The 288358-nt window shown below is 40.8% G+C and overlaps 10 protein-coding genes across 23 annotated transcripts in view; 6 read left to right on the top strand and 4 right to left on the bottom strand.

Moving 5' to 3' along the window:
- Positions 1-1629: 1629 nt before the first annotated feature.
- Positions 1630-53814, bottom strand: LOC134537075 (zinc transporter ZIP13 homolog). Its single transcript, XM_063377310.1, has 5 exons — positions 53248-53814; positions 13460-13567; positions 9394-9656; positions 6172-6448; positions 1630-1944 (listed from the first exon to the last, which is right to left on the bottom strand). The coding sequence occupies exons 1-5, from the start codon at positions 53489-53491 to the stop codon at positions 1769-1771; spliced, it is 1068 nt and encodes a 355-aa protein (XP_063233380.1). The 5' UTR covers positions 53492-53814; the 3' UTR covers positions 1630-1768.
- Positions 53815-57905: 4091 nt separating this feature from the next.
- On the top strand, positions 57906-95385 carry LOC134537074 (F-box/LRR-repeat protein 2). Of its 4 annotated transcripts, none has more exons than XM_063377306.1 (11): positions 57906-58018; positions 58291-58419; positions 83521-83720; positions 85209-85365; positions 86596-86713; positions 89510-89670; positions 90676-90781; positions 91891-92057; positions 93497-93699; positions 94223-94426; positions 94990-95385. In XM_063377306.1, exons 2-11 carry the CDS (start codon positions 58300-58302, stop codon positions 95123-95125), a joined length of 1572 nt encoding a protein of 523 aa, XP_063233376.1. In that variant the 5' UTR covers positions 57906-58018; positions 58291-58299; the 3' UTR covers positions 95126-95385. The 4 variants fall into 4 exon arrangements, with proteins under 4 accessions (XP_063233376.1, XP_063233377.1, XP_063233379.1 ...); XM_063377308.1 differs by lacking the exons at positions 57906-58018; positions 58291-58419 and adding exons at positions 76006-76197; positions 83032-83103; XM_063377307.1 differs by lacking the exons at positions 57906-58018; positions 58291-58419 and adding an exon at positions 62061-62285.
- A 102-nt stretch (positions 95386-95487) lies between these two features.
- On the bottom strand, positions 95488-107453 carry LOC134537072 (uncharacterized). The gene is made up of 8 exons (XM_063377305.1): positions 107288-107453; positions 105078-105422; positions 103540-103685; positions 102062-102265; positions 101364-101551; positions 99855-100081; positions 98313-98672; positions 95488-96330 (listed from the first exon to the last, which is right to left on the bottom strand). Exons 1-8 carry the CDS (start codon positions 107304-107306, stop codon positions 96221-96223), a joined length of 1599 nt encoding a protein of 532 aa, XP_063233375.1. The 5' UTR covers positions 107307-107453; the 3' UTR covers positions 95488-96220.
- Positions 107454-107493: 40 nt separating this feature from the next.
- On the top strand, positions 107494-117198 carry LOC134537078 (charged multivesicular body protein 2a). The gene is made up of 5 exons (XM_063377313.1): positions 107494-107600; positions 111562-111751; positions 112786-112965; positions 114515-114645; positions 116558-117198. The coding sequence occupies exons 2-5, from the start codon at positions 111578-111580 to the stop codon at positions 116796-116798; spliced, it is 726 nt and encodes a 241-aa protein (XP_063233383.1). The 5' UTR covers positions 107494-107600; positions 111562-111577; the 3' UTR covers positions 116799-117198.
- Positions 117199-117955: 757 nt separating this feature from the next.
- On the bottom strand, positions 117956-138474 carry LOC134537077 (ETS-related transcription factor Elf-5-like). 2 transcript variants are annotated; one of them, XM_063377311.1, is made up of 8 exons: positions 138388-138474; positions 127460-127509; positions 126363-126468; positions 125610-125867; positions 124099-124200; positions 123482-123586; positions 121799-121994; positions 117956-121148 (listed from the first exon to the last, which is right to left on the bottom strand). In XM_063377311.1, exons 1-8 carry the CDS (start codon positions 138416-138418, stop codon positions 121022-121024), a joined length of 975 nt encoding a protein of 324 aa, XP_063233381.1. In that variant the 5' UTR covers positions 138419-138474; the 3' UTR covers positions 117956-121021. The 2 variants fall into 2 exon arrangements, with proteins under 2 accessions (XP_063233381.1, XP_063233382.1); XM_063377312.1 differs by lacking the exon at positions 138388-138474 and adding an exon at positions 129269-129382.
- A 5043-nt stretch (positions 138475-143517) lies between these two features.
- On the top strand, positions 143518-157461 carry LOC134537079 (dnaJ homolog subfamily B member 13-like). 2 transcript variants are annotated; one of them, XM_063377315.1, is made up of 4 exons: positions 143608-144038; positions 147092-147374; positions 156073-156285; positions 157168-157461. In XM_063377315.1, the coding sequence occupies exons 1-4, from the start codon at positions 143687-143689 to the stop codon at positions 157328-157330; spliced, it is 1011 nt and encodes a 336-aa protein (XP_063233385.1). In that variant the 5' UTR covers positions 143608-143686; the 3' UTR covers positions 157331-157461. The 2 variants fall into 2 exon arrangements, with proteins under 2 accessions (XP_063233386.1, XP_063233385.1); XM_063377316.1 differs by lacking the exon at positions 147092-147374 and having other exon boundaries at positions 143518-144038.
- Positions 157462-158960: 1499 nt separating this feature from the next.
- Positions 158961-163884, bottom strand: LOC134537081 (uncharacterized). 2 transcript variants are annotated; one of them, XM_063377319.1, is made up of 4 exons: positions 163557-163884; positions 162181-162408; positions 159893-160018; positions 158961-159146 (listed from the first exon to the last, which is right to left on the bottom strand). In XM_063377319.1, the coding sequence occupies exons 1-3, from the start codon at positions 163710-163712 to the stop codon at positions 159893-159895; spliced, it is 510 nt and encodes a 169-aa protein (XP_063233389.1). In that variant the 5' UTR covers positions 163713-163884; the 3' UTR covers positions 158961-159146. The 2 variants fall into 2 exon arrangements, with proteins under 2 accessions (XP_063233389.1, XP_063233388.1); XM_063377318.1 differs by having other exon boundaries at positions 162109-162408.
- A 315-nt stretch (positions 163885-164199) lies between these two features.
- On the top strand, positions 164200-172436 carry LOC134537080 (mitochondrial inner membrane protease subunit 1). Its single transcript, XM_063377317.1, has 3 exons — positions 164200-164487; positions 169306-169503; positions 171481-172436. Exons 1-3 carry the CDS (start codon positions 164374-164376, stop codon positions 171628-171630), a joined length of 462 nt encoding a protein of 153 aa, XP_063233387.1. The 5' UTR covers positions 164200-164373; the 3' UTR covers positions 171631-172436.
- A 3380-nt stretch (positions 172437-175816) lies between these two features.
- On the top strand, positions 175817-222359 carry LOC134537082 (proton-coupled zinc antiporter SLC30A1). Of its 3 annotated transcripts, none has more exons than XM_063377322.1 (9): positions 175817-176065; positions 206619-206808; positions 208152-208276; positions 208905-209002; positions 212212-212459; positions 214245-214504; positions 216393-216504; positions 216907-217014; positions 220071-222359. In XM_063377322.1, exons 2-9 carry the CDS (start codon positions 206632-206634, stop codon positions 220245-220247), a joined length of 1305 nt encoding a protein of 434 aa, XP_063233392.1. In that variant the 5' UTR covers positions 175817-176065; positions 206619-206631; the 3' UTR covers positions 220248-222359. The 3 variants fall into 3 exon arrangements, with proteins under 3 accessions (XP_063233392.1, XP_063233390.1, XP_063233391.1); XM_063377320.1 differs by lacking the exon at positions 175817-176065 and adding an exon at positions 200923-201156; XM_063377321.1 differs by lacking the exon at positions 175817-176065 and adding an exon at positions 201592-201862.
- Positions 222360-249114: 26755 nt separating this feature from the next.
- Positions 249115-288358, top strand: part of LOC134537083 (1-acylglycerol-3-phosphate O-acyltransferase Pnpla3-like) — a 39893-nt gene continuing 649 nt past the window's right edge. Inside the window, exons 1-13 of one of the 6 annotated variants that reach the window (XM_063377327.1) lie at positions 249118-249549; positions 269423-269535; positions 270207-270326; positions 271048-271236; positions 273445-273528; positions 275114-275272; positions 275953-276128; positions 278517-278573; positions 280460-280617; positions 282016-282106; positions 283288-283474; positions 284015-284171; positions 285387-288358. The exon at positions 285387-288358 is cut by the window's right edge and continues 649 nt beyond it. In XM_063377327.1, the coding sequence (XP_063233397.1) occupies positions 249378-249549; positions 269423-269535; positions 270207-270326; positions 271048-271236; positions 273445-273528; positions 275114-275272; positions 275953-276128; positions 278517-278573; positions 280460-280617; positions 282016-282106; positions 283288-283474; positions 284015-284171; positions 285387-285628 (1905 nt within the window). In that variant the 5' untranslated portion in view covers positions 249118-249377 and the 3' untranslated portion in view covers positions 285629-288358. Of the gene's footprint in view, positions 249550-269422; positions 269536-270206; positions 270327-271047; positions 271237-273444; positions 273529-275113; positions 275273-275952; positions 276129-277372; positions 277502-278516; positions 278574-280459; positions 280618-282015; positions 282107-283284; positions 283475-284014; positions 284172-285386 lie in introns of all 6 variants that reach the window. The other 5 variants (XM_063377324.1, XM_063377325.1, XM_063377326.1 and 2 more) reach the window with 5 other exon arrangements.

Raw genomic sequence — 288358 nt, forward strand, 5'->3', positions numbered from 1 at the left:
TGCCGTTTCACTATTAATAACAATGTAGATGATTGTCCTGAATTTGCTAGCAATGGTGGCTGATTTTACATAATTTGGTACTGTATTTATGATTTTCATTTTTGTTTAGATGTATTTGCAGTAATTTTGCGCACCGTCGTCATAAGTTTATTTACGTTAACCTGTAATACAAAAACAAACAAAAAAATAGGTACAACTCCTATACAAGGCCATACTCAAAGTTTCGTAGAATTCGCTGCAGTAACAACAGTTTCTTAAAATCAAACTCTAATATCCTTTTCCACATGAATATGATTTATACCATGTGTTAGTGAAAAGAAATAAACGTACGATATACACGTCTATTTTACCGTCCGCCTTGCTCAAAATAATTATGGCGCATGTAACATGAAGTGAAGACAAACGAATGATGACTGACAAAAGAAAAACGTACGAAACACCATAGTTACCGCCAAACACAATATTTACCATAAAAAACTACCATAATAAGAACTACATTAATTTGATGTAGAAACACCATAGTTACTGCAGAAGCACAATAACTACCACACATGCACCCACCCAGCACAAGTACAATATTATCGTACATACACCCTGAATATTCTTGTACAGGCCATATATTGTACAGGTCAATAAAGAATTTAAACCTTTAAAATAGCAATAAAATGATAGTGTCAGTTGAAAAAATGTTTCCATTTTAATGTTCCAAACTAACATCATAAATTTAAAGTCTCTGAAAGAGTTTATTGTATTTTTTTTTATTAATTGGTACTAATTGCTTACACATTTGTTGTAATTAAAATCCAAATAGCACACTTACATCAAAATATACAGTTATAAAATTATTTTGTCAATATAAATACTGAAGGTAGGAACCCCAGGCTATTAGGCAGTTAGCACTATGATTGTGAGTAAAAAAAACATTGTGAGATATTATGTACAGTGTGTACTATTTTCTGTTAGTTGCACTTAAAAGGAAAATGCAAAAAAAATATATACATATATATCGCTGTCTATTCGACTCGACTCAAAAATACTCAAGTTTTTGGATCACTCGACTCAAAATTAAAATATGGTACTCAAGCACCCCTCACAATTTCACAATGTCTAAGTTTATTTGTCTGCTTCCATGCTCAATGTTATAAGTAATGAATATCTAATAGTGCCTTTGTGGTCCATTCCTAGTCAACTGCTCTCTCACTGTAAGTTGTTCTGAAGTGACGGACTGCATTGTGATTAGCATCAGAGCAACGCTTGTAACTAATAAAACAAGTATGAACTTGTCTATAATGCCAATTACGCGTAGAAGAGAAACTATTAAAACAAATCATACAATCACTGTGTTTCACGAAGCTTAAACCAAACTGAGTCTGTAAGCATAGCTGCGTTTCTTGATATGATGAGTAAACCTTTAAAATTATAAAATTGTAACTTTTAAACTCTTTTCAAATGTTTGAAACCTATTTCCTTCAAAAACCTGCTGCTATCAGCGTAAGTACTGTGGACAGAGTGATCCACTCTATCTATCGTCTTGTTGATTCGATTTATACTTGGCTTCAATTTTTTTTAATACGGAAAAAAAAAAACCTTTTCGTTCTATTTAATAAGCATAATAAAATGAACAGGAAATAAAAATAAAAAAAAGTTTTATTTTCAGTCAAAAACTTTTAAAAAATTGTAATAATACAATGTGTGTGTTATCTTGCGTTAAAAACTTTGGCACTTTCAAGAATACTATGCAAGGGTGGTATTCACGTCGGGACCGGGGCTACTCGGTGAGCACGGACAGGCCGGCCATCACGCCCACGCCCAGCAGCAGCGACGCCAGCTGCACCAGCGAGTCCCGGGGACTCTCCTCCTCCAGCAGGTCGGGGAGCACAGTCACCAGCGCGATGTGCAGGAAGCCGCCCGCCGTGAACGGCATGATCCAGGACGTGCGGGCCTCTGCCCCACAACGACAACAACAACGCCCGTCAGCCCCCGCGCTACCACCAGGCCCGTGGGTCCGGATCCCTCCCGCACACCGTTTCAAACAGAAATCAAACAAAACTCAATCGAAGCTAGAATAAAAAAAAATTATACCAACAATGATCCTTGTAACCCTTAGTGGGCTATACGGATACAACAACCAGTGGTGTAGCCAGGATTTGTGTATGGGGGGTGTTAAGAAGCATGCCCCCCCCCCCCCCCCCTCCATAACAAAGCCGGGGGGGGGGGGGGGGGTCCGGGGGTCCTCCCTCGGGAAAATTTGGATTTTAAGGTGTAAAATAGTGCTATTTTAACAGTTTTCGGTACTTAAATTTAAATATTGTAATGGTAAAAATTTTATTAATTTTTAATATGAAATTTGTTTGAGTGATGAATAAGAAATTAAATTAAAGATTTATTGCTAAGGAGGGGGGGGGGGGGGGGTTTGAACCCCTAACACCCCCCCCTCTCCCTGGCTACGCCCCTGACAACAACGTATTTAGCTCGACATGTCTCGTGCATAGAAGCTGCAGGAATCTGTTTTTTTCCAAGTAGGTCTACATTTAACACGCACAAACTCGACACTTGTGTTTCATGGATTTACTAACAACAATATCATGTATTTTGTTCGAACAATACCATCGAAACACGTGACTTAAGAACAAATAATTATTAAAAACAACAAATAAAAAACCAAAATATATATAATGTTAAGTTTTCTTTTATCAAGCCAAGATCATTACTTAAGTTTCTGTGTGTAAACGTTACGAGTTATAAAAGCCTAATAATATGTGCCGAGATTTTAGTGTGATAGTCAATTCTATTCTACAAATAAATTATAAAGAAAACTTTAACGATGTAAAATGATATAAATGTTACACTCGCCTGCAGGCAAATAATGTGATTGCAATCTAATGGATTGAGTGACACATCCCATCAACGGCGGGGCTGTTACAGACCACGAATGCCTGCGAGGTGATAATGGAGCACGGACGGAATAAATGGATGGGGGAAACAGAAGTACTTTGAGAAAACCCACCAAGCTCGTTCCCGCTGGGAATGTAACCCTGATGGCCAGTGACCCGACCTCTCATCACTGTGGCCTAGCGTGGTCCATGACGACATGAAAAAAAATACCTACACATTGCAGCCCTTGTTCCACTATGCAAAGTGAATCACCAAACCAAAATTTGGATCGGTTGGATAAAGTTTGGGGCTCCGTATGTATCGAAAGTTGAGAACTGAAAAAGTTGACAGAGTGGCGATACTTGTCACTGGAGATGGGGGGGGGGGGGGGGGGGGTCGAGAAATCACTAGTAGTTCCAAAAGATTCTACGCGGGACTGGCCAGGAACAAGCTACTGTTTGCCCAAACGCTCTGGATGATTTGAACCTGGATTTAAAAGTAAGCGTGCTCTGGTACTTGACACAACAGCTGCCAATCAGGCTTCAAGAGTGGAACCTGTGCTGTTCTTGGAACTCCATGTAGGAGCCACGCACTTAAAATTGTTCTCTCGTCTGCTTTCAGCACAGCTTTTCGTGTAAGGTTGAAAAGTTGTATAACATTTTGTAAATTTTTGTATATTTATTTTTGCTCAGCCTCAAAAATTATTTCTAATTTTTTTTTTTTTTTTACATTCATGGTGACAAATGAGGTACCTAGTATTTCATAAATACATTTATTAATGACCTACGTGGTGTTTAGTCATGCACGTGACGCATGCTTATTTTAAATACTAAAATATAAGTTTAGTTTTAAACTATTTTTTTTTAATAAAATTGTACCTTCAATATACTTTAAGTTCACTGCTATTGTATTGCAAGAATGTTGCTTGTCAGAAATATTAATTAGAATTAAAAGCTTGTGAGATTTAATTCTTAAGTTTGTGTCAACCTGCTATCACCATTACGTTCAATAAATTTCAAGTTGTCGATAATTGTTTAAAATTCTCAGGGCTCAGGACACAGCCAACTGTCTGGTCAGCTGAGTGTGCTGGAGGGGCTGAGGCGGTGACTATGCTGGGTTGGTGGCCCCAGCCGCTGGTCATTGCCGAAGCTCTGATACCTTCCCGATCAAAAAATGAGGGAGTGATCCCTAACAGTTATGTTTTCCTTAAAGCTCTGGAGTGTACATATAAAACTAACTGGAAAAGTTCTCCCACCCTACCCCGATGAGAAGCCTAAGATGTACATCAAGTTCTGTCCCTGCACGAACACGCCCGAATATTCACCTTCGGCCAAACTCGGGATTTGTTATATTTTTGCGCAGGAAAAATGAATTCAAATACTAAAAGGGGTCGGTTAGGTTAGCTACATTAAAACCTTTTAAAACACTATGGATGGTTAGTTAGGTTAGTATAGCTACATTAAAATGAACAGAGAAATATAAATATACTAGCTGCCTGACCCGGCTTCGCACGGTTGTATTAATTGGGTGAGGGGGGGGGGGGGAAATGAGACCAAATCTCTTATTTACAGTTATAATAAATGAAATAAAATTGAAATTAATTAATTATGACAAAAGCTTAATACAAAGCTTTGTAATGTACCGAAGAAAAAACGAATAGCGCCGATGGTTTCCCGACTCGAGCACGCAACGTTGTCATGGAGACGAAGTACCCTAACTGTTTCCCGGGCTTAAACACCAATCAACATTGATAATCAGTTTATTATTTTAATTATAAATTATTGAGGCCATTAATCGAAATAAAAAACTATCCTTTCTCTCAAGTTGGAAAAAAATTACACATAAAATGCCAATTGTCATCGAAATTGGTTGACTTGGTGAGGGGTTCACTGGAAACAAACATCAGGACACTGGATTTATATATATTAAGAAGAAGAATATATAAATAAACCCGAGGTTGGCCGAAGGTGAATATTCGGGCGTGTTCGGGCAGGGACAGAGCTTGATGTATGGGAAGCCTACAACTGACGTAGTTTCGGTTCCCTACCACGTTCGTGAAACTTCAGATTTCTCTCAAAAATTGAAATCAAGCTTGTTTTCATTTGAAACTTCTGATTTAGCGGCTGAAGTGGCGTTGATACCAAAACGCAAAACTTCGGGAATCTTCGGAAATTCTTGCAGGGAACCGAAACTACGTGAGTTGTAGCTTTGAATATATATATACATATACTGTATAGAAGTCGCGAGTGGATAGGATTTACTCTACGTTTTTCATAAGCGTATGATGAGCAGCTTGGGAACTTCACCGCTGCAGTGCGCTGCCGTAACGCCCTGAATCGTCTTAGGTTGTTATTCACACGTTAGAGCGCAGCACTGTCGCCCGCTGTAATTCCCCCCGCACCCCCCCCCCCCCCCCCAAATCATTCACTGCAGCTCAAAGTCATTCAGCGGGAGGGTGGGGAAGGGGTGTTTGAAGAGTTCGACACTTGTCCGCTAGGGACCACCGCAAGTCGATGCCCTAGAGGTGGTGGCGATTGGCGGCGGTGAATCAACCAACTACCTCAAAACCGTATTAGAAATTTTAACCTGGGCTGGCGACTTCTATACAGTATATATATTCAAAGGTTGGGGATCGTCCATTAAACACGTGAGGCTCGAAAGGGGGGGAGAGGGTCGGGAAAAATCACGAAATATAACAAGGGGGGAGGAGGGTGTAGGGAGATATCACGTGTATTTTTTTTTTCCCCGCCCGATTTCTACTAAACCGAAAAGCGACGCGTGACCTTGACTCGCCGTAGCCAGGCAGCAACATCCCCACCCGCCGCAACATGAACAACTTCCCGGCTCGGCTTGCCAGTCGCCAGCAAGACTTGTGATTTTTTGGCGCCGTATACATGCGTAAAACACATATAAGCCTTTTCTTTATTATTATTTTTATGTTAGTGAGAATAAACCATGCAACCTAAAATGTGTGTCTGGACATTTTTTTTTTTATCACAGTGCTTATTTTTCCAGAATTAAACTAGATTATACCTATATTTGAAAGATAATATTCCGAAATTTTAAAAAAATATATTTTGCACCAAAAAAATACACGAGATTTACTGCCGGGAAGGGGGGGGGGAAGGGGGTTGTTTTTGTCTGAAACCTCACCACAAATCACTAGGGTGGAGGGGGGGGGGTTAAAAATTTGCTAAAAAAAACCCCCATCACGTGATTGATGGACGAAGGCTCGCTCCCCCCCCCCCCTGGCGGAGAGGGGAGGGGAGGAGGGGTGGGGAACAGGAGGTGACGCACCTGCCGTGCCCGCTGCGCCGCTGACGACGACGGCGAAGAGCGCGCCCAGCATGCCGCCAGAGGCCGTGCACACCTGCGCGCGCGCCGCCTCCCAGCGGCTGAAGCCGGACCGCAGCAGGATGGCGAAGTCGCCCACCTCGTGCGGGATCTCGTGCAGCAGGATGGCCAGCGTGGTGAGCACCCCGTGGGGCGCGGACACCAGGAAGCTGCCGCCCACCGCCAGCCCGTGCGTGAAGTTGTCGAACGAGTTGGCCATCAGGTTCAGGTAGCCGCTCACCTGCCGGCCAATCCCAACACGTCTCTGGAGATGCACATCATCGGGCAGAGGTGTCCATCCCTTCTCCCTACTGTCCTAGGGGTCGTTACCACAACGCCGAAATACCACAATGCCGAAATGCCAAATTGACCACAACGCCGACAGCTAGAAAACTGCTGTCTACCACAACGTCGAAATAACAACTGAATGAATTTGTGTGTGTTTTTTAAATGTACCTTAACGCTGAAATACCACAATCAAACCTAACCTAACCTAGCGTAATATAACCTAACCTAACCTAGCGTAATATAACCTAACCTAACCTAGCGTAATATAACCTAACCTAACCTAGCGTAATATAACCTAACCTAACCTAGCGTAATATAACCTAACCTAACCTAACCTAGCGTAATATAACCTAACCTAACCTAACCTAGCGTAATATAACCTAACCTAACCTAGCGTAATATAACCTAGTCTACCCTAGTCTACCCTAACCTAGTCTACCCTAACCTAGTCTACCCTAACCTAGTCTACCCTAACCTAGTCTACCCTAACCTAGTCTACCCTAACCTAGTCTACCCTAACCTAGTCTACCCTAACCTAGTCTACCCTAACCTAGTCTACCCTAACCTAGTCTACCCTAACCTAGTCTACCCTAACCTAGTCTACCCTAACCTAGTCTACCCTAACCTAGTCTACCCTAACCTAGTCTACCCTAACCTAGTCTACCCTAACCTAGTCTACCCTAACCTAGTCCACCCTAACCTAGTCCACCCTAACCTAGTCCACCCTAACCTAGTCCACCCTTACCTAGTCCACCCTTACCTAGTCCACCCTTACCTAGTCCAACCTTACCTAGTCCAACCTTACCTAGTCCAACCTTACCTAGTCCAACCTTACCTAGTCCAACCTTACCTAGTCCAACCTTACCTAGTCCAACCAAACCTAGTCCAACCTTACCTAGTCCAACCAAACCTAGTCCAACCTTACCTAGTCCAACCTTACCTAGTCCAACCTTACCTAGTCCAACCTTACCTAGTCCAACCTTACCTAGTCCAACCTTACCTAGTCCAACCTTACCTAGTCCAACCTTACCTAGTCCAACCTTACCTAGTCCAACCTTACCTAGTCCAACCTTACCTAGTCCAACCTTACCTAGTCTAACCTAACCTTTGTGGCAGTCCTGCAATGACATTTTTCGGCGTTAGTGTATTTCGTCGTTGTGGTAATTCGGCATTGTGGTACACAGCAGTTTTCTAGCTGTCGGCGTTGTGGTCAATTTGGCATTTCGGGATAGTGGTATTTCGGCGTTGTGGTGCGTCCCCTTGTACTAGATGAGTAGAGTAGGGGGAAATCACACATCTGAGTGACGTACGCAGGGGGCGATATACCCTCCTTCCCTTAAATCCTTAAATAACATTCTTTTTGGAAAAAAAAATGGGGTGTGGCTGTGTTATGGACACTTCCGGGTGTTGTACGTGAATACGTGTGTACGCAACAGGTAATATTTTCTAATAAAAAAATATTAAATACGCTAATTTTTAATTTTTATTTTATTTTAACACAATGCATATTCTCTGTAACTATTCTAACACTAATGTTTTGTATGCGCGCAATCGATAGACTCTGACGTTGTAGCTCATCCGAGTCAAAAAGTTTACACTAAAATGGAAATCTCGAGAAACGCAACCAAAACGACCTCAAAATGGCGGCGCTTCCCCCCTCCACCGCGCACGATGGCGTCACAGTCCTAACTTGGCTTAACGAATTATTTGATCCTTTTAGCTATCCAGTGGATGGAGATGATAGATGTGTAGCTGGAAACACCAAACTGTGTCCCCCCGATTTTGTTATCATTCGTTTTTTTTTTTAATTGCCTCCCACTATGGAAGCAATTTTAAAGACGTATTCACGTTAAAAAAAAAAATCATAATCTTACATGCCCGGCAACAAAAGCGAACAGCAGGCAGACAGTGGCGTAGCAGGCGGGTGGCAGGGATGGCCCCGCGCGACGTTTTCGCGTTACTGAACCCCCCCCCCCCACCCCCTTTTTTTTTAAACCAAGAGGGGGCGCCATTTTCAATTCTGGCCAGGGGCCGCCAGTCACCTCAGCTACGCCACTGCAGGCAGAAGTCCCGTGCTGACCCAGCTGCGTGGTCGGGGACGTGGTGGGAGTATCGAGGAGGTGAATCCGTCCGGCCTCAGAAACTCGCACCCTCCTGCGCAGCCGCCTCTGACGTCACGCGAGTGGCGGTCCCCACGCGGCCGTAGAAACTCTTCCAACTAAACCCATCGTCAATCGAAAATCATTGAGTCAAATAAATTTAAACTTTTTTTTTTTGACGTGACGTCTAATAAATCGATGAACGCCGGCTGCACGCACGAAAAAGTGTCCCGTAACGCACATTGTCTCCTTACGCTCATTGTCTCGTTACGCTCATTGTCCCGTTACGCTCATTGTAAGCTTGCGCCGCATCTATATCTCTTCCACTGGATTGGAACCACCATCGATTTGACTTTTTCGAGGCACATTAAACTTGAAACACTCCCATTCGTTTTTCATACTTTTTCCTATCATCGTCCTATCCTTAACAGAATAACACGTCTTGGAAGAAGTTAAATAGCAAACATGTATAAAAGTTATAGTTAAAGTAATAAACATATTTGAATTAATTAGTGCATAATAAAAGTAAATTTATCAATTAAATTGTAGATTTCATTTAACTCCTTCTTTGTATCCATACAAAATAGTGATAATTCATTGAAAATGATTCAATTTTATTCATAAAAGTATGCGATTATTTCATCAATGTTTTGTTATGACGTTGCCACGTTAAACTATCGTCCGTGAACCAACTTTACAGACGACCAATTGTTTTTTTTTTTTTAATTTATTTTCGAACCGTTCTGCCTGCGATGCTGTTAACACTCCCACCGCGGTCGGGGGCGGGTGTTGCACTCACGTGGATGGGGGCGGTCCCAAGGTCAGCGCGCTCCCCGTCGGCGCAGCGCCCATTGGCCGCGGCGCTGTCGCCCGCCGCCGCCACGTGGTTGTTGTTGTTGTTGTTGTGGTTGTTGTGGTTCGGCGCGCGAGGCTTGGAGCCGGCGGCGACGGGCGGCTGGAACTCCGGGGCAGGCGGCGACCCGAACACCTTCTCCAGGAACACGAATATCAGCAGGCCCGTCAGCACCCACAGGCCCTTGGACATGCCCGGGGCCAGCGCGTCTGCAAGCAACCACGGCCCACTCCCCGTCTCAGCACCTGCCGCTCCTCAGCCACGGGGGAGGAACTCTTATCACCGAGACCCAGACCCGGTCTTTGACGCGACGACGTCCAATAAATCGATGAACGCCGGCTGCACGGCACGTAAAAGTGTCCCGTTACGCTCATTGGCGTAACTGTGTTCGTAATGTTGGGGGGGGGGGGACAAATAATGATTTTGATGTCATGTAAACCCATTCCCCTCTTACTAAGACACGGGGGGGGGGGGGGGGGGTCCAGGGGTCCTCCACAGGAAAATTTTGATTTTGAAAGTGCAAAATAGCGCTTTCTAAGCAGTTTTTGTATCCAACCATTGGATACATCGATGTTAAAATTATTATTGTTTCCTTACGATAAAATTTGATGAGTGAAGAAATTACAAATAAAGTTGGGCAGAATAATATTATAAAATAAAAATATCACGGTCTAGAAAGTTGGGGGGGGGGGGGACAGTCCCCTCCACCCAAAAAGTTCAGGGAGACACGTCCCCCCTGTCCCACCCCCCGGTTCCTACGCCCCTGCGTTTCGCTCATTTTATATTGCTCTTTGCTAACCTGAACCTCCTGGCATTGCGACCGAGTCCGTGGCGTGATTCTGTTTTCATGCATTCCAATGTAACATTTTCATTGCTCTTTCTTTGCTTAACCCGTTCCTCCTAGCATTGCTGCAGAGTCCGTGTCGCAAATATATAATATTATTTTTGACTGCATCTTGGTGTTGGGTAAGCCATTTTCCTTCACATCATCCTTGAAACACTCCCATTCGTTTCTTACTTTTTCCTTATCATCGTCCAAAAATAACACGGATTGGAAGAAGTTAAAGAGCAAACACGTATAAAAGTTATAGTTAAAATAATCTCTTCGTTAAAGTAATAAACATATTTGAATTAATGAGTGCAAATATAAGTGAATTTATCAATTAAATTGTAGATTTCATTTCACTCCTCATACAAAATAGTGATAATTCAATAAAAATTATTCAATTTTATTCATAAAAGTATGCAATCATTTCATCAATGTTTTGTTATGACGTTGTCACGTTAAACTATCGTCCGTAAACCGACTTTACAGACAACCAAATTTTTTTTATTGAAAAAGAGGTAACAACTACTTAACCTAAAACTAGTCCCACTCATGCCATCGGAATTTTCGTAACACTCGAAAATTGTGGTCTTCCTCAGCAAAGAAGTTTCACTTCGATTCCCCCCCCCCCCCCAAGATGATAATGCAGTAGTAACTAAGTTACGGAGCTCGGATACGCAAGGGAACTCCTCTAACCACTCGCAGCTGAGCCTGGCTGTAATGAGGTTCCCTCTGTCACTTAAGCGAGCGCAGATGTGCCTTCGTCTGGCCCATTCAGAGGAGCCGTATTGGACATCTGGTGCTCCTAGAGACCAGCAATTTGTCGGGGGGGGGGGGGGGGGGGGTGCGAGTCTGGAGATGTGACCAATGGGAAGTGAGTAGGCGTTCCCCTTTAGCCAGTCCGGTTCCCCGACTCGTTCGCTCCGTCAGTGTTCCATTCTCGTGTCGTCACCCCAACAGTCTCTTTAACGGCACGGACGTCGAAGAAACATTAACTTCATTGACCGATTACTAGAGACCGGGGAAAAATTCGCGAATTCATCTCGCGATAGGCTAAAATACAAATAGTTATACCTCAGTGCCGCCTCTGTTATTGGCTCGCAACTCACCTGGGTGACTCTGGGCCAATGAGAAACACCCGACCGAAGCTTTATCGAATCACGGGCTGCTACGTTGGAACGTCTCACAAGACAGCAGCCAATGAGTGGGTGAAATTTGACCGAGTGTGCGTGGAACTACGGAGTTCATCCTGCAGGTCATTGAACCCGCGAATTTTTCCGGTCCCTACCGATTACTTAATAATCCGTCCATCCCCGATACGTGCTAGGTGAGACGGCCAGGGTCAAAGAATGTTTTTAGAAAATGCACCTATGTTTTAAGATTTTTTTTTGTTGTTGCATACATTGTAGATTTAGAAAAACAAGACTGTGCCTGAGGACGGGAACATATGTAATTTCCCGAAACGTCGCAGCTGTTGTCTCAGGAATCCTTTTGTGTTCGCCTGTGGTGTCCATTTTATATCTTGAGTATCATTGTTGGGTTATCTGTCTGTCGATTTGTTGTCCAAGGGTTTTTTTTCTGTCTGAATAAATTTTTTCAATTAATTTTACTTAATGTTGTTTTGTAATAAACCGTCATGTAATAAATAAAGGAGTAGGAGGTGCAAAAACTCATTGTATTACTCACCACAAAATTAGTCGCTACCCTAAATAGAGTGAATTTTCTCTGGTTTGTTTGCCTGAAACCAGCTTATACATTACTTCTCATAATAAATTAATGTAATTATGTCAGCCATATATTATATGAAAACTACCATCTAGCGGACGGGCCCATAACTACTTTAAAAAAAAATTGGTTGTCTGTAAAGTCGGTTTACGGACGATAGTCTAACGTGACAACGTCATAACAAAACATTGATGAAATGATTTCATACTTTTATGAATAAAATTGAATCATTTTTATTGAATTATCGCTATTTTTTATGGATACAGTGAAATGAAATCTACAATTTAATTGTTGAATTTACTTTTATTTGCACTCATTAATTCAAATATGTTTATTACTTTAACGAAGAGATTATTTTAACTATAACTTTTATACATGTTTGCTATTTAACTTCTTCCAATCTGTGTTATTCTGTTAAGGATAGGACGATGATAGGAAAGTAGGAAACGAATGGGAGTGTTTCAAGTTTAATGTGCCTTGAAAAAGTCAAATCGATGGTTGTTTCAATCGAGTGGAAGAGAGATAGATGCTGCGGAAGCGTACAATGAGCGTAACGGGACACAGCGAAACGGGACAGTGTGCGTAATGGGACACTTTTTCGTGCGTGCAGCCGGTGTTCGATTTATTAGACGTCACGTCAATATATATATATATATATATATATATATATATATATATATATATATATATTGATAAGCAAGAAGTTTCACTTTTGAGCACGTGGACAATTTTTTTTTAATCGAAAAAAAAGCTACTGGCTTTTACGATTCTCCACCCTATAAGCTAAAATTACAGGTTGTCTACAAACACCTGGCAAACTTAATTCCAGGGCTTCTCCGGAAACCTTTAACAATTTTTTCTTACGCAATTTTTTTTTTTAAACATAACAAGGTCATTGTTTGTACATAAAACCTTTTCAGATATAATAATTTGAGCGAACAGTCTCCAACTATTTGTATTTAATTTGAGACTGTGAACTAAAGTGACGCGTCAACATAAAAAAAAAAAAAAATAGTAAAAGGCAAGGCTGCTGGGAACTTTACTTTTGCGGGTCCCAGCACTATTGGCACTAGGGACTGTGCCGGATTATAGAAGTGCTGGATTATAGAATGTGCAAGGATTACGGAATTGTGCCGGATTATAGAATGTGCAGGGATTACGGAATTGTGCCGGATTATGGAATGTGCAGGGATTATGGAATTGTGCCGGATTGTGGAACGTGCCGGATTGTGGAACGTGCCGGATTGTGGAACGTGCCGGATCGTGGAAGGTGCCGGATCGTGGAAGGTGCCGGATCGTGGGAGGTGCCGGATCGTGGGAGGTGCCGGATCGTGGGAGGTGCCGGATCGTGGAAGGTGCCGGATCGTGGAAGGTGCCGGATCGTGGAAGGTGCCGGACTGTGGAACGTGCCGGACTGTGGAACGTGCCGGACTGTGGACCGCGCGGGGACGGCATGCTCACCGTCTGGCTCGCGGCCGTGCCAGACTTCGGGCAGCAGGTGCAGGAACACGTCCCCCAGCAGGCAGCCCACGGCGAAGCTCAGCAGCACCTTCAGCGTGTGCGCGCCCGCTGCAACACGAGACCAGAGACTAGAGACCAGGCACCAGGGACCAGAGACTACAGACTACAGACTAGACACTCGAGCCTCCGAGCGCCTGTTGCTGCTGGCTCCAAGCACACACACACACACAACAGCACGTCCTCGAGATCACAACCAACACCACATACACTCCCTCACAGCGACGACCTAGTCCATCCGTCAAGCAACTACCAAAATCACACAGGTTTTAAAACCACTCAGGTTTAAAAAAATTCAAAAAAATAATTTTCGCAACTTTATACTTGTGTTAAAATTCTTCACAACAGGTTTTTACCTGCATGAGTGTGATGTACAAAGACGCAAGGCATTATTTCACACGTTTCGTATTGATATTTCATCCGCCTCGGTAATAAATAACAACCCCCCAGTTATGTAACTGGACGTCGTCTAAATCAGTAATGATTACGAAAAATCCATAATACCAGGCAGCACTAGATGCATACCATAATTGTCGTACCGGTGCCGATAAATTTTCTCATCCTGGCTCACAAAATTACACACAACCTTTGCATCAGCTGTGAAATAAAAATTCAATTTTTTTTAAAAGTTGGTTCACGATTGCACAAACCTTTACCAATGCAGATAGATATAAACCTGCATGTCCCTAAAAAAATATGATTATGTAATTAAAAATTATTGATAAAAATTTTTTAGGTAAATTCTATACTGATTTCTAAATTCCTTTGCAAGTGTTAAATTACAAAATCACTTTTATCTAAGAGCTTTATTAATTTTCACTTCATAAGTTCATATTTAGCTCCAATTATGTATAACTTATTGTATGTTTTGATAATACTAGAACGAACACTACTTAAAGTATAAAAAATGTACTGTTTTTAAAACGGAACAATATTATTAAATGATGAGAAATTATTGTGAATTTTGCCTCCATGTCTGCTCCTTCCAATTCAACAACAACAAACCTTTTTTTATAGGTCGCATTGCGAGCAGCATTTCTTTCAGGTTATTCAACTTTCCAACGAGAAACTCATATGGATTGTACAATATGTATTATGATTTTTACCCCAGATTTATTTCAACATTTGTTTTCATTCATGCATTAAATTTTTATTTTATTTTTATTTTAATGAAGAACGAGTAACCTAGTGAGAGTTATTTATATAAATATATAGTAGGAAATAATTGGGGAGAGGTAAAATAGAGAAATATGGAGAAACGGGAAAAAAGAAATAATTAAATAAATATAGAGAATGAGACAGTAAACGAGGCAGACACACACAACACACACAAAACCCTCTTGGAGATATGACTAAAAGGAAAACAATAATTATTTTTTGGTTTGTTCATAAATATTTTCTCATTTTATGTTTTTCATACAACCATTCACTACCTTACTGTACAAAAACACTAATAATCCAGATATGCTAAGACTAAAACAAATCCTATTGCACCATTAGAGATAGCGTTAGGGTTTCATGCCAGACAAATTAGTTTTTAATGTTCAGTCAGTTTGGAAAAAAAATGGCCGCTATCAGGGAAAAATAATGATATTTTCATAATTTGAAGTTGTGGAAATGTTTGCACATTTCATAATATGACTGTATGTATGTATACACAAAGACGAAACCAGCAACTTAGAAAGTCGTAACTTAGAAAGTCGTAACTTAGAAAGTCGTAACTTAGAAAGTCGTAACTTAGAAAGTCGTAACTTAGAGAGTCGTAACTTAGAGAGTCGTAACTTAGAGAGTCGTAACTTAGAGAGTCGTAACTTAGAGAGTCGTAACTTAGAGAGTCGTAACTTAGAGAGTCGTAACTTAGAGAGTCGTAACTTAGAGAGTCGTAACTTAGAAAGTCGTAACTTAGAGAGTCGTAACTTAGAGAGTCGTAACTTAGAGAGTCGTAACTTAGAGTCGTAACTTAGAGAGTCGTAACTTAGAAAGTCGTAACTTAGAGAGTCGTAACTTAGAAAGTCGTAACTTAGAAAGTCGTAACTTAGAAAGTCGTAACTTAGAGAGTCGTAACTTAGAGAGTCGTAACTTAGAGAGTCGTAACTTAGAGAGTCGTAACTTAGAGAGTCGTAACTTAGAGAGTCGTAACTTAGAGAGTCGTAACTTAGAGAGTCGTAACTTAGAAAGTCGTAACTTAGAGAGTCGTAACTTAGAGAGTCGTAACTTAGAGAGTCGTAACTTAGAGAGTCGTAACTTAGAGAGTCGTAACTTAGAGAGTCGTAACTTAGAGAGTCGTAACTTAGAGTCGTAACTTAGAGAGTCGTAACTTAGAGAGTCGTAACTTAGAAAGTCGTAACTTAGAGAGTCGTAACTTAGAGAGTCGTAACTTAGAGAGTCGTAACTTAGAGAGTCGTAACTTAGAGAGTCGTAACTTAGAAAGTCGTAACTTAGAAAGTCGTAACTTAGAAAGTAGTAACTTAGAAAGTAGTAACTTAGAAAGTAGTAACTTAGACAATTCAATCTAGCGTGTTCCTAAGTCATGACAGCAGCCATGGCGTCGAGCTGAGCAGCGCGATCTTCGGACCGCAGCGCTGTCGCCGTCAAACATCCGCCCGCCTCGTGGACTTCGTCTCCAGCAACACTACTGCACACTCACTGGCCCCGAGTCGCACGCCCGCCATGATCAGCCTTCTTGCATCTTACCCAGGCTTTTGCCGTGGAACACTTGGTTCTCGGTGATATTGCACTTGGTGGCAGTGATTTGGTGATTGCGACGGAAATGTGTAGCAGTAAGTTGCTGTCGACGGTGCTGCTATGCGAACCAAAGTTCACATAAACGTTATCGTAATCACTATTCAGGGGCGTAGCCAGGGCGGGGGGGTTAGGGGTTCCAACCCCCCCCCCCTTAGCAACAAATATTTAATTAATTTCTTATTCATCACTCAAACAAATTTCATATTAAAAATAATAAAAATTTTACCATTACAATATTTAAATTTAAGTACCGAAAACTGCTAAAATAGCACTATTTTACACCTTAAAATCCAGATTTTCCCGGGGGAGGACCCCCGGACCCCCTGCTTTAATACGGGGGGGGGGGGACATGCTTCTTAACACCCCCCATACACAAATCCTGGCTACGCCACTGTCACTATTTAATGGATTTTTAGCACGATATGTAGTATTTTAATACAATTCCTTGTCGAAAATCAAGTCCCAAAAGCCGGGTTTAGAAATTTTTTCAAGTCCTTTTAGCTTTTTTTCCGGGGCCATTTCATAATAGTTTTAAAAATTTTGTGTGCTAATAGAATAGTTCGATAGTCGACGTAGCGAACGTGCTCTCTTTTAGATTTAGATTTCGGCAGCGAATTCTAGCGGCGGGTGCGGAAACTACGCGTGATTCGCATCCAGAAATGTACTTGAAAACTAATTTTACATATATTTATCACGCTCGACATTGTCTGTGAAGAATTATGCCTTAAATTTCGTGTCCGAGGCCCAAGTTTCGTATCATCAGTTTATTTGCAACATGAGAACATGAATTTGCTCTTTAGCGAGGTTAGATGTTACACATCACTGGCTCGCTTTTTTTTCCTATGTGAAAGTAAACGTAGGTTGGGTCAAGTATGTTAAATAAAACAAAAAGAACCTCGCGAAAATTCGTCCTTTATTTTTTTTTCCGGAAGGGTACTTTAAGTGACACATAAACTAAAGATACTCTAAAAATAGTGATGTACGAATTCTCGCAAAATTTTGACCGCGAAATTCGAAGTTGCGCAAGCGGCTACGGAAGTACTCGGAACGGAACGGGGGTCAATGAATCTCAGGCTTACGCCACGTAGTGACGAACCCAACAGGGAGTATATCTGAGTTTCCTGTTCATAGCACTGAGTTTCCTGTCCATAGCACTGAGTTTCCTGTCCATAGCACTGAGTTTCCTGTCCATAGCACTGAGTTTCCTGTCCATAGCACAGAGTTTCCTGTCCATAGCACTGAGTTTCCTGTCCATAGCACTGAGTTTCCTGTCCATAGCACAGAGTTTCCTGTCCATAGCACTGAGTTTCCTGTCCATAGCACTGAGTTTCCTGTTCATAGCACTGAGTTTCCTGTCCATAGCACTGTGTTTCCTGTTCATAGCACTGAGTTTCCTGTCCATAGCACTGAGTTTCCTGTCCATAGCACTGAGTTTCCTGTCCATAGCACCGAGTTTACTGTCATAGCACCGAGTTTCCTGTTCATAGCACCGAGTTTCCTGTCCATAGCACCGAGTTTCCTGTCCATAGCACCGAGTTTCCTGTCCATAGCACCGAGTTTCCTGTCCATAGCACCGAGTTTCCTGTCCATAGCACCGAGTTTCCTGTCCATAGCACCGAGTTTCCTGTCCATAGCACCGAGTTTCCTGTTCATAGCACCGAGTTTCCTGTTCATAGCACTGAGTTTCCTGTTCATAGCACCGAGTTTCCTGTTCATAGCACCGAGTTTCCTGTCCATAGCACCGAGTTTCCTGTTCATAGTACTGAGTTTCTTGTCCATAGTACTGAGTTTCCTGTCCATAGCACTGAGTTTCCAGTCCATAGCACCGAGTTTCCTGTCCATAGCACCGAGTTTACTGTTCATAGCACCGAGTTTCCTGTCCATAGCACCGAGTTTCCAGTCCATAGTACTGAGTTTCCTGTCCATAGCACTGAGTTTCCTGTCCATAGCACTGAGTTTCCTGTCCATAGCACTGAGTTTCTTGACCATAGCACCGAGTTTCCTGTCCATAGCACCGAGTTTACTGTCATAGCACGGAGTTTCCTGTCCATAGCACTGAGTTTCCTGTCCATAGCACTGAGTTTCCTGTTCATAGCACTGAGTTACCTGTTCATAGTACTGAGTTTCCTGTCCATAGTACTGAGTTTTCTGTTCATAGTACTGAGTTTCCTGTCCATAGTACTGAGTTTCCTGTTCATAGTACTGAGTTTCCTGTCCATAGCACTGAGTTTCCTGTTCATAGTACTGAGTTTCCTGTTCATAGCACTGAGTTTCCTGTCCATAGCACTGAGTTTCCTGTCCATAGCACTGAGTTTCCTGTTCATAGTACTGAGTTTCCTGTCCATAGCACTGAGTTTCCTGTCCATAGCACCGAGTTTCCTGTCCATAGCACCGAGTTTATTGTCATAGCACCGAGTTTCCTGTCCATAGCACTGAGTTTCCTGTCCATAGCACCGAGTTTCCTGTCCATAGCACTGAGTTTCCTGTCCATAGCACCGAGTTTCCTGTCCATAGCACCGAGTTTACTGTCATAGCACTGAGTTTCCTGTCCATAGCACCGAGTTTCCTGTCCATAGCACTGAGTTTCCTGTCCATAGCACTGAGTTTCCTGTTCATAGCACTGAGTTTCCTGTCCATAGCACTGAGTTTCCTGTCCATAGTACTGAGTTTCCTGTTCATAGTACTGAGTTTCCTGTTCATAGCACTGAGTTTCCTGTCCATAGCACTGAGTTTCCTGTTCATAGTACTGAGTTTCCTGTCCATAGCACCGAGTTTACTGTCATAGCACCGAGTTTACTGTCATAGCACCGAGTTTCCTGTCCATAGCACCGAGTTTCCTGTCCATAGCACTGAGTTTCCTGTCCATAGCACTGAGTTTCCTGTCCATAGCACTGAGTTTCCTGTCCATAGGACCGAGTTTACTGTCATAGCACTGAGTTTCCTGTCCATAGCACCGAGTTTCCTGTCCATAGCACTGAGTTTCCTGTCCATAGCACCGAGTTTCCTGTCCATAGCACTGAGTTTCCTGTCCATAGGACCGAGTTTACTGTCATAGCACTGAGTTTCCTGTCCATGGCGCTAACATCGATTTGCAGACTCGACGCGGCGCTGACAGCAGTCCGCAAAGAGAAAACGGATGAGGTACGGAGGGGGGGGGGGGGGGAAATCGATAATGGCGAGGCGAACAATTTCCGTGAGGGAAAGTTTGGCGGTGCCAGGGAGAATGGCAGCACGCAAAACAATGACGACCGAAACAAACCAGAGATTAGGTTAAGGATACAGCAGTCAGGCATTAAGACTCCCCCCCCCCCTTGCCACCTCCCAGCGTGCAACAAGGTTTACAAGGTCTGAGACTTGGCAAAAATAGGGATAAACAGTTCAAAATTAGAATTGTAGCAAAAATATGGGGGGAAATCCAAGCTGGTGGGGACCTAAAACCTCCCTTGATGACTGGCGCGACCACAAACACATAATCCATCCGTCCGACAAAAGAAAGTATGAGTTTTCCAAAATTTTAACTGACGGAAGGGCGGAATTCTTCGGGCCATCTAATTGGCTGTAGTCTGGTGATCGACTAACGGAAGCGACGTACGGACAAGACGGACGGAGGAAACGGACAGAGGAAACGGACGGAAGAAACGGACAGAGCAAACTGACGGATAAGACTGACGGAGGATACGGACGGAGGCCGCGAACCAGAACAGACGCCGCTCAGTCCCTCTATAACTGCGCGCGCCGTTAGCAAGAAACAGTTCCCGGGTCTGAAGGCCCGTGTCACACTGTCAGGTACTCGTATCCAACTACACTCGACAACAGAGTCGGAGGCGAAGAATTGGACGGGAAATGGCTTCCAATTTCCTCCATCAAATGAATTTGGGCTGTTGACCTGAGACGTGTGTTAAAAGTATCAAAGTTATTTGCACTCTGATACAGCTCGGAGTGCACAGGGCAACTACTGTCCAGTGCAGGACGATAATACATGTCACGGCGTAAAAATACTACATAAATTACCTCATTTCACACAAGCAAACCATTCAACTTAGCCGAACATATTTTTTTTTTCACTGACAAAACAATACAATGATTAGATTACTTTTTTTTACGTCCATTACATCACTGATTCGAAAAAACTTAGCTGAAGCTTTATCTTCTCTATCTTATTAAAACAATCATAATTACTGTACGGTCAGACTATTTAAAAAAAAAATGCGACAGCGAAACGTTTTAAGTGGGACGATAAAAGATATTACAGATAAAATTGATGTTTTGATGCCGTCATAAGACAAGACCAATCTGCCTGGTAACCGCAGTTATTATAGAGTTTACAGCTTTATTGTTTTAACGCCTCCCACGTCAACTCACACCACTAATGGCCAATGTTAATTAATACACCCCCACGGACAAGTTTACTAGAGTTCAGTCTAGAACAGTGGTTCCCAACCTTTTTTTGATCAGGGACCACTTTAATTTCATTATTATTAGCAGGGACCACGAGGTTAAAAAATAATCTGTATCAAACTAAAAATAAACTTTAAGCCTAATCGTTCAATGTTAATCGAAACGTTTAACATAAGCCATCTAAAAAACCAAAATAAACATTAATCAACCGTGTTATGATTAAAAACATATATTTTTGGTACACAATTCAGTTTGCATCAATGAGATTTTTGAGCTTGCATCTTCTGTACAAGATCTTGAATTCTAGGGGTAATATTTTTGCTCAAAGCTACACGCATATCATCATTTACTTTTAGTCGATTCCTGGATTTGTTTTAAATGATCAGTAATGCAGATAATCCTTATTCGCATAAATAAGCTGTTGAGAAAAGCATAAAATAGCGCAAAGCGATTTCTCAAATTTTAGTATATGAAATTGCTTTCTTACACCAAAACGTCTCCAAAGAATCAGATTCAAAAGCGTTCTTACAGTTCCTGTCATTTTGTAATTCAATAAGTTCTTCTTGGATTTCTTCTGCAACTTCTCTAGCGTTAGTGCCAAAAGGGTTTCGTTTTAGTGTTTAGTCCACATTAGCTTCTGTATTGTTATATTCTGAGAAGTAACGGTTGAATTCATCAACAAACATTTGCAAATGACATTTGCTGTTTTTTTGTATGCTTTCCCTAAACATGACATAATTTTTGTCGTCAAGGAGTGCCTTCACTGTTGCAAACGCACTATAATTGCCCTCGCTTACTTGACTTATCTATAACTTAAGTTTTCAAATAAAAGCACGAAGTTTATCTTCAAAATTAAAAATATTTACAACGCCTTCTAATTGTCTGTTTCCTTAACCTTGCATTTGCAAGTTCACCTTATTTAAGTGTGTAAAAATATCCACATGATATGTTAAATGCATCTGGGATGTCAAATCAGAAAACCGTACTAGTAAGTCTTCCATTTTTTCTCACCTAGAAACAATTCAATCTCTCCTCTCAGCTCGTATAATATTTCCAGCATATGCCTTTCGACAACCAATGAACCTCTGAATGAAAGAGTAGGTTCTCATTGTTGGAGTCCATTTCAGTGCACGGTTTTTTAAAAAGGCGTGAATTTAAGGCACGGCTTTTAATGACATTTACTACTTTTATGGCCAATTTCATTGTATCATTAAGGCATTCTGGAAGAGTCTTGGAAGCTAACGCCTGGCGATGAAGGATACAATGCGATGTTAATGTTGACGGATTCCTCTGTTTGATTAACGTTGCTAGACCGGAATGTGACCCCAACATTGCAGGAGCACCATCCGTACAGAAACCGACTAGCTTTTCCCACATAATGCCATATTTCTGGAAATATCCAGTTTTTGTATTCATGATATGACGTCGATACCTCTTGATGTCATTTCCAGTTCCTGAGAAAACAACAGTTCTTCTTTGATTATGTTGTCGTCGTATAAAAAGCGGACAAAAACAAGTAACTGAGCACAATTAGAAATGTCAGTGGATTCATCGCAATGCAAAGCGAAGAATGGCTACATTTTAATTATTGAAACAAGTTGCTCCTCGATATCATTTGACATGAGTTCAATTCTAGCTTTCACCGTGTTGTTCGACAAAAGTATATCTTTTTCTTTCTTTTTTTCTTTTAACCCTAAAACTTCTTTGACGTCTTTGTTCACACAAGGTTTCACAAGAGTTTCTCCTATTGTGTGTGGCATTTTGATTGTGCTATTAATTTCGATATCTCAAACGATGCTACTAATGTTTTTTTCAGATGATGCATATCTTGTACCACTAGGCCCGAGTTTCATTTTTTTTTTTTTTAAATTCTCCAATTTTTCTTGAAAGAACTCTGGTGGTTGGTCAGAAAAATTTGGATGAATCGTTTCTAGGTGACGTTTTAATTTCGCTGGCTTCAAGGCTTCGTTCGCGAGAACAGATGCGCATATAACACACTGTGGTTTTATTTCTCCATTACGAAAACGAAGAAATGCGCACAAACGCAGTACCAATCTGTTTCACATGCTGTTCGAAAACAGCATGAGAACCCTGCTCTCTATCAGGGAAGGAAGACAGAAGCGTGACAGCTCTTCTCTCTATTTTAAGAAAAAGCAACTCAATAGTAGGGCGAGTCAAACTGACAACAGTAGAGTGCGCTGCAAGTGTCGTAAATGCGTCTTTGAAAGAAAAAAATATTCAGGCCGATTTTTCGATCCTCCAATTTTTCGTACGACACAGAAAAGGCGATTTATCCGACTTTGGCATTAAAAGAGTTAACGGTGTTTTTATTTCGTTATGAAAAACCTAAAACAGCATAATAACAATTCAACAATTTTATGATAGCATATTTTTAAGAATTTTTGTGGCTGGCTCCTTTTTTTATTTTGGGAGGCCAGTGTTCTTTTACTATATTAATTTTAATTTTCATATGGCTTTATTTTATATATAATTAGGTTTTCAACTAACTGAACCTAACTGTTGTGAACATTTGTAATACACAAACACAAGAATCATACGTAAACTAACGTCCACATTCTGTTTTGTATTGCATGTTTTTATTAAAATGTTTAACAGAGAAAAATGCGTAGCCTACTTACCCTGTTCATATTTTATCAAAATATCCATAAGAATATTGAGGAATTACAGATGTTGACCCACTAAACAGCTAAACAGAATTACTAACACAACACTGCTGAGCAAAACAAAAGAAAACGTACTATTGACTGACCGGCTTGCGCCATAATGTTTAGTCAGTTGCTTGCCCTTCCCCCGGTCGCCTGCGCGCCGCGCTCGCTTTTGTTCACCGACGCGCGTTCATTTAAAGTTTGAAATCTTTCACGGACCATATTTTAGCTCTCGCGGACCACTGATGGTCCGCGGACCACTGGTTGGGAACCACTGGTCTAGAAGGTCGTACATACTATCTGTAATTAATTCATAGCACAAAAAACAAATCAACCTCAAAGTAAGGTGTAATTTCAAAGTGACATGATTAAAACCACTAATATAAAAACGAAATATTTTTATCATCTTCACACCAGGATAAATAACAAAAAAAAATTCCACCACATGTCTTAATCTTAGTTTCCCTTTCGAAAAATAGTGGCGTTGAGTATATGTATGTGTATATATATATATATATATATATATATATATATATATATATATATATACTAACCATACACAGCCATAACTTCATAAACAATTATAAGAGATAACACATGTCTCGAATTATTTATTTACTTAGTGCCAGCAAACATACGACACCTCTTACAGCTTTTATAAAAAATATATATATACATGTACAACTCAATAATGAAAAATAATACCAAACACAACAAATGACTATCTACATAGCATGGTTATAATAATGTTTAACGCCAATTCCTTGCGGATGTGTTGGTACTATGTTTGTTTCTCATTCACCACGTGATGGGGCATCATGGTGATTCTTCCTAGCGAGTTCACTTTTCACGCCACTGAACAAAATGACAGCATATTAACCTCCAGCCCCTCCAGTGTCACGCACGGACGCCCAGTAGCAGCGTGTGTGCCGGGGAGATAGCGCACGGCGCATAGCGCACAGCGCCTGGCGGCCTCTAGATAGCGCTCCAAGACTGCCGCGTCACTGGTCGCTGGGCAGCCCAGGATCCACTGACCCCCGATCAGGCGCAGTGGAGGGGGGGGGGGGTCGGTAGCCTACAACTCACGTAGTTTCGGTTCCCTACCACGTTCGTGCAACTTCGGATTTCTCTCAAAAAATTGAAATTAAAAAAATCGAAGGGTTATGTTAGGTCAGTCACGACATGCTTGTTTTCATTGAGAACATCTGATTTGGCGGCTGAAGTGGCGTTAGTACCAAAACGCAAAACTTCGGAAATCTTCGGAAATTGTTGCAGGGAACCGAAACTACGTGAGTTGTAGGCTTCGCCCCTCGCAACTGCTGCCTAGCGGTCGGGATGTGAACAACACACGACACACTGCAAGCATGGGCCCCCACATTCGATTACGCACTTCGTACCCAGTATCAGAGACGCCCACGTGCTACATTATAACTGCATGGTCATTTCTCACCTACAATCTTTTTACGACGGTAGTTAACCTAAATACAGGCTATACTTATGGTTACTATTTTATAATAATGTTCGCAGGCTTTCACGGCCGTCGTCCGAATAAGCTCGGCTTCCGGGTTGTTAGCCGCGTCCTTGGCGAATAGTTCACCAACGTTTCGGTCGACATTTCACTCGCCATCATCAGGGGGCAGTTACCTACTACTGCATTAGGTATCATCAGGGAGCAGTTACCTACTGCACTAGTTTGTAAAAAAAAAAAAAATATATATGACAAACATTTTAAAATAAACCGAACTGGTCCCGGGCCATGCCTGGGAAACTTGTGGAGCGAGGGGGGAGAGGGGGGGAGAGAGAGAGGTCAAAGGTCGCGGCTCGCTGGTCCACTGACCCGGACCTCGGCGAAGAGGGGCATCCGAGAGCCCGCGCCGCCATGGAGGGGAGGCGGGAAGCCTGAGATGTCCATCAAGTTCTGTCCCTGCCCGAACACGCCCGAATATTCACCTTCGGCCAACCCTGGGGTTTATTTATATACGTATTTATATTTATCTTGTTTATTTTTAATGTAGCTATACTAACCCAACTAACCGTCCATAGTGTTTTAAAGTGTTTTTAATGTAGCTAACCTAACCGACCACTTTCAATATTTTAATTCATTTTCCCTGCGCAAAAATAAAACAAATCCCGAGGTTGACCGAAGGTGAATATTCGGGCGTGTTCGGGCAGGGACAGAACTTGATGTACATCTTAGACTTCTCAAGGGAGACAGGATCTGCTCCTATCTCCCCGGGTCCAGCTACACGCGCCCTCAGCCTCCTGGTGGAGGGGGAGGGGGGGGCGCTGTCCCTAACAAGGAAAACGCCGTTTAGAGCCCATCAAGTACAACATAAAGAAATGGTTCTGTTTTCACACACAAACCATCTACAGTTGGTACTGCCGATCCTCGTGAACTACTGCACACTTGGACTTTACCGACGGTAAATCACCGTTCACTAGCACACTGTCCCCGAAGGGAATCATTCTTTTCACAGGCGAGAGAGCCAAACGATCGATCGTGCATCTTCGGGGATTTTTTTTTTCTTCATTGTACATAAATATGGCGGTGCTGATAAAAGGATACTAATGGTCGATTAGGTTAGGTTAGCTACATTATTAATATACTTTAAAACATTGTGGACGGTTGATTTGGTTAGGACAGCTACATTAAAGATACGGGAAAAAACCATGAACTTCGGGGAACTTCGGGTTTTGGCTCTCTCGTCTGTGAAAAGAAGACTTCCCGACTTCGAAGGTCGCAGGAAACTCCAGCTATAACGAAATGTATACGCAGGGGGAGGGGGGGGGGGCATGCACTTTGCCGTGTGTTAGAAGCTTTTGTAGCGTTGTCCGGGTTTTTATTTCAGGTGCACGTCTACTGTCCGCGCACCAATCACAGCCATCTAGTGCGGAAGCAAACGCGTCCTGAATGGCCCAGCCGACTAGGACACTGGCTTCTCTTGCAGACGGCCGCCAATCACAAGCAGGGGCGTAGGAACCGGGGGGGACAGGGGGGACGTGTCCCCCTGAACTTTTTGGATGGAGGGGACTGTCCCCCCAACTTTCTATACCGTGATATTTTTATTTTATAATATTATTCTGCCCAACTTTATTTGTAATATATTCACTCTCAAATTTTATCTTAAGGAAACAATAATAATTTTAACATCGATGTATCCAATGGTTAGATACAAAAACTGCTTAAAAAGCGCTATTTTGCACTTTCAAAATCAAAATTTTCCTGTGGAGGACCCCCCCCCCCCCCCCCCCCCCCCCGTCTTAGTAAGAGGGGAATGGGTTTACATGACGTCAAAATCATTATTTGTCCCCCCCCAACTTTATGAACACAGCTACGCCAATGAATTCACAAGGATACACTCGCCAGTGCGGGCACGCATTGTCGCAGTCCAATGGGCGATCAGATAATTAGGCGAAACACGCGTGTCGCCGTGTACACGACAGCCGCAGGCCGGACTCGAAAGTCGGGTCGCTGCGACGTTGCCAGATCACCGCCGGTGCGCACTAGTACACGCGATAACAGATCGTTGATCCGCACAGACAGACGCGAAGGGAACATACGTCAACACGCGCTTAGTCGCGCCAGACACATACACAGGATTTCTGTGAAATTTGAGCGGTGACCGTAACATTATATGGCGGAGAACTTAAGATAAAGGTGAAATGCAAGTCCCTAATGTGCTTTCAAGAATCTGTACCGATTGTTTTACGCCTAAAAATTACTCGTGAAAACACGCGTTTTACCAATTTTAACTCTTCTAAAAACACAGTTTTAAAAACTTAATCCGAAATCAAAAGTACTTTTCGGCCCTCGGCGAACTCTTAAATGATTTTCGTAGGCAGACCCCCACTCGGATATGTTGAGTGGTTTTGAAATCGCGTTGTTTTCCCTGAAGCTCTGCGCACCGTGTGTGTGTGCCCGGGTGGGCGGGGGTACAGCTGCACGTCGCGGCTCGCGGTGAATGAAACCTGTTACGGAGCTGAGAGAACCGCCGGTGGATGCGTCCGTTGCAAGCGAGCGACCGTTACCCAGACTCCCCTCCGGGGCGGATACAGGTCGCCCCATTCACAGCTGGACCAGCTCAACCACAACAGAACACTCTACCCCCCCCCCCCCTCCCCTTCCCAGAAGCCATGGCCGCCGTCCACGGCATGTGACCCTGGGACTCCCGAGGTGACACTGTGCCAGCGGTCGGCGTCTGTAAGAGACTTCCAGACATGCTTCCAAGAGGCCATACTTGTGACAATCGAACGACAGAACATTCTTATGGCCCAAAAGCTTTTAAATATATATATGTATGTATATGTATATGGATTTTTTCTGTTCCTATAACATGTAACGTAAAGTGTATGGGTTTGGGTTCTTTTTTTTCTTTTTTTAACATAGTATTTTTGACATAATATGGGGACATCAACGCAGTCAAAACTGCATGAAAATTCAAAGTTTACACATTTTTAAGCAAAATTATAATTAGAAAAAAATAAACAATACCGAAAATTTTTAAAACGGAAGAGTTGTCATGTATTTATGTATTATGCATTTAGTGTCTTCAAAAATGCGGATTTTGCTGAAACTTGAGTTTCGTCAGCGTGTGAATCCTTATCACTGCACAAATAAAAATGAAAAGGGTAATGCTAACAAATAAATCACAAATAACCGCGTAGTAAACTATTTTTTTTTTCCTCGCGTGTAAAGAGAGTACGAGGATTTAATTGAATTTACGATTTAAATACCGGCAGGATGTTGTAAAGTTATAATGAAAAGACTTGAACAGTTGAATGTACTGTGTGGGGCAGGCTGCTGTCGTGCCATCGCGCCTGGCTGCGGTCTCGGGACTGCGGCGGACCGGGGAGGAGGAAGTGATGTCAGGAACAGACGGCCGCAGCTGCTGCGCCGCCGGCAAGGTCGGCCTCCAAGTGTCCGCCCCAAGGTCACGGCCGAACCACCGCGCGACTCGCCTCGCGGTCACAGCTCACGAACACACGGCATAGAAACACCAGATACAATTTTCTGAATAACGACGGTTCTAAGTTGCGTGTTTCCACATTACGAGGGTTCTAAGTTGCGTGTTTCCACATTACGAGGGTTCTAAGTTGCGTGTTTCCACATTACGAGGGTTCTAAGTTGCGTGTTTCCACATTACGAGGGTTCTAAGTTGCGTGTTTCCACATTACGAGGGTTCTAAGTTGCGTGTTTCCACATTACGAGGGTTCTAAGTTGCGTGTTTCCACATTACGAGGGTTCTAAGTTGTGTGTTTCCACATTACGAGGGTTCTAAGTTGCGTGTTTCCACATTACGAGGGTTCTAAGTTGCGTGTTTCCACATTACGAGGGTTCTAAGTTGCGTGTTTCCACATTACGAGGGTTCTAAGTTGCGTGTTTCCACATTACGAGGGTTCTAAGTTGCGTGTTTCCACATTACGAGGGTTCTAAGTTGCGTGTTTCCACATTACGAGGGTTCTAAGTTGTGTGTTTCCACATTACGAGGGTTCTAAGTTGCGTGTTTCCACATTACGAGGGTTCTAAGTTGCGTGTTTCCACATTACGAGGGTTCTAAGTTGCGTGTTTCCACATTACGAGGGTTCTAAGTTGCGTGTTTCCACATTACGAGGGTTCTAAGTTGCGTGTTTCCACATTACGAGGGTTCTAAGTTGCGTGTTTCCACATTACGAGGGTTCTAAGTTGTGTGTTTCCACATTACGAGGGTTCTAAGTTGCGTTTTTCTACATTACGACGGATTCTAAGTTGCGTGTTTCTACATTACGACGGTTCTAAGTTGCGTGTTTCCACATTACGAGGGTTCTAAGTTGCGTTTTTCTACATTACGACGGATTCTAAGTTGCGTGTTTCTACATTACGACGGGTCCTAAGTTGTGTGATTATAAATTACAACGATTCTAAGATGTGTTTTTTTCTAAGGTATTATCGTCCCAACCTACGTGGATTTTACCGAGACTTCTGAGTGACTGTTGTAAGTCGTATGTTGACAAGTTATGTGTGGAGTTTCCGAACTACCCCCCGGGTGAGGCCTCCCAGGACCCGCCAGCGAGTCACCCGGCAAGGTTGCGCGCTTCGCCACGGCGGTCCACGGACAGAACTCCCCCGCACACGCCCCTCCTCGAGGGTACGCCACTGCCGCGCCCCGAATGAGAACAGAAAAAAAGACTAAATCGAATTTTGAAAATGGTATTGGGTGAAAAAGTTTTAAATAAATCGGTAACTTACACGGCAACTGTGTAATTTTTTACGCAAATGTTAAATTGTTTATAGTATAAACCTACATTTAATGTAAAATTACACGATGCAATAGTAATTTTGCCCAAAAAATAAATTTGTGTGAAAATTCACAATCTCTACGGGTTTTTAATTTCCCCGAATAATAGGACGGAAATGTGAAACTGCCCCAACACGGAACGTGTGCTTGCAGTGTCTGCAGACAGTGAGGCGAGTGTCGCAGTCCCCCCTGACCGCGAGTAGCACGTAGGGAGGGGGGGGGGGAGGTCTGCATGTCCCCCCCCCCCCTGCTCCTTACAGAGACTCGGCAGTGAGTAGCCGCCACTTGCACATGCGTCCTTCGTCGCGACCCCACGCCGCGCCGTGCGACCCTGCAGATGTGCGGCCGGGCCTGTCACCAGGGGCGCTGGCATAGCTTACACACACTCCACTTGGAATCACGCGGCTGAGAAACGCAACTTGGAAACACGCAACTTGGAACCACGCAACTTGGAACCACGCAACTTGGAAACACGCAACTTGGAAACACGCAACTTGGAAACACGCAACTTGGAAACACGCAACTTGGAAACACGCAACTTGGAAACACGCAACTTGGAAACACGCAACTTGGAAACACGCAACTTGGAAACACGCAACTTGGAAACACGCAACTTGGAAACACGCAACTTGGAAACACGCAACTTGGAAACACGCAACTTGGAAACACGCAACTTGGAAACACGCAACTTGGAAACACGCAACTTGGAAACACGCAACTTGGAAACACGCAACTTGGAAACACGCAACTTAGAAACACGCAACTTAGAACCACGCAACTTAGAAACACGCAACTTAGAAATACACTACTTAGATGGTTTTTTGTTGCGTAATTATAAGTTACGCGTTTCTAAGTCATGACAGTTATAAGTTGTATGTTACTAATTTCTGAAAATTTTAAGTTATGATTTTCTAAGTTGTGTGGTTCGAAGTTGTTTTTTTCCTTAGCAGATCTAGGTTGTCTGCGTCTAAGTTATGATCGTTCTTAGACAGTTCTAAGTTGTGGATTTTTGTTCGAGAAACCAATGTTATGACGGTTAATTGTTTTTTTTTTCTTATGTGTAGATTCTTTTGACCAGCAGGCGTCGGCCAACTTTCTGCTAATTGCATTTCCACCTTCTATTCAACTACTGCGGACTTCCAAACACTTTTAAATCATTGTCTCCATTTGAAAAAAAAAAAAGATCAATTTATAAAGAAATTTGGAGTGTGTAGAAGTCAGGACGACTACCGCTACTTTTTTTTTTTATCTCCTTGAATTCCAGTTCTAAAGTAGGATGCTGGTTCGAGGTTGTCGAAGTCCACTGATTGTATACTCGACGTGTTGTCGCTGAACTGGGCCGATGTGGACGGCTGCAGCTCGAGGCTCATCACTATGGTTCCTCGCATTCTCCTGGGCTTCTGCCTGTCTCAGTCGGTGCAGCAGACATCTGCGTGGTCGGTTAGACGTGGCTGTCACTCGCTGCTTCTTCGAGTTCTTCTCTTCTGGTTTGGACATTATTCCTTGCTGCTCGAATAAATAAATATTAAAGTATTTTTTTTTGTTTACAGAACGTAGTTAACACTCTAACGTAAAGAATAAAGGTTGTTGGTAGCAAATGGACCCAGTACTGTCGTTGCTGGCTCGCCGGCGACTGAACGCCAGCCGCGCGGTGACGTCATAGCGAGGCCTTGTCGAAGGGGGGGGGGGGGGGGGAGCGTCGCCGAGCGGGCTTCACGATGGAGTGGTTATTATTAGCCTCGAGTGCACAGTTCGGCCGCGGTGGGCGTTTCAATAGTATCCTAGTTTCGTGTCACACTAATTTCACCCACCCACCCACCCCCTTTTTTATTCCATTATTTCGAAAAATACGACGTTCATCGAATTCACGTCAAAAGAACGCTAGGTGTTTGTCGTCTTTGTCTCGAGCAGGCGGTTGGAATATGAAACGACATAAGCTGATGCGAGTTGTAAGAAAGGATATGTTTGATTTTTAATGCTGGCCAACTGTCGACAGGAATGAGTTACAAGTAGAGTTAAATTATGTTCAGGTAATGTACTTCATTGAGTCCATTAGTAGCAATACCAAAAAGAACGCCATCTTGGATTTAAATATAGGTATATTTTTTTTAGTTAAATATTTAAAAGGAACCTTTATAAAGTTGCCTTATGATTATAGTACAATTGTAGAAATTCATAAGTAAATTATTTAATACTGAAGCTCAATAATTTCGCAGTGAGAAATTGCTGTTGCAGGCAATCACTGTCACTTCAGTCACACCGAAGTAGAAGTAAACGCCAAGATGGCGGCTCTACACTTCTACCACACGGCGCTGGCGCCGAACAGACGCCAGCACGGGACATAGAAGCCTGCCGTTCACAGACCCCCGACCAGTCCCCGAACACATCCAAGGTCGCCGCCGAAATAATAATAATAAAAAATTAACACCATTTTGCAAGATTCAAACAATTTTAAATGTCGCTAACCTTAAATAACCACACTTTCACTTTTAGTTCGATAGTATTTTCGAGGGACATGTATCATTGTTGAAACGCCAGTCATATGCGTTAACATTAAATGTTACAACATATTTTTCATGACGTGTTACTATGTCAAAAATACAATAAGTACAATAAAAAGCCAATGTGGCATGTGATGAAGAAACAAAAAAAAATATTATTTAAAAAAAAATGTTACATATAAACAGAAATAAAATTAAAACTTTAAAACTAATAAAGTGCCATGAAACAATAAACGCAGGCGCAGGCGATCCGCCATTTTGTCATCACCGACCTAGAAACAGGGAAGTGGCCCGATTCATGTTGGTAGACTGTTAGCTAAAAGATGGTACCTACTTCAAATGCAAAACTGGCACACTCATACAACTGCAGGAATACTCTAGACCTAGACTGAATTCCATGGATATAGCATGATGTTATGAATTTGAACTACTGATCAGAACTAACATTACAAATATTATTTTAAAAATTAAATGAATACTTATACATTGTTTAAATTATTAAAAGCATATATTTAGCATGTGTACAATATACAAGTATCGATATATTTTTTTAAGCACGTGGCTAGTGTTTAGCTCGCGTATTCACTGAATAAATGAAAATTAATTAGAAGACTTGAGGGCTTTCAAATAACTAATTTTGAAGCAGTGATGCTGCAAGTGTTGGTTATAATTACAGAGATTTATTCTTGACTATATACAAAGATACTAATGCATGGTTATAGACAAAGATACTAATGCATGGTCGATGTCGGAAAGTTGGTATTTCTGCGAACCAAAGCAGAGTCAGGTTGGTACATGGTACGGGACCCTAAAAGATGGTACTTATAGCAAAATTACGTCTAACCACAACCCTCCCCCCCCCCCCCCCCTGAAAAAATAAATAAGTAGAATCCTGAAGAAGGAAGGCGGATTATTCGGCGCTTGACTCGGGATCAGTGAATACGCAGTAGGTTCGTCACAAAGGAAATGTCGCGAGTGTAAATACGGCGCGCACGTGTTACACGACGCAACAGACGTGCCAACAGCTGGGAAAGGGGGAAGGGAGGGGGTATTACGTCACACGGTAGTTCACAAAGCGACTCAAGGCCTCATTGGAGTTATTCCACAACAGACCATGTTACCTGTAGTCGAGGGAAATTTTCACTACGCCATGCACGTCACAATCATTAACATAAAATTAAAAGCGATTCCCATTTTAAAATGGTCCTTATCTCTCTTCCTTAAAATGGTACTTTAGTTCATAATGTTTAAATAATTATTTTTTTTGCTAATGATTCTAGTTTAATAAATTATATAACTCGATTTAATACGCTACATTTTTTTATGGTTTTAAAACCTTAAAATAATTAAAAATTTCCATCCTAGTTATGAAACCGAGAACCTAAAACCAGGTATAGTTTTTTCGTCAACCGGTTCTATGTGAACTCCGTCGTAAAACTTTTCAGTTTCCATTTCGTCAATCTGCAAAACTGTAGTTTTTCCAAAACTAAGGAAACGTGAATCTTTCGGAGTTTGGGAAATACTTTTTTTTTTTTTTTTTTTTTAAGTATTATAGACAAGATCTTAATACTAAATAGCTGCACGAAAAAGGACACGTACACACAGTTCAAAACTACGCGAGTGCATACTATCAGTTCATGCTACTGTTGAAATATGAATCATTTCCCTTAAAAGTTAATTAAATCGTTAAAAAAAAGAATGTCATTAAGGCCCCCGCCCACCCGGACACACACGCGGTGCGCAGAGCTTCAGGAAGAACAACGCGATTACAAAACTACTCGAGATATCCGAGTGGAGTCTGCTTACGAATAGCATTTTAAGAGTTCGCTGAGGGCCGAAAAGTACTTTTGATTTCGGATTAAGTTTTTAAAAATGGCTAAAAGGCGTGTTTTGAGTGTAATTTTTAGACGTAAAACAACCGGTACAGATTCTTGAAAGCACTTTTGCATTACACCTGTATTTTAATTTCCCCGCCATATATGTTACGGTCACCGCTCAGATTTCTCAACTGTCATATAGACGACGCGAAGACTGCGCTCCAGTTTAGAGCCTTGAGTTTCCAGTCTTTCAGAGTTTATGTTCGTTGGTTAAAAGTGCATTTTGCCCAAAGTGGACATACGAGTCATTTGCCTCCGAGGTGCAGAATTATATAACCAACCGACGCAGCAGTTTAAGCAAAACTTTCTAATACGACAGTCTGTAGCGTCCGCGAAATCTGTCGCGCCGATACAGACATGCGGAACGTGATTGGTTGGATGATGATGGATGATGATGGATGATGATGGATGATGATGGATGATGATGGATGATGATGGATGATGATGGATGATGATGGATGATGATGGATGATGATGATGATGGATGATGATGATGATGGATGATGATGATGGATGATGATGATGATGGATGATGATGGAGATGATGATGGATGATGATGGAGATGATGATGGATGATGATGGAGATGATGATGGATGATGATGATGGATGATGGATGATGATGATGGATGATGATGATGATGATGGATGATGATGGATGATGGATGATGGATGATGATGGATGATGATGATGATGGATGATGATGATGGATGATGATGGATGATGATGGATGATGATGGATGATGATGGATGATGATGGATGATGATGGATGATGATGATGGATGATGATGATGGATGATGATGGATGATGATGGATGATGATGGATGATGATGGATGATGATGGATGATGATGGATGATGATGGATGATGATGATGGATGATGATGGATGATGATGGATGATGATGGATGATGATGATGATGGATGATGATGGATGATGATGGATGATGATGATGATGGATGATGATGATGGATGATGATGATGGATGATGATGATGATGGATGATGATGATGGATGATGATGATGATGGATGGATGATGATGGATGATGATGATGGATGATGATGGATGATGGATGATGATGATGGATGATGATGGATGATGATGATGATGGATGATGATGGATGATGATGATGATGATGGATGATGATGATGATGGATGATGATGATGATGGATGATGATGATGATGGATGATGATGATGATGATGGATGATGATGATGGATGATGATGATGGATGATGATGATGGATGATGATGGAGATGATGATGGATGCTGATGGAGATGATGATGGATGATGATGATGATGGATGATGATGGAGATGATGATGGATGATGATGATGATGGATGATGATGATGATGGATGATGATGATGGATGATGATGATGATGATGGATGGATGATGATGGATGGATGATGATGATGATGGATGATGATGGATGATGATGGATGATGATGGATGATGATGGATGATGATGATGATGGATGATGATGGATGATGATGATGATGGATGATGATGATGATGGATGATGATGATGATGATGGATGGATGATGATGGATGGATGATGATGATGATGGATGATGATGGATGATGATGGATGATGATGGATGATGATGGATGATGATGGATGATGATGGATGATGATGGATGATGATGATGGATGATGATGGATGATGATGATGGATGATGATGATGATGATGGATGGATGATGATGGATGGATGATGATGGATGATGATGATGGATGATGATGGATGATGATGGATGATGATGATGGATGATGATGATGATGGATGATGATGATGGATGATGATGGATGGATGATGATGGATGATGATGATGGATGATGATGGAGATGATGATGGATGATGATGATGATGGATGATGATAATCGCGCCACGTAACTGTGATAAGTGCCGACGTATCCAGGCCCGCTCTCTTTTCACAACAGCAATAAACGTACCAGGCACAGTTGGTATTGCACCCGTGCACATTATATGGAAGAACTTCAAAAACAATTTTTTTTTCACACCCCGTATTCTTACCAGTGTTTAACTGTACGTTTTATTTCACGCAATGTATTTAAAGAGATAATATAGTTTTCGCAGTTTAATGGCCACACAAAATGTATATATAAAATAATTCCCTAGTACATTTTAAAATTACAAATATTACTATCAAGTATAGAAACCAAAAATATTTTCTTTTTTGGTTGTATTGATTGAAACCAAAAGGTCTAACAAAGAAGTTACGATAGTAATATATACACATAAAATTAGGTAACTAGGGCATGTTTACCGTACCGTTTTCAGTAACTTAGCAGAGATGATGTGTAGTTATTAATTTGATGTTCGCCTTGAATATCACACTTTGTGTAGTCCCGCTAGATCCCAGCATTCCAACCCATTCTCGGAGGTTGCATGTCCGCTTTACCGCGAGGTGCTCTACTTGCAACTGTACTTTTTTTCTGAAATTTTTTGCAAAATTTAAGGGCGAGCAAGCTCGGGGGGTGGGGGGGGGGGGACGACTCCCTTTTCATCACTGTACACATTCGTTTCATATTGCAAACAATTCCAAATTTCACCAATTGCATGTCCCCCGGGACCGGCCGACCAGACAGCGGGGCGGACCAATCAGGGGGCGGGAGACAGGGGAGCCAACACGACAGAGAAAACACGCGCCGACACCCGTCTGTCGCGTGTGTCGCCGCTACAGGAGCGGACATGGCGACCGGCTGGTACACGTGACCTGTGACGTCACGCGCTGATTGTACGGACCAACACAACAATTTAGCGGCAAGAGATGCGACTTCAACAGCTTATTTTTTAGGGAATTTGGACCACCCGTAAATCTGTGTTATTTTTCCAACACGTTTTTCCCCGAGAGATAAGAAAGTTATTTTACTTGTTGTCGTAATGTTGGTACCACATGTGTGGAACAGCTACTGTGTCCGTGATGGGCATACCGCATGCCGTCTGTCGGAATGACGTGAAAACAACGCCATTTTCACACAAGAATCTCGGAGCTGTCCGGTGGGCGTGTTTTTGAGCCGTTGCTTTAGGCTGTCACGTTGTTAAAAAACGTATGCAACAATTTCAATGTTGTGGAACAAAACCGAAGCTGTGATTGATTTTCAGAGTGAAATTAAAATCTGTGCCACGATTAAAAAGGTTATTTCTCTACTCGAACGCCCGCACATCCACAACATAACACTCTACAACGGGTTGCCTACGCTGACTCTTTCTGGGGCTACATGGGCTTAACTACGCGTTTCCGGCAACATGTTTATTGGCAAAAATGGTTGCAATAAATAAGAGCTTTCTACCCTCAAGCGTTTAACATGAATTTTAATACATCATGAATTTTGATACAGCCTGTATATTATATTAAAAGTCCAAAACGGGAGTCCAAAACGGGATCTTCATAAAACAGATGTAATGATAAGAGTTGACATTTTTTCTCCAATTTAACCTCCAAACACAGGTAAAGCTGGTACATTTGTTAACACACGACCGCCATGTTGGTACGTGCAGTACACTGAAATGCCCCCTCCCCTTTTGGCTTCACCCCCTAATCGGGACTTGGATCTTGTGCTCCGTGTATTTCCCTAGTGTCTGGTCACTTCCGCAAGAATACCAACAACATGGCGCAACAATTAGCTGAAGGAGAAGAACGGCTTCAGCCAGTGACACCCCTGGAGTTCAGGACATGCCGCTTGCTTGTCTGATGTGGCCGGTCTCAATTGTTGCTGCTAGACATCCGGCCAGCGACAGGCCACTCTAATCAGCCCGAAATGGACCCGAGTAGAGTTCGAAATCGACAAAATAGATGACGCTACTTAACTATCTCGTTCTTTTGTAAATTCAAGGAGCGCGTTAATATTCACAAAAATAATAATTAAAATGTTTGTGCTCGGAATTAACATACAGTAGTAAAAAAAACATTAATATTTATTTAATATTACTGATCTGTTAAATGTAGGTTTTTTTTAACGGTAATGTCTTACCACCTTATCGAACAAATAAACAAGTCCCTATTAATACTATTATTAATACTCGACTATGCAAGAGTGCGAGACTGACATACCTAGAGCCAAATTTTAAGCCTAAAAAGGAAAATATAAAATTGACAATATTTTTTTCAGTGAACTCCGTCGCCACGCACTTTCGATCACGTTCCTTCATTCGTACGTTCACAGATGGCAGTGCGGTCGGGAGTGTGTCGGATGACGTGTCCAGCGACTCGGGAGGGGGGGGGGGGGAACCCAGGGACGTATCTAAACCAGTATCCAACAAGGGCAAGAACTCATCGTGGCGACCCCCCTTTTATCAAACCAACAAAACCAAAAACTTTCCCGATACCACCTCATATCGCCATCACATATTGATTACATTTTTCCAAATATTTTTGATTCAACTTAGATGGTAAAGAAACATACTTATTTGCATGCATTTAACTTTTAATACATTATATGTGGAATTGTACGCAAAAGAAAAAAAAACAGTTTTTAATAATATTTGACGATATACGTGTGCGTATCTTTCAATACAAATAATAATTCCAACCCATCTGTCCTCCAACATTTTTTTCGTGTGTTCTCGCACCACGATATTTAAAGTTAATTAAGTAAATAGTAAAAAAATAGTAAAAAACTCTGCCAGTTTATCGGCCCCCTCATCATTGGCGTAGCTGTGTTCATAAAGTTGGGGGGACAAATAATGATTTTGATGTCATGTAAACCCATTCCCCTCTTACTAAGACGGGGGGTCCGGGGGTCCTCCACAGGAAAATTTTGATTTTAAAAGTGCAAAATAGCGCTTTCTAAGCAGTTTTTGTATCCAACCATTGGATACATCGATGTTAAAATTATTATTGTTTCCTTAAGATAAAATTTGATGAGTGAAGAAATTACAAATAAAGTTGGGCAGAATAATATTATAAAATAAAAATATCACGGTATAGAAAGTTGGGGGGGGGGGGGACAGTACCGTATTTTTTTCCTAACCTAAGTTAAAACTAAGTGTGTAAGGGAGGGGTCTAGGTAGGGAAGACTAAGTGCGTCTCAGGGCAAGCCCTATACGCTCTAAACATGCGGGTTTTTAACCATGCTGAGAAGGTCACGTGCATCATGTGCTAGGAGGGGATTGGCCGGCCATGGCAGACGTTTTCGCCATGACTAACTCCCCTCCCCTCCGCCCAAAAAGTTCAGGGGGACACGTCCCCCCTGTCCCTACGCCCCTGCCCCTCACATGTGCCCGCACGGGGGACAAGCCCCGTCTGCCCCCCTCTAGGCAGGTCCCTGGGGGGAACCACCGCTGGCCAGCGCGAGGCGGGGCAGGTCCCCTGGTGACGCCTGGGACATCCCGCCGGGGCGGATCACGAGGCGCGACAGGAAGTGCTCGTGACGTCATCCGGCCGGGCCCTCCCCCCCTCTGCCGAGTGCACACCGCCTCAGACCCCTCCGTTAATAAAAAATTGGTTGTCTGTGAAGTCGGTTTACGGACGATAGTTTAACGTGACAACGTCATAACAAAACATTGATGAAATGATTGCATACTTTTATGAATAAAATTGAATCATTTTTATTTTAACAATAAAAGAACAAATACTTGAAATTGTACTAGTAATCAGATTTTTAAAATGCAAGAATAATTCATCCTTTATTGCCGAAATTGTTTTTGTTGTAATAAGCAATGAAAACCACATTAACTTTTCACTTCACTTTATAAACAGTCGAGTGGAAGAGAGATAGATGCAACGCAAGCGTACAATGAGCGTAACGGGACACAGCTCAACGGAACAATGTGCGTAACGGGACACTTTTTCGTGCGTGCAGCCGGCGTTCATCGATTTATTAGACGTTGTCACGTCAGAAATAAATGGCTTGGTGTGCTTGGTTACGCTTGTTACAAGTTATACTTGAAGTATTGTACCTGCATCACACACACACCTTTTTCCCATTTAAGACTCCGCCGCACCTGTTACGTTAGAGTTCAGATTGTTAGGTATTTGCAGATGTTAATGTATGTATATGAAGGAGAATATAGAAGCAACATCGTAAGTGTTACTCAGCTGAGACACAACTGAAAACCGCAGACAAAATTGAAGCGACAACGTATAATAAATCTATGAACGCCGGCTGCACGCACGAAAAAGTGTCCCGTTACGCACATTGTTCCGTTGCGCTGTGTCCCGTTACGCTCATTGTACGCTTGCGCCGCATCTATCTGTCTTCCACTCGACTGTTTATAAAGTGAAGTGAAAAGTTAATGTGGTTTTCATTGCTTATTACAACAATTTCGGCAATAAAGTTTAATTATTCTTGCAATTTGAAAATCAGATTACTAGTACAATTTCAAGTATTTTGCTTTTATTATTAAAATAAAAATGATTCAATTTTATTCATAAAAGTAAATGTTTTGTTATGACGTTAAACTATCGTCCGTAAACCGACTTTACAGACAAACAATTTTTTTTTTTTTAATAATTCCACCTTGACCAGTATGGCAACTGGTTGGTCGCGGCCGCCCAGTGTGTGTGTGAGGGGGCACACGCGTGAAGGGGCAGAGCGCTTGGGACGGTGGACCACGCGGCGCCCCGAGGACAGCGCCTCCAACAAACACACGTTGCGCAACGAGGGGCATTGTCAGGTGGTTATCTGGCGAGGCAGCCGTCTGCCCACACGCTGCTGATAACAGAGTGCGACCCCCAGACCGGCCGAGAGGTTCCTCCCACAAAGAGAGACAGGCCTCGCGAACCAGACACGAGTAGAGAACACGAAATATTTATTCTGCCACGCCATAACCTAATTTTTTTGTTAACAGGTTTTAAAATTGATGACTGCTACCCTGCTTGGTACTTAGCGTGAACTCTTGTACGTAGTTGTTGATTTGAATATATATACTGTATAGAAGTCGCCAGCCCAGGTTAAAATTTCTAATACGGTTTTGAGGTAGTTGGTTAATTCACCGCCGCAATCGCCACCATCTCTAGGGCATCGACTTGTGGTGGTCCCTAGCGGACAAGTGTCGAACTCTTCAAACACCCCTCCCCCCTCCCGTTGAACGACCTTGAGCTGGAGTGAATGATAGATGGGGGGTGCGGGGAATGACAGCGGGCGACAGAGCTGCGCTCTAACGTGTAAATAACAACTAAGACGATACAGGGCGTTACGGCAGCGCACTGCAGCGGTGAAGTTCCCAAGCTGCTCATCATAAGCTTCTGAAAAACGTAGAGTAAATCCTATTCACTCGCGACTTCTATACAGTATATATATTCAAAGGTTGTTGTGAGTTGATTTTATGGCACTTGTACCGGGCCAAGTGATAAGACACAGTTTTAAATCACCCGCGCCCCAGCCTTTTTACAGTTGGCACCATGTTGAAACACTGCAAGGGTTGGCGTCCGTAAACCGCGAGAGTGGCATCCCTGCAGCGAGAAACAAAAAAAAACAGTCTTTTTTTTTTCCATCGGCATGATGGCGGCAGGTCGCGATGGTGCGGGCTGATGCTATCGTGTAATTCAAGTTGCATCGTCGGTTGAAACCATCTCGATACAGTCCACATATGTTTGTCATCATTAACATACCCTGAAGATGGCGACTTCAATGTCGACCGAAGAAACCGTCGGTAAACTCTTCGCCTTCGAAGCGGCTACCACATTCAAAGCTACCACCCATAAGCCAAGCAATTCTGACAATAGCAGCATTTTGTTTTATAGCCAACCCCCTTCCACGGAAAAGGCAGTGTCCCAAACAGCCGAAGTGATTGTGGGGCCTATAAAATGAGAGTGATTTTACCCTGGAGGAATTTATGCGTGCCAGGTGAACCTATACGCTTTCGTTAATAAAATGTAAATGCCAGTGCTGCTTCCCTTTCCAGGGAGTTGTGGTTTGAAGCAATGGTTGGCAACACATGCGCAGAAATCGTCTGCAGATGTAACAATAAAGCAACATAGGCGGGAAGGAGAGCAAATGGCCTTGCTATATCTTAATATATATATAAATCCAGTTGCCTGATGTTTGTTTCCAGTGAACTCTTCACCAAGTCAACCGATTTCCATGAAAAATGGCATTTATGTGTAATTTTTTCCAACTTGAGAGATAGGATAGTTTTTATTTCGATTAATGGTCTTCATAAACTGATTATCAATGTTGATTGGTGTTTAAGCCCGGGAAACAATGGGTACTTCGTCTCCATGACAACGTTGCGTGCTCGAGAGTCGGGAAACCATCGGTGCTATTCGTGTTTTCTTCGGTACATTACAAAGCATTGTATTAAGTTTTTGTCGAAATTAATTATTTTTCATTTTATTTCATTTATTATAACTGTAAATAAGAGATTTGGTCTCTTCCCCCCCCCCCCCCCCCCCCCCCTCATTAATACAACCGTGCGAAGCCGGGTCGGGCAGCTAGTACAGTCTGAATTAGACTGCAAGTTCATCACTACAAAATAAGTTGAAAACATCTGCACGACTTGTGGTCTAAAGTGCTTTAACTTCGGAACGGCTGTCCGAACTGGTACACAAGTGAACGAATCTTCGTGCTTATCGCATACTTCGAACTTCGCCCTCGTGAAGAAAACATCTTGTAAGTTACATCAAATACTTCAAAAACTATTTTTCACTTTATATTTGAACTGTATTAAATTTTAAAAAAAACGGACGTACAATCGGATTGTAACTATCAAACGAATCCCTACTAATATTATAAATGTGAATGTAAGTTTGTTTGTTACGCTTTCATGCGAAAACTGCTTAACCGATCATCGTGAAACTTTGTACACCTTTTCTTGGAGGTTATTACAAGTAACATAGGATACTTTTTATTGAAAAAAAAAAATTATTTTTTACAAAAAATCTCAAAATCCAGCTACTTTAACGCCATCTAGCATTCCAGTTATGAAGTTACACCCCTGAGTACTGTAATACCGTTGCACTGTATTATCGCCGGTCAAAATTCAAAATATTTATTTTTGTTACAGAGAAATATATTTCGATTCATTTCTATTGTAATGATCTCTGATATTTAATGGCTTCAATGCGAGCGAAGCCGCGGGTAAAAGCTAGTATAAAAATAAGGATAGAATTGTCGTGAATTCATGGTGACACTAGTGAAGTGTTAAAAATCACTAACTCGGGGTTGACTTCAGAATAATGCGAACAGCCTGTTCGGCCGCACTGTGGTCGAGAACGCCTCAAGGGCAAGTGAAGTATGCAGGCACTGCGTACACGGCCTCGAAGCAGACACGAAAACCCATAGCATACGCGACGGCGAGAAGCCTAAGATGCACATCAAGTTCTGTCCCTGTCCGAACACGCCCGAGTATTCACCTTCGGCCAACCTCGGGATTTGTTTTATTTTCGCGCAGGAAAAATGAATTCAAATATTAAAAGTGGTCGGTTAGGTTAGCTACATTAAAACACTTTAAAACACTATGGACGGTTAGTTAGGTTAGTATAGCTACATTAAAATAAACAGAGAAGTGTAAATGTATATAAATAAACCCGAGGTTGGCCGAAGGTGAACATTCGGGCGTGTTCGGGCAGGGACAGAGCTTGATGTACATCTTATGCTGGATTCACAATTGAAAAAATAACAGTAACAGTATGTCGTGTGCATATGATATGAACGCCATGTTTCCTAACCTAACGATTCACAATAGCAGAAAGTTGGTCGTGTGCATGGGAGCGAGGTCGTGCGCGCAGGAGTGAAATGAATATATTTTATTTCGGTCGCGTACGCATGGCACAACAGCCAATGGGAGAAGAGCAGGGTGCTTTTTTGGCGGGACTAGAAATATGTTTATATTTACTAACCATATTGTGGTAAGAAAATTTCGAGATGATAATAATAGTATTATCGTTATTTTGAAAGTTAATATGTTTATTTACTAACACTGCTAACAGATGTCGCATAGTTAGCGAAATTTCATTGGTTGAAATTAACAGTAAGAATTCAATTGTGAACCGATTTCGCAGTTCGCACAAGTAGTGTGCACAGGTCGTGTGCATGGCTTGCTATGCACTCGCTTAATTTTTTTAATTGTGAACCCAGCCTTAGGCTTCCCACGCGACGGCGGGCAGAGCTCTGGCTCTACTGCCCCGGCGACGCCAGACGGCGGGAAGAGAGGCCCTGACTCTCAAGGTCGGCCTAGGTCCCTCCCGAACCCACGTGACTCCCAGAGCACACACACGCCTGCCAACCCACCAGCCTCCAGCGACCAGGGAGGCTGCACTCCTCTGATACCGCGCTCCCGACAGCACAGAGCAAGGAATACAAAGAGTCGCAACTCAGTGCTGTAACTACCGTTCTCATTCTCTTTGGAAATCAGCGAACCCAGCACAAAGAAAGGAAGATAAGTCTCAACTCAGTGCTACAACTACCGTTCTTATTTTCTTTGGAAATCAGCGAACTGTCCGGTATTTGTAGGCAAACGAACAACCAAAAAGTAGTTAACCTTTCGAAAGAAAATGTTGGCTACCTTGGTTGTTTTTTTTTTTTTTTTCCGTTAGTTGCTGAGAATTTTCACCATAAATATTTCAGATAATCTATATTTTTCCGATACTGGAACAACCAAAAAACACCATGTTATGTCAAAGTGCTTTATCTTTCGTTTCAAAACTTAAAAAACTGCTGAGCCGCTAGGTAATCTGTAACACTCAATCCTGTGTTTTAGCATGGAGTTGTCCGGTATTCGTCTCCAGTGTGTGTGTTGTTGGCGTAAGTAGTGGGATTCCTGTTATGAAGTTGAAGTCGCTCTCGCTGGCAATATCGGCTAGCTGACATGTTTTGGATCAATAAAAAAAGGTCAATGCTAGAAGCCTGCTTTAAATAGCTTGGAAGAATCGTGAAAAAGTCACCGTGACGTGAGTATTGCTAAACAAGGTTGGTGGTACTGCTCTGGCACGAGACGGCACGTCGTGATGAAACACCATGCCGCGAGGTTATGGTTTTTCATGAATGCTATTTATTCAATAAGTATTGAGGCCTGAAGGCCAATTTTATATATATAAGGGCGCCCATATGAAAGTTTGTAAAGGGGGGGGGGGGGCAGAATTTGTATGGGGAGGGGGGGAAACCATCACAAATGACAAAAAAAGGCCTTAAAACACTCAATATTTGCCCAAAATGCTCAAGAACACCTTTTTTTCCCCACCCACCCTGCCCATTGTGTGTGTATATATATATATACACACAAACACACACATACACACAATAGGAATAATAGCACAGACACAAACCTTGCGAAGCAAACAAACAGCAATTCCAGACGAAATTGTCTCTCCTTGCAGAGGTGATATAATCGATAAGCACAAAAGGACAAAATTATACATTATAAAACCCACCAAATAATCGATTTTATATACAACTAGATTATAAGTACAATTGAGACTATAAAATAACATAAACACAAGAAGTGCACGCTAAGGAAAAGAGTACCCACAGCCACAAGAGGCTGCGCAGGAGTTGATGTCGATGCACATGTTCACGGTTACTCGGGTGAAAATTATTTCAACCACGCCCTTTGAGTGTGCAAGCGTTCACTCTACCGCAGCGCTAAGCCATTTGGAGAATACGTATTGTGATTATTGTAATGCCAGTTTTCTTAGATATTTTAAAACTTGTAGTGATTACTTTTGACTACGACTATTTAGGTTTACCAATTATATTCCAGGATAGTTTCATTGTCATAAAGTTTCGTTTGGTATGTCCCCTAACGTTTGCATGCCTGTTTATGTCGCTACACGTGGGTCCGCCATCTTTAGTGTCGCATCTCCGTTCACCGACTTCCGTTCCATTTCCCAAGAAATTATTTTATTTTATTTATTTATTTTCTTAGCACCCAATAGACTCAGTTGATGAGCAGTGGCTCTCTGAATATAGGGCTTGTCAACATGGTTACAATTTGTATGCAATAGGTACATGTACATGATTACATACACTATTTCTAATATATGTACAATATATACATTAGCTAGCGTAAAAGTTATATTAGATATTTATAATAATGGATATTATGTTAAACAATTGAAATAAGTATTAATAAGCAGAGTTTGTTGTACATTCAATTAGATCAATCTGTCTTACCAAAAGCCGTATATCGAGAGCTAAGGTTTTTACAGGCGTGGGAGCATACCAGGCCGGAACTAGAGGGATGGAGGACTTGACGACCAGCAAGTCATCAAGAAGAGGGGGGGGGGGGGGGGGGTGGGGTCTAACACGGCAACCCGCGGACGAACAGTAGCAGCCAGGATCTGCTCACAGAGGTCGCACACCACGTGCCTAGATCACGCCGCAAACGACTGATCCCAGCCGATAGTGTTATCTACCCGCTGTGTGTTCTGAGACGGTTGTGAACTATCTGCCTGCAACTGCCCCCAAGACAGATTGCGGCCAGACTGCACTCACTGCGCGCGCCACTCGAGAAACAAGTCCACGACGATTCACCTAGCCCGGATCAGTCCCCGAACATATCCGAAGTCCGTCGCTCGCTCGTGTAACTTCGCTGTCGGGATGTAAAATAACTCCTAAATTACTATAAAATACGCATTGCATTATAATTGTAGGTACTAAAAAAGTAAATAATGATTTTCTTAATTTTTATGTTATATTGCTACAAAGACTCCGTTTTCTTCGTTATTCAAACTTTATCTATATGAGAATAATAATATATTTTATACTCACTTTTTACTGCACAGTATTCGTAAACTTACGATTTAAAAGCGCAATAAGCTATACTAATAGGAACAGATATGGTGTTATCGTTAACACGTCACGTGACCTTGAAGATGACGACTTACTTGAACTTACTCCCTATCCAAACCTTCCCATTGAAGTTTTCACTTCAAACAGGAATTATTTTTGACCTGGGAGTAAGATCTCAGTTTGCTTCGGGCGGTGCCAGGAGGCACAGTGTTGCCAGGAGAGACAGTGTTGCCAGAGCGCTGGAATTCGGCGACAGGCCCCATCACAGCCGAACAGTTGCGAAACCCGCGGACTCCGCTGCTGCAACGCGGTGCTAGAAAGCGTGAAGAAATAGCCGGGCCTGGAGACGTTAAAAGACGTTATAGACGGTATACAGGGAAAAGAAACGAACCTGAACAAGAGATAAATAACCGATATTTGACATCACGGGGCGTGTTTCACGAGTCGCGGCCATTTAGTTTGCAGATTTTTTTTTGTCCTCCGGATTTACACAGTACTTTCGTTCAGTGGATATGTTCTCTTCTTGTGTTTGTTACGGTAGTTCCAATAATACTTTTAAGAAGATAAACCTATGCAATGAAAACTGTCTTATTAAACTTTGACAGTAAATTAAGCCCTGATATAACTGCGTCACCCACATGAAACTTAAAAAAAGTAATAATCATCTAAGAAGGCTTTCCGCAGACTGGAAAAAAAATATCTGAAAAATGTTTACGTAGGTGCAACATCACCAACATGGGTATATTATGGCCTAACTTCAGGCGTTTTACGTCTGTGCTGTCATTGTTGTGATGTCCAGAATAACTGTTTGCTATAATCCTTGTGTTCCGTCTGCTTGTCTGTGTGTCCGTCTGTGCTGTAATATTTTTTTCTAATTCCCTCCGCAGAATTTTTTGTGCTGTATGCGTTTCCATTTCATTGTTTTTTTAATCGGCTGAGTATGGGTTTGTTTTCTGCGAATCTGCATATTAATTTTTTTTTACAGTTAATGAAGGTTTTTTGACATGACAATGTCTAATAAATCGATGAACGCCGGCTGCACGCACGAAAAAGTGTCCCGTTACGCTCATTGTACGCTTGCGCCGCATCTATCTCTCTTCCACTCGATTGGAACAACCATCGATTTGACTTTTTCGAGGCACATTAAACTTGAAACACTCCCATTCGTTTCCTACTTTTCCTATCATCGTCCTATCCTTAACAGATTAACACAGATTGGAAGAAGTTAAATAGCAAACATGTATAAAAGTTATAGTTAAAATAATCTCTTCGTTAAAGTAATAAACATATTTGAATTAATCAGTGCAAATAAAAGCACATTTATCAATTAAATTGTAGATTTCATTTCACTCCTTTGTATCCATACAAAATAGTGATAATTCAATAAAAATGATTCAATTTTATTCATAAAAGTATGCAATCATTTGATCAATGTTTTGTTATGACGCTGTCACGTTAAACTATCGTCCGTAAACCGACTTTACAGACAACCAAATTTTTTTTTAATGACATAGGGTGTGACCAGCGATGACGTATGTCCAAACCACCGCTCGTGGCTCGTCACTTCCTGGGAAACAGGAAACTAGTTCGGAGTGCAACATCACATCCGTGACGCGCGCTCTCGACGGCGCACAGGCAGAGATCACACTGTAAGGGTGGTATTTATATTCACGTCTTGAGCAATTCCTTCGTCAAGAAATTCTTATATGCATTCTTATTTAACATTTGTGTGCCATAGAGGTTGCTTGAGATGATCTCAAGTGATCGCAAACAAGACAATCTTGATGAAGACCATCTTATGATAGTCACATATTTCTTATTTATGAGAGGGCATTCTCCTGTCTCATAGTCGTTGCTTGAGAACACCATCGTAGAAGCATGTTTCATAGTCGCTGAGACCGTGCTTAAGAACACGAATAAGATCGTCTTTGCCAAGACCACTGCAGGCATGTCTCAAGCAATTGCTTGTTCTGATCGCAATGTAGAAAATGGCGGATTCTCGTGAACCTCGTATTTTTAAACTTAAATAAATCCTGTATGAAGTGCTGAAGCAATTTTATATGTATTTTAAATGAGTTTAGTGTTTGTTTGTGACCAGTGGTTACATTTTCAAGTGCTAAACAGACACGTTTATTTACGTATCGATCACAGAACGAGTACAATGGATGTGGAAAACGATGCGTTTAATGATGGTTGATGGTACATATCACAATCAGAAAATTTAATTCTACATTCGTGACACCCTAAATACATTAAAAATCATTTAAGAAAAAGTGGCATTACAATTTTGATATAGCTCGTTAGAGGTTTCGTAGTGTAATGGTTAGGGAGATGGGTTTCAAGTCCGTAGATTGAGAACACAATGCGAATGTGGTTCAAATCCTGGTACCGACAATATTTTTTTTATATAGTTACAGTAAATGAAAAATGCAAATATAGCTTTAAGAGAAATTTTATTAGATTAATTTTTTTAAATCTAATTGTTATAATATATTTAAATAGCTCAATTTAATGATTTGGTTATTTCATACACAGTAGGCTTTGAGACATACTGTAGTCTATATATTTTACTTATAATACGATTAAATTACAGAATCACAAGTAACTTGAACAAGAAAAATTAACCTATTATATGAGGAAATTAATGTCTTATATTATTGATGAACAAACACTTTATAAAGGGGTTTACAAAATTTTAAGTTCCTTACTATGTACCCTTATCAGATTCGTTCAAACTTATTGTTATAATTCTAAACATACATTTTTCTTACTTAAATTAAAAATTTTATTTTACTGTGTAGTTAAATCTGATATTTTTATTAAACTAACATTTACTGTACCTTATCCTGAAGCTGAAGCAGAGTGACATTTTCTCAACAAAAAAGTTTTTCACTACCTGAATATTTTTTTATAATTCTGTAAAGACAGGTAGCTTTTAAACAAGTAGTATTTCAGTATTAACAGTTCTGAAGATGCTAACTAAATTTTATTATTTTTTAAAAGGGTATTATTAAATCGTTAGATACATAATTTCTTAATGTTAAACTTGCACAGGAAAGACAAAAGTCTATAAAGTTCTTAATTTCATTCATCTCAAGTGACACAAGCTGAGATGTACTAGAAGGTATGCATATTTGTGGTCGCAAAACATCAATTTTCCATGTGTGATTCAAGAGTATTAAAACAATAAACGAATTCCTCACATCAACTTCGAATGTAGTGATATATACTCACTAAATCTTGTTACTATAAATAGCCTCAAATACTGGGGTTTCAGTGCTTGGTGTGAATAGTACCAGAATATTTAACGAAAACAGTTCAATCGGCAAAGTTCGTGTATGCTCGTGTCTTTTCGGCTGTCTCAAGTAAGTGCGTCAAGCCATAAGTAAGGCAAACAAGCTCTTGCTTGAGCATGCAGTCTTCATGAAGCTCGTCTTGTTCGCGGACTATGAAACATGGAGATTGAAATCGCTGCCTTGAGATACAAGACCGTCTTCGTCAAGACGGTCTCAAGACATTGCTCAAGATGCGACTATAAATACCAGCCTAAGAGATGTTAACACAGCGTGCATGAGCAGCAGGAATGGCATGACCCTCACAAGGGTGGGGCTGGGTGGACCCCTGGGTCCAGCCCTGTTTATTTTCATCTCAGTGTGTGAAATAAGTATACATACTCGCTGTGGTTATTTTGTAAAGTAAAATAATTTTAACAAATAAAGCTTAATTTGGTCCAATAAAATAGCATCCATAATTTTACCCTGTATTTTTCAGGTTAAATAACATTCTAAAAAAAAGTGCAGGTAAGAAATAACCATGCAATTATACCTAATGTAGCACGTGACTGTAAAATTGTGTGTGTGTGTGTGGGGGAGGGGGGGGGGGGGGGGCGCGTCTCCGATCCTGAGAAATGGTCGACAGAAACTAAAGGCCCGTGTGCTAATTATTCGGTCATTACTTAACGTAATTTTTTTCCCCTTCCAAATTCCAGTTATGGCAAACGTTGACGTGGCAGTAACTGTAAATGTGAACTGCGTGTATTCATAACTCAAGTTTTCATCTCCACCAATGTTTGTTAGTGTGAGCTCCACCCACTTTTTTTTTTCACGGCGGTCCTGGTTGGCAGTATCACTGCAGTTTTACTCATTCCAAAAAAAATGAATTTAACACTGAACGCAAAACGACTTCACAGAGGAAAACTACATGTAACAGCCAGCCACTATTAATTTCAGGTATCCCATTCTTTATGCTCTAACAAAGCCGAATTTTTGGGGAAAGTAAAATAAAAAAATAAATAAAAAGGAAAACTTTTGCAAGAAAAAGAGCCTAAAGAACTCCTGAAGATGTCGTATTTCCCCCTCCACGGGACAGGACCCCCAAGGTCACAGTGTCCCTGCATTAGGGGGGGGGGGGGAAGGGGGCCGTGCCCGGGGAGTCCAAGGGGGCGTGCCGCCAGATGGCCACTATCGCACCGGGAAAGCCAGATGTGCAGTTCCGTGTCCCAGCTGTGTTCCAAAACGGCACGATAGACAGTCACTATGGTCAGCTAGTTATTTTGTAAATCTATAGAAAGCGTTAACACTTGTGATCAGATATCAATTTGAAATGTTTATTACGGAACTAATTTGTATTATTAAATCACACACAAGTTTTAATAAAAACTTTAAAATATTCTTTAATACCATGGTTTGTTGGATTGGGGCTTTTTTCACGGTAAAGCGTGACACAAGTAGCACGTTAGTCCATATTTTAGAACTGTTTTTCCACAATGGAGAAACACATCCAGCGTACTGCAAGTGTACCGAGCAACCTTAGGCAATAAATGAGGCGTTTAACATTATACTGTGTAATAACGATGATTATTTACTGCCTCGTTCGAGTTTTAAAAGGCTTCGACAATCGATTTTTTTTTCTCGATACATTCTATTGTCACGCACATTCGATCACGTAACTTGAGTTCCAGATCCAGTCGGGGAAGACATTGTGCGACCGGGACTCGAACTGAGATACTCCCCCCCCCCCCCCCCCCCCCACACACACACACCGAAATAAAAACCTGATGACTCATCACTGCGTCCGAAGTCTTCGTAAGTGGTAAACGGGGCGGACGATGCCGCTATTCGAATTTTTTTTACGGGTTCTCGAGGGGTGCACTTTTTTTTAAAAATAGTTTTGTAAATTCATTGCGATATATGTCTACAAACTGGCCGTTTTAATGGTTGGTTAGGTTAGGTAGTACATTAAAAATAACGTCAAGTTGTGAGAACTGTTGGACGGGTTAGAGACAACAAAAATAAAGTAAAATAGTGTGGACAGTTTAACCTAACCAATAGTTCACAAAAATTTGCAGCATTTTAAATGTAGCTAGCATATTTAAGTTCACCAATTGTTAAAAAGGTAAACTACTTGCAATATCGAAGAGCCCTTTTACAGAATTATTAGAAAAAAAAGTCAAGAACTGACTCTACACCACTAATCCGTCTCTGGTCACCTAAATATTTTAGTCAAGTTTTTGTTTCATTTTATTGTGCATTATTATACAACAAACTCGCATAATTCAGTCCTTGTCGGCCGTCATAACAAAGGCACTAAAATATTAATTATTGATTTTTGGCGAAGTTAAGCCGTTAAACCATCTCTTACACTTAACCAAGATTTTAAAAAAAAATTGTCGTCGCAAATTCTATAACAAAATCGGGGCATGTGACGTATTTTTGAAAACTTCACGGGGAGAGCAACAAAAAAAAAATGTGTTCCTAAAATTGAATGTACTGTTAGTTACCAGCGAAATTTTTCAAAAAGGAAGAACGCATCAGTTAAGGTAACATTTGCAAAATACTAGTGAAGACAGTATATTACTGTTGAGAAGTCACGTCGTCTACAGCTACCTACTACTGTAAGCCCCTGTGCTAGTGCGTTAATATCGATAATAATCAATAGTTATGTATTTTTTAATATACATGTTCAAAAAATGTTTTCCCCAGAATTCCCCCACAAGAAAAAAATTCCTGTATCCGCCTCTGTTTTCCAATGTCTTCGTACGACTAGACATACATAGAAAGAGCGAAAGACTACACAAACACATATACATATAGGTAGCTCTACATTATTATAATTGAGTTTAAAATATATATATATATACAAAGAGCAAGCACATGCCATGCCACGTGTTGACACCAGTTATTGTGATCTCTATGAACAAAACAAATGTGTTTTAAATTGACAATCGTAAAAAATTATCAATATGTATAATTTAGTTTGTTTTCAAGTAAAAACTAGCACATATGTCGTTTGTCTTAATTTTTAAAACTCGTATGGCACATGAACTCAAACGATGAAAAAAACACTTTTAGCATTTAATATGTTTAAGCATTAACAGGTTAACGTACTACTAGCAATTCTAAACTACATCCACAAACGCACGTGTGCTATTTTGTGCCTGGCAGCAGTAAAGTCTTGACATTATAAAATCTGACCTTAATTGGCAGGACAACTACCGTCATCAACCAAATTAAATTCATGCTAAAATATTAGGTATCAAAACAAATTCATAAAAAACTCACCCCCGGTTTTCAGATTGGCGCCTTCTTCAATCGGGATGACAAGCAATGGAAAAACACCACTCAAGCCAATAAGGGATGAGCCTATCATAGAAAATATTATTGGTTGATATTCCACGCTTGGCAACAGTGACGCGAGTATTGTAAACACAACCTCTGGAATGAAATGGGACAACATCGTTGCACGCCATACGTCTTCATTAGTTCCATTGACATGGCAGCTATCCGATTCTTGAAGAGAGCACATTTTCCGTTTTGCAAATTTATTTATTACACTCGCGACAATATTTTCGTGAACACTTTGTCAAAGTACGCAAAATATTCCGACGGTTAAGAGGACGTTTCGAGCTTGGAGCACAACGCACTTCGAAGTTGCACGTAATTTACAGAACAAAATGTACAAATTATCTTTTATAACTATCAACTGATATTAACTTGAACGTTATCACACAAAAAAATTTTGTTAAGTGGCCAAGGCAAAAAAAAACTGGATAAAAATGGGTGTATCAAACCACTTACACACACTGATGCACAGTAGCTTGATGCTCGACTGTCGTTTCTTGTTTATGTCCCGCTTTATAACGCACGGCATTTCGTCGAGGTTCTCGCTGCTGCCGCTAGATAGCACACGCATACAGACAGCTGCCTTCTTTTCGCCGTGTTTTCCCAAAACTATCACAGTTAAAGAAATTAAATTATGAAAAGAAACAAAAATAAATAAATTCATACTATAAAAGCAGTAATAAAATTTGAATTTAGGTTATTATTTATGAAATTAAAAAATATATATTTAAAATAACAACTTTATTAAAACTTACCAATTCGCCAATAGAAAGCGTTAACGAATACAAATATTAATAATTTTAAGAAAGAGTTATATTTTTAACTACGTAACAAATAGAATAAACCAAACTACTTGAGGTGTCATTTTAAACCTTTTATGGTTTTTTAAAATTCTATATAAAATAAAGTTGTACACAACACCTGAAACCTGTTTCAAATTTGGTCGTACTTTCAAATTTGTATATTGGGCTGCCTAGTCAAAATCATTCATTTATTCTTATTTTCAACTAAAATAATATTTGGTTGTCTACTGCATGTCTGACGGTGGTTAATAGAGTCAAAGACTGACGGGGCGCAGTCAAAGACTCACGTTTAGTTGTCCATGCACCAACTCACAGAACATTGAGACTTTTGATGTAATCGGGGCTTGCAGTCGCCCAATGGTAGTTGAGACAGTGGTACGTCGGGCAAACAGGAACTTGTACTAATGAGTAATAAGTCCAATTTCGGTTGAAAGGATGTTTAATAGACAATTGCACTCGTACGTAAACTTGCACTGACGTGACCTGTCTCCTACGTAGGCCAGGGCTGCTTGGTATAATATGTCGTTTGGGTGACTAACGTCAGGCCTCGATTATGTGCCGAGGACGATGACCTGCGATAGGCACAGTTAACCCATGGGTGCCAAAACCAGCGTGAAACAGAGGGTATGGCCCCCCTGTAGTAATGAGATGTTTTACTTTGTCTTGCTCACAAAGAATTCATCCTATGGCTGCATCCGAATACTGGCCTAATGGATCCCTTAGCTAAGGGATCCACTAAAAGTGCATAGTAGTGGATGTGGACATCTTTGTGTTGAATTCGAATTATCACAAGGGGTGCCGATGCATCCCTTCACACATCCACTAATTCGAGATTTCTAGGGATGCGACACTCGCATCCACTAACGCGTCCCTATATCTATTACCTTCAGAATCGTTTTTTATTTTGTTTGTTTATAATATTACTTCAGATTTTCAGCATAATATTTGTTGAGTGGCGTAGCCAGGATGTGTGTATGAGGGGGTGTTAAGTAGCATGCCCCCCCCCCCCCCCCCGTATTAAAGTGGTGGATGGGGTGGTCCTCCCCCGGGAAAATTTGGATTTTAAGGTGTAAAATAGTGCTATTTTAGCAGTTTTCGGTACTTAAATTTAAATATTGTAATGGTAAAATTTTTATTAATTTTAATATGAAATTTGTTTGAGTGATGAATAAGAAATTAATTAAAGATTTGGGGATAAGGGGGGGGGGGGTTGAACCCCTAACCCCCCCCCCCTGGTCAAGCCCCTGGATTTGTTTAAAACATTATAAGCGAAAGTGATAACTTAAACACAGACAAATGAATAAGTTAATAAATATAATCAAAATACGAATTTAAACTTAAAGAATAATTCAAAACTCATAAGTATTTTTAAAGTTTACAATTTATAAAATGTATTTTATTTGGATCGCTAACATGTAAAACATATACGTTACATTATTTTTTAATTGGTAGAGGTATTTATTATTTACGTTTTGCTGAATATTCGTAGATATCCATACACAAAATGGCTGCGTGAACATTAGTACGACTGACAGTCAACTGGTGGTGCTAGCAGTAAAAGTATTCGGATACTATCCATCCATTAGAAATGCGTCCTCTACATTGTGGCTGCATTTGCTAAGGGATGTAGGTATGTGTGTGCTAAGGACGCATCCCTATGTATGTATTCGGATACAGCCTATATATACTAGCCAAGTCCCTTTGTGCACTATTAATATTGTTAGGGTACAGACGTAGCATATTCAACACCTAAACCCTTATTTATGTGTCTTGGGATACCGGCCTAAAATATATTTGTCAAGCTTTTGAATTGAATCATGTTTTTAGGAAACACAGTAAGCTACGCAGATATTTTATGAGTGATCATGGCTGGTTGTGAACCATGCTTGATACCGACTCGGTGCTTGTTAGTTTAATCATGCAGGGAGGTGTTTTATAACCCAAATCACACTTCCCATATAGCCATAACGAATCAATGATCACAGCTACTTAAGTACCTACCATATTTCCTTTTCATTTAAGCTCAACAATATATCAGTTAAATATTGCATTTTACTAAAGTTTTTTGTTACTTATCATATGAAAAACTTAAACAGTGTGTTTTTTTAATTAGGTACTTGATAATATTATACAAATTTAAAACTCAGATACTGCCAGTCTGTATCTAGTTGGCTGTAAAATAATATATAAAATCACTCTACTATGTACAGTATTTCATCTTCTGTTTAAAGTTTCAAAGCAACATCTTTAAAACACAACACCGGCGGGGGCTGGTCGTGATGTTACATGGTACATTCCAAATGCAGTGGATTGTACTGGGACCCAGTTTTTGCTTACTACCAATATCAGTACCATGTCAAATTTTAAAAAAATGCAATGTACAAAGAATAAATTTCATGCACTCGGCTGAACATGTTAATAAAGCAGTAAGCTCAGGGAGCTCAAACGACTTTCGTGCTGGTCTAAAATACCATGGACATTTGTATTTCTCTCAGGGACATCAACAAAACCCTCTCGCCGGTTCATGGTTCTCAAACAACCATCTCTCTCAGGGGTAGTGACTTTAACACAGCACTCTAGCTGGTTCAGAGACATTAGCACGGAACTCTCACTAGTCCATGGAACTAAGACTGCCACCTCACTGGTCCAGAGACCTTAGATGCCCATCATGCTGGTTCAGGGATAGCATTACGACCCTTTCGCTGGTCCAGAGCCTACAGCCATCCTCCCTGGTCGTGGTCCAGGAAAATCAGAAGACTATCGCAGGGAGAAATACCTAAGATGTCTGTATTGCTCTCACAGGGACCTCAGCACAGGTCTTTCGCTGACCCAGGGACCTCAGACACCCAAAATTCTGGTCCAGGGATCTCAGACAACCATCACGCAGGATCGCAGCATGTCACTCTCACTGATCCAGGTTCCTCAGATCAGCAATCTCGCTGGTTAAAGGACCTCAGACGACCATATTGTTGGTCAATAAAACTATCACAGCACATTTGATGATCCATGGACCTCAAAACAGAAATCTCGCTGGTTAAAGGACCTCAGATAGCCATGATGGTCTAGTTACCTTAGGCAGCTATCTTGCTCTCACAGTGAAACAGCACAATTCTCTCGCTGGTCAAAGGATCTCAGACGACCGTCCTGCTAGTCGAGGGAACTCAGTAAAGCCCTCTCGCTGGCTCAAGAACCAAAGGCAATCGATTTACTGGTCCAGGGACATAAGCCTAGACCTATTGCTGGTCCAGGGAGTGTGCCTTCTAGCTGATTCCAGGGACTTCAGACGGCCCTCTCGCTGGTCCACAGACCTCTGACTACCATATTGCTGACCCTGGAATTCCAGCATGACCCTTGGCTAGTCCAGGGCCCTCAGCATGTGCCTATTGCTGGTTTAGGAGTTCAGACAGACTTTAGCATTGGAGAAATACCTCATATGTCTGACTTTCTCTCCCAGGGACCTTATCACTGTCCTCTTGCTGGTCCAGAGGACCTCATACACATATATTTGATGCAGGAACCTGAGCAAAGTCTCCAACTTGGGCACGTGTAACCAAATTCGGATACTATGTCTGGTGCTGAAGATCCCTGGGAGCTCAGCGAAGGCGCTGAAGGTCACTGTGTGCTAGAAGGGCGCGGTGAATTTCCACCGGTGTGGCCAGACACCACCCGTCTCCAGGCGCCGGGTCTATTTGCGGCCCTGGAGCCGAGAGAGGAATGGGAGGAGGCAGCAGGGCTCCAAGAGCAACAAGGAGTGTGAGCTGTGGGGAGGGGGGAAGAGCTATTTCGGCGGCCACGCCCGTCGAGCCAAGCCGCTGGAAGGTAGGCCCACAACAGTCAGGCGCCCGCCGCCAGCCAATTTGCGTGACCGCCAAGAAAACCGGAGGGGGTTTCCAGTGTCGCGGAACAAGGCGCGTTGTCTTTTTTTATCGTCCTTCCTCTTTGTGTCGTGTTCGTTTTTTTATTTCTTGTTATTTTCGAGAGAGAGAGAGGGAGAGAGAGAGAGAGAGAGAGAGAGAGAGAGAGAAGAGAAAAGATCAGAGGAGGCGCGATAGGAGGTGACGATCACTCCTGCTCTTTGCGCCGTCCTCTCCCTCATCCCACGGCGTCGGAGGACCGTGAGGACATGTGCTCCTGGTCGCGTAGACCCATGCTCGACCAATAGAGCCGCCCCTGCCCCCAGCTCGCGGCCATGGACCGGCGCATGTCCAACTGGAACCAGCTGAACCTGGAGGCGGCCCTCATACAGCACTCCTCGGGACCCCAGCTGTCCGACCAGACCCACGGCCGCCGGAGCAAGAAGGTCGTCGTGGTGCGTACCTCGTGTTCCTTGTGACTGTCTGTCGACCAGCCCCTGGTTTGTCTCGTACAGAATGAACGAAGGGGTTTGAGGTCCCCCGTCTACATGAACACCCAAGGTCTACATGAACACCCATACAAGGTGCGCAGGGCTTCGGAAAACCCACGTGATTTTAAAACTGCTCAAGATATCCAAGTTTTGTCTGATAAAAAAAAAATACGATGAGGACGAATGAGTAATTCCGATTCCGTATTTCGTTTATATATTGTAAATTTAGAGGCACACATATGACTAAAATGCGACATGCTAAATCTGGTATAGATTCTTGAAATCATTCAAGGAACGTGCGTTACACCTTTATCTTCATTTATCCGCCATCTTTGGCTATGGTTTACTGCTGAAATCTCATAGTTGTCATATGTACGACGAGAAGACTGCGCGCCAGTCCACAACTTCGCTCTTAGAGGTGACACCGCGCTATAAGCGCCAGCGTGCGTCGCACTTATCATCCCGCCTCGCCGACATAGATACACCCCTAAACGGGCGGGTTCCCGCCGGGAACCGAACCCGATTCTCCTTGAAGGGAGTCACGTGACCGCGCACCTTGCGTGGCCTTCTGAGTAGATTGCTTCTTGTCTCTGCGCACCGATCAAACGCTGGCATGCGACTGCCTACACAGCTGTCGAGTGCGGCTGATGTGCTTAGTGCTGCGGGCGTGTTTACACGTTCCACTCTTAATTATAAACTTTGCTATATTAAAGTTAAAATTATTAGTCGAAAAAAGGTTATTCGTTGCTGAACACGCTTAAATGTAATAGTAGAAATGAAACACCAAATGCTTACTACATTTAAACGTAGACATGCAAAGACATAAAGACACTTTATAACCTGAAGAAAGTTCCAACTGACAGTTGACACTTTTATTGACGAATAAGCCGTTCAATGTTGGACCTATGTTTCTGCTGCAAATCTTGCAGTGTTCTCGCTGGAAACCTAAGACCCCAACAATTACTTAAATCAGTTACATTACAGTAACTGAGAACTTCGCTACTATCCTTTGTTAATTGGTGCATCAGTGGACTTCAGCTGCTTAAACTAGCAAAAAATTCGCAGCAAAAACCCTGATGTCAAATTAATTAGCTTCGGCTTCTGGAATAAATAATTCAAAAATACAGATTTCAAAGGATTACTTGTAATAGTCTAATATCGCATATCCAGAGTGCGTTGGAGTAAGCACGCATAGGACGCGCCATGGTCAGCTAAATTGTAAGAAATTACTGCAAATTAACGGTCTTTTTAACGAAGAATTAAACTCAAACAAACCAAATGTTCTCCGTACTTTAAAATAACAGAATCTCCGTAGAAACTACGACGTGTTTCAACTTCAGAGTTGTATGTTTCATTCTAAACAAAGGCAAAACACTTGTAGATGTACCAAGAATATTCTTTTTGGTTCCTGTTCAAAGTGAACTCAAAATCCAGAAATTTAGGAAAGATCCCTTGATTTTTTTTTAACCATTGTTATTCGTACTTTTAAGGTGAAAATTGTTTACAGTGTACAGGATGTACTCACCTGCCCGCTGTATTGCTCACACTTAATATCAACCCTCCAATTAGGCCAAGTGCTTGGTTGTGAGTTAAGTCTTTAGAGACGGGCAAATTACGTCACCCGACAGGGAACTACACTATGAGGTATGCGAGCATCCAATTATTTTCCTGATTGGTTTCGGGAAAACAGCGAACACGAAATCAAGACGTATTGACCTTAATATGTTTTTGTTATTCACAGATTGACATAGAATCTCTCATTTGACAATTCACTGACTATATATGTGGTATATGTGTGAATATTTATAAATCAAATACAAATCCACACACACACACACCCGAACAGGACTCGAACCCAGAACCATCACGTTGAGAGCCGGCTAGCGTCCAACTGCTGCACGGAGGTCAGACGAATGGCCGTTTTAAATTTTCTAAAAACATCAATCAACGCAATGCTGTATAGTCAGTCTCATCCTTAATAGTTCAGTGTGCGTTTTAACGGACATTGACTTTCTCTTTCCAATGCACGATACCTGATGTTAGCGTTGTCCTTGTTTCAGTTTGCTCTGTTGCCAGATATACCTACTCAAAGGGGAAAAAAGTTTTAGACACAACTTTGAACTGTAATGATAAAATTTAATGTGTACTTATTTTTTTTTTTAAAAAAAAGAAAAATTATAATGTGAATTTTGGAAATACAGTTTTTTGATTATTGATGGTATAAAAATAAGTATTTTAATGTTAACAAGCCGGGTAATATCGATTTGGCAACAGCGGGTGTCATTTGTTCTGTACTGCATTCCGAGTGAGACAGACTATACGTATAGCTCGCCAGGAACTCCACGGACAGTATATTTCGAACGGGGACAGCACTAGTAACAATGCGGCTCGTGACTTCAAAGCATTCGCGTGTCCTGGAACGTGGATGAAAAGCCACGGGTACAAAATCACTCCTAGTGAAGCCTTCTGGGATCGAACCCATGACCTTCCGTGAGCACGAATCAGTGTTCCAGTACTTAAAATACTGCCCGTATTGTTAAAATTCACTAAACAGATAATACTATGCAGTTTTCGCACACGTTAGCCGTTATACTTCTATGGCATTACTAAAATATATACCTGAAACATTTTAAAACACATATCATAACACTAAGTCTATGTTTGTAAATTAGTTTTTGCCTAACGACTGGAATCATTCTGTAAATACGTCCTACAAACAAACCTTAACCTTATTGAGCTGATTTAACACTGTTATATATTATAATGTTAAGTAAAAAAAAATGGAATTGAACCATGTCCCTAGAGGTCATCGAGCGCTCTGGCGCTGTGACACTAAGATTATTTAGAATTTACGAAGGAGAATTTTTATTACACTGATTGTAATGCCAGTTTGATTCGTATTTTAAACGAGAAATTACTTTTTACTGACTATTATAGTTTACCAAATATATCCCAGGTCATTTTCACCATCATCAAGTTACATTTGGCAAAACAATACGGTTGGTATGTCCTCTAATAAATATTAAAGTCACTATATACGGGATTACGTTGTTACACGTGGGTCCGCCATCTTGTTTACACATTAACGTTCATTGAATCCCGTTACATTTTCACGAAATATTTACACATCAATAATGAAATAAATCAAAAATGGAAGTCCTTGGCATGGCCCCCACATTCGATTACGGGCCCTGGACCCAGGATCGTTCGGGGGAAGGGGGGGGGGGGGTAATTTTACAGTCACGTGCTACATTATAATTGCATGTTTATTTCTTACCTACACTCTTTTTAGAATGTTATTTAACCTGAAAATAAAGGGTATAATCATGGTTACTATTTTATAAGTCCAAACTAAGCTTAATTGATAAAATATTCAATATGTTTTTTTCTAGTTTGTAAACAATAATAATGGTTAAACATTTAAAAAATAAACAGGGGTCCACACCCAGCCCGACCTTGTGGGGACCATGGCCCTTTGTGTCAAGTACGTGACGGAGCAACCGGCTTGAATTAGACGCGCGGAATGTCCGGGGATACTCGTTCCCACGCCTTGTCGCTTGTCCACGAACTGCCTGCACCCGCCCGCATTTTTTTAAAATTAGAACGTCTCGAGCTGGTTGCGCGCGCGGCCGCTAGATGGCTGCAGTCGCGGCCCGGGCGAGCCTTAGGCGGGGGAGGGGGACACGGCGAGACTGCGCCCCCGCCTCGCGACGTAGCTCCGAGTTGTCCCCGTGCTCACGATGGACTCGTGGGGGGCCATCTCCGTGGACATAGCCGCCTCCGCGGCGGTCAGGGAGGACGGCGGCAGCGCGCGGCGGGCAGCGAAAACGGTACTTTTTGAGGTTATGTTTGACGACGACAGAAAAAAAAAGCTTGCCCCTTTTTCCCCCCCACGTTTCACGCACGTCTAACCCATATTCCAACACCGTTTATTTTTTTAAACTACACCCAAGCCCCGCAACAAAGAATGGCTTTCTGGTAGTATTGGCTCCGCTTTATTTGACTTTGCAACAATTTAAAAAAAAAAAAATGGAATTACTCACTCCTGTGCCCTTCTTCCAGTTCCCTTCTTAAAAAAACCTCCCCTTTCCCCCCTCGCCATTCCGTCAAACACGTCACGTGATCGAGTGTGACGTCACCTACCACCCTTTTCAGCATGGAGTTGCATAATCCCGCTAGAAATCTATGAGTCAATGAGCGCTTGCGAAATCTTCTATGGAAAGAAGCTGTTTAAGTTGTCACCGTTGCGTTTTAAGAACCTTCCAAATCCTTCAACTCCCTTGGTATGTTTTGGACGCTGGTTTATCTAATTTTTTCCGGCAACTTAAAATAAGGCTCTATAGTTAGCATTTCACATCTGAGTTATTTGAAAACTGGAAGCGAACTTGGAACGCGTTTGGGAACGCCAGTTCGCAGTGACGCGATGAGAGCTCTCTCCTGCCATTATGGCCGGGTCGAAAACCACGTCATTCAGACTGTAGAGTAGCCTCCAACCCAAAGGAAGAGGGCGAATAACGAATAAAGTAGAGCCAGAAGACTGTAAAACTTTTTTTTGGTGAGGTTTTCGTCTCCATGCTTGTAACAGTTGCGCACCTCCATTGAATACTTAATTGTTTAGTTTTATAGTTCATTGGATTACTGAAGAGAAAAATTCAACAATAGCGCGTGTAAAGGCCACACACCGATTTTCGTTTTTGTTCTAGTGTGTATTTAAGATGTAGCGCTACCTTGAACGTGCGACCTTGTTACGTTTTCCGTTCGAGTTGATGGGTTTTTAATTCGAGTGTAACATCTTAGCTCTGTGTATGGCATTAGGTAGGTATAATTGCGTGAATGGAACGGAAGTCGCGCTGAAAGGTAATGTGTAACCACATCTGCCATCTGTGGTGGATGGCGCGAACCAAAGTTCACTAAGCCAAAGAGAAACGTTATAGTATTAACTGTTTAATGAGTTTTATCAAGATGGGCAGTAATTCGATAAAATTTCTTGGCGAAATTCAGTTTCAAAGCTGGAGTTTTTATAAAAAATTTTCCAAGTCATTTCTCTCTTTTATCGGAGCAGTTTAACCTTTCGCTCGGCAAATCGAATGATTCGATAGTCGACGTAGCTACTCCGTTGGCGAATTCTAGCGGCGGGTACGGAAACTACGTGTGATTCGCGTCAAAGAAATGAAGTTGAAAACACAGTTTTCGTACATTTATCACGCTTGAAATTAATTTTAAAGAATTCTTCGATAATTTCCGTGTCCAAGATCCCTATCATAGGTGTTTTAGCAACATGAGAACACATGAATTTGTTCGTTACCGAGGTTTATGTTTACACAAGTGTGTACTGGGAGACACGCTCACATTTTTTTTTTTTTCCCCGTAGGCCGGGTTTATAGAATACGCAAGAACGCAGAAACGCAAGAACGCAGGACGCGACAACCGCAAGAAATTCACAGTCGTTTATAAAAAACGCAAGGACGCCGGCCATCGCCAACGTCAAAAATAAAATTTCAGGAATAAGTCATGATTATTTTTAAAATCTTTGTTGTACTTATCGTACAGGCAGGGAAAATTTTGGATAAGCTGAATAAGAAATTAATCAGCTTCCTCCATTGCGCTGTATTCACTAGAAGAATGCCAGACCAAAACATAAATAAAGAAACACAAGCGTAACGATTACAATCGCAGAGCCTTCTATATGCATTACATGACAGTTTCAGTTTCCACATACTAAAGCAACCAGTATAGAAGGCCGAAACGCAAGGAGAAAACGCAAGAAGTAGAAAGTTCAACAACTTCTGCGTTGCGTTCTTGCGTTCTTGCGTGTCTTGCGTTTTTTATAAACGTGCTGGTAGAAGAGTTAAGGTTGGACTTTTACCGTAGTTGCGTTTCTGCGTTCTTGCGTTTTCTATAAACCCGGCCTTAGTCTTGAAGACGACGGACTCACATGAAGCTCAAGTACCTAGAACCTAGAACCTAGACAGCGCTGAGCATCCCTGGCAGGATATCTGCCAAGAAGCCGTTATAAATACCTCGTGGTGGAAGCACTGCCGGCGAAAATCTACCAGCTGTTCGCGTTAAACGCTGCATTGAAGTTCACCGGCATCTCAACTGTCGTTTCATTTTTGAATCATACATCCAGATTTATGTCGTGTCAGGAAGTAAATAATATTTTTCTGGGATTTTAACACTTCACGAACAGCATACAGTTATTTAGATCCTTTACATAATTGTAACCAGATTCGAAGTGCTTCAGTATTAATTCCAGTACCGACAGTTCAATTAGAGCTTATGGGTTTTAAAATTTATATAAATAGGAAAATTCAGTTTCTAGTAATTAGTGTTAAGAAGTTTCTAGAATAACGTGTGAACTGTGCAACGGCTCCTAATAGCCATAGACGCGAAAGTGCAACAAACATGGCGCCACATGCAGTTACACTCTCTTGCGTAACAATTGAGCGTTTAACGGTTTTTTAGTTCCGCTACGTTTCATTAATCTTTATGACATCATCGTCTCGACCTGGCTGTACAGAAGTTTTACTTCAAATAAACGAGTATGCACGAACGCGGGGTTTGTGACTTTTGCCCTGAGCGTCCCCGAGCCTTGGTTATTTTTAAGCGCTCAGCCGCTGGAAGTTCAGCCACTACTCACTAGATGGCTCCCCCGAGCGTAAACGTGTACGTACCAAACCAAACAATCGCTTCAGAAGATTTCAACGTAAAAAAAATTAAAAAATAAATGTTATGATTTCAGTATTTTTATAACAAATAAACTGAGCGATGTGACGCCACAGTAAATAATTGCATTCGTACTTAGAATTACTTTCGTTTGGTTCCCGGTCATGTCATATTTACTTGGTGTTGCTAGCAACTCCTCGAGCCATGGTTATTTTTAAACGCTCAGCCGCTGGAAGTACAGACGCTAGTAATTAGATGTCTCTCGCGAGCGTAAACGTGTACGTCCCAACCACCTTCTTAGACCGTGGTCCCAACAAACAAACACTTCAGAAGACAACCAACTTTTTTTTTTTTTTTTTTTATGATTTGAGTATTTTTATATTGTATAAACTGAGCGTCAATGAGACGTGAAGCACAACTTAACTTAAAATTATATTTATTTACTAGTTGATGTACCCATGCTTCGCTACAGACAGAACATTCTAGCACTGTTCATTAAACACGCCTCTCCTCGCCACGAACAAAAAGAAAACTAGATCGAATTCGGAAGTGAGCTTATGAAAAGAACTAAAATAATCGTGAAAAATAAAAAACCAGACGCCATCTTGTATTCAAAAAATTTGGGTGAGGCTTTGTCGTTGACGCACGGCAGTAAGTATAATATGTTGGCCGGTCCTAGCCTGGAGTCGAGGTGTGGAAACGGCTCCGGGGTCCGCCATCTTGAATGACCTTGACCTTCTAACTTCGCCAAAATTTCAAGGCATTTTTAAAAAAATCCCCCCCCCCCCCCCCCACAAAAATGTCAGAAATCGAAAAAATATTTTTTTTTTCCCCTTTTTTAAGAGAAAATTTCCCGTTTTAGTCCTCAAAAATGTCAACAGCTTGAAAATTCCCCAAATTGGCTTAAATTCCCCATGGGCAAGCCGCTGTAAGCCACCGAGGTCATGACCTAGACCGTTAGGATGTCACGCACACCAATTTTTTAATTATGACGTAATCATTGCAATTTTCGTAATGGCCAACATCTTGAAAATCCGTATTTTTTAAGCTAGAAAATCGGGAAAAAAATTTTAAGTTGGAAGCACAAAGTCGTATGCGCTATCCACAAGGCTATGCAGCTGATTTACATCCAGGCATTTTAGTAAGTTCATATAAGCTAGTCGTGAACCACACCTCTACAAATGACAATGCATTATGTCGAATATTTAAGGGAGAAGGTGTAAAAGGTCACGAACACATGTAAAATTATTATGTACGCAGGTGACAATTATGTTAAAGTTGAACTCTATCTTATTGTCTATAAAATATAACTTTTTTTTTCCTTTTTGGAAGATTATTGTAAACAATCACTTTTAAATTAAGAAAATCGAAATTGTTCTTGATTTCAATTTTATCGGGCGAGGACTTCAGAAGATTTCATACTGATTTTCTCAGCTATCTATATCTCTATTTCTATAAATATCAGCTTGATATCATTTATCCTTACATCATTTTTTGGTCACAACAGATGTCAGTGAAATGTCAAAAATACGTAAAAATTCATTACCAAGATGATGTCAGACCTAGCTCATGTGTTCACTGGGGAAATGCACAGTATACACAAATTAAACTTTTCACGTGGTCAATTCAACTTCTCTTACTGCTACTACAGCATGTCGGTGACACTAAACGCAGCTAAAATGTTTTCACTTCAAAAATAACAAAAAAATAACAAAGGAGAAGAACACAAAATGACAGAAGTTGTTTGGTAATTTTTTTTATTGTTTATTACATCACTGGCATCACAACGATTAATTTATTATTTAAATACTTAATTCAGTCGTTTAAGCGGAAACCAATATACATTTAAATAGTCTTAAAATATGTGTTTTCAATACAAATGTTTTAACAAGATGAGCAGTATTTTAATAAAATTCTTTGTCGAAATTCAGGCCCATACCCGGAGTTTTGTATTTTAATTGGAGCCGTTACATTATACATTATTCGCGACCAGACATTTAGTTGAAAACACAATTTTCGTATATTTAGCAAGCTCGGCATTTTTCCGTGTCCCATTTTCATAATATAAGTACATTTGCTACATGAGAATGAAACTACAGTAAACTCGTGTAATAACATCATGTCAGTGTTAAGAAGACTGCAAGTATCCGCTCTACCACTCTGGTTCTGGGGTAGAGCGCCTGCCTTGTGACTTGTAGGACCCGGGTTCGCGCCCCGGCTCCTCCAAGGCGGATTGCCCAGATGAAATGGTGGCATTTTCTCTGGTAGGAATACAATCCCTTGTAACAAGTCAGGCTACCAAAAGAAACGGTGGGTGGAACAGAAAAAAACCTACCAGGTGGCTTCCAAATGGGGAGCCCGTTTCTTTTCTTGGGCTCCCCATGCGGTGGCCATTCCGGGGGTTTCTCCGGGGGAACGGAGTTTTGCAAAAATATTTTTATTATTATCTTTTAGTTTTGTCGCGGTTCAGTTTTTAGTGACTGCTATAAATAAGCTCAAACAAACATTTAAAATTTTTTTGCTTTCGTACATAAAATATTTGAATTCAGTGTGTATCAGGCTGTGAGTAGTTGTATACTGATGTTGGGTGTTCAACCATTTATCACTATATATTTTCTTGAAGTATTATTAACAGTTAAAATTTAGTCACAAACTATTGACCAATATCTTTGTTATGAAGTATTCGAAAAATTTTCGAGAAAAAAATATTTATAGTCACATGAGTTTTATTCCTAAAAAAATATTATTTCTGAAAAACCCCATCATTTTCAATCAGGACGATCATCTGTAACACACACGCACATATATGATTTGTGTAAGTACCAAATATAGTTAAAATATTCTGTTTATTTCAACACGAGCAAAGCTTTTGATACTTTCCAACACAATCTTACGATTAAAAAATTATTAATTTTAGGCTTCGTCAAGCAATATGTGATATATATATATGTTTTAATTATCTTAAATCAAATTTGCAAATGCACTTTCATGGTATTCGGTGTTCCGCAAAATAGTAGTTTATCTTCATTACTCTTTCATATTTAATAAATAATATTCCAACTGTAATCAAGAAAAGATGCTGATGAAAAAATATATTATTGGGAATATGTTTGTGAAACTATTCAGCAAGATATTTCAGCTGTCCAGATCTGGTTTTCAAGTTAACCAACGTCTCCGAATTACGATAGCATTTATTTTATGACCTTTAGTAAAAAGAATAATTCAATTAATTAGAATTGTCGCATTACATTACATAACATTAAAAGTAGTGTCCACTCTTGAAGATATAATTAGGTCTTATTAAATTTATAACTTTCTCCGCATAAATAATTGATTGTATACTTTGTTCTTCAAATTGATTAGCTGTAAAGTAGAATATTGTGTCACAATTTTGAATTAAATAACTAATTTTGATTGTACTAGAATTGCAAGACTGCAGAAAAAAATTCTTAAATTCCTTTTAAATATGCTACATTCCTATAGGTATAAATTTAATTTGCATTTTCTATTTATTAGCCGTTCAATCAGTGATGCACGTTTTATTACCATTTTTGATGCTTCGAACATAATATCTCGGTTTGGATTAAGAATTTCATTAGTGACACTTTTAAAACCATTAGTAACTATAAAATTTGTAAAAAATAATCTAGAAACATTCATTGGTAAGAAACTTCAGCAAAAATCTACTAGCTGCAGTACCCGGCTTTGCCCGGGCTGAACACCGGGTGATATATTGTCCGCGAGTTACAGCAAAATGGATAGCGATATGTACAGTGTGTTGGACATTAAGAAATGACATATAATTACTGTTTGTGTATCTGTGACCTATGATTTTCTGTTTACCCATGGCGATCGGTTGAAAGGTTTATGCGCTACAGTTACAAAAAAATGGATAGCATAAAAACCTTCTTCATGATAAAAACACTTTGATGTGCCAAATTTCATGGCGATCGGTCAAACGGTGTAAGAGTTTATCGACGTCATACATGTCAACATCCAATTATATATATTCTTATATTTCGAAATTTTAGGGCTTTCACTTTTCCAGAAAGTGGATTTTCAGGACCTCGAATGGTTTGGAACACTCCAAATCGAAATAGAATAGGTTTTCGCAATTTTGGGAAATTTTTTTATTATTGGGTCATTGACTCCTTGTGGGGGGAGGGTAGTTTGAGGACCCCGAATGGCTCGGAAACACTCCAAATCGAAAGAGATATAAAGGAATATAAGAATGTAGGCATTTACTGTACTCCTATCTACCATAATAACAATATTGACAAATAGAAAAACTTATACCTACCTATGAATAATTTTCTAAATAAATTAATAAGTAACTCTATGTTTAAGAATTTACGTACATACATAATATTAAACTTCAAACTATACAAATAGAAAAAATTAGTAGGCCCTACCAACCTATGAATAATTTTCGAAGAAATTTATAATTTTAAGAATTTATATACCTACATAATATTAAAATTCAAACTATCCACACAATAAAAACCTAAGAATGTTAGTGTAACTAATTTTTTTTATTTGTCATAATACCTAAAATACGTATGTTTCCAAAATGAAACAAAGTATAAATAATGACCAATTTGACAAAAAAAATTGTACAACTCGAATGAAATTTAAAACATACACGTGAAATTTAAAAGAATTATGAGTGCCCTAGGTAGGGAGAAAAAATATATATAGAAGAAAATAAATTTAAAAAATGGGTGCGTGTACTTAGGTACGCTGATGAGAAGTTATACTTCTTTGGCATCATTAAAAAATAGTTTTTAATTGTATGCAAAAATATTGCGTGGAGTCCCTCCGCGCGGAAGAAGTGAAACTTCGTAATGTGGAAATGAAAATAGGAAGGGGTAGAAATTGATTTTTAGTTAAATCATATTGTATCAAATCAAACTAAAAAAATAAAGGAAATAAATTTGTAACGATCCATAGATTGAAAATTGACGCGGCGAGACCTCGTGGACATAGAGAAATGACACACACTCACTATTTATGTGTTTATGAAACATGATTTTTTTCTGCAATTTAAATTGTAATACACAAAAACGGTATTGAAAATTGAAACAAATATGGCGACACTACAAACTGTCAAGATCTTTATTTTTTTCTTACTCTCTACTTAGTTCCTTACAATAGCAAAACGTAACGTAATGGCTTGAAAGCTATTGCTCGGCAGGCATAGAGGAATGACACTAACAGTTTGTATATCTATGACACACATTACATAAAATTAAGATATATATTTTTAACCCGTTTAAAGATTAATTTTTTTTAGACAAAAGATAGCCTATGTCCATCCCCAGGATATAATCTATCTCCTTGCCAAATTTCATTACGATCCGTTCAGCCGGGAAAAGGTAACAGACATACAGACAGACAGAGTTACTTTCGCATTTATAAAATTAGTATTGATAATCTTGAAGCTGTGGCGCGAAGTACGAAATTTAGAATTTAACACTTTGTTGGATCCGTATGGGAAAATAATCTCACCTCAAATTTTGAAGCAACACATTGCAATTCACAAATTTCAAAATATATGCTTTTTCAATTCCAATTCGACAATTACTTCGACACAACACAAAGTTCCATTTTAAGTTGCTTGTGTTATGTTGAACATTTGAGTCCGTGCTTTCAACAATGATTGATTTCGCATTTTGCTGGTTAATAAATAACAAGGGAAGAATTGATCCAAAAAATATGATAACAATAATGGCCTACTGAATGACGCTCACGCTGGGGGTATGTACGTGTCTCGTTTCAACTATTGTGCTGAATTTTTTTGGGTTCAATATTTTTGTGATGTCATCATTTGTGGGGGTTTTTTCGTTCTGTTAGTCCATTTTTCTTTGTTTTTTGATATTATGTGGTGTTTATATCCTGTTGACAACAGCAATTTTTTGCTTAATTTGTGTTTTTATCTTGCAGTTTTTTTGTAGTTTTCTTCTACAGACATATATGTGCTTAGCAATGGCGTATGTCCAAAAGCTTACATCAAGTTACGTGTAAACAGGTTAGCTAAGTCGGTGCTACACGATCTAGCCGGTTGACAGATGACTTCCTCGCCGTGTCCGAAGACTGGGTCATGTGGTTGGAGGGAGGTGGGGGTTTGGGAAGGGAAGATGTCGCAACTCAGGGAGATGCGATGACGCAGTCTGCGGCAGGAGACACCAGATGGCAGTCCTCGGGCGGGCTATTTGCAGAGCCGAGAGCCTAGCCGTCAACACGGTCCCGGTCCCGCGACCGGTTGGCTTTTGTTTCCCAACTACACTGCGAAACAAAAACATGCGCGGATATCTGGAACACGCCGTTCCCTAGACTTCGCAGGACACCAGGACTCATTTATTTATCCAGTTTTTGATCTGTAGATCCCATATGTAGGTAAGGACTCCGGGATATAGAACAAGTCAATTAATACAAATATATACATATATACAAACATACTGTACAACCCCAAAAACTAAATATTACAGAGTACTTTTACATTTCAATAGTAAGTAAGAAGGAAGAAAAAAAAACATGGGTACATAAGAAATGGTATAAACTCAAGTCTAAGGCTCAGAGCAAAGAGTCAGTTTACAAAACTCAATATTTTTCTCCTCGTTTTGTGATGGATTTAAATAGGATTTACCAGAGTTTAGTTTTCTTATCTGTTATTAGGTCAAATAATTATATCAGAGAGTAGGAAGGATGTTCTAACAGAACTTGTTTGATTGTTCTTTTGAATATAATTAAATCGGTTATATATGTGACATTTTGTGGCAATAAGTTGTAAATTTGTATGCCTATGTAATTTGTTCCCTTTTTTTACTGACTGGTATTATGAACTGTTATCCTCAATTTATTTACTTTAATGAAGTCCCTCTCCCATGATACACACAACACGGAAACAGTAATTGAAATTTGTATCGACCAGCACTTCAGTTTGTTTTCGTTTTGCCATTGTTGTCCGTATTTTAGCAGGATACCAGATTGCCCGGGCCCTGCGCGTAGTCATGAGTCTGTCCACGACTTCACTGGAGTCTAAGAATGGGTTTTATGATTAACCATAGCTAAAATATGTTACGGAACCCTACCGTGTGTAAAAATTGTCGCATTTCGAACGCTAACATCGGTTCCGACCTCAGATTTGGGAGTTGAGAGATGCGAGAAGTAAACGTTTGCAAAAGTATAGGGAATCATGCGTTGCTGCCTGCGCCATCTATAACCGGCTGTTAAAATCAATTAAAACTTTTTTTTTTCCTTTTTAAACCCCGTCCCATCGAGCTGTATTCGTTGCATGCGTTACACGTTGATTCTGACGTTAATTCACCGGCTGCCAGGCCCACTTGAACAGCTGTGTGCTCTATGGTTACTCACTGCTCTATGGTTACTCGCTACTCTATGGTTTCTCGCTCTGCGGGGTGACGCCTCTCTCCCGTCAGGCTAAGGCAGTAGTCAGTTGCCTGATACGGCTCACGGGAAATTTAAAAATCAAACATACGTGGTAGAAATGTGGAAGGGTTATTTTTTTGCTCTTGTCGAGTAGAAAGTCAACTCGTCCAATATAACTGCGGCTCTCCTGACACCAACTAATCAAGGCTGCCTGTTGCAGATAATACAAGATTGCAAAATTAGATAATAATATAATTTTGTACAGCTCCAACGGTCGCATTATTGTTCTTCGGACGCACAGTGTGAAACAAGAATGGCGTATGTCTGACATGATGACAAAACAATCTTTACCTATGCAAGAATCCCTTAACACCCCCCCCCCCCCCCCCCCCCCACCTTTTATCTGCACGGAGTAACGCCAGTTTTGCCACTGCTTGCTGGCGTGAATGCAGCAGTTAGATGCTTTCTGATTGGCCAGTGCCGCGTGGAATACGACGCGTCTGGTGTGGAGAATGAAAAGATGCCTTGTGTTGGCCGACGCTCGGATAATTATTTTTAATCGTGGCGTCTGTATGTCCTGGGATTAAAAAAAAATGGTGTTTTAAAAATACGCTTGTGAGTGTAGGAATAGATACACGTGTGTGTGTGTGTGTTTTTACAAAAGAATCGTGTTATTCCCGTTCCAAACGCAGGTAAATAAATATATTTCCATAATGCTGTCTGACTAACCGCTATGCGTGCAGCCTATGCAGGTGTGCCGCCAAATTTTGGTAATTAAAACAATTTATATTATAAATATTGTATCATTTACACACACGAGCTATATTTTCAAAGAAATATATCTCTCAAAAGCTTTTTGTGTGTAGGTAGTTTACTATGCTAGTTTGTGTCTTCGTGCGAAACGTTTTATGGTAACTAATACATCAATACAGAAAGGAAAGAAAAAAATAATCGGAAAACATGGTTTTCACACATTACACAGTCTCTAAATTTACTCCGAAGGGATAGTTAAGTAATCCCAACTAGTTTGTGAAGAAAAAAAAAAATCTTACATCACAATACCTGTGATTTTACGCCATTCATTGTTTACCCGCGATAAATAAAAAAAAATGTTTTTTTTTTCATATACCTACTAGAGACGTTCCTGAATTTATTAACACTCAAAGGAAGGTTTCTTAATTCCTACTGATTTGTGAAAAATTTACATACTACATTAACGTTACAATACTGACATTCATTGTTTACCTGTGTTGTTTTTTTTATTTATATAATTTTAGCCAATGTAGGTGTTTTGATAATCAATTTCGTTTAAATAACGACTGTATTGCAATAGTAAGGAATTTTTAATGTTTATATTTCATGTTTGTTGTTTTATTAGCATAAGTAATTATATTACGAAATGTTTGTTTTGTTACATTGCATTTAGAGTACGTACTATTTTGAGTCACGTTGTAACGAACGAATTTAATGGGAGCCAAATACTAATATTGCAGTGTACATTTAAATGGACATTTACTCTCTCTTTCTAACGCACAGTATCTGCTATTAGCTTTGTCCTTGTCTCGGAGTGTTCTGTTGCCAGATGCTCGTCATAGAGCGTACTAGTTTCAGACACAACCTAGTTGTGTAATGAAACTTTGTTTAATGGAAAATGTTATTGGGTAAGGTTAAATTTGAATTGCGAATGGTTGAAACTCATTTTCACATTCATCAAAAGCATTATCTGATAATTTCCTCTTCTTTTTTTTTTTTAGTTCTAAGAAGATATAATTGAAAGAAGCTATCTTGGTTTCAACCGTTTTTGTTAATATTATCTTTGAAAGATTTGTGCAATGGTAGTAGATGACTTGATGTAAGCTTTTGGACATACGCCATTGCTAAGCACAAGTATGTCTGTTGAAAACAGCAATTTTTTGCTTAATTTGTGTTTTTGTCTTTTGGGTTTTTTGTAGTTTTCTTCTACAGACATACATGTGCTTAGCAATGGCGTATGTCCAAAAGCTTACATCAAGTCGTTTTTGTTAAAATTTTGTTCGTATCATTTAATTTTAAGAAGTTTTCAATATTTTTCATGCTTTCGTGGACTGCCTTGTTTTTAATTGTGACTGTTTGCCACAAATATTATCTCCTGTGAAATAATGATTGGTGTAACCCCTGTAAGGTATCAGATCGGCAGCCGTTTTAATAAACGAGGACTTGTGCGAGGCTATAAACAGTTGTACTTCGTGGAATCCATCGTAACATTAGCTTATTTTTTAAAACTATGGAATTATAATGTGAAATAAAATAATTTAATTTTGGTTGAATTTTTTGGCCGTATTTACATTTGCTGTTTTTTTAAGATATTAGGGGGGAAATTGTAATCGTAAAAGTTCCGTTAAAGTTCATTAAAAAGTAAAAATATATATATACAGTTATGGATCAAATCGGCAACAGATAGGACACCAAAAATCAGTGCCCTAAAAATAAGGGACTGGCTGTGTCCTATCATGCACTTGGAATATGGTTAGGGTACAGGTATTGCATAATCAACACCTAAACCCTTATTTTTGTGTCTTGGAATACAGCCCTTAATGTTAACAAATCGGGTAGTCAAAATGGCAACAGCGTTCGCCATTTACTCTGCACTGCAACCCAAGCTTAAAACAGACTAAAATGTATGTTTTAGATGAGTCTGTTCACAATCATCTCTCGATGCCGATACAATCACTCAGTTCTAGCCCTCTCTCGGATAGCCAACCACGAAACACAAACAATGGCATAAAGTTTAACACATAAAACTCTTTGGTATGTACCACAACTTTTTTTCAAGCCAAAATTCAACGGTGGTTTTGCTTATTTATCAGATATTTTGATATTTTACCCCGTAAATACACCTCGGGTTTGTTTGTAAAAAAAAAATTAAAATGATCCAATTAAGATGGAATCATGAATATGTTGCAATAACATATTTGAAAGTTTTTTCTTGAACGAAATCATGAAAACTCATTCGAAATCGAAAGGCAGGTGCGCGAATCTGAATGATTCCCAATGGAAGACTGTGTGGCCCAAGAGTTTTGGGCGTGGGGCTTAACCAACACAAGTCATCTCTGGATGCGGTGCTCATAATGTTGTACATTGTCCATACATATGTTGGCCTATATGCATGCAACAAGCAGAAAACTTTAAAATATACAAAAAAAAGTCTCCCGTGAAACATAGTTTAGAAGTTTACGTTTATCAAACCCGTTTAACAGTCACCATTTTGCAAACACAAGATGGTTTGCTTAATTCCAAACGATCTACGCGCTTGTCGAAAGGTATATTGGCTAGTATTTAAAATTGCATGCTAGTAACAGTTTTATCCTTCCTTTCCCCCCCTGAAAGTCCGTATTGGAAACGGGGCACCGGACAAAACAGCGCTCACGTGCCTCGTGACGCCAGCAGGCGCCAACAATGACGCGCCCAGGTGTCGCCCAGGGGACAGGAGGAGGAAGAGAAGTGGCGGGGTAGTTATTTCGGAAAGTGGCCGCGTGAGAGGGGGCCAGGAATCAGGGAAGGGGGTTACGGGAACCCACTCACTCCAGCGGCCAGTACACGCCGCGGTCTCGTGCGGGCAGAAGCAGCGCGCGGTGGTTCGGAGACTCCTCGCGAGTGCCAGTGAAGCTAGTGGATATATAGTGGTCGGCCATGATGGTCGGAGGAGACGTCAGTATCGCCTGTCCCGCCTGGAGTGTTGTTGTTGTTGTTGTTGTTGTTCGCCTCGCCATTGTTGTCGGAGGGGATGGCCAGGAGGCAATGGCGTAGCAAGCGGGTGGCAGGGATGGCCCCCGCCAGGGAAGCCACCACGACGGATTCGCTGTTACTGAACCCTCCTTCCCCCTTCTCTTCTAACCCAAGAAGGGCCGCCAGAGATTAGAGAAGGTTACAGATGGAGCATAATCTCTGAGCACTGTGGCCAGTTTGTTCACGTAAGAAGATGGCGGCCATTTGTTTATATCTAGTATATAGAAATGTAGTTTACTACATACTCTTGTACACAATCATTTTTCTCGAGTCATCAGTCTTTATTTGTTTAATATTCGTGCACATTTCCACCACCATACATACATCACTTATGAGAAAATGCGCTTTTCTTCATTGTACAATATGGCGGCGACCTGCTTCCCACTTACGTCCCCTTGCTTCAGCAGAGATACCAACAAACTGTGTTTATGCTCCATCTGTAACTTTCTCTAATCTCTGGGGGCCGCCAGTCACCTTAGCTACGCCACTGCCAGGAGGGGATGTTGTTTTACAAACACGAGTCTGAATTCGTCCCACAAACCTCATCATCTGCAGGTTCAACACGACAAAAATTAGTTGAAAGCATATACACAACTTACGGTAAACACTGCACTCCCCAGGGCTGGTACACGTCTTTGAAGACGAAACTAAACAACTTTTTTTTTCATCGTAAATAATAGATAAATTATTTAAGATGAAACATACGGGCATCTGGATTATGTTTAATCGAAAGTAGTTCTACAATCACCGCGAATTTCGTTGCTGTAGCAAAGTTATTTCGTTGTAAATAATTGGGAGTTGCAACAAGTCACATAAATAAATATAAGGTGTTACACCCAGATATTTCAATTTCAGTGAAATAATTTTGCAACAGCGACAAAAATTGCGGTGGCTGTAGAACATAATCCAGACGTTCAGTGGTCCATACTTTATTATTCACAGTAAAAAACGTAGTTCGGCTTCAACTTCAAATATATAGGCTATTCCAGTATTGGGAAGCGCTTCAGACCCCAAGTCGTGCAGATGTTTTCAACTTTATTTTGGTCGTGATGAATTTGCAGTGGAAGTTTGTCGTCGAGTTCAGACTGAGCCCGTCTACAGTAGTCCGAACCTGTGCGTGGTCCGTGTCCTTATCCGAATGTGAGTGACGTCACATTGTCTCACCGAAAACTGCCCTGTCCACAATTGCGATGTCCGGTGTCCGAATGTATTGATTTCTAAAGTTGTCACCAGAGCGCAGTAAATGTGCCAAACCAAATGTTTTTCTTTATTTTTTTGATGCTTTGTAGTTTGAGATTGAACTTATGAACGTTATGTAACTTATAAGTGACTTACAACACATTCCATTTCCTCACAATAACAAAAACAAACACCACGTTTTCAAACGGTAACCGGAAATTCAAATATCGTGAGTGTTCTGTTCTTTTTCTGTGTCCGAAGCACACAGGTTGGGACAAAAAGTTCAAATTGACGAATGTCTTCAGACCAGGTAGGTTAGGACCTTCGCCCACTTGACGCACGACGTCAGAGGGTCACGTGGACCAATCAGCGACGAGTGTCCTTCGGACACGGTTTAGGACACTGCTATTGTAGACGGGCCATAACTTCCGCGTCTCGCCACCGGGTGATCATCAGAGACGGACATGCCGAGCCAGTAAGGGTCGAGGGGGGAGGGGAAATGCTGACGTGACGTGTGTTTCAAACAACCGCCCCAGCTTCGTCACCCCATGACGTCTGGACTCCGTGAAACACAGACGTCGGGATGTCCGGTACTGGGAGAACTTGGGTGCCGCTGAAATTGTGCCATCTCGCTTGGTACGAGGGGATCGGAAAAAAAATGGGGGGTTGTCTGTAAAGTCGGTTTACGGACGATAATTTCACGTGACAACGTCTTTAGAAAACATTGATTAAAAATATTGCATACTTTTTAATTTTCTAATGTTATTTACAGTTTTTTTTTCAAATTTCATTTAAATAATTTGTTTAAATATTATAATCACGAACAATTAGTTAAAAAGCCCGCCTTACCTGTTTGGTATTATAGAAGATTTTCTCGCACGGTGGTTGGCCGGTTCTTGCACGCTCGGCTCAGGTGGAACGTGACAATAAGTCATGCTTTTTCGTGCGTGCAGACGTTATTACGTCAAAAAAGGGAGAGGAAATGTCATATAGTTAAAAATATTAACGAGTTGTATCTATTCATTTATATAGTTTTTTTTTACTGTCCTAATGCGTGTATAAATCTTGATTCGCAACCGTCCCAGCTCGGATACTTCCCAGTCGTCACGTGACACTGGTGGGCACGAACCCCGTTTCCCCGCCTGAGAAAACGAAAACTTCCCTGACGCAGATTACATTCACACAGAGTGTAAAGCAAAAAAAATTTGTTTGTCTGTAAAGTCGGTTTACGGACGATAGTTTATCGTGACGTCATAACAAAACATTGATGAAATTATTGCATATTTTTATGAATAAAATTGAATCATTTTTATTGAATTATCACTATTTTGTATGGATACAAAGAAGGAGTGAAATGAAATCTACAATTTAATTGATAAATTTTCTTTTATTTGCACTCATTAATTCAAATGTGTTTATTACTTTAACGAAGAGATTATTTTAACTATAACTTTTATACGTGTTTGCTATTTAACTTCTTCCAATCTGTGTTATTCTGTTAAGGATAGGATGATGATAGGAAAAGTAGGAAACGAATGGGAGTGTTTCAAGTTTAATGTGCTTCGAAAAAGTCAAATCGATGGTTGTTTCAATCGAGTGGAAGAGATATAGATGCGGCGCAAGCGTAAAATGAGCATAACGGGACACATAGTAACGGGACAATGTGCGTAACGGGACACTTTTTCGTGCGTGCAGCCGGCGTTCATCGATTTATTAGACGTTGTCACGTCAAAAATTAAAAAAAAAACACCGAAAATAAAACCAGTGAAAGTATAATAAATTGTGTTTGAAATAATCTTCAATTATTACACTATAAAAGATTTTACTACCGTAAAAAAACTGTCTTTTTAGTTAAGTGAATTGTCGGTGAACCGGGCTGCTAGTGTCTTCCAGGCTAAAACTCAACTTCTGCGTCCCTTGTGATATTACGTGAATGTGTATCGGTTGGGTCAGGGGTTAGGTTCCTATTTGCCATAATGATCAACTTCTGAACTTTCTTACAATTTCATTCCCTATTATGCGCTTCAGGAATAATTTATACGTACTTTTTTTAATTTATTCATCATGATGAATTGTTTCACACATTTAACATACTCCGTCTTGAATCACCCAGTAAAACTTTAGATCTTTTACATTTTTGATTTTACTCCTCACGCTGAATTGTTTCACACATATAAAATGCCCCAACCTGATTCACCCAGTAGATTTAAGATCTTTAACTTTTTTTTTATTTCCCATCGAGATGTTTACAAAGCTACCAAACAATCCAGCGAGAGGCTAGGCACTCGCTCCACAGTTTATCAACGAAGTAAACAGTTTATCGCGAGCTTGTGTGGAGGCCAAGCAGCTATGACGTGGGTTTACATCGAGCGCAACATTGTTTGGAAACTTCGCGCAGGAATTCCAGGTGCATCCGCAAACAAAGCATGCCTACGGCGCAGGAATACATCCACCCGAAAGATAAAGAAGATTACCCATTTAGAATGTCCCATAGCTCAGTGTTAAACCAAGAACAGTTTATAGGGCAGTAAATTAAGGGTTTGTATAGAAATAAATACTGAAATTAAAAAAAATTGTCGTAGTTTTCAAGTTATAGGCATGTTTTCAAAAGTTTTGAAAAACCACACCCTGCACTAAATTATTAGATACTGAAAACAAAATTTTTGCTACTCAATCATCAATAACACTATTGTTGATAACAATTAAAATAACATAAAAAAATGCTATACTTTAAAGGAAAACAATTATTTTAAAGACTTAATGCCGCAAAAAAAAATCGAGTCAGGTAAATTTGACTAGCCATGCTGTAAAATAAATTACATTGCAAGATGGCTAATTAAAGCAAATAACTTGCTTATTTAGGAAAAAAAATTACAGTCTGAGTAGTAAAAGTTACCCAATAAAAAATTGTTGCCGCATTAGTTGTGCAAAAAATTTATTTGCCCTTAAGTATAGCATATTTTATTTTTAACTGTTTACATTAGTAGGGTTATTTATGATTGGGTAGCAAAATGTTTAGTCACAGTATACAACCATTAAGTACAGTGTGGGGTTTGAAAAACGTTTGTACAAAAGCCTGTACATAACTCGATAACTGTGACACTTTTTTAAATTTTGGTTTTTTTAATTCAGAATTAGTCCCAGCTGTTCTCGGCTTGATTCTGAGTTACGGAACACTCTGTATATAACTGTTATCAGACTCACATCCTTAATTTATTCAGTTGGGAGATCGTATTACATTGCTAGCGTTGTCCTTTCATCTTATTAAAAAAATATACCTATATATTTCCTGTTTAAAAAAATTTTTTTTTTGTAATGACCAGCTTATTTTACAACTTCACCTCTAGAAGAGCTATTTTTGTGAAAGTATTATAGAGGAAAATAAAAAGTTAAACTCGACTTCGAAAGGATGGAGCAGAGTTGGCATCAATTCAAACTGTTATTGCCGCATGATACAGATATAGCCGCGCCGAAGAAGTTCTATGTAGTATTCTGAAGTTGGGTGGCAGTGGGTCTATTATACAGTGTTTGGGGCCTAATAGGACCTATTACTCTGCCTTTAAGAGATTATGCGTTTGGGGATAAAGGCGATTTTAAGAGCAAGTAGATACGAATTAACAATGTCTTGGCCTTAAAACACGAATCTGTGTATAATACGTGTGTAATGATTTGAGATGGTCGTTAATCGACAATTATAAGCCATAACAGAGAAGATATTTCAAATACAGGACTAAATTCTTACCGTAAGTTGCTAAACAATGGTCTTAAGGAAAAACAAAACTCTTTGTGTTAGCTCAGTTTACTCTGCAACGAGAATAAGCTTACTCATTCGATCGTACTGGTTGAACCTCTAACATTCCAAAAAAGTACATTTTCGTAAGAATTTAAAGTTTTTTTTAAACATCCAGTTGTTTGATTTTTGGAAAGAAATTAGTGAGTACAGCGACATCAGTCCATCTTCAAGATCGACAAGCTGATAACAGCTTCCGTATTTATCTGAATATCAACAGAGTTGCTATCAGGGGCCTGCCAGACACACATGAATGAAGATAAAAATTTTAACAGCAATTTGTTAATGTGTTATTCTGTAGAGTAACCAATGCATACAATTCGTGTCATGTTACGAAGAAACGAAAAAAAAAATTTAAACATAGTATTTACAAAAAAATTGGTTGTCTGTAAAGTAGGTTTACGGACGATAGTTTAACGTGACAACGTCATAACAAAACATTGATGAAATGATTGCATACTTTTATGAATAAAATTGAATCAGCACTATTTTGTATGGATACAAAGAAGTAGTGAAATGAAATCTACAATTTAATTGATAATTTTACTTTTATTTGCACTCATTAATTCAAATATGTTTATTACTTTAACGAATAGATTATTTTAACTATAACTTTTATACATGTTTGCTATTTAACTTCTTCCAATCTGTGTTATTCTGTTAAGGATAGGACGATGATAGGAAAAGTAGGAAACGAATGGGAGTGTTCCAAGTTTAATGTGCCTCGAAAAAGTCAAATCGATGGTTGTTCCAATCGAGTGGAAGAGAGATAGATGCGGCGCAAGCGTAAAATGAGCGTAACGGGACACAGCGTAATGGGACAATGTGCGTAACGGGAAACTTTTTCGTGCGTGCAGCCGGCGTTCATCGATTTATTAGACGTTGTCACGTCAAAAAATATATATATAAAGAAAACCCTTTTCATCTAAGGAGCAATAACCATGAAACAATTCATGAATTAAATTATATGTTAATCATATTTCACGATATTTCTGTGAGAATACCATGGCTTCGTGAAGGGTCTGCTGACAACATAGCCTACATGTAGGCGAACCCTGGATGGTATTTGGTTGAAAGACTGTCCAAGCGGGGGAAGCCTTCGATTCACAGACGAGTGAGCCAAACGTCCGATCGTGCATCTTTGGTTTTTTTTGTTGTTTTTTTTTTGTTCATTGTAACTCGTGATAACAAATGGTCAATTACGTTAGGTTAGCTACATTATAAATACTTTAAAACATCGTGGACTGTTGATTTGGTCAGGACAGCTACATTAAAGATACTGTGAAATCATGCAAACGTTTTCCTAGCCCTGGATAGCTACATATTAAAAAAATTATTTGCTAAGCAACCATAAAATGATTTTACAGTATTTTTTAATGTAGCTATGCTTACCTAACATAACCAACAATCCACAATGTTTTAAAGTAGGTATTTATAATGTAGCTAACCTATCCTAATCGACCGCAAAATTTAATGCCACACCGGTTTATGAAATGAGATAGAACCGGGGGGGAAGCATGAACTTCGGGGAACTTCGGGTGTGGCTCTCTCGTCTGTGAAACGAAGGCTTCGCTCTAAGCGGGCCGCCGGATTGGCTGGCACTGGCCTGGGGACGAAGACACACGCAGTCGGGTGACGCCGCAAGGTGTCCGTCTCTGCTGATGGACCAGGCACTCGTGTGCGGGGGGTCGCGTCAGGGGTTGTTGGGGGGGGGGGGGGAGGGGTGAGGGGTCATTGGGGCCAACCCCCGGGAGGCAGGCGACAGGCGATGCTGACGACGTGCTCAGGTGTGGAGTCAGATGACGGTGGAGGCGGGCCAGCTGTACCTGGGGGACAGCAAGAAGGCGCGCTCCGACATGGTGAGTGCACCCGGGCAGCTCGGAGCACACTGGCCTCTATCGCAAGACTGCAATGGGGAATCTTGATTTAATGCAGCTTTTTTGGACATACATCATTTCAGATTTTGCACTGTTTGTCATAAAAAAATTTCGAAAAAGAATTTTTTTTTTTTTTTTTTTTAATTTATTTTCTCCGTGACGAACACTGCAAAATCTGCAATGGTGAATGTCCAATGGCATATGTCCAAGGAAATTCCCTCATTGCATGAATAATTTAAAGTATTTTTCGTTCCATTCACGAAGTTACACCTTACCAAGCGCCGTGTATTTGAGAGCTCAGATGTTACAGAATGTCAGTTGAATGTCCTCGGAAGAACTGTGTCGTGAAGCGTGGTTGGAGACGGGACCTGGACCTGGCGAGTTGTTTTGTTTCCGCAGACCATCGAGAAGCTGCCTGACAAGGTGCTGCTGAACATCTTCTCGTACCTGTCGCACCGCGAGATCTGCCGCGTGGCGCGCGTGTGCCGCAAGTGGCGGTCCATGGCGTACGACACGCGGCTGTGGCGCTGCGTGTCCCTGCGGCCGGAGGTGTCCGGGCTGCACGTGGGGTCCCTGGAGACCCTGCTGGGGCTCATCAGGTGCGCCGACCCCTCCCGGCCCGTGTCTGCTGAGGTTATGTGTCACACGCCACGGACCGGACTCACGGTGATCGGTCTCATCCGTCAGTCATGTATCACCTGACCTGCGGCCAATCAGATTTCCCTGGAAAAAAAATTCCATAGGTCCGACTGTCAAAACCTTAACCAAGTTTTAACTTTTCGACGGACGCACAAACGGATGATATAACCTCCAAAAAAAAAAATGTCAGCAAGATACCTATTCGCCGGCAACCTTTACTATCTTAAAAGGTTTTTAATTTATTTTCTGTTTAACTGCTTATAATTGAAATTTTTTTAACAACTGAAAATATGTTAATACATATCAGATCAATAATGATGATTTTAATGTATTTTTAAGAGCTTAACTTTCATGATCGTCAAACACGCAGTCATGTAGTACAAGATAAAATTTCACCATTATTTAAGACTTCTAGTCTGTTGTCAGCATTGAAATGTAAAGTTATCTGACGGACGTGCGGATCACTGTGAATCGCTCGGCTTGCTGACGGACGTGACGTGACGGATCATTGTTGAGTCCAGCTTTAGTCATGGCTTCAATCGCTGCCATGGCTGTCCAATCTCCTCCTACCACACGATGCATGAGACCCTTTCCTGCAGGGCTTATCCCTACATGACCAGGCGTATATGGCACCTAGATCTCTCCCTAACCCAGACCCTTCCTAAAAATACGTTAAATTTAGGTTAGGTTGTGTGTGATAAATCATGGAGGTAAGAAGTAAGTTATTTAGCATGTACAATCTTTTCCATGTTAATACTTGAAGTCAAAATAAGAACGACCCTTTATCTGCACAGTAAAAAAAAAATGTTTATTATGAAATTTAACTCTAATTTCGTGCAGATGTGTTGGTATTAAGTTTAAGGCATGATGGCATTTTTACAATTATTCCAAGAGAATTCTTTTCAAGCTATCAAACAAATCTATAGGATATGGCAATTGGAATTTTTAAATTCGTGTGTGAGCAAGAAAAAAAATAGCAGTCGAGGGTGATTTTGTTACATATTTAATAAATACACAAATAGCTTTCAAAATAAAATGCCGTACTTTAATTACTGGCTTGTACTCCAAAGAGGATAGTATCCATAGAGATCATGATACGGTATGCCTCAAAGTGAACTAAAGAAACTAACAAGCTTTAAATGTAACTAAACTTAGTATACTAGTTATGTAGGAATTTAAATTTTTAAACATCTTGCACAGTTATCTACATTTGGTATTATGTGTTTGATTATTAGGTTGTTTTTATTACTCTGCTAATATTGGTTATTAGTTATGGGGTTTAAAAAGGGGGAAAAAATCACTAAAAACGAGACATCACGAGGTCTGAAGTCGGGGTGAGTTACTAGTATTTGTTTGCCACGAGGGAAGTGTTCCGACAGTACAGGCAACTTGGGCACGCTAAGGCGTTGTGTTGCAGCACGTGAGCACGTTGAGGTGTTGTGTTGCAGCACGCGCTTCGGGCCTTCGCTGCGCTACATCGAGCTGCCCATAGAGCTGATCACGCACACGGTGCTGCACGAGCTGGCCAACAAGTGTGCCAACCTCACGCACATGCTGCTCGACTTCTCCACCGCCATGCAGCTGCACGACTTCAGCGAGATGCAGGTGCGAGCCCTGTCCTCTCCGCTCCGGTGTATGTTCTGCAGTTGGCAACTCTGCGCGGCGCCGGTGTCTGTTCTGCAGTTGGCAACTCTTAAGTCCGTTACGTGAAGACGTCTTTAAAATTGCTTCCACAGTGGGAGGCAATTTAAAAAAAAAGGGGGCGGGGGGTTTGTATGTAAAGTCCGTTTTACGGACGATAATTTTACGTGATAAGGTCATAACAAAACATTGATGAAAAATTGCATACTTTTTTTTAATTTTCAAATATTATTTACAGTTTTTGCAAATAGTATTTAAAAATTTGTTTAAATATAATCACGAACAATTATTTATACAAATAAACAGAAATCAAATCAATGTCAATAAATTGTTAATTTGAAATGACGAAATTGGAAAAATAAAATAAAAATAAATAAATTGCTGCTTTTAAAAAGCCCGCCTTAACCTTTTTGATATTATAGAAGATTTTCTCGCACGGTGGTTGGCCGGTTCTTGCACGCTCGGCTCAGGCGGAACGTGACAATGAGTCATGCCTTTTCGTGCGTGCAGCCGGAGTTCATCGATTTATAAGACGTTATCACGTCAAAAAAAAAAAAAAAAAAAGAAAGAACGATACCAAAATGGGGGGATACAGTTTGGTGTTGCAGCTACATATCTATCATCTCCATTCACAATTTAATTACACCACTGCATAGCTAAAGGATCAGAGAATTCGTTACGCCAAGTGAGGACTGTGACGTACCGCGCGGTGGAGGGGGGAAGCGCCGCCATTTTGAGGTCATTTTGCTGCGTTTCCGAGATTTAAATTTAGTATAACTTTGGACTCGGAGAAGCTACGACGTTCGTTTGGGTTTCAATCGTCAGCTCTCGTCAAAATCGATTCGATTGCATATTTTATATATATCTAATGTATTTTAGGTCATTTGTTTAGTATATTTTAAATAAGAATTGTATGGTACAGTTATACTCTAAAAATAGGCTTATGAATATAAATAAAAAATTTAACATTTTCTTTGTCTCTGTGATAGTAAATTTTTTGAATGACTCCCATACAAAATAATTTTAAGACTTTTAACTAAATCGAATTTCATCTTTTAAAAAGATAAAATATTAATTACATTTTTTTCTGTACCCAGGACATCTTCCTGATCCAATTAAGATATTTTTCAAGCTTGCACAAACTCCAGATGTTTACGTGTCAGTAACTTTGGCATTGTTGTGTTGTTGTCACAGGCATTCCCCACAAAGCTCCGATACATGTGCATTTGCCTGTCGGAGGTGATATTCATGGAAGGCTTCATGAGGAAGATATACAACTTCATAAACGGCCTGGAGATACTTCATTTGATAGGTAAGTATCACCCAAACCATCCCTACTCTCCCCCCCCCCCCCCTTTTTTCCACCCCTTAAACATTTACCACGTGTAGGCTGTTTCCGAATACCTCCTCAAAGAACCGTTTAGTCCAAGTGTCCTTAAAAATGCATGTTAAAAGATGCCAGCCATCATTGTTGACCTCCGGAATAGTTGTCAGGATCCTTACAGGGTCCCCGACGCAGCCTCTCTTGGAAGGACGAGTCTATACATTCGCACGTGCATCTTGATGGTCCTTCAGGGATGCTCCCATGGCTGGACATGAGACCATAGTCGGTATCATAATCAACCAACTGCTGAACTTTTTTTGTTTCTGTGCATTCATCAATGTGAATGATCAACTTGATTGCGCACAAATTATTTTTTGCTTAGAAATAAATAGCGAAGAGACTGTAAAAAAAAAGTCGGTTTACGGACGATAATTTTACGTGATAAAGTAATAAGAATACATTGATGAAAAATTGCATACTTTTTAATTTTCAAATATGATTTACAGTTTTTGCAAATTTAATTTAAATAATTTGTTTAAATATAATCACGAACAATTAGTTAAAAAGCCCGCCTTAACCTGTTTGATATTATAGAAGATTTTCTCGCACGGTGGTTGGCAGGTTCTTGCACACTCGGGGCTCAGGCGGAACGTGACACTTTTTCGTGCTTGCAGCCGGCGTTCATCGATTTATAAGACGTTATCACGTAACAAAAAAAAGACCTAAAAATGTGTTAATTTTTGTTTTAATTTACGAGGTTTGCTTTAGTTTTCGAAAGAATTCGGAGATCCTGCCACAAATACTTTCTCACTGAATACAGCCTTCATACTGAAGGATTCTTTGTTCAAGAGTGCAACGGTCAAGGACGTACAAAGTTGTTCCTACTAACAGTAAGCCTGATTGCAGTGATGGCGAAAACCGCTTCTTAATCCATCGTGTAGTTTAGAAGTAAGCGAACTTTTTTGTTGTACTTTTTAAAGATAATATACGCGAAGCGTATATATGAGCAAATGAAATTCGCAATAGATCTACTATTCGCTTGTTTAGAAAGCTACTTATCCAACGACTTATATTTAATACGCGAATTTAAACTGAAGTGAGGCGTCAAAAATCCAACTTGCTACAGCGCATCTCATCCTTAGATTGGAGCGTTCATTTAAATGGGAATTTACTTTCTCTTTCCAATGCACGATTTCTGCCATTGTCGCTGTCCTTGTCTCGGTGTGCGCTGTTGCCAGGAGCGCGCCATAGAGCGCATTATTTTCAGACACAACTTTGTAAAGTAATGAAAATTTGTATAATGTATGTAATAAAAATTTTATTTTGTAAGGAAAAAAATTTGGAATGATAACTGTGCAGATACACTTTTCCTGATGTATTTCACCAACGGCATTATCTGATCATTTCAATTTTTTTTTTAAATTTCTAATGAGATGTAATTGAAAGACGTCATCTTGGTTTCAATTTTTTTTTGTTTGGTTCTTTTCAGCATAGCACATACTTTCATGGCACGCCTCGTTACTAATAATGACTGACTGTTAGCAAATAGTTTCTCGTGTGAAATAATAGGTAAAAATTGGTGTTTATCATTTAATTATCTTATTCTGTCAGAATGACTACAACACTAAGAGTACTGTCAGTGGTCTTGGGAAAATCAAGAAATAGTATAGTTAGTTATTATGATTAACGATAGTATAAAAAAATAAAATTTTTTAACTTTAACAAGCCATGTAGTGTCAACCTGACGACAGTGTTCGCCATTTGCTATGCACGTACTGCAGTCAGAGCGCGAGGCAGACTGTGGTAAGCAAAAGGCTGCTGGAGATGGACAAGTGACCGTTGACAGTTCACGCGGCAAGGGCGGGTGACTGTGGTAAGCAAAAGGCTGCTGGAGATGGACAAGTGACCGTTGACAGTTAACGCGGCAAGGGCGGGTGACTGTGGTAAGCAAAAGGCTGCTGGAGATGGACAAGTGACCGTTGACAGTTAACGCGGCAAGGGCGGGTGACTGTGGTAAGCAAAAGGCTGCTGGAGATGGACAAGTGACCGTTGACAGTTAACGCGGCAAGGGCGGGTGACTGTGGTAAGCAAAAGGCTGCTGGAGATGGACAAGTGACCGTTGACAGTTAACGCGGCAAGGGCGGGTGACTGTGGTAAGCAAAAGGCTGCTGGAGATGGACAAGTGACCGTTGACAGTTAACGCGGCAAGGGCGGGTGACTGTGGTAAGCAAAAGGCTGCTGGAGATGGACAAGTGACCGTTGACAGTTAACGCGGCAAGGGCGGGTGACTGTGGTAAGCAAAAGGCTGCTGGAGATGGACAAGTGACCGTTGACAGTTAACGCGGCAAGGGCGGGTGACTGTGGTAAGCAAAAGGCTGCTGGAGATGGACAAGTGACCGTTGACAGTTAACGCGGCAAGGGCGGGTGACTGTGGTAAGCAAAAGGCTGCTGGAAATGGACAAGTGACCGTTGACAGTTAACGCGGCAAGGGCGGGTGACTGTGGTAAGCAAAAGGCTGCTGGAGATGGACAAGTGACCGTTGACAGTTAACGCGGCAAGGGCGGGTGACTGTGGTAAGCAAAAGGCTGCTGGAGATGGACAAGTGAACGTTGACAGTTAACGCGGCAAGGGCGGGTGACTGTGGTAAGCAAAAGGCTGCTGGAGATGGACAAGTGACCGTTGACAGTTAACGCGGCAAGGGCGGGTGACTGTGGTAAGCAAAAGGCTGCTGGAAATGAACAGTTGACAGTTGACAGTTGACGCGGCAAGGGCGGGTGTGCGCAGGGACGTACGAGAAGGTGGAGGAGGAAGAGGAGGAGATATACGAGGTGATAAACGTGCACAAGCTGAAGCAGGCGACGCCAAACCTGCGGGTCATCAACCTGTACGGCATCAACTTCGTGGACGACAGCCACATCGAGGCCTTCAGCTCCAACTGCATCCAGGTGGCTGCAGCCTCCCTGCTCTCTTCCGGGAGCCCGGCACTCGCCGGCACTCGCTGGCACTCGCTGGCACTCACTGGCACTCACTGGCACTCTCTGGCACTTACTATCACTCGCTGGCACTCGCTGGCACTCGCTGGCACTAGCAATCGCTGTACTCACCGGACAAGTACTCACTAGCACTCACTGGCACTCACTGTACTCAATAGCTATCACTAGCACTCACTGGACTGCACTCACTGGACAGTCCCGCACACTTCCCCAGTTCAGATCCCTGCTCGCTCGAGCCACTTTTTGGCTGGAATTTAAAATATATATATATATTTTTTTGAGATAATTTATACATTTTAACCAAAGTCTCATTGGCCATTCACTTGTTAACAAAACTGCGGGAAGAATTGGACTTTAGGTTGGATGTGTGCAGTTTAACTAAAAGTGCACGTTTTGAACATTTGTAAGACAAACTAGGTCAGTTTAACCTTAAATTTGATGTATGATTTGTTGTAAACATTATATTTGAAAGATTTGTGCAATGGGAGTGCATGACTTGATGTAAGCTTTTGGACATACGCCATTGCTAAGCACATGTATGTCTGTAGAAGAAAACTACAAAAAACACAAATAAAGCAAAAAATTGCTGTTGTCAGGATATAAACGCCACACAATACTCCACAACAGGAATATGTTCAACAAAACAAAGAAAAATGGACTGACAGAACGAAAAAAACCCCACAAATGATGACAGCACAAAAATACCGAAACCAAAAAATTCAGCACAACAGTTGAAACGAGACAAAAACACAGCAAAACGAAAAGACGAAACAAATACAATAGTTGTAAACAGTCTAAATTAAACTGTTTAAATATACCTTTTAAACTAGGACATTCTTTTCCGGACACCCTGTACTTGAGTAAACTGTATTATTGATGTTCCCTAATACATAATTGAAACTGGGACACTCTGTACTTGAGTGAACTGTATGAGTGATGTTCCGTGGCGTATTGCAGCTGGAGTGCCTGGCCGTCGACTTCTGCTCCAAGGTCACCGGCTCCAGCATGAAGACCTTGTTCCAGCGCAGCAGGAGGCTCCGGTGTCTCCTCATGAACGGGACAAGTAAGACCCGGTTTACAAACCACTCATGAATACAACAAGCTGAATGTTCAGCCGCCCCATTTCAGACCATCGCTTTGTAAATTACGCAATAACGTAACGCGAGTATTGGTCAACTCACAATTTTCTTTAATCTCGGCTTGCGTTTCCGGCGGCCATGTTTTTGAAGGGAAGTGTTCCGATACCTTTTTTAGACGCAAATGTTAATGTGCATAGAAACCCACTACGTACATCAAGTTGACACTTGGTAAAATTCACACAGTGATTTAAAAAAAATGGGGTGTGGCTGTGTCACGAACACGGCCGTGTGTGTTGTACGTGAATACGTGTACGTAACAGGTAATATGTTCTATACAAAATATAAAATTCGCTATTTTTTGTTTTATTTTAACATCATGCTGTAACTATTTTACACGAGTTTTTTTTTATATATGCAATCGATAGCTTTTGACGAGAGCTGACGATTGAAACTGAAACGAACGCCGTAGCTTCTCCGAGTCAAAAGTTATAATAAACGGAAATCTCGAAACGGAGAAAAAATGACCTCAAAATGGCGGCGCTTCCCCCTCCACCGCGCGCGATGCGTCACAGTCCTCGCTTGGCGTAACGAATTCTTTGATCCTTTAAGTATCCAGTGGTGTAATTAAATTTTGGATGGAGATGATACATATGTAGCTGCAGTGGCGTAGCCAGGATTTGTGTATGGGGGGGTGTTAAGAAGCATGCCGCCCCCCCCCCTCCACTCTGTAATAAAGCGGGGGGTCCGGGTGTCCTCCCCCGGGAAAATTTGGATTTCGAGGTGTAAAATAGTGCTATTTTAGCAGTTTTCGGTAGGTACTTAAATTTAAATATTGTAATGGTAAAATTTTTTATTAATTTTAATATGAAATTTGTTTGTGTGATGAATAATAAATTAATTAAAGATTTGGTGCTAAGGGGGGAGGGAGGGGGTTGAACCCCTAACACCCCCCCTTCCTCCCTGGCTACGCCCCTGTAGTAGCTGCAACACCAAACTGTATCCCCCGATTTTGTTATCATTCGTTCTTTTGGATTGCCCCCCACTGCGGAAAGTGGTGTTCACGTCAGGAAGGAGCCCGGGTGTGTGTTGGCAGGCCTGAGGAGCGAGCACGTGATGCAGGTGGACTGGGAGAAGACCAGCCTCCAGGAGCTGGACGTGACGGGGACTGACCTGTCCACCGAGTGCCTGGTGGACATGCTCACCAGGATCCCGGGGCTGCGCTTCCTGTCGGCCGGACAGCTCAACGGCTTCAACGACTCGGTAGGCCCTCCGCTCCCCCAGGCGGCCGTCACGTGACACATGGGGGGGACGGGGGGGACACGCCCCCCCCCCCCCCAATAATAAAAGTCTTCAATTTAGTCCCCTCCAATAATATGTTTAGTTTCGTAGCTTCGTAGTTTCTCCTGATGTTTAAATTAATGATTTTGTGTGGATATAGAACCAGCAGATATGTTAACTGTGTTTTTACAAATTTGTTCTCTGAAAATATTTTTTATAAAAAATAAATTATATAGTGCAACTAACTATAATTAGAATATTTAGGGGAAAAAATGCCTAAAAACCACCTTTTTGCACCTTCAACCCCCAAATTTTTTCCCGGGGGAGGACCCCCGGGCCCCTTGCTTTTTTTTTTTTTTTTTTCTACAGGGGATGGATATTTCTTATACAACTAAATCAATTGAAGCCCCCCCCAAAAAATATATCCTTGCGACGCCCATGCGTGACACGTGACACTGCCTGTCAGGCTTCGTGCGTCAGTGCGTCGTGCACGACGGAGCTGGGCCGGGTTCGCGATTCAAAAACTGCGCACACGACGTGTTCGAAATTGAACTCTTGCGGTTGATTTCAGCCAGTGAAATTTCCACGATGTATCCTACATCTTTTGGCAGTGTTAGTAACTATATTAACTACCAAAATTATTACCCCGTGACATCTGACGAGCAATTTGTGAGCGCAGTTTTTTTTTTTTTTTAAATAATAACGGTTATATAAAATTTTTAGTTAACTATTCTAATCACGAAACTTTTTTTTTAATTTTTAGTTTTTGCTAGTGACTTATAAGTAGAGACCTGTAAAATTCGCGGATTCATTTCGCGATAGGATATAGTCCAAATACTTTTGACATTATTTTGCTTCAGTGATTGGGCCACAGTTTATCTGAAGGACTCTTAGCCAATGAAAAATCTTTAACAGTAGAATTAGCGAATCACGATCATTCCAGTCAACAGGTGTCAAGAGTCGGTAACCAATCAGCAGATGTAATTTGCACGAGTGCGTAGAGGATCATGGAGTCTATCCATTAGGGATCTGAAATCGCGAATTGTACAGGTCTCTACTTATAAGCAATAGATTTAATTATTTTTTTAAAAGCAGGAATTACGCCTGAGCTTTGTAATATCTTGACAATTTCTTGACACAGTATGATTGATAAATATAAACCGCTTCTCTAGTTCCGCCAAAATGGCTTCCCACTTCCGAAACTACAGTTTGAGAACTTTAATTTGGAAACCAATCTACATGACACCCCTCGGGGGGATTCTTGAATGCTCTTCGTGAACAGACCCCACTGTGATATGTCGAGTAGTTTGGAAATGGCGTTGTTTTGTGTGAAGCCCTGCGCACCGCGTGTGTGTCCGGGTGGGCTGGGACCGCGAGAGAGAGAGAGAGAGATGTCCAGAGGACAGTTGCTGCCCCGGCAGGTGCTGAAGGCGTTCGTGGAGATGGGCAACCCACGCAACCTGATCGCGCTGGACCTGGACAGCTCGGACAACCTGACGGACGACGGACTGCACAAGTTCCTGTCGCGCTACGGACACCAGCTGTGGGGGCTGGCGCTGTCAGGCATGCCGCACATCACCGACCAGCTGTGGCAGTCCGTGCTGCCCATCCTCAACAACGCCAAGTGAGCCGCTAGCATTGGCACAGAGACAAGCAAGTGCGATTCTTACAGCGGAAACTGAAACCGCTGTTTCGAGCCTTATTTGTTGAGTGGGTCCATAACTTCTAGCAACCAAGTAACTGGACAGGCGGGTTAAATATAATCTAACTTCTCTACTAAACAAACAATAGACCGGAATAATATAAAAACTGCGTGGAAATGTACGTTCTCATGAGAAATATAAAAATACAAAGATATAACTTATCTACTAAACAAACAATAGACCGGAATGATATATCAAGTGCGTGGAAAGGTACATTCTCATGAGAAATATAAAAATACAAAAATATAACTTATCTACTAAACAAACAATAGACCAGGATAATATAGGTACCAACTCCGAGGAAATGTACATTCTCATGAGAAATACAAAAATATAACTTCTCTACTAAACAAACAATAGAACAGGATAATATAGGTACCAACTGTGAGAGAGAGAAAGATACAGACAGGCCAGGCCTGACTGACTGATATCTGATCCTCGCAGGATCGTGGTGATGGGCACCCAGGAGAGGCTGGGCGTGAACATCCACGTGGACCAGCTGATGGACGGCATCGCCAACAACTGCCCCAACCTGGAGCGCCTGGAGCTGCGCTGGGACCCGGAGAACCTGCGCTTCTCCGACAAGAGCCAGAAGGCCATCGACATCCTGCGGGTCAAGTGCCTCAAGCTGCGCTGCCTCGTGCTCAGGTGAGGCCCCGCCCCTACCACTCTCACAACACCACTCGGACAGTGCAGGACATGGCCAAAATCTTAATATATGTTTTTATGGTTTGATTATTTCAATAGTGAGTAATATGTATTGTTAATTATTCATTTCTTATTGAATAATTATTGATAATTTAATCATGTATTTTGAAGTTAATAATACATTTGTAAATTTATGTTTATTATTGAGAATTTTCTTCTTTATTTCTAGCTCTTCTCTCACTCTCTGTGCCGTTATTACAAGCTTTAGGAAGGGGACAGGATAACGGCACACTTTTACAATCTTTGATTTTGATAATGCGTGGATAACTCATCAATCAGCAGAATGATACCTCGGACAGTGCAGGATGTGGGCTAGGGACAGGTGCGAGGGTCCCAACCCCTCTAAATTCTTTATTGCTCTATTTTATTTTATTTTGATCCTTTGCCAGAAAAACAAACATTTATTCCCCAGATATGCAAGTCCACGCCTTTACAACCAAATGTCATTGAAGAACCACGGTTGGGACATCGCGAATGTGTTTTTGTTTGTTTCTCCCTCGCAGCGATGGTCGCTACTACGAGATCGTGAAGGCCAACTTCGAGCGAGCGGATCGCAACACGGTGGTGCGCACCACGACCAACTGCCGCGTCTCCAACTACTACCTGCTGAACAACTACAAGGACCTGGTCTTCAACTGAACCTCCCGCGGACCCCACGCAATCCCCGGACCACCGCTGCCCCCTCGAACCCTCGGGCCCGCGTCGGACTGCATTCCGCGCACTTCCACGGTCACGCGCATTCAGGCAGTTTGGAAAACTCACGCATTGCCGTGTGTAACACCCGGAAATGTTCCTCAATACCAAGAACTGTTCCTAAAAAAATAATAATTAAAAAAACATTTGTACAAAATATGTTATTCATAAGATGATGCTAAATTAAATAACATTTTTACACTTAATTACGTATTTTATTTTCGGGTTTTTTAATTGAGAGTACATTGGGCCAAAGTTCACCTGAAAATGCTGCGGTACGAAACCATCCCCCCACCCCACCCAATCACTAAATGCACCACATACACTGATTTTACTCATAATTTTAAATCCACTACAATTACTTCTGTCAAATAAAACTACATACCCACATAAGTTTTCACTGTAGTTAATTTATTGTTTTGTGTATTTCAAAGACAAAAAAATTTACGAAAATGTGTTTATGAGCACGTTTGCCCATATGCCCATATCACAAAAGCCCACCAAAAAAAACCCAGAGGAATAACATAAACAACATAATGATTAATTGATATTTCTTTTCAAAATTTCCAACTGGTACATACAAATAAATTCATGAACAACCAACTTACAACACTTCTCACTTACAAAAAGTAATCATCACAGTTAATACATAGTAAAGTTTACAAACATACAGTAAACCCTGGTACAAATGCAAGCAGTTAACAACTATATACTTAGCAACTGATTTCAAATATAGACTACAGCTAATGAAGGATTTCTAATCACATTATGCATTATCAATTATAATACTGCAATGAAAAGTTGACAGATCTTTTTAATTACTCGAAGATTATAAGTATTTAAATAAGCTGGCTTTGTTACAACTATAATCATCAAAGTATCCGACATTGAAAAAAATTAAGGAATACACAAGGTATTAAATTTTTTTCTTCTCCATAACTAACATCACAAGTACCAACACAGTTCATCACAAAAATATTGCAACTTTTCTTTACATCTTACACAGTTTAGCACACCACTAGAAAGCGCTATCAGTGTTTATCAACTCATAACGTATTTATGTGTCCTTCCACAAATTGTGATAGACATGGTTAGCGTGCGCAAGTCTTTCGGATGTCGCTGACACACCAGCTTGCCTTCGATGCATTCATCTGAAACAAAGTCCAAAACAACAGAGTTAGAACAATTTACATGAATACTGGGAAGAGCATCCTTCTTTACACACAGCTTATGCCAGTTTTTAAACAGTAGAATTTGGGGCGGGGGGGGGGGGGGGGGGGGGGGGGGAAATTAAACTAGTACATATATGTTAACGTTAAACTAGTATATATTAATGAGAGAACATGCAACTCACATTTTCTACACCCATAAGCATGGCTAGAATTTTAATTGTGGAATATAAGACATTGATTCATGATCACATCTTTTATATTCACAGATTGCTTTATTTATGTTAACAATTTTCTAACAATTTATATTTCATTATTACATATTTAAAATACTACTAAATACTAATTCAATCTCTCATTAGCGCTTGTTTAGTGCTTTAATGAGTTTGCTTAAATCAATTAATTAATTAATTAATCACCCCATAAAACCCATTCTAATTTGCCCACAACAAATGAGAGTAATATTCATAATTAACTTAAATTTTATATATGTGTGTCTGTATATTTATGAATAGCACTTATATAATATAATGGCAAACTATTAAATTACTGTATGTTAACAAACTACTTTTCAACAATCAATAAAGTAAACCGTTAAATTAAATGACAGATTAAACAAACAGTGAAGCTTCTTATTTTACAATATAGTGAGACAGACTGATGTATCCTATTTTTTTGTTGTTTATGACCGTTAAATGAAACGATAGATTAAAAAAAACAGTGAAGCTCCTTATTTCACAATATAGTGAGACAGACTGATGTATCCTATTTTATTGTTGTTTATGGACAGATGGAACGGTAAGGCAAGAATATCTAGTATTTTTGGAGTGAATGTTCAGTTCGCCGAGGAAATCAAACGCCTAAGTCCTGACCAGAGGTTCCAGGGAGCTATGTTCAACAGACATTAACTTTCATGCATTGAGTACGTGTACCAAGTTGACGCTCAATATTTAGTTCTTTCAGACGTTACTGTACTACGTGGTGAACAACGGTGCGAAGACAGCAAGCAGTGCACACAACGGAGTTGAAATTCTGTTGGTGCTGTGTACAAAATCCTTCCACCGGCTAACATGCTCCATGCTGCACGACTGCGAACTACCGCAGCTGCGACTACAACTTTACTTCTACAAACTGTAATCAGTGGGGGGAAAGAAAAAAAAAAAAACATGAAGCATGTTAGCCGGTGGAAGGATTTTGTACTCTTTGGCACGTGGCGATACTGCCCGCACACGCGGCACCAACAGAATTTCAACCCCGTTGTGTGTTAACTGCTTGCTGTCTTCGCACCGTTGTTCACCGCGTAGTGCAGCAACGTCAAAGAACTGAATATTGAGCGTCAACTAGGCACACGTACTGTGGTGAGTGTAACAGAGATTTCAACCGGATCCAGTCCTAATTCTGTCCGAGGTAAGTGTGTCCAGGTGTGCCTCACGTTTCTTCACCTGCAGAGGTCTTAATAATCAAAATATTGTCTGCATCATGGTCACACTTTAAAAATCCCCTTTCCGAACTTCCACAGCTGCGACTACAACTTTACTTCTACAGACTGTAATCAGTGAAAAAAACATCCAGCATGGCGAGTGTAACAGAGACTTGAACCAGATCCAGTCCTAATTCTGTCCTAGGTGCCTCACAGGGGCTTAGGAACCGAAAGAGGGGGGGGTGGACAGGGGGGGACGTGTCCCCCTGAACTTTTTGGGTGGAGGGGACTGTCCCCCCCCATCTTTCTAGACCGTAATATTATTCTGCCCAACTTTATTTGTAATTTCTTCACTCATCAAATTTTATCTTAAGGAAACAATAATAATTTTAACATCGATGTATCCAATGGTTAGATACAAAAACTGCTTAAAAAGCGCTATTTTGCGCTTTTAAAATCAAAATTTTGCGGTGGAGGACCCCCGGTAAGAGGGGAATGGGTTTACATGACATGATGAACACAGCCATGTCCGGGTGTGCCTCACCTCTCTTCACCGGCAGGGGCTCCCCGAGCAGGAAGACGGTCTGCTTCCAGTGGGTGGGCGGGGCGTGTGGGCCCGTGGAGAAGGTCACGGGGCTCGGCAGGTCGAAGAACACGTCGAAGTAGCCGGCCAGCGCGGTGAGGGCGCAGTCGCGAAGCGGCCGCAGGCTGAACTCCGCCGAGAAGTCGGCGCTGTTCGCCCCGCAGGTGTGCAGGTCCAGCTCCAGCAGGCGGCCGGGCGCGGTGGCCACCCTGTCTGGCCCCACGGTCTCGACGGCCGGCTCTCGCGCCACCTCGGGCCGGAGGCAGGCCATGGAGTAGCCGTACACGTCCGTCCAGAACCCCAGCGCCCGCTCGTGGTGGTCTGTGGGGCGAGCGACAACCGCCCGTCACACGTCTGCGAGGACGCTTCACGAAACCATCAACCACAGCAGAGTATCGTTGAACCAGACAGCCAAACACAATAACGGACATATCCTAAGAACAAATTACACTACGAAATTGGAACTAATTCTGAATGCTGTATATTTTAAACATAACATACCAGCACTTAGTGCTATGCATTGTGACAAAAGTTAGTACTACCAACTTTTAAGCACACAAATCAGCAATCACACTTACTTATACATTAAATAAAAGACACTTTATGAACACATTATTCAAGTATAGCTTTAAATTACAGACAAATTTTTGTAAAAGATGCCTATGGTATAACCTGGTATGTATAAATGATGGGTGATACCTGGATAGATGAAATAAATTGTATTTTTTTTGTGTGTATCTAAGTGAACATAGTATTTATTTCTATTTACTTGTAGTTAGACAGTGTCAAAGCCAATAGTTTTTTATGATTTGCTTTAAAAACATGTACTTAAAAAAAGTGAAGTCGAAATTAAAAATATTTTTAAACTATTACAAATAAACACAGCAATCAATAATGTTTGCAGGCTTTCACGTGCTTCTGGGGTTGCAGCAGAGTCCTCGGCGGAATAATTCGCCGACGTTTCTGGTCGACATTGCAGTCGCCATCGTCAGTATGTATCGGTAGGTGACTGCTCCCTGATGACGGCGACCGCAATGTCGACTGAAACGTCGGCGAATTATTTGCCAAGGACGTGGCGGGTCGTTACCACAACGCCGAACGTACAATAACACCGAATGTCAAAATTGACCACAACGCAGACAGCTAGAAAACTGATGTCTACCACAACGCTGAAAAATAATTTTGCGGGGAAGGGGGGCCACAGGAGCAAAATGAAAAACAACTGAATGAATTTTGTGTGCTAACCTTACCTAAGGTAACCTTTGTGGCAGTCCTGCAATGACATTTTTCGGCTTTGTGGTAATTCGGAGTTGTGGTACACAGCAGTTTTCTAGCTGTCGGCGTTGTAGCCAATTTGACATTCGAAGTTATGGTATTCGGCGTTATTGTACGTTCGGCGTTGTGGTGCGTCCCCGGACGTGGCTGCAACCCAGAAGCCAGGCTACTTCGGACACAGCGGTTGCTCTCAGAGAGTTGAGAGTCGTGAACGTGCGCGGCACGGACCTGGGTCGGCCACGCCCACCAGGCTGAGGCTGCAGCGGTTGGGCAGCAGCCGGCCGCCGGGCACCAGGAGGTGGTCCCGGGCGTACAGCACCGAGTCCAGCATGCCCTCGTACAGCAGGAAGTAGCCCATCCACTCCGACACTATCACGTCCACCTTGTCGACGGGCAGGGCGGTGTCCTCCAGCCGGCCCTTCAGCACCGTCACCTTGTCCGAGAGCCCGTTCTGCCTGCGGCACAGCGCTCCCTCCTTGCGGACATTCCTTCCGACACGTCCGCGCAGACGAGTCTCCACCAGCCATCACCTAACTGTCGTCGACACCAGAGGCGCAGCCAGGGGGGGGGGGGGGGGTTAGGGGTTCCAAACCCCCCCCCCCCCCTCCTTAGCACCAAATCTTTAATTAACCCCCCCCTCCTTAGCACCAAATCTTTAATTAATTTCTTATTCATCACTCAAACAAATTTCATATTAAAATTAATAAAAATTTTACCATTACAATATTTAAATTGAAGAACCAAAAACTGCTAAAATATCACTATTTTTACACCTTAAAATCCAAATTTTCCCGGGGGAGGACACCCGGACCCCACGCTTTAATAAGGGGTAGCCATGCTTCTTAACACCGCCCATACACAAATCCTGGCTACGCCACTGGTCGACACCTCAAAGAAAATTAATCTCGCAGACGCAATTTACTGGTTGGGCAAATCACGGAGTGACGTGAAAGAATCTACAACTAAGAAAAGCTGGGGGGAAAAAAAACACCACCCCGAAAAATGATACCACGGGACCAACTGAAAAACCCAGGATGATTTTCTTATTCTGTATGTGTCATCTTGAGATTTTGCTTAGTATCTGAGGTTGTATCGGTCCACATTTGAGTCCATTAGTCAAGACTCTACTCCATCTGCAGAATAAAAGCCACTGATATCCTTGTACTACATCAAATACGATGAAACAACTTTTTGAGCTTTCGTTCAGTACTAAAAATGGTAATACTATATGAATACTCTGCAGCAAATATGAGGAAGACTATTATATCAAAAAGTATTTAGTACAATTATTAATTCTTGATACTGTTTTGATTTGGCAAAACATTTCATTATACAGATTTGACATTTCTTCGCTTTGTTCGAGTATCTGTGTGAAAAATTGCTTACATCTGATGAAACTTGACAAATGGTAACAGCATTCAAAACATACAACAATGGAACATTTTGCAAACACACGTATAACTTGTGAATTTATGTTTACTATTCCCAGTAGTAATACGTATCAGTCAAAATGACACTGTTTCAGTGAAGTAAGTATCATTCAACAAGTAAGTTTCATATTTGTTGCAAATTGTGGCATTTTTTATGAATAAACAGCATTAGGTAATAAAAATAAAAAAAATAACAACACCAACATCTCTAGTTTGAAACAATAAATCTGCCCAAAATCAAACCATAAAACCTTGTCTCTGTCCATGGTTGTCGGAGATATGGTAATCCCTGGCACGACCGCAGTACCTGATGATGTCCATGGCGTGGTACACGATGTCCGACTGGTCGATGGCCACAACCTGCTTCGCGCCGGCCGACGCTGCGAACATGGACAGTATCCCCGTGCCGCAGCCCAGATCCAGGACGGTCTTGCCTTCCAGGAGAGCGCTGTTCCCCACCAGCGCGTCTCTGTAGCTGAGCGTCCTCACTCGGTCCTGCAGGCACACCGTCCCACAATGCAAATGGAACCTGCTCGTTCTTTCGTGGTTTATTTGTATTTCCAGGACAACAAACCGCAATGTGAAAATAAAATGAAAGTTACAGGTTACTCGCTACGAGACTCAAGTTTACATGAGCTGGATCAAATGCTTTGGGCGCTGGTTCAAATAAGGATTGTTGTTTTTAGACATGGTAACGTCTTATGAATCGATGAACGCCGGCTGCACACACGAAAAAGCATGACTCACTGTCACGTCCCGCCTGAGCTGAGCGTGCAAGAACCGGCCAACCACAGTGCGAGGAAAATCTTCTATAATATCAAACAAGTTCAGGCGGGCTTATTAAAAACAGCCATTTAAAAAATTTTGGTATGACGTTATCACGTAAAACTATCGCCAGTAAACCGACTTTACAGACAACCCCCCACTTTTTATGTACCGTTCCCCTGGATAATCCCGTGGGACGTTGCTCCGGTGATGAGCACAGCTGAACTGCTACAGCCTTACCGACAACATCTCGTGGTGGATGCTGAAGTGGGCGTACGTGCTGAAGTAGCCCTCGTCTTCGCTCGCCCGCAGCGACGCGACGGTCCTGTCCCGGGGGCCGGCCCCTTCCGCCGCGTCCCCGCTGGCGATCAGCGCCCGCATCGCGGTGCGCATCTGCTGCATGTCCTGGCACGCCGCCTCCAGGAGAGCGTCCTTCTCGCGCACCTGCCCGGCACAGCACAGCACGGCACTCGCAACTAACCCACTGGAAACATGCATGTGGTGTTCGGGATGGGAAAAGCTGCACATTCAACCGGCTACAGAAAAAATAAATAAATCCAAAAATGTTTCACGGTTAGATTAAAAATTAATTTGAGACAAACTGGATTAACTTGATTTAATTATTTTGGTTTAAACTTTAAAGTCTCATCGTCGAGGTGGTTATGGACAAATTGATCAGAGCAATCAGGAAACATAACGGCTATGAGGTATTGCATGGAGCCATTCCAGCATTTCCCTGGAGAGATTTCAAGTTGTCATGGAAAAAAAAGGAATCCGGAAAGTGTACGGAGCGAGACTTGTTCCACGTCAATATTATGATGAAAGCATATTCAGCACAGTAAAGCACTAAGTAAATAATTTTCCTTGCATTTTTTTAATAGTAAATTCTAGATATATGCATTAAGACCTAAGACCTCTGCGCATAATGAAGTAGACAAGTCAAGACTCGGGACTGAAAAAGTAAAGTCATTTGTTGCTAAAAATTTGTTGTTCTTTTGCATTATCACAGTTGGAGAGAGTGGACTGAAATTGGTTCAAATGAAAAATGTTAAGGTGGTCCAATGCACACACATACAGCAAGAAAAGGAAAAGCATTTCGAACATCCTGCATTACTCACAATAATTCATGCCAACTGCCTTACAAGGGGAACCCCCCCTCCAATCATGTTTTTTTTTAAATACTAGGTTCAATTTTATTTAAAATTAATTATTTAATTATTATGGCTCGACAAACAGAACTTAATTTTCCGCTGGCAGAATTCAATATTCATGTCCTAGTATAACTCCTGGCCGATACACACAGGAATTCAGTTCATCAACAGCCTATGTACAAGACTTTAAAAACATTAAAAATAAGTTATAAAAAAATATAATTAATACAGTGTCATGCCAATGACAGATAATACTACAAAATATGTATGTCGCTACAGATAAAAATGTATAAATCAACACCATGGAAATTTTTACTAACACACATAAAATAGGATTTTACAGACCACAAGAACTAAGACTTCACACTTTTGAAAGAAAAATTAATAGTTTGAAAGTAAAGATCGAAAAACTACAAGAAAACCACTTATTCCCAAGGTTTTGCTCATTGTGCACGTGTAAAATTGGTCACGAAGTTGGCATCAGCATGGAGGATGCAGCTACGGGCAGGAAAAGCAGGAATGCACTGGGGCAATGCCGTCCCGGAGCGGAGCGCACGGAGCGAGTACCTGTGCGGTCAGACTCTGGATGGTGCGCTGGAGCTCGGAGAAGTGCTGCTCTGTCAGCGTCACCCGGCCGTTCTCCGCGTTGGCCACGTAGAAACCGTTATTGGCCGGCAGCAGCTCTGGAGACGGCTCTTCCAGGTCGTCGATGTCTTGAACAGTAACGGTCGCACGAAATTGCGTTGAAACACGACGAAAGGGCTACTAAAGATCCAACCTTCACTTATGTGGCACTAACAAAACAAACACTAATATGGAATAAAAATTGTAGGGAATAATCTGATTACTTTACGATTAATAAAAGATCTGGTTGCAAATAGCACATCCGTTCAGGTTATGCAGAGAGAAATTTGACCCATAATCAAATGTCTCCCACGCCACACCCCAAACTGTCGTCTCCTTCACAATACCATTTAATTTCAGTCCAATGTTCAGAAAGATGTTTGAAAAGGACAAACCCTGTGTTAAAATGATAAACACGATCGGTACCAGAGGCGTACCAAAGTAAAAATTCTGAATGCCTATCAGCTGCAACACTTCAATACAGGTTTTAAGGCATTATTAACTTACAATGCATTGATTTCGTTTTACATCTCAAAGCCATCAATGTCTTTAGAGACAAGCGCATTGCGGCTTACAGTTATCAGGAAGCTGGCAAAGAAAACGACCTAACGTAACTTGCCTCTAGTGCTTTACACATAGAAATAAGGAAGCAGTGGCAGTCTCATTGAAGGTACGAGACCCCTCTCAATCACGCAAATAACCCGCCCTAGAACTAAAATAACAGGGTGGCTAGAAAACCTGTGACAAAAAATTCTGACCATTCCAGGTTTGGGAAAAAATTTCCCCGACCATTCATGTTAGTGACCAATAACCACCAAAAATTCACATTCAAATCACGACTCGTAAGCATTCTACACTTCACTAAACTGCAACAGGCACCGACCAATTATTTTATCGCACTACTCTCAATAGCACTGAAGTCAAACACATTTTCAAGCAAAAAAAAAAATGGGAGAAAATTTTTTTTTTAACAAAAAAGATACATGTTCGTGAGGAGGAAAAGAAAGGATGTGTATGTGGAATCAGTAAAATTCAAAATAAGTCTCTTGCTATATCTTTAATTTTTCAGTAAACTCATCATTAAAAATATTCCCTGACTACCTAAGAAATTCCCCTGACTTATCCCAGACTTTACCCTGTTTTGTGTATGTTGGAATCAGTACAAATCAAATTAAATCCCTACAATAACTTTAATTTTTCAGTAATTTCATCATTAAAAAAAATGCCTGATTGCAAATTTATTAAATTAATTTGTAATTTTTCCCGAGTTATAGCTAAATAATTAAGAATTTCCACGACGGTGGACATGACTGCTTATAGGATGATGGTAGTAGAGGATTTTAAGCCTCTTTAAGAATTTTTAACATGATTTTTTTTTAAATTAATATTTTTTACATATAATTAAAATATATTGACTCGATCAAGTATCGAACCAAGGACAGGAATGTTGCCGCCGCGGCCACGTCCAGTCTGGTGCTCACCGAACATGAGCCAGGGGTCGTCCTCGTACGCCGGCTGCAGGAACTCCTCCGCGTCCCAGAAGGCCTCCTTGGCGTCCATGAGGGCCGCCGGCTCGGGGCGGCGCGCGCGCACGTAGTTCACCAGCTTGATGAAGGAGTAGCAGTCCATGCCGAGGCGGTCCCGCAGCCTCAGCAGGTCCAGCTGGTGGTCGCGCTTGCAGTGCCCCACGGCCGCGCCCACCGTCTCGAAGCCGCCCGGGCAGAACAGGCACGTGACCGAGGGCCGGTCGCCCGCGTCCACCTCGCTCCAGTCGTCCGAGTCCTCCTCCTCCTCTTCCTCCTCCTCGCGGCCCAGCTCCGGGACGTCTGGGCACACACCTCCGGGCACTCCAGCGAACCGCTCGATACTGCGACGGCTCCAACAAGCATCTATCTGCCGAGCGAAGCGAGGTCTCCCAAACAAATGAAGCGTTCGGCGACTTTTTCCGACGATCGACTGTTGAACAGCTGATTTGGATTTTCACGAAATTTAGCAGGCCAATGGAATTTTTTTAATTCGTGTATGAGCATAGTCAGTCAAAAGGGTTACTGACACATTTAATAAATACACTAATAACTTCCAAAGTTTTTGGCTTTGAATCCTAAGAGGGTATTGTCCATGGAGATAATGATACTAAGCCTTGAAGCAAACTCTTTTTTAATAATAATAATAAAAAAAAAAAAGCCAATGAATTAAATATATTGTTTGGAATCCAAAAAGGATAGTGACCATATACATCACAATAATAGGTAAGTAGGTACTTCTAACTTTGGTCATTACCTAACATAATTTTGTTAGATCTCTGTTGGACGCACTACTAGTTTTACCAAATTTATAAGAATATTTAGCTGTCAAAATACATTTGCTGAAGCACCTGTCAGAAATGTCATAATTTATTCTGAACAGAGAGTAGGCGGGTTTTCATGCTTTACGTCTCCTCATGAGATCTTTTGATAGGGTTTAACATTGAATGAGTGTGCAGAGGGGCTTAAGACAACAGGACCTCCGAGGTTATATTGGGCTGCGAACCACTTGGGTACCGGTATGTGCTATCAAACTTGAGGCATGTCTAAGATGTTGGTACTGAACCCATAACATTTGCCACATGAGCCAGACACCTTAGAGATCACAGCCACCAAGGGCATTTGAAAATGTCAGGTGACCTCCCAACCCCCTTCCTGTAAAAATAAAGAAGCTCTCAGCATGCAAAAATTGATTGCGACCTAATTTTGGGATCTAAGATGCTTTGCAACTAATTGTTTCATGCCAAGAGATCAGAAAATAAACTCCGGGGCAACATAACCCTCTCCCCACACAATGGAGTAACAAGAGCTTTGCTCCAAATTTTCAGCTGCGAAAGTTTTCAGCCCCACAACCAAGACCTAAACATTTTCATCCACTTACAGAGTTGAAATACACAGTTATTAAGAAGAAGGCACTTTCAACTACTGAATAGTTCAAAATCTTGGCAGCTGGAACAATAAATTTAAGGAATAGAAAACATGGTACCATGAAACACGTGTCTGACTTTGTATTGAGTATGAATTAAAAAAAACAAGATGAATGACTAATAAGTGTTTGAAGTATCGTCTGCATTGAGGTCAGTAGAGAAGGGGCAAGGGGGTGTAAAAGTGAGAAGTGATGGAATACCGTGAGAGGGGGGGGGGGAGGCCCGAGAAAGCCCGGTAGGTACTCGTGGCAACGCCCCACTTGCAAACAATCCGGGTTTGGCCCGTTAGAAATAAGAGCCCGAATCCCCTCGGTGGGCGTGCGTGATACGAAAATCCAAAACGACCCACGCATATTATGTAGGAATACTATTTTCTTAATTTTTTTGACTAAACTAAACTAATTTTGACACATTTAGTTTTAGTAGATCTCTTTTCACTTTCATTCATACTATTTCTGAAAATTTATTTTTAAGCCTGAAATATCTAATAGTAATGTAGGAGTTGTTTCATTAATTCCTTTCTTGAATATGCTGTTCGGATCCGTTATGTTTACGTTATTGTCAACATGTTTTACGTTTACAGCAGTTGTGACATGATCGTAAAGCTAATGTGGATTAATAAAATCGACAGTGTATCACTTAAGACACTCTGCAGAAATAATTTATAATATTTTTTCCCATTTAGAAATGCTGTTAATTTGAATAATAGAGTACGGAAGAACAAATCACACGTGCACTTACCATTAGCGGCAGCCATCATTTATCTTTTGTTTTACTGCAGTGTTACAAACTACATAATTCAAACTAAAACATAACAACATTTATTAGAATAAATGTTTTTCTTTATTACTAAAATTAATTTATGTAATACTAAATGTTTTGAGTTTAAAGTAGCAAAAAAAATGTTAATTGTTACAATAATGTCAAATATTTTTACAAACTTGCAATGACATGACGTCATTCTTCAAATGTGTGGGTACGAGTTCGTGACAGAATTGTAATTATTATGGTGAGATAGGTTTGGTATTTTATTATTTGGAAGAACGTTTGTAAGGTACGTGAATCCGCTGTTAGAAAATTCTACAAATGTAATGTTTGATTAGGTTTGTGTGTGTGATTTTGTATGCTGACGGAAATACTGCTTTGAAAAAATATATAATTTTTGTATTAAATTAAATATATACACCAGTTAAATTGGGCTTTCGCCCCTTTCTTTTAGTTTTCTCTTTAGGTCCTTCGCACCTCTCACCTCCAAAACCTTTCCCGCAAGTCTATTCCACTCCCACTCTGTCTACACTTGGAATGAGTACCTCACACTCTTTCGATCACAATTCATTGTTATGTCACAAGATTATCACATTATATGGTTAACGTTTACCATTAAAACTGTTGGGTTTCAGAGGTTTTTAATGGCACTAAGGTTTAGTATGCCTCTCAATTTAATAACAAAATTGATGATATAGTTGGAAGACCTGGTGGAAGCGGTGGACGGGGGGAAGCAGATAGATGCAATCTTTATAGATTTTGAAAAGGCGTTTGATAAGGTCCCCCATAGGAGGTTAATGGAAAAGGTTGAGTTGCTGGTGAGGGATGGAAGGGTGGTAAACTGGGTGGGTGATTTCCTGAGGAATAGAAGACAAAGAGTGAGAGTGGGTGAGGAAAGCTCCGAGGAGGGGGAAGTGACGTCGGGGGTGCCACAGGGGAGTGTGCTGGGGCCTCTGTTGTTCACAATTATGATAAACGATCTGGGGGAGGGCATGAAAGCCAGATGGAGGCTATTTGCAGATGACTGTGTAGTGTATGAGGTTGTGGGGGAAGGGGGATGTTTAGCAGAGGACTTGATAAGGTTGGAGCAATGGACGGAGAAAAATGGAATGTCCTTGAATGTTGGTAAGACAAAAGTTGTCAGATTTACAAAGAGGAGGAAAGTCACACGAAATGTATATTACTGGAAGGGGCAGGAGATAAGAGAGGCAGCAGGATATAAGTACCTGGGGGTGACACTGAAAAATGACCTAGGATGGGCGGAGCACATAGAGGGGGTGGTCAGGAGGGGAAGGCAGGCGCTGGGGTTGCTTGGTAGGACCCTGCAGGGAGCTGGGAGGAGGACAAAGGAGAAGGCATACTCCACATTGGTCAGGCCAATGTTGGAGTATGCGGCGGCGGTCTGGGACCCCTACCTGGTGACTGAGGTGAAGGAGCTGGAAGGGGTACAGCGCAGAGCGGCTAGGTGGGTGATGGGAATGTGGAGAAGGAGGGAGGGGCAGGATGGGAAACTGCATAGCCCAACGGAAATGATTAAGGAGTTGGGGTGGGAAACGTTACAGAGGAGAAGAAGAGTGGAAAGGTTGGTCAGGATGTTCAAGGTGCTGAAGGGGGAAGGGGGATGGGGGCAATTGGGAAGCAAAGTACATAGAGGGGAGTACAGAGGACGAAGAGACCACAGATGTAAGCTCCAGAGGGTGTGGAGGCGGACAGAGAGAGGGCGGAACACCTTCCTGGTGAGGACGGGGAGGGAGTGGAATGGGCTGGGGGAGGAAATGGTGGAGGTCAGGGATGGGAGGGAGCTGAGGAGAAAGCTGATGGAGGGGGGGGGGAGAGGGGAGTGAGTGGGAGTTCTTGCCACCGGGTGAAAGCCCAATTGCAGGTTAAGTAATAATAATAACATGGCATCGCTTAATGTCATCACACCTTCATTGTTACGGGACATACGCAAGAATTTGGAGTAAATAAAGTACTAGTATTGAGTGGACACTCAATGCTAGCGAATCTTTGAGTTTTTACAATATCGCAAACTTGACAAATGCGGAAGCGGTTTTGTCAGTGGTTCAATTTGAGGATACGCTTGCAGTTGGGCTTTCGCCCTAGTGGCAAGGACATCTTCTGCCTACTTTACTCTCCCATTTCCTGAAGAAGTTTTTTCCGGAAGTCCTTCCCACTCCTCATGGCCAGTATCTCCCCCTCCGCTCCCACCCCGCCTTCACTAGGACTCCCTTTGGGTCATCCACACATGATCTCTCCTCCTGAACACACCTCTGCAGTCTGTCTGCCAGCTTCCCCCACCCCCTATTCCCTTGGACCACTCCAAACAGCCCTAACAGTCCTACCTTCCTCCTCCTCTGCAGTGAGTCAGCCCCTCGCTCCTCGATCATCACCGCACACCCATCCCCATCCCGCTGCCCTGTGCTGTACCCAGTGGCGGATCCAGAGGTTCACCTCGGAGGGGGCACTCTAGGATTTCAGAATAGCCAGAGAAAAAAATGTCTTGAAATTACTAAATTTGTATTTAATCTACTCACACCACACATAACATCCAACCGCCAGAGTTTATGATTCTACAAGAAAATCATTAATTATATTAAAATATTTTATTGGTTTCAGAAACAATCATTTTTGTCGGCAATATTAATGTAGCAGACAACTGGTTTTTCGGGGGGGGGGGGGGGGACACTTGCCCCTGGTGCCCCCCCTTGGATTCGCCACTGGCTGTACTTTTCATAGTTTCCCAACCCTCTATTTCTACCATCATGTACAGGTACCAAATAGAGGGCGTATACTCTTTATCATTGGCCTCACCTTTGTGGATTACGTCATTTCTTTTACTTTCCTACATGTTCCCTTGAAAGTCCTGTCAGACCCAGTACCGTCCTCGCCTTCCGAACTCTGTGTATGTGTCTATATATCTCTCGAACTATATATATTTATATATATCTTTAAATCTATAGCAATGAAAATATTAAAAATCTATGATTTTCTCACACGTGCATGCACAAGTGCACACGTGCTCGTATTCAAATGAAACGTGTCAAAATTTCGAAGCAATCTATGAAAAACTTTTGGAGATTACGATTTTGAACGAACACAAACATTTTCATTTTTATTTTTTATAGATTTAGAATAAATAACTAAACCAGGAAGAAATGGTTGGTTCACAGGTGTGTCTTGCGCATTCTTTCCTAAGAAACAGTGTGGTAAACAGTTGCAATTAAAAGTACACAAAATTTCAGTCTGGATTTACAAATTAGCTTTTGCAGGATAATCATCATTAGTATCACCTAAAAAAAATTTTTTTTTTTTAAAATATTGTTTGAAAAGTCCTAAACTCAACTATGACAATGGTACAACTGTTATACCTAATTCTTCAGCATGTGCACAGATTGTTGTGTTTAGCCAATTAGGACAAGGGTACAGCTGTTTAAATGATCATACGTCATTGTGGATTTCTTGCATGACTTTTTTACTGCTATTAGCTAACACTGGAAGTAAATACCTGGTGACTATATTTGGGTTGAAACATAACTTGTGAGAGAATTGTCGTAATATATTTACAGAAATATTCCTTATATGGTAGTAATGAGAAGAAAATTAAAGTAACCAATGCAACATGTTTTTGGTGATTTACAATTGATAAGATTGTTTAGATACGCTTAGTTTAGTTTATTTACGTTGCCGTTAGATCATTTTGTTTTTGGCTGGCCATCCGACAGGTGACTTGATGTGTGTTTCACAATGACGTCATACAAGGGGGTTTCCCCCCCCCCCCCCCCCCCTTTTTCTTTGATGACCCAGCGCTCTTAGCCGATAGGCCCTACCGCCCTGGGGCCCCCATGGGCATGGATGCGGATACGCCGCATACGCAACCGGGAAGGGCGTTAGAGCTTTGGCTATACACAGAGACTGAGGTTACCCATCTCAGCTTGTGTACCACCTCGGCCCCCTACCCCACTCAGCTCACCAGAAAGTTGGATGCTCCCTTAGCCCTCTGGAGTTGTCATCACTTCTGGCGCCTACCCCAGTCTCCCGCCTCACGCTGGGACTCCTCAATCCCCCAGCGAACCTGCGGTCCGGTGGAGGCCTGCCCAACCTCTTCCAGCTGTCCAGGCTGGTAACCGGAGCTGTCCTCGTCGCTCACAACGTCAGCACTTCAAAGGGCTAGGGAGCCCTGGTACCTGCCCCTAAAGCACTCGGGGCACCACTACCAAGTACGAGTCCTACCCAGCATCTGTGTGTCACAGGAGGTGATCTGCGAAAATGCCGCTGGAATGGCTGTTCGGGAAGAAGATAACCCCGGAGGAGATGCTGAGGAAAAACCAGCGAGCGCTCAACAAGGCCATGCGGGACCTCGACAGAGAGAAGAGCCACATGGAACAACAAGAGAAGAAGGTCATAGCAGACATAAAGAAACTCGCTAAAGAAGGGCAGATGGTAAGAATGCCGCGGATCTTTCAATTTTAATGCCTGCTGTACCTCGGTAACTTTTTTTAAAAATATGTTAGGTTTTTTTCACTTGCACATTGGCTGAGTGGTCGTAGTCCTTGAGTCCCAGGTTTGATTCCCTGGACTTAAACCTCCCTCCCAGTTGAGTCCTGGCATCGTGCAGTCTCTTCACCTCCACGCGGCAGAAGGCAGTGATGAGCCATCGCAGAATCATGAATGCTGTTGTATTATTATTATTATTATTTTTTAACAAGTAGAACCTAACTATTAATTTTTTTTTACACTTATGCTAGTTCTTTTGTGCATGATTTCCAAGTACCTGTTAAATTAATATTTTAAATCATAATCACACTAGATTGAACAATAGTTTACTAAATAAAACCATGTCAAAAGTGGATGTAGTCGTAGATTTTGTCACCTGTCCGGTTCACAGAAAACTGGTCCACGCGAGATTACGCCCAGCTGAGGCATTACATTGTAGGTATCTTGCTCAAACCAATGACTTGAAACTTATAGAACTAGGGTTCTCGCTGATATCTGAAAATCTCAGGGAATTGAAAAGGTGTCTTATAATACCTGGAAAACACAGGAAATCACAATATCTTGGTTACAAAACAGTATGAGTAATTTTTCATAGCATGTAGTTATCGTTATATCAAAAAACCAGTACGTATTTTATTTATAAACTTTCTTACCTTAATAATCTTTATCTGAATTTTACTAACATTTAATAAATGTAAGCCATGCAAACAACTGTGTATTAATCTGAAGCACGGTCAGTGTTTCAAAATTTGATCAATGGCAGTTTTGGTTATATAGTGTTGATAGAAATGATAACTGTGGAAGCTATGTATTATGTAGAACATTTTACAGTCACTTCTACATGTAATGATTTATGTTGTAATGAACGTTATCTTGCCAGACAGACTTATGGAAAAAATATTTAGGTGTGACAGGGAAATTGACTGAAGTAAGACAGCAGTAGCCCTGATACAACTGTGAAGCACTCTGCGTTTTTGTAGGATGCTGTGAAGATCATGGCGAAAGATCTGGTGCGTACGCGACGATACGTGAAGAAGTTCATGCTGATGAAAGCCAACATACAGGCTGTTTCGCTGAAGATCCAGACGTTGCGGTCCCAGAACGCCATGGCGGAGGCGATGAAAGGAGTCACCAAAGCAATGCAGAGTATGAACAGGCAAGTACACATACAGTAACATTCCCGCTAACCTGGACACGAAACCTGGAAATACTCGAACAATGTTGTCTCCTAATGTGGCATCGCTTGGAGATTGTTTTAGAGGGCCTATGTTGAGGATGGTTTTCCTGTAGTATTTTTTTAGACAAATGACTATCTCTGTTAACTGTGAAACGTTCTGTTAAGCTGGAATGCCTTGGTCTTGTTTCACTTAAATTTTTTAGTACTTTCTCAACTGTGATTGAGGATTTGATTTTTCCTTGAAATGGTTTTACTTAATTGAAAGAAATTACATTCTTCGTACGCTGCTGCTTGGGTGGGGGTGGGGGGGCACTATTCTAAATTTCGGACTGGAAATTTGGAAGTCTTGGTAAGAAAAAAAATAACGATTGCCTGGAAAGAACTCTTGCATCGTACAAATTTTGGATTGTTTTCCAATTAAATACTTTCTAAAAAGATGTTCATAAGAAAATTACTTGGCAGAGAAAGGGGAAAGGAGATGTTTAAATTTTGACAGTTAAAAATTGGTGGACTCCACTCATGGACGAACCTATGAAGATGGGTTTCTGCCCCGCCATACTTGTCGTTCCCCAAAACGCCAAAACATTATGAAAAATGTAGAATTTTGAAAATGGATTATGCCATCATTTGAAAATGACTTTGTGGAGGTGCAACACGCTGATACATAAATTCTAGAAGTGGAAAATCTTGGTTGAGTTCGTTAATGGGCAATATCCAAAAATGGGTAGAAATGGGGAAGGTTTTTTGAAAAACAGATAAATCGCTGTAACTCCCATGAAATGGAAAATATAGCACATCCGTTTGAAAGTATTTTAACCCTTTAGAGTAATACAAAAATCTTTTGTCTAAATAATTTTTTTTTTGCGACCAACCATAACTACAAGGTGTTGAAAAAAAAGGGTTGGAGGACAAAAAAATTTTCAACTCCCTTAGTTGGAAACTTTTGTCTAAAGTAAATTTTGTACTACATATAATTACTTCAAGGGATGGAAATAACAAGGCAAAGACAAAATGTCTTTACTTTTTTAAAATATATATACTCACACACAAACACAAACAAAATTTATTGTAAAACAGGGGTATGAAATAATAAAAAAATTAAAACTATCTTAGATAAAATTCATCAGAATTTATCAATAAAAATCTTAATATTACCTTAAACCTTTGTCCAAAAAAATGTAATACATGCAAGGGATGTAAATAGTGTTTGGAGGTCAAAAATAATTACATAACTACCTTAGTAGGTATAATAGGAAATTCGTTAAGACATTCGATGCTGGATGCATTAAATTAAAAAAAAAAAAAACATGCAAAATATTTTCCCTGCATGGAATGTTAGAAAATGTTAAATTTATCAGTTTTGAATTTTGGCTCACATATAGGATATTATTTAGATTACGTGAAATTCTTAAAATGTTCCAGGAGTATGCAGAAGTTTCCAAAATTTTTCAAGAAGAATTAGGTACTTTGTAATCTACCTACGCCTGTAAGCTTTGCCGAAAGTGATTTTTATTTTCGTTTGTTTCAGGCAGCTGAACATGCCACAAATCCAGAGAATCCTTCAGGAGTTTGAGAAGCAGTCTGAGATCATGGACATGAAGGAGGAGATGATGAACGACGTGATAGACGACGCCATGGAGGACGAAGGAGATGAAGAGGAAAGGTAAAACACACACAAACACGATAGCATTATCTTTTGTTTCTTCTGTAAACATTTACATATAAAGTATTGAAAAGAAGCACACACTTTCATAAAACAGAACGCATTGTCCCAAGATTTGTTATCCGATAGCTGTGGTGTCGCACATTTGAAGTGTGGCAAAAAACCGTGGTTTATGCAGTATCTCTGCAAGAGAAGGAAATTTGTGTTTACCACCATTCGTTCATGCGATATGTGGGACAAGTTATTTTCTCTATGAAACATTAGTGTGGTTGTCAAAGCCACGTGGAAATCTGCCACAGTGCATATTTGTAAAATACGTATAACAGATTCTCTGTTTGACAAAGTTTTCTTATATATTACATAAGTTTAATTTAATTTTGCTCTTGTCCTTGCCTTAATTCCTAGTCTCATTATCGCTTTAACAACAAGGTCAGTGTGTTTTAATTATTTTCAATGGAATATCGCATGAATTGGCAACATAGTAGTCAAAAAGATCTTGTTCTGCAACATATATAGTAACATATTAAAAATTGGTACAGGAGGTTTTAAACTAAAAGAATAGAGTCGTTGATATGCAATTGCTAGTCAGGTGAGTCTAAGTTGGCCCTCATGTAGTGTGTGTGTGTGTGTGTGTGTTCAGTAATAACAGTTGTATCAGGCGTGTAGTTTAAGGTATATGTAACATTACAAAATACTGAACCATTTCAAGATAAGTCATTACATACAACACAAATTGTTATTACTTGTGTTGTAAAGACTTTTTTTTTTTTTTTTTTTTTTTTTTTAAGTAAAAATGTCTCAAATTGAAATTTGCATAAGCAGACGTATCATAGAACACTCCATAAAGTAACTTTGGTTACAGCACTGATTGTATGGAACATTATACTCAATTTTAATATTCAATTTAGTTGAGTTAAGCCAATAATATGTGTTTTTTTACTTGTTATTTTTTGTATGTTTATCGTCATAGATCTTCTTTCAGAATTATTTATTTATTTATATATTTATTTATTTATTTATTAAAAATATCAGTAGGCAGTCACTTGCAGTTTTTGGTAAAATGTTGTGTTAGGGCAGTTGCGTTCAGACAATATCTGCACGGGAGCAGGCCGCACTGTGCCTAGCTCGTCGCGTTTCCCTCTGCTATCACGTGCAGCGGGCTGAGGCCGGCTGGCGTTCGGCCGTGCATTGCAGTGGCTTTGGCCCCACGCGTCCGGTCGAGCGGCAGCCTCCGGCGGGGGGCGAGGGCCCCCTCCCGGCCTGGCCGCACCGCCATCATTTCTCCTTCTCGAGACGCACAGACATGTTGGACCTAACCTGAAAGAAAACTGGTTACGTACCTCCGAGGAACAGGTTTCACTCGCCTTGCGCCAGAGCAACCTGGTCTTGATTCCCCGCGGCGTCAAACCAAATTTATCCAAGCGGGAAACGTGTAAATGGCAAAGGCCGTAAAAAAAACAACAACAAATATTTACAAATCTAACAGGCCAGTTTGTTATCACGTATGATCGTTTTAGCTTCAACATACAGCCATTTTTTTTCTTTATCTTGTGGTACTATGGCTTGTGATTAAAGAAACGGCAAACCGAACTATAATTCTTTAACAATGTTCGCAGGCTTTCACGGCCAATTGTCTGAAGTAGCTTGGCTTCAGGGTTGTAGCCGCGTCCTCGGCGGATAATTCGCCCACGTTTCTGGTCGACATTGCAGTCGCCAATCATCAGGGAGCAGTAGGTAACTGTCACTGTAGGCGACTGCAATGTCGACCAAAACGTCGGGGTAATCATTCGCCGAGGACGCGGCTACAACCCAGAAGCCAAGCTACGTAAGTTTCAGTGTGTTTGTGAGCGGAGCAGTAGTGTCGTGTTGGCGCTGGCGCAGTGAGTGAAGGGCGAGGGTGACTGGTTCGCAGCGACACCATCGTGGCCCAGGTGCTGGACGAGCTGGGGCTGCAGCTCAACGACCAGCTGTCGGGGCTGCCCCAGGCGGGCGGCTCGCTGGCCGCGTCCTCGCGCCAGCCGCCCCAGGCCGTGGCCGCCGGCGGGGGCCCGGGGGCGGGGGCGGGGGCGGGCGCTGGGGCGGGGGGCGCCGGCCCGGCGTCCGACGCCGACGCCGACCTGCAGGCGCGCCTCGACAACCTGCGGCGCGAGTGACCCCTTGCTCCACGCGTCTCCTCGCTTCACTTGCAGAGTTCCGCCTCTCCTCCCGTGCACGGGGGAACGTCAGTGTGCTGTCATCTCGAAAACCAGAGCGTTTTCGAAATGTCGCAACTTGTGAATTATTTTACGCTTCAGCCTTTTTTTTTTTTTTTTTTTTTTTTCCTTATCCCTTTCCCCCCTTATCTGTTAACCATGCAATTCGTAGTTTTAAAAAACCTGAAGCTGGTGTGTGTTTTGTAATGTAAAAGCAGCCTAGATCATATCGGATTTAAATTAGTTAAACCGCATATTTCAAACAGTAGGTATATAAGTTAACGTGTCTGTTATTTGAATTCCAGGTGGTTTTTTATCTATGTTGTAATTTTTATGTAAATAAAATCTTATATTAAAGTTACTCCGGTTTATTTTTTGCACCGGTGAAATATTTTTTTTTTATTACAATCTTGCAGTTTTGGTAATGGCGTTTGATTTTTTTGATATATATATATATATGCATGCATGGGCTGTTTTGACCATTTCAGAAATAAATTTAAAGTTTCAAATTGACATTTGCACAAATATATAGAAACACTTCCGTTAACTGCGAGTTGGTGATGTGATTTAAAGCTAGAAGATGTCTGGTTTTTGTTGTTATTATTATTACAAATATTGAAATATTCTCCAAATAAATAGTGAGTTGAAATAATAAAGAGTGAAAAAATTTTAATGCCATAAATGTTTTTGATTTTTTTGAATGTCACATTTGAACAATAGTACATGTATTCTTTGGTGCAACGGCAAAATTTAATGCTTAGTGGTTTTACCAAAATGTAAATTTTTTTTACTGACATTGTTTCCAAACTTATTGTTCACGTGTTTGCAACATTCAGAAAAATGTCCACTTAATTCAAATGCCATGGAAATTCTTTGTATAACTCTTAAAAATAATGGGTAAAAACTGGAATTTTGTTTTGCTAAAAGAGTGGCCACCCTGATTATTAACGTTCAAATAAGAAAAAAAGGGAGGGATTCATAATGCCCAATGACCCTTTTTTACTCGTAGGTGATTAGTGTTGAGTACGAGCTTACAATGAATAAGGAGAGATTGATTTTTTTTATGGTCTGAAAATATGAATTTGATACAGGAAATTGTAATACTAATAAGTCATGTATGACTAGAGAATGCAGTTTGTTTGTTTATTTAACAAATTATATATCTCGTATAAACAAAACACACAACACAGTTTTCACAACAGTACATTGTGATCATGACATCCATACTTTAGTTTTTACTGGTACATTTTAAAACTTTTAAATGATTAACAATGTAAAAAAAGTTACAGTACATTTACATTAACATGAATTCAACATGTTATTAATAGACACACCTTTGTAGGATTACGGATTACGTATGACCAATTGTGCACTGAAAATTAAGTACACATCTCCGATAAAATAAATATTTTACTAACAAAAAACACTCTGTAATTACAACACTGGTGATGAACTATAGGAAAACAAAACACACAACATACATATATAAAAAACTCACTGGAAGATGTAACCTCTAACATCAGTTTGGTTTTTGATTAAATGCAACAACTCTTGTCAAATCATAACTACTAGGTAATTACATTGCAATTCCTTGACAGCTGGGGAAATAAGCAATTTAACACATGTGAATTAAATGTAAAAGGTATGACATAAACGCTATCAATTCACACTAAAACTCAAATACAGTGAAACCTCATTAATAAAACCCCTTTTAATACAAAACTATCATTACAAATTTTTTTTTCGGTCCCTAGAGATTACGTAGGAGTTGAAGTGTTAAGTCATATGTTTTATACAAAAGAATGGTTATTATGCACCACAACATTGTTTTTGTTCCAAGGTTAACAATTACATTTAGTATAAATGATTAATGCAAATACTCCAGAATAATGTAAAGAAACAAGGTGGGGTTTAAAATAAAATAATACTGTTGCCATTGGGGGGGAAAAAACTTTGAGATCCAACATTCTTCCAAAATGATGGTACATATTTATGTATTTTTGTAGGTAGTTTCTATAACTTTTATTCTTCTTTAATCCTTTGAAAAGGAGTATAGTAAAGTTATTTTTTTGAGCCACAGGAATAGCCATTCCAGAACTGTATTTTGCAATCCCTAAATTTTTTTTATGTATTTGGTGTTGTATAATATTGTGTGCAAGTTTCCTTGGAGTATATTATATATTTTATAGGTGTTGTGCATGTAATAAATGAGAAAAATTTTTTTTTAACTTATTTGAATTTGATTTTTAAAGTATGTAAAAATTGTGATTAAATTTTGTAACAGTTTGGTTTGCAAAGAGACAAAATAATATCCCTTCAAGTTCGTATTATTGAGGTTTGACTGTAAACGCAATAAACTTTTAGTGCCGATAAGTATTCAAATGCAACCTTTATGAATAAAATTTTAAAATATTGGGTTCTGGACAGTTATAGTTAGTATTATTTGTGAAGTAAACTAATGTTTAACTTATAAATATATATTTTTTTTTCAAAGCTGAAATGCAGTCCTATCGCATTAGAGCAGTGAGGAAATAGTGCGTGCCCAGTACTAAATGTAGGTAAAGTAAAAAAAACTAACTCCTAGTCCGAAACCTTTGGTAGGATCAGTTTTCATCTCGAAAAGAGAAAAGAATGTATGTTTATAACTTTTAACACAATACATAGGGACAGTATTACATGGTCAATTGCAATAAACCCGAAAAGCGTGTAAAAGCACAGCATAAAGACAGAAGTGCAAGTATTTCACCTAAACTTAATCCAAATACAAATAATAATAATAAAAAAAAAAAGCAATCTTTGACTGTCTGATATTCAAGGAATGTCATTTCCAGACACTTTTAAACCCCAAATGCTCGCTAATTAATTTTAATGTGGTTTTAGACCAATTTACTACAAATTATTTTATCATAAAATGCAGTATGTAAATTTTACCAATATTTTGGTGGAGTAAGTACAGTAGAGTCCCGCTAATCCGAACCCCGCTAATCCGAAAATCCGCCTAATCCGAACAGGGCTAGGACGAAAAAAGTAATATTTTTATAACAATTATGAACCTTGGAAAGCAAAGAAAAACAAGTTCTTTTTCAAGTAATGTCTTACGTTTATTAATATGTACATAAGAAAATTATGATTTATCTATTTCTCCTTCAACTAAAAAGAAAAAAAATATGATTACGTACATAGTACTTAAATATTTACATATTTATATTATGCTAAATAATAAAGGTGTGTTTTGTGTCTGATCTTTAATATTTGACACATCAGATGTTAAATAGCCCACGTCTCATAAAGACCATAAATGGCATTATATAAGAAAATTCCGCCTAATCCGAATTTTCGCTAATCCGAACAGGGTTCGGTCCCAATTAGTTCGGATTAGCGGGACTCTACTGTATTACAAAACTTATTTTACAAAAATAAAATAATACCACCAAAATCTGATGTTTTATATATGAAATCAAAATAAAAATAAATCATAAAATCTTTGTCTAACAATAAACTTTAAAAATTTTTTATAATACATCTCACAGTAAAAAATTTTCAACACATTTTGACTGCATGTGTTTCAATATGTTCATCCACACACTTCATCGGCTGATTTGGCCATTATAATATTATTCAAAATGTTTTATTCCTTCATTCTTAATAAAATAATTTAAAAATTGTGAACCAATGTTCTGACCAACAATTTTAAGTTATCTTCACAAAGAACATAGTTATAAAACGAAACTTGGCAATTTTTATATAATAACTATTTCACTGCCCTGAATAATACTTGACAAAAAAACAAACACAATTTTTACATGCAAGTCTTATCATATCATTTACAAACAAATTACGACAGAGGAAAATAGGTGTCCAATAAACTTTAATATCACAGACATAAAACAAAATACTGTAAAAAAAAACTCATGATCATGAAAGTTTTATGACTGGAATTGTACTGCACATTTTCAATGTTTTGTTGTGTATTTCTTCCGAACAGTACATCTCATTCTGTACACATTCACAATTTCATTACGGTCTTCTTCCTGATCAGACACCTCATGGAATCATTCCCAATTCTTCCAAGCTTCTTATTTCACATTGAACACGTTTCTTTGAACTTTGAAAAATTCTATCCTTCAAAGCTTATAACAGGTGTACACTTTGTTTCCTTTCAGATGCACAGGAGGATTCCAAACTCATAATTTGGCAATGGGTTTCTCAAAGTTTGGGTTTTCAGTCTGCCAGCCTTTAGCGTTTGGGCCGAAACGGTAGACAAGTCGTTGATGCTCCACTGCCATGAACACTTTGCTCTTGTAGTAGTATCTGAAACACGGGACCAACCACGCATTCAAGTCACAGATTGAACTTCTGGAGGAATATTTTAATTTAATTATTTAAATGGACTGTAATGAATCACATCAAATGAAGAATTGAGTAAACATTGGAATAAATTACATGAAAATTAAATTGACTAGTACACAACAATGCTTTTTTTGCACAGTCCTGCAAGAGCAATTATGATTATGTTTGCAAATGCCGCCAAGATATTACTACACAACGGGTAGATTGTGTGTGTGTGTGTGTGTGTATATAGACACACACATAGAGAGAGACACACATACACACAACCAAACCAAAACCTTTTCCGAAAACACCTCATATGGCCACCACATATTAATTCCACTGTTCCAAATATTTCTGATTCAACGGGGATGGTAAATAAATAGATTTATTTGAAGTCGTTTAATTTTTCAAACATCGCACGTTGGATGGTATGCGAAAAAATATCAATTTTTATATATTTGATGTTGGACATGTGTGTAGATATGTCCAATAGATATAATTTGTGTCATCTACCATCCAAAATTTTTGTGTTCTAATACTCCGATATTCAAGTAAATATCTACAGTAATAATTGCTCTGGCGGTTCAGTCCCGCCCTGAATGTTGCGCCCGAGGCTCACGGCCACTGACCTCATCGCCCGGCTCAGCTTCTCATAGTTCATCTTGGGGTTCTTCTTGTGCTCCGCCCACACCTTGGCCACCTCGTCGCTCCGCACGAACTTGAACAGCCCCTTGTCGTGGTCCACCCACTGGATGATCTTGGGGCAGTGCCTGGGGTCGTGCAGCATGTTCCTGATGAACTCCCACAGGCGCATGCTCTTCTTGGCTGGAAGCACCCGCAATGCCTTCTGTTCCGCGGCAGGCAGTGGCGTAGCCAGGATTTGTGTATGGGGGGGTGTTAAGAAGCATGCCCCCCCCCCCTCCGTATTAATGCGGGGGGTCCGGGAGTTCTCCCCCGGGAAAATATTGATTTTAAGGTGTAAAATAGTGCTATTTTAGCAGTTTTCGGTACTTAAATTTAATTATTGTAATGGTAAAAATTTTATTAATTTTAATATGAAATTTGTTTGCGTGATGAATAAGAAATTAATCAAAGATTTGGTGCTAAGGGGGGGGGGGGGTGGTTTTGAACCCCTAAAAAAAAAACCCTGGCTCCGCCCCTGCGCTACAGGTCATGGTGGTGTCGTGAGCGCGGCACCTTCAAGCATCGTCTACGCTTCAATCGGAAATGCATATCAGTTTTGTGTAGTTTTAGTTTATATTTCTGCAGGTAAAGATGATGTAGTGAAGAAAGAATAAATTAATGTTTTGATAACATGCTAGATAAAATAATTTACAGACTTAAAGACGGAGCTGAAACATTTATAGGTTTTTACGTCACACGGTTATGCTCAAAACGGTTCAGTGGAGAGGACATATTTAAGGTCATGGTGGGCTCTTAACTACTCGAGGTATCAGTTTGAGTTGTGCCACGGTTCAGGGATACAAGTCCCGGCCATTGCAGCTTGAGAAATCAATGGCCACAAAGAAACACAGAAGATGCCTCTCTTTGAAAAAAAAAAAAATGTGTGCGTAGCGTCTACGCGCGATAGAAGTGAAACTGCTTGCTTATTAGGTATAAATAAATTATTAGTAATTTTTTATATTGAAAAAGAGAAAATAATTAAGAATAGTAAGGCTGCGGGTATGACCTCGATCTCAAATAAAATAAAAAACTGAGAGGAGTAGACAAACACAAGCGGCGTTTAGAGAATTCCGTTGCATCACTGTTGCGTTATTCTACCTCTTCCCTGCTGTCTCCCCTTCTGGCCATTACAACTAGCGTATGGCATGCTACACTGTCTTGTCACTGACGCACTCCCCCTTCTCTACCAGTTCCCCCACCATGAACCTAACTATTCCCATTCACGCGATCTGAATTTTCGTAACGCTAGAAAATTGCAGCCCCCTCAGCAAAGAAGTTTCACTTCAAAAACAGAAGCAAGGTGCTGCCAAAACACGAAACTCTTTCTCGTAAGTCAGATGAAAAAAAGACGCCACAAGGATTTAGCTTGGTGAAGCATGCCCTGCGGCTAGGCGAGTCAGGTTCGGAGCCTGCTACGATCTGAAGTCTCTATGCAGAACGATGCCACGTATACCTATCAAATTAAGACCAAATAGCTCCGCTACAATTTCGAAAACATGTTCCACAGGAACTCGATGCGAGGGTATTAATCACACTTTTAATCCAACTCTAACCAGGCAAATATTGTCATGGACGTAAATTTTCCCTCTACTGGTCAATCGAATGAGAGAAATACGAGTCTGCCTTACCTGATCGTCTTCTGCTTTGACTTTTGGGCTTGCCGGCGGGCCGTGTCTCCGACGGAGCTGGGGCCGTCTGCGGGAGGATCAGTTTCTCGTTTTCACAATCAAAGGCTAGGAGAGAAAAAGAAAAGGACATTTTTGGTTACAAACATGAATTTCATTTCCCTGGCCACTTCTTTATTTCTTCCTGCTATAGTTTTGACCATTAATTTTTTTATATGGAGTTAAGTGGCTAGTAACACCATGAAATCTAAAAAGAAAACAAAGAAAAATTTACGAACACTAATTCATTTAAAGTGAAAATGTAGACAAGCACACTTACTTTTGGATCTGTGGTACAATATTGAAAAAAAACAACAAATAAACACTTTTTCTGTGATTCTTTTGCCATGGTGTCTAAATGAACTCAGAAGGCTAGAGTTATGTGCAACTGCCGCCCAGTTAAGCCAACTCAAACAACAGAATAATCCCTGACCTTGCCCTTCATGCTCTGATGTTTGCACGTCTGTCATTAAATACCAATGCTAAAACAGTACTATCATTTTGAAGCTTGTTTGTTGTTCATTTTGATAAGTTGGCAACACAGCTAGTAACTGAGAGTAAAAAAACCTCAGTGGACTTACCTGGTGTGCCTAATTTTGGGTATGCTTGCTCTTCGCCCTTCGGCCAAGGATCCTCCTCCGCGTTTCTTGTTGTCAGCGTGATGAACGTTTCTGCTACTGCAACTACACAAAAAAAAAATTCACTGAAAGGTTTTTTTTGTGAATTTCAAACAAAAACACACTTAAACCACAACAATTTTTTTTTATTTCAATTTTGAATACAGGCTGTTCGCCAATTGCAGGGCATGAATTTAATTGGTGGCACAGCATGCCAAAAAAAGCAAATTTTGTTGACAAACACACGTCCGGAAAATAAACCCAGCAATGTTACTGGCGCGAACAGTAGCGTTGAATGTACACTTCACTGACTGACAGAGGACGCGTGACCACGGCGCAGTGGGGTTCAAATGCCCCGCAGGAAACGGGCGACAAGCCGAGCGCAGACGTTTAGCTATCCACACGCAATCTGAAGTGCATCACCCGTACGAAGGTCTTCCTATCTGATGCATGACCATTGCGAAAGTGCCCTTGGTAAATATGCACTGCTTCTGCTGCTATTTTCTTCTTGTCCGCCCGTGCACCATCAACATATCGGCCATCTCTGTGAACGCAAAGTCTGCAGTGACATCGCTGATTATCGAACCTGTAATCGCAGCACCGTACTAACAGTGCGCTAATCGCCCAAAGCCAGACGTGCTGACGTACCACCGTGCCGTGCACCGGACTGCCGGTAGCAAGTGCGCGCTGCTGATTCTGAACGTCTGCACCCGGCACGTCGCCTGCTTCGCGCGCTGCGATCGCGCGGCCTGTCGGGAAGTGGGCCAGTCTCCTGCAGGCGCCACAGTGTGCTACCGTATGCGCCTGTAACTTGGGAGCCACCGTCGAGCCAGGCTCCAATGGGGGGAAGTAAACAGTGGACTCATTAAAATGTGATGTAGCTTGGCTTCTGGGTTGTAGCCGTGTCCTTGGCGAATAATAACCAGGATTTATCCAAGCGGGAAACGTGTGAACGGCAAAGGGCGAAGAAAAAAAAACAACAAATATTTATAAATCTAGCAGGCCAGTTTGTTATCACATATGATCGTTTTAGCTTCAACATACAGCCATCTTTTTTTTTTCCTTTCTTTATCTTGTGGTACTATGGCTGGTGATTAAAGAAACAGCAAACCAAAGTATAATTCTTTAATAATGTTCGCAGGCTTTCACGACCTTTTGTCTAAACTAGGTTGGCTTCTGGGGTTGCAGCCGCGTCCCTGGGCGAATAATTCGCAGACGTTTCCGGTCGACATTGCAGTCGCCGTCATCAGGGAGCAGTCACCTACCGATACTGATGATGGCGACTGCAATGTCGACCAGAAACGTTGGTGAGTTATTCGCCAAGGACGCGGCTACAACCCAGAGGCCAAGCTACTTCAGACAATGGCCGTGAGAGCCTGCGAACATCATTGAAGTGTGATTAATTTGTGGACGGAACTTTAGACTGTCGTAATCGAGGGAGAAGCTACAAAGCCGTCCCAGGAACGAGCACTCACGGGTCTCGGCTTCTCGGCACAGCTCGGCCAGGCGCGCGAACAGCACGTCGCCGCACGCCCGGTCCAGCCGCTGGAAGCCGGGCCGGCCCAGGCCACACAGCGCCTCGCCCCGCATGCGGAACTGGCTGATGTCCACATCCTCGCACCTGAGGTCCTCCGCCTGCAGGGCGCTCATGACCCACGTCATGGAGTCCAGCTCGCTCCACTCGCGCGGGTGCGCCTGGCGCCAGCTCTGCGCCTTGATGTCGTAGCTGAAGTCTGCAACCGACACGGCCCGCCGCGCGTCTCTTCAGACCGTCCCCCCATCTCCGGCACTCCATTACGACCTTTGAATATATATACTGTATAGAAGTCGCAAGTGGATAGGATTTACTCTACGTTTTTCAGGAGCGTATGATGAGCAGCTTGGGAACTTCACCGCTGCAGTGCGCTGCCGTAACGCCCTGTATCGTCTTAGTTGTTATTTACACGTTAGAGCGCAGCACTGTCGCCGGCTGTCATTCCCCGCACCCCTCTTCCATCATTCACTGCAGCTCAAGGTCGTTCAACGGGAGGCGGAAGGGGTGTTTGAAGAGTTCGACACTTGTCCGCTAGGGACCACCACAAGTGGATGCCCTAGAGATGGTGGCGATTGCGGCGGTGAATTAACCCAACTACCTCAAAACCGTTTTAGAAATTTTAACCTGGGCTGGCGACTTCTATACAGTATATGTATTCAAAGGTCACACGACAGAACATCCCCGCATATCTCACCATCTAAGTCCACGAGCTTGTTCGAGACCAGCATTTCATCGCCCTTCAGGAAGTAGTTCGTGAGCGGATCCATATCGTCGAAGTTACAGAACGGTGAGTTGTTGTTCTGGAAGGAAATAACCACAAAAAATTTCAATTACTCTTTGTAAATCATTGTACATGCATCTCCAAATAGTAGGATTCCAAATCATGTGCAATGATGGCATGCCAAGGGACACGAAAATTTTATAACGTAACTTTGTTATCGAGGAACTAACAATAACAGGTCGTATGAAAGAGCTACACAGTGTATCGTGAAATGGTTTACTGTACTATCTTTCCACGATCAAATAGAAAACATGTTGCACACATTATTTTGTTTCTTGTTCTACAAGATTTGGCTGAACTATAAAGTGCATCTAATAATGGACAGTTTTGACACATCTTGTATGCAATCAGAGGCCATATAAAATTGCAAATAAAACACTCTAACTTGTCACTATTCTCCAATACCATTATCATCCCCTGACCGACAATTGTTAATTCATTCTATGTATACAGAACAAACACACACACATACTTTACAATAAATTAAACACTCAACCAACAAATATTATTAAGATACTTTCTTCCAGTTCCAAAAACATTAAATTCAAATGCACTGCGTACAGCTAAGCACTTAAAATGTCAAAATTGTGTGGACAGCATGCCAAAACCTGGGCAGCTGTGTGCAATTCATGCAGGAGAGAGATCCGCTCCAGCCATCAATCACAACAGCGATAAAGATTCTGATGTGCCATAGCCAATCAGCAGTTATCTACAGCACAAAGTAGCTGCAATGGATTTCAAGACACTTCACATCAGGAAAACAAACAAAAAAAAGGGATTACCAATTATCTTGAAAAATTTATATTTTTCTGACTATGACTTTAAAAAAAAAATTAGTTAGGGCCTAGATCTGGGGTAGCCAACTTTTGAATAGTGTGGGCTGAATACAGGAAAATAAAATGCAGATGTGTCTTTAGTGTCTATGTTGCATTACCTCCCCCCAGATCAAGTTATGACTGTATGTTTGTTTACAATAACGTAGCCTGACAGTCTTCGAACTGCCAACTCACCTCATACGTGTGGCTCTGGAAGCTGGCTTCGAACCCTTTGGTCATCTTGTCTGGAAATGAAAAATGGACCATTACATGTGAAAAAAAATCTATAATGTCTTTAACTGACATTTACAAAAAAAAACATTTCAAATGACTACAGATTTAAAATGTAGGGTATGTCATGTCAACTTGCAACACGAAGATGCAGGAACCTAATCACACGGCTAATTTTCAACAGTAATACATATATACGATACTTAGGTTGTATTCTGTGGGTTGACCAATTCATTCTGCACCAAGCAAGGCAGAAAATTAAAAAAAAAAATACTCAAATTAAGTACAACTCTTAAGTACCTATTTAAGTAGTTGGTTTGGGTTTTTTCAGGTATCAAATTAATTTTTATAACAGGAGAGTGGGAAAGTGCTTACATAATTAAATGCTTAATTTCCTAGTTTACAGCAATTTTTGTTCTCTACAACAGTAGGCAATAGGCCCTCATCACAATAAAAAAAAAAGACCCAAACAAAATTTTAATTATTTCCAAAGTCTGCACTGGATGCATTTGCTATATTTGCAGAAAATCTATTTTTTTTTAACTCGCTAAATATATATTCAGCATTATTTTCTATAATTAAACTTCACCCATAATAAATTATTTTTTGTAATTTAATAATAACAGTACCTTTAGATGTAAGAAGTTAAACATGAGCAAATCTTATACAAAATAAGAAATAAGTTACATCCTTGTTCTGTGCTATTATTCGTAGAAATGGGCCAATTAAACTATAGGTTACAAAGCTAAAAGTGTTTTGACTACATAACCTATAATTTCCACAAGATTACAATGGATAGTCTCCAAATATTTAACGTGCGACTATTGAAGCGAAGCGTCAAAAAATAAAATGCCAATTAGCAAAAGACTGCTGGAAATTAAAGTTTTGGTATTTCCTAAATCGTTAAGTATTGTTTACTTCATGTTTTTGTTACCCAAGACACCCTGGTTATGGAAAATGTTTACCGACGGGTGTGTTTTCTCGGTATATATCTGTCTCCCCTCCCCCTTACCATTTTCCAAACATATTCTTCTCAAAAGTGTCTATCTAAGTCACTGAGATGTTAAAAACTGATTAATTCATTAATTTACTAATTCGGAATATTCCTCATTAAGATCGTGTGTGTAAACAAATGAAACCCAGGGCGTATCCATTCGCCCCCTCCTCCACTCAATCATAAGTCGAAGTGGAAAAATTCTGTTCGTCCTTAGACTATTGTGTTTTAAAACATGGCTCAGAAGCACTATTGCATTGATGATAACAGTTTTTTTTTTAATATATAAATTATGTTCTTTCGTTATTGTTAATTATCGCATTGCACCATAGATCCTCAACCCCTATGAAAGAGGTATAATTCCGAGTAAAATATCCCCCCACCCTTTCCAATAGCCCAAAAAAAATTACAATTTGAGCTGAATGCAACCCGCAGAATTTTTGTAGCGCTAAGTGTAGCGTTTAAAACTACTTTAAAAAACAAATTCTATTATGTAAACAAAGTTTTACTTTTTTTTTCCTTCTAGATTAATTTCACAAATAACAAACGTCACAAGAAACTACAGATACACATTTACCATAATTTTTAATCGCAGACACTGCAACGTGGGTACGTTTACATCCCCGTGTTTATTACAGATTCTGTAAACACTGTTTATGTTCGTTATAAATAAATTATTTACATTTAAAAAAAAATACTGATTTCACGGAGGCAACACCAATTTGAACTTAGTTACCCGAAAACTGAAAAGTTTTCCACGCGTATATGCAAGCGCTTACCGCAACGGTGTTTTCCTTGATGAAACTACGCGCTCGTAACGAAGTTAGAGAACCAACATTCGACACCGAGGCAGTCTCTTCACTGACAGCTGGCCGCTGTGCAGGCCGAGAACTGGAGAGTCGCGACCAATGAGAGCGGCGCATTTCTGGTATCCATGGCAACATTGACGTCACCGTGCACATTTTTCCTCATACGCAGTGGGGAGCGGGGCTTCCTAGACTAGAGCCAAGCTGGCGACCTTGAGTTTCAAAGGAGGAAAAACCGTGCACCCAGGGGCGTAGCCAGGGGGGGGTTTTAGGGGTTCAAACCCCCCCCTTAGCGCCAAATCTTTAATTAATTTCTTATTAATCACTCAAACAAATTTCATATTAAAATTAATATAATTTTTACCATTATAATATTTAAATATAAGTACCGGAAACTGCTAAAATAGCACTATTTTACAACTTAAAATCCAAATTTTCCCGGGGGAGGACCCCCGGACCCCCCGCTTTAATACGGGGGGGGGGGGGGGGGCCCATGCTTCTTAACACCCCCCATACACAAATCCTGGCTACGCCACTGCGTGCACCGGAATGAGTAATGACCCATAGTATGTCAAACTGCTCATAAGTAGGGACTTGAAAAATTCGTGGTTTCGATGACCCTTAGGATAGACTCCACGATCCTCTATGTACGCGGGAAAATTACACCAGCTCATTGGCAGCTGACTCGTGACACCTGCTAAACTGGGATGTTTGTGATTAGATACTTCTTCCGTTGAGGGTCATTCATTGGCTCACAGTCCTTCAGGCAAACTGTGTTCCAATTACTGAAGCGGCAATAAGTTACACGCACTTGGATTCTAGCCTATCGCGAAATGAAACCGCGAATTTTTCCGGTCTCTACTCATAAGACACGTGCTGATTTCGCGACAGTGTGGACCGTAAATTATTAGAATACTTGACTGACCCTCGCACGGCTTATTAGTAGGGACAGGAAAAATTCGCGGTTTCGATGGTCTTCAGGATATACTGCACATTCCCCTGTACACTCGGGCAAACAACGCAAGTTCATTGGCTGCCGACTTGTGAGTCGTCTCGGCTGGTTCGTCTGTGATTCGATCCTTCTTTGGTTGAGAGTTTTTTACTGGTTGAGATTCGTCCAGATGAACAGTAAGCCAATAGCAAAATCATCTTAAAGTTATATGTATTTGAATTCTAGCCTATCGCCGAATGAATTCGCGAATTTTTCCGGTCTCTACTTATTAGTAGGGGCATGCAGATTTCGCGAAAAGATTTCGAGACTCGATGAAAGTCAAAAAAACTGTAGCACAGTCTGTGTTTCGTGATTGGGTGAGTTTCTCCCAGGTACATATCGATTGTAACAACACCAATCACAGTGATTCAGTGCGGAAGTAAACGCGTCCTGAGTGGCTCGTTAAAATAAGGCAACGACTTCTCTCGCAGACGGCTGTCAATCACAAGGAAGAAAACGCTGGTGCGGGTATACCTTGTTGCAGTCTAATAAGTGTTCAGATCTTTTCGCGAAAAATGCCCGCCCCTACTTATTAGACAAGCATCTAACAATATTTTAAAAAAAAATTGGACCTAATTATTTTGAGCCCCGGAAAGAAAGTGGTATGTGGTGGCAGTCAATGAACACTGTGATACTGACGTAATGATATACACGTTTGCGAAATCCAGCCTGACAAAAAAATACACCTGAATTTTGCAGATTTCATTGTTCTAACGATTAGAGGAATGAGCATTTTGCGGATTAATTCTCGGTAGCAAATTAGACATGAGCAATCATGCTATACATTGTAAATATATACACACATAGGCGCGCACATACTTTACTCTGAGGATTGGTACACAGATTTTTCGACACGCCCATGGGAAACCTGCGAGGCAGTGATGACAGGAAGAAGCGGTGTGATGCAGTCCGAAGTGAGAAAGGTCTTTGACCCTTGTAACGCCCAGTGAAGCCATTCGTACTTCGGACTGGGTCTGACGCATACTTAGAGACCGGAAAAATTCGCGAATTCTTTCGGAGATAGGCTAGAATTCAAATACATATAACTTTTAAATGATTTTTTTCTATTGGCTTAATGTTCATCTGAACACAATCTCAACCAGCTATAAACCCTCAACCAAAGAAGGATCGAATCACGCGCAAACCAGCTGAGACGAATTACAAGTCGGCAGCCAATGAACTTGCGTTACTTGCCCGAGTGCACAGGGGAATGTGCAGTTTATCCTGAAGGCCATCGAAACCGCGAATTTTTCTGGTCCCTACGCATACTAAATGAGTGGAGGCAGGCAATTTTCGCGAGACAAAAAAAAATCCGATCACTCATTAGACTGGAATCAAATATTTGCTGAAATCTGGTATCACCTCCCCCCCCCCCCCCTTCCGCGCAAGATAACAAGTGCGAGCCACGGTGATCACCCCCCCCCCCCCCCCCAACAACATCCGTATTTTCTTCTGGAGGCCAGCCAACACGTACTGAATGGCCCAGTCAAATGTCATCATGGTTTCTCTCATAGACGAACGCTAGTCGCAAGGTAGAAATTGCTGGCGGGGGCATATCTTGTTGCAGTCCATAAAGAGCGGTCAGATTTTATTTTATTTTTTCGAAAGAAAAAAACAGGCCCCTAATATTCTCACAGCGCCTATACAAGCAACCCCGTGTAGCCAACTAGAATGTTATTCATGTCTACAAGTGGTGTCCATTTCAGACACTGCGTGTCTCTAGCCACAGTGTACAATTAGTTGTCATCAAAGGCGTAACCAGGGGGGAGGGTTAGGGGTTCATACCCCCCCCCCCCCTCCTTAGACATTATTTTTTTCTTATCTGAAAGCAGGTTAGCTAAAAGCCTGGGTGTCTTACTGCTATCACCGGCCACTGCACTGGAGGGGAAGAGTAAGCGAGCCCTACCGATTCTCCTTCCCTTCCCCTACCCCTGTCGCGAGCAGAAGCTATGAGGTTGTGACGCCGTGACGGGTGGACGGGTCCCAAGCTTTCAAATATCTTACACCTACTGTATTTAACCAGCGCGGTAATTATAAACAAGTGGTGACTGGGCAATTCTTCAAGCTAAAGCTAATTGTTTCCAGTAATAGGCCAGTTTTGCCGAAACCAAACCATTTTTATTCTTTTTTTTTTTTTTTTGTACTGTCGAGCTTCGAGCATGATTTATGATTTTGAGTGGACGTGGACAAGGCACTTGGATTGATTAAAATATCTTTAATTAATTTCTTACTTCATCACTCAAACAATTTCTTTATTAAAAAATTAATAATATTTTTACCATTACAATATGTAAAGTTAAGTACTGAAAACTGCTCAAATAGCACTATTTTACACCTTAAAATTCAAATTTTTCCGGGGGAACACCCCCGGACACCCCCCTTTAATAGGGGGGAAACATGCTTCTTAACCCCCCCCCCCCCCCTAATTCACAAATTCTGGTTACGCTACTGGTTGTCATAGCAGCCGCGAGATAGCAGCACAAGGCAAAAGAGTTTAAAGACGACCACCCAGCTACAAAACCCCCAGCGCTGGGTGGGGGACTGGGGAAAACGACGAAGTCGCCCCCAAATAACCAGTACTGCCCAAAACCTAATACGGACATAGCAATGTCCAAGTTCCCGCCCATTGCTCCATTGCTTAGTATGTAGTTTATTTCTACTATGTCCAACTCTTCTTTCGGAACCATCCTTCTGTTTCCTGTAATCAACCAGCTTGTCAATAAATAATGCACGAAATTTTGCATCCCGCATGTAAGTGCCCATGATTTTCCCTGCGTCTATGCAGGTTTTACCTGGGCCCAACTTATCTAGTTTTTAGTCTAGAGTAGTCAGTGAAGGGAATTAGTCATGGCTAAAACGTTGTCATGGCTGGCCAATCCCCCTCCTAGCACATGATGCATGCTACCTCTCCTGCGTGGTTCACAACCTGCACGATTAGAGCGCATAGCCCGTAGAGACCTGACCTGCAAAATTCGCGGATTCATTTCGTCATATGCTACAATTCAAATAATTACACCTTAGCGCTGCTTCTACCACTGGTTCACTGTTAATCTGGAGCAATGAGGGCCAATCAGAGACCCTCACTCATAGAAGTGTCGAATCACAGGCCACCCAGTCGAGACGACTCACAAGTCAACAGCCAATGGACAGGTGGCATTTGCCCGAGCAGTGGCGTATCCAAGGGGGGGCACCAGGGGCAAGTGCCCCCCCCCCCCCCGAAAAACCAGTTGTCTGCTACATTAATATTGCCAATAAAAATGATTGTTTCTGAAACCAATAAAATATTTTAATATAATTAATGAATTTCTTGTAGAATAATAAAATGTGGTGGTTGGATGTTATGTGTAGTGTGAGTAGATTAAATACAAATTTAGTAATTTTAAGTCATTTTTTTCTCTGGCTATTGTGAAATCCTAGAGTGCCCCCTCCGAGGTGAACCTCTGGATCCGCCACTGTGCCCGAGTGTGTAGAGTGTAGTGGAGTCTATCCTGGAGGTCATTGAACCCGCGAATTTTTTCCGTTCTCTACGGCATAGGCTTCGCCCTGAGACGCACTTAGGAGTCTCTCCCTAACCCAGACCCCTCCCGCACACTCGTAGTTTTAGGTTAGGTTAGGGTGGAAAAAAATAAAACCAAACCCGACGTATACTCGCTGGTGGACTAGCAGAGTGGCATGGCCGCCGTCGCTTATCTTGTCGACCACTCACGGGGGGTGGAGTGGTGCCTGTCCTCCGAAGTGGTCTGTGCCCGCGACACACGCTTATCATCTGCCCAGGACACCTGAAGCCCGTGACACCGTTGCGTAAGCCCGTGTGTTCAGTTTGGCATGTTGCAACCATCAGGCACCAGGGACCTGATGTTAAACATGGCGTGGCTCGATAAAATTTGCACGTTCAGTACAAACTAACGTATCGGGAAGCGTATCACGAAATTGAGTATCATGTTTTCACGGAATTAAGTAGGGTATCACGAAATATGGGTATGCGTGTATGCCATTTGTTTATTTCATATCTTTTTTTTATTTACTTAAGATAAATTAATCCCTATAATAGAATAATTACTGTGTTTAACATATTGGTAATATTGAAGTTCGATACGTTAGTGTCACGAAGTAGGATTGGTTTACTATATATATATATATATATATATATATATATATATATCAGAGGTGCCCCCCCAACACTATGACTCACCCCCCCCTAACCTTATGATGCGCCCCCCTCCCCCCCGAAATTTTTTATGCCATTTTCTCAATGATTTACTCAATGATTTTATAATATTATACTTTTTTAGTATTATATTTTAATAAAATATAATTAAATTAAAATTCATTTAAACTGATTTTCTAATAATAATTTTGGTCATATCAGGTAATATTTCCATCCTGAACCGACAGATGCCAAACTGCTTTTGTTGAGGGGTTGCCAATATGATTTACAAGATCCCTTTCAATTATCAAAGCACCAGAAACGTATTTTCACATTAGAAGCTATAATTATGTAAATAATATATACATTTTTCTCGTCTTTTAACCACCCCCCCCCCCCCCCTGAAATTTTAATGACGCAGTCTGCGTCGTTACCCCCACCCCCCTTTTGTGGACACCCCTGTATATATATATAGTCCTATCAAAGAAAAGTAAATAATTTGAAAGCAAACATCAGGCCTCAGATTGCCACACTTAAAATCTCAGGGAATGGTTTACTTTTATAAAAACACGTAAAAAAATTTAAGTAGTAATTTTGCTTGAAAAAATATAACTGAAAAAATTATTTTTTTGGTTTTTATTTTATATTTTGGTTTTATTATTTTAGCCTGTTTTAGTCAGAATCAATCGAAGTTGCCGCTACGATACCGAGTTGGCCATTAATAGCAAAGGAGACTTGAAAATGTGTTTATATATATATACATACACACATACATACATACATACATACATACATACATACATACATACATACATACATACACACATACATACATACATACACACACATACATACATACATACATACATACATACATACATACATACATACATACATACATACATACATACATACATACATACATACATACATACATACATACATACATAGATACATACATACATACATACATACATACATACATACATACATACATACATAGATACATACATACATATATACATACATACATACATACATACATACATACATACATACATAGATACATACATACATACATACATACATACATACATACATACATACATAGATACATACATACATACATACATACATACATACATACATACATAGATACATACATACATACATACATACATACATAGATACATACATAGATACATACATACATACATACATACATACATACACACATACATACATACATACATACATACATACATACATACACACATACATACATACATACATACATACACACACACATACATACATACATACACACATACATACATACATACATACATACATACATACATACATACATACATACATACATACATACATACATACATACCGGAACACGCGTGGACAGCCCGTGGTCGCTGCGGTGAGTACAGTTTCCGGTTCTGCAGGAAATACGTGACCAAGGAAGAAATATGGGGTGGAGGGCATATAGTATCTGCGCAGAAACCATATTATGGTCTCAATGTTCAACTGCCTTTTTTTTTCTAATTATGTCTACAGTAAATAAAAGCCGAGTAAGATATAGCCAGTGTTTTTTTTTAATTGATAATATTCAAAAAGCCTTAAATGAGATAACATATTTTACTTGGAAATGATTCTTACAAAAATTTATAAGACGTAATTCCAGAATTTGTTTTAAATTCATTTCCAGAGGGAGGAAAGTACCTATATAAAACTCAATTTAGGGGAAATGTTCAGTTCCCCTTGGAGTAAATTAATACTAAACATAAAATAAATTATTGTCAATATTTTTTCCATTCGTTTTGTAAAAGGGGGGGGGGGGGGGGGGGGGGTGAAAAGTGAGACTGTTTACCTGATTGGCCTAATCTCTATCAAAGAAAAAATTTTATTTTGGCTTACCGAAAATATTAACCCACTGGACTTACAAATGTTAAATTTTAGGAGTACCATTCACTTGAATTGTATTTTATATCTCACATCGTACTTACTTATTTTACTTGTGCATTAAAAAAAAAGATAATATATGACGCTATTTGGACGCTTGAAATTTTGGCAAATGTCTACGAGCGGAGAATAATTCACCTAAAATTATAATATTGTTGATCCTGATTAAAATGTTGTAATATGGAACACTAACTATTTCAAACCACTGTGACGAACGTTTGAACCGTGCCATTGGTAGAGACCGGAAAAATTCGCGGTTTCGATGGCCTTCAGGATAGATTGCACATTCCTCTGTACACTCGGGCAAATAACGCAAGTTCATTGGCTGCTGACTTGTGAATCATCTCGTCTGGGTGGCCGGTGATTCGACACTTCTATGAGTGAGGGTCTCTAATTGGCCCTCAGTCCTCCAGATTAACAGTGAACCAATGAGAGAAGCAGCACTAAGGTATAATTATTTGAATTTTAGCATAACACGAAATGAATCCGCGAATTTTTCAGGTCCCTACTAATTACAGATGAGAGACCGGAAAAAAGAAATTCGCGGACTTCATTTCGCGACAGGCCAGACTTACAAAATTGTTAACGTTTCGTGTTTGCTTCAGTGATTGGGCCAGCCGTTCACGTGAAGGACTCTTGAGCCAATGGAAGGCCCTCGACGGAAGAAGTATCGAATCACGAGCATCCCAAGGTAACATGTGTCACGATTCAGTACCAATCAAAAGGGATAAATATATATATATATATATTTTTAAAAGTGAAAACTTCTTTAGCCGCGTTGAGCGATTTTTGGTAGGGGCAAAACTTATGGGTTCGCGTCACCGACATGCTAGTGACGTGTTGCGCCAGAATGGCGAATCGCAGCGGCCTGTGTACATGCATACGCATATATACACTAATATGTACATTGTATATATTCGACTGTATCATGTGCGTGTTGGACTCTTTTTTTGATGGGTAAAATCTTGTGAGTTCGCATCACCGACATGCTGTAGTAGCAGTAAGTGAAGTTAATTTGATCACGTGAATACATGACCTAGGTCTGACATCACTGGTAAGTCATAGCTATGTAATGAATTTTTACGTAATTTTTACATACCACTGATATCTGTTGTGACTAAAAAAATGATGTATGGATAAATGATATCATGCTTACATTGTGCTAATATAATACCAAAATCATTTTCTTACGTACATATGACGTAGAAATGGTCATATTACACATTTAAAAACACAGTTTTAAGTTTTCACTTCTGTTGACAGTCCCCATGACTGACTATTTTTTTTGACGTGATAAATTCTTTTTAAATCGATGAACGCCGGCTGCACGCACGAAAAGTATGACTCATTGTCACGTTCCGCCTGAGCCGAGCGTGCAAGAACCGGCCATCTTATATAATATCAAACAGGTTAAGGCGGACTTTTTTTTAACTAATAGTTCGTGATTATATTTAAACAAATTATTTAAATTAAATTTGCAAAAAACTGTAAATACAATTTGAAAATTAAAAAGTATGCAATTTTTCATCAATGTTTTCCTATGACTAGAGACTGGAAAATTTCGCGCTTTGGATGACCCCTAGGATAGACTCCAAAACCCCCTACAGACTCCGGAAAATGCCACCTGCTCATTGGCTACTGACACGTGACATTCGATACTTTTTTGGTTGAAGGTTTTTCATTGGCTCAAAATCCTTCAGATAAACTGTGAGCCAATCAGAGAAGCAGTATAAAGGTACAGTCGTTTGGATTCTATCATATCGTGAAATGAATCCGCGAATTTTTCCGGTCTCTACCTATGACGTTTTCATGTAAAATTATCGTCCGTAAACCGACTTTATAGACAACCGCTTTTTTTTTTTTTTTTTTTTTGTTAAAGATATCAACCAGTGGGAAAGCATACATATAACCGACGCGCGACAGACGCCGTAAACACAACCTCCCTCCTCCGGGTCTGGAGGCCGACTGACCAGCACTCACCGCCAGCGGCGAGCAGCTGCGCCAGCCACATGCCGCGACTACGGCTCGGGTACGTCTGGCAACACCGCCGGGGCGTGGGGCGACCTCGGGCCGGCCAATGGCGGGGAGTCCCCCGCGCGCCGGCCAATGGCGGCCGAGCAGGAAAACTGCGCGCGCCACGAGGCCGGGATGGCGCAACCGCCGCGCCGCGTCACTCGCCCAGCACACGTGACTCTTCTCCGGCGGTTCGAACATCGCCTCGGAAGTACATCGTAAAAGGGTAAAAAAAAACGGCATAGAGAAAATAAGACAATGTTCTAAATACCGCATGTAATTTGAAGTGACTAGATGCACTCACATACAATCTTGCTTTCGTGAGTGCTAAATTTCCTGGTTAATTAAGTGAATATTGTTAACAAAGTGTAAAAAAAAAAGGAAATAAAATTATTATTATTATTATTATTATTATTATTATTATTATTATTATAAATAAACACGAATCAACATATTGTTGACGAACGCGATGCCAGGTTCGGAGCTGGCTGGCGGCACTGCACGGCCACTGACGTAAGGACATGCCACGCGCGCCTGGCCGGATTACAAGGGTCGCCGCTACCACCCTCCCGCACCCTCCGCTCCCCGCGCATCGCCCTGCCTCGGCGCCGTTACCTATCGCTGAGCGGCCTTGGGAATTCCGCGGGCCGCCGCGCGGAGCAGCTTGAATTGACGCCGCCCTTCTGGACTGTTCGGGATGACGCGACTCGTCGGTTCGAGAAGGGCGCGACGGGTACTTAAGCAGCGACGCCGGCCTCCGCGACAGTTTTGACGACAGAGGTCCGCGACGGTGAGTGCCGCGAGTTCCGCGACAAGTTACGACCCTCTCTCCCTCCCTCCCCCCTGAGAGTGGCGCGACATGGAGCTCGACTGGATCGCGAGAGTGCGACTGTGTGTGGACAGGCGCGAGGTGAGGGGCGAACCACTGTCGAGCCTAGCTCCAGTGAGGAGTGCGAACTGCGGAACCTGACAGACATTGAGTGACTTGCGAATAAACAATTTAAGTGTTTTCGGGTATTTTTTAAGTACAATTATTTACTATTAATGTAAATATTAGTAATTAATAATACTGTAATAAAACTTATTTGGGCTATCCCTTACGAACCCAGTTCTCCCCACATAATAAATCGTAACAATATATTTTACTCACTTATAAAATAAGCTCACACCCCGTTGTGTTGCCCTCTGCCCAAATACTCCACTGGCGGTAAGCGACTTTGTTAGTCGCCCAACGGCTGCCAGTCAGCACGTGTGCTGAAAACTATGTCAAGGAAGACGGTGTTGAGCGCTTATAAATAATACTTATTGTGCCTTCACTGAGATCTCGCATTTTTTTTATAACTTTAGGGGTAAAGGGGGGAAGATATATTTCCTAACCCCCCCCCCCTACATTTCGATCGCTACTGTACAAAATTGACACTCCGTGCTCTTGAATCTTTTTTCCCCCCCTTCGTAGTCGCTGTACGAGATTGCAAACTTGACAAACATGAAAACTGTTTTGTCATGATTTTAAAATACGATAAACACATCGCGTCAATAAATGAAGGTATTTAATTAATGAATAACATCGTTTCTAAATGCTAGCCTTATATGAAAGTATACAATAAATAGTTTAAATGTGTATCAACTGTGTATGGGAAAACTTTTTTTTTGTTAGCATATGAAGCAGCAGCCTTGAATTTATTTCTAGGGCTTGGTAACGTGTTATTTAGCTAATATTACGAAAGGAGGTCTAAGAAACGCATATCAGTGTTTCATTTCGTATTCTATTCTTGTAGTATTACATACGCTAACACACTACAACCGGTATTCCAAGACACAAACATAAGGGTTTAGGTTTTGAATATGCTACGTCTGTACCCTGAATGTATTCCCAGTTCACGGTAGGACACGGCCAGTCCCTTATTTTTAGGGAACGAATTTTGGGTTTATATCAGCTGCCGATCTGTTGCCCAAATTCCGCGCATGCGCAGAGCTCACTTTTTCAGTGAGTTCGTCCAGATGGCGGGCCCGCGTCTGGCGCCATTACTCGTATATAGTCACTTTCGTGACCATCGTGGGACGTACCAAGCATATTGGTGTGACAAATGAACCTTTATGATATGAAAACTATCCTGGAATACATATTTTACACTTAAACAACAAGAAAAAAAATCGCAACTTAAAAAAGTAACTGAGAAAATTAGAAATGCTGTTGTATTTTTGTGCGATGGTGCTCCTATCTCTAGTTTTTTTTTTCCGTAACAATTGTATCGATGGTTGCGAAACGTCCGTTAGAATGCGTTGGAACCAGTTTCTAATCTCGCGCAGGGTCATGACGTTTATTAAAACTGTTGCCGATTTGTTCCCTTACTGGGAATCCGGTTAGGACACGTTCTGGAATACGGCCTGCTAGTTAAGTTATGGTTGTGTCCCAACAATGCAGTGCTTATTCGCTACCTAATCCAGACGTCTAGGAACACCGCCCTTACTATTTCACAAGCTGGGTGGCTACCCATCAGCAAGCACGCCGGGCACCGTCACCCGCCATTTTGTCTTCGTTCTGCCAAGATTCTGCACGTGCAACATGCAATGAAAAAAAAAAAAAAAATGAAAAAAAAAACAATAAAATACTTTCCGTGAACATACAATTGATAGAGACTGGAAAAATTCAAGATTTCAGTGACCTCTAAAATAGACTCCAAGATCCTCTATGTACTAGGACAAATTGCACCTGCTCATTGGATAATGACTCGTGACACGTGTTGCCTGGGATGCTTGTAATTTGATACTTCTTTTGTTTAAGGTTTTTCACTGGCTTAAGAGTCCTTCAGGTAAACGGTGGTCCAATCACTGACTCAGAATGAAGGTGAACGAGTTTTTGAGTCTAGCCTACCGCGAAATGAATCCGCGAATTTTTCCGGTCTCTAACAATTGACTTGTGAAGCTTTACTTATTGAAGTGAAAATTCTTTTCAGTCAGTAGGCTAAGCCGAGGCGATAACGACTTCAGATCGTAAAAAAACCTTTAAACGCTCAAGAGGGTAACGAATAGAGCAACGCGAATAATTCATACATTACATGATAACTACATGTCAAATAATTTGCCGACAAGCACAGATGGCGCTCAGTGGCCAGTTTGCATACTTGCACACTCGCGTTCATGTACATTTGTACACGTGTTTCAAAAAGGTATGTGTCCTAGATATGTCCTGTTCCCCTATCTGCGAAGTGTCAGTTGTAACTCGCGTGAAAGGTTTGTATCCCGTGGTGTCGCCTCTCACGTCAGAAGACAGGCGCTGTATGCCCGGTGTCACCGGTGACTGCCTGAAGGGGAGGGGGAAGTCACGTGACGCGGTCGAGCCGGAGCTCCCCTCCCCTTCCCGGAAACTCCAGGAGAGCCAACCGCACACGAGGAAAACGGCGCGTGACTTCCATGAACGAGAGGACCGCGTAACGAAAAAAAAATAAAAAAAAAACAACTAAGGAAAGTTTGAAATAGTCGAAACTTTTTTTAATCAGTGAAAACGACTGGAAATCGGTTAAAAATAAATGCTTCGCTTGAATCACAGGGTCACTTACAGAGTTCAATTCGGTGACTATATCTCACTGATTTATCAGTTGCGTTCCATGAAAATTGCCTTTTTGGTTTTAGGACAGATAGTGAACCCCCCCCCCCCCCCCCAACCCACTTCTTATCAGCCAGTCAGTAATAACTATTCAGCAGAAGAGTGTTCTCTGTTTCAAGTAAAGCCCCTTCGGTCGTATTTTTTTTTTTTTTTTTCCCACGAACTTCAAGTGACGCCACTGTCGGCTCTGGACTCGCATCAAAGACACAGGTTAGACCACCTTGTTTGTCTGTGTCGCCCATGGAAGTGTCAGTGCAGGAGGCGGGTTGTCTGTCACAGGGTTCAGGCCGCTCTGGAGAGGAAAACAAGTCGCAACTAATCGCTAGAAGATCGCTAGGGAAAAAAACCCGTTAATATTGCCATCATGAGTATTGTTAAACAAAGATTTTAAAACACATCAACACTGAATTAGCGTTAAAGGAGTCCGCTTAGTCAGGGCTGTATGTGTGTCGATGAGCAGGGGTGATAAGTGCGACGCTCGCTGGTGCTTCTGGCGCGGTGTCGCCTCTAAGAGCAAGAGGCAACTGTGAGAATTGAGATGTGACCATAACATTATTTGCGAGAAAGAAGACAAATGTGTAATGTAAGGCTCTTCACTTCTTTTATGAAAATTTATCAGGTGTTTCATACCTAAACATAATTATTCAAAAGCGAAACACAGAAACAAAACAAAGGCGTGTTTTCAGAGTCATGTTTAGGCATGAAACAACAACGTACAGATTTTTGAAAGCACTTAAAAATATAATATAATAATGTTAAGGTTATTGCACAAGTTCAGGCGTGTTTTGTTCAGAGAAGTCTGTTCGGGTGATTTGTGTCGTTGTGCGTCATTGTTGCTTTTCGCTTGCGCATTTAGTTGGTTGGCTGCGCGTTTGGATAAGGCTATTATCGTCTCCACAGTGTTGTGCCGATGTTTTCCCCACTCTACGTATGTCGTCACAGCTGTTTAGCCTTATGTAACCTCACCCGGTGTTCGTTTACCCCAGGTCCGCGACTTCTCGGGGCGATAAACTATGAAGTAGTTGTTTACAGGAAACTAGAACTACAGACGAAACCCTGTTTATGAATCAGATATCAATTCCATGGTGGTCAATTTTCGGTCTTCAACGTTTTACCAGTATCCTGTAGCTTGTTGAGTCAATATTTTTACAGCCTTTCCTAATTTCTTTCCACATTCGTGAACGGGAAATAGAATGTATGAGGTGTGTCCGGAAAGTAAGCACTGTTTGGTCATTAAAAAAAACTCATGTAAAAAAGATTTTATTGAAAGTTTTAGTTTACTACATATCTACATCACATTTTCACATAGTAGCCATTCAGTTCCAAGCACTTTTTCGCAATGCTCTATCACTATCAGTTTATTAAACCTCTCTGCATATAAATTCGCGGCCTGGAAATAGTACAATTGTTATTTTGTACATCCTTGGCGAGCGAGGCGACAGTCGACAGTCGCGGCGCGCCACGCAGTAAACAATATGGCGGACGTGTGGGGCTGGCTCCCTCCTCCCTGGCAAGCGAGGCGACAGTCGACAGTCGCGGCGCGCCACGCAGTAAACAAGATGGCGGAGCTGGACTACTACGGTGTGCTGGGGCTGGCTCCCTCCTCCCTGGCGAGCGAGGCGACAGCCGACAGTCGCGGCGCGCCACGCAGTAAACAAGATGGCGGAGCTGGACTACTACGGCGTGCTGGGGCTGACGCCCGCCTGCTGCGACCCCGACGTGGGGCGCGCGTTCCGCCGCCTGGCGCTGCAGCTGCACCCCCGGCGCGGGCGGCCCGGGTCGGAGCGGCTGTTCGCGCTGGTGGCCGAGGCCTACGACGTGCTGGGAGACCCGGAGCGGCGCGCCGTGTACGACCAGTTCGGCGAGGCGGGGCTGAAGCGCGGCTGGGCGCCTGGCAGACCCGGCTACGCCTTCCACGGCGACCCCCTGCGCACGTACCGCGAGTTCTTCGGCACCGACAGCCCGTACGCCGACCTCTTGGACTCCGTGCGGGGGCCCCCGTGGAGCTCAGGTGCCTCTCACACTTCCAGTTGTTGGGGCACGTGTTTCCTCTCCGCATATCTACTGAATGTCATTTTATACAGGGCCGGCGCGTCCATACAGGCAAACAAGGCAACCGCCCAGGGCGCCAAATAGCTGGGGGCCGCGCAGCACGACACATAACAGCTGGTGTAATATGTTTAACGATTATTCAAACTAGATGAAAATGGATTTTTGTAACAGTTTGGAATGTTTATATTGATTTAAGTTATTATTTAAAGTCCACGGTGACCTATTTATGATTTGTAATAAGTAAAAAAGTAAAAAAAAAAAAACACAAGCCTGCTTGCATTTGATTGTAGACAAAATATTAGGCTTACGTGATGTACTTTTAGGCAAGGAGAAATTTTTTTTTGGGCGTCCGGCCGTTTGATTTGGGGGGGGGGGGGGGGTGGGACATTAAGGTTTTTTCGCCTAGGGCGCTAATTTACCTTGCACCGGCCCTGATTTTATAGCTGTAAAATTTCACGCAATTGCTCATAATTAGTAATTTGTTGCAAATGTCGTCGCTATCTGCTATTTGTAAAACAAGCAAGTACTTTGATCTTTTTTTTTCTTTTTTTACATCCACTCTTCAACGGTTGAAAAATGAATACAGTTCAATTCTTTAACAGTCGCATTTTTACAATATCGCTTCATAGCTACCGGAAATTATAGACAAAATAAAAATCAAAGATGTCGAGTGAAGCCAAGGCTATAATGGTGTTTTTGTATTATGTATAGTTGTCCTGAGCCTAGCTACCTGTAGACATCCGTCGAACGACGCCACATTTTAAACTGTTGTTAATGTAGAGATTTTTAACTTACCGCTTAGAATATTATTCACTTGTCGAAAAACGAAATCAAACGAACCTCTAGAGCCATCAATTTCGAACACAGAACTTTTTATAACACCATTGAAACCACTGATCTTGAACACGCTGTGTGGACGCGTTATTTTATTCCTCGTTTATGGGCTGTGATATTTTTGACGTGAAACGACTTGGAGATCAAAGCGAAACATGCGAGCACCAGGACAGAACTTGGATGGTAGGATTAGTGTTCGTTATACAGTGGCGTGGGAACGGTGACGGATCTTATGGAACACTTTTTCTAAAATATCACGCAGACGATGATGGACCCGCACATCTAGTGTTAAATTTTGACTGTGATTTTTTTTAAATTTTATATGTAAATTCTGCCCATGCTATGGCCTTGAAGCATGTTTTTTAATTAATATTTCGTGACCTTGAAATGCAATCTAATTGGTTGCCATTGTATAATTGGCCTAGTGACTGGCTAACTATTAGCGAGTAGGGACCGGAAAAATTCGCGGATTCATACGGCGATAGGCTAGAATTCAAATACATATACCTTTATAATGATTTTGCTATTGGCTCACTGGTCATCTGGACGAATCTCAACCAATTATAAAACCCTCAACCAAAGAAGGATCGAATCACAGACAAACCAGCTGAGACGACTCACAGGTCGGCAGCCAATGAACTTGCGTTATTTGCCCGAGTGTACAGGGGAATGTGCAGTCTATCCTGAAGGCCAGCGAAACCGCGAATTTTTCCGGCCCCTATTAGCGAGTGTGGTGTCGCTTTGAGCTCCCGACACGACCCTGTCAAACGGTTCCTCAGGGGAGGGGGAGGGGGGGGGGTCCCGTTTTGACCAATCAAAACCGGCGCTATTCGTCCTTTCCGTTTCGCAGCGATTCGGGTGACTGTGTGCAAGTGTTTGTCAAAGCTGTAACGGATCTGCCAACCTCCCTCCCCTCCCCAGACACCCCTGAGGGGGACTGGGAGCTTACGCCGGATGCGCAGGATGGTTCGACAAAGGTTTTGTAGACTATACAAAAATTGTGAAAAGTCGAATAGAAAAAAAAATGTATATTTGTTCATTATCTACAGAAAATTTTTGATTTTATTCACTGTCAATAACAATGTGTTGCGCGGCATGCAAAACAAATTATGCCAGGTACATTTATAACTTGTTCTTTCTTTTTTTTTGGGGGGGGGGGGGATGAAAAAGTTCTTGGGGGGGGGGAAGAAGTCTAATCACAATTTCTGTGCTCCGGTCGTCCCTGTGTCGTTATCATTCAGCTTGAGAAGTGTACTCTTTATTCAGTGTTTCTTTGTAAAACATTAGATAAGTGTGCAAAGAAACCTTGACCCACGCAAGAGCACACTGGAAATATATGTAATGTATTTTTGGTAAAGAAGAGGCTCTCTCGGCAGCATCGCAGCAGGGCCGGTGCAAGGTAAATTGGCGCCCTAGGCGAAAAACCTTAATGCCCCCCCCCCCCCCCGCCCCACGGCCGGACACCCCAAAAAAATTTTTCCTTGCCACAAGATACATCACGCAAGCCTAAGATTTTGTCAACATTCAAATGTAAGCAGACTTGCGTTTTTGTTTTACTTATTACAAATAATAAACGGGTCACCGTGGACTTTAAATAATTACTTATATCAATATAAACATTCCAAACTGTTACAAAAATCCATTTTCCTCTAGTTTCAATAATCGTTAAACATATTACATGAGCTGTTATGTGTCGTGCTGCGCTGCCCCCAGCTACTTGGCGCCCGCCCTGGGCGGTCGCCTAGTTCGCCTGTACGGACGCGCCGGCCCTGCTCGGCCGCACAAAGGTACCGCAATGTCCGGCGCCGAGCAACATCACAAGTCGAGAGTAATGGCTAGGGACGTCCATTGAAAGCCTGCAAGTTATGCAATACAGTCAGGTCACATTTTCAGTTATTGCCGCTGTAACGTGTACAGTCTTTCGATGTTTTGTCTTTAATCGTGGGGTTTAAAATTGTTCACGTGAAGTAATGGGCAACTGTGAGCCAATGGGAAACACTAAACCAAGAAAGTGCCGAATTACGGACAGCCTAGTTGAGACATGTGTCATTTCCGCGAGTATTTGAAGGACTGTGGAGTCTATCCTAGAGGTCGATGAATCCGCGAAGTTTTACAGGTCTCTAGTAATGGGGAAGGGGTGACAGGCCAGTGACACGGATGTCCCGGGAACACCACCAGGCCTGCCCGGGCCCCGCGCGAAGGGCGCGGACCACCGGCGGCCGCTGCCGCTGACCCTGGAGGAGGTGTTCCACGGAGCGACCAAGAGGCTGCGCGTGAACCGCCGGGTGCTGGAGCCCGCTGACGGCTCGGCCACCGAGGCGCGCACCCTCGTGCTGACGGCGGAGGTGCTCCCGGGGCTGCCGGCCGGGACCGAGCTGCGGTTCCCCCAGGCGGGCGACCAGGGGGTGGGCGTCACGCCCGCGGACCTGGTGCTCGTCACCCAGGACCGCCCGCACGACAGGTACCCTCCCCACCTCCCGCCGTCCTCGTCCCAGCAGGTGTCTGGTCACTCTTCTTCCCAGGGCCGGCGCGTCCGTACAGGCGAACCAGGCAACCGCCCCTGGCGCCAAGTAGCTGGGGGCGGCGCAGCACGACACATAACAGCTGATACAACATGTTTAACGATTATTCAAACTATATGAAAATGGATTTTTTTAACAGTTTGGAATGTTTATATTGATATAAGTAATTATTTTAAGTCCACGGTGACCTGTTTATGATTTTTAATAAGTAAAAATGTAAAAAAAAAAAAAAAAGCACAAGCCTGCTTACATTTGATTGTTGACAAAATCTTAGGCTTACGTGCTGTATTTTGAGGCAAGGAAAATTTTTTTTGGGGGGTGTCCGGCCGGGGAGGGGGGGGGGGGGAAAGTGGCATTAAGGTTTTTCGCCTAGAGCGCCAATTTACCTTGCACCGGCCCTGCCTCTTCCCTCTTGTCCAGTAGTTACCTGCTTGCTTAATGCATGATATTAGATCCCCGCATGACCCGGCCCAGGGTTTTCCCCGGTGTCTATGCAGGTTTATACCTGGGCCACATTAGCTAGCTTTTAAGCTAGACGACCAATGGGGCGTCAGCCATGGCGCCAATCGCAGCCATGGCGCCAATCGCAGCCATGGCTGGCCAGTAAACCCCAACTAGCACATGATGCACGCGCCCTTGTTCTGCATGGTTAAAAAAAAACCCGCATGGTAGAGTGTATAGGCTTCGGCCTGAGACACACTTAGGTCCTCCCCTAACCTGGACCCTCCCCTTACACACTTAAAATAATTTAGGCTAGGAAAAAAAAAAGGTATCTGGTGAGGTGGAAAAGTCCTCTCGGAGGGCCAGAACAAACTTCATTCGTCGGCCCCGTAAAAAAAGTTTGGCGAACTCATTACTTCTGACGAACGGACGGATGATATCTATGCTTCTGGCTGCGGCCAAACACGGCAATAAATAGTAAACATCGTAATAAGTCTCTTGAGAGAAAAAAAAAAAAAATTGTTGGTAGCGCTTGCTTGGGGAAATATTCGGACGGACGGAGGATTCGGAAATTTTGCCCCCGGGGGGTCAGCACTGACGGAACCTCAGGCCGTGGCTCACCTCACCGAGAATAACCAATGGCGGCTCCTGCTGCGGAAACGCATGCTGCCGGGCTTGGAATAATGGTGTATGCCCCGGGCACCGGGGCCAGTGGAGTATCCCAGGGGCTGGCCTCATGGAACCAGCATCTGAGGCCTCTCCTGTGTCCCAGTCTGCGAGCAGTTACCGTACTCGCTTACGGTCTGTAAGACTGAACGAGTTTGCACGTTCACGGAATATCTGTGCAATAGTGCGAGGCGACCCTTTGTCGATACTGGGTCTCCCACCGGCCCACTGGCTGTTGGTGGCTCTGATCGCTTGGAGCAAGTCCTGAGGAGTCCCCACCTTATTGAAGGGTGGACACCATAACCCCCACAAGGGTGGGGCTGAGTGTACCCCTGGGTCCAGCCCTGTTTATTTTCATCTCATTGTGTGAAATAAATATACATACTCGCTGTGGCTATTTTAAAGTAATAATAATTTTATAAATAAAGCTTAGATTGGACTTATAAAATAGTAACCAAAATTTTACTCTGTACTTTCAGGTTAAATATTATTCTAAAAAGAGTGTAGGTGAGAAATAACCATGCCATTATAATGTAGCACGTGGGCGTCTCTGATCCTGGGTCCAGGGCCCGTGATTGAATGTGGAGGCCATGGTGGACACAGTGAAAGACGAAACAGATCCGGTGTTAGCATGGAAAGCTAGTAGAGGTTGGATATACTTCGGCCAGACCACAGGCTCTCTGGGTTGTTTGAAAGGTCCGAGAGGTAAGACTTGGCTGAGCGCCTTGTGATACTCTCAGTGAGGGGTTTCCTCCGAGTCAATCACAGGTCAGCCGAATGGTTAAGGGGGCAGGAGTGGCAGAGATGCTGGGATCGGTTGCCTCAGCCTCTCACGGTAGCTCCTCCTTAAACACATCCAAATTGCGATGAAATGGCATAATCCATTTCCCTGTGGCTCCAGGGAGCCCGTGTTGGTGGATTCAGTCCTTCACGGAAGTACATGCAAGTAAATCCAGCTCATAAAAATTTTGCAGCATTCCGCTGAACGACTGTATCCATAACCTTGCAGAAAAATTACAAAGTTAAAAAAATGCAACATTATGTTTCCTGACATTTATCTGAAATGTGTGCTATGCAAACATTGTTGGCCAACCACTTCAAAGGCTTCACATCTGAGTATGAATATTCCTGATTGTGACTTGTAAACCCCCAACTCATTTCAGGTGTGCAGTAAAAATAAAATAGAAATAAAAATGAAGCCACAATTTGATACAGACATTAAAAACATGTTTAAACAAGCTCATCACACATGATAACTTTTAACACGTACATTTTTTTTAAATACCCAACAAAATTATAGAAAAAAAAAATCTTTGAAGCCTTTCACATGAAATTATCGAAATCATTCCTTCTCGATTGTTAAAAGCTAGAATTTATTACTAATTTTAAACTTACAATAACCACTAAAAGATTCCTTCAATGTAATATTAACATCTAAAAAAAAAAAAAAATAATAATAAAATCTAAAATGAGAATTAGATCTTGTAAACATAAAGAAGACAGCGCGTACCTATTTACTCTTTCATTAACCTTGCCATATGCATTCCCTTTGCCTCTGCTAATCAGGGGCAAGGGGGAAGGGGGTTGCTATACAACTCATTAGGGGAGGGCCGCACAAAGGATTTATGTTGTATTGTTTCAAAACCTCAGTTACGATGACGTCGTCCGGGCCTGCGGCCCCTTTGAGCCCGATACGACACCGCCCAACCACCATCTATATTCAAACCTCCCGCTCGTGCGTGCGTGTGTGCGTGTGTGTCTAGCCCGGCAAGAGGGCGCTTAGCTGCAGTGCGCCGCACCCCTAATTTGCTACGTTTTAATATTATTTGTAAACCCTTTTTGTTTTCATCCATCTTCGCCCCAGTGCTGTGTAGTTTACTTGTGTTTCTTTAATTTAAATAAGTTACCTTAAATAACTATAGACGTTGCCCGGGCGGACCCGAACAGGCACGGACTTGGACGAGGATAGGAATGCTTTTATATGAATTATCATTAAATAAGTAAATAGTAACAAACTTTCCATTGTCAGTAATTTTTATATATTTTTAATGTTTATCTGTAATTTACTCAACTTTCGCCGGGGCACGGAGTCGTAGAATACAGTAACGGTAATTGTGTTGGCGCGAAGGGCGCCATGTTGCCACCTGCGAGCGATGAGCTCAGCCCAGTCGATCTTCATCACTGACCGAGAGCAGACGCGCCAGCACCCCGGGGACTTCAACCTTTGTTCTGCACTGACCAAGTAATTCTGTCTCGTTAAGTATTTCTGAATCTCTTTCGCTCGTCATCCTCGGGGCAGCTCTCGGCCAGCGGGCTGTTTAATTAATTAATTGTCTCAGTCGAGTTTTTTCATCACCGTGTAATAAGTATACTTTGCAGCATGGCCACGTGTGTGGACCATGCCTTCACCTAAACCGATTCGTGCCTCAGGCTTTTTAACCGTGTAATGTGTAACGTGTAACGGGCGTGTAGAGAGACGTGTTAGTGAAATTAAATCTGGAGAATAAATATAAAGTGAGTACTTATTTAATCACGTGGTGAGTGAGTCTAGGAGTGTGGCGTGCCCGACGCCTAGAGCGGGCCAGGTCTGGGTAGCTAGGATAGAAAGGGCTGGTAACTCGTCCCCACTTGGGCTACGTCACGCCCTGAGTGAGAGACTCCGCCGGGTCCACGTGCCCTTCCACGTGGTGGCGCCCATAGTTAACATCTCGAAATCACCGGCAATGCGCGATCAGCCCTCAAATGGCGCCCAAGAGCGTGGGGCGAGTTACATCTTCCGCGAAAACCAGACCTGTACGAGCGTGTGAGATAGGCGGTTGTTACGCGGAGCGCGCGGAACTAAAGTTCGCGCTGGAACTATTGTTCGCGCGGAGCGCATAGCGGGACTCTGGCGCGCCAGCCACGTGATCAGCCAAGCGCACGCTTCCAGGAATCCGCGCACAAACAACGGACTCCGAGCGCAGTAAGTAACACAGTGCTGATGTGTTCGTGAGGACTGTTCGTGTGCAGAGTACCACGTGCGTAGACATGTATCCGTATCCGGACGAGTGTATCGGGTGTTACTTTTCCCGCCCGAGTTGGGACTTGCATGGCAGGACCGCCGCCGGATACGAGTGTGGCTACTGTACGGAGTACCGCATACACGGCGTGACGAAATGTGGAGCTAGGTCGTGTCCCGGAGGTAGTAGCGAGGGATACCGCTGCCAGGAATGTGCCGGCCTGTGGCATCGTGGCTGTATCGGCGAACGTGAATGGACCGTACTGCGCAAGTTTTTTACCTTCACGTGCGCACGGTGCACTGCCTACCTAGCCACCCAGGCGCAGTACGAGGCAGAGACGCTGGAAAATCCTCCACGACACGCCTCGACGCTTCCCGAAACGCCGACGCCGCTCACGCCGACACCGACTCCGATCACGCCGACACCACTCACGCCGAAAAAGACGCCGCTCACGCCGACGCCAACCACGCCGAAAACGACTCCGCTCACGCCGACGCCAACCACGCCGGAAAAGACGCTGCTCGACTCGCCGACGCAGCCCGTGCCAAGGACGCCGCCCGTTGCCGGAACGTCACCGCCGCACCAAGCCGACTCCTCACGCACGACGCCGACCCCAGCACCACGAAGGTACGTCCTGACGTCACCCGCACCGCCACGTGTTACGTTACCGACGCCTACCGCTCTGACAAAGACGCCCGTCGTCCTGACGCCCACGCCCGTCGTCCCGACGCCGACGCCCGCCGTCCCGACGCCCGCCGTGCCGACGCTCATCGACTTGACGTCTCCCGACACAAGTCCGATCCCGCCGCCGCCTGCCACACTGCGTTTCGTCGACCCGACGCCACTTATCCCGACGCCGACGCTCGCCGTCCCGACGCCGACAATTCCGCTTCCGCCACCTCCTGTCCTGGAGCCGCCAACCTCGGCACCTCTCGTCGACCTGACGTCTCCCGACGCTGGTCCAAACGCATCATCGCCAGCAAGACCTCGTTTCGCCGACCTGACGCCACTCATCCCGACTATGATGACGCTTGACTCGCCGAAGCCAACCGAGCGACGCCCGACAACGACCGTCCCACCGCAGTCTGCCACGCCGTCCAGCACCCGCCTCGTGTCGGAGACACCTCCCGACGCCGGAATGACCTCGCCACCGCACCGAACCGCCGTCCCGACGCCACCAAGGTCATTTCCGGCGAAACCCGCATCGTCTCCGCCACACGACTCGCCACGGACGCCACCAGACTCGACGCCGACGCTTCGTGTCACCTTGTCGCCACCACCTGGCTTCGACGTCATCCGGCCGTCGTCACCGCTACCAGAGTGCGCAGTCGCAAACAGGACGCTTTGCGACACGATGTCCAGGGCCATGACGCCGAGACGCCTGAGCGCCGCCCCGCCGCCTGGATTTGCTCCTCTGTGCCCGCCTGGCTTCGAGGCACAGACGGATGAACCGGACCGAAAGAGACGGACGCGCGCGACGCCGACGCTGACGCCGCCTACATGCCCACCTGACACGACGCCAGAATCGACCGAGGCGCCACGACGCCCGATTCCGACGCCGATCGCCGCAGTACCGGAACACCGGTCAAGTGCCCTGCCGCACGAGACGCCACCCAAATGTCGCAAGTTGGCAACATTGGGACGCCGCACCGTGAAGAGTCGCCTGAGCTCCCTACATCCGCCTGTCGCGATGCAGGTCGACGCCACGACGCCGGGACGCCCGACCGTCCCACCGCCGAACGTGACCGTCACCCGGACTTCGACACCTGTCACCCGTCTGTCACGACGGGCCGCGAAGCGCCCGCCTGTCGGCGAGGCTGAGCCGGGTCGTGCCGAGCGCCGCCCGCGCTTGCTGCCCGCCTGCCACGAGCCGCCTGACCTTGGCCGCCGCCGCCCCTGCCGGCCGGCGCCCTGGCCACCGCCACGCTATCACACGCAGCAGCCGCCGCAGCCGCAGCTGACGCAGATTTGGGGCTCGGGACAACTGGTGGGTCACCACCCACAAGGTTAGTCAGCCAGCGCCCATTCTGTCCGTGTGTATCGTCCTCCATAGTGTAAATATTGCTCAACTGTCATTTTGTAAACATTGCTCGCCGCCATCATGTAAACATTGCTCGCCCTTCCATCGTGTAAACATTGCTTGTCCGTCCGTCATGTCAACATTGCCACCTGCCCGCACAAACATAAACATCAACATTGCCACGTGGGAGTGCGCGACGTAAACACCACAGGCAACGCCCCCCAACCATCTGTCAAACGGCGCTGTCATATCGGCCTACTTTCGGAGGGGGCAATTGACGTCGTCCGGGCCTGCGGCCCCTTTGAGCCCGATACGACACCGCCCAACCACCATCTATATTCAAACCTCCCGCTCGTGCGTGCGTGTGTGCGTGTGTGTCTAGCCCGGCAAGAGGGCGCTTAGCTGCAGTGCGCCGCACCCCTAATTTGCTACGTTTTAATATTATTTGTAAACCCTTTTTGTTTTCATCCATCTTCGCCCCAGTGCTGTGTAGTTTACTTGTGTTTCTTTAATTTAAATAAGTTACCTTAAATAACTATAGACGTTGCCCGGGCGGACCCGAACAGGCACGGACTTGGACGAGGATAGGAATGCTTTTATATGAATTATCATTAAATAAGTAAATAGTAACAAACTTTCCATTGTCAGTAATTTTTATATATTTTTAATGTTTATCTGTAATTTACTCAACTTTCGCCGGGGCACGGAGTCGTAGAATACAGTAACGGTAATTGTGTTGGCGCGAAGGGCGCCATGTTGCCACCTGCGAGCGATGAGCTCAGCCCAGTCGATCTTCATCACTGACCGAGAGCAGACGCGCCAGCACCCCGGGGACTTCAACCTTTGTTCTGCACTGACCAAGTAATTCTGTCTCGTTAAGTATTTCTGAATCTCTTTCGCTCGTCATCCTCGGGGCAGCTCTCGGCCAGCGGGCTGTTTAATTAATTAATTGTCTCAGTCGAGTTTTTTCATCACCGTGTAATAAGTATACTTTGCAGCATGGCCACGTGTGTGGACCATGCCTTCACCTAAACCGATTCGTGCCTCAGGCTTTTTAACCGTGTAATGTGTAACGTGTAACGGGCGTGTAGAGAGACGTGTTAGTGAAATTAAATCTGGAGAATAAATATAAAGTGAGTACTTATTTAATCACGTGGTGAGTGAGTCTAGGAGTGTGGCGTGCCCGACGCCTAGAGCGGGCCAGGTCTGGGTAGCTAGGATAGAAAGGGCTGGTAACTCGTCCCCACTTGGGCTACGTCACGCCCTGAGTGAGAGACTCCGCCGGGTCCACGTGCCCTTCCACGTGGTGGCGCCCATAGTTAACATCTCGAAATCACCGGCAATGCGCGATCAGCCCTCAACGAGATGAACATAAATTAGTTAAATAGTCTGCTAACTGAGACAGGTCCCGAGGAGGTTTAGGAAGCAATTTGGATGAGTTAAAGGCAGAAAACAGAACTACTTATCAGTGAATAAAACAGATGATGTTCCTGGGGTTCTGGTGCGTCCTACCTCGGCCGGTGACGAAGACAGACTGGACTGGAAGAGCGTACTCTCCTAGGCACCATGGCGTCTCTGTCCCGAATAATGAAACTGTTATATTTGTTTGAATTTATGCCGTGTGTTGTAAAAGAAAGTACACACGAAATACTTTTACAATTGAGGCATGCCCTCTCACGCCCTTGAAACCTAATTAAACACAATAATCTTGTATTCAGTAAGTATTCAAATAATACCAGCTTCAGCCAAGTTCGGGTCTATGAACATAATTACCTAGATAGTAATTAAACTTGTGGCACGCTGTTTGACTTACTCACACCCACATGTACGTCTGCGATGCCGGAGATGATGGACCAAGTGTCGGGAAGGAAGCAAGAGTTGAACAAGGCTCCTGGGGGCGAAGCCCCGGTCAACGTCAAATGTCGAGAGAGCTTGGAAGCTGATGGGGTAGGGGGGCATGTCTCCCAGAGATGCCTAAACTACGGAGTAAGCATGGGCGTCGCAAGGATATATTTTTTTGGGGGGGATTTCAATTGAATAAGTTGTTGAAGAATGTCCATCCCCTGAAAAAAAAAAAAAAAAAAAAGCAGGGGGTCCTGGGTTCCTCCCCCGGGAAAATTTGGGGTTTGAAGGTGCAAAAAGGTGGTTTTTAGGCATTGCTCTTTCCTAAATATTCTAATTATAGTTGGTTGCAATATATAATTTATTTGATCAGATCGGCTCGACTCGTCTCTGCTTTCTGCTGTCGGCGCGCCACGGTATCAGGCCTGATTTTGATTTTACATGGAGATTGAATTAAAAAGTGCTCACATTACCACGATTGGACTAAATGCACCATGCGCAACATATGGGTTGTATCACAGAAATCATATTTTTAATGTAACTACGAAACTAAATATATTATTGTAGGGGACGAAATTGAAGACTTTTATTAATGGAGGGGGGGGGACGTGTCCCCCCCCGGTTGCGACGCCCATGGAGTAAGCAGCACGGCGTGTCGATGGCGGGCAGGTTCTCGCGCGAGGGCCACAACCTGGTGATGGTGCACACGCTGGAGCTGCAGGACGCGCTCACGGGCTGCACCGTGGTGGTGAGCACGCTCGACGACAAGACCCTGCGCGTCCCCATCACCGAGGTCACCGCCCCCGGCTACCAGAAGGTGGTCCCGGGCGAGGGCATGCCGCACGCGACGGACCGCCACCAGCGCGGCGACCTCATCATCAGGTGAGTGCGGCGACAGGGCCGGCGCGTCCGTACAGGCGAACTAGGCGACCGCGCAGGGCGCCAAGTAGCTGGGGGCGGCGCAGCACGACACACAACAGCTGATACAACATGTTTTAACGATTATTGAAACTAGATGAAAATGGATTTTTGTAACAGTTTGGAATGTTTATATTGACATAAGTAATTATTTAAAGTCCACGGTGACCTGTTTATGATTTGTAATAAGTAAAAAAGTAATAAAAAAACAAGCCTGTTTACATTTGATTGTTGACAAAATCTAGGCTTACGTGATGTATTTTGAGGCAAGGAAAATTTTTCTTTGGGGTGTCCGGCCCGGGGGGAGGGGGGTGCATTAAGGTTTTTCGCCTAGGGCGCCAATTTACCTTGCACCGGCCCTGTGTGGCGAAGTGAGTTGGGCTCAGCTCAGTGTGCCGAGAGGAGTTCACGAGTGCTCTCGAGCACGCGACATTCGACCGAGAGAACACGAGGAGCGGAGGAGCTTGTCGGAGGGCGTACTCGAACGGACGGACGAACTAAAGGCCCGACATCTCCACATCCGGGTCATCAGACATTCCCACGAACGAACGTGCGGAAGGAAACCCAGCAGGCTATAAAGCAAAACGGAATACAAATACGGATTGCCTTTGTTGCAAGGGGTGAAATTGGTGGCAATGCAGAAGCAAGATAATGACCGAGATTGTAGATAGTGCTAATACATAAAAAAAAATTACTCTACTTTTTGACAATGGTGAAGGCAATGAAGTAAAAGGGGTCCTTAAAACCTCTTTAATTTTTGATGCCACAAAATGGTACGAATCATGTTTGTTGTAAGAATCGGAAGTGGCACGTGTGCAAACTGACCCTGTACGCGTGGAACTCCAGGTTCAACGTGAAGTACCCGCAGTACCTGTCCGAGGCGAGCCGACGTCTCGTACAAACAGCGCTGAAGAAGAAGGCGTGGCGGAACCAGCCCGAAGACATCTACAGGATCATCATGCAAGACAAGATGAGGCGCATCACGGACAAGGAGTGGGTGCAAGACTGAAACGCATCCACCCTGGCTTACCACCACCACAAAAATGGAACGGGCTGAAATTATTTAAATTTAGAATTTTTCAGTGTTATTCTGTCCAAAAATTGTGTACGTTATACAAAAATAAAGATCTTATCATTTAACTTTTAATGTGCCAATCCTAAATAAAAAAAACCATGAATGAAAAAACAAGGTACAAAAATCCTTTTCTTCTTGGTTTTATAATTTTGATTTAGACAAGCAGATATAAATAAATGGAGTTCAGCATCACACTGCCTCCGGAAATTTTCATGTCCACTTCAAACAAAACAGTACAGATGTTTCACTCATAAAGACGGACCATGCAATTTGGTGCTTTTTACTGTCAGAGAGATAGAAAAAAATATATTTTGACAATATATCAAAAGAGGCCACAGTGGGTAAATGGTCAGAGCAATCTATTAATCACAAATTGAAGGAATATTTAACATTATGAATACTGTATGTGATGAATAACATTGGATTTTTTGATTACATAAATTAAACAAAAAAATTATACAAATTAATTAATTAATTTTATGCAAATCTTGCTTCAAATCACACACTGAGTTCAAAGGTATAAGTATCATAGATTAATAGTTATACTTGCAAGTTTCGGTTACATGTAAAGATGCTTTACAAAAAATTATAATTTATCTAGCAAAGTACAAGTTTTTTCCCATTTCACACGTAACATTTGTTAACTTTCTCTTCATATCAAACATAAACACAATCAAAAATATTTTATTTATAGTATTATCAGATATTATGCCAACTTTGGCCCCTCCTCCATAAGTGGTTTGCAATGTTCCTAGTGACCACTAACCATACAGCCTGATGTATATACCTACATAGATATTTCTATTTTTTGTGTACTTGAATGTATCAATAGTTGTATAACATCCACTAGAATGAGTTGAAACCAGTTTCTAAGATTCGCACAGAGCACCGTTTAATAAAACTGCCGAATTATTTTCTTACTGGAATTCAGTTTGGACACATTCTGGAATACGTTCCGGTTATGGTCAGGTTATGGTTGTATTCGCTACCTTACCATAATGTCTTGGAATACCATTTTAGATGCATAAGAAATCCAATCACGAAAGTCAAACAAGGCTGATATGTTTATAAATACATACTACTACTACTTGTATCTCTTCAGAAGCAAGCGGAGACCCCGTTAGGATGTGGTCCAACATGTTGAATACTATTTAGCGCACTTGAGCCATTCTACAGAATATCTTTTTTTTTTTTTTTTTTTAAATAAGCTACGCTAAAGACTGGAAAGAGTAGAACATGGCTTTGTGATTACATGTAACACAATGGGTAATGTGTTTCTTTGTTTTAAAAATCAAAACACCATAAAAAAAATTCAAAAAATCATTGCCTACAATAATACAGTATTTCCAAACATTTTCTTTAACAGCTATGTAGTTCTTCTTGCAATGCATCTTGTGATTTTTGTTTGAATGTGACATTTTGAAAAATGGATGAAACGTGTCAAATAGTATCTCACGTGTAAAAACCTTACCCCGGCACACGGCTGAGTCTACAGGAAGCACGGCCATTAATAATAATTATTATTTTAACTACACGTTCCCTACCCACAGTCATTTTCTCTTAATTTACTCTTAAAAACATGGTATTATTCTAACACAGGAAGGGACACAGAAACATCTTACATCTGCAGAGAGGAACAGATTATGAATACTACAGGTGTGCATCCTTATAAGGCGTCAGAAGGATGTCACATACGTCACTGGTACAAAAATTCACAGCTCTTTTTTCAGCCACAATCTTCCAGCCAAGCCTGGAAAAAAACAAATTTTTTTTAAGTGCAACACCAATAATGTATAACTGAGTTACCAAATGGTAATCCAAAATATCAAAAGTGAGCTTCAGTCTTACCACTGTGCCACCTAAGTTACTAAATATTTTACTAAAACTAATTTTTTTTTGGTAGCAAAGAATTTTATCAATGTATTTACGATGCTGTCCTTTTAATGCTACCACTGATTTCTTTTATGCTTTTTATTTTTCAGAGAAACCAGTGATAGAGAGTTGTTTACGAACGTTTTCACTTTTAGCAAAAAATTTACAGAGCATAAAAAAAAATATCTGGTGACAAAACTTGTGATGGATCATAACAGGAGCAAACAGTGTCTCATTTCACTAGGATAGGGGGACAGAAACTCTTGGCCTGCTTTTTCTTTCAAATTCTTCCCTTCTGTTGGTGGGAATGAATGATTTTCCAGGATTTCAGGGAAAAGGGTGCATTTTTACACCCCAATCTCCCCTCTGTATTCACTCCTTAAAATAAAATGTAAGAGAGCTAATACATTTACAGGAAAATGCATTAAAAAATAATAGAACCATAATAAAAATTAAAAAAACTCACAAGACATTTGAGACCGGGCCTTAAGGAATCCAAACCACATGTAAATATATATTTTTGACTTTTCAGATTACTTTGTACAACTGAACATAAATGAATCTAGTTTTCCGAATAAATAAGCAAATATGAATCTTAAATAAAATACATGTTTACGAACGCACCTAGCTGTTCAGGAGATCCAAGTACGCCCCGCACACGAGGTCATCTTCTCTCACGCCCAGCTGTCCAATCAGTGACCTGGCAATTGCCTGCCCGTCCTCCAGCGACTGAGAGTCTTCCAGCATCACCTGCAAGGACACGGACGGAGCAGTGTCGGAGGACACCCCTGTCATTAGTCATTTCGTCATTTGTAGTTACTGATGTTTCAACTCACTATCACCGTTTCACATCCCTGACACACAGTAGCGGATCCAGAAGGGGGGCTAAGGGGCTCAAGCCCCCTCCAAAAGCATCTGGGTCCACTATTGTTTTAGTGTTTGCCTTGATAAAGCCTAGCCTCAGCTGGGTTAAGCCCCTCCCAAACCAAAATCCTGGATCCGTCACTGCTGACACAACATCGTTACCACCGACACGGGCAGTAGAATCTTGGAGCGAGGAATAGCCTAAGCTCCCCCCTTTAAACAAATACAATGAAGTTAAGTAATATAGGTGTCGACAACAAAGTTACAGCTCACTAAATACTGCAAACAGCGATTCCACTGCAATTCGACCGCTTAATCCGAAATGCTGTAGTGTTCGCGCATTTTCAACAGAAAATGTCCTTACGAATTACAATGCGCTACTGTGGGAACTTGAGCCATGTTTCATAATAAAAAAATTATAATTGTGGGATTAAGATAAATAGTTTTTAAACTAAAAAGTTCCACACTCCCTTCTGAACTTGATCCCACAAAACCCAACTTTAGTCCAGCAGAAAAGACAAGCATACTGTAGTTGCATCACAAGCTACAGTTGAATCAAAATGCCCGGCTGTTAGCTGGTCTACTTAACTGTTATGACCGCAAAAGAAACAACTAATATTATTTTACAGTCGCCCGAATACCCTGAGATGTCAGAAGTTTTATTGCAGCCTTAGAGTGAATTTGAGAAGGAATAATTCATATAGTAACTGCATATTTATTTAAAAAAAAGTACCTTTTTTGCATTTTAATTGAAATACATTTTATTTTAATTGAAAGAGAACATTAAATGTTTAAATTTTTTTAAACAAAACTGTGAATAAAAAATTATCTAAAATAATAATGCTTACCCTTAGACATATAATTTATGTTCCTACTTAAGAAAGATTGTTCCATACTCTGACTACCAAACTGTTTGTATGTGAACTCACCAAACATCTAACTTATGTTAATATCACACATTATTCATTTAATCATTTCATTATGTACTCCTCTCTTTATTATATATATAAAAAATTCCTCCACCAAGCTCTAACATTTTTCTGTATGTATTGTAAACAAAAACAATTTTAAAAATAAAAATCACAGTTTGTTGTCAATTATTGCATACAAAATCTAGTCACGTGACAAAGTTTCATCCTATGCAGCAACTCACTTCAAACTACAACACTGAGTTCTAGCTGCATAAACCCAGGTAATAAATGCTAATGTACAGGAATGCCATTAGTTTACGTAGGAGAATAACATACAAATTTCTTATGGGGCGTAGCCAGGGGTGAGGTTATATAAAAACTTAATTTTAGTAATTCATTTAGTTTGAATTGACTATGTAAAATATAATTTTTTAAGCTTCAAAATTTAAATAAGTCAAGAACTATTTTTTTTTTAATGTCAAAACGATATCCCTCCGCTAAATGAAACCTTGCTAAGCCCCTGAATTCCATTTATTTTGCAGTGCCTATATTGAAAATTAACTGTGTGTGATCATTGTCTGGTTATAAACCACGCAAGGAATGCAAGTACACAAGAATTGCGAGAAGCAAAGTGATAAAAAAAATTAATTTACAAATACTTGTTTATGGATTACTCAAAAGGCGAAAATGCAATGTAAGTATTGGCTAACTTTGAACGTCCTGCGTTCCTGGTTTCGTTTCCACCTGATATTTGCAGCGAAGAGTTCCGAAAATTGTAAAGATGCACGTTTATCTCATGTGTATAGAAGGCTACATTTTTCCTTTCATCACACACTTCACATTTGCACTTATTAACCTATCACACAATTAAAACAAACAAAATTATTGCAAATCAAATTAAAGAATATCAATTTAAAGACGTGTATGAAAAGAATTTTAATGGAAATATTTTTCTAGATTTCAGTTTCGAGTTGTAGACTGGTGATTTATAACCTACCGCCATTTTCTGGTATTTGTTGCGTGCCGCATCGTTGCGATCTTACGTTACTTGCAAAGTTTATTAACCTGGTGTTGGACTGGACGCCAGTTGGACGTCGAGCAATGACGAGGAAACCTTCGAAAGAACTCGGTTGCTACCTCCAGCTCCATGTAGTCGCCCAGGTCCTGAACACTGTCCACGTGCACTCGGGTCTGGCCGACCAGGAAGAGCCGGCGTGTCTTCCTGACGACCCCCTTCACGCCCAGCGCCGACTTCAGCAGCGACTCCGTCAGCTCCCCACTCGGGACAACCACCTTCTCGAACACACTCAGCTTCGGGCCCTGCGTATCTTCCCTGTCGTAGAATATCAGCATCGCGTCTCCGCCCTGGATGAATTAAAAACAAAGTAGGTAGTTAAAAAAAAACTCCACTTTGGTTCAGCCTACAGGAAACTTTTGGAACAATCTGGCAACATTACGTGAAAAATAATGGAAAATAATTAATCAAACATTTTTTTTATATCCCATGCAGCCAAATTGTTTCCGAAATTTTTGTGTCCACTGCATCCTCCGTTGGACAATTTATATGGAATGTAGTACATTCTAGTTTACATCGCACATTATGGCTACGACATAAATAAATTTTATTAAAAATGTATAAATTATAATATAATAATGCAATAATATTATAAATAGGACACGCTGTTCATTTTCCTTATACCACCATTAGTTGTAACATCTACAGACATAAGATGATTGAAGGTGAAAAATTGGTATCGCAATTAACAGAATAGGCCTAGATGTCGGGGGTGGGGGTGGGGGAATTATATTATAGTTTACTATACCAAAAAATTTAATATTTAAAAAAATGAAACGTGTGAAAAATAGTGTGCTTATAGTTCCCCACCCGAAACCTCCATATACCCGTGCTTGTTCAATAAAAAAGTAGGGGTGGTAGTGACGTAAGCTAGACCATCTTGGTGACTTCATCATTATTGCTATGGTATCGCAATCTAGAATAGTCCTTCCCATTTTCGTCTCCACTTTTTATGAGGTTTAGCCTAATAAACCTAGCAATTTCACTACCCCGGCAGAAAACTGCTATCCGAGTGACAAGAAAAAATAGCTAATTCTCCAGCTTCTTTCGCTGAAGTAAAAACCTGTGAGTTAGCTAATTTAAAGTCACACAAGTTATTATGCTGTTCTAGCAGCATACTGTCATTAACTTTAATGAAATCTACCTAGTTTAGACTCACTGTAAGTACTGAAAACAAATATGCATTAAGTAACTACTAGTTGTACCTAAATAGTCCAAAAAGTAGACTGCACTAGATTTTTTAAAAGTGAAAAGTACGTGCAAACAAAAAAATAGTCAATATACCGCGCTAGTTTTAAAGAACAATTCGAATTGATTCCGCGCGCGCACAAGAAAAAAGTCCTCTAGAGTGCTACACACCTGTCATTTGTCACTATGGTAAAGACTGTAATATATAGTCTTCTGCGAAGCCTATTTAAAATTACTTGGAATGACTAACCTGCATATAACGTAATTTCAGTCTCCCGTTTGGAACGTTAAAAAACACGTCATGTTGTCGTTGTATTTCCCCCTCGCTGGAACTGAGCTCTTTGGCTTTTCTGACAACAAATTCAACATCAGTTAACTTGGCTTTGATCTCAACATTCCTAGGCATTTTTAGAAGACCTTGCTACCAAGGCAGACGTTTAACCAGACGATGCCGGCGATCGCCGGTATAACATAAAGTAGTAGGACGATATATGACAGTTGTCAACAAAAAGGAAGACACGTGATACGGGAAGGGAAGCCTACGATTCACTCATCCTTCTGGACATACCCGAATACTCACGTTGGCAAGCCTTCTTTTCAGGAAGCCTTCATTTCACAGACGAGAGAGCCAAAACCCGAAGTTCCCCGAAGTTCATGCTTTTTTTCCGTATCTTTAATGTAGCTATCCTAACCAAATCAACCGTCCACAGTGTTTTAAAGTATTTATAATGTAGCTAACCTAACCTAATTGATCATTAGTATCCTTTTATTAACACCGCCATATTTATTTACAATGAACAAAAAAAAAGCCCGAATATTCACGATCGGGCTCCCTCGTCTGTGAAAAAACGTTTGCCCGTATTTCGTACGAGTTTCCTATATTGTCCCTAGATCTTTAGCATCTGTGATATTTTTGGTCAGATGGGTCAATTAAATATAATAATGCCGTGAAAAATAAACGTTAATACATGTGAACTGTGAAGAGAAATATCACTTTTAAATGCCAACTATTATTTTTTTACATTAAATAACATCCACTGCTTTCGGGAGATTGCTTTTGAATTAATATGAACAGTAAATTGGTCAAATTTGCAGCTAAATGCGTTGGTGTTGTAGGTTATGTTATTCAGTATGCATGTGTAGCACATTGTACTTTGGAATACGTGGGTGATTTTGTTGTGGTAAGGAAATATATATATATGTAAAAACTTATTCATCATATTCATTACTATTTTTTGGTTGCATTAATGTGCAAATATCGATAGTGTCATTAAAGTGGCGGCTTGTGCGACATTGCTACAGCTAAGTTCCGTTCTAATGTCACAGAAACGGAGGCGGATCCCCCGGAACATTTCAATATTGCGTCCGCTGCCTCGACATTGCACAAAAACGTAACAAATAGCAACCAGTGATATTGTATTTCAAAGTTACGAAATATTAACCTAAAAAAAATATATGCTTTGAGATCATTCCAGGCAGAATTTTCATATATATATAATAAAAATAAACCACAAAGTAATAATAGAACACTAGTTATTTTTGTACTTGAAACAATCAACCAAATACTCTACTTCTATTGTTCGCACAGAGCAACATAAAAGGAAGAGCTCAGCATTGCCAAGCTAATCCATTTAATCAAGACAAACTGAGCAGCTAAGGCCAACTGCTCAGCTTAACCTAATATTCACCCCCACCCTTCCCCCTTTAAACTTAAACTTAAAGGGAGGGCTGGACAACACCACGAGTTTAAAGTAAAGTCACCACACGAAATTAAATTTAAATATTCAAGGCCGCTTGCATTCAACACAGCTTCGCAGCATTTTTAGCAATCAATTTTAGAAAAAGCCAAAACAAAACTTTGATAGGTCAAACCAGGATGTTATGGGTGGCAGAACGCGACCTGGTACTCCTACACGGGCCTCGGGGTTCGATGCCAAGTTTCGGCACTCGGGCCCCTAGGCCCACACTGGCGATGATGAAATCCCTGTCAGTCGGACGAGAATCTGCTTTGGGTCGCTTCATTGAGCAATTATTCTGAGCTAATCCATTTGGATCCATCTCTGTCTGCATGCTATTGTAGAAACTGTTCTATGAGATCGGTCTGCAGGCCTTAGGCCCGTTCTACAATGACGCGGAAACTGAGACAGATCGCCTAAACGGAGACGGATCTCATTGAACAATGTATCTGCAATAGTATGCATGCGGACCTGAACCCATACGGATTAGCTTGGCAAAGCAGCTCGGCTCTGTAGTTTACCCAAGGTGTAGTTTTGGACATACACCATTGCTGATTACACTTATGTTATAAGAAACCTCAATAACGGACAAGAACTATAAATATGCAAACACACAAGAGGTTTCTTATGACTTGCATTATAATGGTGTATGTCCAAAACTACTACATCTTGAATCAGTCTTCCACATTGCAAGAAACATTCAAAGAACATATGTTTCGTTTATGTTATTCCTTGTGACAACTAGAAGCTAAATATTTGGCAGTGGTGATATCCATGTTTATTTAAAATTTTAATACGTGAATAATTGTTTCAAGTACAAGTCTACGTAATTTGTATCATTAAGTACTTAGTGGTTAATTTTATTTAATATATTAATCCTAACCAAATTATGTTCTCAGATCTAAATTTTTTCCACTTAAATTAATTTTCTTAAACATAAAGTTTGATCTCATTGCTTGCATTTTGTTATGGTTCCATGCATTGTATAAGCGACAGACGGATAGTGAAACGTAAATATCTTGCAGGTTTGGATCCGTTTTCATGTAATTGTAGAACGGCCGTAAATTTTTTCATGACGAAAAAAATAATTTTGGGTGGAAATATTAAAAATCTGGTGAATTTCAAAACTTTGCCCTTTCATTTTGTTTTGGATTCATCAACAAAAATTTTTTTTTTCTGATTTACTATTGACAGTATTTTATTTTCTATAAGGGAGTGGGATACCTATAGTTTATTAACATTGAATTTTTTCCTTTCCTTCATACTTTCCTGTTTACAGGGTATGTATGTATCTTCCATTTGAACATGCCAAGTAAAGTTCATAACTTGAAATGGAGAACCATCTGACTAATTGTTACGGTAGGCAGGGAATGTGAATAAAAAATTTTTTAAATGGTTTGAAATTATTTGTAATGAGGCTGACCAAGCCTAATACCTATTGGTTTGGTTATTCATTTAGATGTGCCTGATCACAGGTGCTTTGGAAAAATTTAGCTTTTTTTTTTTTAGCCTTACTTATTTGTTTCTAGTTTTTAAGGGTTTTATAGGTTTTCACAGATATAGAAGGTTGTGACAAAAGTTAAATGTTTGGTTGCGTTCAGTTAGGCACATAGTATGAAATACAGAATAAAACACAGTTAAAAATATTTAAATTTTTTTTTGCAAAAGTAGTTTTTCTCCGATAATAGTATTGAACATAATTGTAACATTTTGTACTGTATTGTACTTTTTTTATATTATAGTAAAAAGCTAATTAAAATAAATTGTTTCTCGAAAAAATACTTCTGGGAGTGTCACACATTCCCCTGGAAAATAACGTAGGTAGGTAGTATTAATAAGAAGAGACAAAAAAAAACAATAGTTTTATTCCTTAAAACAATGGGTGTGTGCTTAATTATCATGTTAGAAATGATACTTCCTTGGCACAATAAAAATACTATTTTTGCATGCAAATAATTCATAGAAATAAAATAATAAAAGTACTGGAGTGATATTATAAATAAAATTGTGGAAGTACAAATTCAATCAAATTAAAAAAAATTAAATAAATACATAGTAATCAGCATTAATCTAAACATGTGTATAAAATTAATTATTTTACTTAGTAAAATAATCAATATACATTTTAACAAATTATGAAAATCCATAAACATGCATAATGTTTATTCTAATTGCTAACTTTAATTATTTATTTAAAAAAAAATGTATAATGCAAATAAATTATACATACAGGAACCTAACCTCACTCTTATAAATACACTTGAAAAGTTTATAAACACAATTTCTATCACTTATCTTCACAATAAATAAATGTTTTTAATGATTTTGACCAGTGTTCAATATCAATCACGTAACTATAAGATTTAAGCACATGTATGATAGGTACTTATTTTTATATGTATAGCCTTTGTTTTTATTTTGTAAAATTTTTTTGTGTGGTGCGTGCATGTAGTAAAAATTCAATCGCATTATATTTTCATAACTTGCCTAAAGAAGTATAACTTCAAAAAATAAACAGCGGACTCTAGAAATTTACCATGTTTTGGACTAGTGATGCAGGACTAATTGTTATTCTTGCTGAGACATCAGAGATGCACGTGGACATATTGGCACACGTCATCCTGTTTGGACACTGGATTGCATGTAGCAGTTGTAGTGAAGTGAAAGTTCTTTAGTTTGGTATTCCATGGTTTGGCTCTTTCTGTGATTCAGCACCAATCAAGCAGCTCAAGTTAAGATTCCAATTCCATTATGGTTTTTAAGAATATCAATGCTGTTCTATATTTTTTCTGTCTGTGTAGCAGTTTGATTCAACTTGTTTTAAATTAAATACCATTGTACTTTATGCTAATTTATCTTTGTTATTCCTGCTGAAACTATGATTACGTTCAATAATCCAGCAAACTTGCTAATCAGAACAAGGAGGGAGATACAGAAGTGAGACTCTTACAGTGGAAATAACTACTTGAGATTTAAACTGCAAAAGAGAAACAATAATGTTTGTGGTAAAAAAAAAGGGTATATTTTATATAAATGAGTAGGAGATATGCAGCAATATTTCTGGTATGCCACACCACAAAATATATTGCTACCAAAAATAAAACTGAATCAATTTTCACTGGTTTGTTTGCCTGATAGAAATTGGTACATTACTTCTCACAATCAGTATAGCTATGTTAGTAATATATTATGGAAGCTACTATCTAGCAGATTTGCCCAAAAATACTTCAGAAACGAGGTCTCAGTCCTTGCAATTAGAGTTCCTTCCGCGTGATCCGGCTTGGCTATGGTCCTTAGAGTCCTGGGTGTAAACCTTTCGCTGTGATTGAAAGTGCTAAAGCAGTGTATAAGATTATTAAGAATTGTATCGTTAATACATTTGATTGATTTCCAGTGGAGTCTTTTTATACACAAACATAATACAAGGCATGCTAGTGAATTTAATTCCAAATAGATTTAACTCCACAAAATATGGCTTGCAAGGTCTTAAAAATACTAGGTATGATAAATTACTTCAACAACCTGAAATTAGTTACTTAAAAAACAAAAAAAAGATACATAATTTAAAAATAAACAGGAGTATATTATTATGAAATTATTACAAGATTTTACAATTACATAGCTGAACTTTGTTTAGGAAATAGCATGCAGGTTCTCATTATTACATAGGCTGTCTCCAAATAATGTGATCATTGTTTTGCGTTTTTTTCCGCTTGAAGTTTTTGGTGTAACGTGTATATTATGTGTGCGTGACATACGTATGATATATGTAGCTACTTACTGTTTGTATCCTACACAGTGTGCAGTTCCGGGCAAGTTCCAATTGACTCATTGGAACAAACATTGTAAATAAATTAATGGCTCGGAAGGAAAGCGTTGTACGTTTTATAACCGAGTGCATGAGTACCTTATTTCCATAGGATGATACGTCTTACTCAGGGGTGCAACAACAAGGGGGGGGGGGGGGGGGGGCAAAGTTATTTTGCCCCCCCTCTGAAACCTTGAAGTGGGGGCAAACGGGGGCAAAGAAAGTGCTGTGTAATAAATTTTTAGATAATAAAACTGCTTAAATAGCACCATTTTCCACCTTGAAATACAAATTTTCCTGGGGGAGGACCCCCGGGCCCCCCGCTCCGATAGGGGGGATAGGTGATTCTTTATAAATAGGTATATTGCCCCCCCCTTTGGAAATTTAGTTGTTGCGCCCCTGGTCTTACTCACGGGTGCCTTGATCTACACTATCAAGTTTCTGGCCCTGTGCAGTGCTCCGGTCCGTCCATGGAGCCCACAATCGTTTCCGACGACGTCTTGTTCACGGAGCACATCTCCCCTCGGCTCCAGCTGATCAAGAAAGGCGACATCGTGATCTCCACGTCGCCGTCGAACCCGCGCATAAACATCTGCAAGAGGGTTGCCGGGACTGCCGGGGACAAGGTCAGCTCGGGCCTTTCCCATCAAGTGGTAAGAATATGTATTTATTTAATTGTGTTCGTTACATGCCCACAAATAGTTGGGGAACTTTTGAGGTGGGCACGACATAGAGGTACCAAGGTCAGTGTAAGTGTAGACACTGAAAGTAGGCAAGTACCGCTCTCTGATGGGCATTAGCTGCAGATAGGCACCCAGGGCCGCAAATAGTGGGGGGGGGGGGGGGGGTGCAAGCGGGGCATACGCCCCGGGCGCAAAGCTGTGGGGGCGCCGAAAGCGCTTGCATTGTAATTCCTACTACAACTGGTAACTGGTAAAAAGTTTTTTTAACTTGCATGCCAGGAATGTCTAATCTGATTTACAATATAACGTCTCAACATATTTAATGAACAAGTCTAGTGATTATACGGACTACTTAATGGACATAGTGGGTTCATGCATGGAAGTTACAGTAGCACAGAAGCTGTTACATGTAGGTATGGAAAATGCTTAAATAGCACCATTTTTCCGTGGGAGGGCCCCCGGACCCCCCGCTTTATTGGTGTGGTATGTGCAAAAAAAGAGAGGGGGGGGGGGGGCGGCGCATGAATCCATTCATGCCCCGGGTGCCAGAGACTCTAGTTGTGGCCTGTAGGCACCACCCACCAGCAATGGACAAGGAACAAGACCAACAGTGAAGTACATAAGGAATTAATACAAGGACAGTCCATACAAATACAAACACCTGTACCAGTAATGAGTAACGGAACACAAATCTTATACACATAATCATATGACATAAAATCACCGAAGTTGTTGGATAACAAGTGGTTATATTTAACATGCACATAATTGGTGATCCAAACATCCCTTACTGAGAAACAATCTCTCAGGGACATACAGATCTGGAGTGATACATAAAAATCCAACAGTGTAATTCTTTCATCTGGCAATTTTTTGTTCCCATAACCTGTGGTCTGGAACCAATGGAGCCCTCCTTGTTCATTTATTTTTGGGTTGGGGGGGGGGGGGGGGAGAATTTGGGTATTTTTTATTATCCTTGGAACGACTGGTAATGCCCACGCATCGACAATGGAAGCTTACAAGCTAACTAACATCGTTATAGATACAGGAACATAACCTCACTTATATAAATACAATCGAAAAAAAACTTCAAAACACAATATCACTAATATCCACAATAAATAAATGTTTTTAATTAAATGGACCAGTATTCATTATCAACCACTATATTATATGATTTAAAAGCATATATTTAATTCTGTTTAGCCTTTTTTATCCTGTCACCATTTGTTGCATGCTGTGTGCGCATCGTAAAAAAATCACTCTCATTTTTTGTACTGTGCCTAAAGAAGTACCTATAACTTGAAAAACAAGTGCACTTAAATATTTTGGTGTTGATTAGAATCTAAAAATGAATTGTGATATGAAAAATTTTAAATTTAATTTTATCGAGCATATTTAATTACTGTAAGTTTAAGTATATTTGTAAATGTTTTTCCGTTATTTTATATTTTTGTCTCAATTTATTTTTATCATAAAAAACTATAAGATACTCAGTAGTTTTAAATTTTGCTGCCTGGTGTACATTCTGTATTTTACAGTATAAACTTCTTAAAAATTTTCCATAGTGAACGTATGTAATTATGAAAATTATCTACACAATGACTCTTTGAAAAATTTTCTCAGAGTTAATAAACAAAAGTATTTTGGTAATTTCATGAAATATTTTCTTAGGATATCACTGTAATATATCAGCTTCTAGTCATAACTGAAGCGCGCTGCTCTGCGGTCCTTAACGTGTCTGGGTGACTGCCACTTAATGCCACTTACATCCTACCTTTGTGTCGCCAACACCCGGGACACGTCTCCAGCTATAGCAGGGCTTCAGTGCAGCAGCCTGAGTAGCTGAGTGGTCACTCGCCCTCACTCCTACCTGGGTGGTCTGGGTTCGATTCCCGGTGGGGCCAACGTTGCAGTAAGATGGTGCTCCTGGTTTCCTTCGCGCAGGTGCCGCGCGGGCACGTGTGGCTGGAAGGGGACAACTACGGGAACTCTTCCGACTCGCGGCAGTTCGGGCCGGTGCCGGAGGGCCTGATCCGGGGCCGCGCCGTGTGCAAAGTGTGGCCCCCGAGACGCGTCCAGATGCTGACCTGGTGACGACGTCTCTCCCCGCAGCAAGTGTTGCTTCGGCGCGGGCCTCACGTTGCGAGCTGTGCGGTGTTGAAGGGACACCTTCTTAGTGAATCTTTTATATAGTTGATAATAACGCAATAAAAGATTTTTAAAATCGTAATTTTCATAAGGAGTTGTTTTTACGACAATGAGAACCTTCATGTACACCTTGAGTGCTTCTTGTTTGGTGAGAATTTTTGCTGAATAAAGTTCTTCCACAGTTCAAAGGAATTTTCCAGATATGGTACTTTCATATAAATCTGAAAAATTTCAGTCTATAAATCCATACAATATGGCCGTAAAAAATTCCTATGATAATTATGGTGCCAAGTTAATCTGGAAAATAATGCCACATTTTACAGAGCCAAATTGTTCAGGAAATGTATGGTCTCTTTTTTTAACTTCGTGAAAATTCACTTCTTCGTGGTTGAGAAACTGCAACTGTTTAAATTATGTATTTGTAAAATGCTATGAAAACCTGTAAAACCTAACAGAAAATAGTAAATACTGAGTAAGAGGGAGAGAGAAAGAAGGGTGAATTTTAGATGATAGAATAGAGGATGAATGTGAGTGATAATTGATAAAAATCTATCCTGGAATGCGCACATAAACACTATTTCTAAAAAATTAAGCACTATGTGTTATGCTATGCAAACCATTAAAAATATTTGTTTGACTCAAACTGTCCGAGCTCTATATTTCTCAAACGTTCAATCTATCCTTGAGTATGGTATTATTTTTTGGGGAAACTCAAGTAAAGCAATTAAATTATTTCGCCTACAAAAAAAAAATACTAAGAATAATAAAAGGTAAAAATAAAAAGTACCATTGCAAACCTCTCTTCAAGGAGCTAAACTTTCTTACACTCCCCTCCTTGTACATATATCATACCATATTGTTTGTAACTCAACATATAAATTTTAAACAAAATAGTGATATACATGAATATAATACCAGGGGTCAAAATAAGTTACAGATAGTAGGGCATAGAACCAATATATTTGCACAAGGCCCGTACTATTGTGGCATAAAATTAATTAACAAACTTCCAAGACAGATGATAAATACTAGAAATGATAAGAAACTTAAATAGGAATTAAAAGAGTATTTAACTAAAGAAGCGTTCTACTCTGTTAAAGAGTTTTTAGATGGGTGATTCATATTTTTTGAAAAGTGATTATATTAAATGCTTTGCAAATATAGTTATTGTATCTGTTTTGTATATTAAATGCTCTGTAAACATCGACTATTTATGACTTGTATCTGTCTTGTCTTGTATCTATCTACATATGTATATAAGTCCCACTTTTGTTTTTATTTTTTAATATATGTTATATAATTTAATGTATCAAAACTGTATAATAATTGCTACTGTATATGATTTGCTGGTAGCACCATGACAAAATATCCGCTGTACTGAATTTGAGTTCTGTATGTGAGCGTCCTATGTGTTTTGTATTGACAACTCCCCTTCAGGCTGCCTGGAGAAATGGAGGCTTATAAATAAATAAAAAAAAAAAAAAAAAAGAAAGAGAAATATATTTGTGGTAGCTTCACCAAATACTGGAAGATTTAAAATGTAAGTAGTGTGCAGTGATATGTTTTAAGAATGAAAAGCTTTTTCTAACTATACTTAAAGTAGATAATTACAGAAGTTCCATGAAGTTTCATCAGAATTGTAATGTGTGTTTCTCTCTAGGGCTGCGTATAGTAGAAATTTTTGTATAAGTAATTCGAGCTACTGTACGAGGGTTGTCTGAAAAGTTTCCGACCTCAACAACATGAAGATGGCAGCACTTGTCAACAAAAACTGAGGAATGTGTTTGCTCGTGGTTTGAAATATACTCTCTGAAATTTCAGCCATTTTGGACGTGCAGTCTTTTAAACAATCGTTTGCGTGAGTTTCTGCAAAATAGTTGTTTACGAAGGTGATGGCATTCTCATTCGACACAATATTCCGTCCCCCGAGTGCAGTTTTTAGCCTAGAGAACAAAAAATAAATGTTAATTGGGTTTATATCTTGGATGTAAACAGCTGCCTGCTGTCAAGTACAGTTCCAAGGAAAATTATGTACAATGAAGGATTAAGTAGCAAAAATGATATTAAATAAGATGTTCGCAAATTGCTGTTCATGAATTAAATGGGTGGCACAAAATACCAAAGAAAGCAATATTTGTTAAAGAACATATTTCCGGAAACATCGAAGCAAGTAAATGTACGTACCACAACCATTCACTGTGCTGTACACTAGGTTACTGGTTGCTAGTTAGTTTGACTAACACTAAGGCCCATTCTACAATGACATGAAATAGAGACGGATCACATAAACGGAGACAGCTCTCATAGAATGGTAATTTACAATATGGCACACATGTGGGTACGGACCCATACGACAGAGCTCAGCAATGCCTAGCTCTCCCATGTATCCAATAAAAACAGTTATTTAGCTGTGGTGATAGACATGTTTGTTTATGTTCAATACCTTTAAAATTGTTTCAAGTACAATACTTTGAGGTAAATTTTTATTGTATATGGAAATCCTGACTGTGTTGTGATCTTTAAGTTTGATTTTATACCTCCTACCCCTTAATTAAAGCCCGGCTCCCAGCTCTGTCCACAGCTCATCGCAGCTGTGTTTGTGACGTCACTTCCAATCTGTGTACACGGAAGTGGTATCCCGGCGTCCTGGTCTCCAGTCCCAAATGGGCCACTGCCGGAGCCAGTTGCTGTCGTGAGGAACTCAATTCCATGTGTCTCCTTTTTTATTTCTGTTTTACAGTTTGTTCGCTTTTGTATTGTGTGTGTGTTTTGTAGGTGCACTTTTTAGTACCTTGTGCTATAAAAAAATGTCCGCATTGCCACTGAACTGTAAGTAATCCTTTTCGTCTTAGTCCACGTGCCCTCTCACTTGCCTTGTCATATACTCGTGTCAGCGGGCGTGTCCATGGGCCCGCAACACATGAAGCAACTATAATAGTCCACTAAGTTTGCTGCAGAGTTCTCTGACATGGGCTTGCCCTCGGTTAGCCACACTGGGCCAGACAATCCGCTCTCGCCACAGAGCTGGCGCCAGGCAAGTAACCATACAATCCTATCCTCAGCAAAGCGACCAAGCGACTTTCGAAATTACTCCACCACTCTAACGGAGATGGGACTGTGACATGCTTAATTTATTTAAATCAAATTAACATTTTGTAACAAAATTCAATCGCATTGGTTGCCATTTGTTACGTTTTCGTGCATCGTGGAAGCAGCAGACGTGATAGTGAAAGGTTCCGGGAGATCCGTTTCGTATAAATCATCCATCTCCATTTCTATGTTCTTGTATAGAACGGGCGTAAACATCGGTAAGGCTCATTACCTGCTCCTCGCGGGTTGTTTGAACTCTGCGCTGCGATTTCATGTCTTCTGCTTCATTAAATTCAAGTTAATACATAATTGTTCACGCCTGTTATGGGGTTTCATTGTTGCAGTGTTTCATTTCGGGACATAATGTTCATATTAATTGACAAAAAGTGCTTGGGTTGGTATTCCCTGCTACCCATTAAATTTAAGCCCCTCAATTTTCAAACATTCTGTATATGTTTGCACCAGTATTGTCACAATGATTGATGTTATTATAACAGCATATACTGTTCAGCAGGGCTCCGCCTGCTGTTTGGCTATGCCAGTTCGTTCCGAGCAACGTATTTCTAGTGGACGAAGTCACATGCTGCGAGCGAGTTATCGGGGGTTATCCTTAATTAACCTAAGAGTGACGCCCAAACATTTTTATTTGCATAAAGCAAACACTTATATTCAGCGAATTATGTTTAAGAGAGCGATTATCGGTTGCCCGAGATAAACGTATCTTCAGTTACATGCTTGATGTGAATGTAACTTTGATTTTATAGTTGGTGCACACAGTAATTAAATAATATGTTAATTGTATAAAAGTTTCGCTTTAAAATTGTAAACCACCATTCTGTTCACTTTATATTGAAATCTCGAAAGAATGTATTCTCAATTTTATTTTAGGAATTTATTAAATGTAAGGAGTGATAAACACATTTATAAGTTGTTCTCATACTTCATGATATGTTTTAGTGCTTTTTCTTGATATTACGTTTTTATGTAGTTCATTTAATTTGTTATGTTGGTCACTTTGATTTATGTTCGGGTTCGGTATTCGCACAGTTGGTACAAGTTTCAGTTTTTGTGTTATTTGTTGCACGAATGAATAAAGAAGGTCTGAATGTTCGTAAAAAAAAAAGGCCTAAACAGCATGAATTTTATGTTTGTTTAATATGAGTTTTATAACGTTTCGATTTTTATTTAGTGTTTATTTTTACGACACTTAAAATTGTTTTGCTTGTGACTAAAGTAGCGAAGATTATTTAACTGGTGAGCTTACATTTGCTGATCTACGTTTAAGAATTTGGTGAGTAGCGTGTTTTCTGTAATTAATTTTGTTGATTGAGGTTCAGTTAGTGTAATAACGTGTTTGTTGAAGTTTAATATTAGTGTGAAGTGAGTTACATTGTACAGTGAAAATCAGCCAAATTTCAAGGCTATAGGTATCTCGGCGTAACATTTTTACAGTTTGTACCGTTATGTGGAAGTAATTTTTACACTTTAAACAATGCCTGATAGTGTAACCCAAAGACCTTTTAAGATACCCAAATATTTGACTTATTTGTTTCCTTTACATTTTTTTCAACTGTACCGAAGTTTTAACTCAATTCAATTACGTTCGTCGAAGGATCAGAATCAGCTGTTTGTGACAGTACTCCAGGTTTTTTTTATGCTGTGAAGCCAATATGTTTTTTTTTATAAATATATTTTATGTAACATTTGAAGGTAGTAATATTACATTTTAGGTATATTCATGTCTACGTGTATATTTATAGGCTATATATATACACAAAAAAAAAAACACGTTTTTTGGGTCCTGCTGGAGTTTCTCGGTTATTCCAGCAAAAGTTTTTTTTTTCTTTTTTTCCCCGGCGGTCTTTTTAATGCCGTATTCCCCTTTGCGTTTGCTTCTTTGAGTATAAAGAATGATGCATGTGTCTTACCTGCAGCGTTTTGTCTATTATTTTGCTCAGGATGCAGGGCAATTTTTTTTCTTTAAGAAATAAGAAGGGTATGAGGTGACGTTGACAAGGATTGGTATTAATTAAAATACCCAACTATCACGCTAAACAAAAATTGCCGAGAACAGTTTTAGTCGGTTTAGTACCTAATTTAGTAGGTAATATTAATGTTTGGTAAGTTATTAACATATTTAAATAAAACTAAGCATCCTTGAACCTGTGGAGGTGGTTATCCCCAGGCCGTGGCACATGACCCAGTGGCCAGGGCCTCCAGACAGACGTAACTGGGTCTCGTGTTCCGCGCCGTTGTGACCTCCCCCCCTGCTGATCCATGTCAAGACCACAAGACCAGCCGCGCGTAGTTCTGTGAACCGTCCGTTGACAGTGTTGCCAGCCATAGTACTCACAATCGCGTCTACTTTCGAGTGCCCACGGGTACAAGAAGTTCTCAGTTCGGGTGTCATTCAGGTACATACACGCAAACAAGTATGAAAACAAATTATTGCTGTCTTCCTTAATACAAATATAATTTATAAACACAACATCCTTAAATAACCTAATAGCGTCACGACATAATTTTTTTTTAGTCGAAATGCAATATTGGCTCTATACTGCAAAGGCCCTTGCGTAAAATTTTAAAATTAAAGTTGGCCAAGTACCACGTTTATTGAGATGCATATATTGGTAAGATGGTCATTTTTCCGACGAGTGTAAATGTTTTCGATTCAGATAGCAAGCAATAGAATTTGTGAAAGCCAAATGAGGAGCTGAAAAACATAAGTATACAACCTGCAATTAAATGCGTTAGATGCATCAGCATCGTTGTGATCTGTAGCTCATGTCTTCAGGTGTAGTCTGCGAAATAACACGAATTGTTGGCATTGTGGCATTTCGAAAGAAAATCTGCTTGATAATGCAGATCAATTGGTCATCTGATTTAGTTTCAAGTTTTATCGGCACAGTGAACTGTAGCACGAATCTTTGATTGTTCAAAGTAGGCTGTTGTACAACTTTCCAAAAATAATTTAAACCTACACATCTCCAAAGCCTAGACCTCAATGCAAACAAAAATATATGAGCTTAGCTGGAAAGAATAATATTAAATATACCACCAAGTTCCAAGATGAGCTAAAAAGAAGAATTAGAGACACGGAGTCGTATTTAGGCTGACAACACAATAAAACTAATTCTAAAAGACAGAATGTTTAAGGATGTTTTATGCTGAAAATAATGTACTATAGTTATTTATTTGGACATTTTGGTGACCAAATATTAATATGATGGTGTACTTATATTAAAACAATTTTTACCGCATTCAATAAGATATTTTTTTTCTGTTTAATATTATGTCATTAGACGAATGGTATTTTATTTTTATTTTTTAATGTTATCTTTCAATTGTACAATAGTGAAAACATCCAGAATGTTATATTATGACATCTTGTCAATATTTAAAAAGGTCACTATGATTTGTGTGTTTATGGCTATATTTGGACGCACCAAGTTAGTGGTATTCCCGGTTTTTCAGTTTAGTAACCAAATAATGTGCAAAGAGGTGCAGGCTAGATTTTATACTGGTGATCAGAGATTCAGAGGGTGTTGAGTTTCAATCCTTACCAAATCAAATAATTATCAGAAGGTAATATAAACATTCTTCAGTAGCATCAATGCTACATGTGAAATGTAGATGTAGATCAGTACTCATTTATTGTCCACTTGATCATCAACCTATTTCATAATCCCTATGTCACAATATACATATAGCATATTAGATATAATATACAGGCTTTGTATGTCAATGTATGTTACTAGTATGGATATTGGATAGACATATTACATTTTCAAAATTTCTGTATGAACTACATAAAGCAAATGATTTTGCTGCAACGAAACTAATTTTTGAAGTTATGTAACTATGTTTGTGTTCTGCGTCAAAGCCTTTTATGGTGGTCTTGAGGGTATTGTTCTTGGAACTGGTGGCAGTAACTCTTTTTTAAACGTATTATTCCGTCTTAAAGTATATTACTTCGCGCCTTCCTGATAAGATACGGCATAGATTGCTACAATGCAGTAGATCTGCCTCATAAATAGGGTTCATTGACATACAGGGAAACAATAGAAACAATATTTTTTTTTTTTTTTTTGCGGTAAGGGAGGAAAAGGCTCTTACCCAGAGGAGAGTGTTTCCTCGTCTGCAGCTGTGGGCCAATCGCAGCCTTCCTTTCGTCTGGTTGGCCTGTTGGTTCGGCCAATCAGAGCCGGGCCTCTCTGATTGGCTTGGGGGGGGGGGGGGTGCTGGCAAATCAACGGCCTCTTCCCTTGTGATTGGCTGGGCTGTTTGGCCAACCAGAGGCGACCTGTCTGTTGTTAGACGCAGAGCTGTGTTTTGAGATTTTCTGAATAGTGGATCCCACGTTCTGGTTTTAGTCTTCGTTTCTCCGCCATATAATGAATGCTATTGTTACGTCTCACGGCGAGAGAAGACTGCTCGCCTGTTCAGAGTGACAGAAGCTCCGGAGAGCGCCGTCTCTCTCAGGATACGCCCTGACCTGGCGGTTTATGGTTTCACACGACGGCGCACTGTTGGCTTGTGAGAGGATTAGGTGGTGGGGTGGGGGTGGGGACAAAAGAAATGAATCAGGAGATGCCGCCGTGCTGCTTTCCAGTTGCTGAGCCGGTGAGACGGCAGCAAATACACTAGAGACTAATACCGGACAGCTCTATACTAACAACACAGGCGAGAGTGTGAAAAATAACCTAGCGGCAAGAGGTGTAACTACAAACATATTATATGTATATAGTGTCAAATTATATATAATATTATATGGTGCCAAACATTATTAATTTAATATTTAAAAATTTAAGAACTGGAGGTTTGTATCTCATAAATCTGTACTATGATTAAAAAAAAAGGCTTTTTTCAAGAGAAAAGAAAGTTGTTTTTGTTGCCATAATGTTGGTACCACATGTATTTAACAGATAACATTGTTTGTACTGGGCATGCCGTTTGCCATCTTTCGGACTGACGTGACACACAACGCAAGGTTTTCGCACGAATTTCTTGGAGCTGTCCGGTGTTGGTCTCCAGTGTATTTGACGGCAGTGGCGGGCCCCACAGGTGGTCGGCAGTGCGCGCGGCGTGCGAGCCGGCCTGGCGCTGCTTCCGGGTCGTAGCTCACCACCAGCCGAGCCGCGCGATCCTCAATCGTCCACACGTCCGTCGAATACCTCTCCGTTTCGGCGCTGTCAGTGTTTATTTTTATTTATTTATTTATTTATTTCATATCCTTTGACCCCATACTGTAAAATCATTTTATGGTTGCTTAGCAAATGACTTTTTAATGTGCAGCTATCCAGGGCTAGGAAACCGTTTACAAGATTTCGCAGTATCTTTAATGTAGCCATCCTAACCTAACTGACCATTAGTTATCATGAGTTACAATGAACAAAAAAAAAAAAGCCCGAAGATGCACGATCGGGAGTTCGGCTGTCTCGTCTGTGAAGAGATGTCTTCCCGTCTCGGCCGGGCGGGGTTGCTGCGGACAACAGTTCTGCGCCCCCAGTCGCTGTCCGCAGTGACAGTTCCAAGTGGATGTGGTCATGCACCAGTTGGCCTGAAGGTCACGCTTGTCGCTTTATCGCATGTACGTTACAAGTCAACAAGCTTGCATAGTAAACATTAGTCTCTCTGAACCTTAACCTTGTGTATGGAAGGGGGGGGGGGGGGGGGAGTTTAGCAATCGGAATTCTTACACGCAGTTCAGATATCCTAAACTTATCCCCCCCCCATCCTTTTTCTCTTCTGAGCGTTCGTGAAAATGTAAAATAGACGTATGCTTAGGCTTGCGGGTATTATTTACAAAGTGACAATAAAAAACATTACTATCATATACGCATAATACTGATGAGGTTCAGTAATAACAAAAAAAAAGGGGGGAGGTGTTGTCGTCTGTGAAGTCGGTTTGCGGACGATAAGTTTACGTGATAACGTCATAAAAAAAACATTGTTGGAGAAATTGCATACTTTTTTAATTTTCAAATATTATTTACAGTTTTTTTTTGCAAATTTAATTTAAATAATTTGTTTAAATATAATCACGAGTAATTAGTTAAAAAGCCCGCGTTAACCTGTTTGATATTATAGAAGATTTTTTTTCGCACGGTGGTTGGCCGGTTCTTGCACGCTCGGCTCAGGCGGAACGTGACAATTTTTCTTCAATTTTTTTTATAAGACGTTATCACGTCAGAAAATATTTTGTTTTTGATTCTGATCACGCGTCACCGAACCTGAAATAAAGCACACTGAATGCACATGTTGGTTCCTATACATTATTTTGCGAATTCAAACCAAGACCCATAATTCAGTACACTTTTAGACTATGCTACTGAAGTATCGCTAAAATCAGCGTTATTGATTCTGAGAAAAATTTACCTACAGCGTCTAGTCGGATATTTCGTTTCTTTTAAATGCGTGACGTGTTATAACTAGAGACCGGAAAAATTCGCGGATTCATTTCGTGATAGGCTGAAATTCAAACATGTGTACAATTCTGCTGGTTCTGCTATGCTCGCAGTTAACTGGAGCTCTCTGGGCCAATGAGAGACCATCGACCAAAGAAGCGTCGAATCGCAAGCTACCCAGTGTAGACGCTTTACAATTTAGTATCCAATGAACACGCGTGTTTGCTTGAGATGTGCAGAGGATAATGGAGGCTATCCTAGAGGTCATTGAATCCGTCCCTAGTTATAACCTACCTAACCTACCTACCTGTTGATTGGCACGCGTGAAGTTCGTGTTATTGTTTCTTGGGAAGTTTGGCCTTAAATGGTACACAATAGGACTGGATCCTGTACCAGTCGTATACACTTCAGCGCATAATCTAATAGCCCGCAGCGCATCTCTACAAGGGGAAGTGTTTGCTCGCAAGAGCTTCAACCATTCAAAGATAACTTATAATGTAGTTTATGGAGATACGCCTAGTCTACTCTTAACACCAGAAATCAACGTGAATGTTATTCTCGGAGGTCTGTAGGTCAAGAAAGCCACGGAAATGTCCCAAAATAAACATTAACGGTGCTGGAAGTTTCGAAACTACATTTCTAGCAGTCTTTTGCTAACTTTGTTTCTTTTTTTTATGTATTGTTTTGGTGTCCTAATTAATTTTACAGTCGCACTTAATGTATAAATATTTGGAGACTGTTCACTCAAATTGTGTGTGACAACATTTTTTAACTTCCTAACATGAAGTTCAGTACTTTTTTGACAATAGTATAATTCATATTATATTTCAAATTTATGTGATGTAAAGAAAGTTGCAATAAAGTTTGCTTTAAATGTCCTGAATTGTATAGTCATCCGGTATATAGGTGTAACGAATTCAAAAGCACGTATTTTTTTAAAACAAAATGTTTTATTGCTCGAATAATGAACATTTGCGAGTCGATAAACTGCATAGTGAACCCTTAACCCTGCAGGACTCAGGTGGGGTCTGGCAGACCCCAGGCTAAATGTTTTCTGAAGCTACCACTATGTTGCGCGCGCGTCTGCCTTGTGGCTCCAGGTACCTTCAAGATTGGGAGGGTAGATAATGCTGCCACCACGATTGACAGTTTCCGTTTAGTCGTTTGCCTGTGAGGACCTACGAAAGTCGCCTGGGGTCCTACAGACCCCACCTGAGTTCTCACGGTATTTTCTCATGTCAACAAGGTAAGTAAATAAACAAATTTACCCTGCAACAGCCATGTAATTCTGTAAAATGTAAGACGTTTTTTTATGTGTGTCAAATTTTATTGTGATATTTTTTATCTTTAGATGACATGCCCATGGAAAGCTGAACAGGAGCGATTACATAAACTCCTGCGTGAAGTGGAAGAGGAATTGGAAGCAGAAGACGGATCATCAGGTAGCCCTGGAGGACAAGATAATGCGGCATTTCCTGAAGATGAGGATCAAGAAGAAGACAATGTAAGTGAAAGTGAACATGAGACTGGAACAGAAGAGGACGCTGACACGTCAGATGAGAGCTCAGAAGTGGATTCAGGTAATGCTAATAATAAGTATTACGTAGGACGAGATAAGATAACAAAATGGAGACAGAATGCATCATCAGCTACATGCCGTACTAGGAGCCATAATATAGTAAGCAAATTACCAGGAGTGCGTGGATCAGCTCGAAATGCTTTGACAGTAATGGATGCACTATTTTTGTTTTTCACATCGGACATGTTGGAGAACATTGTTGAAAACACTAACGAGCGTATACGAAAAGTAAGTGCTTCGTATTCTGATAAGCAGCGGGTAAGGGAAACTGAGATAACAGAATTACTAGCCGTCATGGGTTTACTCTATTTAGCTGGAGTTTTCAAATCTGGAAGGCAAAATCTAAGGGATTTGTGGGCGGAAGATGGCACTGGCATAGAGATTTTCAGACTTACGATGTCACTCTTTCGATTCAAGTTTCTCCTACAGTGCCTTCGGTTCGATGATGCAGGTACACGTGAAGAAAGGGCAAAAACTGATAAGATTGCAGCTATTAGAGACTTCTTTGAAGCGTTTGTAAAAAACTGCATAAATAATTACTCGCTTGGTGCTTATGTGACAATCGACGAAAAACTGGAAGCATTCAGGGGAAGTGCTAGTTTTAGACAATACATTCCAAGTAAACCGTCTAAATATGGCATCAAAATATATGCCCTTGTAGATGCAAGGATGTATTACACAAATAACCTAGAAATTTATATGGGAAATCAACCAGAAGGCCCATACAAGTTGAGTAACTCACCTCATGATGTTGTTATTAGAATGGTAGCCCCAATTTCCGGGTCAGGACGAAATGTAACAACAGACAATTGGTTTACTAGCTATCCTCTAGCAATAAGTTTGCTGCAGGATCATAAACTTACACTCCTAGGAACGATACGCAAGAACAAGAGGGAAATACCTCCTGAATTTTCAGAAACGAAAGGAAAACCCATTGGTTCGAGTCTTTTTGGTTTCTGCAAAGATGTCACCTTAGTATCTCATGTTCCTAAGAAAGGAAAAGTTGTAATTTTATTATCTACAATGCATCACGATGCAAAAATTGATGAGAGCACTGGCCAGAAAAAAAAACCAGAAATAATAACTGACTACAATCTCACAAAGGGAGGAGTAGACATGGTAGATCAACTATCATCTCTATATGATGTGTCTCGCAACAGCAGGCGGTGGCCACTGACAGTATTTTTTGCTCTAATGAATGTTGCTGGAATAAATTCCCAAATCATTTTTCAGAGCAATTCAAAGAGCGAGATGAACAGGAGAACTTATTTGAAAACACTAGGACTTGAACTCGTCAAGAAATGCAGTACCGAAAGACACCAAGTCCCTTGTCTTAGAAGAGAGCTGCAGGCAAAATTAAAACCTGTAAAACATGATGATAAGGATACTCAGCCTCCTACAAAACTATCTAGACGCTCACGGTGCACTGTGTGTCCACGGTCAAAAGACAGGAAGACAAACGTGCAGTGTGTGCACTGCAAAAGTCACATTTGTACTGACCACATTGTTCCATTTTGCAGGAATTGTGCACCTGAAACTACAGAGGACAGCAACTGAATCCAGAGATTTAAATATCAGAAATGACAGTCTACAATAATGTTTATTAATTTATTTTATTTAATACAGCTTGCTTTTCGTTTTGAATATTTTTTGTCAAAGTATTGTGAAATGATATGATTTTCATTCATAAAAATAGTGTTTTGTATTGATTTATGTTAAATTCTGTGTATTCACATTAAATCTTAATATTTTGCTATAAAAGTGATTACCGAACGTCAGATAACAAATATTAATGGTCGGTTTTAAATTATGTCATTTCATAAAATATATATACAAAAATGTTTTTGGGGTCTCTCAGACCCCACCTGAGTCTTGGCGTAAAACCTTGGCACCTGAGTCCTGCAGGGTTAATCCTAGTGCTGCGTGTATGCTCTGTTTCCGTCTAAGGGTTGGCTGGGGGAGAGAAAAAAAGGGGAAGGGGTAGAATCCAGTCCCCAGAATCGATCCCCGGCGCAGGTGCGACCGTCGCCATGGCAACACCAACGCCGTCTCGCTCTGGCCGCCATGATTCTCGCGCGCGCCATAGTTATAGCACGCGCGCCATGGTTATCGCACGCCCACAAGGGAACTCCGGTTATCTTCATGGATAGTTATCCTTTTTATGTGCTGTATGTTCGTGTCTGTCTAAATGTTTTAGAAATCCTTTTTTATTATTATTTATTTAGCCTTGTGTGTAACTGCGCGCACAATTTAACCACCTTTACTGAAACAGCTGGTAGCCACCCATAAACACGTGCATTGCGTTAACGATATTCTTGTCGTTTCACGACTTCGAGAGCGGCCGCATAGTTTGTATTTGAGAGTTATTGTACGCCAAGGTGAAGCTTTGACCTCGGCCTGGTTGTTGTATTTTTCTTTTACGTTCTGTTGCCATCATTTGCCTTGCAAAGCTGTGATCTTGTTGCTTAGCCAATACCAATCTCTCTTTTCTCTGATTGTGTTTTCTATTGGTTGTTTTTATTTAATTGTTTTGTAACTGTGGTTTAATGCTTTGACCACTTAATTTCCTTTGGTGACCCAACACATTTTCGGGGCTAGGAAGGCTCGTGCAAATCACTAGGCAAAAGTGAATTTCGTTCTCGTTGCGTAGATGGTTAAAGGGCATGCCACATTCACTAAGCTGAAGTTAGCTTTATCCGGCCGCCTGGGACAGAGAGCTTGGGACAACAACCGCCTAACTCGTTCCACGCAACTACGGACATTTACAACCGAGTTTTTAAATTTTTACAACAAAATGTGCGAAGGTAACGATAGAGCAGTTACATAGCGACCTTCATACATGTGTGTACTATCAATAAAAATTCAAACAAACTGCGAAACATCGTACAGGTTGAACCAGGGGCTCTAATAGCCTCGAAAGTGTGATTTTCACGGCGTTGTTACCACAACGAAAAAGTTTGTGAGTTTAAATCCCCCCTTAAAGAATTTTTTAAGTAATTAGGTTTCATTTCTGTTCAAGCAATTAAAGACCTCAAATTATTTTAAGGTACCTAGAATTTTAAGTTTTAACCTTGTCTTTCCTTTCTTTATCAGCTTGTCCATATATTTAGTGCTATTATTTTCGTATTCAATATTTTAATTAATATTTTTCAAGACTTACATTTAAAAATATTATTTCTTGTTTTAAACTGTGCTCAAAATACTTCATACTATTTATTCAAACAATTAAGTTAAGAGGGGTTTTTTTTTGTTGTGCGATATTACCAGAGATTGCACGGATAAAGTAAGGTTATAATGGACTGTAATAAAAATATTAGGTAGTTGACTTAAATTTTAGTATCCAGTTCCAAGATTGAATTGTTTAGTATCATTTGACGCGCCGTGAATCATAGATGCGCATATCATGCAGAGAATAATCATGTTCGCACGCGGAGGATTGCGGGGTCTGTCAGTCTGTGGGAACAGCGACGAAGTGCTGGCAATACGAGGACCACTGTTATCGGGTCTGATTACTCACATTGCCCCAGGTTAGATTGATTTGGCTTGTCTAGGTATAATCTGTACCGCGTAACTCGTCTCAGATTAACAGAGGATCGTTTACCATTGCTGGATGGCCATATTTGTAGGGACTGGAAAAATTCGCGTATTCAGTGACCTCCAGGATAGACTCCACGATCCTGTGCATACTCGGGCAAACTTCATCTGTTCATTGGCTACTGACTTGTGAGGCGTCTCAATTGGGGGACTCGTGATTCGATATTGCTTTGACTGAGGGACTATAATTGGCCCACAGCCCTCCATATTAACAGTGAACCAATAGCAGAAGTTGCATAAAAGTATAATTATTTGCATTTTAGCTTATCGCGAAATGAATCCGCGAATTTTTCCGGTCTCTACATATTTGTAACACTATTTGATTCAGCCTGAATAAAGCGTCAGCTACTATCAGCGTCTGGAATTGCACTGTGCACTGCAAAAAAAATATATGTAAATGGTTAGTGATTTTAAAGATTTGCCCCTTTTTTTAAACAATAACAGTTGGTGTAAGTATATGCAAATTTTCCTAGAGAATCAAGTGCTACAGGCTTCGGTAAAAAAAAAAATACACAAACACACACCGCAAGTGTTAAATAAATCTGTATTCTGTTTTACTGTCAGTACTCCATACACATACGTCATTGTAAAAGTGCAAAAATATTTGTTAAAGAAAATTTATTACTACCAATTAACAAAAAAACGCATCTTGTAATTAATTAATACTGTTAAAATCCCATTTAATTTACATAATGTTTATTCCCGTTTCTTAAAGAAGTCATTAGTGCGCACGAAGATTAGAGGTTGCATGCATATGTAAATTTATAATTCACATAGTATAAAAATACACCATACAACTATGAAATACTAACCAAACCATAGTATTTGTACTTTTACACTATCGATGGTATTTTTTGTTTGAACGCAAGAATTCAAATACGTCAGCATGTGTGTGTAAAGTTACACTAACGACGGTGTATATACTCTGCTGACACGTACACTGTGCGTAAAATCACACATTTTTTTACAGTGTACTTGACGTGTTCCCTGTTGCGTGGTCGGTTTGACGTAATTCCAGCGGTGTGCGGTTTCATTTGGCGGTCGGGTGAAAACTTCCTGTGTAGCGGCTGCAAGGATTCACGTCGGACTATCGTTCCAGCAGTGGTGTGCGTGTTGGGTACATCTTGGACTGGCTCGCAGTTCCGTGGGCAAACCTGCCACTGAACTATCTGCGACCTCAGTCGAAGAGAATTATGTTTCCTATACCTAATAATATAATAAGCAAGAAGTTTTCACTTCTGTCGCGCTTGGAACTCCGCGCGCACAATTTTTTCTTCTTCTCGTATATCGCGTCTATTCTTGTCCTGATAAATAAGCCATGCTGTCTGCTGCCACATCCTTCATGGCGCGTCGCCTGTTCCTGTTCCTGCTCCGATAGGCAGTCGTGTCCTGTGTTCTCTAGTCCCGTCTCTAGGGTCTTCAATACTGTTATTACTGCTGTTAACATGGTGGAACTTTTATTCGCTAATTTTATCTACGCCCAATGAACCCAGTGGAAACTGTGCCCTGCGTATTGTATTTTTGGTTCAGTGCTTATACCACCCAAATGTAACACTAACTTTATTACACTCAAAACTAACCATGGTTCCTAACACTAATTTTACTCTCGGAAATTTAAATTATAATATTTAATTTTTTAATATTTTAATTTTATGTTGATTCATCCTAAATGCTTTATTTATGGCTATCCCTACTTCAGACACCAGATGTTAGTGTGGGTGTACAGGTTCGTAAAAGGATAACCCAATTAATTAAATTAATCTTTATTTGGTACTAATATTTGCACTTTCAGTTAAATGCCTGTTCACAATTTGAATCAGTATCTTGTCCAGTGCACAGTTTACACTCGCCACTGGAACTTGGCCCTAAAGTGTCTCTCTGTATGGCTCGCCTCTTACCTCGCACCTCTGTCCAGCACACGGTCTCTTTTTTCGACGTGATAACGTCTTATTAATCGATGAACGCCGGCTGCACGCACGAAAAAAGCATGACTCATTGTCACGTTCCGCCTGAGCCGAGCGTGCAAGAACCGGCCAAACACCGTGCGAGAAAATCTTCTATAATATCAAACCGGTTAAGGCGGGCTTTTTTAACTAATTGTTCGTGATTATATTTAAACAAATTATTTAAATTAAATTTGCAAAAAAAACTGTTAAATAATATTTGAAAATTAAAAAAGTATGCAATTTTTCATCAACTTTTTTTCTTATGACGTTATCACGTAAAATTATCGTCCGTTAACCGACTATACAGACAACCCCCCTTTTTTATTACACGCTTTATATTAGCTTCACCTGTATGTTTGTAACCGACTCCTTTGCACTCGATTTTGACCCACTTTAAACGGACAGATTTAATATAAACTTCGTACACTTATCGAGGATCGGTGACAATACACTAATCTAATAAGTTTGTCTCATTATCCTGATCAGGATCGACAGGATTAAATAATTTCCTCGCCCAGTCTTTGTGTGAGAGCAAGTGAGACAACCGTGCAGTCGGCGCATGCGTACCGTCTACCTACTTTCCAGCTCGAACACTCGGGTATTAGTATTATTCTTTCTGAAGACTTGTTCGTAAAAATCCGTGCTTGACGAGCATTCCGGCGTGGCTGATTGACGTGCACTCGATGTTACCACTGGGTCGGTAAAGGCGTCACCCGTTTACTTTTTTTTTTTCTTCGTTAACGGATTTTATTTGCTATGATTAGTGAATCTAGATTTGTTCATTTCTAGTAGATGGTAAAAATTTTTATATGTTTTATAAAATTACTACTTGGCTGTATAGTATTAACTATGAGTAACAAGAAGGTAATATGGTTGTTTTTGGATAGAGTCATAGTTCGTGACGAAAAAGGTATACAAAGTATTTATACAAATTAACTATGCAAGTATTTATTTAGTGAAGAAGGGTTTTTTTTTTTTTTTTTTTAGTAAAGAAGGGTGTTTGTTAGTTTTCGAGCCCCATAGCCTCCCATGCCACATTTTAATTCTTTTTTGTTTGTTACTGGATCCTACACCCACACGACAGGGAAGGGCTACGTTTTCGATTTTTTTTTTTTTTTTTTTTTTGCTTTCCTGTAACAGTGGAGTGTGGAAGGTTTTTTTTCTTGTAGATCCCCGGTAGTTTAGTGTGAAGTCGAGCTGCAGGCCAGGGCTACATCGAGCGGCGCCCACGTGGTTCGGAGACCTGCAGTGTCGTGACGCCCCGTGAGCACACCAGAGTGGACTGGACCGCGATGCTGTCGGTCACCAGGACGTCCCGAGACCCGACCTCGGCGCCTCTCGGTCCTTGGGGGATCTTGGGGAATAATTTGGAGCTTGAAGGAGTCGTTTTATTTTTCCCGCTCTGTCCGCGCGGCCTCTTCGTCCGGGAGGTACGTCCTTCTGTCCGGCCGCGTCTCGCTCCGGCAGTCTTCCGAGCGGCGACGGTACGACACAACTGCCCCGGCGCGGACCTTGAACCCATTCCGCGCCGACTGCTCCGGAGAAGGTCGCGCCCCTGGGGCAAGACGTCTTCCCGGGCGGTGGTGCCCCCAGCGGGGACGCACCACAACGCCGACAGCTAGAAAACTGCTGTGTACCACAACGCCGAAATACCGCAACGCCGAAATACCGCAACGCCGAATTACCACAACGCCGAAATACCGCAACGCCGAAATACCGCAACGCCGAATTACCACAACGCCGAAATACCGCAACGCCGAATTACCACAACGCCGAAATACCGCAACGCCGAAATACCGCAACGCCGAAATACCGCAACGCCGAAATACCGCAACGCCGAAATACCACAACGCCGAAATACCCTAACACCGAAAAATGTCATTGCAGGACTGCTACAAAGGTTAGGTTAGACTAGGCTAGGATAGGCTAGGTTAAGATAGGTTAGGTTATATTACGCTAGGTTAGGTTAGGTTAGGTTTGTGGTATTTCGGCGTTAAGGTACATTTAAGAAACACACACAAATTCATTCAAGTTGTTATTTCGGCGTTCTGGTACACAGCAGTTTTCTAGCTGTCGGCGTTGTGGTCAATTTTTGACCGTTCGGCGTTGTAGTATTTCGGCGTTGTGGTAACGACCCATGCCCAGCTCGCGGCGATATCTTAAAACGTGTGCATATAAACATAACCCCCCCCCCCCCCTGTTGTGATTAGGAAGCCCCGCACTGGGGGAGCCACCTTGCGCAGTTGAGGCCGGCCTCGTAGGCGCTCCACGAGACATGGACATACCGGATCACTCGCGCAGCTGGCTCGACAGCTCGGTCTGCGTCGGGCCGGATGAGGCAGGGCCTCCGTGGCTGTCGCGGTCACGAGAACAGGTCCCGTGGTCAGCTTCTCTGCGGTGTAACAGCTGGTGCGGACCGGTTCTCTCGTGAGGACTTTGTGCGCCGGACGACCTTGTTATCCTCTCTCGCCCACCACCCGTGTCTTCGCGCGGGGGAGGAGGTGGCGAGGACCCGAGGCGAAACTAGCGGCTTCTCGTCTTGTTTCCTTGCGGGGTGTGCTCGGCGCGGTGCTGCGAGCACTCGGAGGAGCCGTCCTGGCTCCAGCAGCGACCACTGAGGTCAATTGCCCTCCGCCCCCCAGACCCCAGACCCCAGACCCGGGCGTCATGCTCGCCTCCGGCTGGAAATAGCTGCCGTCCACCGAGACTTAACTAGTAATAAACACGGCTGCACAATCTCCACTTGATGTTACTGCAATTTTAGTCCTACGTTTCGTTGGTGTTTTTGACGTGAGAACGTCCAATAAATCGATGAACGCCGGCTGCACGCACGAAAAAGTGTCCCGTTACGCACATTGTACGCTTGCGCCGCATCTATCTCTCTTCCACTCGATTGGAACAACCATCGATTTGACTCTTTCGAGGCACATTAAACTTGAAACACTCCCATTCGTTTCCTACTTTTCCCATCATCGTCCTATCCTTAACAGAATAACACAGACTGGAAGAAGTTAAATAGCAAACACGTATAAAAGTTATAGTTAAAATAATATCTTTGTTAAAGTAATAAACATATTTGAGTTAATGAGTGCAAATAAAAGTAAATTTATCAATTAAATTGTAGATTTCATTTCACTCCTTTGTATCCATACAAAATAGTGATAATTCAATAAAAATGATTCAATTTTATTCATAAAAGTATGCAATCATTTCATCAATGTTTTATTATGACGTTGTCACGTTAAACTATCGTCCGTAATTCTACTTTACAGACAACCAATTTTTTTCTACTCTCGTTCTGAAGTAATAAATGCCACCACACTGTAGAATTACAATTGCTATGGTTTAGTACATTATTTTTTTTTTTTGTGATATCTGTGGACGTGTTTTCATTCCGTGATATATAAATTTACATATTAATGAATGTATATATTTACCTCAACTGTGAAACTATTTATTGCATCGTTTAGTAATTGTAGATTAACACATGGCATGTTAATTTGTGCTACTTCCAAAAACAATTTTTTTTTTTAGATTATTACTGTTAAACTGTAGAGAGAATTTTTATCATCGTTTATTATTGTTCCCAAGTAAACACTTGTAACAATGTGAGCAGAGTATATAACCCACAGTCTCGTAGTTTCAGTCTAGCGTCTGTAAACTCTCGACTGCCGTGCACGCCAATATCTCATTAACATTAAGTAATGAGATTACCATTTTACTAACCTATTGAAAATTTAATGGGGTTTTGCGTTCTTTAAATGTTTCATGTAATGGGGAATTTTTGATTTAATGCAGTTTTTTTTTTTACATGCGCCATTGCAGTTTTGCACTGTTTGTCATTTAAAAGTTCCGAAAGTCAAAAAAATTAATAAAAAAAATATGTAGATAAAAATTCACAGAAAACAAGACTGAATCAGCTGATGTCGGACAAACGGAACCAGCAATGAAACTAAACAAACATTACTGACAACACAACGACAACAGCACGGACTAAATAGTTTTAACATATAAATATCATACAGCACAAGAATTCCTTTGAAGGAACTTCGTCATGGAAGAATATAATATAACAACACAGACGAACACAGTGGCCTAACAACGACGATACAGATTAAATGCAGGCAGACAACAAACCTGCACAATGCAGCAAACATATTGTTACGATTTTACCGCGGGGGTTCGTAAAGGATAGCCCAATTAAAGATTTTTATCACACACACAGTTTTATTTATTACCACTACTTGTCACTTACAATTAATCTTCTAAGATGGCAAATAATTAACTACACTTAAAGAAATGTCTATTCCCCAGTCACTCGTTCCACACACCTCGCTGGGCCGCAGCACCCCTCGTGGGTCTCCGCCGCGGGACTCCGCCGCCGCCGCCGTCACACCCTTCGCCGAGATCCCACACGACGAAACGCTCGCAACTTCACTCGGGACTCCGCCGCGCCCGCGACTCTATCGCCCGGAAACTCCCGACTCCACTGAACTCACTCACTCCCTTCCCTGGAACCTTCGTCCAAGGACTTCGCCACTCTGCCGTACCCGCGGCACTATCGCCCGGAAACTCCGCCGCGGGAGAACTCCCGACTCCACTCACTCAGACTCTCTGACCCTCCATCGGCGTCCTCGGGCGTATATATATGCCCCAGCGCAATTCCAGAACTCACGAGAGCGGCCGGGGCCGTCGCGACGGCAGAAATCTCTGGAAAACACGTGGTGTCGGCGGCTCGCGCAACTCCCAGCTGTCCGGTGTCAGTTACGTGTCAAAGGCAGGGCGCCGCGCGGGGAGTGGAGGGAAGGAGGGCGGAAAGCGACAATCCTTGTTATCTTCCAGGCACGTGCGGCGCATATCATATTGCGGCAGTCGCCAGCCAGCTCTGCACCTGCACATGTCCCGGCCAATGTCACGTTCGTAACAATATATAAACACAGCGATGAAGATAAACAAGTACTAAGGACACCAAAACGATGGCTTTGACGAACGAAGAATATTTCCAGTGAGAACAGTTGCGACGTTTCGGGAACTGACATCTGTTCCCGTCATCAGGAACAATCTGTCTGAATACGGAACACGCGAAATGCCCCGATAATCGTCATTTTACGAGCGGGAACTCCTTACCGATTGACTTAAAAATAAACCCCCTGATACCTCTAGACGTTTCTTTAGCTTCTGAACATTCCGTGTGCTGACATCATGAACGTATCATTAGTAGAGACCTGTAAAATTCGCGGATTCATTTCGTGATAGTCTAGAATCCAAAAACGTTTGCCCTTTTGCTGCATCAGTGATTGGGCCACAGTTTATCTGAATGATACTCGGCCAATGAAAAACCTCTAACAAAATAAGTATCGAATCACTAGCGTCCCAGTTAACAGGTGCCCAGTATAGCCAATGAGCAGATGTAATTTTCCCGCGTGCATAGAGGATTATGCAGCAGTATATCATACAGGTCATTGAAATCGCGAATTTTTCCGGTCTCTAATCATTAGTCTACGGAGTGGTGCCTGTTCTAAATCTGAAGTCACTCAGGAGATAATTGTAATTGTGTAGGTATTGAAGTAGGTATCTTTAGACAGAAGTTTTTAACAGTAACACACCAGCAGGGAATCAGCGTTTAACTTCGTCGTCAACCTTTTTTTGCTGTCGAGATGGTTGACTCGCCCGCGAGTATGCACGAGGACTTCTGGTGTTGTGCAGTGCCGCCAACACAAACCCTGCCGCGGAAGTTTCCCTTCAGCCGGAGCTGTATCGCCGGGTCCGAGCAGGGTTTTGGCTTTTGTTTTTCGTTATCTCAGTGGGTCGGGCGATAAGGAATGGCGCTGCGCTCGATAGAGCTGCGAGTGCTACTCCGCTGACCCACAGCTTAGAGTCACGTCGCGGTTAGCCGACCACGTGTAGCACATGTGTAGCACATGTGTAGCACCTGCGTGCTACCCGGCTGATCACCACGCAGTTTACTCCATCTGCCTGTCTTTTCCATGGTTTGTACTCCTTGATTTCCTTGGGAAAGTCCTTAATTTGATATTTATTGCTTAAGGGCCCATTAATCTGGAATAAAAATAACACCCTAGATCCTATACGATATAGAGCCCTAGATCCTGCGGTATCGGGACAAACAAAATTACCTTCTTAAACAACAACATTGAATTCAATTTTTGTACATACATTTAATAAATAAAATAAAACCGTTCGAAAACTATTTTAAAACCATAATTTAACATTTTGCATTAATAAAATACGTATTTAAAATACATTTTTGCATGGTTAATTTCACGCTGGTTGTTGGTATTATTACACTACATAGTGGCGTTTATCCGAGATAAAAAAAATAAGGAAAGAGGTTCAACCTGGGAGTGAAATATCTCTCTACTTCTGTACTCCTTGGACTGAACCCCCTAGGCAGGAGGGTAACGGCTGCTGACGGGTGGTTAGAGGAATGCTGCGCGTGACGTCACAGTACAGGCGGGGGTCACCCAAGCGATTCCAGTAAGCCGTGTGTCGCGAGGCTTCCGGTATCCGCTCCGCCGACCCGCCAGGGGTGGACAACACCTGCACAACATTGAAGGCCTGATGGACGCCATCTTGGTTTCAACACTTAATGGGCCGTGATCATTTTCATTTGGCCTCCTAGAAGCTAGTACGTAACACGACATTCACTGGAATAATACTGTCGATGGACACAATTTCACGGGGTTTGTAAATATTTTTTAAGGTGTCCGCCTGGTCAGTGTGGCGGGATGATAGGTGCGACGCTCGCTGGTGCTTCTAGCGCGGTGTCGCCTCTAAGCGCAAGGCTGCGGACTGGCGCGCATTTCTCTCGTCGTGCTCGGGGAAACTGTGAAGTTTGGTTGGTAACGATTACTTTTTATTTCTCTTATGCATGAAGATAAAGGTGTAAAGTCCCTTGAGTGCTTTCAAAAATCGGTATGAGGCGTTTCATGTCTAAAAAATTATTCTGAAAACACGCGTCTTAGCCAGTTTCACTCTCCTAAAAATACAGTTTAAGAAAAAACTAAATACGGAAACAAAACTACTCGCCAGCTCACAGTGCGTTCTTAGCAGTTTTCAACTGGCGTGATTTCTCGTGAAGCTCTGCGCACCGCTAGTGAAGGGGGGGGGGGGGGGGGGTACATAAAGGGGCTAAAGAAGTGTAAGCGCGTTTCATTGTTTTAAATTCGATTCGTTAGTGGAGTTTGTTTTTTTTACCTAAAATCTTCCCTGCATTACTATCCATCTTAATTGTCGTGTCCTGATTGAAACATATGCTCTGGTGTGGTGGTGGCAGCTACTGCGTAAGATTGTTATTTATTGTGTATTCTCGGCCTCACGCCATTTGTAGTCACGATCCCGCAACAAAAGCATTAATGAAACCGAAACCGCAAGCGAAGCAAGCTCTGCCGAGAGAAAACGGCCACGCGCGCCCTTTGTCTGCGTGTTCTGAGGGCACGCCGGAAACAAAAGAAATTGAGCTTCCTGTTCCGGCAGCCGCGGCACTCGTGTTCCGTGTGACGTCATCCGCGGTGTCACGTGACCTCCCGCCCGGAGACAATGGCAGGTGTTGGCGGGCTCGGGCATGACGCTCGCAAGAAGTAATCAGATCGCCTGCAGAAGGAAAGCAGGCCTACAACTGGATGTGCTGATTCTGCGACACGTATTTCTTTTGAACGAATGGGATGCACCACCGGAGCAAAAACGTTATCGGGGGGAAAAAAAACTGTATAAATTTATAAAAATATATGTTAATTGCATCTGTAAAATTGTGTTTCGTCAAGTAAATTCAGAATTTCGGAAATACATTTCTTTGTTGTATTTCATCAAGAGCATCGTCTGATTTTTTTTTCTTCAAAGGAAGTCTTATTTGAAATATGGTAGCTTTTTTACATTTAACATAAAAAAACTTTTTGCATAGCACATAATTTTATGGGATGCCTTGTTTATTATGACTAGTTTCTCCTGTGAAATAATAATTGGTGTTTAGCAATTAATTTTTTTTTCACGTCAGAATGACCATGAATTGTGAAAATACTGCCAAACACCAATTTATGGTCTCAAAAAAAATCAAAAATGCATATATATATATATATATATTAATATGGAGATATATGAATAGAGATATACGGATATCTAGATATAGAGATTCTATATATAGAGTAATATGGCGAGATTTATAGAGGGACGGACATATGTAGGGAGATAGAGATGCTTTGTATATGTGTACCTACTTCAAACAAGTTACAAAACATTTGAAAGAGGCATGGCAATGTAAACAAGCCGGGTAGTTTTGAACGTGGCAACAGCGGGGTCGCCATTTGCTCTGTACTGCAATCCTAAGCGTGAGACAGACCATAATAGCAGCAATATCCCGCATCGCTCCTCTCCCGACCGACCGGCCGGCCGGCCAGTCTCGTCGCTAGCAGTCTCGCAACACAATTAAGGACGCCGGAGGCCGGCCGTGCCAAGCACTCGATCAGTTCCCGAAGGCGCCGGCCTCGCAATGCGCCCTTGGGCTGGCGACGCCTTCGTTGTGGAAGCCCGCGCGCGACGCTAATATTACCGGGCGCCGCGGCGCTATTCTGGGACGCGCGTGCGCCTCCTTCCTTGTTCGCGCGCCCCACAGCTGTTTTCCTTTTTTCCCTTTTCTAAATATTCCTCCGCCACGCCCGGCATAGCGTCCCGCGCATGCAGGGAGTACTCGGTCGTGAGTATAGTGCGGGGACGCACCAAACGCCGTAATGCCACAACGCCGAAATACCACAACGCCGAAATACCACAACGCCGAAATACCACAACGCCGAAATGCCAAATTGACCACAACGCCGACAGCTAGCAAACTGCTGTGTACCACAACGCCGAAATACACGAATTACCACAACGCCGAAATACACTAACGCCGAAAAATGTCATTGCAGGACTGCCACAAAGGTTAGGTTAGGTTAGACTAGGTTAGGTTAGACTAGGTAAGGTTAGACTAGGTTAGGTTAGGCTAGGTTATATTACGCTAGGTTAGGTTAGGTAAGGTTAGGTTTGATTGTGGTATTTCGGCGTTAAGGTACATTTAAGAAACACACACAAATTCATTCAGTTGTTATTTCGGCGTTGTGGTACACAGCAGTTTTCTAGCTGTCGGCGTTGTGGTCAATTTTGAAATTCGGCGTTAATGGTATTTCGGCGTTGTGGTAACGACCCGAATAGTGCGGGCCGGAGGTCTCTTCAGCTCCGTGGACACGCGCTGCTGGTGCGTGGATCCACGCATCGCTCGCCACGCACTACACCGGGTGTAGCAATGATATCTTCCTACCTCCTTGGCCGCGTATTCCCTTCCTCTGTGTCCCCTTCCGCCCGCCTACCCTCAACCACCAGCTCGCCAGACTTTTGGCCTGCACTATACGGGATCGAAAGAAAAGTATCGTACTCGTAAAAGTATCTATAAGGTACTTTCCCATAGTTACTTAGCGTTAATTTCATATTAAATAGTAAATAACAAAACAATCGATAAATCGGTCTTCCGTCGAACAAACGTGGAACAAACAAGCAATGGCTGGGCGAAGCATTGTAAATGTTTCCGCTCACATTCGCTCAAAGACAGCGGAACCTGGCGGAATTGGCCCACACAGCCAGATTTTTGGATAAGTTCGAATTCATTTTTACTAAAAATATGTTTAAAATGAATGTTAATTGATATAAATCTAGGATTAATCTATACGATACCTGCCAAAAATGACTCATATAGGTTAGTGTATAGATTATAAAGTATCGAGTACAGCACAGGTATCGAAAGAACACCACTCGATAGCAAAAAAATAAAAGTATCGATAAGTATGCTTCGTCGATGCAGGGAGTGAGGGTGTAAGGTGTAGGTTTGTTGTGCGGCGCGCCCACGTGGTGACGTAGAGAGGAGTGACGTCGACCGAGCCAAATGTCACGGCGTCTGCCCGCAAGGTGAACATGCGAGTAGCCTCGATGCTGGGTCTCCTACACTCTATTTCCCTGTGCTTTTATTCAGGAAGTTCTCTTGCTTTTCCTGTGGCAGCGGGTCGATGGCCGCCCTTCATTTTGGATTCCGATGTAAAACATTCCTCGAAACTGCACAGTTTTTAAAGAAGGGGATGAATATTTTGAAAGGAAAAAAAAAATTAAAGCATTTTTCAAATCATTAAACGTTTTACAATACGCCTTATTGTTTCCATCCGACTGAAACCTGAGGCAAGATTCGTGCTTGGCTGTGTAAACTTCCTAGCACCTAAAAAAAAAAAAAAAAAAAAAACCTATGAATTATAAAGCTTGCGATAAAATAAAATTTCCGATGTGCCAAACCTTGTCATTACAATCATAATAGTAAGCAATTTTGTATTTTAAATGTTGTTTGATATTGTTACAAGTGGGGGAAAAAACAAGTAAGGAAGGATAGTGCAGTTAATTATATGGAGTTGTAATTATTATTCTCCTACAATTAAAACATTCTAAAGGTCTGTCCGCTATTCATTCCCGCAGTGGCTTGCTTTATTGCTCGTCTCTTACCGCGCACCTCGGTTCCAGCACACTGCTTCACACTGCTTCACACTACTTCACACTGCTTCACACTGCTTCACACTACCGCGCCGTGACACCGTCCCCGTTGCACCAATCCTCTATGATCCGATCTCCGCACAACAAGCCCGTCTCTCGTCGCCCGCTATCGCTCGCCAAGGGATCACTGATCACTCACCCTTTTAACTTCCTTCCCGTGCAGTTTATCCTCCCCGTTTATATACCTGACAGGTCCTGCTCTGGAAAGGTCTCGTAGCCCTCCCAAGTGTCGCGTCATCAGAATACCCGACTTCACACCCGAAGCTCCCAGAACAGTGGCGTCCCAGTTACGCCAATTCGCGCGTACGGGCCTCTGAGAACGTGCCGTACCCTCTAGAACGGTAGAGAGGCTCCGCTGCTAATCAGATTACCTTGTAGCGGCATTCGAGGGACGGGCGCTACCAGTATCTCGCTCCTCCTGTAGGTTGTCGCTAGAGTCCTCGGTAACAATATCAAGATAGTGTTGTTTTTTTTTTATGTAGGTTGACATATTTTTTCTAATTTCTGGTAACGATCTTCAGCCACACTTCTGTCGATGTGATACTGATCATGTGCTCAGTAGTATCGATATAATTTAATCTAAAACGATAACTTAATATTCGAACGTTTGGTCTTTCTACGTCTAAAGTTAACGTGACTTCAGATAGCCTATCCCAAGGATGAAGTGGACAGTTTTGTTCCATGGTCTGGTTCTCAAGGGTCATTCATGCAAACATATAACGTAATTTTTAAGACAAAGAGAAAACGACAGAGTGATTTAATGTATGATTATTTTCCCTGCAGTCGCACAGCGGTTTTACCAGCTTAACGAGACGGCCACAATGCCACCTCGTGTCGGGCCCGCTACTAGTGTTTAATTGCAGTAAAAAAAAATATCCTGGATGGCTAGGTGCCTTCCATGAGTATTTGTATGCAATTGCATTAGAAAGTTTTGTGTTTATGACATTCTGGCTGCGCCCGTGAATGGAGTTACAGAATATGTTATATCAAAATAATATACATATATAGTAAACATAGTTTTTAGTCAGTTTAAAGGTGTGTACCAGATAAAATTTACGAAATCCGTATGTGAGAGAAAATATATATATTATCAGAAATTGTATTCATGTATGAATCTAGGTGTGTGTAGAAATTGCATTCGCGGTGAGTTAACTAGAACGATGTTTTTTGACGTGACAACGTCTAATAAATCGATGAATGCCGGCTGCACGCACGAAAAAGTGTCCCGTTACGCACATTGTTCCGTTACGCTCATTGTACGCTTGCGCCGCATCTATCCCTTTTCCACTCGACTATTTATAAAGTGAAGTGAAAAGTTAATGTGGTTTTCATTACTTATTACAACAATAATTTCGGAAATAAAGGTTAATTATTCTTGCATTTTAAAAATCTGATTACTAGTATAATTTCAAGTATTTATTCTTTTATTATTAAAATAAAAATGATTCAATTTTATTCATAAAGTATGCAATCATTTCATCAATGTTTTGTTGTGACGTCTCGTTAAACTATCGTCCGTAAACCGACTTTACAGACAACCAATTTTTTGTTTGACAATGTATGTTTATATTACAGTATTTTCATCGCACAATAAAGCCACTGCAGTTGCCGACTTTGGCGGCACGCGCAGTTATACAGACGCTCTGCTGTGCGCACGCAGATCACGTGTGTATGCTGTAGGCTTCTTGGGATGGATGATTATGTCATCCGTGACGTCATGGCTTCAAAGTTTCTGCAAGTTTGCTCACCGACTTCCATTTTCGCCCAAGGCCGGGTTTCATTTTTATTATTTTTTTTTGGAGCTACGCAAGAATGATTTTCAGTCTAGAAAAAATAATGAACTGAAAGGATGTATTTTTTTTTGTTAGTACGAAGCCTGTGAGTCAATATTTTACCTTGACGCTGCGGCCTGTAATCTGTCTCCTTCTCCTGCCTCCCCCCCCCCCCCCCCCCCCTTTTTCAAGCATATCCCTTCCCGCCCCTCTCCTGGTTCTTGAACGAACCGTGCGCTGGCTTCGTTCGTGGAAGGATGAAAATCGTTATTTAGCCTGGCACAGGCGCGGCGTCGGCAGTTCAGTGAGCGATCTGGCAAGTTCGCGTGTAGCCGTGCGACCGCGCGTCAGTTCGTCGTTCCGTTATCGCCCGCGCGCGCGCGGCGCACGCTTGCGTCAGCTGATCCGCCCCGCCGTAGTCAGTTACGCGACCTGCTTTCGTGCTGCTATTGTTCCTGCTTCGGCCTCGTGTGAGACCTCGCCTACGTCTTCTGTCGGAGCGAGGAAAGGTACCGAACTGCACTCGTGTTTGAAACCCTTGCCGAATGCTCGGGTACAATCGACACAAACATTTACACGTGGGTAGCTTCGTCGATAAGCACCTGAACAATACAACTGGCTACAATTTAACTCCATTCCTTTGTTTATTTTAGCTTGCGAGAATTTATTGCTGCTCTAGTCAGTACAACGTAACCATTCCCCGAAAATAAATGCAGAAATAAATTGAGTCGTATATAGCGTAACTCCATGATACAAACATAAAAAAAATTATAAAATAAATATATCCGCAATATACGTCGCAATCAATTTAGCACACACATTTTCATATTTATTAAAAAAAAAAAACTTTCAATTGACAACGTAGTACGATGTTCAAAATCATAACTTCTAATTGGTCAGAAACAACAATGTTTTAATAAGAACAAATTATTAAGCCAGAATTAAAACTATTTGTTTAAGTTGGTAAGAATGGATACGAATACTTACTGACGTTTCAGGCAGGCAATGGCAAAGTTAATTTCTTCATTGCATTTGAGCTAATTCGAACGCTTTTGAATTCTTGCTGGTGGTTTTCTCTCAGGAGAGGATTTAACAAACAAAACATTGTCGTGTATTGTCAGTTGAAGCAGCTTTAAAGCAGGCTTGATTTTGAGCAGTTGGCGGAAGTTAGAATACTAATAGATATCCAGATCGTCTGGGATTCAAAATATACAGGTTTGATTGTATTTATTCCTATTTCCTGTCTGTACGCCCATGACATTCAAACTTGCGCATGTTTGTTCTAAACGTACGCAGTGACGCGTCATATGTTTTAGAAATAGCGATGAGCTGTAATGATGTAACTCCAGCAGTTTAAAACAAAACTCTAACGTACTTAACCGTAATAAAATATATTTTGTAGATGGTATGCCAGTTGATAAGATTGCCGCACATTGTTGAACCTGATTTCCGCCTTTTTTATTTTGTACATTTTGTCAGCCTTATCACCAGCATGTGTTAAAAGAGGTCAACTACCTGCGAAATTCGACAGGCTTTGCATTGTTTGGAGATTAGGCAGACGTATCTTGTCTGTCTGATGTAAACAAACTTCGAGCAGTAGGGCTATGTATAACATTTCGTATTAGTATTCAGATTCATTTATCATGAAATTAACAACTGTTATGTGTTAACATTCTTAATTTATAAACATTATTGTAATGTTGCATCGTGCCTGTAATCCGTTTTGTTTACGTTTAGTTTGGCTGCAGGTTGGATGTGTGCCAGGCCAAGAGTTTTTTGTTGCTCTGTTGGCATGCGGACCAGGAAGTTTTTGATCTAAAACTTTTTTGGTCACGTGGCTTATACTACTCGACTTGTTCCATAACAAACTTACTGGAACACACTGGTAAATTACGGTTTTTTTTCCCGTAAGTTTGCGCTTAAGAGTGGTTAGGTTACTCGCTATAATGTCTCATCCTTAGATTGCAGTGTGCAGTTTACTCCACTGTTGCCAACTCCAATAAATCGGAGCCACTAGGCTCAATATCAAAAGAAAAGTCACTAGAAAGTCGCTAAAACTGATTCTACCAGGGGCGGATTTAGGATTTTGTTCTGGGAGGGCCACAATAGGCCAGTGAGGGTCGAAAAGGGGTGGGAAACATGAAAAAAAAATTCTAAAAATTTGTTGGTAAGATATTAAATAATAATTAAATAATGCATCATGTGCAACAACATACATATAAAAAATAATATTTAATTAAGTATTCTTTGTAACTAGTATGTGATTAAATCACAATTGCCAAAAATACTATAAATATGCAATTGCATTTGTAACAAAAGATAGCAAGAGTTTAAATCAGATAAAAATATATGTGTAAGTTATTCATCATCATCACTTAATCAAATATTTCTTTGGTCTCGTGCTCATCTGACACAGCCGCAGTTGAAATCGAGGGTTGAACGTCGCTCAAAAGCTTATGTTGCAGTTCAATGGTTTTTGTTGCAAAAGAATAACTTTTGTTCATAGCAATGATTTGCAGCACTTCAGACAGTATTTCAATAGATGCACAATCTTTATTTTGTTTTTTTCAACTGATCTCTCAACAGGATCAACGAATTGATAGTTTTTAATGACAATCTATTGCATTGTTTTGTTTTTATTATGTTCATAGAACTGAATACTCTTCAGAATTCAGCATTTGCATGTGGCAACAATAGAATAGTGATTGCCACTTGTGAAATCCAAGAGAAAGGATTCTCACCTGTGGCATGTTTATGCTGCAAAACTCACTCCAAGATCAAGTGGTGTTAGTAGTGTTATTCCATTTAGTGAAGTTGATATTATGCCATTCTTGAAGCATATCATATATGAAATCTCTACCAAAACCCAATCCTTAGGCTACATAATTTATTGCATTCATTTTATTTACTTTTAATGTTTCTTCGACATTTAACATTGTTTTTTGTTTTTTTTCTTCCAGGATTGTGATGTTACTTGGTAGTCTTGTTGAATCTCCAGAATGAGTTTCAGACAATTCAATGCACCTCTTCTTCAGATAATTTTTTTTTTCTTGAGACAGACTTGACTCGGACAATTTCTGCCCAAACTTAAAGCCAAGGCATGGATTTGCGTACCTGCATTCGTTTGGAACTGGTGTTGTCAACAAATCAACAGTTGGATATCTATGTTTTCTCCATGTGATTGCGTGAGAAACACTAGAGTATCTACTAATTTTGTGGGGTCATTGTCTTCACCTTCAAATGCTTTTAAAGTATGTTTAAGGTAAAACATGTAAAGTTGATGTGAGTTGTCACAATACATCTTGTACAAAAAATCAGCTGGGTAGCAATTGCCTTGAACAACAAACTTAACACTAGATTAGTGCGGGAGCATTTATAGAAATATACTTTCTCATGTTTGCAGTGTTTCTTAGCATGTAGTACAATGGCCACAATTTATGCGGTTCTTAACTGTGTTATATAAAGAAAGATTAAATTAAACAAATATGTGTTTCATTATCATCATGTTATGTTAGCAGTGTCCTCTTTGATTCAGGTATCCAAGATTAGATTATTCTCTGGGTTGTGAGAGTGAAGAAGGTATGCAAGTGTTATTTCTGATTTACTTTACTTACGCTCCATGAAGCAGAAAGGTGCACATTTGCGACATATTATGCAACTTTAATCAATAGAGAAATAAAAATTATTAGTTTGTTTTTTTTTTTTAACAAATTAGATTCTCAAAATAAATACCTATGTATCTACAATATCCCACATTAACATTTGAACTCTTGAAAAAATAGTACAGTGGAGTCCACTTACCCCAACTCCGCTAATCAAAAAATCTGACTAATCTAAAACGAGTTTCAGATAAGAATAAATTTTTAAAACCCTGTATTGTTTTGTTTTCTAAAAATTATTTTTGATGTCTTGACCCAGTTATCAACATGTTTAGTGATTTCATGCTTTTAAAAGTATTAAAGTCTGTGTAATGTGATAGCTTTATGCTTATATGGATGTATTTTACTGCACGCTATTGCATTACTGCAATTATTTGGTTAATATAAAAAAAATGTGGTAATCCAAACAGGTGACTGTCTCAATTAGTTCGGATTAGTGCGACTAATGTAATTTGAAACTTGGCCAAAGAATACAAAAAAAATTATTTCTCTTTAACAAAACACCATTGTCATAATTATTTTGTCACATTTGTTGGCAGTGCCACTAATGTTTTCCACTTTATAAATTATATGTTGAACTCAAAAACAAAAACTGTCATCAATTTTAATTTTGCTAAAATATTGATGTTTTTTTTGTAGAATTTTGTAGTAAAATTGGTCAGACATTATTTCATATAAATGTCTATACATACTTATACACTTAAAACAAAAATGTTAAATTGGTTACTTTTATAACAAAATTCTTCATGGTGCTAGTATGTTTGTTATTATGTTATTTTACTATGAATGTAACAGCAGACACAGCAGTGTGTTTCAAGTTTATTTTAATTATGAATGTAGAGTTAAAAAAATGTTTGGTCAACTACAAACAGCTTGGAGGAAAAACGTTCCAAATGCTATAGGCTATTACTACATCAGTTTTTTTCAACCTGGTTTTAGATCCATTACATGTTAGAAGAGAATTGTCAAATGTAGTTGCTTTATTTGCATGGGCATATAGGGGAATTGTAGTGGGTGTAGAAAGTACAAAGTAACTTAAACATGCTAGTGCACTAGAAGGTATCATTTTTGTTAAACTGTCATTTAATTTTATTTAAAAATTATTATTTTACTGTATAAAACACTAAAAATTTGTTTCTAATTTATATATAAAACCAATAATTTTTCATAATGTTTTTTCCATTTAAATTTTTATACATGTTTTCCCTTCAGTATCAAAACTTTAAGTTGATTATTTGTGAATCACTTTTTTTTTTTAAATTTTGGTTATTATGCATACTTAACCTTAGTCAAAAATTATCAATTATCAAGTATGGTGTTTAAATTCATAATTACAGTCCAACGTGGCTTGTGTACCTCCACAACACCTCTCGAGCGGATGTAGAACGTGCAGTAGCCACTAGCAGAATGACCAGGTTTCAGAAACTGTGACTATTCCCGGTAACAACCCGTTTGGTTGCAGTTTGATTGCAGAAGTCGTGGAAGCCATAACTTTGCAATATCAGTATAACGTCTTTACAGATGTTAATTGGCACAAAGGTTACAGTGTTGAATTTTACCAGATCTCTTATCTACATACAAAGCATAATTATGTGTGTCTTTCAGTTAAATTTAAATGACAATTATACTAACCATGATATTATATACGTAACTATTGTCAAATTTAGGTTGCTTTCGCTGTATTTGAATTATTTTGTCAAGCATTGTCCTAGCTACATTATATCATATTGTTTTGTTCTTCATATTTGCAGTATCTTTTGTTGCTAATCAAAACGTGGCAATACATAAATATATATTATTTCAGTGGCATTTTTCTCGATAACCTCAATAACTTATATTTTTTTAAAAATTTAATGTAATATATTTAATCTATTTATCACTGTGGGACAATGAAAATAAAAATTTTAAAAGAAAATAATACATATTGTGTTCAATGTTCACTTTATTACTTCAATACAAACATGTAAGAGTAGGGTGTGAAAGTAATCCATAGGCAATACAATAAGTACATATGCGCACTTATATTTTTATTTGTGTCATGTGAAGTGTGGAGCTATAAATTTTTTTTTCTCTACAAAATCTTCAGCCTTAAAGAGCTATATATAATACAGGCAATGAAACCAAAATAAAGATCCTTCTCTCTGATTTTAAAATAATAAAAATAATATTTATCATGCATGTATAAATACTCATCATGATTTAAAACATTATTAGTAATAGAGATCACCAGCTGGTACTGTATGCTGAAATTCGGGCGTAGGTAGGCGTAGATACAGCAGTGCGATGAGCCAGTGTGGGTGTGCTTGTCGCAGAGCCGGCGCGACCATGGGGCGCTACACGGGGAAGAAGTGCCGTCTCATCTCCATGTTCTGGCTGACGGCCTTCTTCTTCCTGGTGGAGATCGTCGTGGGCTACGTCACCAACTCGATGGCGCTCGTCGCTGACAGCTTCCACATGCTGAGCGACGTGGCCGCCCTCGTGGTGGCCTTCCTCTCGGTCAAGGTCAGTCTCCTGGGGCGTGTTTCGGGCCCTGGCGCTCTCACCGAGAGCATTAAGTGGCCCGCCTACCTGGGCACACATACGGTGTGCAGAGCTTCAGGAAAAACAACGCAATTTCAAAACTACTAAAGATATCCGAGTGGGGCCTATTTACGAATAGCATTTAAGAGTTCGCTGAGGGCCGAAAAGTACTTTTAATTTCGGATTAAGTTTTTAAACTGTATTTTTAGAAGCGTTAAAATGCCTAAAACGCATGTTTCCAGAGTAATTTTTAGGCATAAAACAATCAGTACAGATTCTTGAAAGCACTTAAGGGGCTTGCATAACACCTTTATCTTCATTTCTCCGCCATATAATGTTACGGTCACCGCTCAAATTTCACAGTTATCCTGTGCCGATGAGAAGATTGCGCGCCAGTTCAGAGCCTTGCGCTTAGAGGCTATACCGCGCTGGAAGCACCAGCGAGCGTCGCGCTCATCATCCCGCCTCACTAACACACATACACCCCTGACGAGGCGGGCCCCTTAAGGGCCCTGCCCGCCCGGGCACATGTACATTGAGCTCTCTGAAAAGCTTCGGAAAAAAGGCCATGCAATTTGAAAACTGCTCTAGATATCAGAGCGGTGTCTGTTCAGAAAGAGCCTTTAAGAATACGCTGAGGGCGGATGAGCAGTTGTTTCTAAAATGTATTTTTAAAAATTGAAAATGGCAAAAACTTGTGTGTTCAGAATAATTTTTAGGGGGTGAAACTTCCGGCACAGATTTTTTAAAGCACTCGAGTGACATGCGTTACACTTTATTTTAATTTAACCGCCATGTAAAATCTCATAATTGCACCTTTATCGAAGAACTGTTACAGATGCAAACAAATGATTCTCACACTGGTACGTGAAATAAGTGGGCAAAAGTGGCTTAAGATAAGATACTTCCGTAATCTCTGCATCGTAGTCCACCGGATTTACCTGAATCTCTAAGATTCTGGGGTGTTTTGGTATGATGTGGTTAAAAGGGAATAGTCCCACAATGTTGTCTGCATAAGTGTAACGACTTGTTATAACCCTCTTTACTAGTTTAGGGATGGTGCTGACCCTTCTTTTCTGCTGCCACCAATGCTTTTGTAATCGGCAATGGTGGCTGTTGTAACGTTTAGGCTGACGTGTTGCCCGGACTGCTGTGGGAGGAGAGTAGCGACTGCCTCTGCCGGAATGTCGGGAATATTACTTCCCGCACGTGGCTGATGCCCGGGAAAGTGGCTTGATAGTGGTCGTAAAAGCATGCAAACTTTATTGAAATTTTTTTGCTGTGCTGTGAATAAACGGTGTGGTGTGTTTTTTTGTTTCCTGTAGATGTCGCCCAAAAAGTGGTCGAAGAACACTTTTGGCTGGGCGCGGGCCGAGGTTCTCGGAGCGCTCGTGAACGCTGTGTTCCTCGTGGCCCTGTGCTTCTCCATCACCGTGGAGGCCATCAAGAGGTGACCAGCTCCGGCAGTCATTTCAGTTGCTGCATGCTTGTAGCTAGAGTTTTTTTTTTTTTTTTTTTTTCACTACAACTTTGGTTTCTAATTTATATTTAATTATTCATATGCATGAATTTTGGTACAATATAAATAAATCATTTCATTAACCATACCAAATTTAGCATCAAAAATCTTAATATAAAAATAAGCGTTGCTACTGTTTTCATAGCCAAGCCAGATGTTTCGAATTTGATGCAGTCATATTTTACTTCTCATAAAGTATTTTGACACAAATGTATCTAAATTATTTTTACATAAGCCTGCAATTAGTAATTTCATTCTAATGTCTATGTATTGTATTTCTTTTTATGAGTTTTATATTTTGATGTTTATTTTTAATGATAATTATATTTTAAACTTTATTTGTTTGTTTGTATTGTTTATATGTCGTCCTTGTATATATGTGTCCTGCCCACCGCTAAAGCCCTCGGCTGTTGGTGGGCATGTTACAATATTAATAAATAAATAAAATAAATAAATAAATTTTTTTTTTTTTAATTGTTCACGTTGTCGGTCTAACCCGGCACGTACAGACTAGTGGTTGGTTGGTGGAGCACGCCCGGGCGTGTGGTCTGTGCCGCAGGTTCATAGAGGTGGAGGAGATCCACGAGCCCCTGCTGATAGTCCTGGTCGGCACGCTGGGCCTGCTGGTCAACATAGTGGGGCTGTTCCTCTTCCACGGTGAGTCCCCGACCCCTGCCATGTCGCCCACCGACCGAACCTTCTCCCTGACGACGGCGACTGCAACGTCGACCGAAACGTCGGTGAAATTATTCGCCCAGGACGCGGCTACAACCCAGAAGCCAAGCTACTCCTAATGTATTTTAATTATAACTTCACAGGGTTCGTACGGTCCTTAGTAGTCCTTGAAAAGTCCTTAATTGTTACTATTCATTTTAAGGGCCCTAATAAGTACTTATTTTGTCTGGTGGTCCTTAAAAGTCGTTATTTTGTTATACTTTATTCATAAAATTCACGTTTTTTTTTTTTTTTTTCATTCTTTTCAAGTATTTAAAATAATATTTTGGAATGAGCAGCGTCAATAATGTCTAGAAATTTGCATCATGTATTTGACCATTTCATTTCTGTTAGTAATCCCTACCTGATTTTTACAATATCATTATGAAGCATAGGGAATACAAACTACTTTCCGTGTATTTATTTCGAAGCATAACAAAACCTCTACAAGCCTAGCCTTTAGTTTATAATAACAATCGCGTTGTATGCTGTGTGTTGTTTATAACTACACGGCCACAGGATTTTGGAGAACACGGACAGACCGATATCGGAAGCACAAAGGTAGTATTCGTTGATTTATTACAATTTATAACGCACAACATTCACAAAACAAGGGAAATGAGTCGGCTACTGAGGGCAGATTCTTTGGTCATTCAAGGTTGGGACATCACACTCCCCTTTGAAAAAAGATGTGCCGCTGTCACACACGTCTTTTAGAATTGGTTGAAATGTTGGCATGTAGCTATTGGTTCTATGGATGTTGACCCATGAGGCGTGAGAGTGACTCATTGTTGGGAAAAGTGTAGATAATTTTCTCTTGTGCCCCGTTACAATTGATAATGTATCATTTCAAATGCATTCATTATCTGACTGGCAGTTTTGTTTATGTAGTGTGGATCAAAATTATAACACCGCATACAGTTAATTGTGCAGAAAAACATTTTATAGTCAAATTTCCATGATATATATATTTGTTAAAAAGTGTTTTGATATTAATTTTTATTGTGGTTTAGTTATTTTGCCATAAAGAACCTTTTAAGACAGTAAGACAGGGAGATGATGTTATATGGAAACAGGGAAAGCTCAGGGAAACAAGCTGAAGGAATTGTGTGGGAACCCTTGAGCAGATTTACAGCCTTCATTGATTGAAATTTGCTACAGTGCCGCTATCTAGTTTGAATTTCAATTTTATTTGGTTGTTGAGTGGCGAGCCGTGGGTTGGCTGTTCCTGCTGTTGGTGCAGTGGAACCTGGTCTTTTATTAGTTCCTTGATTTTGTCAGGGAGAAATATTGTAAAATATAAGTGGAAGAAAGGAAATTCTTTTATTTTGCATGAAAAGAAGGGCGTTGGTAACCCAGAACCCAAGTTCTAAAACAGTATTTCAAATATGAAATGGTGGAAAACCCCCCCCCCCCCCCCCCCCCCCCCCCCCCTTTCTAGGTTTGCAGAGGTGTTAAAATTTAGTTCATAAGTCTCCGGGTTCACTTCCCGCATTAGCTGTGGCTACATGTGAATGTTTTTGAGGTTATGTTAGGTTCAGTAGCAGAAGTCTCTTCTGCTGAGAAACATTGGCAAAAATTAAATCTGTCTACGTGAGTTCGTAAATTTGAATATGAGCTGTGGTTGTTGCAAGCACATATTAGTAACTGAGTGGATTATGTTAATGTTTGCACACTCAGACAAGGTCTGACAATTGTGTTGTATTTGTGTTTTGTATCTACCATGCGTGATGATCATGTTGTGTTGTCTTTTCTCTAATGTACTGTGGCACTTGGCCTTGAGTGTCGTTTGCTTTACTACGTAATGCTGCTGTTTAGCGCCGTTCTCGTAACTGAGAAGTTTTTCTTGAACTTGAAATACACGATGCACAGCTACGTAATTGGCTGGAAGTGCATTTTAAAACACTATGACACCAGAACTAAATCAACTCGTAAATTTTTTTGCAGATTTTAATTTTTTTGAATGTGTTGTTCATAAACGTGTGTTCGTTAAGAATTTTAATATTTTTTTCTGTGGTGAGACACACATTAATACAAATATTTTATGCTTGGTATTCAATAGTGGCTATAGTAAATGAGGTGTTTTGAGTACTTCATTTTTTTGTTTCCGACTTGGTAGCAAACCATGCTTTGTCCATGCCCTGTTCAATTAGTGAATCAGGGCCGTGTGATATAAAAACATTTTGAATTTGTTTTTCGTAGTTTTATCTGACCTGGTATTTTTGTCTTAACTTTGAACTTTTTAAGTACGTAAATATAATTAGTGATCATAGTAAATGGTAGGGGTATAAAATTCAGATACACGCTGCTTGGGTTAGATTTGTTCCAAGAATAGCTTTGGAGAATAGGGCCTGATCTGTAATGATTGAACTAACCAACTAAATTATTTTTTGTGCATTAACTATTTAACATTTTTTTTTCTTGATGTACTTTCATGATATTACCAATGATTTTCTACTTCTTGTTAGTGGTAAAGAGGGACCTTAAGAACTCCTTAATTTTGGATTGCTCAAGGGGGTATGAACCTTGTGTAATGTAAGGCGGGAGGTGGCACATTGATAAAACACTGAACTCTCGCTCCAGCGTGCCCGGGTTCGGGATCCTGGTAGTATATTTATCCTGATTTCCGTTTCCCCGCTGTCTTCCAAAATCATGCCGCAGGCAAATGCATTACCAAACTGAATCTGTGTATTTTAATACTAGTGTGTTTCTTTAAAGAACTTGACTTTTAACTCAAATTATGTGTTTTTAAAAATCCAACTGCTATCATTAATTAAACAAAATAAAAACTGATGAATTAAATGTGTATATTGATTTAATGACTTTAAGCACAACCAAATGTTGATGTGTCACCTGGTTTTTTTCCCAGTACTGACTGGAAGCATTAAAGCAAAGCATTGATGAAAACTGTGCATTAGGAAAATATTTTATGGTCAGTTTGACTTGTTGTGTGTGGTCAAAATGTGTTTAGATGCGCATTTTAAGTGCAATATATTTTTTTCAAAATTTTTTAATGAGAGACACGGGAATGATGTTACATTGGACAGGGAAAACTCTGGGAAGTGTGGGAACTATGTTGTGACAATAGCTTTAGGCCCCCCCGACTGTCGGTAGTGTAGGGCCGGAGCGAAAGGGAAAGCCGTGGTTTGCAGAGCACGGGTCGTCGCACGGCCACTCGCACGGCGGGATCTCGCGCAGCCACACCCGGCTGCAGCACATGGTGGCCACGGACGACAACGAGAACGACGAGACGTTCCGGCCCCCGCCCCCGCCGCCCCCGCCAGCGGACGGCAAGAAGGACGGCAAGCACGACGGCGCGTCGCAGATGAACATGCGGGGTGTGTTCCTGCACGTGCTGGCCGACGCCCTGGGCTCCGTCATCGTCATCATCTCCGCTGTGGTGACTGTCCCGTTTACCCCCATGTTCCCCCGACCCTTCGAGGCGCACAGAAATATATTAAAATTAATTAGAATCTATTGTGTAACTTTCAGCAGACGTGGCGGAAGGAAAAAATTAAAGCAGCCAATGTTGCTTGTTCTTGTAAGGATCGACTCACACGAGGTATTTCGGCACTACCACTGAATCATTGCGAATAGTAACATTTTTCAAAGTGGTATCATAGAAATACCACTACAAAGCAAAGGGTTAACAAGATTATGACATGGTATTATGTAGGGTTGTGAAATTCTGGTCAGTTCGTTTTTACATCAAGAACCTCGGTTCTTGTAAAGAAAAAAAACTTTGGATTCACTCTCTCTTATACATGTGTGTGTGTGTAAATGTGTGTGTGATAGAGGTTTGCTGGGTCATTATTAGGTTATTTAAAACATTTCAAAAACACAAAAAAAAAGGGGGGGGGAGTAGACTCTTTACACTAGCCTCAAAAGTTATTTCCTTTAAATATATAATTTTCAAGCTAACCTCTGACCTTGTAATAGGTAGGCACAGATGTTGCTTAAGTAACAAAATCCTGATGGCAAAGATGTGTTCTGGTTTGCATTTGGAGCACTCGTTTATATATATTTTTTTCTTATAATTTGAATGTAATATGTTCTTTATAGTCCACGGTTTTAACGTACTTTGTTTTTTAGTGCAGTATTGCATGCTTTTTTTATATTGTGTGACCCTGTAATGTATAAAACGGCCAAAAACATGTTGGTTTTAACGGTGTCTGTGCTATAATTTTTTTTGTAAGTAAGTGAAAATTTGTCTTCGTTAAAACAGAGATCACATTGAAAAATGTTTGTAGCAGTCAGTCATTATGAACTTTACCCTTTACCCTTCCGGCGGTAAGAAATTTTCATATTAAAAAACAGATGGAACATTTTAAAAAATATGTGGCCTAGGGCCTCTTGTTTTATTAGTTGTATGTAGAAACAGGATTTTATGGTTTTAAATGCAGACAATTTTTATTTTTAAATCAGGAGTGTTCTGTGTTGGTTTTATTTTTTATGAAATCTTTTTTTTTTTTGAAGATAAGCTTATTACTGAAAAATATATGACACTTAATTTCTCCAAAACACTGTAATTTTGACTGATAACATGATGCACTTTTCAACATAATAATTTATAATAATTCGGAACGAATAAAGTTAATCCTGTAAATTTTTTTGTGTTTGAAAAAGGACAAACATCGTAATGTAAAAATGAGTAACTAATAACAGTTGCAATATTAAAAAGTAAACTTTTCCCAGGGTTTTTTTTTTCTCCCCTTCCATAAAATCTGGTACAAACTTCTTGCTAAATAAATTACATTAATTGCATTTAATATTTAAATTATAATGTATTAATAGAGACCGTAAAAATTCGCGGATTCATTTCGTGATAGGCTGAAATTCAAACATGTGTAAAATTCTGCTGGTTCTGCTATTGGCTCGCAGTTTTAACTGGAGCTCTCTGGGCCAATGAGAGACTATCGACCAAAGAAGCGTCGAATCACAAGCTACCCAGTGGAGACGCCTCACACGCGTGTTTACTTGAGAAGTGCAGGGGATAATGGGGCCCATCCTAGAGGTCATGGAATCCGCGAATTTTTCCGGTCCCTATGTATTAATCATTAGAGGTAAGTTTTGGTTGAGAATTCACATTTCAGTGCTTTGTGGCGTACTGACTTGAATTCGGGGTGTGTTGGCGCCAGGGGCGGTTGCGGAGGGGTTGGAGGGGGTGTGTCGCGGTGCCGCGCAGGTGGTGTACGTGACGGAGTGGGAGTACCGCTTCTACCTGGACCCGGCGCTCAGCCTGCTGCTGGTGGTGCTGATCCTGCACTCGGTGTGGCCGCTGCTCCAGGAGTCGGCCCTCATCCTGCTGCAGACGGTGCCCACGCACATCCGCGTGGACGACATCCAGCGCCGCCTGCTGGCCAAGGTGGACGGCGTGCTGGCCGTGCACGAGTTCCACGTGTGGCAGCTGGCGGGCGACCGCATCATCGCCTCGGCCCACATCAGGTCACCTGCGCCCTCCGCCCTCCGCCCTCCGCCCTCCGCCCTCCGCCCTCCGCCCTCCGCCCTCCGCCCTCCGTCCTCCGTCCTCCACCCTCCTCGGAGCTTACCTACACTCTACCCTCCGAGGACAACGTCGGGTCATACACGCGGGATGTTGTCGTCCTCGGAGCTGCATTGCGCTTGTGCGAGTTCATAAGATACGAGATTGAAGTAAAAGGTTACCTATACTCTACCCTCCGAGGACAACGTCGGGTCATACACGCGGGATGTTGCCGTCCTCGGAGCCGCATTGCGCTTGTGCGAGTTCATAAGATACGAGATTGAAGTAAAAGGTTACCTATACTCTACCCTCCGAGGACAACGTCGGGTCATACACGCGGGATGTTGCCGTCCTCGGAGCCGCATTGCGCTTGTGCGAGTTCATAAGATACGAGATTGAAGTAAAAGGTTACCTATACTCTACCCTCCGAGGACAACGTCGGGTCATACACGCGGGATGTTGCCGTCCTCGGAGCCGCATTGCGCTTGTGCGAGTTCATAAGATACGAGATTGAAGTAAAAGGTTACCTACACTCTACCCTCCGAGGACAACGTCGGGTCATACACGCAGGATGTTGCCGTCCTCGGAGCCGCATTGCGCTTGTGCGAGTTCATAAGATACGAGATTGAAGTAAAAGGTTACCTACACTCTACCCTCCGAGGACGACGTCGGGTCATACACGCGGGATGTTGCCGTCCTCGGAGCCGCATTGCGCTCGTACGGGTTTATAAGATACGAGATTGAAGTAAAAAAAAAATTGTTTGTTCGTAATGTATGCACTGATTTAAGTGATCAACCATTTTGGCATTATATATAATTTAATTCAACAAAATAATATAAAATATCCATGCATTATACTACTATTGAGCATTCTTAAAAGGGAATGGAGTGCCTACAGATCGAATGGTCAAAATATTTGAGGATTATAGCTGCATTACATGTGTACAATTTTATAAAATACAAGATTGAATAAAAAAAATTGTTTATAATGTATGCACTGATTAAGTGATCAACCGTTTTGGATTCAACAAAAAATTATATAATATCCACGCATAATGTTACTATTGAGCATTCGTACAAGAAAAAGGAGTGCTTACTTTTGGTCACGTTTAAGTAACTTTGTTCAAGTGACGCATACAGCAGAAAAAAATACAAATGTGCCGTATTTACCTGAATATAATGCTATGAATTCCACCCAAAAACTGTGGAAACTTAAAAGTGAGGTACGCATTATGATTGCAAATGTGTATCTTGCCGTGTTTGTTTGCTAATTGTGTGTGTGTCATGATGTGTGATTGCAACAAAGAGAGTAAAAAAAAAAAAAATTGGTGCGTGTACTTAGGTACGTGCGTGAGAAGTTATACTTCTTTGGCATCATTAAAAAATAGTTTTTAATTGCATGCAAGAATAGTGCGTGGAGTCCCTCCGCGCGGAAGAAGTGAAACTTCGTAATGTGGAAATGAAAATAGGAAGGGGTAGAAATTGATTGTTAGTGAAATCATATTGTATCAAATCAAACTAAAAAAAAATAAATCATGAAATCATTCAACGTTAAAAGATGTTTATTTAATCAAGCGGATGGGTTCACCCCAAGGAGAAAATTGACGCGGCGAGACCTCGTGGACATAGAGAAATGACACACACTCACTATTTATGTGTCTATGAAACACGCATTCACTCTCGCTCTGTCTCTTTCTATTCCCCCTCCCCAGGAGCGTTAAACGTTTAACGCAACAGTGCTTTCATACCCCCTCCATGGTAGCGTTAAACGTTTAACGCAACCTTGTTGGAAGTCGCATTAGAAGTATAACTTCAAAGAAGTGGAATCACGTAGTCGATGTCTGTGTCCAGGTGCAGGAACCTGTCGGAGTACATGAAGATAGCGGAGAAGGTGAAGGAGTTCTTCCACAACGAGGGGATACACTCCACGACGATCCAGCCGGAGTTCGTGGAGCTCGATAATGTGAGTAGTATTTAAAGTTTTTTTTTTTTTAAGGAAATTATTAATATAGATTGTTTGGCCTGCCCTTGTATACTCCACTTTTTTTTTTTTTTATTATATATATATATATATATATATATATATATATATATATATATATATATATATATATATATATATATATATATAAACGTACTTTCCATGAACAGGTTTTGTTTTTACGAATAACTTTACCTTACAAAAAAATTTTTTCTCCCGCATGATTGTCGCAACCCCTACTTTTCAAACTTGATTTTAGAATGAAATGTGCGACGATTATGCGAGAAATCACAGTATATTGACATCGAGTGATTGGGCGATGAGTTGCTTGAGCCCGTGGGGCGGTCGCTGAGAGAAGTATTTGTGCCCGTCCTGTCCCGGCAGTTCCCCGAGGACACCGTGCGGCCGGCCCAGTCGGAGGACTGCGTGCTGGACTGCCCCAAGACGGACAAGCCGTGCACCTTGTCGACGTGCTGCGGCCCCTCCAAGCACGTGAGTCGCCGCCCCCGCTGACCCACTTACTCCTTCATTCATTCATTCATCTCTGTTTTAGAAGCGCAACTGATTTTATGAATAAATTTTCGAGAATTCCACTACCCTTGTTTAATTTTATTATTATTATTATTATTATTATTATTATTTCTTTTAGGGGCATGGGATGTTGAATGCTGGCAGTATAAATGGCTCGAAATTTTCAATTATTCTGTCGTATAGTCCTTAGCAAAGAAAGTTCTTGTTGAAGTATTATATAAGGCGCTGGGACGCAAGATTTTCTATTGTGGTCTCTTGGTGAAATATGTATTCTCACATAACGAAAATTAATTTCAGTACTTTTATGTAATTATAAGCTGAGTTGTTTAACTTAATAGGTTTGGAAAAAAAGGTTGTGTTATGGATGTGTGTGTTTTTGTGGGGTGCACAATAACTGGTTAATTAGACGTCCTCTGGCTTTATTGTTTTTTTTACACACTAAAAATTAGTTGTTTTTTTATACACAATTTGTGGTTTTAGAACTAACACCTGACCCCAGAAAACTGTAAATAAAATTTACCAAAAGCAGTGTAAAATTTCTGTGTGAAAATTTTTACTTCCAAAATTTGTATTGTGCTATACCCTGTGAATCTAAACTTTTTAATGTTTGTAATTCTGAAAGGAAACATCATTTCCAGAAAAAAAAAATCATTTAAAATTCTAAAATGTTTTTGATATCCCAAGTAGTTTACCTTGTTAACGAGTGGTGTGTGTGTTTGTGTGTGTGAATGTAAGAGAGACTTAGAATTTTTTTTTTTTTATCCCTCCATAAATTCAGTTTTGCGTTCTAGAAACAATCTCAAAAAAAAAAATGTGACCTTTTCTATAACTGTCATAAAATTTGAACCATTGAAATTGGTGGTTAATTATAAAAGCCTATTACAAACATGTATGGTCAAAATTTAGCACAATTTTGGTTGTTATTGTCTGTAATCAGCAAGAAGTGCTTTCACTCTCCTTGTTTTCTTTGTTGCGTGTTAAGAGTTCTGCAACGAATTTTCACAGTTGACTGATAAAAAAACACAAGCATTTTGGCTTAAAAAAATTTGAAAAATTTTGTATTTGGGTGTGCACATTTGGTTAAAAAAAACTATATGCATGATTTAATAAAATGGTCTGGAAATTATTGGGAATATGTTTTGTCAGGTAATCTTTAAATTTTGATCCTGAAATTCTGCAGGCCTTGGCCCACTCATGAAGTTTGTGTGTTGTGTGTCTGTGCGTGTTTGTGATCGCACGCGTGGATTAAACTTGATTGTGTGCTTTTATTGATAGTTCTGTGAGATTATTATTTGCATACTTAGATCTCAGTCTGTATAATTCTAGGATGAGATGTGAAATATACACAATGGTGTTTGCTGATGACAAATAGGATTAGTATCAGATGTTAAACATCTAGACAGGCTGGGAAAGTTGTAACATTAAAGCCTGTAACTTGGAAAATAATGTAAGATCGTTATTGGTAACTATTAAGTTATCGATAAAGCTGATTCAAATACATATATCAGTAGTTTGGCTAACCATCAGTTAGGTGGAAGTAAAATAATATTTTAAAATTCTCGCAATATGATTTTATATAACCTTGAATTACCTGGGATAGTAAATTAACCGTTAATACAAGATGTCAACACTTTTTCAGTTGATGATATGGTTAACACATAGTTAAATTTTACAACAACAAAAATACAAATTTCACTACTATTCAGTTGGATAGCATTTCTGTTTTCTGGAACATATTGCTCTGATATTAATAACAATCTGCAATAATAGAATGCTATCTTAAAAATATTGAAGACATTGCACAGGGAAATAAATAATTTATACTCTTAGAATCTAATATCTTTCATCAGTACTGAAATTTCTTTTAGTCCAACTTAACTCTTATCTACTTCAATTACATCTTACTATTTTGGGTAAGCATGGTAGATATACTTTAATATCCAGATATATACCAGTGAGTGACATAAAATGAACACAGTTTTTATGTTCTTTTCATATAACTTAATAAAATTGAAATTGAAGTTATCGTTAGCTAGCCTAATTGCATACTATAAATAACACTAACAATCACAATTGTATGTACATAGCACTTGTACCTAATAATCATTTTTTGTTGTAATATACATACCATAAGTAGATATACCATTTGAGTATTGTTCTATTTCTTTTCTGCTTTGCTGAATGGCTTTCTATACAGAAGTCCTGTGGTTTCCGAAAATCCAGTTTATCATAGCTGGGGTGATGATTTCTAGTAAAACATTGATCACAATGTTTGAAGTTCTAGTTGTTTCGTCATCTAATTCCGCTAGTGCACAAGTTCAGCTTTTATAAAGAATGTCTTATGTCGTTGATTCGAGAAAGCAATTAGTTTGTAGAAGATACACTTTGACAAATGTTGAATAATAGTCCATAGGTTTGTGTAAGTTTCCGTGCTCTCGAACATAGTCTTGATCATCATTTGTCATAATTAAGGGAATAATGTTCCTCGCAGTTCTTGCTCTAATTACTCTTCCACTTACTATACCTCCTTTTGTCATTCTCTTATTTTTCGTCCTACAATTCCGCTTATTATTCCTCATTTTTCTCCGCGGCTTATTCTTCCTCTTCTTCATACTCTTTCCATTATTCTTCCTCTTCTGCATACTCTTTCCATTATTCTTCCTCTACTTCATACTCTTCCCATTATTCTTCCTCTACTTCATACTTTTCCCATTATTCTTCCTCTACTTCATACTCTTCCCATTATTCTTTCTCTTCATACTCTTTCCATTATTCTTCTTGTTATTCTTCCTCTTTTTCATACTCTTCCCATTATTCTTTCTCTACTTCATACTCTTCCCATTATTCTTCCTCTTCTGCATACTCTTTCCATTATTCTTCCTCTTCTTCATACTCCCCATTATTCTTCCTCTACTTCATACTCTTCCTGTTATTCTCCTTCCTCGTACTCTCCCCACTATTCTCCCGAGGCCGCTGGTCCCCCGGCCGGGAGTGACGCGGGTGTGCTGTGCCGGCAGGGGCGCGACACGCCGTCGCCCGGGGACACGCCCTACATGTGCCGGCAGCGCGGCAGTGCCACCAGCTTCACGGCTCGCATCCAGGAGGAGATGAGCGAGATGGAGAGCGGGCGTCTGCTGACGGCGGGGGGCCTGTGTCCGGCCGCCAGCACGGACAAGGAGCCCCCGGGGGTTTGACGATGGCCCGCCGTGTCCTCCCCGCGCCTCTAGTCCCGCCGCGTGCGTTTCTTACGTATAGGTCGACACTTCGCCGTGCGACCTCACGTCTCGACTCCTCCTGAGAGACACCGCTCGCTCGTCCAACCGATCAGTTTGTGGAAGGGAGTAGGGTAATTTAATATTTGTGCGTTCAACAATTAGGGGGAAACGCACTTTAAAAAGAACAGGTTACTTTTAATATAGGAATTAAAAATTGTATTTATAAAATTCCAAGAGTATGGCAGAGGGGTTGGAACAATTTTATTTTAGGGGCTGCAGGTTAAAAACGAACATTGACGAAGTCCTGGTGTATGTGTCTACCCTCAAGGTTCCTGCTATTCCTCTACCCTTTCCACCCCATTTTTTTTTTTTAACCGTCAATTTAAATCTCCAGCTTTATTTTCAGGACATAGTGAACAAGTCACTAACCATTGGAACATAATGTTGGGTCTTAATATTTATTGTTGTCATGATTCAATATAGGGTGGTAAAACTTATATTTGGTTCTTGTCAACTGAAAAATTGTTCCTCCAATTTATGCTCCACTGGAAATCATTCATACTAAATAGAGAAGGGTTATGAATTAAAAGTATAAAAAAAGGAATCTGTAGTGTGTTAAAAGTGTAAGTCATATGTGAAGATCTCAAAATAAAAACTTTTCTGAACTCCATTTTACATTTTGAACCCATAATAGCCATGAAGTAACTGGCAACCCGTGAGATATAACCTGAGCTGGTTTTTCTAAATTTGAAGTTGTCGTGTATTGGGGTGGCTATAGTATCGAGGCAGTATTGAAGTTGCACTTTTGTAGCAGTTCTAGCAGTGATTTTGTTGTTTTTGTCTACCCGGAGGCTGTTTGCATATCTCAACTTGGTTCCGGCTAACCTCCAAATTGTAACTAATATAGATTTGGTAATATTGACTGAGCCACTCTTGGAGATATTAGCTTAGTCTATTAAACATGGCTGCATCTTATTGTTTTTGATGGACTTCTTAGCCGCAATCGAAAACCTTTTTTGCAATTCTTTGCAACCAGCCCATCTCTGAAGGTGACTCCGCATTGAACCTTTTAAAAACAGGGAATGAAACTATACTGTGCACTGTGATTTTGTATGTTAAATTTAGGCCTTGTAGTTTCATGGATTTTCCTGTTTTTGTGTGCTGTTGTTCTTAAATTTTGACTGTTTTTTTTTAACATATAAGTTTTTTATTTAATAAAAAAAAATTGTAAAATGTATAATTTTGGCTCTGCTTGTGAGTGCTTTAAATTAACTTTTTTTTTACATGGTCTCGTGTTTTCCAGTTATTTAATATATTTTTTTTTGTGCATTGAACTAAGAGTTGACTAAATTGGCTTCTTCCTTTATGTCTTTGCATGTGATTAGAAAGATGATTGATTTTTATGAAACACCCAGAATTTATGATGTACACAGCATTAATTCGTAGTTCTTAGTTTTAATGTAAGTCATGATGTAATGTGCTAAGTCACTTAATTTGTAGAATGTAAAGAAATTATGGGCTGAAAAGATACATAGTTCAGCTATTGCAGTGTGGATTCTCAACCATGTTATTCTGTACAAACAACTTTGTTCACTAACTTGCACAGTTAACATTGTGTGCTTTGCACTGCTGGTGCGTTATCATTTGGTTACAATATGATCATTTTCAAGCAGGTAACGAATGGAAAGTTGTGTATAGAAAAACTTATCATATTAATCACATTATTTAAATAATAATGGAGAGTTTCAAGTTCTGATTCTCTTTGCACCGCCTTACTGCACACATGGAACTAAAATATTTGGTGAACGACTCATTTAAATGTTGTTTTGTGTGCTTTTTAAGCTATTGTACAGTTTTTTTCGGCTTATGGTAATTTTTATGATTCTAAGACTTCTCTGAAGCATTAACAAAAAATATGTTATTTTTTTATTTTGTGGTATTGGCCATGCTGCTTGTTTTTGAAATATTACTCCTGCAGTGACATTTTTAAGTTGTTTTGTTGTAAAGTATTAATGTTTTTTTCTTATATCTTTATCAATAATAATTTCTTTGCTGTATTTTCAGGAAAATAAATTACATAATTGCAGTGCAGATAAACCCTTTTTTAATGTGTGGAATGGAAGTCACCAGTTTTTGGGGTAATTGACATTTCAGCAGCTGTGTTAAGTGCAATCATAACTTATTTCTGGCAAATCATGGTGTGGTAATGAATGGTGATAATGTTTACGTTGAGTGGTTGTTTATTATAAATTAAGGTTTTGTGCACTACTAGATTATGTAAAAACTGGAACTTCTATTTATTTTTCACTTTAGGTTGGAAAAAAAATTGTAATGCAAAATACAGGATAGTATAAGAAGGGAAATTGATACTTAATGTTGTTATGTAGGACTGAGGGAAACAAATTGTCAAATTGGACAAAAGTTTGACTTGTAAGAATGTAACAAGAGTCTATCATATAAAATAAAGTATAACATGCAGCAACAATTGTTTCACAACCACATGGTGAATGGCAAAGTTTAACTTAATGATGATTTAAATTATGGATAATTTTAGTATCGTGTGATAGCTTATCAAAGGACAGTTGCTGGGATAAATTCAACATGTGGCTTGTAGTCATGTATGGTGCATGAAACTAATGCTCAGTATTATCATCAGGTACATAGTGAAGTCGAATTGAAATAGTGCAGTATTCAAAATTTGATAGTGGGTTTTTCGTTCCCCTCAGACTGTGTAGTTGCCCCCAGAGACTTGGAAAGCCCGCCTCGTCAGGGGTGTATGTGTGTATGTGAGGCGGGATGATAATTGTGACACTCGCTGGTGCTTCTAGCGCGGTGTCTCCTCTGGACTGGCGCGCAGTCTTCTCGTCGTCACAGGATAACTGCGAGATCTGAGCTGTGGCCGTAATATTACATGGTGGATTAATGGATGATAAATATGTAATGAAAGTCCCTTGAGTGCTTTCAAGAATCTCTGTACCTGTTATTTCACGTCTAAAAATTGTCATGAAAACATGCTTTTTAGCCATTTTTTTCACTCTTCTAAAAGTACGGTTAAAAAATTAAATGCAAAAACAGATGTACTCATCTGCCCTCAGGGTGTTTTTAATGATTTTCGTAAAAAGACCTCACTGATACCTTGAGCAGTTTTTGAATCGCGTGGTGTTTTCTGAAGCTGCCCACCGTCTGTGTGTCTGGGTAGGCGGAGCTTTGAGGCAACGGGACTGCCAAGATGAAGGTGGCTTCCAAACCACTTGGTACGTGCTGAGCCGGAAATATTACCCTCGACACTTTAGCCTGATGTGTCGGAATTCACTGCGACCGAGGCGAAGTCCTGTTCCTGCTAACTTACCTGCTGGCTGGTATTTGATACAGTTGGCTCCGGTCCCAACTGTTAACATGTAGACTGTATACCTTGGTGTTTATGTTGCTCGGATTATTACATATACATTTTTATTTTTTAAACTTCATCTGCACTTGGAAAACAGTTTCTGCAAGATTGGGATGAATGTGGAACTGTTTTACTGTAGGAAAAAAATTTACCAAAATATTATCTACTGTGTTTACCTGAATATCTTGCTCCTCAAATATATTGAACATATAAAAAATATTTGTTGTTTCTAATAATAAGCCTTAAGTTTGTATTAAATGTCTATTCAGGACTTCGGTAATCATTCAAAGATATAATATAATTGCCTTTAAGATTTTCTGTTAACCTAATTTAAATATTTTATTTACGAATTATAAGTAGATGAAAACATGTTTATTGTGATGCTAGGAAAAAAAGTTAATGAATTTGTTTAAGGCTACCTACTGCAGCTGTTTTGTTTACTTCAGTGAAGCGTAATGTACATCCCTGCCACAGATGACCGAAATCAAGGCTATGATAAAAAAAATATGATTAAATAAATTGGGAAATTGCATGCAACAAATTCTCCTCTTTGTAATAAAAATGTTATTACACTACACAATTGCTCAATAATAATTACTAACAGCAAAATTTCCTATTTCCTGAGCTTTTGTAATCATTTTAGGTTTTTCCAGCAACGGTAGATAATTGCAACTGCAGTTAATCAGTAGTAATTGCAACTGCAGTTAATCAGTAGTAATTGCAATGTATTTCTTGCAGAAACGTATCACAAACAATGTGCAAGATGTCCATCATCCATTAATCAACAGCAGCCTTAGAGCTTAATTTACAAAAAAAATTGTGCACAGGTTATTCTGGTAAATACTGTTATTTAAGTGATAAATTTTTCACTTTAATTTTTATATTTATTGTAAGCTATGAATGCCTAATTTTCTGGGAAGGACACAGGAGTAGTTGAATTATTAGTATAGACAAGATTTTATGGTTTTACTTTTAGGCCAATTTCATTTTTTTTAAAAACATGAGATTACTGTGTTGTTTATTTTTCATTAACTGTGTATTCATAAAGATAGCACCATTTTCAACAAATAAGACACATACTTGTTCAGTGATATTTAACTTTCCTTAAACAGTGTTATGTAGACTCGTGATGCACTGATACAATATAAAAATTTTTAATAAGCATATCAAACTACTGGAAACCATACATATAAAATGGCAAGTAAAAGTGTTGTAATGTAAAAAATTAGCTACTAAAAACAAATGCAATATTTAAAGAATCCTATCTATTTAGTTCATACATTTTGGTACTAACTCCAAGCTAAATAATTTACATCCAATGAATTTAAAGCTTATATTTTAATATTACATTTTTTTTGTAATCTGAGTTGTTTCAATTGAATATACTGATTAATTTCATAATTTTTTGTTTTATTTCGGTGCTTTATGGTGTATTATTTAGTTTTTCGGTGGTATTTGGCTCATTGATGTGCTTTCCTGCATTATTTTTGCTTTATTGCAACTCTTCTATAATCTTGTCCCTAATTATTACATAATAAATGCATTTTTATTACTAGTGTGGAAATTGAGACAAAAGTCATTATAATTACTTTATACATTAGATAGAGGCTTCTTAACTAAACATATTCAGATTTAAAATTAAAATCAGATCTCTTGTTAATAAAAAAAAATTGGACGAGGCAGCTACAGCACAGGAATTGGCAACCACATTGACCAGTTGCTTGCTTTGTTGCACTCAATTTTAGCGAATTCATACAGTTCTATCGCCTCCAATAGAAATGCAGCTAACATTTCTTTGACACTGTTGCCACCGATTGCAGCAGATCTGAGTTTAGAGGAATGATCCCCAGATCATTGATCCCCAGATCATTCTTAGCCTGAGATCATTGGATTGTGGATCAAAAAGCAGTTAGGTGCAACTGGCTATTAAGGGATATGAGATTCAAATTGGCAGATTTAACCTTGACGGTTGCTTCATGTTGGTGTCGCTAGAGGCTTTAGCTGGCTTGAAAATATGTCGTAAATAGAAAATAATGTTTACTTGTTCACACAAACAATGTGCAAAAATTTCTTGATTTGGAAGAGAATAAAGTTGATTAAGAATTTTACTAGTGCATGGCTTTTACCATCGTCATGTCGTTCATTATGAGCTTGATGTAAATAAATGCTAAATTAATATCTGTAATTTTTTTTTGTGTATGTACCATATGAAGATTTTGTATGAAATGTGATGACAGATATTGTAAATACATCTGTAAGAATAGTAAATTTTAATATATGCTGTTATGCTTAACATATTTTCTTGCGAACACTAACCTTTCTTTTGATTTCTGGCTATAATCATATAATCCCATATCTGTTGCACATTTAGTCAATGTTGCTGTACTTTTAATTTAGCTTGATTTTATTTGTAAAGTTATCTTGTTTCTTAATTTATGGTGGAACCTAGACATAACTCATCTGAAGGGACCAATGAATTTCAGCTTTATATGTATAAAACTTGATAACAGGGTAAAGTAACTCTAAGTCTAGCCTGGTTCCTGTCAGAGGTAGCTCAGGACAACGGCCAGTGTTGTGGGTGCAAAGTTGGGCAGGTAGGTCGGCATTAGGGCTTTACAGCTACAGAGTGCCCTGCTTTTTTAAAAGCATGGTGCCAATCTACGAAAGCACAAACACAGGATTTCGCGAACACAGAATGTTTTGCAGAACCATGCTGCTAAATCGCTCATATGATTCAGAGCAAAGCACAAGTCAGCTGAAAAAATTTTTAGGGCCCCGGCCCCCCCCCCCCCCCCCCCCCCCCCCCCCCCCCCCCCCACTGACAGTGAAGCAGGTTGGGAAACCCCACGAAACAACAACCGCAGGTGAAACATCTATGTCCCAGCAGACAACTGACACCCCTACCAAAGAGGCTCCGTGCTACAAGCGTGCTCCTGTAGTTGTGCAGAACTCGTATTTAGTAGGGAAGACAGGCGAAGTTTTAAAGCTGCAAGGTATGATAAACCGGCTCCATTCAGTAGGCAACACGAGGTCCAAATACTTAACACACCAAAGCGGACAAGTCAAGACTGAGGCACGGCTCAGGGAAAGTGATGTATCATACCACACTTTTACCCAACCCGCCAAGAGAAACATCAAAAATTGTAATCGAGCACCTCAGTAGATGCACACCGATCGACACCCTCACAGGAGCTCAATTGACTACGGTTCAAAGTTATTTACCTACAACAGCTGACCGCTATGTTGTTCAACAGGAACACCCAACAAGTGAACGCACTACAGAACCTTTGCCATCACGCCCATAACACTGAAAATACTAATTAAACTCGCTTCTACGGCACCAATAGGGTCAACATAAAGAGATGCATGCCCCGCGTGGAAGACATCTTTCTGTGTAGGTGGTGGGGAGAGTTTGGTCACACTACAGGAAATTGCTGGGCAATATCACCAAATGCATTAGGTTGGCGGGTTCGTATCTCTACAACGAATGCCAGGCCCCAGATAAGGCACCTAAATTGTGCATGTGGTGCTAAGTAGCCTGTAACCAGCGCCCTGCCTACTTCGAAATATTAGTGGATAAAGCAAGCTGTAGCAGATCAGGCTGCCAAAAAAACCAACGACCGAAACCTTGTGCACTCAGCCTGGGGCTATGTCACATGACCAGTTCCTCACCCCCACCCCAATTTAAAAGACTTCAGATATTAAAAAATTTTGGGAATCTAATTTCTTAATTCTCTACACAGACAGGGCCGGTGCAAGGTAAATTGGCGCCCTAGGCGAAAAACCATAATGCTGCCCCCCCCCCCCCCCCCCCCCCCCCCACCACCACCACCACCACCACCACCACCACCACCACCGGACACCCCAAAAAAATTTTCCTTGCCTCAAAATACATCATGTAAGCCTAAGATTTTGTCAACAATCAAATGTAATCAGGCTTGTGTTTTTTTTTACTTATTATAAATTATAAACAGGTTACCGTGGACTTTAAATAATTACTTATATCAATATAAACATTCAAAACTGTTACAAAAATCCATTTTCATCTAGTTTAATAATCGTTAAACATATGATATCAGTTGTTATGTGTCGTGCTGTGCCGCCCCCAGCTACTTGGCGCCCTGGGCGGTTGCCTGGTTCGCCTGTATGGACGCGCCGGCCCTGGACACAGACTCAACAAATGTGATTCCTTACGCACACATTATGAAGCAAAAATTATTCCTATCTATCCCGGAAATTATTACCAATGCAGGCATAACATATGCAATTGACAAAAAGACAAATGGTATGGTGGACATTTTTGAAAGATTTCCCAGATTGAGGACAACAATATTTCCTCTGGATGCCATAAAATATTTATTAAAAATCTTCAGTGCCAATTTCGAGCACAAAACCTATCCCACTGCATGGAAAGAAGTTAAATTAATTGCCATTCCTAAGCCAGGAAGAAATTCAGCCCTGCGCCGAAACCCATCAGCCTATTCAACAGCATGAGTCAAGTGCTTGAATCACTTCTCTTAAGGTGACTGTTAGAGCACCCTGAGATGCCAACAGCATTACCTCGGATAATCAGTGCTGCTTCCGGAGTGGAATTTCCACCTCCACCGCTTAATTTAATAAGTTGAAACTGCCACTGATAGTGTTAAACACACAAGAAAAATTGTAGTCCAAATGCTAGATGCAGAAAAAGCTTTTGATAAACTTTTGATTCAAAAACTAATCTTTAAATTTCCAAATATATATTTATCTGGTGGCCCACTATTTATCGCAGTAAAGATTTTTATAAAGAAAAGTAAGCCATTTGGGATGTCACAGCTGGAATTCCACACTGCATTATTCACACTGCAGACATTTTGTGTGCTAATACCTATGAACAACTATGTGCAGATGACCTTTTATCAAACAACACTCAAACCTGAGATAAGCCTGAGTCGCTGTTCAGAGGCAGTTCACCTCATTCGAACAGTGGTACATCCGATGGGACATTAAAATCAATGCAGTTAAATCTTCCACTATAATTCTAACCAAAAAAAAATGCCTGCTCCTGACCGAGGTCTCACCATTAATATTAAAAACATACCATATGCATGTTCAGTAAAACATTTAGGCCATGCTCTAGACAAAACAATGATAAGGAAATACATACCATCAAAGCTACAGGTGCTCTTCGGTCCTTATACCCAATTATTAAGGTGTCACAATTCTGGAGGAGAAAGAAACTCCAATTATGATCTGTGGAGTGACATGTCACATATATAAGTTCCAGATTATCTAGACATATATAAATATATAATTTCTGAAAGTTCTTCACCGAATGCTTTGAAATTTTGACACTACCTTGCATTCATTTACACGCTTGTTTTGATATTGTAAACAAATTTTTTTAAATAAATATCACATATAACTCAGTACTTGTAATAGAAGTGAAACATTGGCAATACAAACCACAACTTGTAAGTGCTTTTTTCCCATCTCTTTGGCGTCATAAACGTTTCTAAACAATGTTTCGCGAAAACGTTGCATTAAAATTTGGCTTTGAAATTGTAATAGAAATTTTACTCTCATCGTACCTACCCAAAGAATTTTCACTTCGAAAATTGTGAAATTAAACATATTAGAGAAGTGTGCTTTCTCTATTCTTTCTTCTGCATTTAACCAGACTGCGCAACGTGTGGCCGGTGCAGATATTTCAAAATAAATTCCACCGAGCCAGCGCAGACTGCGAATAGTTCACCACTACTGCAGAGGTGCACCATCTCCTTGAAGTTGAGTTCGTGTCTGACTTTATCCGACGACAGAATAGGTGTTGTTTTGGCCAACTCCCCGTCCATGCCAATAGCTTTGTGCGTGAAATTCCTGACTACGACTTAGACGACCGTCGACACCCTTAAAAAAAAAAAACACGACTTGCCGAAGCCAGCGACAACCTCAGTCCCGTACGAGCAATCCGCGTATCCCTATTGGCCGTTTGCCCCAGAATGTCGTGAAAATCAAGGCTCCGGTATGAGAACTGGGGGACAAAGTTATCGTGAAGGAAATGACTATTTTCTTCAACCTTCCGACCACATATTGCTTGCAACAGCTCTAGACTTTCTGGAATGTACACCATGCGCTAACTCTTGCGAAAAAAAAATTTATTTCTAACAATTGTTTTTCTACTGCTTATGTCATGACGAAAAGACTGTTTGACTGCATGCCACCTCAGTGCATTGCACTTCAGCTTTCCTGTCCCAATGACATTATTGACAGTAGGCATACGGATTCTCTCAATTAAAGAAGGGTGTGGGGAGGGGGAAGATAATGGGGCCTGGTCGTCACAGTTTGAATGGTCTTGCTGTAATCTCGGGGGACCGAGCGTTGCGAAACCCGGTGAAGGTTGCAACGCAGAATCCCTGAACTTTGCGATAAAAGTCGCGTGTGTGTGTGACGGGGGACCGGGGCAAGGGGGGGTCGCCCCACACAAGGGGGCCGGGCGGGACCCCAGATAACCCCCGCGGACAACTGGGTCTCTGGGTCGCCGACTCCAGTAGCACCGGCGGCGCGCAAAACAAGGCGGCCCGTGCTTCCTGTTGCGCAACGCGCGACTCTGCCTGCTCTGGAATATACTTGGCAAACTAAAATGGTCATAGTAAAACAATTGGTTGTCTGTAAAGTCGGTTTACGGACGATAGTTTAACGTGACAACGTCATAACAAAACATTGATGAAATGATTGCATACTTTTATGAATAAAATTGAATCATTTTTATTGAATTGTCACTATTTTGTATGGATACAAAGAAGGAGTGAAATTAAATCTACAATTTAATTGATAAATTTACTTTTATTTGCACTCATTAATTCAAATATGTTTATTACTTTAACGAAGAGATTATTTGAACTATAACTTTTATTAATGTTTGCTATTTAACTTCTTCCAATCTGTGTTATTCTGTTAAGGATAGGACGATGATAGGAAAAGTAGGAAACGAATGGGAGTGTTTCAAGTTTAATGTGCCTCAAGTAAGTCAAATCGATAGTTGTTCCAGTCGAGTGGAAGAGAGATAGATGCGGCGCAAGCGTACAATCAGCGTAACGGGACATAAAGTAACGGGACACTTTTTCGTTCGTGCAGCCGGCGTTCATCGATTTATTAGACGTCACGTCAAAAAGTAATCGAGTTTTTAAATGCCTAAGAAAGCTGGCATTACATCTATTGTGATGCATATTCTTCTTGTAAATTCAAAAGACGCTTAGTAGCGCAGCGGTAGAGGGCGCGCTAGGTGAACTCAGAGGACATGGTTCTAATCTCATCTCTAGGAGATTTTTTTTTTGACGTGACAACGTCTAATAAATCGATGAACGCCGGCTGCACGCACGTAAAAGTGTCCCGTAACGCACATTGTCCCGTTACGCTCATTGTACGCTTGCGCCGCATCTATCTCTCTTCCACTCGATTGGAACAACCATCGATTTGACTTTTTCGATGCACATTAAACTTGAAACACTCCCATTCGTTTCCTACTTTTCCTATCATCGTCCTATCCTTAATAGAATAACACAGATTGGTAGAAGTTAAATAGCGAACATGTATAAAAGTTATAGTTAAAATAATCACTTCGTTAAAGTAATAAACATATTTGAATTAATGAGTGCAAATAAAAGTAAATTTATCAATTAAATTGTAGATTTCATTTCACTCCTTTGTATCCATACAAAATAGTGATAATTCAATAAAAATGGTTCGATTTTATTCATTAAAGTATGCAATCATTTCATCAATGATTTGTTATGACGTCACGTTAAACTATCGTCCGTAAACCGACTTTACAGACAACCAATTTTTTTTGCTCCTTTTAATAACATATTAAATTATAATAATGTTTAATAAGCTCAATAAGTTTAAGGTTTGTTTGCAAGAAGTGTTTACAGGCTGTAGCAGAGAGGCCTTGAACGGTTTGATGTTTAGAATAGGTCTTGAAACTATACTTATCCGCCGTCAGCGTGTTCTTGAAAGGTTTCTTTGAACGTACAGCACTCGGATACGTTGAGCAGTTTTCAAACAGCGTGTTTGTGTCTCCTAGTGCTGGACCTTAAGGCGTGATGGTGGGCCATCGCGAATATGTTTTCCAGTTTTATTTCATTTTTAAATTATGGACGTAAATGGCAAAGGTAAAATTATAATTTGATCAAATAATTTAATTAAAGTGCACGTCAGTACACATTTCTATTAATTAATTTCGTATCAAATAAAAATTAGAATATTTTATTACCACGTATAATTACGCGATTCCACCTGGTATTAAATCGTAAGCAATTTTGAAACTGACCCGGAGATAATTTATTAGGAAGAAAGAAAATCAACATTTCTTACGATAAATAAGCAAAACAATCGTCGAAATTTAAGTTCCAGGTTGGCTTAAAATGTTGCTTGAAAAAGTTTTTTTTTTTGCCGCCGGAATTACGTCCACAACCGTCGACAAGAGCATGTGACATAACTTCGTCGCTGTGACGCCTGCTTTTATGTCGGGAACTTCGAGCATCTGTTGTGAAAATTAAACATGTTTGGAACGCTTTGCTGATAGTCCAAAAGGAAATAATAATGTTAAAAAAAAAGTTTTTAATTTTCGTGCAACTTGAATAACATGTTTATTAAGGCATTTTATAGGAACCACGTGAAATTTAAGGACATATAAGGGTCCTTAAGGAATAAAAATCAAATGAAGGACTGTTCAAGTAAATTAAGGAGGCGCAGGAACCATGTATGCAACTGGTCATGGTTGATCCTACCGCAGTGTCCTGACTCGTCTAGCGGTTGTCCGTCTGTGATGAGGCGTCGTTGAAGACGACACGTAAAATTATACATACTAGCTGCCCGACCCGGCTTCGCACGGCTATACTAATGAAAAAAAAAAAAATGAAGCCACATCTCCCATTTACAGTAATGGTAAATTAAAAAAAAATTCAGTGAAAATTTATAACAATGCTGTATAATGTACCGGAGAGAAAATGAATAGCACCGATGGTTTCCCGACTCGTGCACGCAACGTACAACTGATGTACCCGTACTTCGCTACGGCAGTCTACAGGCAGATCACTCTTGCGCCGCTCATTATACATGCCCCTCCTTGTGGGTACGCCACTGCCGCGCGATGCCCGTTGTCATGGAGACGCAGAAGGCATGAACAATGCAAAATCCTGTTCTCATGCAGACAAAGTACCCACTGTTGCCTGGTTTTAACCACCCATGGGATCTAATTTTCGGAAAATTTCATTACATCCTGCGTAACATAAGGAACATTACTGTGAAGTTTCAAGTCTGTAAAATATATATACTTGAAAAAAAGGGGCAATAAAAAAAACAAATTAAACATAGAGAGAGGGAAAAAAAACAATAGTTTAGGTTTGCGATTTAAAGTGATAAAAAGTATTTAAATAGTAATTGAACTCTTATGAGGGTACTGATTGCTTCGTTGTTAATATCACACGGGTGTTTGTTACTTGTATGGGAAAATTAAGAATGATAAGGCATCTAGTGCGTGGCAACAATGTTAATAGGCAATAGGAAATAAACTTCTGGCGCCTGCGACATTGTCAACACACACTTCGTACGTGTACTGCATGTTGTATCTAACCCCCTCCAACGCATTTGATTCTAAATTGGACTTTTAGTAAGGATCCCTAATGTTATTGAGAATATAATATAGCCTATAGCCTTCCTCGATAAATGTACTATCCAACACTGAAGAATTTTTCAAATCGGACCAGTGGTTCCTGAGATTAGCGCGTTCAAACAAACAAACTCTTCAGCTTTATAATATTAGTATAGATATATATAAGTGATGCAAGCAAATGAGCATTATATTAGTTAAAACACACATATCGTCAATGGCAATTGCAAAGCATTGATAACAAATTGAAAATTAGCAAGGATTTTTTTTTAAATTATTTCTTTGGTTTGTTTGACATTTATTTAGCATTCGGGTGATTCAGCAGTACGAGTGATTTTTTCCCCCCTAGCCTAAGTTAATCTAAGTGTGTAATTAGGGGGGGTGGTCCAGGTTAGGGGAGGACTTAAGTGTGTCTCTACCTTGCGGGGTTTTTAATTATGCAGAACAAGGGCGCGTGCATCGTGTGCTTATTGGGGTTTATTGGCCAGCCATGACTGACGCTCCATTGAACGTTTAGCTTAAAAGCTACAGTAGACGCAACATAACTCCGAGCCTGGGTGACGGTTAGAAAATGGATGTGTGTATGTGAGTTACGACATTGGAGAAGGCAGATGTCACGCGGCAACGAGCGATAATGCGTAAATTGATAACAGAGGCTACACGCTACTGCACAGAGTGAAAACGTAGTCCTTCGGTGAAATCCGACGAATACGTTCGTTAACACATCCGTGGTAGTTACTAAACGTTTTCGTTTACAGTTTGGATCTGAGGTTTGTGTGCATGTAGTGTATCACTTTTGTTCAGAGCCAGTGTTACATATGTAGTGCAGTACTTCAGTAAAGTACAACTTTATACATAAAATTCCTCCAGTGTTGTCAAAAGTTAAGAATAAAAAACTGCACTCGCAGGCGCGGGAAATCGTCTATAACGTTCTGCAGTTTATAGAAAATTGAGCGCGATTGCAGGAACCCTCCATTTCACTAGAGAAAGCACATCTGAGAACAGCTAAGGCGACGGGTGTGTCTCGCACGACTGTACAAACAAGGAATGAAGCTGGTGAAGGAACATCTTTCGAGACGCCCAACAAGAAGCGAAAGAAAACATGTAAACACGAACTTGACACCTTGATGAAGCTGTGGTACGACGTACTGTGTACAAATATTACTTACTTGAAAAACGTGTGCCGACTGTCGAAACTGTACGACGTAAACTAAAGAATGACATAAATTACCAAGGTAGCAATACAACCTTAAGTACGACTTTGAAGAAGCTAGGATTCAGGTGGCAGAAAACTAAATCGCAGCGCTTACTTTTAATAGAAAAATCATATATTCGGCAAAAATGTATAGAATATCTCAAGAGTATGCGTCAATATACGATGAACGCACAATTATATGCATGGATGAGTCTTACATATTGTCGTCTCATGTCAAAATTAAATTTGGAGTGACATGTCCTCAAATGGTTTACTAGTGCCTGTCGCGAAGGTTCAAAGATTAATAATGATTCACGCAGGTGACGAGAAAGGTTTTATCCCAAATGCTCTTGCAATGTGGAAGTCGCACCAGGCAACAGGGGATTATCACAAAAACACGAATAAAGATAATTATGAAAAATGGCTCACCGAACAATTAATACCATATCTTCCACCATACAGTGTTGTTGTGATAGATAATGCTCCCTATCATAATGTAAAAATAAATAAAACGCCTACCTCCAGCTCGACAAAATTGGAAATGCAGCAGTGGTTAAGTAAGGAGAATATTTCCTTTACTAACGACATGCTCAAACCAAACTTGTATAACCTCATGAAGAAGCACAAACCTTCGCAAGTGCAGTACTCGGCAGACAGACTATTGGTAAATAGTGGCCACACATTACTTCGTCTGCCCCCTTATCATCCGGATTTGAATCCGATAGAAAGCATAAGGGCTAAAGTGAAAGGAGAAGTCGCTTCAAGAAATGTTACTTGCAATTTGGCAAATGTAAAAAAAAACTTTGCGAGGAGATATTTAACCGAATGGTTCCAGAAGATTGGATACCGATTTGCAATCACGTCAAGACACTCGAGAACGAATACTGGGATATTTGACATTGAAATTGATAAAGTAATTGTTCAGTTAGGTGACGCAAACAGTGACAGCAGTGACGTTTACACATCAGACTCTTCGGATGGAACAGTCAGTGGCGTTGAAGAACTGAGGTAGTGCTTGGAACGTCAGTGGTAAGTGGTCAATGTTTTCTGCTTTTCTCTACCTGCTGTGAAAGGTCGCCGTATCTGCTTATACCCCCTCCTCATCCACCCGACCCCTCCCACACGTGTTGCAGTCCCTACTCCTCGTGTGTGACGTAGCTCAAGCTCGGAGTTATATTGCGCCTAGTGTAACTAAAGTGACCCAGGTATAAACCTGCATAGACACAGGGGAAAACCCTGGGCCGGGTCATGCGGGGATCAAATAAACGTGCATTAAAGCAAGCAAGAAAACTACTGGACAAGGAGGTAAGAAGAGTTCGTGTTTCGCGCCAGGGCCTGGGTTCGAACCATCGACCCTTCAGTTCGAAGAGTCGACGGTATCGAGCAGCGGAGGAATTGCAACTGAAGAATGAAGAATCCACTCGCTTGCAAGAGCTGACGGCACACCGACGCTACATCGACAACACTCGCATATCTCTCCCCCCCCCCCCCTTCCCCCGAGCCAACCCTTCCTTTTCCTTCCACGGGTTTCTCATAAATATCTCACGATAGCTTATCAGCAGCCTGCGTAACCGACTGCGCGTTTGTCCAGCGAAGGTCGAGCGAATAAATAGCGATAATTAAAAAAGAAAAAAAGAAAAGCACCATTGAAGGTTTCGCGCAAGCACAATGGAACATAAGAAAGAAAAAAAAAAGAAAGGAAGAAAGTTGGATAACAATATCTATAGGCGTTGACCTCCACCTTCTCCTCCCTTCCCCCCTCCCCCTTCAGCGACCCCAAAAACATGGATTTTGCTTCGCGCGAACTATTCGCAGCCGCGAACTTGCAACGTCTTCAGATACAGCAAGCACAAGCAGTGTCCTTGGCGCTTGTCGCGCGATGTAAACGATAGATATGCAACAATTGACGCACGTACTGTGTTCTCTTGCTTTGTTTTGTTTGCATCACGGGTCCACCAACTAAGCCCAGACTCCAACCTCATTGGGATCGTAGCGCTTCAACCCCCTGTCTGCAAACACGACACGTCCACGCCTGCACGGGGCAAGACCCAGAACCCAGAAGCCTCATGCCGAGAGTTGCTCACGGAGGTCGGCTAGTCCACGCCAGACAGCCCGTTGCATTAGTTCATGCAAAACTGATTTAACATCACGTTTGCATTTTAAAACCTGGATATCTTAGGAATGTTGATTCTTAGGACAAAAGTATTATAACCATTTTTGTAGATAATTTTATAATCTACAATATTTGTCTGAACTATATTTTTGATAAAACTTACCGTTTTTGAGAAAAATCCAAAAAAAACAAACAAATATTTTGACCTTTGAGCTTGAATAACTTTTTTTAGAACACATGGGATCCATGGAGACTTTTGGCACTTTATTTCTACTGGTGTACCCAAGGTCTTTACCAAAATTCAGCTCTGTCGGAATTTTTGTTATTTGAAATGTCTATTTTTGACCGGACTGTATGGGCGTAGACTGTCCCTTTAGCAAGTTCGAGGACACCAATTAATTGTTTGGCTCACATGACCCGTGACCGTTGCTGCACATCCTAGCGACATGCGCATTGGGACCTCAACTCACTCTACCTCTGTAGACACATTTCAACTTTCACACCTCCTCCACACCACACATCACTTTCTTGTTTCTTGCCGCCACGGTACACTTGGCCTTCTAGTTAATTTTACACTCCAAGCCGCTAGATGCCACTACTGCAACTAGTTTCACACGCCATTGGCGTAGCTGTGTTCATAAAGTTGGGGGGACAAATAATGATTTTGATGTCATGTAAACCCATTCCCCTCTTACTAAGACAGGGGGTCCGGGGTTCCTCTACAGGAAAATTTTGATTTTAAAAGTGCAAAATATCACTTTTTAAGCAGTTTTTGTATCTAACCATTGGATACATCGATGTTAAAATTATTATTGTTTCCTTAAGATAAAATTTGAAAGTGAAGAAATTACAAATAAAGTTGGGCAGAATAATATTATAAAATAAAAATATCACGGTCTATAAAGTTGGGGGGGACAGTCCCCTCCACCCAAAAAGTTCAGGGGGACACGTCCCCCCTGTCCCCCACCCCCCGGTTCCTACGCCCCTGTCACACACTTTTAAACGTAGGTACACTCCACGCCGCCAGGTTCGCGCGTATCTCTTCCCAGTTTCCCATGTCGTCCATTGGAGTCAGACGCTCCTACAGATCCAACGTTCGCCGCTTGCTTGTGGAAATTCGTGATAAAAAACACCCATGCCATTTTTAGATAATCACTAATTTTTACTATTTTAGAGTATTTTAAATGCAACTGACATAACCTAACCCACCTCTTATTTTCATTTACTATCACCTTAATATATGAAATCCTACCCGAGAGAGAACTAATATTTCGAAAAATCAATTTATGTAACACACCTAACCTAACCTAACCTATCTTATTTACTTTTACGACAGCAAAAAAATAAAATCCGAGGACCCACGATTACCCAGGGTTATTCAATGATATAAGTGAATATTGAGTTTCTCAGCAGTCTTCGCAAAGAGCTTCCGCCGAAGAAACCAGTAACCGGTTTGCCCTTGAGCTTGAGGAACCTCGACGGCGCTCGTGGACAATTGCTGCGGTCGTCAGTGGCGTAACAAAGACTCGCGTGAGGAGGGGCATTGCGAAGAGCCCTCCACGACACGGCAGTCGGCCTGGCTTTGACCGTGGAGAGGTAATCGCAGCACATCAGCTGACAACGACGCTGGCTTCTTGGTGGATTCACGGTCGCGGCTACTTGCTTCTGATTTGACGATTGCCTGCTCGTCTTTCAGGATGGCTCTCGGAAGCGCAAACACACGCAACGAACGAAAGAAAAAAAAAATCATACCAAAAACAAGCATCAAAAAGAGTATTTTACAGCGAGAGGGTTCCGATATGGTTTATTGTGTGTGTATTTTCTGGCCAGTAAAACCTGAGAATATCTCTGTCGGAACCTGAAATTGTTAAATTCTAAATATTGGCATTTGTGCCACTGAAATATCAGGAGATTAATAGATTCGGAGAGGCGGCATTGTTGTGATATTTTATATGGTGTTACGACATGCACCTCCTCTTATATCCTAGCAGCCTGGTTCTATCATCCCATACAGCAAGCGAGATAACTGACCAAATTAAGCTATCATTTATTTATTAATTTACTTGTCGTTCGAGAGAGAATCACATATTCGAAATGACACGATATTATTCTGTCGCGTTGTGTAACAGGCTTCAGTCTGTAAGACCTCGTGGAAATATCTTATTATTTCACCCGGGCGACTACAGCCGTCATGATAATCACACAAGTTCACAAGTGTTGACTTCAACAAATAGGAGACGTAAGTCCTGTGCCATATCAAACCAAAAAAATATTGAGCGAGAAAGCTTTATTGCAAGCTGTATCAAAATATTTGAAACTGCAAGATGACGAGGCCTAATCTTTCTTAACAAAAACAAATTCCAACTTGGGTCGTCCCGCCGTTGCCTAACGGTCACCGGTCGCACCGGAAACAACATGGCGCCGCTGTAGAAGGTTCCACTGTTATCTACGTTACCATCTGGGAGACGTGTCCAGACAGGAACTGATGTTTGTGTTTGTGCGCGTCATATCGCTCTAAACAAACAACTTCTGTTTGTGAGCACATACTTGGCCACAAACATGTGATTCAAGACTTGTTTGGCATCAACTAATCTCATTACTGGGGCTGCTTCCAGAAGATACTTGAATGTCAACTTACAGGGAATGCAGACTAGGCTTTGTATGATGAGTAACGAGTAAGTAGCAGAGACTCAACATGTTTAATTGGAGCACGCCAGCACTTTATGCTCTTTTGCCCAGCTTTACTTTTTTATGTTACATATTACATAACCTTTCATATTTGCAATGTATGCAATTGAAGGAAAATAAAAAAAAAACAACTTAAGTTTAGTTTTTTGAGGCATAACGATGTCTGTTCAGAGATTTGGCACTTTTCTTTGTTATACAATTTTGCAACGTTTACAATAATAATTTTAAAACAGAGTTCCCTAATATGCAAAACAATTTTTAACTTTTCTTATGTAAACAAGTTTAAGTTAAGAGAACTGGATATCATTAGGAAACAAACCATACCTATGGATAATGTAATAGCAATACATTTACATGGATTTGACCGAATATAGGGGTAGGGCATGCACGGTTGCTGATCTCTTAGCAAGTGTATGCGTGTGTATATATATATAATGATAAGAACATCATTGCCGCCTATGCACATAACGTCTGCGTCTATAACAGTTTTCGGAACACTTCTCTTCCGATATGAACATAGGCAACGCAAGACAACACGCAAATAATTAGAAGTTGAACAATACTTTAGTTGCGTAGTTTATAAACCGGTACTCTAAAATGTGGTTGCTGAACATTTTGCGTCTTACAAGCCAGGCATCTGCGCTCAAGTGTGGTGTGCGTGTTGCCGACGGAGCTAGTCGCTAGTTGCTAGTGCGCCAGGTCGCCGCGAGACTGCGCAGTGGGCGGCTTGTTTGTAAACAGCTGTCCTCAGCTCCGTCGCGGATCCGCCAAGGACACGCGTCTGCAGTGTTGCCAGACCATTCCGCGCGGCATTTCCACCGAGCAAATAATTACAAATAAGTTGAAAGGAATTTTCGTTTCAAGTAATTTAGTTACTAGACTTTACACATTCGACAATTATTTCGTGTGTACACATCCAAAATTCCCCTTTGTTTCTGTCAGCAGCAACGTAAGAAAAGGGAGCAGACGGGGCTTGTGTAACAGGCACAGTTTTATTTTTGAAGGGGGGAGGGGTGGGGGCTAAACTGGCAGAGTAATTTACTTGAATATCGCAGTGCTGGCACTCAAAAAAATTATGGTATTTTTTTTACAATTTATTAAAAATTAAATGTTTACAATTAAATATACTTGTTTAAGATCTAAGTTGAATCAAAAATATTATTGAGAATAGTGAAATTAATATGTGGTGGCGATGTTAGTTGTCGGAAAATATTTTTGTTTTGTTAGTTTGAAAGTTTGAAGTAACAAAACAAAAATATTTTCCGACAACTAATATCGCCACCTCATATTAATTCCACTTATCCCCATAATATTTTTGATTCAACTTAGATCTTATATATATGTATGTATGTATATATATAAACTAAATAACACGCAGGTTTTTACGGTTTATCTCAACCACCTGTATCTATACTAATATTATAAAGCTGAAGAGTTTGTTTGTTTGTTTGAACGCGCTAATCTCAGGAACCACTGGTCCGATTTGAAAAATTCTTTCAGTGTTGGATGGTACATTTATCGAGGAAGGCTATAGGCTATATTATATTATCAATAACATTAGGGATCCTTACTAAAAGTCCAATTTAGAATCAAATGCGTTGGAGGGGGTTAGATACAACATGCAGTACACGTACGAAGTGTGTGTTGACAATGTCGCAGGCGCTAGAAGTTTATTTCCTATTGCCTATTAACATTGCTGCCACGCACTAGATGCCTTATCATTCTTAATTTTCCCATACAAGTAAAAAACACCCGTGTGATATTAAGAACGAAGCAATCAGTACCCTCATAAGAGTTCAATTAGTATTTAAATACTTTTTATCACTTTAAATCGCAAACCTAAACTATTGTTTTTTTTTCCTCTCTCTATGTTTAATTTGTTTTTTATTGCCCCTTTTTTTCAAGTATGTATATTTTACAGACTTGAAACTTCACAGTAATGTTCCTTATGTTACGCAGGATGTAATGAAATTTTCCGAAAATTAGATCCCATGGGTGGTAAAAACCAGGCAACAGTGGGTACTTTGTCTGCATGAGAACAGGATTTTGCATTGTTCATGCCTTCTGCGTCTCCATGGCAACGGGCATCGCGCGGCAGTGGCGTACCCACAAGGAGGAGCATGTATAATGAGCGGCGCAAGAGTGATCTGCCTGTAGACTGCCGTAGCGAAGTACGGGTATATCAGTTGTACATTGCGTGCACGAGTCGGGAAACCATCGGTGCTATTCATTTTCTCTCCGGTACATTATACAGCATTGTAATAAATTTTCACTGATTTTTTTTTTTATTTACCATTACTGTAAATGGGAGATGTGGCTTAATTTTTTTCCATTAGTATAGCCGTGCGAAGCCGGGTCGGGCAGCTAGTGACGTGATAACACGCCTACAGTGTTCAGTATTCATAAAGGGCGATATAGATACGTTCTTTCCATCGGCGGTTGCCATATCTTACCAATTATATAATCAAAATGCCACCCGTGCAACTAGGGATTCCCATTCTGGGAAAACTGGCAACACCGCGAATGGCTACCGGGGTATCCCGCGATGAAAGGATCGTGCAGGCTTCCGTCAACGACACCGGACTTTCCGTATTTTATTTAAATATAGTTCTTCAATATGTTTAATCCGAATTCTGCATTCATTCCGAAAAAAAATCGCTGTGTGTGAACACGTTTGAAATATTTCACACTTTAAAAAATTAACAATAAATTAAATAATGTTATCGATGTATAAAAAACAACATTCACGCTCATTTCAGTGACGCGATGGAAATAAAAAATATTTCTAATAGGGAAGTCTGCCGCTGTAACGTCACATATTTGTAACGGGATTGGTTAGTTAAAAACAAAATGTGAGCCAGTCTTTCAATACTCGCCACTGATGTGGAACTTCGATAAAGAGCAAATTTCTGTGTTATAATGTTGCAAATACACTTATAATAGGAAATTCGGGCCTCGGACACGTAATTTAATGTAGAATTATTTAAACTAATGTCAAGCGTGAAAAAAATATACGCACATTGGATTTAAGTCTTGACGCGAATCACACGTAGTTTCTGCAACCGCCGCTAGAATTCGCTGCCGGTGCAATTACGTCGACTATCGAATCATTCCATTGGCAGACCAAAATTTGAAACTATTTAATGAAACTGCTCTAATAAAAGCAAATATATTTGAAAATATACCAAGTCCTTGCTTTGGACCTGATTTCGGACAATAAATTTTATTAAAATACTTCCTGACTTGTTAAAATCCATTAAATTAATAGTATAAAGTTTCCTTAGTAAACTTTGCTTCGCGACATCCGTCACAGATGGCAGCACTTTGGTTGTTACAAATTATTTACGTTACAACAGACTTCGTTCCATTCCCGAAATTGCACCTACAAAATTCCGTGTACCGAGAGCTAAGATGTCGCACGTCAAAACTATCTGCATGGCGTCCACCGCTTCGTGCTTGTCGCGTCGCCACATCGCGTTGTCGTTAGAGCGTCACGGCTGGGTGAAGTAGACTCGGCCATTGCCCCAGCATGAGCGGTAATGCATGGGAAATTTTCGCAAATCGTTTCCACCTCGATGTACGCCATTGTCAGAAATGATGTGAAGAGGAGTTCCCTTCATCTGTAACGGGCGTCTGACGCGGGAAACAATGACCCAATAATAGTGCTGCATTTAGTACATTGACGACCATCCCCGATAGCAGTTTGTTAGGGGGAGCTGAATTAATTGTTGCCCCTTGGATGGGCAGCCCTTCAGGATTTTTCTGGCAATGGTTTGTTTGTACAGCGACTGGAAGGGCAGCCCATCCAATTTCTGAAAACATGTTTCTTTCAGTGTTTAAATAATCCTGAAAACTTGCCCCTTGGAAGGGCAGCCCATCAGGATTTTTCTTATAGCAGTGTTTTTGAAAGGTTGTCTGAATTGTTGCCCCTTGGATGGGCAGCCCATCAGGATTTTTCTGACAGTGGTGTTTTTGAAAGGTTGTCTGAATTGTTGTTGCCCCTTGGATGGGCAGCCCTTCAGGATTTTTCTGACAGTGGTTAGTTTAGGTTAGGTTATGTTAGGTTAGGTTAGGTCACTTAACAAACTGACCACTGTCAGAAAAATCCTGAAGGGCTGTCCATCCAAGGGGAAACAAATCAGACAACCTTTCAAAAACACCACTGTCAGAAAAATCCTGACGGGCTGCCCATTCAAGGGGCAACAATTCAAACAAACTTTCAAAAACACCACTGTCAGAAAAATCCTGACGGGCTGCCCATCCAAGGGGCAACAATTCAGAAAACCTTTCAAAAACACCACTGTTAGAAAAATCCTGATGGCTGCCCTTCCAATGGGCAACAATTCAGACAACCTTTCAAAAACACTACTGTTAGAAAAATCCTGATTGGCTGCCCATCCAAGGGGCAAGTTTTCAGGATTATTTAAAATCTTAAAGGAGCGTGTTTTCAGAAATTGGACGGGCTGCCCTTCCAGTCTCTGTACAAATAAACCACTGTCAGAAAAATCCTGAAGGGCTGCCCTTCCAATGGGCAACAATTCAGTCGCCCCGTTTGTTACACCATCACACGTAATACAAGCAGGCGAGAGCAAAGACCAAGTTGCGGGGACAGCTAGTTTCGTTAATGTTCTTAGTACAGTTGATCATTGTTATCATTTTCGTGCAGGGACGATCAAATTCAAGGAATCATTCGAATTGTGAGGCACAGTAAAATGGCGAGAAACTATTTATTGCAGATTCTTTGACTGACAATATCTTGTAAAAGCTTTCTGCTCCTTTGAAAATAATAATTGTAAATTTTACAGATATCTTTGTATTTTACAGCTATCTTAGTAATTTTTTTTCGGACATTTAGTTCACTTTTTCTGAACATATATCTTCTCGAGACCAAACACACGTTTCTTCCTTGTTTACGTCAGAAAACAGAACACTAAACCCGAGTTCGGTGTAGCTTCTACATATTTGGTTATCTGAGACTACGAAGAACCATTCAGTTATAGGAGGTTGCATTCTTCGTTAAGTCTGTTAAGGGGCCCGCCTAGTCAGAAGCGTATTTGTGTTAGCGGGGCGGTTCGATAATTGCGACGTTCTCTGGTGCTTCTAGCGCGGTATCGCCTCTAACTTCGTGCATAGGAAAACCTTTTATGTAATCTGAGCTGTAACCATAACATTAAATGGTGGATAAATGAAGATGAAGGTGTAATGCAAGTCCCTTGAGTGCTTTGAAGAATTTCTACCGGGAGTTTCAAGCCTAAATGTTATTTTAAAAAAAAACGCGTTATAGCCAATTCCTCTCTTATAAATATAGAGTATAAAATCGAAATACGGAAATATAACTACTCATACGCCCCGGGCGTATTCTTAACTACAGGTTAAAAGTTGCGTCAGAGCACTTGGGGCCTGTCCAACGACGACATTCTTCCCGAGTTGACTAGTTCCGAGTTCGTCGCCAGCTGCGCGCGTTCATTGGCCGACCTGCGCTCACGTGCTCCACATTGCGAGGGACATTCCTCAAGGTCGCTTCGGAGCGGCGTCAGCAGCACGACCCGTGTCTTTCATCGCGCGGACAAACACGTCCGCTCTTTGTCCGGCAGGTGACACCGACCGGCAGAAACTCCGCCGATATGCAGAGATAAGATATCTGATCAAGCTGAGCGTTTAATATATTTTTATTTTTTTATTTTTAAGCCAGCACCAGCATTCGTGGCTTGCCAAGGTCACGACATAGCAAACAGATTAGATAGGCGTTAATAAAGGTGAAGATCACGGTTGAACAATGGCTTTTGCGAAAAAGTTATATGTGCGAATTGCAGGGGCCGTCGAGAGAAACAAAAAGACCAGGGGAAAATAATTTTGTCGGGCCCTCTTCCTTTTTCAAACCCAACATTTACATATATCTATATATAGTTACGGGCGTGGGAATACAAGTACGGAAAGGAGAGTCCAAATTAATTAAATAGAGGTTTTACTTAATAACTAATAATCACAATATTAATTAGATTACAACAATCTAAATTTCCGTCCACATTTGGATTTGTCCCCTATCAATTTTACTGTTTTTAACAACAGAATATCAATGGTGAAACATCACAAATAATTAGGTATGATAACCTGGCAACGCTAAATCCAGTTGCTCAAACTGCACCTAAAGTCCATCATCAGACCTTCATAAGTCTGCTATATACGTTCCACACAGGAGCTCGGCTCGACAGTGGCTCTATCATATGCTCGTCTCTTACCACGCACCTCTGTCACGACACACTGCCTCGCATTCTTCACTCGTCCGCCGCGCACACAACACCGTCCTCCGATGCTCCGATCTCCGCACATGAGCCCGTCTCTCGTCGCCCGCTATCGCTCGCCAAGTGGTCACTCACCGTGTCTTCACTTCTCTCCTGTCGCAGGTCATTCTCCTCGTTTATATACACCTCTCATTCCCGTCCTGTATCCCTTCCAAGTGTCGCTTCGTCAGAATACTCTACTTAACTCGCGAAGCTGCCAGAACAATGGCGTTCTAGTTACGCCGCTTCACGCAGACGGGGCTCTGGGAACGAGCCGAACCTTCGAGATGTAGAGAGACGGGCGCTACCCGCATCGCGCTCCTCCCGCAGACCGGCCGGCCTCGTCACTAGCGTCCTCGTAACAATTTATATGAATAGAGATTGTAAATGTTGCCATTACAATAACTGTAAATGTGATTTGCGTGTAGATTATTTTCTAAGTTTTTTTTTTTAATTTTATTGACGTTATACTTGTAATTTTCGTCCTACCAGGGTAAAACAATGCATTAAAAAATTCTGAATATCAACCGGGCCCGCCTGGAACCTGGGCTTCCTGGGATTTGGTCACCCCCTCCCCCCACCACCTGCCAATCTCACTCGACGGCCCATTAGAAGAGGCACAAGAAATTCAAAGTTTCACGAGTTGAAAGCATCAAAGTGGTAGAGTGTACCAACACTGCAATCTGTACTCCAGCAGGTACAAAGATCAGGTTTGAAGTTTCTCCTCAAAAAATTGTGCTCCAAAACCTTTTTGAACCATATGACGCAACAACAAATCTTTATTTGCAGCCATTTGTTTTGAAAATCTGGAAATGCAAAATAGAGTGCTTGACCACCCCTAAATCTGGAGTCACAATGCCCGACAATCTGTCGTACAGCGTTCCAGCACGACAGAATTAATAGCGTAGGGTCACAATACCAGGACAAGATTAACCCAACGATTTCTCATTTGGCTGTTGGCAAATCGTTCCAAGCCAAGTACTTCCATAAATTGCAGTATATAATGCGCTAAAAACAGTGTAGAAGAGAAAAAGAAAATGCTAGCTAAATGAGATCGACGACCACACAAGGCACAGGAGCCTAGGATCACTTTCCCATCAAAGTTATGATTATATAAAATTCAATCATGCCACAGATTGGAAAAAAAATGTGTCTACCACGAAACATTTTTTCGGGGTGATCATTGACGAAATATTTTGTGGCGGCTACAAAACTGTTTCTCTGCTTTTGGGCAATCAGGGCAAAGGGCTTGTGTGGACTAACCTTAAGAATACAGCTAAACAAGCACAACTCGCAATACAACGAATGCTCGTAACTCAACAGGAGAAGCGCTAGAGGGCGGTACGTGCTGTGACACGATGCGACGGGAAACAAGACAGAAAAGAGAACTGAATGACACTCCGTCTGCAATTAGCTGACAGGCCCTTCTAGCGGAGATGTCGGGTGTGTTCGCTGAAAGCTTCTCGCATCTGGCACGAGTCTTGCTGGGAAACATTATCGGCACAATCTCAGTGCATCTCTTGCATTGCCGTCCGCAAACCCATCCATGCGATGCCTTCTCTTTGTTCGCGCAGGCATCCATCTTGTCGGATGGGAAGCCTAAGATGTACATCAATTTCTGTCCCTGCCCGAACACGCCCGAATATTCACATTCGGCCAACCTCGGGTTTATTTATATATATTTATATTTCTCTGTTTATTTTAATGTAGCTATACTAACCTAACTAACCGTCCATAATGTTTTAAAGTGTTTTAATGTAGCTAACCTAACCGACCACTTTTAATATTTGGATTCTTTTTTCCTGCGCAAAAATAAAATAAATCCCGAGGTTGGCCGAAGGTGAATATTCGGGCGTGTTCGGGCAGGGACAGAACTTGATGAACATCTTAGGCTTCTCCTTGTCGGATATCCATAGAGCTGATGATGACGGTTGCTGTGAACTGCGAGTTCATACTGTTTGCTAGAAAACGCTGTTCATCGTAAAGTTTCACCGGTTGAGCGTTGAGCATGCATATTTGTGTTTTATCACCACCTCACGTACGCGCCACAAATTTTGAAACATTATGTATAAAAAGAAAACTCTTTATTCGGTTGGTTACAGTATACATGCACCCGGGAAAGACACCCAAAAAGTTGGGCCTGTTCGTGACTACAGCCATTTTCAGTTCCGCGCCTGTTGAAGTGAGGATCGACATGTTTAAGAAACCACACAACTGCACTTAATCGCATTACTACGTGCCCGTTATATTCGGATACCATTACTTTAGGGACTTGCGTCAGTCAGTGAAAAATGTGATTGCAAGTTACCGCGTAAATAAAATCAAGTTCTCTAGACCTTGATAATGACGCACACAGCGGACCGCAATTAAAAAAAAATAACATTAAGACCTATAAATCTTCTTATCTGATACGCCGAAACTGTTGACACAAGATGTTGCAAAGAAAAAAAAAAGTACGTAATTTTCCTGTAACTTCGTTCTCGAATGATCCAAGATGGGAATTTTTCATTATTGTTTTGGATTAGCCTGTTAGCCTATAAGAATGTTCTAGTAGGGCAGACATGAACCTTTTTACATTTAACGGCACAAGCTATATAGGTTCAAGCAACAATAATGAAATTAAAATACGCATAAATACCCAAGTATTGATCTATATTATGCATATGAAATAAAATAAATCATTAACTTTCAGTATTTTTTTTTTGGGTCAGAAACGGAGTTCACAAAAAATACTTCAGCTAAGCTATAAATACAGTTTGTGTAAGCTGTAAGGTCATAGTTAAAAATAATCCTGTCGCATCTTGTTAGGAAAAAAATACATGCTAATATATAACAATTATATAGGCCTAATATGTATACTTAATGTATTCCATGGCGTTTTATAAATTGTTACATAATCACAAGAATTAATAACCTAAATTTTCCGAACTGATGTCAGCAAAGACAGAATTCATTTTTATGTCGAGTGACTTGCGTCAAGAATGCAATTATCCAAGACATATTTACCTGCTCCTTCCAGCATCACACCCGCAAATAAACGCTGTACTGCATTTTGGGCTGTTGTCAGCATTTAAAACAGCAGCAATGATTTATTTCGACAGAAATTACGGTAAAGGATAACAGTTTTAGAGTTAACAAAATATTTCTTGTAAAATTTTAGTACTTGACCCACTGAAAAGTTTGCTTTAAAAAACAATCATTGTTGATATTTTCTTTGTTGTATCAATGAATAACGAAAAAAAAACAACAGAACATGAAGTTCTTAGGAATTCTTGTTCCTTATTTTGTTTTGAAGGCTGCATATAAATGTTCAAAATAGTCCAAACCGGTTTCTAATAACGTGAGCCACTTGTTGCTATGGAATTTTCAGCCGTCACAAACAACTTGCGCTGCGCCGCTGAAGACAAACAACCCGCGCTCCGAGGCCTGGGATCTGGGCAACAAGTAGTTCCATCCGCTGCCGCTAGATGCCACCACCGTTAGAAGGCGGGGCCAGCGGAACCACACCACTCGGCCTCGGCCAATCAGGAGCGCTATCGCAGGCGAACAGCTGTGACGTTCAGTTGGCTGCTACGCTGTCGTAACAACCGCTGCGTCGAAACGAAGGAAACAACAAAAGGAGGTGCAGGAAGGTGTCTGGTTTAGTTTTGTGTCAAGGCAGCAGCCGTTGTGGAGGTCTTGGTAGCCCGCTCAGCGCGTGCGAAGTTTTTTTTAAGCTATCGATCGGACAGGGCTTCGCCAGGAGCGTCGTCGTTTTATTTGCAACTTGACGTTTCACATCGCGAAAATTCCGCGATGGAGAAGAAGATGAATTTGTCATTCGCTGGGTGCGGTTTCCTGGGCATTTACCACATCGGTGTAGCGGGCTGTTTCAAGAAGTACGCGCCACATCTGATTTCGGAAACCATCTCCGGAGCTTCAGCTGGTGCGATTACGGCATGCTGTCTTCTGTGTGACCTACCTCTAGGTAAGACCAGATTTCTTATTGTATCATGTTTTATTATTAAATAAAGTTATAATTTTATGGGATTTTTAAACACTCCCGAATCTTCACTGTTATAGTATTACCAAATGCGTCTTCACAATAATTTCATCGAATATATTTTCGTGAGAAATATGTAATAAGTGAAATATATAAACTTGCGTAGTGAAGCTTGAGTGATTTTTTTTTATTCGTGACAAAAAATGTTTGTAAACACGAGGATTTACGTCACATGGTTCGAAAGGAGGTTCCAATGTGGTACGAATAACTTGAACCATCTTGTATTTATAAATCTAGTGATTCTAGTAGTTTGGAATCGAACACTAGACATTCATCAAGGGAATGCTTGTCTATTGTTAACGTCAGTCTACAGCAAGTCAATTTTAATAACGAAGCACATGATATGGAATAATCACACGAACTTTCGCAATAATAACTTAAAGCTCTATTGTTTAGGGTGAAAAGTTAGTGTAGCGTTCGTAGGCGAAACAATGTGGTTTCTTGCGAGCTGTCTTTGACAGCCCATGCGCTCAGTTGCTAAGCAGGAAGTTTTTTTTTTTGCCCCTGACCTTCGGGTGGTTTTTCACTTGTCATTCGTGCGTGGGACGCCGCTTCGCGCGTCATGTGTCATTTGTTTTGCAAGTGTTCTGACGCATCGTGCGGATTTTAACGCTTTTGCTTTATGCATAGAGGGTTAAATTTGTAACTTAGGGTTGTGTTCGTAATAACTGGTACTCGCACAAATTACTGGCTACCTCTCCCCATCAACCACCGTTATTCGAATAGACATTTGCCTATTGACGAGCATTTAAGGGTTTGAATATAATAATTTACAGGTAAAGTTGGTCTCAAAAAATTAATGAATTAAGGTTAGGTTTGTAAATACTACGCAAGATGTACAAAGTTAAATGATCATATTTTATAATACCCGTTTATAAATTACCGCAAGACTAAACCGCGGCGCATTTCCCAACTTTCAACTTCTTGCGGTTTCGCCTTTTGTATTTAATTGAATTGAAGAGTTAAGAAAACTGAAAGCTATATACGTTATGTGCGTTGAAAGCTAATATTTTCCTTTTTTTCTTAAAAACGCTTTTTCACTTATTAAAATTTCGCACAGTGAAAGCAAACAACCCAGGTCACGAAAAAGTAATGAAACTGAAGGACTAGTCACGACGGTCATGAAAAATTCCCGAAGTAAACACGGTGCTGGAAGTCAACTTATATTTCCAGGAGCTTTTTGATAACTTCTATTTTGTAGATATTATCTCTGAAAAGGTATAAGCTTTGTGACATTAAAATCTGTATGTTCCTATGCATAATACAGAAATTTTGTAGTACTTTTATTTGGTTATTTTATATAAACATTATTCTGCGATAAATTTTTTTTTTAGAAATTGTTGCTAAAATGTCTTAACAGTTCAGAAATAGGTTCAATGGGTATGTGTAGACACCCTGAACACATTCTAATCTAATTAAGTACCTATTGAGAATTTGTGTCATTTTCAACGGTTTTATAATTACATTTTTTTCGGGACATCTTGGGACTTCAATGTTTTATAATTATAAACGACTGTGGTTTTTTTTAGTGCATTTCATCCTTAGATTGCAGTACGTGCATTTAAATTGACATTTACGTTTCTCGCTCTAATGTAGATTTTTCTGCTGTTAGCGCTGATCTTGTTTCAATGTGCTGTTGCCAGATGCAAGCCATAGAGCGCAAAAAATTTATACAAAACATTGTCATGTGATGAAACTTTTTAAAAATGTATTAAAATTTTTATTTTATTTTGTAAATTAAAATTTGGTATGAGAATTGTGGAAATTCATTTTACCTTTTGTAATTCATCAAGCGCATCATCTGTTAATATTATTTTTATTTTATTTCGTAGGAGACTTAATATTGAAAGATGCTATTTTGATTTAAACATTTTTACTAACAGTAATAATACTGCCAGTAGACACTATTGTATGGTCTTGAAAAAAAATCTAGTAATAGTATAATTTAAAAAATTTAAAACATATTGTGTATAATGATGACTTGATGTAAGGTTTTGGACATACGCCATCGCTAAGCACATGTATGTCTGTAGAAGAAAACTACAAAAAAACACAAATGACAAAAACACAAATAAAGCAAAAAATTGCTGTTGTCAGGATATAAACACCACGCAATACTCCACAACAGGAATATGGTCAACAAACAAAGAAAAATGGACCAACAGAACGAAAAAAAAAACCACAAATGATGGCAGCACAAAAATACCGAACCCAAAAACTTAAGCACAACAATTGAAACGAGACAAAAACACAGCAAAAGGAAAAGACGAAACAACGATTAATGATGGTATACAAAATAAGACTTTTAATGTTAGTAAGCCGGGTGTTTGTCGACGTCGGAATGCATTTGCTGGAAACCTGAGTACCCCGAGAAAACCCATTGTCTCGTAGCAGTGCGACACGTTTCCCAGCTACGAGCATTTATACTTTGATCCTAGCGGGCCTCGAACCTGTGTTCTTGTGGTAGCCGAGTGATCATAGCAGTCATCTCGACCATCTCGATCTCATCTCGATCTCATCTCGATTCTCATCTTTTCCGTTTAAAAATACTTAACACCTCCTAGTCTTTCGGATAAGTATTAAGGAAAGGTGATATAACGCTTGAATTACTCTAAATACATAAATTCGAGTTAAAAAATATATATATATATATTTTTAGTTTATCAACCACAGTTTATTCTTAAGGATGCATTAATTACAAAAAAATCTAATAACGAAATGCACTTTAAAAAGTTTTTATTCTTGATTAATTTCCGGTCTCTCACGCTATGTTGAATTTTTCATTTTCTCGTCTTTTATTATTTGAGAGCTAAAACTGAAATTGTTATCTCAATACTTCCTTTTCATATGTGTTCTATCACATATATTTATATTACATAACGTTTGATATTCACTAACTCTAATATAATGGATGTAAAAGTTCGCCTTTTTATTACACCCATTGTATTACACCTGTTTGTTGAAAAAATTTGTCACAGAACAGCAAATGCTAGGGCGGTATCGTTTAAATTTTTTTAGAAATAATTCTTGAATCATAGTAATGATGAGAAAACAAAAGGAAAAATCAACATGGCGTGCGAACAAGAGTTAAAGTATAAGAAGTTAATACAATTACCTCGATTTTTCCATTACTTTGTTTTAAACAAGCTTTTGGTAGTGGCGGACGGAGTTGGGGGGGGGGGGGGGGATATATTTTCCCCCCTTTTCTCAAGAGTAGGAAAACTTTTGCAAGTAAAGACAGTAGGCCTATGTTATTGGTGAGCTGTTACGACACATGAAATTCAAACTGCGAGAGAAGCTACATCGCCTACATCTACTACTGTCGGTCCATGTGTCAATGTGTGGGTGTCAGTAGGAATGTAAGTTCTTTTTAAATACGCATGTTCAAATAAAAAAAAATAATTTGTTTCCAAGGTCCTCCCCCCCCCCCTTTTCTTAAAAAAAAAAGACTTCGCCCCTGGTCATTGTGCAAGCGGGCACAACTGCGTGGCTGAGGTCGATCGCCGCCAGGTATTGGTGTCGGAGCGTGGGAGCGGCGGCGTGATTGGTCGACCACGCGCCAGCGGGCCCGTGTGATTGGTCGATGCCGGGAGAAAGGGCGCCAGCACGTGGGTGTCCCAGGGACGACAATGCCTGATCGTTGACCCCCGAGTCAGTCGCTGTACACTCCGCGTTCCTTCACTGGGATTTACCATTTACGTTACCGTTGTGAAAACTAAAAAAAAAGTTGTCTGTAAAGTCTGTTTACGGACGATATTTTTAACGTGACAACGTCATAACAAAACATTGATGAAATAATTGCATACTTTTATGAATAAAATGTAATAATTTTAATTTTAATAATAACAGAATAAATACTTGACATTATATTAGTAATCAGATTCATTTTCTTACGTACATTTGACGTAGAAATTAGTTCATATTACACATTTATAAACACAGTTTTAAGTTTTCACTTCTGTCGGTGCGGCGCAAGCGTACAATGAGCGTAACGGAACAATGTGCGTAACGGGACACTTGTTCGTGCGTGCAGCCGGCGTTCATCGATTTATTAGACGTCACGTCAAAAGATAGTTAAGTTGGTAATCCTTGACAAATATTTTGGGTAACTTGTATGTAATATCTTGATTACGAACTAATTTTTAGGGCCCGTTCTACAATGCACGCCTTGAATTGGCCGCAGTTTCCTACTAATTTTTTTTGTCTGCAAAAAAGTTGTTTGTTAATGTGTTGGAATGAATAAGTAAATTTAACCCAGCAAACAACATATTTTGTTGTAGCGAGTTAGTATTTGTTTCGCGGTTTACAATTTTTGATTGTGTTGAACCAAACTTATCTGGTGCGCACTCTAATCTTCGCGTGGCGGGAGGGGGGGGGGGGTGGAGTGAATAAGTTGCTGATTCAGGGGGAGGTGTTAATTTAGGGGTTGAAGGCCACTTTTCGGATGGAAAATACTGAACACACCCCTCCTTTTTTATATATATATATATATCTCATCTTTCCCGAGTTTCTGGATCCGCCTGGGGCATGACATGTATTGTATACCTACTACATTCAATTACTACCAGTTTCCCCTGTGTGGGTGTGCCCGAGGGAGCTTGTCATTAGAGGCGATAATCATATCCGGGCTGTATACCACAATCGACCTAATCGACTTGATGCACAAGTTTTTATGACTGTCCGCCCTGGGAAGCCTACAACTCGCGTAGTTTCGGTTCCCTGCAAGAATTTCCGAAGATTTCCGAAGTTTTGCGTTTTGGTATTAACGCCACTTCAGCCGCTAAATCAGAAGTTTACAATGAAAACAAGCATGTTGTGACTAACCTAACTTAACCCTTCGATTTTTTTAAATTTCAATTTTTGAGAGAAATCAGAAGTTGCACGAACGTGGTAGGGAACCGAAACTACGTGAGTTGTAGGCTACCGGTCCGCTCTCTGGCCAGACGAGCAGACAAGAGTGGAAGGAAATGATGGATTTGCGGTTAAGGATGCCGTCAATTAGCTGACGGAAGTCTGTAGTTAAAAAAAAAAAAAAAACACCACCAAAAGCATGTCTTTATATGCCTCTTCGTGGAACAGGCACAGATGGTGAGCACAGGAAAACATGCCTTCTCTCATAATAATGGGATGTAAATTATGTTCTTGATAATAGTTTCTGTATACCTTAATTTTGTTATTTTGGCAAAAAAAAATTTGGCTCGTAAATATCACCGTGACTAGAATAATAAACCGGTAGTGGATTAAGGGCGCGCTAGCTGTCTTCCCGGGAAGACTAGATTTTTGCAAGTTGCCTTTCCGTTGTTGATGTCTCCGTGGCTTGTTTGGGTAGGCGAGACCGGGAATTTTGTTTTTGTTTGTATAAGTTAGCGCAAACATCGTGGAAAAGTCATGTTATACAAATACATACTGACAAAAACAAATAGGCTATCGCTTATATTCTATTATTTGTCAGCGATCTACACAATTAAAAAGAAAATTATTTTCTGCTCGGCCTACAGTTCATGTTTCTTTTGGAACATTGAAAAAAAATTCTGGAACATTTTGGTAACCTTATGTACAAATCACCTTATATGTTATTGAATTTAAATATTTATCCATCAAAATTTTCACACATTTCGTGCTGTCCTAATGTTTAGTGTACATTGCATCCAACAGAGTTATCAAAACCCTTTTCAAAAACGTTTGTGATGCTAACTTATTTTTTTTATTTTTAGTTTTTCAAATATTTTTTCTGCATTTGTATACCCTTTTGGACGGATGTTGTCAATTGCCATAGTTTTTCCATCACTATATTTTATGTATCAGGTTGGAAGTCTTTTGTGCAAAATTTCGGAAGTAATAGTGTCCATAAAATATTATATATATTTATGAGTTAACAGCGGGTTTGGGTCTACGAACCATAAAATTGAAAACTAGGTAGAAATTTTCCGGAACGAATGCAATAGGCAATATTTATTTGAAATCTTCTCAAAAAATTGTGTTTGACTTGACTAATTTTATTTGTGAGCACTTAGTGTCTTTAAAGCCCGTCATAAAGCCTTCTTGATTTTCGACCTTTGTTCTTTCCGATGCTAAAACTGCGACTGAAAGCTATGTCAGCTGTGCTGACGTCTGGCTAAATTAAGAATCTGATCACCCGGCAGAATTATTTTCGGTGTTATCAATCGAGGAAACATTTCGAAACATTTGTTCGGTAGTGGAAAAACAGTCTTACGTACGATACTTCTTGTGACTGTGTGTGTTGTTTTTTTCTTTTTTAATCGCGAGGAATTTAGGCCAAAGTTCACACGCTGTTTTTTCGTGTTACGCCCTCTGCCTACATTCACGAGCAAATAAAATTGTTGGACATTTTTATTGTGGTGTGAAGTGCTTTGCCTGAAGCTTCGCTTACTATACTGTAAAAAAAGGGGGGAGGGGGAAGAGATTTGCGAATTATTTGAAAAACCCCTATTTTCAAAGGAATCAGATTGACTTAATGCTCAAGTTTCTATTCCACTTTTCTTCCAACATCTTCAGGTGATTTTTTTATTATACAGAATGATTTTAAAAAATCCCCGCTAAACTGCGACTGATGAAAAAATAATTTGAAAACCAACAACACAACTAATCGTATAAAATTCTTCCTATGGCGGGTATAAACGATTGAATTTGGAGCTGAGTTTTTTCTTCTTCAAATTATAAAGTAATTTTATAGTCGTCTGGACAATAGTTCGCTGAACAGAGTTTTATACCTTCTTGCTGTCATGAAATGTTTTTATTGAAATAAGCTGAGTGTTTTTTAACCTGATCTGTTGACATTTGCTTATTCGCTACCGTGACCGAACGTCGTGGTGTACTGCCCTTAGCCGCATAGTGCGCACCGAGGCGGTAACGGAACGCAGGATGCGGCGAGCAGCAGGTGACGTAATGCACCGCGCGTGGAGAGTGACTCATCGGTCGCCTGAGGCTGGAATCCACGGCGCGATAGACTCGACTCCAAGCTAACACGTTATCTTATTGCATTTCATCAAGATTATCATATTTTAAAATATTTTTTGACGTGACGTCTAATAAATCGATGAACGCCGGCTGCACGTACGAAAAATGATGACTCATTGTCCCGTTTCGCTCATTATCCCGTTTCGCTCATTGTCCCGTTTCGCTCATTGTCCCGTTACGCTCATTGTACGCTTGCGCCGCATCTATCTCTCTTCCACTCGATTGGAACAACCGTCGATTTGACTTTTTCGAGGCACATTAAACTTGAAACACTCCCATTCGTTTCTTACTTTTCCTATCATCGTCCTATCCTTAACAGAATAACACAGATTGGAAGAAGTTAAATAGCAAACATGTATAAAAGTTATAGTTAAAATAATCTGTTCGTTAAAGTAATAAACATATTTGAATTAATGAGTGCAAATAAAAGTAAATTTATCAATTAAATTGTAGATTTCATTTCACTCCTTCTTTGTATCCATACAAAATAGTGATAATTCAACAAAAATGATTCAATTTTATTCATAAAAGTATGCAATCATTTCATCAATGTTTTGTTATGACGTTGTCACGTTAAACTATCGTCCGTAAACCGACTTTACAGACAACCATTTTTTTTTTTTCAAAGGAGACGAATGAAAGATGCGATCTTGGTGTCAACTGTTTTTGTAAAAAAAAAAAAAATTATAACATTTAATATTTAAAATAAATTTGTTTCTTTTCAGCATGTCACATTTCATGGAATGCCTTATTAGTAATAGTATCCAACTGCTACGAATCGTTTTTTTTTTACTGTGAAGTAATTATTGGTGTTTTAGCATTGAATTATTTTTCTTTTGAGAATGATTTGCAATGTGATAATACTTTCAATAGCCACTTATTTATGGTCTCAGAAAAATCAAACATTAAAATAAAATAAAAAAATTTAAACTTGTAATAAATAACGGACGGTGTGTGCCATGCTAACAAGCAGGGTAATGCAAATCTGGCAACAGTGTTCGTTATATACGCCGTACTGCAATCTAAGCGTGATGCAGGCTATACTCGGACGAGTCCCTCATGTATAACCACGGTCCCCACAAGGATGGGGCTGGGTGGACCCTATTTATTTTTAAATGTTAATCATATTTTTTTTTACAAACTAGAAAAAAAAACATATTGAACATTTTTTTTAATAAATCTTAAGTTTGGACTTAATAAAAATATTAACCATAACTATACCCTGTATTTTCAGGTTAAATAACATTCTAAAAAAGAATGTAGGTAAGAAATAACCTTACAACTATAATGTAGCGCGTGACTGTAAATTTGGGGGGGGGAGGGGGGGGGGGTTTCTCGGATCCTGGATCCAGGGCCCGTAATCGTATGTGGGGGGGGGGGGGGGCCATGTGTATAACTGTGCGCGTATGTTTACTTCCACACTACCTGTTGTTATAAGTTTCTGTGGACTCTCCGGCCCCGCGCATATGCCCGAGGACAGCTGACGGTCGGGTTCGCCGATCTCCAGATCTCCAGATCTTTGTTCGACGGTGGACGTTGGCCAGCGCCGGCAGATAGCGTTCTATAAACATGACCTAGCTGCGGGGGAGGGCGGGGTTATCGCTCCCCCCCCCCTTCCACCCCCGCGGTGACGTCACCCCCCCCCCCCCCCCCCCCGCAGAGCGAGCCATAACGGCGGTCCGAGGATCACACTTCCAAGACTGCGAAAATTGCAATGTGTACATTCGCTCTTTGTTTGTTTCGTACGTCCGGGGGGGGGGGGGGGGGGGGGGTTGTGTGTGTGAGAGAGTAACTAGAGTGAAGGGTTTAAAGGGGTCCCACATGCCATGTTGATTTTTTTTATTCTTATGTTAGTCATGACTATTTCTGTAAATTTAACGCTCAAACACTTATAACTCCCTTGAATTCGTCGTTCTGTCGCAAAAGTATTAGTCAACGGGTATTTAATAAGCGTTCGTAAAAGTCACCACTTGCGCAGCCTTTTACACCAAATACACCACACTTGGTAAACACCCGTTGGACATATTTGTGACAGAACACCGAATGCAAGCAAGTTACAGTGTTAAATTTACAGAAATAGCCCTCAAATAATAGTAATGCAAAGAAAAAAAAGTGTCAGTTCATAAACTTCCCAGAAATCGCAAGAGCTATAGGACGTAACAAAAGCAAGTAGCAAATCATCAACGTTACTACTTGGAACAGCACAACTGTAGGAATTTTTTTTCTCTCATCAGACTTCGTTCCGTATAAATAATTCATATATATACGTGTGAAATTAATAAAATTTGATATAATTGTGATTTGCCTTTTAATGTTTGATAGTTTTAAAAGTGCATACTCGACGAGTGTGATATTAAGAAAATCGCAAAATTTCTGTAAGCATAACACCGCGTCTTTCATAATTTTCGGGAACACTTTTTTTTAAACTTCTAATAAGGAAATCTATGCTTGGCGCTGCGTTTTTGCGTCTCGCGTTATTTACAACCGGCATTTGTAAAATCCTAATTTTTTTACCCCCACCTAATTTCTTGTGTTTACTTGCATTCTTCCGTTTATTGCGTTATTTATGAGCTCGGCCTAAAGTATCGGGGGAAAGTCGTCCCACTTTCCACGAAGTACGACGCCGAAGTTGCACGCACGTGGTTTTTTTTTTTTTTTTTTTTTTTCGGGAGATGAACAGAGGACGCACGAATCATCGTAACCAAGAACATGTTCTGCTGTTCAGAGAGAGTATAGGTAGTTGTCATATTGACTCGAGTTACAGAAATGGTAAACCACAGGCACGAAGCCAGGGGGAGGTATTAAAAAAAAATTGGTTGTCTGCAAAGTCGGTTTACGGACGATAGTTTAACGTGACAACGACATAACAAAACATTGATGAAGTGATTGCATACGTTTATGAATAAAATTTAATAATTTTTATTGAATTATCACCATTTTGTATGGATACAAAGAAGGAGTGAAATGAAATCTACAATTTAATTGATAAATTTACTTTTATTTGCACTCATTAATTCAAATATGTTTACTACTTTAACGAAGAGATTATTTTAACTATAACTTTTATACATGTTTGCTATTTAACTTCAAGATCGTCGAGAATGTTTTACGCTTTTTCGCAATTACACATTTAACGAAGAAGTTTCTTCGTCGTGAAATTAAAGGTAGAATAATAAAAATGCCCTTGCAGTTAATAAAATAAGTATTAGTAAGTTTAAGAAAGAATTTCGGCTTTAATCTCCAACCCAGACGCTTTTGGTGCGCTGGGGCCGAGATAAAAATTCGTCGAGAATACTTTACGTTTTTATGTCTTCCAGTACTCAAAATTATATGCAGTTGTGGCCCCGGGCATGACATTTTATTTATAATTCATTAATAATAACGCCCCTCGCGATAAACAAAGGAAAATATGTATTAACGAGTGCCTGGTTGCCGCGGAAGCGTATAGATATCGCGATTCGTTCGGTTCGCGTCCGTCACCGTAGATGACAGCACCGTAGGGTAATAATATTATTTCGTTTTTATAATACGATTTTATAACAAATACGCATCCCAAATACACCAAAATTATTTATAATGTGTTACAATATTTTATAAAACATTGTGCAAAAGATCCCGGGTGTGATTTGAATTATTATGTGTAACTGTAAAACACCGTGCAAAAACGTATTTGAAAATTCAACATTACTTTTAAATAACCGTACCGATTGTGCTGAAAATCGGTGGACCATCGTTAAATTACATAATATAAATAATTCAAACGACGAAAACATGATTGAAAAAGTCAAATCGATGGTTGTTCCAATCGAGTGGAAGAGAGATAGATGCGGCGCAAGCGTACAGTGAGCGTAACGGGACACATCCGTAGTGGGACAATGTGCGTTACGGGACACTTTTTCCGTGCGTGCAGCCGGCGTTCGTCGATTTATTCGACGTTGTCACGTCAAAAAAAAAACCCGAATATGCACGATCGGGTGTTCGGCTCTCGTCTGTGGAAAGAAGTATTCACGTACTGGACAGCCCTGGACACGACCTGGCCCACTCGCAAACTTGTGACCTCCCGCGGATTGGCGTCGCTGGATCTGGGATGCACGCGATGTCGTCGGAGCAGGCTCCTGTGGTTTACTACCTCCTTGGCGGTTAGCGGTGGAGGTCTGCTGACCGGCCGAGCGACCAGGAGGACCGGTTCCTGTCGCGTCCACTGCGCGCGCCCCTGGGACAGGTCGGGACTCTGTCCCTGCCCTTCCGCCCCTCTGACACCCCGTCAAGGGAGAAGCCTTGTTTTCACAGACGAGAGAGCCAAACGCCCGATCGTGCAGCTTCGGGGCTTTTTTTTTTTTACGTGACAACGTCTAATAAATCGATGAACGCCGGCTGCACGCATGAAAAAGTGTCCCGTTACGCACATTGTCCCGTTACACTGTGTCCCGTTACGCTCATTGTACGCCTGCGCCGCATCTATCTCTCTTCCACTCGATTGGAACAACCATCGATTTGACTTTTTTCGAGGCACATTAAACTTGAAACACTCCCATTCGTTTCCTACTTTTCCTATCATCGTCCTATCCTTAACAGAATAACACAGATTGGAAGAAGTTAAATAGCAAACACGTATAAAAGTTATAGTTAAAATAATCTCTTCGTTAAAGTAATAAACATATTTGAATTAATGAGTGCAAATAAAAGTAAATATATAATTAAATTGTAGATTCCATTTTACTCCTTCTTTGTATCTATACACAATAGTGATAATTCAATAAAAATGATTCAATTTTATTCATAAAAGTATGCAATAATTACGTCAATGTTTTGTTATGACGTTGTCACGTTAAACTATCGTCCGTAAACCAACTTTACAGACAACCATTTTTTTTTTTAAATTTTTAGTTCAAAACTGTACATTATTAAAAATTAAATTATAATTTTTTAAAATTATTTTGGAGGCCGTTCCCAGAATATCTTTCTTGTGTTGGCTCATCCTTGATTGGGTAACCCCACCACAGGTTAACCTTTCTAAACATGAATAGTTGTAATTGCAAAGTTTCAATTTTGTACCGTTATCTCATTAGTTTATAAACTTCGGAAATGTTGTTTAGCAGAGACCTAATTATTTTATTAAAATGTTTAGTAATCGGATGTAAGTGGTTTTCGTCCCCTCGCAAAAAAAAATTGGTTGTCGTAAAGTCGGTTTACGGAAGATAGTTTAACGTGACAACGTCATAACAAAACATTGATGAAATTATTGCATACTTTATGAATAAAATTGAATCATTTTTATTTTAATAATAAAAAAATAAATACTTGAAATTATACTAGTAATCAGATATTTAAAATGCAAGAATAATTAATATTTATTGCCGAAATTGTTGTTGTAATAAGCAATGAAAACCACATTTAACTTTTCGCTTCACTTTATAAACAGTCGAGTGGAAGAGAGATAGATGCGGCGCAAGCGTACAATGAGCGTAACGGGACACCGCGTAACGGACAATGTGCGTAACGGGACACATTTTCGTGCGTGCAGCCGGCGTTCATCGATTTATTAGACGTTGTCACGTCGAAAATACCGACAGACAGATCGTTGTGGTGGTTATGTAAACACTCTCCAGCCGAGGACACCACATGCCCTCGATCCAGGCGGTGTTGACGCGCTGTGACGTGGACGGCGAAGCTCGCAATGACTCGGGCTCGTCTGGACCAGATCTGGGAAGCCTTCATCTCACAGACGAGAGAGCCACACCCGAAGTTACCCGAAGTTCATGCTCGCTTTTTTTTTCCCCCCGTTCTATCTCATTGTATAAACCGGTGTGGCATTAAATTTTGCGGTCGATTAGAATAGGTTAGCTACATTATAAATATTTTAAAACGTTGTGGATGGTTGGTTATATTAGGTAAGTATAGCTGCATTAAAAAATACTGTGAAATCATTTTATGGTTGCTTAGCAAATAACTGTTTTAATATGTAGCTATCCGGGGCTAGGGAACCGTTTACATGATTTCACAGTATCTTTAATGTAGCTATCCTAACCGAATCAACCGTCCACAATGTTTTAAAGTATTTATGATGTAGCTAACTTAACCTTTTACAATGAACAAAAAAAAAAACCCCGAAGATGCACGATCGGGTGTTTGGCTCTCTCGTCTGTGAAAAGGCTTCCCCCCAGATCTCCGAGCGTCGGGACAAAGCTGTGACCCGGCCTATCAGCGCCAATGACGTAGGCATACCCCCCGCCTCACCCCTCGCCCACACAGGTCAATATTGACGCATGGCCCGGTGGCCATTCCTCCGGCCGGTCACACGTGCGGCGATTGTTTGCCCCCGGCTATCTCTTTGGAATCCAGTGGGCGGACCCCCCTGCCTCCCCCCCCCCCCTCCATACACACACACACGCGGTCATCTCCTCCACCAATCCCGCGCGCTCTGTTGCTACCCGCCCGGCTCTTATAGTTTACGTAACTCCTGTTTCACTGCGCGGTCGCTATTTCTTCGACCAGACCACTGTACTGGCGGGGTGTATGCCCACCAGCAAATCTGAGCGGGGGCCGAAATGCCAGCGTGAAAAATAAAAAGAAAGCGTTGAAATTTCTCAAACATCACTTAAATAAAAAGTAATTTCACTTAAAATTCTTGTTTCAGAATTTATGGAATGGTGTGTTAAAGGAGAGTGGCAAAATATTGCATGTTGAATGATCTTGGTAGCAATTAAATAAACATAGCTGCCATGTGCACATTTGCAATAGACTAAAGTCATGATTTTCAATACTTACACTTAGCAGCTGTGTAATAGACGGGAAGTCTCCCACCAGGAGTCAGAGGTTAGCACTCTGCAGGTAGCAGCACTCGCTGTTTGTTCTGCACACAGCAACACTGTTTATATGTGATAAGAAGTGCATTTGAATATTTCACCAAAATATAGCGCTAGAAGTTAAAGTTTTTTTTTTTTTTTAATGTTTTTGTATTTAACTTCGCAAAGTAGATAAATATTCAAATTATTGCTGAAAACAAATTTTGATTACGCGAGTATGGCTTTATTATTAATTAAGGATTATTGAATGAGACAATTAGTACGCAATGCAGTTTTTCAAGAGGTTATTCATGAAAAAAAAAAAACATTTTTTTTTTCAAATATTTTATATTTATATCAGAAATAATTTTCATTTGGACAATATTAAGATTGATGTTTTAATGAATATTTAGTGTATAATAAATTGAAGTGATTGTTATATTCGTCATTTTGAAAGGATGCCTGAGGCACTCGACAGCTAACTAGCGCTCTGGAACCGCGAGAAGGTGTGACGTATCTCGGCGACCTCTGGACCTGCTCGGGGGTCAGTGAACGCCAGGCTTGCCCTGAGGGAACAGCTGCCTGGCGCGGGGTCGCCAGCCTCAGGCCGGGTTGAGCTCTTGCGAGATAGAAACTCCCTGAATATTATCTTTGAAAGATTTGTGCAATGGGAGTGCATGACTTGATGTAAGTTTTTGGACATACGCCATTGCTAAGCACTTTTTCTGTAGAAGAAACAAAAAAACACGAATTAAGCAAAAAATTGCTGTTGTCAACAGGATATAAACACCACAAAATATTCCGTAACAGGAATATGGTCAACAAAGAAAGAAAAACAAAGAAAATGTACTAAGAGAACGAAAAAACCCCACAAATGATGACACAAAAATATTGTCTTTTGGTATTTTTTTTTTATTTTTATTTTTTTTTAGTTTTCTTCTACAGAAAAAAATGCTTAGCAATGGCGTATGTCCAAAAACTTACATCAAGTAAAAACTCCCTGAAGACGTGTAGCCGCTAGCGTGGATGACGTACCCTAGCGGTCTCACGATGCGATGATCCGAGCCTCCATCACCTAGTCTAGCCCTTTCATTCCCAAATTATTGTAAATAGAAAAAATATTCTTAGGTAAAATACGGATAAATATATATCTAGAATTACAATTATATTAAAAAAATAATTTTAATAAAATTTATATACATTTTGAGGATGTGGCCATATGGCAACCATTGGAAAACAGAATTTCATTTATATTTATATTTATATTTGCATTCACAAGAGAGGTTTAAAATTTGTGTTGCCATATGGTATCAATGGGAATGAAAGGGCTATGGCAGGTGTCCAACTGCAGTCAATACCGTGGCGAGACTCACGTTAGCACCCTCCAGATCAACAAGAACAAAAGAACGAATATTTGCGAGAAATTCTAATACGTTGAAAACGTAACCAAACTTTCAATTTTTTGTTACGATCTCCTGGACATGAGAAAAGCTAACCTACCGAAAGTTATAAATATATAAAAGAAATTGAGCGGAATGTAGCAGCCTAGACCCATCTGGTGCTGTTAAAACAGCCAGAGAAGAAGAAAGATGAACTCCGGCGGCGCAGGAAGCCAGTTGCACGAGAGGTGCTTGACCCGGTGGAGAAGAGGCGAGTCATGCTACTCTCTCGCTGTGCCGCGTGTGGCGTGGTGTCGAGGTCTGGACACCCCTGCATCCACGGGCGGAACATGGCCGCTAAAAAAAAAAACTGCGTGGTTGAGAAATGCCAACATCAAAAATTTAAGTTTTAAATATAAAGAAAACTTTGGAAATATTTTGAACACAATAACTTACAAAAAAAAACGTAATCCTACAAACATCATTAGTTCAGAATTAATAGAGGATCGATAAAGCCCATCTATTATACTTTTGGAAACATTTTTTGACATTGTTGGATGATCTTGGTAGCCAATATTTCCTTTCGAAAAGTTAATGACTTTCAGCAGGATGTTAGTTTTCCTCTAAATTCCGCACAGTTCGCTGATTTCCAAAGACAACAAGAGCGTCGGATATATCATTGAGTCGTGACTCTTTTATCTTCGTTGCTTTGTGACCACGTCCCTTATCCACGCTGCAGGCTCGGGGTCAGAGGTTATCCGGAAGTGTGTTCTCTTTATCAACATGTAAATTTTCAGTTATTTTTTCGTAATTTTTTTTATCTAAGGGCTGTTTCTAAATTTTTAACTGGATGCATTTTTTTTTCAACATTTATTCACTTGATATAACATCATGGGCGTAAAAAGATGTGCAAGTCTTCATATATTTTATGTTCATCGACAAATAAACTGTTCTATAGTATTTGATCTAGCTTTTGCATTTATTGATGTATAGTTGTTGGTATAGTTAACGATGTTTTCATTGTTGCAGCTTTATTTTCATTGTTGCAGCTTTATTTTTAGTGGTAGCTTTATTTTCATTGTTGCAGCTTTATTTTTAGTGGTAGCTTTATTTTCATTGTTGCAGCTTTATTTTATGGTAAAAAAAACATTTAGGTAGTTAACTGTGTATCAGATTTCCCTGCACTGTTTCTGTATCCATGGTTTTAAAAAATAAAGATTGTGACAGCCTAAAAAACCACTTTTTCCAGGGTAATGGAGGCCCCGGTGCACTCTGTACGGAGGTACAGAAAACATTCTCAGCTTGGAAACATCTTGACCTCGTGCGCCTAATATGTCGTGCTCACTAGCGGCTAACCCTACTTGAGAATCCTTTCTTTCGACCAGTGTTGGGGAGAAAGCGTGTTCATTCTCTCTCCGCACTTCAACTATACTCTCGTCTTGTCTACACACACCTGCTGCCGCCGCCTCAAAACATTATTTCCCTAGCGTGTTTTTAAGACGACGCCATCTCCAGAGTCAAGGACTTTGAACAAGAATTAAGGATCACGTGTAGGTTTACTTGTTTCTGACCTCAGTCCCGGGCGAACAGCTGGAACACCAATGACTGGCCAGTAATTTGATGGTAAGAAACGGGGGGGGGGGGGGGGGGGGGGGGGAGATACGCCTGTAAGGAAGTTGGGGTTAAATAGCTAGACAATTTGAACCATGCTCATACTGTTAAACATTTTTTCCTGTTGTAAAATTTTCATAGTAGGAGAGTTCAATGCGGTACAAAACTAAAATTGTTTTTGAAAAATAAAATAAAAAAACAGATTGCCAACAAGACTGCCACTAACCTAAGTGTGGTAACTGAAATGTATGGCTCCAAACTTTACCAAAAACTTTCGATAAAACACATTTTTACTGAAACAGAAAAGGAAAAAAAACAAAACCAAAAAAAAACGAACTTTTGGATTCGGTACTAAAAAGAATTTTTACAATCGATAAGAAAACAAAACTTTTTTTATTGTTGTAAAATACATAAGGCCTAAGCAGTGTAGCATTTCAAATCAATATAAATAATATGAAAGTTAAACGGAATTTTTTTGCCTTAGCGGTCATATTCCGCTTGCGTCGTTACGCTTTCTTGCTCTTGCTGGCCATCAGGTGCTGTGCGCGTGTTTGCGAATATTTGCACCCGAGAGCGGCCCTGCCATTGGCCGACGTGAGAATGTTCCCAGCTGGAGATAGCGGCGTGAAGGTTATCTCAAGGAAAAGCCGCGCCACCCACGCGGGATTATTGCCCGCCAATTTCGCTGATAAAACAGTTAAAGCCTCGTCAATAACGTTGGTCGCTTGGCCGGCGAACCCAAGGGCTGTGGTCCATAGTACGCGGCGTACACCCGCCATTTGACGTGGTGTAACATCTGTACGCCCGCCATTTGACGTGTAACATCTGTACACCCGGCCATTTGACGTGTGACATCTGTACACCCGGCCATTTGACGTGTGACATCTGTACACCCGGCCATTTGACGTGTGACATCTGTACACCCGGCCATTTGACGTGTGACATCTCAGCTCTCGGCACACGGCATCCGGTGGGAGCAGTTTCCTGACCGGAACCGGAAGTAGCACGGAACGGAAATGTGTGACCAACGGTGCTGCCATCTGTGGCGGATGGTGCGAACCAGAGTTCACAAAGCCAAAGGCAAACTTTGTAGAATTAACCGTGTAGTGAATTTTAACAAGATGAGCAATGTTTTTATTATAACACTCAAGTTTCGAAAATCAGGTCCAAAGCCGGGGGGTTTGGTATTTGTTCAAGTTTTCTTTTTCGCTTTTATCGGAGTCGTTTTATTTGATAGTTTAAACTTTGTCAGCGAATCGAATTATTCAATAGTCGACGTAGCTGCTACGGTGGGTGCGGAAAAGTACTTGTAATTTGCGCCAAGAAATGAAGTTGAAAACCCTATTTTCGTATATTTATCACGGCCGGGATAATTGTTTTAAGTTTCGTATTATAAGTGTATTTGCAACACGAGAACACATGAATTTGCTAGTTACCGAGGTTACGTTTTTCACTTAAATACTTGCTCACTTTTTTGTTTAATTTCGGCTTTTCTTTTGATTCGGGTTATTTATTGTTTATTATTATTTTTTTTACTGACTGGTTTTGCAAATCATGTCCGTCTGTATGCTACAAAATAATTCTAGGTCTTGCACGAGTCGCGGTAAAATTAAACTGTCTTCGAAATAACTTCCCAGGGGTCGTAATAGTAGGGCGATGGACGCGAAGCGAATAAAATAAGTTTTCCAACCAGTCACGTTCCACACGCCTATGACACCAGCCCAACAATATTCACAGACGCGATATATTTTCCAATTACTGAAATGCGATAATTTCGTTTTCTAATGTTGATTTCACTGGTTCACCAGTAATTCAATTATTATTCGTGTATTCTTGAGTTCCCCCCCCCCCCCCACAAAATTAGTTATCAAAATGTTTTAACTACATTCAGTAACGGATTTTCCGAACAAATATTAAGTTTGGATTGAACAAATGTTTCTCAAATCAAAACAATTTTTGGCTGTCGTATATTAGTTTTTTTATGTAATGACAAACATTTTATATGTGTTGTGGCTAACCAACGATTTTTTTCACACGGCGAGAATGAGATTAAATAACGAGTTGTTACCAAATTATTGGTTTCTGTGCTGACGTTGATTAGCGTAATTACTGGTGCGTAAGACGGACGCCTTGCGGGTAGGCAACCGTGTTCGCACGCGAGTTGGAAGGAAAGCGTGTGGCACCAGGCGCATGTGATGCGCTCATATGAGCATTGTTGTGGACTGCGAACTGAAGAACTGAAGAACTGAAGAACTGAACCACCAAGTGATACAACTGAATCGTTTTGAATCGTTTTACTATTTGAACCATAACAATGAAGAGGTCTGGAGACCTATGTGGATCCTCCAAGGGTAGTCCATTTGCATCTGAAAGCTATTTTTTTTTGACGTGACGTCAAATAAATCGATGAACGCCGGCTGCACGCACGAAAAAGTGTCCCGTTACGCACATTGTTCCGTTACGCTGTGTCCCGTTACGCTGTCGGCGAGTGCAGTAATAATAGGTTATGTTACAATTGACTAAAAAATTATGGTGATTCATATAATTGATGATAGATATTTGATTTCAGTTTATTTATATGAAAACTTGTTCATAATTATTTTTAAACTTTATAGCTAAACGCCAGTTTTTAAAATTAATTAAAAGTCATCTACACGTGAACTGTTCCGTCGACTGTTTATAAAGTGAAGTGAAAAGTTAATGTGGTTTTCATTGCTTATTACAACAACAATTTCGGCAACAAAGGTTAATTATTCTTGCATTTTAAAAATATGATCACTAGTATAATATCAAGTATTTATTCTTTTACTTATAAAATAAAAATGATTCAATTTTATTCATAAAAGTATGCAATCATTTCATCGATGTTTTGTTATGACGTTGTCACGTTAAACTATCGTCCGTAAACCGACTTTACAAACAACCAATTTTTTTTTAAATTCAATTGTTTATAATTTAATTTTGTTGGCGGTTAGTTGACGGAGCGCCCTGCAGGTGGGTGACAGGTGGTGACAGGTGGTGACCAGGTGTGTGTGTTGTGCGCAGGCGAGCTGACCACCATCACCCTGAAGGTGGTGAAGCAGGTGAGGGAGAAGCTGCTGGGGCCCTTCAGTCCGTCCTTCAACGTGCACAAGATCCTGCAGCAAGGACTCGAGAAGGTACACACGCCTGCCGGCTCTGCCTTCCCTCTCTCTCTGTCTCTCTATCTGTCCCTCTATCTGTCCCTCTATCTGTCCCTCTCCCTGTCTCTGTCTATCTCTTTCAGGCCCTTACACACTTGTCGCACACTCGTCTCCAACCACATTGTAGGGGTAGTATCGGACGGGAAATATATTTGGACACATAACCTCAAATATTTTTTAAATAACGTCACACTATGTCAAAAATTTTTTTTTAATCTGAGCTATCCCAACATTTTCGTTTTTAATCTCAATTTTTTAACTTAAATAATGCATCGCAGTGCTGTATGGGATTTTTGAATTTTTGTTATTATATTTGTTCATTTTAAACATTTTTGAAACATGTATGAATTAAAATCACAATAATATTTTTAAAAGTTATAGAAACATTTTCGTTTTTACACATAAAATGTTTTCGCATGAAACATTCGTATTAACATTATTTTTTTTAGTTATTTAACCTTTTTTTATATACCTCTTTAATCGGTCATGTGCTCTTCGCCTTTATTAAAGAACCGTTGTCACTGAGACGGATGTCTGTTGTTTTCGCTGGGCACGATTTTGACTGGCTGATTGCATGAAACAGCCGACGCGACGTGAGAGAACTGTTCTCCCGAGTGTTGGCACGAGGCATGGTTGTCGGGTTGCAGGGCCTGCCGGAAGACGCGCACCTCAGGGTGAGCGGCAAGCTGCACATCTCCATGACGAGGGTGTACGACTCCAAGAACGTGGTGGTCAGCGAGTTCAGCAGCCGGGAGGAGCTCATCCAGGTGAGCTGACTGGCGAGTTCTTGACTAGTGAGATCTTGACTAGTGAGATCTTGACTAGTGAGATCTTGACTAGTGAGATCTTGACTAGTGAGATCTTGACTAGTGAGATCTTGACTAGTGAGATCTTGACTAGTGAGATCTTGACTAGTGAGATCTTGACTAGTGAGATCTTGACTAGTGAGATCTTGACTAGTGAGATCTTGACTAGTGAGATCTTGACTAGTGAGATCTTGACTAGTGAGATCTTGACTAGTGAGATCTTGACTAGTGAGATCTTGACTAGTGAGTAATAATAAGTCAAGAAAAAAAAGTTCTAAAATGTTACGCGGTGAAGCAAGCTTTCACATTGGCCGAGGGTGATTTTTTTCTTTTAGCACTTAAAATATCATAACAGTTCAAAATGATTTTTTTTAGCTGCAAGTTAAAAATCTAGGAAAATCATTCATGAAATTACTAAATTTGTGTAAATGCAGTATTTGCCGCTAGCACCATTTTTCCGTGGGAGGGTCCCCGGACATCAGCTTTATTGGTGTGGTATGTGCAAAAAAAAGAGGGGGGGGGGGGGCGCATGAATCCATTCAAGCCCCGGTTGCCAGACACTCTAGTTGCGGCCCTGGTCTCCGTTCCCTCTGAATCTTCCACTCGCGATCCCTCCTACCTCGAGTGGCATGTCTCGTGTAGTCGTGTACTCTATGGTGCAAGATGGCGCGTGGTCCGCCAGGCCCTGCTCGCCAGCGCCTTCATCCCGGTGTTCTCCGGCTTCCTGCCGCCCAAGTTCCGCGGCGTGCGCTACATGGACGGCGGCTTCAGCGACAACCTGCCCGTGCTGGACGAGAACACCATCACCGTCAGCCCCTTCTGCGGCGAGAGCGACATCTGCCCCCGGGACGTGTCCTCGCAGCTGTTCCACGTGAGTCCCCTTGAGCCCCAGGGGCTTAGCCAGGAGGGGGGGGGGTTAGGGGTTCAACCCCCCCCCCCCTCTTAGCTCCAAATCTTTAATTAATTTCTTATTCATCACTCAAACAAATTTCATGTTAAAATTAATAATTTAAGAACCGAAAACTATATTACACCTTAAAATCCAAATTTTCATGTGGGAGGACCCCCGGACCCCCCGCTTTAATATGGGGGGGGGGGGGGGCGGCAGGCTTCTTAACACCCCCCATACACAAATCCTGGCTGCGCCACTGCACCAGCCCCAAGGCCCGTCACACACTTGCAGCCAAGCGCGGCTCCAAGAGAAAGGGCGCAGGGGGGCGACAGCCCCTTCCGAGCTAAAATTTTTACTTCTTATTTCTCTGTAGGGAATATTATTGTTAACTTAAATACTTTCGTTAGTGTGCTGAACTCTTCTTTAAATCAAAAATTTGTACGAAAATACTATATTTCAGTATTTGAGACCATATGTTTAGTGAATACCCCAAGGGCAATGTCGTGATTGTTAACTGCATCCTCCTGTGTGTGAGAGCCATGCCCGAGAGGTCTTCCTGCAGCCGCCATTGCTTGCAGTGTCCTTAACCATGTCTGACGGAGAGCAGTGCTGATGAGGTCTCAGGGCACAGGACACAGCCGACTGTCTGGTCAGCTGAGCGAGGTACAGGGCCAATGGCGGCTTCAGGATGACTTTTCGGGAGGGGCTATCGCACAAAGAAAGGTCGTAGTTGCAAAAAATGAAAGTGGTCAGATATTGGCCTTGGAATATTATTTACAAATTACAGGTTTCAAATACAGAACCTTAGTAGCTCCATGCAACCTTTGATGAGATAAAAGTTTAACATATGAAAGTAAATATTTAAGTAAACATAAATATACACTAATCAATAAAATTGGTCTCGGGAGGGGCTATCGCCCCCACCGCCCCCCTTGGAGCCGCGCTTGTACGGGGCTGAGGAGGCGACTATGCTGGTCATTACCAAAGCTCTAACACCTTCCCGATCCCTAACAGTTATGTTTTCTGAAAAGCTCTGGAATGTTTATGAAAGCGAACTGGAATGCTACTCCCACCCTACCCTATTAGGGCGCACATGTGGGAGGGGAACGTGAGAACGCCGGCCGTAAGGTCGGAATAATCTGTCCATTGGAGACTGATCGCTGATTGGTCCACACGACCCTCTGATCTGAACGCATTGGTCGACTTGAACTTTTTGTCCCAATCCGCGTCCTTTGGTCGCATAGAAAAAAAAAACCCTCACAATATTAAAGTGTCTGGTTGCCGTTTGAAAAACATTCATGAAAACAATAAACAAAAAAACAAAACAATCCAAACAACATTTACTGCGCTCTAGTGGCTATTTAAGAATTCAGGACATTCGGATATCAGACATCACAATTGTAGACGGTAGTTTTCCGTGCAACAATGAGACGTCCTTCACTTACTATTTCTTACTGTACCTATCAAAATTATTGCAAATTTTTTTTAAAATTTATTTTTTACAGTGCATTCATTGGACTTTTAACTATTTCTAGGCATTTTAACATTTTAGCCGAATAACAAATTTAACTTAACAATATCAAACAATTTGTGTCCTCTTACGTGCTGTCATTTAGTTGTGTGGGTCTTCTTTGATGGGTTGCTCTGGTAACCCTTGTAAGGACAAGAAAATCGAATAACTAACATACGTGTCAAACTGAGTCTTAACCCTTTGTCACACTTTTTGAATTTTAAGATATACCTACCTAATTTTAATTTTTTTATTATAATTAAACTATTTTTTTGTGTGTAATAATCTTATGCAATGATTGTAATATTAACATATAATTATTTTATAATTATTTATAAAAGTAAAATAAAATAAATTTATTTCATAGCCATAAAGTATGATGTCCACTAGACTGAAGGTACACCTCAACCCCCACATTCAAGGTTTGATGTACTCCAAATATCATCGAGATATGAATGTGCAATTCAGTGGACGAATAGGCTGAAAGGGTTAAGGGGATCATACCCCACCATCTTTAATCATAAAAAAAATTTGCTATAGCTTTCAATGCATGTGTATTTGTTATTATTTTTTACTTAGACATATCGCAGGATGTAGCTTTTTTAAAAACTTTTTTTATTTTTACTGGATTCTTAATAGAATTTTTTTCATTTATAAGTTTTTTTTTTGTCTTTCAGTTCAACTATTCCAACACCAGCATAGAACTGTCGAAACACAACTTCTGCAGATTCGGACGAATACTTTTCCCTCCAGAACCCGAGGTAATTGACAGTTTGAAATTAGTAGTTGGGTTTGGTGTCGCATTAAGACTTAGACTTAGTGTTCCTTTAAAGTACTAAGTTTATTGTACCGTCATGTGCAGTGTTTTACATTGTGTTAAACACAAGTTGAAGGTAAAAAATATTAATTTATGAAATTCTATCTTTTTTTTTTTTTGCTTTATGTTCGTAAAATGAAAGAAATAAGTTTAGATGAGAGAAAAATTGATTTCTTTTATAGGTACTTACGTTCATCAAAAGCTTCCAGGTCATAAATTAAAAATTTAAAAAATTTCACATAGTATGTATTACTTTGTCTGAAAACTGAAATTATGATTAAAAATGCTGTAGAAATTTTTTTTGGGGTGAACAATATGTAATAGTGATATGGGGGAAGAATGAAATTTGGTGTTTAGAAATTTTTTTGTTGTTAAGTGATCGTTTATGAAAGCATGAATGTGTATTTATTTGTAAATATATATATTTTAAATATTATTTATTTTTAAGATGAATTAGTATAACAACATAAGAGGTAGTCAAAGTTTGTAATTTTCTACCAATATTGTTATGCTCTTACTATAAAAAAGTGATAGTTAGGAAAATGAAATTTATTTTTGATTGTGGAAAGTATTATATAATTTATATTTCTTTACAAATACTAATAATATTTCTACCTAAATGTTTTTAACAAGATCAAATGTGTATGGTGCGGACTCTTGTGTGTGTACTTACCCGGTCTGTGTGAGACATACGTCATAGCTATAAAATGGTTACATATTAAATTTTTTTTTATCCAGTTAACATATAAAAAATAAAATGGATGAGAATGTAATAGATTTGGGTCCAGTGTCCCAGTAATGCCGAGGTTGTTAGAGACTTCTCGGGATGGAGGAGCAGTTATGAAAGGTGTTGAACTAGGGAAACTGGGAACACCCTGAGAAAACCTTCGACTTTTCCTACTTGTGAGAAATTAGAGTTTTGACTGCACCTGAGACTTAACCTTAAATGCCCTGGTGGGAGGCGAATGACGAGACTACTCGACCGTCGAGGCGTCCCAGTTGAAGTGTGGTTCGTAATTGCCGTGTTCTTCGGTTCGGCGCGTTCTGTAATCCAGCGCTGATCAGGCTGTTTGTGTTCAGATTTTTTTTTTTTTGGCTGGATCAGGCGTTTGTGACTTTCACCCGGTAGGTCGCACTACTGCACTGCCTGCTCAAAAGTATTTTTTTCGTGCCAACGACCAAAAATTATTACAGCTCGATAATGTTCGCAGGCTTTCACTACCCAATGTTCTGAAGTAGCTCGGCTTCCGGGTTTGCAGCCGCGTCCTCTGCAAAAAAAATTCCCCCGACGTTTCTGGTCGACATTGCGGTTGCCATCATCGGGGAGCAGGTTAACTGCAGTGTCGACCAGAAACGTCTGTGAATTTTTTCTGCCAAGGGCGCGGCTGCAACCCGGAAGCCAAGCTGCTTACTACAGCTTGTTTGTGGTGACATTGAAACGGTGTCGACGTGAAACCCGGCCGTGCTCGGGAGAGTGTGCCGGGAGCCGTGGGCGGCGAGTGAGGGTCGGCGGTCGGCGTGCCCAACAGGTGCTGTCCAACATGTGCAAGCAGGGCTTCGACGACGCGCTGCGCTTCCTGCAGCGCAACGACCTGCTGAGCTGCAGGCGCTGCCTCGCCGTGCAGTCCACCTTCGTCGTGTCGCACCTCGACGAGGCCGAGTGCAGCGACTGCCAGGAGCACCGCAAGGTAACGACGCAGGGCCAGGCCGGGCCTTCCGCTCCGTGCCGAATTTCATCTCGGGAGGGGAGGGTGGGGCCAGGGCCGGTGCAAAGGCAAATTGGCGCCCCAGGCGAAAAACCTTAATGCCTCCCTCCCCCTACTCCCAACCCCCTGGGGCCAGACACCCCCCCCCCCCCCCCCCAAAGAAAAATTTCCTCGCCTCAAAATACATCACGTAAGCCTAAGATTTTGTCAACAATTAAATAATGTAAGCAGGCTTGTGTTTTTTTTTTTTACTTTTTTTACTTATTAAAAATCATAAAACAGGTCACCATGGACTTTAAATAATTACTTATGTCAATATAAACATATTCCAAACTGTTACAAAAATTCAATTTTCATCTAGTTTCAATAATCGTTAAAACATGTCGTATCAGCTGTTATGTGTCGTGCTGCGCCGCCCCCGGCTACTTGGCGCCCTGGGCGGTTGCCTAGTTTGCCTATACGGACGTACCGGCCCTGGGTGGGGCAAAATCACTTTGCTCGCTGTTTGCTTTCCTTTCATCGGTGGCGAACGCCCCTGCGTGGAGGTACCTATCAAAATTTCGGGAAGTGCCAGATGAATGACGCTAGTGCGTGGACCTTCCTGCTGTCGTATTCTTGTGAACAGAAGGTTCCAGATGTACGTGACTGCCGTGTCCTTGCAGGAGGCCCTGGTGTCGGACCTGCCGGACACCATAGCGTCCATCCTGCAGGACGCCATAGAGTCTGCGAACAAGGGCGTCATGAACTGGCTGTTCCAGCACCGCAGCGTGAAGCTGCTGTCCCTGCTCAGCCTGCCCTGCACGCTGCCGGCCGACATCGTCTACGCCACCTTCACCAAGTGAGTTCCCTCCCCGGGCTCACCCCCGGCCACCCAACCCCCAGCAGCTGTCCTTGTCTGCTGCCCTCGGGGCCCATGGAGGTGACCGTGCAGGGTGGCGAGCTGAAGGGGCGGAGGAAACTGGAGTATCTCGAGGAAACCCACTGGCACATTCCCACGGGTTCGACCCAAAGGGTGGGGAGCAAGTGATCTGACTCAACCACAATGGCCCCGATTGCCGTCATTACTGTCAACATATGATGGTGCAGACACACACTCATTTGTTTTTAAATGACTGTACAATAATTTTTTTTTAAAATGATTAAATGAAAAGTAGTAACTAGGTGCAGAACATACTAAAATTCACTATAAGTGGATTATCAAACACTTAACTGCACCGGAACTATGACAAACAAAGCTGTAAGAGATTTCGTAATCTCGATGACGTACCAGCTGCGTCCGCTGTGAGACACGATTTTGACACTTCTGCTGGCAAATAAGTCATTTTATGTCGAACACGGAAATGTTACGCGGCACAGCTTGCGAGCACAGTCTATATCCATATTTCTTCTACGGCACAGTAATGCCGTTTGAATGTTTGATTGGGTTTTGCACCACGCGGTTATGCACAGAGGCTTAAGGCGAAAGGACCTCTGTATTTGTGCCCTGCAGGAGTGCTGGAAATAAACACGCGAGCGCGTGAATCGCGACCAATCAGGACCTCGAGGACTCCATGCCGGAAGAGGTCACTCCAAAAAATATATGCTTAAAAGACTGGCATGGATTAGGGGAAGGGGTTCGGACTACTCTCACCCGCCGGTGATCAGGGTCCCGTTCCCAGAGGGGTCAAAAGTCGGACTTTACGCAATTGTGCGCACATTGCCTTGAGCAGGTGGGTTCTTTTTCTCCCGGAAATCCTGTTAAACTCCTGTCAATGTGTTCAGTTGATCCTCCATCATAGTTTTGTAACTACGCGAGTGTCGAGATGTTAAAACCCACTCAATTCACATCATTAATTAAAAATTTGTAAAATTTATCAGCACATATTTAGGTGTACAGTTGGTAGATATATAAAGTGACACATGTGTATGTAATATGTCAAGAAAAGACAATGCCGGATGTGTGATGGTCTGGTAACTAAATGGCTTTGATTGCGGACTCTTGTCTGCCAAGCAGATTAAAATGAAATATTTTGTGAAGCTGTTCTGGTAGTGTATTATTGTTTGAAAAAGTGTTCCACAGTTGTTGATCCGTGCCGCTGTCAGTGTGCTAGGTGGCGTGGTGCAGACTCACTCCTACGAAATGTTTGTAGTCGGGAACTCCCGCTTCGACCAGGTTGTAAACTGTGATTGCGCGGAGCACTCGCACTTCCGCTCGCTAAGATGTAGCCGGAGGTAAGCAAAGGGGCGTGGCGAGTTGGGCGGTGGGGATGTTTGGGGATCTGCTCTGTTCTGTTCTGTTCTTGTGCTTGCTTCCTCGACCGCTTGGTATGAGGGCGGACGTGGCAAGATCGTCCACATTTGCGTGCTTCACATCCCGCAGTGTTTCCACTGCATCTCGACTTGCGCTCTCGTTTTGTCGTGTTCGCTGCGAGGTGTTTTCAATCAACAGTGCACTCTGAATGATGTAAGACTTTACAAGTGGGTCAAAAAAAAATTTTTTTAACATAAATCAGGCTTTCGTTTCTATTGAATTTTCTTCTGAAAGTTTATAATTTTCCTGCAAGTGCTGGTCATTCTTCTAATTTAATTTTTTTACCTAGCTTTTGCTGTTTTTTTTTCTTATGAGATTTCATAGCATAGTAATTTTAAATGCTTTGTTTTTTCTTACCTTTGGTATTGAATCTGCTTAACTCTCTTGTACAATCGTAGCTTAAAGTTTTTCCAACTTGTTCATGATATACAAAGGAAATATTTTCAAATGCTATAAATTATTTGTATTAATACATATATGTTTTCTTCAAATGTATTTTTTTTAAGTCTGTGGGCAAATCTAACACAGTCTGTGTCAATGCTGTTATTTTTCTTTCAATTGTTATTGATATCCTTCTCTTCTGCCCTTAGTCATCCATAACACTTTCAGCTTCACGTGTCAAAACATTTTGCTATTTTAATCAAGTTCAAGTGCATCTATCTTAATTCTTTACTATTCACTATTTTTCTGGTGTGGCCTTTTTTTTCTGTCTGTTGGAAGAAAAGTTAACCTAAGGGTTTTGTTACCGCAAGTATAAATGAAAAAAATCCTGATGTCATGTTTAGACGTGGTCATCGTAGATGACAAAGGCTGATACCAGGTACTCTGCGAGATGTTGGTGTTTTACCAAAGCACGGTCTGTTCGCTAGATGCTGTGCCTGTAGCATACGGAAGGGAAACATTATAATTCATTTATTTACTTCTTTTTTTTGTCAGGCAATGCGAGCTCCTATTTTCTGTCTACGAGGTGATCCAATTCCGAGACTACATGAGGTATGGTTCGTTCGTGCGTCTCGAGCATCTCTCTGCACGTGTGTTTGTTTTTCTCCCTCGCACAAGCTCTGTCTTTGTCTTGCATCTGTGTTCCTTATCCTGTAGCGTCCTCTGCACTTGTTCAGCCTTTTTTATGTGCCACTGTGGTGTTGACAAAAAAATTCATTTTTTTACCCTCTAATTTTGATTTCCCCCCCCCCCCCCCCCCCTTTCCACCCCCGAGCCAAAGTCCTGAGAAGGATGGGATCATATTGCACATCCATAAGCCTAGATTTTCAAGGAACGTAACATCAAACAAGTTTCCATTGTGTCTATAATGTATTTGAAATTGGCTGAAATCACTTAGATTTTTCTAATAAGCTGCAATTATCGTCTATTGTCTTGCAGAATACAATAAATCACACATATTTTAATTGGCATGAGGGAAGCTCGGTTATGCTGTTATAACTAATTAGTTTTTTTTTTTCAAGCTTACAGTGAAGATTCAGTCATATGTTGGAAGACAGTAAATTATGAAATTATCTACACTGATTTGTTTTGGTACCATAAAAGCATATAGGATAGAAAATGATTAATTTGTGTCTTTTTTCTTGTGGAAAAAGTGCAGATTCATTTTGTCACATACGTCATTATGCTCTCAAAGCTGTCAAGTTGATTAATTTTAATATTCCATTTTAGACCATTTTTGATAAGAACTGTTTGGTAGGGTCTTGGTTTTTCTCTTCCCAAATTTTTTGTCCCTTTACAAGTTACATGTTTGTTTCAGTTGTGTCCAACATGAACATTCGTATGATCGGTTGATATTTTTGTGGTGTCCATGTATTCATTGCAAACATATTGTCATTATGTCCGCTGTGTGTTTACTTCTTTGTTTGGAGTAAATTGTTGATAATTTTTTGCTGTTTTTTAATGCTTATGTTTTTAGTGTTTTTTGCCACTGAAAGCTTTTTTTTTGTTTTTTAATATAGGACTCTAAAATTATTTTATTGCATGATACTTAGATTTGTATATTTAAGTTCCTTTATTAAATGTATATTTGTGCATGCTTAGTCATAATTATAAATTAATTTGCAGCAGAGTAGAAAAAAAATGTCACTTCAGATTTATTCACTTAAAAATTCTATATATTTTACTCTAAATATTTCTTTTATAAAGTGAATTTACTAATGTTTTAATAATATGATTAATATTTTTATTTTGTAAGGAAGCCTAAGATTCACATAATTGTCTGCAGACAAGCAAATAATTACACTCTTTCAGTAGCAAGTTTGTAGGAAATTCTGTCTTTACTTCACTTAGTTTCAGTATCTTTAATGGCTTTGGATAATTTGTTCAAAACTTTCTGCGCCTGGCAGGTTAATTTTTTTCACTTTTATCTCTGCTATGTTTGACTAAATTTTAAGATTGGCTAAAATTGCAATGACTACTGTGTACATTTCGTGAATCTGTGCCTATTTGAACACTTTAGAGATAAAACTTTTTAAAAAAATTCCTTGCTGGTTTTAATTTTTCACGCCCAGCTGAAACATTGCCTAGTTATCCGGCACCCCGAGGGTAAGTTTTGCAGCAACTAAGGAAAACGAATATTCCATGTCCTGTTGTCTGGACTGAGCCATGTAAAGAATTGGTAAAAGAGGGGAGGAGAAAGTGAAAGTTTTAGTGAAAGAGTATTAGAGATTTAGAATGCATGCAGGAGATTTAGTAAGACAAGGGGAGAGAGGTGAGAGAGTGAGGAAGTATGTGTGGGTGAGTGAGTGAGTAGTGTAGACACAAGAAAGCCACCTGTCCTCACTCGAACGAAGCCATGCGAGGCGCTGCGGGCTGGGAAGTGTTGAGGACGAGCGGGAGGGAGAGGAGCGTCGCTGACGAGCCGGTCGGCCCCACAGGTTCCTGTCGCTGTCGCCCAGCGTGGGCAGCAACCTGAAGCAGGCCAGCCACTACCTGCTGGACCAGCTCTCGCACTTCGTGCACAGCGTGGACCTGCGTCGCCAGCAGATCACCGCCAACATCAGCTGCCAGCTCGCCATTCTGCAGTACGCTGACGGTGAGCCTTCCGCCCCTCCCCGCTACCGCCCCTCCCCGCTACCGCCCCTCCCCGCTACCGCCCCTCCCCGCTACCGCCCCTCCCCGCTACCCGCCCCTCCCCGCTACCGCCCCTCCCCTCCCCGCTACCGCCCCTCCCCGCTACTGCCTCCTACCCTACCGCTTCCCCCTACCGCCTGCCCCCTCCCCCCTACAGCCTGCCCCCTACCACCTCCCCTACCACCTCCCCATACCACCTGCCCCCTACCGCCTCCCCCCTACCGCCTGCCCCCTACCACCTCTTCCCTACCGCCTTCGCCATACCGCCTCCCCCTACCACCTCCCCCTACCAACTCCTCCCTACCACCTCCTCTCTACAACCTCCCCCCTACCACCTCACTCCTTCCCTGCCGCTTCCGTGCCGTTGGCCCACGCAGCTAGCAGTGAGGTCATGCAGATGCCAACTCACAACTGGGTGAATGATTGTAGACAGAATACTATGTGCGACATTACTAATGAGGGGGGTGCTCTATATTCGTAACTAGTCTATGGGATAATGCATACGACTTAACTTGTACAGACTTAATTTTTAAAATAGTTTTTCGTTCCAATCTGGAATCAGCGAGGAACCTAGCCAACATGTTGACGATACAAGCTTTAATGGGTAGAAAGTTTGAACTCTTAAAAGATTTTAAGGCTCAAAATTTGGTCTGCCAGTCTGCTAATTCCTAATGATTTTTTTTTTGGAAATCTATAAATAGTATAAAACAACTTCTTGTAAACTACAAAATGGAATTTGATGCAGTTTTCACCATTTAGAGAATTTCTTCTGTAAGGTTTATGTGTATAATATATTTATATTAAATTTAAAGTTAGTTGAGAAATCTTAGTTTTGTAATAGCCATAAAAAAGATGCTTTTAGGATGTTTTCATGGCTTATGCTAACCTATACATAACTAATATATCAAATTAATGTACCTACTACAGAGTTGTAGGTCTTAAAAAGGCCTACAGAACAGACCACGGTAGCATATGTTTATCTTCTAAGAATGACTCTCGGTAACCAGAAATAGATTTGAGCTTTTGAGTGCTTTTCACATGGACAGCTATTTGTTGCCCTTTCGCATGTGACTTCTTAACAAAATAGGTTTGTGTTGTCACATGAGGATGTCTACATTGTTTACAAAGAAATTTTTTGATTATATGCACTACGTTAGTATGTAATTAATTTTTGAAAACAATGGACACTTATGATAACTTTATACATATCCTTGGGTATAAATATAAATGTGCCATGCCAGCGATGACATCCGTGCGAAGTCGGGGTGGTTCGCCAATAACTTAATAAACACATATCAAGTCTTGATAGTTGATACATTACCTTAATTGTTAAGATAAAAATGTTTTTTTTCTTTTGCAGTGGCAAAATTAAACCTGGACATTCTTGGAAATATTTCCAGACCAGTGAAGAACAGGCTGAACTTCAACTTCTCGCTCAGTGTGGATGAGAGGTGAGGCACCATAACTCTAAGATAAAGGTTGACGTAAATCTATAGATTTCAGTAAGTTACAAAAAAAAATAATTTCTCAAAATAAATCCAAACATAAAAAAAAATGATGCAAAATGACAGTTTGAAAAATGACATGCCACGTAAGCTCACATTTTTAAAATTTTGTATTTTCTTTTTATTTTATTTTTTGCTTCTCTATTATATCTTCTTTTGTGACCGTGATATTTCTTTGATTGTTTACAGAGTCAGTAGTTATTTAATGAAGAAAATTTTTTGTACATTTTCGTCTGTTGCTCTGTAACCATAAACTACAAACCAAACTAATTCTACTGATAAAGAATCCTCCGGGGACGTGATCGCTAACGCGTCATGCATGTGTGGCGAGGGTCGTGGGTTCGACTCTTGATTAACGACAGTACTGTAATTGATGGAAACTGAGCTGGTGGCCAGGTGGTTCAGAGTCCATGTCAGTCTTCATTATGTTCGGCACATGTCTTTATTTATTAAAAGACACAACTCTCAACATCGTAGGTTCCCTTTCCACAAACATGGCTACAGTTCAACTGTCACATACATAATACCAACCAGACAACACAGCCATGTTAACCGAGATAATTCCATCCTTGTCGTACAAAATGGCTTAAGGGCTCCGCCTACCCGGGCACACATACGGTGCGCAGAGCTTCAGGAAAAACAACGCGATTTGAAAACTACTCAAGATATCCGAGTGGAGTCTGCTTACGAAAAGCATTTTAAGAGTTCGCTGAGGGCCGAAAATTACTTTTGATTTTGGATTAAGTTTTTAAACTATATTTTTAGAAGAGTTAAAATGGCTAAAACGCATGTGTTCAGAGTAATTTTTAGGCGTAAAACATCCGGTACAGATTCTTGAAAGCACTTAAGGGACTTGCATTACACCTGTATCTTCATTTTTATACCACATAACGTTTCGGTCACCACTCAAATTTCACAGTTATCCTGTGACGACGAGAAGACTGCGCCCCAGTTCAGAGCCTTGCGCTTAGAGGCGATACCGCGCTAGAAGCACCATCGAGCGTCACGCTTATCATCCCGCCTCACTGACACACATACACCCCTGACGAGGCGGGCCCCTTAACCTAAATCTAACCACACGAGAGTGGTGGGAGGTATCGTCGCTACACGCCGTCTGTCTCCAGCAGGGACGTGCAAGTGGAGCCGGGCCGCGGCAAGTACCCCAGCAAGGTGCTGTCGCGGCGGTCCAGCGAGTCCCTGATGGGCGGGGAGAAGCTGTCGCCGGTCGAGGACGACACGTTCGACCACATCCTGCAGGTCACGTCGCACCACGACGCCGTCATGGCGTACTACTACACCGACGAGGACAATAAGGTACGCTTCGTAGTGACGTTTGAACTTCATCTGAACGTTTCATCTCATCTTTGAGAAACACAGAAAAATAATTACAAACACATGGAAAAAGAAAGGTTTACGTAGAGTGCAGTAGTTATCTCAAATTATATAAGTACTTTAAATAGAGAGGAATCCTTTCCAGTAAGCTGCTTTGTCTTGAGTTTCACTGTATATGTATGATAAAACAAGTACAGATGATAAACGAGGCAAAACAAAAAAAATTGCTTGGTGGACTTGATGATGAGTAGAAGTATTTTTTTGTTACTGCTGCTGTAATGATTTTGTCTTGTGGGTGATGCAATATGATGGAGTGGGGTCATGGTAGTGACATGATTGGATGGTGTCAGGGGGGTGACATGATGGGGTGGTGTAATGGGAGTGATGTGATAGGGTGGTGTAATGGGAGTGATGTAATGGGAGTGATGTGATGGGGTGGTGTAGTGGGGGTGACATGATGGGGTGGTGTAGTGGGGTGAAGTGACGGGGGAGTGACGTGACGGGTGGTGCCGCGGGGTGCAGGTGAAGGTGACGGAGATCTTCGACGTGACGGAGGAGGACGACAGCATCATGCTGACGGCGGAGGAGAAGCAGAACAACACGCAGCTGCAGTTCGAGGACGACTGGGAGGACAGCGAGCCCACCAGTTGGCTGTCGCAGCACACGTTGCTGGAAGACGGTGAGCCTCCGATCCTGTTGCGAAACCATCTTCCTTCCAAAGTAGCTTGGCTCCCTGATGATGGCAACTGCAATGTCGACCGAAACGTCGGTGAATTATTCGCCAAGTACACGGCTACAACCCACAAGCCAAGCTACTTCAATGGCCGTGAAAGCCTGTGAACATTATTACCTTCCATTTGGTTTATCTGGAGTAAGTGCTAGTGAAATCGGTTTATGTTTTCGTCTGGGCAAAACAAAAGTCTTTTCAGTATCGCTCTCCTCTCGTGGCTTCACCTCTGTGCTATCATCCCGTCTTAAGGGCCTGCCTAACTGCACACACGCACACGCACACGCACACGCACACGCGCACGCACACACACACAATAAGTAGTTTTGTTTCTGGATTAAGTTTTTAAACTGTTTTTGTGGATGAGTTAAAATGGCTCAAAGGTTTTTTTTTTTCAGAGTAAATTTTAGGCAGATTCTTGAAAGCACTTGAGGGACTTACATTACAACTGTTTCATTTCTCTGCCAAATAATGTTATAGTCACCGCTCAGATCTCATAGTTGTCCCATGCATGACGAGAGGACTGCGCGCCAGTCCAGAGGAGACACCGTGCTAGAAGCACCAGCGAGCGTTGCATGTATCATTCCGCCTCACTGATACCGATACACCCCTGACTATGCAGGCCCCATAATGGTCTCCCTAAGCTCTCTTTTCTCGCGATAATTAGGGCTTCAGCTCAGCTCAACTTTAACTCTTTGCATGTCTCTTAATTTATGAGCACCAAGTTGGTATCTAATCTTAAATCTTTCTGCCTAAGCATGCTAATAACTTTGTACCTTTGCTTTTCTTTTGTCAGTTTGGGTGATCTAAAAATAATTTCTCTATGTTGGTTTTATTTTATGAACTAAGCTTATTTTTAAAGTATTAAAAGTTGTTTAAACTGTTAACCAGTCGAAGAATTTTTTAAGAAAATTTGGTTTATACTACACTGTCGAAAGATTCTTTAACCATAACATTAAACTCTCCATGGCGTAGCATGTTTAATCTTAAACAAAGTTTTTGCAATAATTGATGTGAAACTTTTTAAGCATCTGAATCTATTTTCCTGGATTCTGGAACGGTGCTGTCTCTCAACCGCATTTATATAACGTAACTACTTCAAGGAATATTATATCTTGAGGAAGGAATGAACTGTTTCGTAGCGACAACGAGAACACAATGTTCCAGATGACGACGTGTACTACAGCCAGCTGAGTTGCGACCCGAGCAACCTGTCTCGATACGAGGAGGACCTGTCGGATCGCGGGGAGTCGCCGAGGATCTTCTCGGACCCCGAGAGCGAGTGGGCGGAGCCGGGGGACCGAGACGGCGGGAAGGACTGCAGCGTCGCCCGCTTCCTGCCGGAGTCGGAGCAGGCGGGGCAGACGCAGGCGAGCGAGGACCAACACTCCCGGCACAGCGCGTCTTGAACCCGGGACCCGGGGCGGGTCGTCGGGACATCGGGACATCGGGACATCGGAGGTCTTTGTGTGAATGTTTGCCGGCCCACGCGAGGAGGGAAACGGCCACGACTTACGCGATCACATTTGTTGCGAGTTGTCGTCTTCGTCAGAAGAGTTCCTTATATTTTTTGAAATATTTGATATATTTATTATACATGTTACCGTAGCGTGTAGAAGAGTTGTAAACCCATAAACCCCATTTAGTTTAAAAAAAAAAATTCCTGCCAGGATTTTTTGTAATTAACGTTTTAAATTCATTTTTTTCGAGTAAATGTGTAGTTTTCAGTTATTATGTATATATATTTTTTTTGCAGTGATCACATTTAAAGCAAATTAATAATTTTTAAATTTTTTAGAATTTACATATTATTATCACCATGTCAATAGAAACATTCCAAAAAAAATGTATATATTAGGTATTTTTTGTTAGCCTTTTTTTTATTTAAAGGAGGTGAATTTGAGAAGTTTACCAACATTCAGTGCTTAATATTTTCAGTTTGTTACACATAGATATATATATTTATTATGAACATAGATAAATATACCACCATGAAATAATGTGCAAGGCTGTAATTATTATGAGTGAGAAATAATTTTTTTTTTAAATGTCTACCGTAGTTTAAGCGATATGTATTCTGAAACTTTTTTCCCTGCAGTTATTTGTTTAAATCCTATGCTATTTATGTGTGTGTGACTCCAGACTTTTTCCTGTATACTTGCCGGAGCCAATGTAATGGAATGGAGAGAATTTATACACTATAGACAATCCGTTGTATAAATAGTTATGTATCCTCTCGGCAACTGTAGGATATGTGATAGGGTTTGCTGTTGGGGGTGGAGTGAAGTTTTACCAAAGCTCTTATGGTTAATTATGCAGTTCTTGATGTAGCAGTTAGCGCAGAGGTTAACGTCATGTTGGAAGTGACCACAGAGTCATTTTGGTAGGTATTTGACAGTTTATTTTCCATTAGGAAAGATTAATGTTTAGTCCCTAGAAAATTATTCCAATTTCTGAAGTTCACTTTCGTCCTCTTTCAGAGGAAAATTGAATGCTCTCTAAAAAAAATCCTCTTCATAACTTAAGACTGATTGAATCTTTCACCAGAAAGCACTGTCTTCCGACTGTTATGCGATATAGTTTTGCAAGTTCGATGTATGATAGTGGGAAGTAAAGTTTGGAAATAAACTGCAATGACTTGCTGTTGCCAAGTGTCGAGTTAAGTTGCTTAGTTTTTTTTATAAAAAGCACGGACGTGAAAGTTTCTAGGTATTATTTGTGTAAGTTAAGGTATGATAACTATGCCAATATGTGAACTGTGATTTTGCGTGAATGTCTGATTGTTCTTTTAATGGTTTACAAGACATATTTTGTACTTTTTTAGAGACTTGTGACAGAGTTAAGTATTATTTGTAAAGTCCTATAAATGTACATGTATAAAGTGCATGGTTTGTACTAAGTGTGTTTAATTAGTAATATCAGTAAACTAATTGTGGTTTTATATTTACTGAGAATGGTTTAAGCTGTAACTAAACATATCCTCTCTTAGCTTGAAATTAAGTTCACACCAGCATAAACCTAATGAAAAAATATCAAATTTAGGTTTTAATGGTCAATCTTTGCATGAAGTAAACATTTTGAAACAATGCTGAGATGCTCATTTAATATTTCACAGTTGATATTGTGTTGACTGGTGTCAGTATGATATCTTCTGCGGTCTATTCAGGGTTTCTGTACATGTATAGAATACTTGCTACAGTTATACTTCAGCTATGTACTGCTGTGGATTCTTTTGCCACGTAGAAACACTATGAGGGGCCTTAACTACTCATGAATAGAGACCGAAAAAATTTGCGATTTCAATGACCTGTAGGATGGACTCCATGATCCTCTATGCATGCGGGAAAATTTCTTTTGTTCATTGGCTACTGACTCGCGACACATGTTAACTGGAACGTTCGTTCGTGATTCGATACTTCTTTTGTTGAAAGTTTTTCATTGGCCGAGTATCATTCAGATAAACTGTGGCCCAATCACTGATGCAGTAAAAACGCAAACGTATTTTGATTCTAGCCTATCACGAAATGAATCCGTGAATTTTTCAGGTCTCTACTCATGACTACGTATTACAAATACTGATGCTAGTCCTGTCACCGTTTTGCATTTGTATTGTCTGTAAAATAAATATAATTGAAAAAAACTTTGAACTAAAGCTTTATTTTAACACAGAAATTAACATACCAGTAGCTTATTACATTAGTGCAAGACATAAATAATAAAACAAAATGGTAATAGATGAGCTGCTTTGAAAATGAAATAGAAATAAAATAATTTGTGTAAAGTATTTTCTCAAATATTTAAATAAACTATAAACAATCTTATTAAATGAATTAATTTTTGCTTTCCAGCTGTTACAAATAACAAAATGCACACTAATCGCTGAAACATAACCCTGCCGTGCTGAAATTCTGGCTATATTGTAATAGAAAATCAAGCTTAATGAGTTCTCAACTACGTAGATCAATGAGGTACAATAATACTATAACTGAACGCGAATGCATTGCACTATCTGCTAGTGCTGTTATTACACATTTATTATCCTTGCAGCTTGTGTGGGGCAAAACTGGGAAAATGTTAGTGTGTTCTGCCATGCATAATCAAAAATGAACCATTATTCACAATTCCGTTAATAATTTACG

The sequence above is a fragment of the Bacillus rossius genome, chromosome 11, assembly GCF_032445375.1.
Source record: "Bacillus rossius redtenbacheri isolate Brsri chromosome 11, Brsri_v3, whole genome shotgun sequence".
Lineage (NCBI taxonomy): Eukaryota > Metazoa > Arthropoda > Insecta > Phasmatodea > Bacillidae > Bacillus > Bacillus rossius.

What these genes read in the sequence shown, in the direction of transcription:
- LOC134537075 (XM_063377310.1), bottom strand. Translation starts at nt 53,491, where the DNA reads ATGTGCTCTCTTCAAGAATCGGATAGCTGCCATGTCAATGGAACTAAT. An exon ending in CGCCAATCTGAAAACCGGGG is followed by an intron (nt 13,568 to 53,247) that starts GTGAGTTTTTTA and finishes CTCGTGTTGCAG; the next exon opens with CGGGCGCGCACACGCTGAAG. An exon ending in GCACGGCCGCGAGCCAGACG is followed by an intron (nt 9,657 to 13,459) that starts GTGAGCATGCCG and finishes GGTTGCTTGCAG; the next exon opens with ACGCGCTGGCCCCGGGCATG.
- LOC134537074 (XM_063377306.1), top strand. Translation starts at nt 58,300, where the DNA reads ATGGACCGGCGCATGTCCAACTGGAACCAGCTGAACCTGGAGGCGGCC. An exon ending in GGAGATACTTCATTTGATAG is followed by an intron (nt 86,714 to 89,509) that starts GTAAGTATCACC and finishes GGGTGTGCGCAG; the next exon opens with GGACGTACGAGAAGGTGGAG. An exon ending in TCAGCTCCAACTGCATCCAG is followed by an intron (nt 89,671 to 90,675) that starts GTGGCTGCAGCC and finishes GGCGTATTGCAG; the next exon opens with CTGGAGTGCCTGGCCGTCGA.
- LOC134537072 (XM_063377305.1), bottom strand. An exon ending in TCCAGAGTCTGACCGCACAG is followed by an intron (nt 102,266 to 103,539) that starts GTACTCGCTCCG and finishes TGTGCCGGGCAG; the next exon opens with GTGCGCGAGAAGGACGCTCT. An exon ending in TCCACCACGAGATGTTGTCG is followed by an intron (nt 101,552 to 102,061) that starts GTAAGGCTGTAG and finishes GTGTGCCTGCAG; the next exon opens with GACCGAGTGAGGACGCTCAG.
- LOC134537078 (XM_063377313.1), top strand. Translation starts at nt 111,578, where the DNA reads ATGCCGCTGGAATGGCTGTTCGGGAAGAAGATAACCCCGGAGGAGATG. An exon ending in TGCAGAGTATGAACAGGCAA is followed by an intron (nt 112,966 to 114,514) that starts GTACACATACAG and finishes TGTTTCAGGCAG; the next exon opens with CTGAACATGCCACAAATCCA. An exon ending in GAAGGAGATGAAGAGGAAAG is followed by an intron (nt 114,646 to 116,557) that starts GTAAAACACACA and finishes ACTGGTTCGCAG; the next exon opens with CGACACCATCGTGGCCCAGG.
- LOC134537077 (XM_063377311.1), bottom strand. Translation starts at nt 138,418, where the DNA reads ATGTGGCTGGCGCAGCTGCTCGCCGCTGGCG. An exon ending in GCAGCTGCTCGCCGCTGGCG is followed by an intron (nt 127,510 to 138,387) that starts GTGAGTGCTGGT and finishes TTTCATTTCCAG; the next exon opens with ACAAGATGACCAAAGGGTTC. An exon ending in AAGCTGAGCCGGGCGATGAG is followed by an intron (nt 121,149 to 121,798) that starts GTCAGTGGCCGT and finishes CCCGTGTTTCAG; the next exon opens with ATACTACTACAAGAGCAAAG.
- LOC134537079 (XM_063377315.1), top strand. Translation starts at nt 143,687, where the DNA reads ATGGCGGAGCTGGACTACTACGGCGTGCTGGGGCTGACGCCCGCCTGC. An exon ending in CAGGACCGCCCGCACGACAG is followed by an intron (nt 147,375 to 156,072) that starts GTACCCTCCCCA and finishes GATGGCGGGCAG; the next exon opens with GTTCTCGCGCGAGGGCCACA. An exon ending in CGCGGCGACCTCATCATCAG is followed by an intron (nt 156,286 to 157,167) that starts GTGAGTGCGGCG and finishes GTGGAACTCCAG; the next exon opens with GTTCAACGTGAAGTACCCGC.
- LOC134537081 (XM_063377318.1), bottom strand. Translation starts at nt 163,712, where the DNA reads ATGCCTAGGAATGTTGAGATCAAAGCCAAGTTAACTGATGTTGAATTT. An exon ending in TGAAATTACGTTATATGCAG is followed by an intron (nt 162,409 to 163,556) that starts GTTAGTCATTCC and finishes TAATTCATCCAG; the next exon opens with GGCGGAGACGCGATGCTGAT. An exon ending in GGCGTCCAGTCCAACACCAG is followed by an intron (nt 160,019 to 162,108) that starts GTTAATAAACTT and finishes GTGTCCTTGCAG; the next exon opens with GTGATGCTGGAAGACTCTCA.
- LOC134537080 (XM_063377317.1), top strand. Translation starts at nt 164,374, where the DNA reads ATGAACAGTAAATTGGTCAAATTTGCAGCTAAATGCGTTGGTGTTGTA. An exon ending in ACGTGGGTGATTTTGTTGTG is followed by an intron (nt 164,488 to 169,305) that starts GTAAGGAAATAT and finishes GGCCCTGTGCAG; the next exon opens with TGCTCCGGTCCGTCCATGGA. An exon ending in CGGGCCTTTCCCATCAAGTG is followed by an intron (nt 169,504 to 171,480) that starts GTAAGAATATGT and finishes TCCTTCGCGCAG; the next exon opens with GTGCCGCGCGGGCACGTGTG.
- LOC134537082 (XM_063377322.1), top strand. Translation starts at nt 206,632, where the DNA reads ATGGGGCGCTACACGGGGAAGAAGTGCCGTCTCATCTCCATGTTCTGG. An exon ending in TGGCCTTCCTCTCGGTCAAG is followed by an intron (nt 206,809 to 208,151) that starts GTCAGTCTCCTG and finishes TGTTTCCTGTAG; the next exon opens with ATGTCGCCCAAAAAGTGGTC. An exon ending in AGTTCGTGGAGCTCGATAAT is followed by an intron (nt 216,505 to 216,906) that starts GTGAGTAGTATT and finishes CTGTCCCGGCAG; the next exon opens with TTCCCCGAGGACACCGTGCG.